We start from the raw sequence: 288,358 nt of genomic DNA on the forward strand, positions 1-288,358 counted from the left end.
GAGTCTACAACCCACACAAGTGGCTCAGGTAGTGCAGCTCATCCAGGATGGCACATCAATGCGAGCTGTGGCAAGAAGGTTTGCTGTGTCTGTCAGCGTAGTGTCCAGAGCATGGAGGCGCTACCAGGAGACAGGCCAGTACATCAGGAGACGTGGAGGAGGCCGTAAGAGGGCAACAACCCAGCAGCAGGACCGCTACCTCCGCCTTTGTGCAAGGAGGAGCAGGAGGAGCACTGCCAGAGCCCTGCAAAAGGACCCCCAGCAGGCCACAAATGTGCATGTGTCTGCTCAAACGGTCAGAAACAGACTACATGAGGGTGGTATGAGGGCCCAACGTCCACAGGTGGGGGTTGTGCTTACAGCCCAACACCGTGCAGGACATTTGGCATTTGCCAGAGAACACCAAGATTGGCAAATTCGCCACTGGCGCCCTGTGCTCTTCACAGATGAAAGCAGGTTCACACTGAGCACATGTGACAGACGTGACAGAGTCTGGAGACGCCGTGGAGAACGTTCTGCTGCCTGCAACATCCTCCAGCATGACCGGTTTGGTGGTGGGTCAGTCATGGTGTGGGGTGGCATTTCTTTGGGGGGCCGCACAGCCCTCCATGTGCTCGTCAGAGGTAGCCTGACTGCCATTAGGTACCGAGATGAGATCCTCAGACCCCTTGTGAAACCATATGCTGGTGCGGTTGGCACTGGGTTCCTCCTAATGCAAGACAATGCTAGACCTCATGTGGCTGGAGTGTGTCAGCAGTTCCTGCAAGAGGAAGGCATTGGTGCTATGGACTGGCCCGCCCGTTCCCCAGACCTGAATCCAATTGAGCACATCTGGGACATCATGTCTCGCTCCATACACCAACGCCACGTTGTACCACAGACTGTCCAGGAGTTGGTGAATGCTTTAGTCCAGGTCTGGGAGGAGATCCCTCAGGAGACCATCCGCCACCTCATCAGGAGCATGCCCAGGCGTTGTAGGGAGGTCATGCAGGCACGTGGAGGCCACACACACTACTGAGCCTCATTTTGACTTGTTTTAAGGACATTACATCAAAGTTGGATCAGCCTGTAGTGTGGTTTTCCACTTTAATTTTGAGTGGGACTCCAAATCCAGACCTCCATGGGTTGATAAATTTGATTTCCATTGATCATTTTTGTGTGGTTTTGTTGTCAGCACATTCAACTATGTACAGTGCCTTGCGAAAGTATTCGGCCCCCTTGAACTTTGCGACCTTTTGCCACATTTCAGGCTTCAAACATAAAGATATAAAACTGTATTTTTTTGTGAAGAATCAACAACAAGTGGGACACACTCATGAAGTGAAACGACATTTATTGGATATTTCAAACTTTTTTAACAAATCAAAAACTGAAAAATTGGGCGTGCAAAATTATTCAGCCCCTTTACTTTCAGTGCAGCAAACTCTCTCCAGAAGTTCAGTGAGGATCTCTGAATGATCCAATGTTGACCTAAATGACTAATGATGATAAATACAATCCACCTGTGTGTAATCAAGTCTCCGTATAAATGCACCTGCACTGTGATAGTCTCAGAGGTCCGATAAAAGCGCAGAGAGCATCATGAAGAACAAGGAACACACCAGGCAGGTCCGAGATACTGTTGTGAAGAAGTTTAAAGCCGGATTTGGATACAAAAATATTTCCCAAGCTTTAAACATCCCAAGGAGCACTGTGCAAGTGATAATATTGAAATGGAAGGAGTATCAGACCACTGCAAATCTACCAAGACCTGGCCGTCCCTCTAAACTTTCAGCTCATACAAGGAGAAGACTGATCAGAGATGCAGCCAAGAGGCCCATGATCACTCTGGATGAACTGCAGAGATCTACAGCTGAGGTGGGAGACTCTGTCCATAGGACAACAATCAGTCGTATATTGCACAAATCTGGCCTTTATGGAAGAGTGGCAAGAAGAAAGCCATTTCTTAAAGATATCCATAAAAAGTGTTGTTTAAAGTTTGCCACAAGCCACCTGGGAGACACACCAAACATGTGGAAGAAGGTGCTCTGGTCAGATGAAACCAAAATTGAACTTTTTGGCAACAATGCAAAACGTTATGTTTGGCGTAAAAGCAACACAGCTCATCACCCTGAACACACCATCCCCACTGTCAAATATGGTGGTGGCAGCATCATGGTTTGGGCCTGCTTTTATTCAGCAGGGACAGGGAGGATGGTTAAAATTGATGGGAAGATGGATGGAGCCAAATACAGGACCATTCTGGAAGAAAACCTGATGGAGTCTGCAAAAGACCTGAGACTGGGACGGAGATTTGTCTTCCAACAAGACAATGATCCAAAACATAAAGCAAAATCTACAATGGAATGGTTCAAAAATAAACATATCCAGGTGTTAGAATGGCCAAGTCAAAGTCCAGACCTGAATCCAATCGAGAATCTGTGGAAAGAACTGACAACTGCTGTTCACAAATGCTCTCCATCCAACCTCACTGAGCTCGAGCTGTTTTGCAAGGAGGAATGGGAAAACATTTCAGTCTCTCGATGTGCAAAACTGATAGAGACATACCCCAAGCGACTTACAGCTGTAATAGCAGCAAAAGGTGGCGCTACAAAGTATTAACTTAATTTTGCACGCCCAATTTTTCAGTTTTTGATTTGTTAAAAAAGTTTGAAATATCCAATAAATGTCGTTCCACTTCATGATTGTGTCCCACTTGTTGTTGATTTTTCACAAAAAAATACAGTTTTATATCTTTATGTTTGAAGCCTGAAATGTGGCAAAATGTCGCAAAGTTCAAGGGGGCCAAATACTTTCGCAAGGCACTGTAAATAAAAAAGTATTTAATAAGAATATTTCATTCATTCAGATCTAGGATGTGTTATTTTAGTGTTCCCTTTATTTTTTGGAGCAGTGTATATTCGAGATTCTTCAAAGTAGTCACCCTTTGCCTTGATGACAGCTTTGCACACTCTTGGCATTTTTTCAACAAGCTTCACCTGGAATGCTTTCCCAACCGTTTTGAAGGAGTTCCCACATATGCTGAGCATTTGTTGGTTGCTTTTCCTTCATCCCAAACCATCTCAAATGGGTTGAGGTCGGGTGATTGTGGAGTCCAGGTTATCTGATGCAGCATTCTATCACACCCCTTCTTGGTCAAATAGCCCTTACACAGCCTGGAGGTGTCATTGTCTTGTTGAAAAACAAATAATACTCCCACTAAGCGCAAACCAGATTGGATGGAGTATCTCTGCAGAATGCTGTGGTAGCCATGCTGGTTAAGTGTGCCTTGAATTCTAAATAAATCACAGTGTCACCAGCAAAGCACCTCCACACCATCACACCTCCTCCACATTACCCACACATGCAGATAACATCCGTTCACCCACTCTGTGTCTTACAAAGACACGGTGGTTGGAACAAAAAATCTGACCAAAGTACTGATTTCCACTGGTCTAATGTCAATTTCTCATGTTTCTTGGCTGAAGCAAGTCTCTTCTTCTTATTGGTGTCCTTTAGTAGTGGTTTCATTGCAGCAATTCGACCATGAATGCCTGATTCACGCAGTCTCCTCTGAACACTTGATGTTGAGATGTGTCTGTCACTTGAAATCTGTCAAGCATTTATTTGGGCTGCAATTTTTGAGGCTGGTAACACTAATGAACTGATCCTCTGCAGCAGAGGTAACTCTGGGTCTTCCTTTCCTGTGGCGGTCCTCATGAGAGCCAGTTTCATCATAGCGCTTGATGGTTTTTGTGACTGCACTTGAAGAAACGTTCTTGAAATTTTCTGCATTGACTGGCCTTCATGTCTTAAAGTAATGATGGATTGTCGTTTCTCTTTGCTTATTTGAGCTGTTCTTGCCATAATATGGACTTGGTCTTTTACCAAATAGTGCTATCTTCTGTATACCACTCCTATCCTATCTTATCACAACACAACTGATTGGCTCAAACAGATTCCACAAATTCACTTTTAACAAGGCACACCTGTTAATTGAAATGCATTCCAGGTGACTACCTCATGAAGCTGGTTGAGATCATGTCAAGAGTGTGTAAAGCTGTCAGGGCAAAGGATGGCTACTTTGAAGATTCTCAAATATAAAATATATTTGGATTTTTTAAGCACTTTTTTGGTTACTACATGATTCCATATGTGTTATTTCATAGTTTTGATGTCTTCACAAATAAAAGGGGAAGACGAACAACAGAGGTATGCCTACCCAGCTGTGTCTGCTTCCTCAAGAGAGTGGTACATGCAAGGGGAACATGATAAAGGCACTTTCCACTGTGTGCCGGCTAAACACAAGTACCAACATGACATTTGGCAAACACATTTCAATATACATGACCTTAGAATAGACATTGGCTGACATTACACGTCAGGAACAATTCACATCAAGAGGTCGGACAGAAAGAAAACATGTCATTCAGTCAGAGCCACCAAATGTGTTTCTTCACACCTTAACTGATAAGTGTGTGGGGTACGGTGTGGAGCATGAGGGATCTACTGGGAGAAAGAGGAGAGATAACACATTCCCTTAAGCTACACTCATTTCCTCTCTCAGGCACTGTTGCTGCCTCGACAGCTAGCTCACCAGTTGGGAGAGGATGTGCTGGAAAATATGCCTCAGCAGTGAGTTACTGTAGAAGAAAAGGAAAGACGCTTCAGCAGTATTGGAAACGTCTTTTCTCACAGTCAAGCCAATAGGCAGTGTCATGAGATAGGCTTTGGCTGGAGCTAGCTGGGTCACCCTTCACAAGCTGCACTTCCTGTCCTAAGATGACTTGTCACAGGAAGTCAGGAGGCTAGGTCATCACAGCAACGGCGTACACCAGCCAAACTAAAACTAGCATGCATTTCCCAACACAGCCCACAGAGAATAAATTACAATCCGTAATAGTTTATATGAAAAAAATACATTTTTATCTTACATTAAGTGTGATTCAAATATTTCTTCACTTTAATGGAATTGAATTAAATAGGTGGTGACTGCAAAGACAAAGATACGTGTGATAAATTACATCACTATCTTGCCTAAGATACCCATTTATATGATGCATTAACAAATTCAAGGCCTGGCTATTGCAACAACCACTCTACAGTACACATCTCCTTTCGATAGTCAGTGAGACATCTTCCTCTGACAGTTCTGCATACTCTGCTCTTTACCCACAGACGCCGAGTTGCACTTTGTTCTTGACAGGAACTGTGATGATCTCTTCTCACCACCCACGAGCCACGCTGAGCCTCTCCCCTGCCCTCCATTCAACCCCCAGACTGCCTCGTATAAATATATGGGGCACCAGCGCTCACAAACAGGAGGGTGAGAAGGTGGGTGAGATGGGCACATGCCAACACGCTCAGTTCTGCCCTCACTTGTTTGTCATACTCTATGGGTTTTCCCAGACGTGCCAACTGCAGCGAACATGTTCTCACAACATCTACAGATAACAACAAAGATGAGGAGGAAGCTTATGCAACATTTCTACAAACAACAATATCACAGAATCAACATGCCTTGCCTCTGGTGTTGCCTTCAACAACCACATAGCAGGAAACATGGTGGCATGACTGCACAGCTCTCTGTACAAACAAATAGGAGTCTTTGCAAGACAGAGGTGGGTGGCTGGCCAAAGGGAGGGCAAAAGCATGCTTTTCTTCACATATTCACTGTAGCCAAATAGCCTCTCCTCACGTTGCCGCAACAAATTGCTGGTTACAAAACTAATGGGATTATCTTTTTTTTGCATGTTATTGTCCCACTGATGTAATTTGCGTCCCCAAGACACACATCTAAACCGTGAACAAATACATAATCTTATTTCCAGATGTGTAATCTTCCTTCACCATCACCAAACATGAGCTAAGGGTTTCAGAATAAGAGGTGAATGAATGCCTCGTGGACCTTTGCATTATAAAGACCAAAGACACAAAACCACGCCCCCTGCACGTCGTTAAGACGTTTGCAGCCGCTTTGAAACGGGGATACAGAGGGTTGATTTTAATATCACACACCATTATAGGCCTATTGACCAGAGAGATCTCCAGAGGTACAGAGCCTCAATGCTACTTCAATTGAAAACTGTGTGGGTAGATGATGTAGGCCAAGCTCTGATTCTGCATAAGCATCCAAGAACACATGAAAAAACTTACTGCCATGTCATAACATCCAGAAAAGACACAGCTCTATCCTCTTTGACGTCGATGACAGCGCCACATTGTGAATCAGATCAAACGTCTGGGCTAGCCTGGGGCGCATTATATCAGATTCAATTTTAGGTTGAGGCCCCTTCATTCATTTCTGACATTTACAGTTGGAGCAGCCCCCTCTCGGAGGCCTCTTGTATCTGGCTCTCTCTGTGGCCCCAGTCAAGTCAGCCACTCTGGAAAAACCCAGCAGTGCATCTGACTTGCATTGCCTGGCTCCGCCGTGTGTGTTCCGTTTGGCCCGTATCGCTGGTGGAGTAGAGCGCGCCAATTACCAGCAACTGCTCTCTCCGAGACGAGCATGATGTCATCCCCCGGTCCGCCATAACAGACTGCAGATGAGTGGGGGTTTGGACTAGAGAGGGCTGGGTCTCAAGCCGAATGAATGTGCCTCACACAGGCACAGCAAAGGAACTGAAGACTTAAAACAAGGAGGATTTGACTGTACAAACTGCAGAAACACAGACTTCTAATACAGAATGAACATTTCCTCAATATTAATAGGTGCCTGCGTCAATTTGCGGTGCAAAATCAAAGGTTGTGTAAGAATTTAATTAGAAACACGCCGACAGTTGATGTTAGTGCACCAGCAGTCTCAGATAACAACCCAGGCTACAGATGGGTGTGGCCGACCACATGGGTATTAATGACTGATGTCATAGCTGTTAGCCAGCACAAAACGCCTCCAAGGCAGGACCTCTGTAGAGAGGAACCACACCCCTGAATGAACCACACCCCTGAAGACACAACACGGTGTAAAGGAGAGAAAACAACCGACTGAAGGGGTGTGCTCCCCTGGCCTAGGGCTCTGGAGGACAATATTTTTTCGTGCGGAAAGCCACAGATAGCCAACTGTGTCCTCAGATATCAAAGGAAGGATGAACAATACAGCACAATGAGGCACACACACACTCACACACACACACCACTCCATTGATGACTGGTTTTGGTATCATCCCAGAGGGCTTTGCACTTTTTAGGAAATGTTATAAAGCCACATCAGAGGCTGTCTCCCCTCCCAGAATGGACCTGTGGGTTACAGCAGGCCTCCTTTCATTTACCATGTAATTCATCCAGAACTCTCCAACCACACACTCCCCACCAGGAGTACAGGCTCTTTCTATAACCCCACTCTAAGAAATAACTATTTGTTTTGCATTATTTAGGCGTGTATCGGAAATAGTTTGAAAAAACTGCTAGTGCAGTGACATTCAATGAATGTTATGACAGGGAAACTCTGTGGCATCATCAGGTGGTACACCTTTAAAGGAAGATTCCACCCCAAAACTATGTTTTGTTATTTGTTTCATCTGTCCATTGTTTTTGCTTGTCAGCAATCTCATTTTCAAGATATGTAACTTTCAAAATACAGAAATCATCCGCATATGATGCAAAACACAGCTTCATATGATGCAAAACACAGCTTCATATGATGCAAAATGCACCACACGCCGACGGTTTCTGTATTTTGAAAGTTACATATCCTGAAAATGTGATTGCTGACAAACAGACTATGTCAAGAATGGACTAATGAAACAAATACCAAAATATCGTTTTCGGGTGGAGTTTTCCTTTAAATATAGCAGTGCCCTGAAGGTCTCAGAAACTGCAAGACAAGAATGCACTTAATTATATCTGTCTAAGAAGAACCAACACATATTTAAAATAAGATGAACAGGCAGGTTAAGACAAGAGAAAGTGCTAAACAAAATTACATTTGAAAATGACTGGGGTGTTTATCAACAGATTACATTCAGGATGTTTATCAATCTTCCTGGATGACATCAGGTTAAACCCAATGTTTATCATCCTCAGAAGTAAGGCTTCATGGTAGACACATAACTTTCACTGAGGGAATGTTTTTTTTTTAGGGGGGCGAAACATTCCCCTTAAGTTGAAAATGCTTTTCTGCTGAGAGCAGAACCTTTATTTAACCAGGCAAGTCAGTTAAGAACAAATTCTTATTTTCCAATGACAGCCTGTTCAGGGGCAGAACGACCTTGTCAGCTCGGGGATTTGAACTTGCAACCGTTTGGTTACTAGTCTAACGCTCTAACCACTAGGCTACCCTGCCGCCTCAATGGAAAGCCCTTTTTTAATCTTCACAGACCACAGCTCAGATACAGCTCAGAGGAGGGTCATAGAGTAAGGTGAGGTCAGAACCTTAACAAACCTTAATAAACTTTGAACTCTCCTTGTCTCACTCTTTTGAAAGTGTGATTGTGTGTGGTAGAACTAGCCTGGCTAGCATAGAACGATGTGGGGCTTCAGACAGTGTAACTTAGCTCAACAGAAGACTGATCATTCGTATGCTACGCTATGTTCAAAATCCTCCTCATCTTTAAGAGAACACCATTGAGAAGACCCATAGGACAGTCTGGTCTGGGGTTAAGAGGAAATGACCTCATAATCAGAAGTCCCCTCGCCAAATCTCAGTCAATCATGGCTCATGATAGACTGATGGTTTGTTGAATGTCTACACAACTACGAAAATGAAAGTCTAGGCCTAAATGTTAAAATAATAACTCTGCTCTGTCCTCTTGACACACCCTATTATATAGCTGCCCTTCTCTCTCTCTATGGACCTCCACCCTTTCAGTCTGCAAGGCTGTGTGTGTCACTGTCATAGTAACTGGTGAGCTATTCCATGGTTCACATTCCACTGCCATCCACCTCCTGCCCTGCCCACATTTTCCCACAGAACTTTAAACCCTGTGAATGAGAGTCTGCCTTTGTTTTCATGCATTTTTCCTCCAGATCCCAGCAACTTCCCCATGGTAGGAATGCAGCCCGAATGCCAACACCAGCTACCTGCATTAGAGGGCCTTTGTCCGGAAATAGGAGCAGCTGAAGAAGAGAACAGGTCAAAGAGCTTTGACAGTTGATACCTCGGCTCGAAGGAGCCAAGTCCACAATCCTTAGCAAATACAGTCTGGATCAAAGTTTAAACATGGCAAAGGGGCACAAGCAGAGAGGCAAAAAAAGCATGTCTGCTCAGTTTGAGTCACAAGAGTTGGAGTCACGGGTCACAAGAGCCTCCCCCCACACGCCCCCCCCCGCACAAATCATTAACTTTTCTGCTGATGAGAGAACTGATTGCACGCATAGCACACTCGACACGATCACCATCTAAGGTTGCGTCCCAAATGGCACCCTATTCTCAATATAGTGCACTACTTTTGACAAGAGCCCTTCGGGAATAGAGAATAGGGTGCTTTGGGACACAGACCAAATGTGTCAGGAGCCGATATAACGCTGTGCTGTGGACTTATCATTTCAGCCCAGAGCTTGGAATGACGAGGCAGTCGTTTAGCCTGGAGTTCTAATTCCATACGTTCCTGCATGCTGACAGTACAGCACAGTGAGAGAGACCTGAGGATGCTAGATGAAATAACCATAGTCTGGGCTTCCAGCACTGCTAAGAGAAGGGTTATAATCGGTGCATAAATTCATTAAAAGTCGTTATGTCATAGCCTGCATAAACTGGACTCTCGCTGAACAAATACAGTAATTTCTCAACAGAACAGCAATTTGTGATGAAATTCCTAAACCGATGCACCTATTTCCTGACATGATATGGCAGCATGCTGCTCTTCTGATAGCGTATGAATATTGTTAAATTTGATAGGCTACATGAGGCATGAGTAACTCCTTGAACAAGAAACCCACATTCTCAAAGTAAACTTGAGAGGAATCTAAACATTTGCAATCATTTCCAATACCAGCCAAAATAAAAAGCCACTGTATGTGTGGGAACCAATGAATGCCGCTGTACATGTTGGAGCAAGAGAATACAGAGGCTTTTGCGATGGCATGCGCAGGCAGGGCCAGCTATAAGGGCTCTGTGTGAAGTCAACAGAGAGGACCGTTTCTCCCCTGTAACCTGAGAAAGCTTATCTCACGGAGTGAGACAGATCACTGATCTGGCCTGGAATCCCAGTCTGACAACTAACGAAGATAAGGTGCTAACAGAGGGATAGTAATAGAGGTGGAATGAATAGAGACTGGGACATCGTATCATGTTAGCTGTTAGCCAACGCGCTGAAGAAGATTAGACTGTCTGAGTTCATTTCCTGGGTGAGCAGCAGACACTGCCAACTGTCTACAAACACAAAGCGAACCAAATCCGAACCACACTTCTCCCTCAGTCTCGAATCTTTAGTTCTGGTGGTCAGACATATGCTACAACATCCTCTTAGAAAATGCAGACGTGCGGCTTTAGTTTTACGACCCTCACGCCAACTAGACTCATAGGGAGCAAAGCTGACCGAGGGGAGCGGTAAACTTCATGAGGTCCAGACTCCCTCTGGAGAGGATATATTTTATGAACTCAGAAGGGGAAAGCTGAAGCACGGCAGCCTATAGATGACCTATAGATGTTTCCAGACAGTTTAATTTATGAGTGAATCTTAGACAAGGGTTACTGGTAAGAACCTAGGACTATTAGGAATACCATTTAGCCAGAGTATCGTAGGAACACATGCCTGCATTCACAGTCAGTCAGTGCTGACATCAATATGAGTCAAGGGTCATGACCCTAGAAGCAAAGGTGAAGTGCCACAGGCCCCCAATCAAAGTACATCACAGGGATACCTCCACAATGAACTGACAGATGGATGTCTCACTGCTCAGCAGATGGAAGACCATCCCAAAATAATTAGGCGTTGGCCTACATTTACCACTAGACGGTACAGCTATAATTTTTGATAAACCTATTGTGGCAGGTCAGAATCATGCACCTTTACTTTTCAAGAGACAACAAGTGGATAGTGTTTCAGTGCTACATTCCATTATATTATTCTACATTGATACGAATGGAAATATCAAAGTCATGCAAAAGACATTCCCATTCAGCTCTTGTTTGTTATTATTTACATCCTCCCTTCACCATGGACACCAGGGTCTGCACACTCAACACGGAGAGCGAAGCAGAATCATTTCCTCTTTGAAAACCCATTGCATGACAGCCGGTAGATGAGCTAGAGATTTCATGATGACAGGTTGACTTGGATTAAAGTAGAAGAGTAGGCCTAGTCATGACAGGGTGGATGTCAGAGATGAAAGTCGTGGTCAGTGGACATTTGGAGGAACATAGGCTTTTCTTCACGGTGAAGTAAGTGAAAATTCAGCACTAAATCAAACTATTCTAACTAACGCCATTGGCAATGTCCTGGTTCTAGATACGAGATGGTGACTGCAAAGGCAACACAAAGGGGTGGTTTGTCTCTCAATCCTACGAAAGTCATTGTCCTCTAAATAATTAGAAAATGTTGCATTAGACTACTAAGCCCTGAGAGTCAACGGGCATTTCTGTGAATGGAATCCTCTGCACAACAGCATATACTGTAAACACTGCTCAAGAGGAAGGAAGGAAGACTGGACGGATGACACCAGTGATGTAACACCCCTCTTTCACAGCTACTAAGTCGATCAAAGCAGTGAGAAATGCCCGAAGGAAGCCATGTTGAATTCTGAAACTGCCATCTTTGGCAAGATAGACGGAATACTGGGATGGGTAGGGATATGTCACAAAGATTCACTCACATTCTCAAGCAAACCACTGACCTGAGTTCCTGAATTCCACCATAAACCATCCACACTCTCTTAGTAACTGGTACACACACATAAACAAAGAACCCAAAGCATTAGGAAGCCTTGTCCAAAGACAACACTAGCACTTGAGCGCTGCCACACTGCAAAGCCTGTAGAATATCATCGCCTAGATCAGTTTTGGGGGGAATTCAGTCCAGCTTTCAACTTACTCAAGAAACTTGTAATGGTAGAACGAATGCACAAGGTGCAATTTCGAAATTGGGTAGTACATCATCAGTTTTCCTTTTGTCATGTCAGTCATTTCATACCTTAGAGAGCTATTTATAACTTGTCAGAAATGTCCAGATCAAGTAGCCCATGTCAGCTAAAGCTTTTTAGCTAGGTGTTTCAGCCCATAGATTTTGTAGTGATGTTCGAGTCACTCAAATATCACATCAATACACATTAGACATTGCAAAATATATAGATTTGCAAGAAAATCTGCTTTAAAACTGCAAAATGTTCTCTGCACCCCATGACAAAATGTGTAGAATTGCAGGAAATAGGTTTTAAACCTGCAAAATCTCTGCCAACAAGAGGGCTGTGGACAGTGTGTGTCACAAACAGTTCTTGTGCCCATAGAAATAGATGACACTGTGGTCAGGCAATGAGTTCAGCTGACCCACATGCTAGTTTAGTCTCTTCCCTCGCTCTTGGCATGTCAAGAACTGTCACTGTTATGGGCAGAGATAAGTCACCTTGCCAATATCTAGAAGAGTAGATCCTGTAAACACAATACAGTAACCAATACCCTCCAGACCGACTGAAAACCTTCCAAATACAAGAACGGTTCATAAGGTGCCTCCCATGTGTCCACTGTCCAGGTGGGTAATGACAGTACAAAGGACAGACGACAGACTAGGAGGCTCAACAATGGTGGTTTAGACATGTAGCGTGTGCCACACGTATGAATAGGAGCTAATGTGTCGCCTATGTTAAGGTAAGTTAAGCGTACACTGGAGCCACATGGTGTGGTATGGAGTGGTGCGTCACGGCAGGTGTTCTCCCCCGAGTGAAAATTTTGGCACACGCCAGCCATCTTGTGATTATATAATTCATGCAATAACACCTGGTTAGTGTTGGCTTCATTGTAACTGGGCATCAATAATTAATTTACAACTATAATAGAAGAGAAAGAGACATAAATAGAGAAAGAGGTCTGTCATCTTACTCCAAGCTCAGGATTATTTTGGACGCATTGTTCTATGTCATTGTTTTACTGCCGTAAGTACTGAAATTCAAAACTGTTATTTGAACTATCAAGGTCAAATATCTCCAGATGCAAACACACCTGCGTCCTATTTTTCTGTTCATTCCTCGTGTTATTATTTTTCTATTGTTGGAAAGTAAGTAAGAATCTCACTGCTCGTCTACACCCGTTGTTCACGAAGCATGTGACAAATGACATTTTATTTTTAAAAAAACAGAGCAGCATTTATAGGGGGCAGCCCAAAAATATATATCTGCCAATCAAGAGTGAGGTTTAAGACGCAGATACAAAACTGTCACGGTTATGTAGGGTCGAGAGTAGACTCAAGCATCAACTCTAGAAATGCAACATCTAAAAGGAAGTGACATGCCACTAAAAGCACTGTACATCACCACTGTACATACTGAATGCATTACTCTGCTACTGTCCGTTGATTGTGGGTGGGAGATGCCCACGTAGGCTACTACCTGTGGCACTGTGCAGATGTCTTCCATTCTGTCAGCGCGAGGCAGGCTGCGAGCACACGGGCACCATTTCAACTGGTCCTCAGTGTCTTGGCTAAGGTAGTGGGAACAGTTTTTTATTAACTATGTGTGAGATTCCCCAGACAGACGGCCTTTACCAAGTTGTACATGTACTCTAAAGTATGTACTGTGAAGTATGTTGAGAAGGAATAGGTGGATTGGAGATATTCTATCTGCCTCTCATTCTCCTTCTCTGAGAGAAAGATGATCGGCAAAGGACCAATAGAAGAAAAATAATATAGAAGAACAGAAAATAACAGAATAGAGAAGACTACAGAAGAACATAACATTTCAATGCATGTCATTCCAAACCACATTTAAGTACGAGTATTGAGAGAGCCTGTGTGTGTTTTAGGTCTTGCAGAGCTCACTTCAGTAACTGTAAAAAGACGCAAAACATTTTCAGGTGTTGCCTGGGAAAATTACAGTTTATTTCTCTGTTGACGTTATTATATTGGTAGTGAAATTGAAACAGAACAGAGTACCGGTAACTACTGTCTTAACCAATTGTTCTGAAACAAGGTGAGTCACATATTTCCATGTCAGGCAAATATTATCACCAATGAGTCAATGGCCTTTTTCAGGTTTTCCCCCCAGAATACCTCAACTCAGCACACTCTTCAAACCACCCGTCTTATCGTGGTTTCAGAACGTGTGGTCTCTGAAGCTTACAAGATGACTGTACTAATGACAGGGTGAAGGGTCTTTGCCACCACCTATTGGCTAAACTCAGTAATGCCCTATGAATGTCCAACGTATCCAGCATAAACAAGACCTCTAAACATATACACACCACACCAAATATACTTAAACAAATCCATGTAATTGCACATAAACAATGACCCATTACCCATAAGTTTAAAGTGAAAATCATCAAGATAAATGACATCCCCAATGCTACATGAAGACAACAACCCCTCCACTAGGTAGTTCACCCTGCAGTGAGTGCACCTTGTGCTTGGTCCTTGATTCCTACGGTCTCCAGTCTCCACTCTTTATCCATTTAGCTCTGTTAGCCTGAGGACCACTCCTGTTGCTTTCCCTCTGGGGTTCGTCTGTAGAGCAGCATATATGCTGTGTCTTCTCTGTTAACAAAGGATAAGACACCTGTCAACTGATGCCCCCCCCCCAGAATTGATCATGTATATTACTGAGAGATGTCGCCATTCTAAAGAGAAGTAATTGTGTGTTAAAACCTTACCTTTGACTTCCTCCATAGGTGTTCTGTACTTTCTTCCAGCTAACCTGTGTTTGTGCAAATGTTAGGTTACTTTTAATGATACATATGCATAATACAAACTTGCTGAGTGGTGTAAACATTCTTCCACTCATTTTCTCTTACCTGCCGTACAGAACTATCATTAGCGTAGTACCAGCTTTGGTTCTTGTGACGAACGTATGCTGTGTAGTGTCCAAACATGGCAACGCCGGAGTGCACTATGACTGCACACAAGCTGTACTGGCTGTCATTCTGAAAGAACGAACACATACAATTTGATGTCTGTCAGTAAAGCTGTACTATTTCCCTCCAATTATGTTGTGAAAAAATGTAATTGTGTTTGTAGGTCCATGTGTAATTTGTTTATGAGCATTATGTAGTATATTAGCACACCTCAAACAAATATGGTAAACATATGCCTATCTACCTGTACATAACGTTCTGACAGTGCCTCTGCTGTCAAGATCTCAGAAATGTTCAGGGCTTCTGGGAAGGTGACTTTGTAGTGTAGTTTCCTGGTGTAACCATGGGAATTACGGAATCTCTTCAGGTGAAGACACAAGACAGGGGGCAGGGAGATGAGTTTGAAGCCCTACATAAGAAAGAACAAAATGGAGTAATTCAGTGAACAGGCAAATCACAACAGTCTCTACAATGGAACATCCTTTCAGTTATAAAGAGCTGACCTGTTGGGATGGCTTCTTCTCTCCACACCTTTCACAGTAGCACTTATCTCCATCCCTTAGCTCCTGACGCTTGAAGAAGAACCGTATGCAGTCCTCCTGGAAAACCACAGAATAGGAAAGACACAGAAACTCCATTTTAATTTTAAACAAACCACATCCTCCCTTTGACAGCTATCAAAAAGGGCAATGTAACATAACTAAAGTACATTGAATAGAATCCCAATATAAGACAAAACTCAAGCTAAGTTTTAGGGAACCCTCACCAGTGAGTCATGGCTCTCCCTTATGTGCATGGGGAGGCTGAGTAGAAAGCTGGCCCCAGTTTCAATGTATTTACATTCTAGACACTGAAGGTATGTCTCCATGGTAACCTTGTACAGAGACTGAATCTCCTGAGCCTGGGGATGGAGAACACAGACAGAGAAACTTCCTATCGTATCATCTCCAACATGCTTTTTGTTGAGTGTCCCTGTTGTTATTTTTTAGTTGATCTAATATTATGTCAATTTAAGTAGTACATACTAAGGCCTTGTCACTCATCTGTTGTTGGATAAGGTTTAGAATGGAGAGGAATACCTCATCTGCATCCTGCTGAACATAGACTGAGAAACACATTCTTGTTAAAGTTACAGACAGAAAAATTATATTCTTTATAATCCATAAATGTTGTTTCTTTTTCTCTCCATGTAATGTCACGTAGACTATTCATACAGTAGATGTCATTTCTGTCCAGGCAGTGCAGGAAGTCTCGATGAGGAGCAGGCTGGGATTGGTCACTCTGCATGGCTAGTAGCGCCTTCCTCAGATACAAAGGGACACTCTCCTTGTCAACTGGGTTCCACCTAAGAACATAGCATTCCCAGCACTCAATGCTTTCCCACAAGCAGCCTGATAACTACCAGTAAACTAACTAATGTCTTTGTTACATGTTGATTCTCAATAGCAAAGTATTGTAACCTGCCACCTGGCTTACCCTTCTAGCAGATCTACCAGTTCCCAGGTGGCAGAGAAGGACTGCAGCAGAGCGTTCACACAGCATGACAGGCCATAGTTCATCAGACCTCTTAGGCCTATGGGCATCAATATGATCAGTACAACATAGCTGCATGCCTCAATTCTATCCAGACAGTTAAGTAATAATAATAATGTCTCACAGGAGGTTGGTGGCACCTTAATTTGGGGTGGACCGGCTTATGGTAATGGCTGGAGCAGAATCAGTGGAATGGTATCAAATACAACAAACCTATGGTTTCCATGTGCTTGATGCCATTCCATTCACTCAGCAGCCTTCTGTGCTTGTGTCCATATTGATCAATGCAAAGTGTGTGGTGTAAATTGCAGTGATGCTACTGCTGATTATGGTCAGAATTTCTTGCTGACCATGTGATCTGAACAGGCAAAACTCAGGACCCTATAGCGCCTAAGTAGGGTTCAGTTATAGGGAAAAGTGTAAAACAGGTCCCGTGATCAGGGTAAAATAACCAGCCCATTGGCTTGTTTCAGAATCTACTTTCCATCATATGCATTCAATCCAAGCCCGTACCTTGTGCCCTACTCCCGATAGGTAGACTCCAACTACGGCCGCACATTGAGAACATTCTTCGTGACATCATGGCTATCGTTTTAGCTGATCTATTGCTGGACTACTGTTGTTGAGTTAAGACGTCCAAGGGGTCCACCTCCCTGTGAGTGAAATACAAATTAATAACTGGATCGTCATCATACATTCTTACATAGCGGAGTTTACTCAACTTTGAGAAACTCGTCTAACATTAGAGGTGCATTTTTTGTGAATCCAAAACACTGCATATAGCATAATATGTATTTATTTTCAGCAACTATTTCACTTACTTTGTCGATCTCATTGACGACCCACAGCCTTGGGGAAAAAAACATATGGAAAAGACGCGATTTGACGCGACTACCGCGGCATCACTTTCACTTTCTATTTCTGGCAAACTTTAGGTAAAAACGAAACTAACGAAACTGAGTCCATGATATCGCCATCTGCCGGCTTTTGGGCTAAGTGCCATTCATTTCTACCGATTTCTATCTTATCTTATTGTTGGGCTTTGTTGAGGTCGCCACATACAGTATTTTAAAACAGCATCGAGTGTCATTTGCCTGTAAAATTCCATGTCAGGACTATAAAGTAGTTGACAGCGACAGTTTACACAAAATGACCTTCTGTTATGTAAAAGGTTGTCCACATAGTTCTAGACAGCTGTGTACGCAACAATTTTAAATCAGCATGGAGGCAACCTTGCGCAGCAAGAGAAAATATGGGATTTATTATGGGACAAGATACATAACTATTGATGGGAACCTCCTTCAGAGCGGTACAGTATGAAACCCACATAGTTGGTTGGATGGCATTCCCTAGTGACAAACCTGATCAAACTGTAATTTCTTCCATGGAGAATGAGGATGAAGCTCCCAGGGGTTGATGTTTTCATGGCAGGGGCGTCATTTCCCAATCCTAAGGTTAGCCAGCTAACCATAGTCCTAAAGCTAGCTAACCGGGCAAACAACCTTCCCGCCCTGCTCTGAGCCCTCCGCATGTTCCTAAAGCCAGCCCTATAATACCGTTAAAATGGATTTGCCTTTTAATTGGGATTGGAATGATTTTAGTTGCCAATTTTAAATTGTTGAGCTAGGTAGGATATGGTTTAAAATAAAAAAGTGACCAGACCCGAATGGATATAATGACCAGTCCGATTTTTGGACCCGGTCACTTGTTTTTTTATTTTTTATTTTTACCAATGATGATAAACCCTAAATTGCTGATATTTGTATTGCCCAATGAGAGGTTTTGAAGCCACCGTCCGCCATATTGGTACTCCTCATCAGGAGCAGTCCTCATAGACGGGTTGGATGTTTAGCAACAAAATCGACTTGTGCGCAACTATGGGGCAAAACAGATGGGGTTATCTTAGATGGTCGACAACATGTTAACTCTATTATGTCTCCAAATGTTTAATGGAAACATAAATATATTTGCATAGTGAGCACTTGTTGTCTCTCAAATACATCGTTACAGTTGTTGATTGGCTTGCTAGTGAATTTTTGCCATAATAGCACTGACATAAAATCAGTCAAAAAAAAAATCTAAACAAGACATGGTATCAAGCACAAGATAAAACTAGCTGAAACGAGCCACCTACCATTCCCCACATGGCAACTTCTTGTCATTGTTAACAGCTATCTCACAGTTCAGAATCATAAAAAAAGCACAGCTTCCGGCCACATCAATGCTCGTGCATTATTTATGTGACGTTGTCAGCCAACCCATCATTACAATTACAATCACTTGGTTTAATTTCATTCTTGGTGCATAACTTTACACTTACATTCTGGTGTGTTCATAAGAATGAATAAAGTGCTACTTTAATGAGCAAAAATATACTTTTCAAAATGTTTACAAAATTGTGTTTAATGCAAAGAATACAGATGGATTATATTTAAAAAATGAAGGAAACCCCTAATTGTGCAAACATTCAACTAATGCACAGCAGCAGATACTGTAAATGTACTGTACTATAAATGTATAAAGCTTATAAAAAAAGCTTTTAAAAATGCCTTCCTAACCATCTTAAATAAACATGCCCCATTCAAGAAATTTAGAACCAGGTACAGATATAGCCCTTGGTTCTCCCCAGACCTGACTGCTCTTAACCAACACAAAAACATCCTACGGCGTTCTGCATTAGCATCGAACAGCCCCCGTGATATGCAGCTGTTCAGAAAAGTTCAAAAAAGTTCTGGGACACTGTAAAGTCCATGGAGAATAAGAACACCTCCTCCCAGCTGCCCACTGCACTGAAGATAGGAAACACTGTCACCACTGATAAATCCACCATAATTGAAAATTTCAATAAGCATTTTTCTACTGCTGGCCATGCTTTCCACCTGGCTACTCCTACCCCTGTCAACAGCACTGCACCCCCAACAGCAACTCGCCCAAGCCTTCCCCATTTCTCCTTCTCCCAAATCCATTCAGCTGATGTTCTGAAAGAGCTGCAAAATCTGGACCCCTACAAATCAGCCGGGCTAGACAATCTGGACCCTTTCTTTCTAAAATTATCTGCCGAAATTGTTGCCACCCCTATTACTAGCCTGTTCAACCTCTCTTTCGTGTCGTCTGAGATTCCCATAGATTGGAAAGCAGCTGCGGTCATCCCCCTCTTCAAAGGGGGGGAAACTCTTGACCCAAACTGCTACAGACCTATATCTATCCTACCATGCCTTTCTAAGGTCTTCGAAAGCCAAGTCAACAAACAGATTACCGACCATTTTGAATCTCACCATACCTTCTCTGCTATGCAATCTGGTTTCAGAGCTGGTCATGGGTGCACCTCAGCCACGCTCAAGGTCCTAAACGATATCTTAACCGCCATCGATAAGAAACATTACTGTGCAGCCGTATTCATTGATCTGGCCAAGGCTTTCGACTCTGTCAATCACCACATCCTCATCGGCAGACTCAACAGCCTTGGTTTCTCAAATGATTCCCTCGCCTGGTTCACCAACTACTTCTCTGATAGAGTTCAGTGTGTCAAATCGGAGGGTCTGTTGTCCGGACCTCTGGCAGTCTCTATGGGGGTGCCACAGGGTTCAATTCTTGGACCGACTCTCTTCTCTGTATACATCAATGAGGTCGCTCTTGCTGCTGGTGAGTCTCTGATCCACCTCTACGCAGACGACACCATTCTGTATACTTCCGGCCCTTCTTTGGACACTGTGTTAACAACCCTCCAGGCAAGCTTCAATGCCATACAACTCCTTCCGTGGCCTCCAATTGCTCTTAAATACAAGTAAAACTAAATGCATGCTCTTCAACCGATCGCTACCTGCACCTACCCGCCTGTCCAACATCACTACTCTGGACGGCTCTGACTTAGAATACGTGGACAACTACAAATACTTAGGTGTCTGGTTAGACTGTAAACTCTCCTTCCAGACCCATATCAAACATCTCCAATCCAAAGTTAAATCTAGAATTGGCTTCCTATTTCGCAACAAAGCATCCTTCACTCATGCTGCCAAACATACCCTTGTAAAACTGACCATCCTACCAATCCTCGACTTTGGCGATGTAATTTACAAAATAGCCTCCAATACCCTACTCAACAAATTGGATGCAGTCTATCACAGTGCAATCCGTTTTGTCACCAAAGCCCCATATACTACCCACCATTGCGACCTGTACGCTCTCGTTGGCTGGCCCTCGCTTCATACTCGTCGCCAAACCCACTGGCTCCATGTCATCTACAAGACCCTGCTAGGTAAAGTCCCCCCTTATCTCAGCTCGCTGGTCACCATAGCATCTCCCACCTGTAGCACACGCTCCAGCAGGTATATCTCTCTAGTCACCCCCAAAACCAATTCTTTCTTTGGCCGCCTCTCTTTCCAGTTCTCTGCTGCCAATGACTGGAACGAACTACAAAAATCTCTGAAACTGGAAACACTTATCTCCCTCACTAGCTTTAAGCACCAACTGTCAGAGCAGCTCACAGATTACTGCACCTGTACATAGCCCACCTATAATTTAGCCCTATCAACTACCTCTTTCCCAACTGTTTTTAATTAATTTATTTATTTTGCTCCTTTGCACCCCATTATTTTTATTTCTACTTTGCACATTCTTCCATTGCAAAACTACCATTCCAGTGTTTTACATGCTATATTGTATTTACCTTGCCACCAAGGCCTTTTTTGCCTTTACCTCCCTTCTCACCTCATTTGCTCACATTGTATATAGACTTGTTTATACTTTATTATTGACTGTATGTTTGTTTTACTCCATGTGTAACTCTGTGTTGTTGTATCTGTCGAACTGCTTTGCTTTATCTTGGCCAGGTCGCAATTGTAAATGAGAACTTGATCTCAACTTGCCTACCTGGTTAAATAAAGGTAAAATAAATTTTAAAAAAATAAAAATAATGTACACAACTACTTCATGTTGTGAGGTTCGCAATTTGCCATTATTTAATAAAGTGTGCAAAGCTATCATCAAGGCAAATGCTGGCTACTTTGAAAATACTCAAATATACATTATATTTTTTATTTTTTTTAACACTTTTTGGGTTACTACATGATCCCATGTGTTATTTCATAGTTTTGATGTCTTCACTATTATTCTACAATGTAGAAAATAGTAAACATAAATAAAATCCAATGGAATGAGTAGGTGTGTTCAAACTTTTGACTGGTACTGTATATTTTTATGTAGCTATCCCACTTCGCGGAGAGTAGTTACGGTATCAGTACCTACTAATTTGGTCACTGGATCTGATACCTTGTATTAGAAATAATACTGAAGCTTCTGACAATTGTGAGAGCAAAATTGCAAGATTATGTTATAATTCTGTAATTGCATCAACTGGTTGTTTTATGCAACATAATAGAGGGTTCTTATAACTCTACTGTGTCTGTGTGAACTGAAAGTGGACCTCTGGGGGATTTAAAACTGACAGGAGATTTATGATGTCTTTGGATGACACCGCATTCCAGAGTTAATGTTTCTGTACTGGGGTACCAGGGGGAGATGGCTCCAGTATGGAGCTGGGGGGCCAGACCCTGATCTCTACACAGTTTTTACAGCAGATACTGTCTGTGAATTACAAGTATCTTTCATACAAATCTTTACATTGTGACCCATTCCATACATCTGTTGTTTACCATGTATACTGAAGGAGGATGGACTTTGCTATAAAATGCTGTAACTGAAACAAGCTTGTTCAGTTCTTAGTGATCACCTCCAGGGGTGATTACCAACCAGCTCCATTACTGCACTAATTAAATAATAAAGTTTGATTGTTTTGAAGAAATCTAAGCCTCTCCTTTTGATTACAATAATTCTACCACACAATTTACTACTGGAGAATACGGGTGACCACATGTCTTATTCAAATATCATTGTTGTTGACAATTTATGTAACCAAAATTATTCACAGTTGTCTTCTCATTTCCATATAATCTGTCACGGTTCTGCGCCCCAATAGGGCATAAGCCAACATCTCTCCTTATCGCTACTGCTAATACACTCAAATCATGTTCAAACAACATTTGAATATCTTTTTCCTTTTCTAACCATGGATGAGGCTTTCCTCCAGAACTTATAGGCAACCTTTTACCACTATCTTCATACACTCTACTGCCTCAATGTCGCTGTGGCTGGGACTTTCGTCCCTCTTACAGATCTGAGGGGAATACCCCCACTAGGGACCTATCCTACATGGAACCTACCCTACACCATATAAACTCAGCAAACTCAAGTCCCTTTTTCAAGACCCTGTCTTTCAAAGTTAATTTGTAAAAATCCAAATAACTTCACAGATCTTCATTGTAAAGGGTTTAAACGCTGTTTCCCATGCTTGTTCAAAGAACCATAAACAATTAATGAACATGCACCTGTGGAACGGTCGTTAAGACACTAACAGCTTACAGACGATAGGCAATTAAGGTCACAATTATGAAAACTTAGGACACTAAAGAGGCCTTTCTACTGACTCTAAAAAACACCAAAAGAAAGATGCCCAGGTCCCTGCTCATCTGCGTGAACATGCCTTTGGCATGCTGCAAGGAGGCATGAGGACTGCAGATGTGGCCAGGGCAATAAATTGCAATGTCCGTACTGTGAGATGCCTAAGACAGCGCTACAGGGAGACGGATAGGGGGTGTCCGGGGGTGTCCTCGGAGTGGGCCACAGTGTCTCCTGACCCCTCCTGTCTCAGCCTCCAGTATTTATGCTGCAGTAGTTTAGGTGTCGGGGGGCTAGGGTCAGTTTGTTATATCTGGAGTACTTCTCTTGTCCTATTCAGTGTCCTGTGTGAATCTAAGTGTGCGTTCTCTAATTCTCTCCTTCTCTCTTTCTCTCTCTCGGAGGACCTGAGCCCTAGGACCATGCCCCAGGACTACCTGACATGATGACTCCTTGCTGTCCCCAGTCCACCTGGCTGTGCTGCTGCTCCAGTTTCAACTGTTCTGCCTTATTATTATTCGACCATGCTGGTCATTTATGAACATTTGAACATCTTGGCCATGTTCTGTTATAATCTCCACCCGGCACAGCCAGAAGAGGACTGGCCATCCCACATATGCTCTCTCTAATTCTCTCTTTCTTTCTCTCTCTCGGAGGACCTGAGCCCTAGGACCATGCCCCAGGAATACCTGACATGATGACTCCTTGCTGTCCCCAGTCCACCTGACTGTGCTGCTGCTCCAGTTTCAACTATTCTGCCTTATTATTATTCGACCATGCTGGTCATTTATGAACATTTGAACATCTTGACCATGTTTTGTTATAATCTCCACCCGGCACAGCCAGAAGAGGACTGGCCACCCCACATAGCCTGGTTCCTCTCTAGGTTTCTTCCTAGGTTTTGGCCTTTCTAGGGAGTTTTTCCTAGCCACCGTGCTTCTACACCTGCATTGCTTGCTGTTTGGGGTTTTAGGCTGGCTTTCTGTACAGCACTTTGAGATATCAGCTGATGTACGAAGGGCTATATAAAATAAAATAAATTTGATTTGATTTGATTTGATAGCTGATCGTCCTTGCAGTAACAACACCTGCACAAGATTGGTACATCCGAACATCACACCTGCGGGACAGGTACAGGAAAGCAACAACAACTGCCCGAGTTACACCAGGAACGCACAATACCTCCATTAGTGCTCAGACTCAGCAATAGGCTGAGAGAGGCTGGATTGAGGGCTTGTAGGCCTGTTGTAAAGGCAGGTCCTCACCAGACATCACCGGCAACTACGTCACCTATGGGCTCAAACCCACCTTTGCTGGACCAGACAGGACTGGCAAAAAGTGCTCTTCACTGACGAGTCGCGGTTTTGTCTCACCAGGGGTGATGGTCGGATTCACGTTTATCGTCGAAGGAATGAGCATTACATCGTGGCCTGTACTCTGGAGCGGGATTGATTTGGAGGTGGAGGGTCCGTCATGGTCTGGGGCGGTGTGTCACAGCATCATCGGACTGAGCTTGTCGTTATTACAGGCAATCTCAATGCTGTGCGTTACAGGGAAGACATCCTTCTCCCTCATGTGGTACCCTTCCTGCAGGCTCATCCTGACATGACCCTCCAGCATGACAATGCCACCAGCCATACTGCTCGTTCTGTGCGTGATTTCCTGCAAGACAGGAATGTCAGTGCTCTGCCATGGCCAGCGAAAAGCCAGGATCTCAATCCCATTGAGCACATCTGGGACCTGTTGATTCGGAGGGTGGGGGCTAGGGCCATTCCCCCCAGAAATGCCCGGGAACTTTCAGGTGCCTTGGTGGAAGAGTGGGGTAACATCTCACAGCAAGAACAGCCAAATCTGGTGGAGTCCATGAGGAGGAGATGCACTGCAGTACTTAATGCAGCTGGTGGCCACACCAGATACTGACTGTGACTTTTGATTTTGACCCCCCCCCCCCCCCTTTGTTCAGGGACACATTATTCCATGTCTGATAGTCACATGTCAGTGGAACTTGTTCAGTTTATATCTCAGTCGTTGAATCTTGTTATGTTCATACAAATATTTACACGTTAAGTTTGCTGAAAATAAACGCAGTTGACAGTTAGAGGACGTTTCTTTTCTTGCTGAGTTTACTTACAACCGGTCGTTACACAATGGGCCTACTGAATAAACTCAGGTTTTCTCGGTCCGTATCCAATAATTGTTCAGCCTACAATTCTCAACTGCCCAAGATTTCAGAATGAGTGGTAACAGGTGTAGGAACTGTGCCTACCATGTTTCTGGTACCGGCTACTGTTTCACTGATTCGGACTCTAGTTCAACTGTAAACAGTGGTGAACCCTGCTCGCAGCGCCAACTGTTAGCTTCTAAATAAACAGAGTAAAAACTCATGGACGAGTAGTAAAGCTCAAACCAAGTTTATTCACCCAATGGTTCAAACAGCTGAAAGACAAAGACATATTTACACTGGTATTTAAACCCTCCTCCTATGCCGAGTCACCTCCTTACACATCTGGACAGCCAATAGATCACCGTTGCTAGACAGGACTTCAGTGATTCCTGTTCTTTCTCACTTCATCTGACTTGATTTCGTCCCAAATTCCTCACTTCTCCCCAACTCACGGGTGTCTTGTTGACTTGTACCAGACTGTGGCCCTTCTCCTTTCCATAGGATACCTGATGTCTAACCATAACATGTTCTGACAGAATGTAAACGTTCTGCATTCCCTTCCCTCCCTCAGTGACATGAATAAGGATATTTCATATTTTCAAGTTTAGAAGTCAGAACCCATCAATGCAAAGAAAACAGACTGATTATATTCATGAAATGAATGAAACCCGTAATCGTTGAACTGATGCACATCAGCAGATACTGTGAAAGTACTGTACTGTAAAGGGATAAAGCTTAAAATGTACACAACTACTTCATGTTGTGAGGTTCGCAATTTGCCATTATATAAAGTCAATAGCACTACAAAAATATGTGCATTGTCGAAAATGGATAATTGCACATCTAGTAATCATAGTAAGGTGCATCCCAAGATTAGCTGTAATTTGTCAAACACATTTAACAGAGTGCTAAATCCATTTCTCTAATTCAAGAAAGCATAGGTTTTTGCCTCAGTTTAATATCAAAGGGTTCACAGTTCACACCTCACAGTCAGCCTCAACTAATGACACATGAGTTGTCAGATTTAGGTGCAGGGGTTGGTGCTGGTCTGTATTTTGGTGCTGGTCTAGGTGTTGGAGCAGGTACAGGAGCTGGACGGTAGTATTGCTGGTAGTCTTGCGACCATGCGTCGTCATCACCATAATGGATGAGGTACTCTGGGTACACCTGGTGCTTCTCAAACACCACAAAGATGGAGGGGTTGCTGACGTCATCCACACAGCTGTCGTAGAAGATGGTGTCCCCTCCGTCCTTCGAGGGGGGCCGGAGGTAGCGGGAGTGCCCTTCGGTGTAATCTCCCACCAACACACGACAGACAAACATGGACCTCATATTTGATTGGCCAGTGTAGCTGTTGGAGTATTTGGCATCCCTGGCAAAGTAACTCCCTGAAATTGGATGTTAGGACATGAAGGGGTAAGCAGTAATCATTAATCACAGGAAAATATATTATATCAATGATCTTTCATCTCGCTTTATGCTAATAATGAGAAAGAAATGTAATAGCACAAGCACATGACACAGCTCACCTTTCCCATAGGCTGTTCCGTTTAGTCCACAGATCCGCCAGTCAAAGTTGTTAAGGCAGATGGCATGGAGGTATTTGGAGTCTGTGCCATGGAAAAGCTGTTTCTCCGTCACATTCCTCCCTCTGTTGTTCTTCTTCATGAGATCCCTTTGCCTTGCAATCAGAATAATACAAAATAAATCCCTTTGCCTTGAAATCAGAATTACACAAATACATCTCTTTGCCTTGAAATCAGAATTACACAAATACATCTCTTTGCCTTGCAGTCAGTGTATGTCCTCTAGAAGCACTGTAGACAGTGTGCAGAATGTATTGGAAATTTAAAAAATGTATTTCTTTTGAGATGATATTTGTGACAGAAAGTTAATCGAGAGAGAGAATGCTTGTATAGTGTGCAATTATTGTGGGTGCAGTCAGGAGGTGAGCATCAAGCTGTAGCACATCCGGCCGCGATTGGGAGTTCCGTAGGTCGGCGCACAATTGGCCCAGCGTCGTCCGGGTTTGGCCACCATTGTAAATAAGAATTTGTTCTTAACTGACTTGCAGATAGATAGATAGATAGATAGATAGATAGATAGATAGATAGATAGATAGATAGATAGATAGATAGATAGATAGATAGATAGATAGATAGATAGATAGATAGATAGATAGATAGATAGATAGATAGATAGATAGATAGATAGATAGATAGATAGATAGATAGATAGATAGATAGATAGATAGATAGATAGATAGATAGATAGATAGATAGATAGATAGATAGATATATATATATATCTAGATCGATATATATCTAGATCGATATATATATATATATCTAGATCGATATATATATATATACACACAAATACATTTAAAAAAAATCTATTCTAGACCAATCAATAACTCAGGTGATTGTCAGTTGAAAGTGTATGTAGTCTTAGGGAACGTACCACTGAAAGACTTCCCAAAGGGCTTTGTTCTGAATCCTCTCAATTTGGCGGATGCTGAAGCCTCTCATGGTCTTCTGAAAAAACCCTTGAATCTCTTTAAACTCCACTGACAAGCACGGAAGGTCGACTCTCTAATAGGGACATGATGGGAGACAGCGAATCAGTCATAATACACCACTAGCCTACCACGTAGGGACAGATTGGAGCAGTTATTTGCCCAGGAACAAAACGAACAGCCATCTCCATTGGTCTAAATAGCAGGTTTCTTGCATCTGGTATGTACTGTATATAATACCTTGTATCCTGTTTCAGGAGTTTGTGCCTTGTCCCAGTGTCCTGGTAAAGCTCTGAAATTTGAGTGATTGATCGGAGCCCTTTTGCTGAAATGTAGAAGAACAATAAATATTTTCCTTGGTGCCCCGACTTCCTAGTTAATAACATTTACATGATTAGTTTAATCACGTAATAACAATTACAGAGAATTGATTTGATAAAATAACAGTCTTCACTTTAATGATGCCAAAGACACGACATCTGACACCATTTTAATCAGGAGAATCTCCTCTTTGTAATGATGTAAGGTTGGGCAGCGAGCTCTGCTGTCATCAAACGCTAGTCTTTAAAATGTCAGAAATCACACATTACTGTTGGAACGAGGCTGCCCCATTGTTTCTCTATGGGGAAATTGTACAAGGACATGTCTGTCTACTTCGCCAAATATCTCACAATGTGTATATTTAGATTTTTTTCACATCGGACATAATTTTTTTATCAGGAGAATCTCCTCTTTTTAATGATGCACCAAGTCTGGGCAGCGAGCTCTGCGGTCACCGATCGCTAGACCAGAAATAGTCCGAAGTTAACATTTTTCCCTACTTCCTTGTTACGCAGATGTAAGCACACTTGACATTGAGTTGTTATTTATCAGTTTTGTCCTAAGTACAGATTGTAGTTGTCAAATAAAAAGGGATACTTTCTTTGGTGCCATTTAGGGGAAATGGAATTCTAAGTATCACTTCAGTCAGAAGAGGCTTATCGAAGGTTCGTTTCAATTAATTTGCTATTTGCGCTGGTGTTCCAGCTCAGCCAATGTTCTTTGGCCATTTTTCAGCCTTGGGTGAATTTTTACTTATTTTATTGGCCAGCCTACCAGCGGAGCTAGCTGATAAATCGAGCTCTTGCCAAATCCAGTCAGGAGGACAGCGAAAACATATTCTCCCCCAAGAAAATCCTTCAATGCAGATATTTGCTGTTCTTTCTATTAAGCTATTCCCTCCAGTTCTTATATAACTGCTGCTATGGCAGCATCAACACCAACCTCCAGGCGCTTCTCGTTGTCATCATCAAATAAACCACCCCCACAGATTATCAGAGGACGCTGATTGGTCTGGCCATACGGTGGAGGGAGAGGGATGTGCTCAAATGGTCTTAATCTGGTTGTTGACAGACTGTATCCGTGTGGCGAAACAGAATGTAAGCTTGCGTGATCAGGATGGTTCGTACGAGGCTATAGTGCTACGGCAAAAATGCACCCAGTGGGGGCCATGGACCGAGATTGGGAAACCCTGGTCCAGCAAAGTAAACATACAAAAAACATGATTTACAGTCAGCTACTCCTCTTCTATAGACTACTTTCAAGGCAAGAGAACACACGAGGAGCCTAGTGGTGAAGTGAGTGAACAATCCCCAGGAGAGTCATTTCAAGAGCAAATTGATCCATACAAAAAACATTTACAGCTTTATCTTACCTGGTTTTGATAGTTTGTGCATCAGCTGAAGAGACAAACACAGGCCGTCTTCTCACAACCTTCTTGGTGCTGTACTGCTTGTTTGTTTGAATCATGTCTGAAAAGAAGCAGAGCTGTTGTAACAACAGACAGTTCACTTCACATTCAGATGTCATTATCTTGCCATAGTGACTCCATCCAGAACTATCTCAATTTGTCACATACAGTAGTAGCTGTAAGAATCACTGCATATCTGTTCGTAATATACTATGTATGGTGTATATGGTTTTAAGGCTGCAGTTGGTTTATCTTGGATATCACGTGACTTGTGCTCACCTGGGAAACTGAGTTCATAGGTCTGTGACCCCGCGGTGAACTCCATCACAGCCTTGTTGTCTTCCTGGAACCTCTTCTCCAGGTCTTCACTGGTGATGGTGGCTGCCCTGTGTCCACTGATCTGTAGGGCAAGACAGAAAACATGGGGGTTATGCATTGTTAGCATAATTGTGATTTAAAGAGGGACTGAACTCTGTCCTATTCAACCATCACTATTCAACACTGCTCGTCGTCACTCACTGCTGATGCGTACTGGATCCAGTTTCCACACTCGTCCTCCCAGAACCAGGCCCACTCTGTGGTGAGGATGAATATAGGCTGTAGCACAGAGGAGATGGTGGAGAGACGCCGGGCTTTGTTCAGGCCGCAGGTCATCGTATCGAAACACACAGGCTGGACTCCACGACTAGACAAGAGACAATAAAAGACAGCGAACAATCAGCAGTCACAATAGGAGAAGCTGTATATCACACTAACTAGAAGCGTATATGGCATTAACATCTCATCGTATTAGCAACTAGCAACATTTGCCCCCCATGGACCAAGTGCCCTACGTGTTACTGTCCATTCAAGTGAATTCTTCTTAAAGGTAGAGCCCACCTGTATGTCTTTGCTGGGTCGCAATAGTCCTTCTCAATCATCTCGTTGTCTTGTAGAGCTGTCCAGTTTAGTCCCTCCCTCACCTCCCATTGGTAGGGCATGGTACAGTGGGCTTTAAAGCACTTATCTGAAATATGAGTAAAGTTAGGTGTTGAAGTCTTATGTTTATTAAGCTGTACGCATTGATTATTCTTAAAATTATGCTTTGAAAATGCTGTCTTACCACCGTGTATGCATCTGCCCTTGATGAAGTACATGCATATTTCAGATTTATCTGAAAAAGAGAACTGGACATTTAATTTACCATGCCAATAGAATCAACATCTATACATTTTGATAGCTTGTGACTGGGAATGTTCACCATTCATCGGCTCTTAATACCAGTTACTAACCATGTAAATACAATGTAACTGAGCACATGAAATAGTTTATGCTAAATTCTAGGTTATTTTAAACAAGAAATCCACCTACGTATTGATTCTTGTCATCAATTATGGACTATGACTGCATGACCACCATGCTATGTGCAGTAGCCTAGTGCTTAGAGCGTTGGGCCAGTAACCGAAAGTTTGCCGCATCAAATCCCTGAGCTGACAAGGTACAAATCTGTCGTTCTGCCCCTGAGCAAGGCAGTTAACCCCCATTTCAGTTGAATGCATTCAGTTGTACAACTGACTAGGTGTCCCCCTTTCCTCTTTGAATGCATTCAGTTGTACAACTGACTAGGCGTCCCCCTTTCCTCTTGCCATTACCATGACGAGGTCTGTTGGACCGCTGGCTTATGTTAACGGTGGCAATAGCAGCATCATGCTCACTCTCTTGGAGTGCCCTGAATCTGGCAAGCATAGGAGTGGGGAATAGGGGTGCTGGAGTTGCTGCAGCACCCTCCAAAAATATATAATTAGCGTACTCCTGTCTGTATAGACAGGTATAAAAGCATTCCAAATAATACACCAAAGAGACGCAATTTGGGCAGCAAGCGCGCCAAATATCCAACTGCTTGTTGCGTTGTGGCCATAGAAATAGAATCAATGGAAGGGTCTTGGAACCTCTAACTCTGGCAATTTGTCTGGTAAACTCATGAGTACATTCAAGATGGCTGCCAGTCCTGACGACAATGGACACAACCGTTTTATGGGTTCTATTTCTATCACTGCGGTTGTCAGCGAAGAGCAGCTATAGGCCTTTTGTAAATGTCTAAATACAATCGCGGGAAAAATGTAGTTTAAAAAGAAAATGCCTCTTGCTGAAAAAAGAAGACTAATCTGTCTGCAGATGCTACCAAATGTTTTCTCATCAACTCCCAATATTAAGCGAACAGCACATTTTTTTTTATTGGCACAAGCGAATCGGCCATCACCGGTGAGTAGCCTACGTATATTCATGCTATCTTTATCAATGGGTAAGCCAGTGCCACTGGATATTTTATTTAGCAGCCTATACTCTAGCCCAGGTTCTCTTAAACCATGAGTTGGGCCCCAAAGTGGGCCCTGGTCATGTGAGAAGTGGGTTGCTGTTATGAGAATGCATCTATAATCACACACTATTTCTTCTAACACCTACAAGATATTAGGAAGTAGCATTAGGTTCCACTAAATGCTATGTTCTCATAAATTATACAAACTCACTTTATTTAATGACTATTTAATGACTTATGACATGCTAATAACAGTGTAGCCCTTATCGTGACTACTCGGTGGGCCTCTGTTAGACTTGTTACTTGTGTTAGCGGTTGCATTAGCTTTACCTCTTTGATGTTGCCCCTTGCCTTGCTTGGCATGGTCTTGCTTTTGCAACCACTCCATGTTCATGTACACAGACTTCAGGGAGGCAATGAGCTCGTTGGGCACCCCTCTGTCCTGCAGGATTTTTAATGGGTGGGGTTCGTAGAAATCATGACACCTGGAACAGTTGCAGCTACCCCTGAGATACATCTCACAGATGTGGAGCCTCTTGCATGTTTCGCCATCCTGGCATTTGCCATACTCTCCAACACCATTGTTGTAGTTGTGGCACACCTAGCAGAAGGAAAATGTTTGCATGAGAAAAAAATACACACAAACACACATGCATCCACTCACACACATACACATGCATGTAGGAGTACACACACACAATATTCTGGGATTTTCCATTTATATTTATGCACACTACAGCACAAGATTGGAGGAACATGAACTTAATTTAGATCATGATCACTAAACACAAGGCCTTAACCAGACAGAGTATACTTTAGCAAAGGGGCCTACTGCAGTGTTACGTACTTGTGGTAAGAAGAAGCCATCATTCTGAAGCAGCAGGGTGCACAGCTCTGATCTGTTCAGTTTCTCCAGTCCGTGTTCTTTCAGGACTCTGCTGTTGTCCCCCGAAGTCAGGTCATGGTTGAAGCGACATCCTCCTCTGTTGTCAAAAGGAAACATTTTCTTGATACACCCTTCCATCACACTGGGCACAAACTGGTTGAATCAACGTTATTTGTCAATGTATTGTAACGTGAAATCTACGTGGAAAATACACTGAGTGTACAAAACATTAGGAACACCTTCCAAATATTGAGTTGCACCCCCTTTTGCCCTCAGAACAGACTCAATTCGTCAGGGCATGGACTCTACAAGGTGTCGACAGCGTTCCACAGGGATGCTGGCCAACATTGACTCCAATGCTTCCCACAGTTGTGTCAAGTTGGCTGGATGTCCTTTGTGTGGTGGACCATTCTTTTTTCTTTATTTTTACCCCCTTTTTCTCATGATATCCAAATTACGATCCAATTCCAATCTTGTCTCATCGCTGCAACTCCCCAACGGGCTCGGGAGAGGCGAAAGTCGAGTCATGTGTCCTCCGCAACATGACCCGCCAAACCGCGTTCCTTAACACGTTAGCGTTCCTTCCGCTTAACCCGGAAGACAGCCGCACCAATGTGTAGGAGGAAACACCGTTCAACTGACGACCGAAGTCAGTCTGCAGGCAGCTGGCCCGCCTGTCACATCTGCTCCAGCAATGCCCTCTACTGCTCATCCTGTGTCTCCTTGACCTGCCGCCACTCCCCCAGTACTCTCTCCATCTCCATTGCTCTGTGTGTGTGTGTGTGCGATTGTGTGGGCGGAGACAGGTGTGCTGGAGTCAGAGCAGATCTCCACCAGCTGCAACCTGTTCCAGAATCAAGACCTCTATAAATACTCAGCCCTGCCACTTCCACGCTGCCAGATCGTAATCTCTGATCAGTCAGTCTACGTTTCTAGCCGTTTGTTACTATTCAGATCCTGTTATCCTGTTGTGCCTGTTTTCCTTGCCTGTCGCTGTTTTCCTTTCCGCTACAGTCCTGCCCGCTCTGACTCTGGTCCCTGTATCCAGTCCCACGTCTTGTCATCCTTCTACTCGGTCCTGGATTCCCCACTCTACTACTCCCTTGGATTCCCCTCCGGACCTGCTTACCCTGTCTCAACTCTTCGCGCTCCAGCCTCAGCCTCCGCACCTGGTTTCCAGCAACCCGCCCGAGCTTCCCCTAACCTCCACTCCATCTCCCCCCTGTGTTTCAATAAATACCTTGGTTAATTCATCCCAGTCTCCTCGTCTGAGTCTGCTCTTGTGTTCCCCTGTTCCACTCCACATAACACCGCCACAGAGTCGCTAGAGCACCTGGCCAAACCCTCCCATAACCAGGACAACGCTGTGCACCGACCTATGGGATACCGGTCACAACCGGTTGTGACACAGTCTGGGATCGCCCCGAGTCTGTAGTGACACCTTATAGACCGCTGCGGCACTCGGGAGGCGGTGGACCATTCTTGATACACACGGGAAACTGTTGAGCATAAAAAACCCAGCAGCGTTGCAGTTCTTGACACATTCAAACCGGTGCACCTGGCACCTACTACCATGCCCCGTTCAAAGGCACTTAAATGTTTTGTGTCAAGCCCATTCACCCTCTGAATGTCACACATACACAATCCATGTCTCGAGGCTTAAAAATACTTCTTTAACCTGTCTCCTCCCCTTCATCTACACTGATTGAAGTGGGTTTGACAAGTCAATAAGGGAACATAGTTTTCACCTGGATTCACCTTGTCAGTCTATGTCATGGAAAAAGCAGGTGACCCTAATGTTTTGTACACTCAGTGTACATGTTACAATATTGTGTCTATATGTAGGTGAAGGAGTCAAGCGCAGGAGAGCAGAGATGTCCGAGTAGCGTTTTTTAATAGGCAAGTCCACAAAAACATATAGGTCAGGTACAATACCAAAATAAACGCTCTCGACAAAAGAGAAACCAGTTACTCACGGAAGGAGGAAAAAACAACGCTCCTAGAACTTATACACACTCGGTATATTATGTGAAAATAAACAGGCACAACCTAAACAAGCAACATAACATGAATAATCCCGCACAAACCTAAGCATGCAACAGCGGTAATTATACACAGAAATTAAAGCAAATGAAACCAGGTGTGAAAGAACCAAAGACAAAACTAACAGAAAAAGAAAAAGGATTGCTGATGGCTAGTAGGCCGGTGACGCCGATCGCCGAGCACCGCCCGAACAGGGAGAGGAACTACCTTCGGTGGAAGTCGTGACAGTACATTTGATTTGAAAAGTTTTTGAGGGTGAAATTTCCACATAGACAAAGCTTGTATAAAATATGTTGAATTTGTACCTTTGAAATCATGTCAGATCTTCAACGTTATATCCAATATCAGATTTTAAAAAACAGACTGGGCAGCATCTCCTACTGGATTATTGATTTACAGCTCCCCTTTGGTCTCCCAAACAGGATTTTAACCAAGCCCAGCCCTGATATTTGTCACTGACTACAACCAATGTGCTATTGTGAGAATTATTATTAAGAGAATTAATAACCAAATAGATTTACTGTTGCTATCGAAGTCATTCCAAAGTGCGGTTGCAGCAGCTCTTCGCAAGCCCAGCGCTGTTTATGACTTCAAGCCTATCAGCCTAATGGCTGGTGTAACCAATGTGAAATGCCTAGCTATTTAGCTGGGTGTGTGCTAATACTGTTTCAAACGTCACTCGCTTTTAGATTTGGAGTAGTTATTCCCCTTGTGCTGCAAGGGCCGCGGCTTTTGTGGAGCGATAGGTAACGATGCTTCGAGTGTGGCTGATATCTATGTGTTCCTGGTTCGAGCCCAGGTAGGGGCGAGGGGGACGGAAGCTATACTGTTACACTGGCAATACTATAGTGCCTATAAGAACATCCAATAGTCAAAGGTATATGAAATACAAATGGTATAGAGAGAAATAGTCCTTTAAATACTATATTAACTACAACCTAAAACCTCTTACCTTGGAATATTGAAGTCTCATGTTAAAAGGAACCACCAACTTTCATTTGTTCTCAAGTTCTGAGCAAGGAACTTAAACGTTAGCTTTTTTACATGGCACATATTTTACATGCCAAATATTACTTTCTTCTCCAATACTTTGTTTTTGCATTATTTAAACCAAATTGAACATGTTTCATTGTTTATTTGAGGCTAAATTGATTTTATTGATGTTTTATATTAAGTTAAAATAAGTGTTAATTCAGTATTGTTGTAATTGTCATTATTACAAATAAAAAATCAAATAAAAATTGGCCGATTAATTGGTATCGGCTTTTTTGGTCCTCCAATAATCGGTATTGGTATCGGTATCGGCGTTGAAAAATCATAGTCGGTCGACCTCTAGCTAAAAGAGCAAGGATTTCCTTGTTACTAATGCCAATTCTAAAGTATAGTTTTAACAGTCATGTACTTATTGCGCACAGCAACAGGCAGCCAACAGGCAGCCAATTAATAACCAAAACCCCTACTTTAATCTTGAAATACAACTGTGAGTTTATTCTCGAACTATAGACACTTTGTTCTCAAAATATTGCCACTTTATTCATGAAATGTATGTTTTCAAAGTACTATCCGTGCAAATCAAAGTGCCACCACCCATCACCATTTTTTTTTCTCTTCACTTGGCCCTAAAACTAGGCTACAGATTAGATTTTTTGCCTGGGTTAGGCCCAACATGTTATCTAATTGCAAATACCTAATAGAGCCCCACAGTGGAGGTGTCATTATACCCCCCCAAAAAACTAGCAGTCAAACAGGGAAATGGTTCTTTCAACATTCATTTTTCCCATATGGAGTTTTAGAAACACTTAAAATAAGGGCTGTGTTTTGTGTCGGCTCACCCTGGGGTGACATTTTGATAACCATGTAAATCTCTCTCAGAGAAGGTGACTTTTATCAATATATTTGGCCCTATTTACTCTCATATTCGAAAATGCTAATTAGCATCAAAGTAGACATCATGCAGGACTACAAATCCCAGCAAACTCCTGCACATCATCTCGAGCTGACGCCTTTGCGAACAGGTATTGTGTCAATTTAAAACGTACACAAGACAGTTCACAGAATTGTCAATTTAAAAGAAATGTAGCCAATGTATTCATTAGTAAATTTAGCTAACATTAGATAGTTAATCCAGAGATTCTTACCTTTGCCTCGATTAGGCAGTCTCGTCCAGATCATCATGGCATTTGTAGTTCCTTATGATAGCCAAGTTAGCAGCTAATTAGCATTTCATTTGGGGGGGGGGGGGGGGGGGGGGGGGGGGGGGGGGGGGGGGGGGGGGGGGGGGGGGGAGGGGTAAATACAGGGGAATATATTGATAAAAGTCACCTTGTCCTAGAGAGATTTACATGGTTATCAAAATGTCACACCAGGGTAAGCCTACACAGAACACAGCCCTTATGTTAAATGTTTCTAAAATCCCCTATAGGAAAAATGTATGGTGGAAATTTCACTGTGACCTGCTGCTGACTATCAGTCAGTGAGCAGGTTGTTACTGAGTGAGTGGTGGGAAGAGGTGCTTGTGTGTGTTGAGAGCACTAGTTGAAAGAGCACTGCAGCAGGCAGCTGAGTCATGGTGACAGAGCAGCACACGCACACGTTGTGACAACTTTTTACCAGTTGTAGTAGGTAGGTTATTTAGATTAGTCATTATGGAGACGCCTATTTCCATTTTTTTTTCCATAAAACATATTCATGTGCAAGAAGTGAAATGACGGAGACAAAGCATTGGAAAACGACTTTAGGCACACTAGAGTGCTTTAGATAGTTGGTTTAACGTAAACTGAATTCTAATGTTTACTTTTCTTAGGGAAAACCAAATCAAGCAAAGAGTTTTACGCATGCGCAGTTCTTGGGTCTCGAGTGCTGTGCAAGTGGAAATTTGAAATGGAAGTTATGGAATTCCCTTACGTGCTTCTGTTGTAGGACAACGTGACATTAAATGTGGAGAATGATAGATAGATTTGTATATGTTGGCCATCAAGTAGGCTATTCATTTCTATGCCATTGTAGGCTACTCTAACCTACCATTTGATACAATAAATACATTGAAATTATGATATCACTTGAGTCATTGCAAATCAATTTGTGCCACTTGTGTTGCCTACCTGGAGCTGAAAAACATATTTAAGAAATATCCTATAACTTCAGTTTGTTGTTGTAGCCTTGTGTTATTATGCAATTATTAATGGCAATGTTAAGTTAATTCAATTGGAAGTTATCAATTGTGATCATGGTCACAGCTCAATGTCAGTTTCATTGTGGACTTTCCCAGATATTAGATGTAGGTGGCCTATCAGGGGCTATGGGCTACCTGCATCTAGTTCAGCAAACCATGGCAAAGTTGAATTGCAATTATAAACCCTGATTTTAGAAAAAGGAGTTTATTGGATAAATGTGGCAACTCCTCTCTTGCTGTAAAAAAAACTAATGGGGGGCTAGATCTCAGGCCGTGTGGGTTGGTTTTGAGGGGTCATTTGTTAAAAATATTAGCTACACCTGGCAACCCTGGTGGTTCTCTATATACACCAATAACGCCATAAAGCAGGGTTCCCAACTGGCAGCAACGGTTGTTGTTTATTGGCTCCCCAAAGTTTTCTGAGCAAAAAAAACTAATATATGTATTTTTTAATGATTTGTTTATTTTTTACATAAAAGACTAATAACACCAGCAGATCAGCTCCAATTGATTTTAATTTCAGAAATCTATTCCCAAGTATTCCCACGCATAATAGGAGAGACACTTGATCGTCTACAAATGTGTGGGATACTTGCGGTCAATTTGCAATAAAAATATTGGTAATTATGATCCCTGCCATAAAGCAAAGGGAAAGGCTATGTGCCAAAAGTTCCCCAGAGCGGGCCTTGTGGTTAAAATAACGTCACCAACAAACGATTATAACAACTGTAACACAATTGCGAAGAATTGAAGTTCCATACCTTCTCCGACTGAACGGGCAATCTCCAAGCAGGAATCGTTTACAAAAATGTAAATTTCGGCATCCCTGGCAATCGCTGGATCTGCACAGTCGAACTCCAGTCCTGGCTAACACCCTTTGCTCTCCGTCAAAAACAACAAAACCAAATTTAGCTTGATTCGTAATTACATCCCGCACCGAGACGGGCAAGTCACTGTAAAAATTCGCACATAATTCATCGACGTTCATTGATCCATGGTTAGCACAAATAAGTTTAGTTATGGTCGATTCCGTCATTTCTTCAACCGGTTAAACAACGTTATATTCTTTCCAGTTGGTTCAGGAACACTAACAAGATGTGTTTAGAAGGGAGCTGGTGAGTGAATCGAAACTGAAACTTAGCATAACCTTTATGATCTTTCCTTCTTCTGCAAATGCAATAAAGCCTTCATATTGCACAAAATAATTAGCAAGATCTTGACACTAGCCAATGTGTTATGTACTATTTATATAAATAGGCCTGGAATCTTTATCATTGGAACGTAAATATGGAGGTCTACTATCGCCTGTCTACTGTAAAGAATACCAACTATGCCCAGCAGATGTCAGATGCATCCCATTCAAACTCTAGGCCTAGGGGAAATTCATGTCAGTCAAATCACTTTGAGTGATCAGAATTTTTTAACATGCCATTATCAATATATTGCCATGAATTTGTTGTAATGTCCATCCTTTACATGTCAGTTAAGAACTTCGCCTACTGGGGAACAGTGCCTTGTTCAGGGGCAGAATAGCAGATTTTTACCTTGTCAGCTCATGGATTTGATCCAGCAACCTTTTGGTTACTGGCCCAATGCTCTAACCACTAGGTCACAACACTAGGCCTGTGCAACAAGTGGGCTGGACTCAATGCTGGAAATTCACGTCATTTTGCCGTTTACACATCAAAGTCAATGAGCAGCACCACAGAGATGTCCACATTTTAATCCAGTCTTTCAGGAAGATAATTAAATCAGTCCCCGATTAGAGAGGAACAATGAAAAAATGCAGTGGAACTGGCTTCGAGGTCCCGAGTTTAGTTTGAGGGGCCTATGTGGCCCCTGGGCCACTAATTTACATTTTTATTGGGCCCACTTTTGATGGCAATGAATGGACATTCCAAACTCATTCCACGGAGGGCCGAGTGTCTGCAGGTTTGAGTTTTTTCCTTTCAATTAAGACCTAGACAACCAACCACTCAAGTACAAGGGTGAAGCGAAAACATGCAGACACTCGGCCTTCCCTGTGTAAATATAATCTGCAATATCCAGATATGGGGTATCCCTTTAAGAGAGTAGTGGCTACAGAAGAGTCTGGCTGCAGGGTAGACTTAAGTGTGTTTCCTGAATATTATTATTTAATTGGCTCCCTGGATCTCGTAGGCGTCTCTTTCTAGCAATGAACAATTTGGAGATCTTTCTCCCCAATAAGAAACCCCTACGAAACTCGGGAAGCCAATAAGATAATTCTACACAAGGAACGCCCTTTTATCTAGACTGCAATCAAACTCTCTGCAACAAGGGGGCTGGGCTCAATGCTGGGAATTCACGTCATTTCGCCGTTTACACATCCAAGTCAATGAGCAGCACCACGGAGATGTCCGCCTTTTAGTCGTCTTCCAGGAAGAGAGTTAACCAACGCGTCGCCGAAATGTAGAGCACAGCACCAACAGAAAACAAAGAACTTTCACGCGTTTATGATGAACATGGTCATATAATGGATTGATAACAAACCTTAAACGTATTTATTACGTGGCCAGTAACCCTCCAAGTCAGGGAGTCGGGTGTGGGTGTTTTTTCTGGTTTATTTCAAAGAGGAGAACGGGAAAAGGAAAGTGGGAAGAGGAGAACTTCCTGAATTTAGCGAGACATGTCAGAATCCCCATCGCAGATCATAACCAAGGTATTTGTTGATTTTATAAAACATAATCAAGTTCTAGGACCCCGGGGTGAGATGCGCTTGACGCAGTCGTGTTGTTGACAACTGCATCGTATGTGTTGGTAATCATCTGTTGCTGAGGGGAACGTTTCGCCGCTCTGTTGTAGACTATATCAGCGCATGGTAAGTCCATCCATGCTGTGCGCAAGTTTACCGACTTCGCAGCACACCTGAGATAAACGTTTTTCGTCACGACGTTCATTTTCATAGGCTATTGGTGCTTTCAAGACAACTGGGAACTCGGGGGAAAAAACGAGGTCAAATCATGACGTCAGTGATCTTCAGGTCGGAGCTATAGAAAGAAGCCCGCGTTTCCGACTTGGAATTCGGAGTTGGATGACCATTGAAACGATTTTTTTCCCAGTCGGAGCTCGTTTTTTCTGAGTTAACAGTTGTCCTGAACGCGCTAAAGTCGGAGATTTCCGAGTTCCCTGTTGTTTTGAACGCGCCATATGTCTTGTTTTAAAACCACCAGAAATGTTACTATCCTTATGGATCATATTAGCCTACAATTAATGTTACCGGTTGAAACTATTAATGGGAATATAAATGCATCTGTCACGATTATAAAGCATACACACAGGTAACTAATTTTCTATACAATACCTTTTGTATATGTAAACCTGAAATATGTAGGCCTAAAATATGTAAAACAGTTCCAGTGCAAAAATGCATGCTGTTTTATCATGTTATTACATTACAATAATGGTCTAAATATGGATCTTCAAATTTCAAGTGACAAGGAAACTATTTGCTATTGTTGGGATGCAGCCTAAACGAGTAGGCCTAAAGATATTTTGGAATGATAATGTTTTGCAGAGATAATGTAGGCTATATGTATGCCCTTAAACACACACGCTCGCACAGTAACTCAGTCTCTTGCTCCCTTCTTGGCCCCATCTGTACCTGAACCCCTTTTTGACCGTACACAACCTTGTCCAATCTGGGCTGTACAAATGTGAAATCTTGTAAAAGTAAGACTTGATATAGTGTGTTACTGTTGGCTGTAGGCTACTGAAAACACAAAGTATTCTTGAAGAGTAGGGCGGTCTGCATAATAAAATGAGATTAAAATCTCATTGCTACATATGCCACAGTGAGTTCCTAGTACAGTAAGCTAATAGGAACTAGCCATTTTTAGATTGACTGGTTGGATGAATCACCAATCCATGTTATAAGATGTTGCTGTTGGCAAACGAGCCTATAAACATCATATTCAGCAGCACTGATTGGCCCATACATACTCACCTGTTAACTGTTGCTGTCCATAGAAGGTGCAGAGTAGAAAGAGGCAAATGAATGATGTTAGAATATCGTTGTACACAACAGCACATGCATATATTGTCGTGTTGACGGGTTACATATTGTATAAGTAAATGTGCACAAATACCAGTAAGTTCAACCTCCTGTTTAGTGACTGGCTGCATTGACCTTTTTATGAATAAAAAGATTGGCTATGTGTAGGTACCTTATCCCGTAGATAAAGAATGTCTTTTAAATGGTGTTATAGTTTCTCGGCGTGGTGATTCTCAGGCTGTTTGGATTTAAAGATGGTTTTCGGGGAGGTTTGTAACTAAGGCATGCTTTGTGTCTCTGTGTATCTATTCATAGCAGGAGAGGAGCTCATTCAGTCCTTCCTCCGCGAGCCCTCTGCCAAACTCCACTTCCTCCCCCGTCCATGCTCCCACAGCCAGGCCAGCCAGCCGAATGGAGGACGAGGCTGCCAGGCTGCCTGTGCACCTGCGTGAGTCACACACAAACATGCAGACACACGCCAAACACACACACACACACACACACACACACACACACACACACACACACACACAACTCATGACAGGCACACACAGAGAATACATGACAGTCATAATCAACAAAACAAAAATTGTGTTTTCAGCCTGCATTTCCCTTATTCCATAAACATTTGTTTTGAGAGCTTTTGACCTCAGAAAATGGCAGATTGAAAGCCATGATTTACTTTAGCTACTTGCATGTCATGTCATGACTCCAACGGGCATCATTCTCCCCCTGTGGACAGACAGACCTACTCATGTGTCCCTCCTCTGAGGTGCAGCAGACCCAGGGTCAAGGACCAACACAAGACGTCTTTCCTGGACCATAGCAGAGTCACTGTACTGGAACACTACACAGTAGAACACAGCAGGACAGTGACAGCCAACACAACTCAGTACACGGCAGTACAGCAGGGTTCAGTACAATAACACCTCAGGGTACTAAAGGACAGCACACAACACAACATAGCTCAGTACAAGAGGATAGCGAACAGCACAGAATAATAGCCCAGTGTAATGGAGGAGTATAACACGTAAAGGTAGGAGAAGAGAGGAAGTAGGAGATGGGCTGGGGAGAGTCTAGAATTAGGGAGAGAGAGTGAGGTATTACAGGATAGAATAGGACAGGGCGGACAAGAAGAAAGTAGGGAGATGACTGTAAATATGAGGTAAGGTGAAGAGAGGATTTGATTTGTATCGAGAGGGCAGATGCGTATATTGATTTACTGTGCTACTTTACATTATTCTGCACTGATGAGGAAGAGCGGCATGTAAGCATTCCACTGTACCATTTACACCCGCTGTATCCTGTGCACGTGACGAATAAACTTAGATTTGAGGTGTTTACTGATCTGACATGGTTAGAAAAGTGACAGCATTGGTCGAAACCATGTTTTTTTTTTTTACCTATTCTTAAGACCAGTAAAATCACCAAGGCCCCAAAAAAGAGAGGAAGGAAGAGGGACAAGGAGAGAAGGGAACATGACAACCGTGTGCTGTCTGGTGGAGCTGACGGCAGGTCTCAACCGGCCACTGCCTGAGCCAATAAAACAACAGGCGGGGTTGGATCACGGCCAGGATATAGACTGGGTGTTTATAGAGTCGTAGAGTCACTGGGCCTGCTCTGTGTGAAAAACTATTAATGTTTAACCAGGCACCTTTTAACATGTATGACTTTTAGGACTTGAGAGATTCATCTTTGTAGTTCTTCAGTGAGTTTGGATATAAATCTTCCCACTGGGCACAGCCGTCAATTAAACGTCTATTGCACGTTGGTTCAATGCAATTTCATTAAAACTATGTGGACACGAGGCCTCCCGGGTGGCGCAGTGGTTAAGGGCGCTGTACTGCAGCGCCAGCTGTGCCATCAGAGTCCCTGGGTTCGCGCCCAGGCTCTGTCGTAACCGGCCGCGACCGGGAAGTCCGTGGGGCGACGCACAATTGGCCTAGCGTCGTCCGGGTTAGGGAGGGATTGGTCGGTAGGGCTCTCCTTGTCTCATCGCGCACCAGCGACTCCTGTGGCGGGCCGGGCGCAGTGCGCGCCAGCCAAGGTTGCCAGGTGCACGGTGTAGCCTCCGACACTTGGATACGCGCTGTGTTAAGAAGCAGTACGGCTGGTTGGGTTGTGTATCGGAGGACGCATGACATTCAGCTTTCGTCTCTCCCGAGCGGGAGTTGTAGCAATGAGACAAGATAGTACAACAATTGGATACCACGAAATTGGGGAGAAAAAGGGGTAAAATTCAAAAAAATAAAAAAAAATAAAAAACTATGTGGACACAACGTTAATTCTACCAGTATGTGCCAATGAGTTGTTGTGGGAACTTTTGAGGGTAATTGACCTAAATATTGGCGGTTTGTTGATGTGTGTTTGGCAAAGATATGGTGCAGTACTCATAAATTAGACCAGTATATTAACACACTTTGAGGTAATCTCAATATCTAAAAGAAATGACCTGTAGTGTCTATGCACGTGGACCATATAGAGGAAATTCCCCATTTCCACTTCCCCTTTTGTATTGTCATAGAAAAAGGAAGAACGTTTAACATGTCTGTTTTGGTCTGAGGTTGTCTGTTAGGGCCGTTTATCTGGGCGTGGTGAATGTGGTCTGCTGGACTGTGAGCTTCGATTTAAACTTTTTGTTTGAATCTTTAGATTATGCAAGATTTCCCTCTCTTCTACATGTTGACTCTGTCTTTAACTCTGTTGAATATATAAACTACCCTTCACCTGTAGGCCTACAGTACCCAAACTTCTTATTGGAACCTTCTTTGGCTCAAAGCCATCACTCTTCCTGACAATGATCTTTTAGACAACTTGTAACACGTTTTGCTCCCCTTCCGAACACATCACACAGCTGGATCCAACTGGCACACATACTGCGAGAGACAAACCATCCACATTCAAAGGCAATTTGTCCAGGGAGAAAGAAAGAATGAAAGAGGGGGGGGGGGGGGAGGAAATTGCAGTGTGGGCAGAAATCCGCCTTCTCTATTTCCTGAGGAGGAAGTGGATTAGATCAGGGTGAGAGTTGCAGCCTTCTCCCCACACTCAAAGAAGGCTTCTTTTCTTTTTAACCCTTTTAGCCAGGAGTGTTAGAAACCACCCCACTCTGAATGGGAGAGGTTTGCCTCTCCCTGTGTGTCTGGGTGAATGTTCTTGAAGTGGTGAAGTTAGTTACATTTCTCCATCACATTGGCGGATTTTCACGTTAATCCTCCCAATTTCCTTTCTGTTAGTTGTCTCTTTGTTGAACTATAAAACATGCAAATGAAAAGAAAATAAGCACAGCTGTAAAACACTATTAATTCTACTGCTTAGTTGCACTAGATGTCAGCACTTGAGTGAAGTGGATGACTTTTCAACTCACAATTACATTACATTAATCGTGTTTACTTAATTGTCTTGTGATGTGTCAGCCTCAAGGTCACCCACCTAGCAGACACTAAGAAGCGTAGCAGTGTCATTCAGGCTCACTGCAGTCAGGGATTCACTCTATTTACTGACATCACAGCGAGTCGGGTGGGCACTGATGGGGATGTAACATTGAGACACCTGTGCAAAGTGACAAGTTCAAAGAATAGGGAGTGAGTGTCTATGGGAATGTGAATGGAGAGTACAGTTTACATTAAACATGGAAGCTTATTGAGCATGAGAAATCACTTGCTGGGTGACTGAGAATGAAGCCTCTTCTTGGAAACTTGGCTTGCTGCTGTTTTTCTTTGTAAACCTTTCTCAATAGATTGTGTTTGCTTTGCTCACAGCTGGGGTTCTACTGTGTGTGTGTGTGTGTGTGGCTGAGAGTGTGAGTGTGTGTGTGAGAATGTCTTTGTGCACAGGCATGTTGGTGTGTGTCCGCATGTCACTCTGTGAGTAATTGTACAGTGTGTGTGTGTGCCTGCATATTCGTTTGTGGAGTCTTTCTGTATGTGTAAAGATGTTTGCGTGCATATCAATGGTGCAGTACATACAAAGGGTGTGTGTGACTATGTATACCCCAGTGCCTTTCAGAGGGGAAATTTCCTGCCCCTGGAAGCCGTTCTCATCCTCAGGAATTTCCTGAGTGGGCAGACTGCGCTTCCTGAATAAATGTTGTTTTTCCCCCCTTCGTTCCCTTTTCTCCCTCTGAAAGGGGAAACTGTTCTCACATGCCAACAGCCAAGTGGAAAGAAGCCCCTTCTCTTCCTGTATGAAACACTCCACATGCCATCATGGAAGGAAGGGGGTTTGGGAGGAAAGTGGGGGTCATAGTTCCCCACCCCAAACCCGACAGGGAGCAAACTGAGCCCACCAGACAGACTGATGCTTAAAAGACATAGCTATGTTGCGGATGCTACCCATTCTCCCTTTAAAGGGCGACTGCACTTCCTTTGGCTTTGTTTTGACGGTTGCTCAATGGAGACCATGACTGAAGCCAAACCAGAGTTGTCTTCGGGGTGTGGTTTGATGTGGGTGTGTTATGTTTGTATATAGACCCTTTCCAGTACACGACACACTGACAGATGCACGGGGCTCTTGGCTGCAGTAAGAAAGCCATTGCCATCTGTGCCCATTCAACAGCCTAGATTTAGATTTTATTACTTCTAAACAAAATAACTTTTTGTGGTTCTCATACACTTACAATGATGTTTTGATTATAGCTTGAACAGTCGCTAAGATTATATTTGGTTGTGATCTTTGCAAAATAAGTATTTTGGATGCCGCATTTGTTAGCTAGAATGCTAACGCTCATTGACATAGTCTGTAGCAAAAGCTAGCCAAAGAGCCATTTTACAATATCTTTACAATATCATCTGAAAGCTGTCAAATTATTGTAAAGAAAGCACAAGCAACATACTGTTTATCAGTGTACAAAATCACTTGCTAACTCTGTTTGTCAATGAAGCTAGCAAGTGGAAGCTAGCAAGTGGAAGCTAGACTGCTTATCAAGTCAGTCGAGAGTTGTGTGCTTCGGTGCTGTTATTTTTTAAATATATTTTTTTACTTTCTCAGTGTCTATTACCAGAATGTGAGTCTGTCTGGCAGTGTTTAATAGGGAATCGTGTTACGAAACAGGTCGCTGGGGGACAAGGTGGGTTTCAGAATATTGAAAAGTGGTCTCTGATCTCAATACTCATTTTGCCGAAAAAAGTGGCTGACTTGGGTGATTGACACTATCAAACATCAGGAAGTGGCCACTCCATAGAGGGCTTAGGGTCAAGGGTTATTTCAATGTAACATTGGCGAATCAGTTGTCTTATGTAAACAAGTTAAGAGGCGCTGTGTAATGGGCAGATCTGTTTCACTGTCTGGAGGTTCTGGCTACTATGATTGGATAGAGCGCGTGCAGCTGATGGAGTGCAATCAGTACAGCTGCTCCTCTCGTGTTAGTGGCCATGATGATTGTAATCCATACCCAACCCCCCAGTAAGTCGCAACAAACTATTTTACAGAACGCTGTTTTGGATGAGTCTGACTTCATGACCAAAATTATCGTATTTACACATTGTAGATATTTTTGACCCTAGAATTCATGTTTCTAACTCATATCGATGCCACATATAACCAACTTTGGTTTTAAACGGCCTAAGGGGCAGTTGACCTTTTTTAAATGAAGAGTCTACTGCAGATTTCATTAGCATAGATGACATGCTAATTTCCGTGACATTGTGGTTTAATACAGAATAATTCTGGATTGAACAATGAGGTCAAACTGAGAACAGCTATTCACTTGAACATCTCTGAAACCTCTAGCTGGGCTGATGTATGTTCCTATTACATCTGTATAACTTTGTATGCAGCATTGTATGTATGTATGTATGTATGTATGCATGCATGCATGCATGCTTGTATACATGCATACATACAGTTGAAGTTGGAAGTTTACATATACCTTAGCCAAATGCATTTAAACTCAGTTTTTCACAATTCCTGACATTTAATCCTCGTAACAATTCCCTGTCGTAGGTCAGTTAGGATCACCACTTTATTTTAAGAATGTGAAATGTCAGAATAATAGTAGAGTGATTTATTTCAGCTTTTATTTCTTTCATCACATTCCCAGAAGTTTACATACATACACTCAATTAGTATTTGGTAGCATTGCCTTTAAATTGTTTGACTTGAGTCAAATGTTTCGGGGAGCCTTCCACAAGCTTCCCACAATAAGTTGGGTGAATTTTGGCCCATTCCTCCTGACAGAGCTGGTGTAACTGAGTCAGGTTTGTAGGCCTTCTTGCTCGGTTTGTAGGCCTCCTTACTTTAGTATTGCCAGCCTAATCTCGGGAGTTGATGGGCTTGAAGTCATAAACAGCGCAATGCTTGAAGCACAGCGAAGAGCTGCTGGCAAATGCAGTAAAGTGCTGTTTGAATGAATGCTTACGAGCCTGCTGCTGCCTACCACCAGACTGCTCTATCAAATCATAGACTTAATTATAATATAATAACACACAGAAATACGAGCCTTGGGTCATTAATATAGTCAAATCCGTAAACTATCATTTTGAAAACAAAACGTTTATTCTTTCAGTGAAAATATGGAACCGTTCCGTATTTTATCTAACGGGTGGCATCCCTAAGTCTAAATATTGCTGTTACATTGCACAACCTTCAATGTTATGTCATAATTCTGTACAATTCTGGTAAAATTAATTACAGTCTTTGTTAGGAAGAAATGGTCTTCACACAGTTCGCAACGATCCAGGCAGCCCAAACTGCTGCTTGCACAGAACACAAGAGAAGTGACAATTTCCCTAGTTAAAATAAATTCATGTTAGCAGGCAATATTAACTCAATTTGCAGGTTTAAAATATATACTTGTGTATTGATTTTAAGAAAGGCATTGATGTTTATGGTTAGGTACACATTGATGTTTATGGTTAGGTACACATTGATGTTTATGGTTAGGTACACATTGATGTTTATGGTTAGGTACACATTGATGTTTATGGTTAGGTACACATTGATGTTTATGGTTAGGTACACATTGATGTTTATGGTTAGGTACACATTGGTGTTTATGGTTAGGTACACATTGGTGTTTATGGTTAGGTACACATTGGTGTTTATGGTTAGGTACACATTGATGTTTATGGTTAGGTACACATTGGTGTTTATGGTTAGGTACACGTTGGTGTTTATGGTTAGGTACACGTTGGTGTTTATGGTTAGGTACACATTGGTGTTTATGGTTAGGTACACATTGATGTTTATGGTTAGGTACACATTGATGTTTATGGTTAGGTACACATTGATGTTTATGGTTAGGTACACATTGATGTTTATGGTTAGGTACACATTGGTGTTTATGGTTAGGTACACATTGGTGTTTATGGTTAGGTACACATTGGTGTTTATGGTTAGGTACACATTGGTGTTTATGGTTAGGTACACATTGGTGTTTATGGTTAGGTACACGTTGGTGTTTATGGTTAGGTACACGTTGGTGTTTATGGTTAGGTACACATTGGTGTTTATGGTTAGGTACACATTGATGTTTATGGTTAGGTACACATTGATGTTTATGGTTAGGTACACATTGATGTTTATGGTTAGGTACACATTGATGTTTATGGTTAGGTACACATTGGTGTTTATGGTTAGGTACACATTGGTGTTTATGGTTAGGTACACATTGGTGTTTATGGTTAGGTACACATTGGTGTTTATGGTTAGGTACACATTGGTGTTTATGGTTAGGTACACATTGATGTTTATGGTTAGGTACACATTGGTGTTTATGGTTAGGTACACGTTGGTGTTTATGGTTAGGTACACGTTGGTGTTTATGGTTAGGTACACGTTGGTGTTTATGGTTAGGTACACGTTGGTGTTTATGGTTAAGTACACATTGGTGTTTATGGTTAGGTACACATTGGTGTTTATGGTTAGGTACACATTGGTGTTTATGGTTAGGTACACGTTGGTGTTTATGGTTAGGTACACATTGGTGTTTATGGTTAGGTACACATTGGTGTTTATGGTTAGGTACACGTTGGTGTTTATGGTTAAGTACACATTGATGTTTATGGTTAGGTACACGTTGGTGTTTATGGTTAAGTACACATTGGTGTTTATGGTTAGGTACACATTGGTGTTTATGGTTAGGTACACGTTGGTGTTTATGGTTAGGTACACGTTGGTGTTTATGGTTAGGTACACATTGGTGTTTATGGTTAGGTACACATTGATGTTTATGGTTAAGTACACATTGATGTTTATGGTTAGGTACACATTGGTGTTTATGGTTAGGTACACATTGGTGTTTATGGTTAGGTACACATTGATGTTTATGGTTAGGTACACGTTGGTGTTTATGGTTAAGTACACATTGGTGTTTATGGTTAGGTACACATTGATGTTTATGGTTAAGTACACATTGGTGTTTATGGTTAGGTACACGTTGGTGTTTATGGTTAGGTACACGTTGGTGTTTATGGTTAGGTACACGTTGGTGTTTATGGTTAGGTACACATTGGTGTTTATGGTTAGGTACACATTGATGTTTATGGTTAGGTACACATTGATGTTTATGGTTAGGTACACATTGATGTTTATGGTTAGGTACACATTGATGTTTATGGTTAGGTACACATTGATGTTTATGGTTAGGTACACATTGGTGTTTATGGTTAGGTACACATTGGTGTTTATGGTTAGGTACACATTGGTGTTTATGGTTAGGTACACATTGGTGTTTATGGTTAGGTACACATTGGTGTTTATGGTTAGGTACACATTGATGTTTATGGTTAGGTACACATTGGTGTTTATGGTTAGGTACACATTGGTGTTTATGGTTCGGTACACATTGGTGTTTATGGTTAGGTACACATTGGTGTTTATGGTTAGGTACACGTTGGTGTTTATGGTTAGGTACACATTGGTGTTTATGGTTAGGTACACATTGATGTTTATGGTTAGGTACACATTGGTGTTTATGGTTAGGTACACGTTGATGTTTATGGTTAGGTACACATTGGTGTTTATGGTTAGGTACACATTGGTGTTTATGGTTAGGTACACATTGGTGTTTATGGTTAGGTACACATTGGTGTTTATGGTTAGGTACACATTGGTGTTTATGGTTAGGTACACATTGGTGTTTATGGTTAGGTACACATTGGTGTTTATGGTTAGGTACACATTGGTGTTTATGGTTAGGTACACATTGGTGTTTATGGTTAGGTACACATTGGTGTTTATGGTTAGGTACACGTTGGTGTTTATGGTTAGGTACACGTTGGTGTTTATGGTTAGGTACACATTGGTGTTTATGGTTAGGTACACATTGGTGTTTATGGTTAGGTACACGTTGGTGTTTATGGTTAGGTACACGTTGGTGTTTATGGTTAAGTACACATTGGTGTTTATGGTTAGGTACACATTGGTGTTTATGGTTAGGTACACATTGGTGTTTATGGTTAGGTACACGTTGGTGTTTATGGTTAGGTACACGTTGGTGTTTATGGTTAGGTACACATTGGTGTTTATGGTTAGGTACACGTTGGTGTTTATGGTTAGGTACACGTTGGTGTTTATGGTTAGGTACACGTTGGTGTTTATGGTTAGGTACACATTGATGTTTATGGTTAGGTACACATTGATGTTTATGGTTAGGTACACATTGGTGTTTATGGTTAGGTACACATTGGTGTTTATGGTTAGGTACACATTGATGTTTATGGTTAGGTACACATTGGTGTTTATGGTTAGGTACACATTGGTGTTTATGGTTAGGTACACATTGATGTTTATGGTTAGGTACACATTGATGTTTATGGTTAGGTACACATTGGTGTTTATGGTTAGGTACACATTGGTGTTTATGGTTAGGTACACGTTGGTGTTTATGGTTAGGTACACGTTGGTGTTTATGGTTAGGTACACGTTGGTGTTTATGGTTAGGTACACATTGGTGTTTATGGTTAGGTACACATTGATGTTTATGGTTAGGTACACATTGGTGTTTATGGTTAGGTACACATTGGTGTTTATGGTTAGGTACACATTGATGTTTATGGTTAGGTACACGTTGGTGTTTATGGTTAGGTACACGTTGGTGTTTATGGTTAGGTACACGTTGGTGTTTATGGTTAGGTACACGTTGGTGTTTATGGTTAGGTACACATTGGTGTTTATGGTTAGGTACACATTGGTGTTTATGGTTAGGTACACATTGGTGTTTATGGTTAGGTACACATTGGTGTTTATGGTTAGGTACACATTGGTGTTTATGGTTAGGTACACATTGATGTTTATGGTTAGGTACACATTGGTGTTTATGGTTAGGTACACATTGATGTTTATGGTTAGGTACACATTGATGTTTATGGTTAGGTACACGTTGGTGTTTATGGTTAGGTACACGTTGGTGTTTATGGTTAGGTACACGTTGGTGTTTATGGTTAGGTACACATTGATGTTTATGGTTAGGTACACGTTGGTGTTTATGGTTAGGTACACGTTGGTGTTTATGGTTAGGTACACGTTGGTGCAACGACTGTGCTTTTTTTTGCGAATGCGCTTGTTAAATCACCCGTTTGGCGAAGTAGGTTGTGATTCAATGATACATTAACAGGCACCGCATTGATTATATGCAACGCAGGACAAGCTAGATAACTACACATGGTTGATGATATTACTAGTTTAACTAGTGATTATGTTAAGATAGTTTTTTACAAGATAAGTTTAATGCTAGCTAGCACCTTACCGTGGCTCCTTGCTGCACTGGCGTAACAGATAGTCAGCCTGCCACACAGTCTCCTCGTGGAGTGCAATGTAATCGGCCACAGTCGGTGTCCGAAAATGCAGATTACCGATTGTTATGAAAACTTGAAATCGGCCCTAATTAATCGGCCATTCCGATTAATTGGTCGACATCTACTTTGTTGTCCTTAAGCCATTTTGCCACAACTTTGGAAGTATGCTTGAGGGTCATTGTCCATTTGGAAGACCCATTTGCAACCAAGCTTTAACTTCCTGACTGATGTCTTGAGATGTTGGTTGCTTCAATATATCCACATAATATTCCTACCTCATGATGTCATCTATTTTGTGAAGTGCACCAGTCCCTCCTGCAGTAAAGCATCCCCACAACATGATGCTGCCACCCCCGTGCTTCACGGTTGGGATGGTGTTCTTCGGCTTCCAAGCCTCCCCCTTCTTCCTCCAAACATAACGAGGGTCATTACGGCCAAACAGTTCTATTTTTGTTTCATCAGACCAGAGGAAATTTCTCAAAAGCACGATCTTTGTCCCCATGTGCAGTTGCAAACCGTATTCTGGCTTTTTTTATGGTGGTTTTTGGAGCAGTGGCTTCTTCCTTGCTGAGCGGCCTTTCAGGTTATGTCGATATAGGACTTGTTTTACTGTGGATACAGATACTTTTGTACCCGTTTCCTCCGGCATCTTCACAAAGCACTTTGCTGTTGTTCTGGGATTGATTTGCACTTTTCACACCAAAGTACGTTAATCTCTAGGAGACAGAATGTGTCTCCCTCCTGAGCGGTATGACGGCTGTGTGGCCCCATGGTGTTTATACTTGCGTACTATTTGTACAGATGAATGTGGTACCTTCAGGCATTTGGAAATGGCTCCCAAGGATGAACCAGACTTGTGAAGGTCCACATTTTTTTTCTGAGGTCTTGGCTAATTTCTTTTGATTTTCCCATGATGTCAAGCAAAGAGGAACTGAGTTTGAAGGTAGGCCTTGAAATACATCCACAGGTACACCTCCATTGACTCAAATGATGTAAATTAGCCTATCAGAAGCTTCTAAAGCCATGACATTAATTTCTGGAATTTTCCAAGCTGTTGAAAGGCACAGTCAACTTAGTGTATGTAAACTTCTGACCCACTGGAATTGTGATACAGTGAATTATAATTTAAGTAATCTGTCAGTAAACAATTGTTGGAAAAAATTACTTGTGTCATGCACAAAGTAGATGTCCTAACCGACTTGACAAAACTATAGTTTGTTAACAAGACATTTGTGGAGTGGTTGAAAAACAAGTTTCAATGTCTCCAACCTAAGTGTATGTAAACTTCTGACTTCAACTGTATGTGTGTGTGTGTGTGTGACCTTCAATCCTGTAAGGGTCTGTTAACGTGAAACATTGTATTTATTCTAATTTCTTGGTTGTTATTCTATGGCTCTAACTCACGTTTGAGAACCAGTGTCCACAATAAGATTTTAAAAAGCAGTCAGTTGAAACATTCAAGGGCATAGCTGGCACTGTTTAGTCTGTTTGAACAATAACCTCTATCTAGCATGTACATGTTCAGTGGTCTGTTTACCCAAAGAGAAGGAAAGCATGGTAGCTGGTAGGTGTGCATTTTAAGATTCACAAGTGTAGCTTATGAGGTACAGCATTAGTACAGTACTACTCGTTCCTGCATTTTCTAAAAGAGGGTTGGCCTTCTCTCATAAAAAAAGCATAAATAGAATCAGTGAAGGCGGGAACCTATTGAAAACAAACTACAGTACATGAGCCAGCTTGCCCCCAATGCGCAACATACTATCAAACAGGTTGCGCAACTTCCTGCCCAATAACCGAGCGTTTGATTGGTAATCTGTTTTTACGCTTGTTTTGACTGGATGAAGTCCAATCTGGCTGGATTTGGAAACACACAGTTTCTGATGAGGTGAAGTATGTTGTTTGCATATTGACCTGGAGCGAGAGAAAGAGAGGAGAGGATGAAGTGAAGGACAGAAGCAGGGAGAATGAGAGAAGAGAGGGTGTGAGTAGGGGAAATGTGTAAGGTGTCACCCTCCATGTCTGACTCACAAGGTCAAAAGGCCTCCCTTTTCCTCCGACTCTGCATGATGAAAAGCTATTTTCAATCAAGAATGAAAGAGCAATATTCGCCTCTCATTCAAGAGGTGAATGACTAGAGAGAGGAAACGTACTTGATGTTTTGACCAAAGTCCTGAGCTGTCAAAAGCATTTGCAAACTTCTATAGCATTTACAGTACAGCATGTACATGCACACAACATATTTTGTTATTCATTCCAGGTAAAACTGTACACACACTACCGGTCAGACCTTTAGCGGTCTACACAATGGACACATTTCCCCTGAATGTTCTGTTTTGCCGAGAGAGGAGTTAAAGAGGTTGGGGGGGTTGTGGAGGGTAACAACGAAACAAGATACCAGTGATCTCATCCATTCTCTCCTTCATTCATCCCATGCGCTTACGAGTTGCCCCGGCAACAGCGTGCATCACTGTGTGTGTGTGTGTGTGTGTGTGTGTGTGTGTGTGCGCGTGCGGGGGCCTGCAAATCCACAGAGTGAAAATTATGTGTCATCAGAGAGGATTAGTAGCCCACGGTTTAGTCAAGGGCCTTTCGGGTGGATTCGCCGGTCGTGTTCGAGAGTGTTTCATCCCATACACAAACAGACTGTACACCAGAAACCCGAGATGGTGTCCAACAAAGACACGGATGGTGAAACGAGAGCGGGGGCTGAAATTGATTTGGTCATGAACACTGAAACAATAAATCTGCAGGTTCTTACACAACTGAAATGTGAACAGGATTGGGCAAAAAGGGAAACTTCTCTGAGCCTGTGAGGGACAGAGTAAGATGTAGGGCTAATCAAAGAGGCACGGTCACTCTCTTTCCTCCCGCTCTTTTTCTGGCTGCCTCAGCTTGTCTCTCTGTGTGTGTGTGTGTTTGTGTCTGCTGACTCTTAATATCCGTTTCTCTTCCTGTTGGTCCTCTTTTTTCTACCACTTCTCCGTTATTGTTTCTGGTTCCCATCACAATCTCTGTCCTCCCCTCCCTGCTCTATCCTTTTCTCTCTCTCTGCTCTCTACTTTGCTGCTGACTGTTGATAAACCTCACAGCGTTGCTCCCTAACCTTACCGCAGGAAGTTTCCTGTGCTGAAACGGAGCCCATGCTGGATCGCTTCCTGCCCAAGTGCGTTGTGGGACACGTTTGTTTGGGCCTCCCTCCCCCACTCCTTCCTCCGCTGGGGCCTGTGCAGATGGCTTGGTCCGGCAGGCCGGATCTCAGAGGAGTTTTGGCAGCGTTGTGCCTTCCCTCTTTTGCTCTCTCTTTCCCCTCTCTCAATCCAGCCCTGGAGAGAACATACCACTGCAGTGACCTCACAACCAGGTCCTCCTTGCATGCTGTACGCATCACTGTACGCGACACAGCTGGTGGATGCTAAGCATATGGTAATTAGATCTGTTCTCTTGTTAGGTGCTACCGGTAACTTACTGATGGTGTTTGTTCTCACCATGGCAGTCAATGGCATTGTTCGGTTGTTCAATCTAAAATCTAGAGCTGTCATTAGAAAAATAAATCTAGATTGAAAGGATATAAAAACATATTTCATTGGGTCATTCTAAAATCCCTACATACAATGGGCTGTAGTCCTCATGTTATTCTTGAACACCGGTATCCAACTGTTGTATGATTTACACCTTTACTCATAAAAGGGCTCTTTACTTGTCATATGTGACCCATCGGGGGCCAATTGGCCCCTGATTGAAAATCCAGCTCAACCAGATGCATGGCCCCTGTGACAATCTGTAGTATTTTTCACAGACTGGTTCTGGCTTGACTGTTTGTGGAGACTATGTAAGTAGACCCTGTGTAATGATGGAATGGGCCACATAAAACATTCCATTACACATCAGGTTCTTCACTGGCTATATAGTTATGTCCATCCGCTATATTCTAGATGAACTTCCCTTCACAAGTCTACCACAAGCGCTGCCAATGTCTCTTCTCTCTATCTGAATATGGAAGGGAAATGGGAAACTGGCAGTCTACGAGACGTTTCTTTTTATATTGATTGTTCCCTGTATAAAACGTCCTTTGTTTAACGGGTGGGGGGGGGGGCGATCGCTCTGAAACCGCGCACGGGTTCCAATTACTCCTGTGACAGTGACATTGCGCGCGCCGCTGGCCAAAGATAACAGCTGTCCCATTCCAAGAGGAAGTGTTTGAGGCCTGGTGATAAGTGAGACGTAGAAACTGCTGCCCTTTGTCTGGTGTACGCGTGATGGATTCTGCTCTGGTGGTTTGGTGTGTGTGTGTGTGTGTGTGTGTGTGTGTGTGTGTGTGTGTGTGTGTGTGTGTGTGAGGTGAAGCACAGCGATACTGTAAATCTGTTCACAGGTTAAAGGTTAGAGCCTAGTATGAATGTAAATATAGGCCACCCAGTACCCAATGAAGTCATCTAGATCAGGGCTCTCCAATGCTGTTCCTAGAGAGATACCCTCCTGCTACAGACAAAGAAACAGTTCCTGACAAACAACAATGACTTTTCTGTCAATGATTTATGTGCTAAACATCTAGTACTCTCAATTGCAATACGATGTTCAAGACTGGAAAAACAATACGACTTCACTCATATGCCGTATAAACCCATTGTAATGCTTTCTAGCTGATATGAATTACATGCGGTTTACTTTCTAGACATCCACTGCTCTCTGATTCCTGCACTCACCCACACCATTGTTTTCCCTTGAATACTATTGTATTGTCCATGTGTGGGTTTAACGAAAAATTTAATGTTTTTTAAAAATTTTTATGATGTCAATTTCCTAAATGAATGAATGGAATGCACCTCCAGGTTTGAATCAACCACATTGTTATTGTTTAGGTTACAAGGAACAAGTTTATAATTTTCTAAGTAATGGTGTCGGACACACATTTGTGGCGAGTGTTGATTCCTGGGCTATTGCTCATTGCAGTCAGTCACTAATGCGTTTGGGCGATCCATCAGTGCAGATGTTTCGCTCTCGTAAGTTCCCACGGCAGTGAAAGAAATATTTCAGAGCCTGCAGGGTGAAAAACGTCAGAGCTGTTTCCTTTGGTATTCCTCAGTGTGTCCTTGCCATTTATTCACTATGTATTAGTGTATAAATACATGTGTATTAGACTAATCTACCTTTTAGACTGACTGAGAAAAGCCACAGGTTTTCCTTTGCAATCTACCGAGGTTAACTCACAAGTACTGACAAACATGAAGCAAATATGAAATTAACATACTGTATGTGAGTACGCCTGACTGAAGTTAACTCTTATTCGACACCTCCTCCATTCCTGCACTCTGCTTATCTCCCCTCATACCCTCCCCCCTTCTCTTCCACCCTCTCCGCTAATCTTCGAATCAATCCCTCTTACTTTGATCTCCTTCCCTCATTTCCCTTTTTACTGCCACCTCTGTCTCCTTCCTCCCTCGCTCCCTTTTCTCCTTCCTTTACTTCCCCCGGTCTCCCTCCTTCCCAACACTTTCTTCTCATTTCCCCCCTCGCTCCCTCCCCCCCTAGGCCTGCAGCCGGTGTTCTGGAGCAGGGAGGACGTGGGCCAGTGGTTGCGTTGGGCCGAGAGGGAGTTTGCCCTGCGTCCCAACACCAGTGGCAGTTTCCAGATGAACGGCAAGGCCCTTCTCCTCCTCACCAAGGAGGACTTCCGCTACCGGTCGCCCCACTCCGGTACGCCCACCTCCCACGCCACTGCCCTTATTAATTCAAACGGTTGCTATGTTATTAGAACACATTTTTTTCTAACAACGTGCTCATGTTTAACAATAATGAATTTTGAAGGGGGAATGACTTTGGAGAAATGGCACACTGACCTAAGATAATGGCCATGTGTCTAGAGCATACAATGAATGTCTTTTGATAGACCTTTAGCCTATATTTGTCAAATATGTTGATAGATCTGCTCAGCTGGAAGAAAGCAAGCGGAAGAGCAATATCAGGTGACTCAGCAGCTTCCTTAGTGGCGTTGCGGTCTGTCTTTGTTGTTGGGGGCAGGCAGTAGGAGACTGGTTGGGTAAACGGCCGATCAGGAAGTGCAAACCAAACTCAACCGTCACCTGCTAACACCAGGAATTTCCCCTGCAGTGCCGTGTTAAACAGCAGGGCCAGAAAGTGAGAACTGAAAGGGGTTTATGTGTGCAAGTGTGTGTGCCTGTGGCGTCTTCACTTCCTTTATGAGAACTATTTCCTTGATGATCTGACGGGAAGCCTCGCAAATTGAAGTGAAAAAAACTCCCTCCATTCTATTGATTCTCTTTGAGGGAAATACTTTCTCAGAGCCCTTCATATACAGGTAGCGAGTTAAATCTTTCAGGGTGGCCTAATAATGCAATTGTTTACACATTGAGCATAAACCATGTTATGCTAATGCCATCTCTGTTGTAGAAGAACAGGCTTTTGTTCAAATTGTCTGACACAATCAACCTTGCCTTAGCACAGGAATCTTGGAGGTGCTACAAAGTGAGTCACATGGTTGGTTTACGACTAGACTTGCCATTAGGATTCTGTCACGTCCATGACCACCTCAAGTAGGCTGCTTTGTAGGAGAACAGATGAGGTATGGAAGTTGCCAGGCAATAATATCAAGTCTTGAACTGCCTCTTGGCAGGCTGAATCATTAGCAACACTATGACTCTTGTCTTGGTCTGTTGGCCTCATTTACCATCTGTTTGGTCCAGACCATGTTTTTAAACTCCAGTAAAGATCTCTGGTCGGAGCCGGATCCTTTTGATGACATTGATTGACAGCTGCTGCCCTGTCTATGGGGTGCACCATTGGAGGGGCTCATACGGTAACATCTGACCTCTAACCACTGACCTGTGTATCCTGCAGGGGACGTCCTGTACGAGCTGCTGCAGCACATCCTGAAGCAGAGGAAGCCACATGCCTCCTACCCCTCCGCCTACTTCCCCGGCAACTCCTTCCACCCTCTGCCAGAGGGCGCTCTCCAGCACCACAAACTGGAAGGTCAGTGATGTTCGTTAGGGCACACTGTAGCAAAAGGCTTTGTAATGGCAAATGTAAATCTGTGTTCAGACAAGTTCAGGTTATACATTACATTTCACTCTCCCTACTGAACACCAGCCTGATGATGTTCTTGAGATCGCATTTACTGAAGGAAGCAGCATACCAACCTGAATACCACTGCTGGCTTGCTTCTGAAGCTAAGCAGGGTCGGTCCTGGTCAGTCCCTGGATGGGAGACCAGATGCTGCTGGAAGTGGTGTTGGAGGGCCAGTAGGAGGCACTCTTTCCTCTGGTCTAAAAATTATCCCAATGCCCCAGGACAGTGATTGGGGACACTGCCCTGTGTAGGGTGCCGTCTTTCGGATGGGACGTTAAACAGGTGTCCTGACTCTCTGCGGTCATTAAAGATCCCATGGCACTTATCGTAAGAGTAGGTGTGTTAACCCCGGTGTCCTGGCTAAATTCCCAATCTGGCCATCAAACCATCACGGTCACCTAATAATCCCCAGTTTACAATTGGCTCATTCATCCCCCTCCTCTCCCCTGTAACTATTCCCCAGGTCGTTGCTGTAAATGAGAATGTGTTCTCAGTCAACTTACCTGGTAAAATAACGAATAAATAAAAAGGAAGAATAGAGAGAGGTGATTACAGGAGAGCATTGAATGGGGGGGGGGGGGGGGGGAAATGCAGTGGCATTGAGTTAAATATCCTTAGGATGGCTGTTCATTATTGTAACATGATCTTAGAGAGCCAGTCCAATTGGAAAGCATTTCTCAGACCAATATGAAATCAACTTATTAGCCTATGGGGGGGTAAGACAACATTTGAGGCCCACCGTGGAGTGGAATATTGAACGCATCACCATTGTGTCACTTTCCTGACAATATTATTTTGTTATTCATCCAACTTTTCTGCCAGAATGATTTCACAATTCTGTTCTTGTCTAGGGGAATTTGTCGTGAGTAATTTCCCCTGAAGAACCCAACTGATCTGACTTCTGTTTCACAGGAGTTACTCAACAATCTTATACAGTTGCTTCAATTCAAGTATTTAATTACACATGATAAGAGAAAATCAGTTGGTCATGTAGCAATACAATTGCAAGAAAGCATCACAAGTATGCTTTAAGTGAATCTGACAAAAGTAACAAGTGGTGCAATGGTCTACTCTAGACTCTAGAGAGAGGTGTTTAAGTCTCTTTTTACTATCCACCTGAAAAGAGGAAAGACTTCACCTTCTTTGTGCTACACTTTGGACTCCTTTCACTGGAATGGTTAGAATGAAATGGGAGGAGAGAGGAGAGGTGTTGACATTGAAACCTGCTCCACAAGGAAATGCTTCTATATTTAAACAACCTTTGGTCTAGGAGTTGATTATCTACAGTTCCTCATCTCTACATGTTTTATAGGGGAAGTGATTGGGTTAGATGATTCAGATGCTCAGGACTTCCTTGTTGTTCGGTATGCTAGTTTTGGTATGCAGAAGCAAAGATATTTATTTCTTGCTTAGAGGCAAAGCATACTAGCTATTCACATGTTAACACTAAGTAAATGTGTACTCAACATGTTGTAATGTTCTACCCAGTAGAGGGCAGTCCAAACCAATCACTAATAATCTACCACCCACATACATTGAGACATGATGAAGTTTGTAAATGTGTGTAGTGACATCTACTGGACATCATGTAAATATGTTGGAAAACATATATCCTAGGCCTAGGGGCTGCAGGTAGCCTAGCAGTTAGAGCGTTGGGCCAGTAACCGAAAGGGTGCTCTGTCAAGGCAGTTAACCCACAGTTCCCAGAGCGCTGTTTAGTTGAAGGCATTCAGTTGTACAACTGACTAGGTATCCTCCTTTCCCCTTCATTGCAGAAACGGTACGGCGAACACCACGTGGTACAGAGCCCCAACCCCAGCACCCACCCACCATTGAGCTCCGACACCGCTCCCGCTCGCCTCCCCGCCTCTCCCCCCTGGACTCCAACTACCCACGCCCTGGTGCCGAGGACCACCTCCAGACGTCCTCCCAGCTGCCCGACAGCAACCACCACCTGCCCGAGGACTTGTACACTCTGTCGGTGTCCCCGGCTGCCCCTAACGGCCGCTGTGCCACGCCCCGCGAAGCCCCCTGCCCAGGCAGCCCCGGGTGCCAGGATGCTGCCCCCCCTCGTGTCATCCAGCTCATGCCCAGCGCCATCATGCACCCCCTGCTGCTTAGCCCAGGGCGAGGAGGTGTCGCTGGAGACTTCAGGCACGGTCGTGGGGGGCCACCACTTCAGGCCCCCCATGAAAATGGGCGTGAGGGGAAGGGCCACATCCAGCTGGCACTGGCCCACCACCAGCAGCACGCTCTACATCAGCAGGAGGAGGCGCTCTACAGGAACCACCACGTCATTGTGCCCGTCTCGCCACCAGAGGAACAGGCAATGCCCATTGGACGGATAGCAGGTAACTAACGCTCCTAAAGGTTAATCTTTGAGGGTGGTGTTCACGGCTTCAACCAACTCTGGAGGAAGTGTGGCTAAAGTTGAAGTTAACAGGTACTGTCTGAAATGTCTCACCTCTGACATGTTTGTGTTCCCAGACTGCAGGCTGCTGTGGGACTACGTCTACCAGCTCCTCTCAGACAGCCGGTACGAGAACTACATCCGCTGGGAGGACACAGAGACCAAAGTCTTCCGCATCATGGACCCCAACGGCCTGGCTCGCCTGTGGGGGAACCACAAGGTAACGAACTCCACCCCCCAGTGTTTGATTGGAAAAGGCATTTTCCCACAGTGCCGGTTTTCTTAAAGTTCTGTGTTGACATTCTATCTTGTTCTATTGGTTGTAACAGAACAGGACCAATATGACGTACGAGAAGATGTCACGAGCACTGAGACACTACTACAAACTGAACATTATCAGGAAAGAGCCAGGACAGAGACTCTTATTCAGGTATGGTAGGGTTTAGTTAAAACCCAATATTTATTTGAAGTAAAAAATAAAAATGTATATACACTTGTCCAGTTTGAGTTAACTAATGATTAAACTAATGATTAACCACTGTGTATGTGTGGTTCAGGTTCATGAAAACCCCAGATGAGATTATGAGTGGACAAACTGACAGGCTGGAGCACATAGAGTCGGACACAGACGATCAAATCTACATTAAAGAGGAATGCTGAGGCCTCTGGGAAATGGAGTCCACTAAAGCGATGAACTACTACAGCCGCTGATGCCTTTCAGAAAGCTGCTCGAACAATCGTTTCAAACCAAGAGCGCCCGGACATTCACTCTATCCAAAACTCAGAGGAACTTGATGGTGACGTCTCTAGATTGCCTTTTAAAACTTTATAAGATTTTCTTTCCAGACAAATCTTATCAGTTGTTTTCTGTCTTAATGCAAGGAGTTCAAAGGACCTGGTGAAAAGTATATCTCATAAGACATTCCTTTTCCCTGAACTGCCACAGCAAATCAATAATTTCATGCTTGTCATGTCATACATTGTTGATTTTTCTTCCCCATGTGTGCATTAACTATAGGAAAATGTTGCAATTTGTGCAACTAATGGGAGGGGGTGTGTAGCTGGAACGTTTTCACCACAGAATAAATCTTTTTGATCAATTTGTATGGCTGATCTCTTAAAAATGCATCTGACCTTATTGCTTGAAGCCTAAGTCTAGCAATCATTCCTGAAACGATTGAATGAAGTGATATGTAGGCTAAATGTATGGTGATTGATTTATTTATTTATTTTTTACTGCCAACGTGAAGTTTGGAACTTATTCTGAAACAATCCACATGGTGGCAATGCTGCACCACTTCTGACTGTAAAACCAACATAGTTCACTGCACTGGAGTCCAAGTCCAGCTCTACTGAAGTTCACAAGGAATTAAAGGTCCTGTGCAGCCATTTTTATCTCAATATCAAATCGTTTCTGGGTAACAATTAGGTCCCTTACTGTGATTTTGTTTAAAATTATAATGGTCAAAATTGCTTCTTTAGCAAAGAGCAATTTCTCATATTCACATTTTCACAGTATTATACCAACCTCATAGTGTGGAAATATATATATATATATATATACACACACACACACACACAAGACAATCACGTTTTTGCCTGCACTGGGCCTTTTAAGAGGTTAATTTAATTAAGTCTGTGCGATATCCAAACACCTGTTCCCACATGACAATTAAAAGGTATACAATATATCTATTTGTGCAAAACTGTCCCCTAAGGCTCACATCTGCCAAAGTTAAATTCAATCTTGCACGTTAATAGACCAATGCAAATATTACTCCTAGGCTATGATGTCATGTCTCCTACAACTTTCAAAAATCATATTTAACGACATGATGCAGTTCAATGTCATGAATCGAAATTCCCATTGATCTTATTTGCGTAACACTGAGCAAAGACATTTTTGTGTAGTCCCTTAATGTGATTGACCAATGTAGGCTTATTAGTGTGTTTACGCCAGTGGCGATTGATGGTGTTAGTGGCCTTGTGTGCCACTATGATGGGTTATTCCAGAGTCTGTGATGAGCGCTGCGGTCGGTAGGTGTCTGTATGATAATAAGTTAGTGCGCACGGCGTGCATGCAGTCAGTCTCTGATGGAACTCAGTGGAATACAGACTGGTGCTGCAACTGAGGCAGAAGTCGGGACAATTTCACTTCAATTTTGAGTTTATTACTTATATGATATTTTATTTTCTCTCACTTCAAGGGTGATCACACTCCGTTAAGACTGGGAAACAATAATGACAGTGTATTCACACGTTGGACAATACATAGTCTGACTATCAGAAAGCATAAGAGGAAGAGAAAGCACCGAATAATTTTCTGTGCTCTATCAATCTACAGTCAAGTATTTGTTCCAAGAAAACGAGCAGTGTCGCGTTTGTGTGCGCGTGGATTTAATTTTCGGATATCTATCACTGTGTCAAGCAATATTGGACCAGTCCTACACAAATCTAGGCTGTGCTGATGTCGCCCGCGGACAGACGCACCGCTGGATTGTAGCAGCGCCGATGGATTAAAGGGCAACCTTAAAACATTTGGAGGGCGCGAAGGTAGCGGGCAGCAGGTATGAAAATCATGATTTTAGCATACTTGGTCAATTTTGTGCGCCCTTTAAACCATTGTGATTCAAGTCCCTCTGGAGCTTTTCTTTAGTGTCTGGCTTGACCTTTCAGTAAGAGTCAATGAGGCATCCTAGCTACTGACACTTTTTTTCTTTAGTGTGCGCAGTCAATCATTTTTTTTTATTTTTATTGCGTGCTACAAGATAATTAGTCTACAAGGAGCTCACCTTCTAGGCACATGCCATTTCAACATCTAGTTTTGATTGACAGTTGATTGAGTTGTCAACTAACTTGAATTCAATGTGAAATAAACAATGTCACCATGTCATTGGATTTAGGTTAAAAGTTGGGTGAAAAAAAGAGGACCTTTCCTTAGTCAATTACTTTTTGCAAATCCTATCAGTTTTCCACCTTGATTCAACGTCATCACATTTGTTATTGTTGAAATGATGTGGAAACAACGTTGATTCAACCACTTTTTTCCCTAGTGGGCAATCTCAAGAAGTTCTTAACTTGAATCTCATCAATATCCAATCAGGTCTGAAATAATTAGCGCGATAATGACTGGGTTCGTTTTAGTCTTGATGTTGATCATACTAGCTCACAGCACGAGTTTAATTGCCAGTCAATCGCCCTCATCTCGAGAAAGTGCACCTCGAATGATGTGTGGACCTGCATTTATTAGGCTATGCCAACTGCATCCGCTCATTATTTATTTTCTCTAGATCAAAAGTTTAACCACTGAAATGTCTGGCATCATTGTAACTATTTAGATTATAATTACAAATTAGACATCCCTTAATACTTATGTCCCCTAAATATGGTTCAACTGTCAAATGAGTTGTCTATTTGGTCTTGGGGCCGTTAATAAGGGAAAACCATATATGTTGATTCTCCATCCACTCATTTTATGCACAGACAGTGGTCATTGGTCTGCCGACAGTGCAACCATTGTTTATTCAGTGGGCTGCCATACAAGTCAGAGTTGCTGCTTCAACATTGGTCCACTGTCAAGGTCCAATACTAAATAGGCTTGTAAATTCACAGGCTAAAAGCATCAGAAGGGCAAGTGTGTCCTCTGGATAGTCATGCAACCTAATGACTAGCTGTTCAACCCAATACAGTATACCAGAACAAAAGCATAGGGGATTTATGTAGGCCAACTGAAATCTATGATGGCATTTAAAAACAACAGGGATACAAAACTACAAACATGCTCTCTCACTGTGGAGAAGTCAAATGTGTTTTGGTCTTATCAAAACCTGGGTTTTCAATCAAATAGGTTGTCTGTCTCATTCTATTTTTATGTGTGCCTGCACCTTACACCCCTCCATACCAATTCAGAGGCACGAGGTGTTCTTGCATCACCACCAGCAGCGTAAAGATTTACTGAGAGGCTTGGTATGAAATGGACTTCAAAATGTGGTCTCATCCTACTGGCAGCCATGGCAAGCTAATGACAGCCTTGATACATACCATGATACACTATAAATTATATCAAGGAAATGTGGAGTCTGAAGAGCATTGTGATGTTCAGGTATGACGTTATCATAAATCTCAGTCAGTAGAATATCTAAGCTGTTTGTCAGGCTGCTACTTCTTAAAATATCCCATATTTGTATCTCTCCTGCTCATCTTGTGTCACACTGACATTGTTAATCAGATGACATGAGCATTTGTCACTAGTGACAATTATATTACACCTCAGGGAGAGGGCAGTTAGTGAACACGCACACACAGGTGCATGCATAGTAGTTAATCAACATCAATAACATCTACTGATAACTGCTTCAACTCCCTCAGACAGACAATTGATGGGCACATCCCTGGCTCTTATCAGACTGGCTACACTGTGAGGGGACATATCACAGAGGAATGCCCTCTCCAGCTGGGTGACCTGGTGCCAACTGTCTGCAGCTGTCTGGCCAGAGCTGGATGATGATTATCCAATGTCACATCCCTGGTGTGTACTGTGCCCTTTCCCATTCAGGGCATTACCATTGATCCATCCATCTATGAATTTGAGAGTGGTTACATTTCCCTCAGCTCATTCCTTTATTTTATCAAATAAAGTGGCAGGTGTTAGGCTGTTGAAATGACAGATTAGGCCTTTAAATGAGCAAAATGTCTTATTGGTGGGTTATGAACCCTACATTGACCTGCTTCTATATTAACCCATAAACCATTGTGGTTCAAGTCCCTCTGGAGCTTTTCTGTAGTGTCTGGCTTGACCTTTCATTAAGAGTCAATGAGGAATCCGAGTTCAGGGGTTCCCAAAGTGGAGTCTTAGGAGATACTGCAGGGGGTCTATTGCAAGACCTCAATATATGTCTATATATATATATATATTTTAATACCCTTTTATGAATATTGCTAGCAAGAACCATTGAATGAATTTTGTACGAGATGCGTGGAAAAAGTTGAGGGTACAATACAATGTAATATTATTCATCCACAATTTCTGTTCTTAACCTTTTAGATGCCCAACATGGGCATGGGAGGCTCACGGGGATATTTGTATCCACAGTACTCCATCATTTACCATTTTTTTCTACTCAATTCTTCTTGTATTCCCCCAAAATGTTGTTTTGAACATAATGCAGTGTAATTTAAGCTTTAAAACTGCAGCTCTTGTCACGACTCTCGTGGTTTGAAGAAGGAGACCAAGGTGTAGCGTGGTAGGCGTTCATATTTATTAAACTGAACACCGCAACAAAATAACAAAGTACACTAAAGCGCACAGTTCTGTCAGGCAGCTAAACAGAAAAATAACTACCCACAAAACACAGGAGGGAAAAAGGCTGACTAAGTATGATTCCCAATCAGAGACAACGATAGACAGCTGTCCCTGATTGAGAACCATACCCGGCCAAAACATGGAAATAAAGAGACTAGAATGCCCACCCTAGTCACACCCTGGCCTAACCAAAATAGAGAATAAAAGCCTCTCTATGGCCAGGGCGTGACAGCTCTTTTACTCTGCCCTATGGCAAAATGTGTAGAATTGCAAGAAATTAGCTTTAAAACTGCTAAATGTTCTCTCTGATTCCAGAGAATGTAAAATGTTCTTTCTCAGGGTCCGAGACTTGATTAGTCTGGCCAGCACTGCAGAAGTCATAGTAAAACTGCTTGTATGCTATTTTAGTCACACTCTAAATAGGAGTTGTGTTCTGATATTCTGAGAGGTTCCCTGATATATTTGCTATCACAAAAGGTGTCCCGGATGCAAAACAAGTTTGGGAACCCTTCCGCTAGTTCACTGACAGCAACCTTTTGACGACGTGCTGATGTTTAGTTTTGGTGGTTCAGCTGACATTTCTGAGCTGTAAAACTCATTCCACGGTCACAGATTGATAAGGGTCACAGGTACATGACCTATAGTCCTAATGGTGATTCTATAAAATCAATACATTTTGGATTGAACCTAGTAGACAATTTCTCTAATCAGGCCTAGATTACATGGGTAGAATATCCTTCAGAAGGACACACAGACAAACTAAATAGATGTAGCCTATGACCTTAAGTACTTTTGTCACAACTTTTAATATCTTTGTGACATATCCTTGGTGTCACTTGAAAGACGTTGGAATGTGATACATTTTATATTACTCTGCAAAGAGAGAACCTATATTGTAGCTCTCGACTGTTCTGGGCTCCATTTTCTTTGTGATCAAAACAAAAGACTTCAGAGGCCAAGCTCTTGCTCCTTACTCCAGAAACTATAGAAATGTATGAAAAAAATTGGTCGTTGATTGGCACCCGCTGTGCCTGCGTTTGATGTAAGTCGGAAGCGAGGGCTTTTTTCCCCTCTTTCTCTGCCTGCCCCATTCTTTTTGATCAGCCTTTTCCAATTGGAGTTTAAACAAATTCACCAGCCGCAGAATAAATAAGAGAGCAGAAATGCCAAAATAACAGCAAGTCCCGCCCCTCACCACCTTCCCTAGCTAACACAACCCCCCCACACACACTCTTATTAACATACACCTCATAGATGTTATTTCCCTCTCTCCTACTCTCTCCCCCTTGCTCTCTATCCAATCTTCCATTTGTGGGCTTTGGCACTGTAGTGCCAGGGGTTTGATAGGTCCTCTCAGGATCCATTTGCCAATGCCGTGCGGATGCGTTCGTTAGCATCATGTCTGCCTTCGTTAGTCTTTATTTAGAGGCTGAAGGCTTTGTTCCTTTTCCAATTTAACACATTGTCCGTGGTGTTTTCGACAATGTTCACATCTCTCTGCCTTCTCCATCTCTTTTGCGCTCTCTCACTCTTTTATTCTCTCTCTCTCATTCTCTCTTTCCCCTCTTGTCTCTGGAGAGGTACATTGTATATTTCACCATGAAATAATACAGAGTGAAGCACAGCTGTTTGGCACTGTGTTGTGCATCACATGCTTCTATAAGTGGTGGTTTCAATTTAGTAGGAGGAAAGAGGTTTATAGTAGGATTAGCTATTGTGAAATATAGAGAATTTCACCATGCTTTGAGTCACTTCCTGTTTGTGTGTTCTACTGACTAAAGGGTCTTACCTTGGCCTATCAAACTGGCCCTGTGAATCGTCTGTTTACTGTGGATGGTGATGGTTTTAAGTGGGTGGCCGAGAAGGTCTTTGCCGTTGTCAACATTCGGTTTCAGCAATTGAGATGTGAGGCCGCTACCTTTTTAGACTCACAGACAACATTACTTAAACAATTATAAAACAGTAGGCTATTGAACTTGATGCTCTTCTAAGTTCCATGTTGTTGACCAAGCCCACTGGGCAAAAACGGGTTGAATCAACATTGTTTCCATGTACTTTTAACCAAAAATGAAATGTGATGACATTGAAAAAAGTCATCAGTGTAAAGGGAATTTAGTATTTTTTTCACCCAACTTTTAACCTAAATCTAATGACAGGGTGTTTGGTTGAATTCACGTTAGTTGACAACTCAACCAAATGTAAATCAAAACTAGACGTTGAATTGATGTCATTGCCCAGTGGGATGCTTCGTTACGGAGTCCATGCTCATTACATGCGGACTCCATGTGTGCTCACCAATCGAACATACTGTATATATAACCTCTCCCTTTCTCTATACTTGTGATTGTCTCCGAAGATGGCTGGCAGCCATTGCTGTCCCAGAATCCTTCTCTTCTGGTGCGGTGGCTCTCACATCCCCTTCCTCCCCCTCTTCCACCCCCTCCTTCCTCATGGGCTGTCCTCCAGCCGTCTGTGATCCTGTTTCACACCGCTGGTCTGCGTCCGCCTTTTCCCCACCAAGGCCGTTTTATCTCTCCTGCAGGGTCTTAGCAGGGCTCTGCGTGTGGCCCAGTGGCTTAAAAACATGCAGCCTTCACGCAGCTTGCCAGCAAGGCCCAGAGAAGTCGCCACAAATACCAATACACTTTTGACAGTAGGAAGAAAACTCTTTTCATTGCTTTTTGTTGGTTTGTGGGGCAAATCTGTAGCTACATCAAACTGTTGTTTACCAGTAGGTCTCTGGCTCTTCAGAACTGACAGCATTAATCCTTTGAGCTAAAGCCAAGGTTATAGCTCCTGGAGGCAATTGCTGTCTTTAGGTCAAAGACAAGGTGACATCACAACCTCCAGGCTGTCAATACCTGACTAGAGATTTAGACTAGCGCCCTTTACAAATGTCTGGCATCACCCATACCTTCAACATAACTAGGCAGTGCAAATAGTTTAGCAGATAGCTTACTTCCTGTTCAAGTAAAATACATTTGTATTTGTACCATGCTTTGTAGACAACGGGTGTAGACTAACAGGGAAATGCTTACTTACGGGTCCTTTTCCAACAATGCAGAGGTAAAAAAGAAGATAAAAAGGAATACACAGTGAATAAGGAATATAAATAACATGTAAAAATTATCATGGCTATATACAAGGAGTGAAACAATAACATGGCTATATACAGGGATTAGAACAATAACATGGCTATATACAGGGAGTAGAACAATAACATGGCTATATACAGGGAGAAGAACAATAACATGACTATATACAGGGATTAGAACAATAACATGGCTATATACAGGGAGTAGAACAATAACATGGCTATATACAGGGAGTAGAACAATAACATAGCTATATACAGGGAGAAGAACAATAACATGGCTATATACAGGGAGTAGAACAATAACATGGCTATATACAGGGATTAGAACAATAACATGGCTATATACAGGGATTAGAACAATAACATAGCTATATACAGGGATTAGAACAATAACATGGCTATATACAGGGATTAGAACAATAACATGGCTATATACAGGGAGAAGAACAATAACATGGCTATATACAGGGAGAAGAACAATAACATGGCTATATACAGGGAGTAGAACAATAACATGGCTATATACAGGGAGTAGAACAATAACATGGCTATATACAGGGAGTAGAACAATAACATGGCTATATACAGGGATTAGAACAATAACATGGCTATATACAGGGATTAGAACAATAACATGGCTATATACAGGGAGTAGAACAATAACATGGCTTTATACAGGGAGTAGAACAATAACATGGCTATATACAGGGAGTAGAGTTCTGCCCCAGGGTCCATTGCTTAGTGATAACCTTAAATGTTTATTATACCTCTACAATTGATCAGAGGAAAAATAACAAGTAATTAAAATAAAAACCTCTAAAAGATAGGTGTCTTCAATGAACCATTTCTGTGGATTTTGATGTGCGCTTGGAGTCATTGTGTTGCTGGGAGATCCACTTGTTGATCATGTCAAGTCTGTCAGGTTCGGACATTCAGAGACATGTTCCAAAGCCACTTCTGTGTTGTCTTGGCTGTGTGCTTAGGGTTTTTGTCCTGTTGGAAGGTGAAACATTACCCCAGTCCTAGTGTCTGAGCGCTATGGAGCAGATCTCGCTGTACTTTGCTTTCCCTTGGTGAAGCATGGTGGTGGCAGCATCATGCTGTGGGAAGTTGTAATGAACATGATGGGTGACAGAGAGCTGGTTTCAAGCGCAAGGTGCAGCAGGTGTTTATTATTAAAGAACCACAGGAGGAGGCAGGTAGCTGGGTCCAGGGGCAGGCAGAAGGTCATACACAGGGGGTCCAAACTAAACAACAGTACATGCAGGGAAAAGGCTAGTAACGTCGTCCGGGAGATCAGGCAATAGGTAGATAACAGGCTGAAGTACAGGCAGGGAATAGGCAAAAGGCGTTGTTAGTGAGGCAGGCAGGGAATAGGTGTTGTTAGTTTTTGCCTGTCTCACTATCACACACGGGAGGATTAAATTACAGGAAAAACAGAGCTCCACCTAGAAGTGTGTCACAAAACAAACAATACTTCACAATGATGGGGTGCAAAAACACTAAATAGTGTGTGATAATGACATACAGGTGTGTGAACAGGTGATCAGAATTCAGGTGATTGGGATCTGGAGAGTGAGCTGCGTTCAGGGATCGAGAGTGTGAGCTGGAGAATGGGCTGGAAAGTGAGCTGGGCAACTGGAGATGGTAGGTGACAGGTTTGATGCAGCGTTATTTTGAAGGGACCTATGAACCGAGGACTAAACTTTTTGCAGGGATCATGAAGCCGGATGTCCTGGGTGGAGAGCCACACACGTTGCCCAGGGTGGAAGAGTTGAGTAGGTCGGCAACGCCGGTCAGCGAACCGTTTCTGGGAGAGGGAAGCTTGATGTAGGTGCAAATCTGCAGTCTCCCAAACCTGCTCACTCCGTCGAAACCCCTCATTAACGGCAGGCACAGTTCCAGACTCTGTCTCCCATGGGAACACGGGGGGGTTGGTATCCGAGGACACACTGAAAAGGAGTGAGATATGCACCAGGGAGTTCTGTTCTTATTCGGCCCAGGCTAGATAGTGACTCCACTCGTGTGGTTGATGGGTGCAGTGCTGGCTTAGGTACTTCCCTATTTCCTGATTCAGGCGTTCCGTCTGCCCATTGGTTTGGGGATGGTATCCGGAGGATAGGCTGATGGAGACCCCCAGTCGGTCGCAGAAGGCTCTCCGCACCCTGGAGACGAACTGGGGTCTCCGAAATTATGTCTTCTGGGATCCCATACTAACGAAACACCTGTTGGAACATGCACTCAGCCATTTCCATGGCATTAGGTAGATGCGGAAGGGGGAAGAGTAGGCACATCTTGGAGAACCGGAGGCAGGATGGGCTTGGGAGCTGGGTTAGTTGAAGGGGAGTCAAATAGACAGGAGAAGGAATCTGCCTTCACATTTTTTGCCAGGCAGATAGGTGACAGTGAAGTTGGATCGGGTGAAGAAGAGTGCCCAGCGAGCCTGTCTGGTGTTGAGCCTCGTAGCACTTCTTAAGTACTCCAAACTGAGGTGGTCGGTAAGGACAAGGAATGGGTGATGAGCTCCCTCTAACCAGTGACGCCACTCGATAGCCATCTTAATGGCGAGGAGCTCTCGGTTCCCGATATCATAGTTCCTCTCAGCGGGTGACAGTTTCTTGGAAATGGGTGTAATTTGGGAGGTGTCCCTACCCGCTGAGAGAGAACTGCTCCTACGCCGACCTTAGATGCATCAACCTCCAAAACAAAAGGAAGGGTAGGATCTGGCTGCCTAAGGATGGGTGCAGAGGTGAAGAGGTGAAGAGGCATTTCAAGGTCTCAAATGCAGTAAGGGCAGTGTCGGTCCATTAGAGGGTACAGGTTTTTTGACTGGTGAGAGCTGAGAGAGGAGCGGTTGTGCTGCTGCAGTTTCGGATGAACCAGCCGTAGTAGTTGTAAAATCATAGGAAACGCTGCAATTCCTTTACGGTGGTAGGTTTGGGCCAGTTAAGCATGGCCGTGACTTTGCCTTAGTCCATGTTAACCCCTCTTGGTGTCAACACAAAACCTAGGAAGGTTGCCGTAGTAACGTGAAAGGCGCTCTTCTCAGCCTCGACATACGGTGGTCCTGTAGCCATTGGAGGACCTGTTGCACATGCTGTACGTGTTCTGCAATGGAGTGAGAGTAGATAAAGATATCGTCAATGTACACGATGAGGAACTGGTTGATCATGTCCTGGAAAACTTAATTCATGAAGGACTGGAAGACTGTGGGTGCATTGGTGAGACCGTAGGGCATAACCAGGTATTCATAGTAACTCCTAGCGGTGATTAATGCCATCTTCCGTTCAAGCGATTCTTGATGGTAAGGTCATTGAGGGGTCGGTAATCTATGCAGGGACGGAGAATACCATCCTTATTTTTCACAAAAAAGAAACTGGATGCAGCCGGAGATGTGGATGGACGGATGCATCCCATGTCAAGGGCCTCTTCGATAAAGGTGTCCATAGCCTCATTCTCTGGAATGGAAAAGGGATAGATCCGACCCTTAGAGGGTGAGGCCCCAGAAAGGAGGTTGATTGCGCAGTCCTCCGGGCGATGTGGGGGCAAAATGGAGGCCTTTTTCTTGCTGAAGACACTCTGGAACTGGGCATATACAGGTGGGATGTGGGTTGGAATGGCAGACTCCGATCCTTCTATAGTGGTGGCTCGACAGGGTAGATTGTAGCAGTTCTTAAAACAGGCGGTAGACTATGACAGCAGTTCCCCTTGCCGCCAGGAGATGGCAGGGTCGTAAAGGGTTAGCCAGGGGTGACCGAGGATGAGGGCTTCTTTAGGCGAAGACAACACCATTAACTGAATGACCTCAGAGTGAAGGAGGCCAATCTGAAGGGTGATACTTTTGGTCATGTGAGTCACGACCAGTCCCGAGAAGTTGTCCGCGCATTAGTCCTAAGGGGAGGATTAACAGGGATTAGTTTGACAAACTGTTTTGCTAATTGTTCGTCAATGAATTTACCTGCGGCCCCCAAGTCCCTCCACAAACTGAGTGACCCCATTTGCAGAAAGAAGAGCCGGGATACCAAACTGCCTTTTGGTAATATTCAAAAACGTAGAGATGCTTACCCGGGCGGAAGTGGGGGGGGGTTGTGGCCGCCCTTTCGTGGGGGGCGAATGGGACAGCTATTGAGTAGGTGGTTACTCCACAATAGAGGCACAGGTTTTCACGTAACCTCCGATGTCTCTCGGCAGGCGTGAGAGGAGCGTGGCCGAGTTGCATGGGTTCGGGGCTATTAGACCGTGGTGGACGAGAGACCAGTAGGTTGCCAATGGATAAGGACATCTGGATGTATTGGTTTAGGTCCGATAAATCTCCTTTGCAGGCCAGTTCGGTCTGTAACATCCAATTAAGACTCCACTGGTAGACTGTAAGGAGAGCTGGTTCCCTCCATCCACTGCCGCCAGCCATGGTGTGGAACTCCAGGGCGTACTCAATGGTGGAGCGACGGCCCTGTTGCAGCTCACATAACAGGTCCCCGGTGTGACAACCTGAAACTGAATGGTCGAACACCTCCTGCGTGGAAACGTGATTCAGAGGACAGATCAGAACTTTGAACAGCCCATAGGGCTGTGACCCAATCCAGAGCTTTGCCTGTGAGTAGGGAGATGAAGTCCACCCTGTCTTTGTCAGAGGTGAAGTCAGTGGGGGGGATGGTCTATGTACAGGTTACATTGCATGAGAAATCCTTGACATTTCCCTGGGGACCCGTCATATTTATTAGGCATGGATTTGGGGGAGATGAATGAGAGGAGGCTGTGGCACCTGATATTGGTGAAGGAGGTCCCAGAGTTCATCGATTCGTTCCTCCTGTCGATTCGTTCCTCCTGTCGGGCTAGACGTAGCTGCAGCTCTGCTGAATCCATCTGTCGTTTTTGGTGATGTATTCTGTAATGAACACGATGGGAGACAGAGAGCTGGTTTCAATCCACCGACAGGTGCGACCACGGCCGTTGTGGAACGGGTTAGGGTTGTAACTTACCTCTGGGCAGGTGTCTAGGAGCCTTGCACTGGGCGCACACTGAGCAGGAGGAAACATAAATCCTCACGTCCTTAGCTAAAGTGGGCCACCAGCACCTCCCATCAAGACAGCGCATCGTCCGACCTATCCCAGGATGACCAGAGGAGGGTGACGTGTGAGCCCAATAGATCAGTCGGTCGCGGACAGCAGACGGAACGTACAGACGCCCAGCTGGACACTGAGGGGGAGAGAGCTCTGCACGTGACGCCCGCTCAATGTCCGCGTCCAGCTCCCACACTACCGGCGCCACCAAACAAGAAACTGGGAGTATGGGACTGGGATCCATGGACCGCTCCTCTGTGTCATACAGCCGGGACAATGCGTTTGCCTTAACGTTCTGGGAGCCTGGTCTGTAAGAGAGGGTAAACGCAAAACGAGTGAAAAACATGGCCCACCTTGCCTGACGAGGATTCAGTCTCCTTGCCTAACGGATGTCCTCCAGATTTCGATGGTCAGTTCAGATGAAAAAAGGGTGTTTAGCCCCCTCAAGCCAATGTCTCCACGCCTTCAAGGCTTTTACGACAGCTAACAGCTCCCGGTCCCCCACATCATAGTTTCACTCCGCTGGGCTGAGCTTCTTCGAAAAGAAGGCACAGAGGCGGAGCTTCAGTGGATTACCCGAACGCTGAGAGAGCACTGCTCCTATCCCAGCTTCGGATGCGTTCACCTCCACTATGAATGGCAAAGAGGGATCCGGATGAGCCAACACAGGCACCGAGGTAAACGGAGTCTTCAGGTGCCTAAAAGCCCTGTTCGCCTCAGCCGACAACTGCAAGCGCACTGGTCCCCCCCTTTAGCAGTGAGGTAATGAGAGCAGCAACCTGACCAAAACTCCAGGTAAACCTCTGGTAGTAGTTGGCAAACCCTAAAAAATGCCGCACCTCCTTTACTGTGGTGGGATTCGGCCAATTACGCACGGCTGCAATGCGGTCGCTCTCCATCGCTCTTCATCTCCACTCCTGACGTCCACTCCGATGCCCTAGGAAGGAGACGGATTGTTGGAAGAACAAGCATTTCTCAGCCTTGACATATAGATCATGCTGCAACAGGCGAACAAGCACTTTGCGCATGCTCGGCGCATGTAGCGGAGTATATCAGGATATCATCGATATACACCACTACAGTGGTAGTGATAAGAGGTGTAGGGTAACTGTATCTCACCGTGATTTTATTGAGACCTCGATAATCAATGCACGGGCGCAAACCGCCATCCTTCTTCTTCACAAAAAAGAAACTCGAGGAGACGGGTGAAATGGAGGGCTGAATGTACCCCTGACGCAGGGATTCAGAGACATATGTCTCCATAGCCACCGTCTCCGCTTGCGACAGGGGATACACGTGACTCCTGGGAAATGCAGCGTCTACCAGGAGATCTATCGCACAATCCCCCCGTCGATGGGGTGGTAATTGAGTCGCCTTCTTTTTACAGAAGGCGAGAGCCAAATCGGCATATTCTGGGGGAATGCGCACGGTGGAGACCTGGTCTGGACTTTCCACCGTAGTAGCACCAACGGAAACCCCTAAACACCTACCTGAGCACTCTCGCGACCACCCCGTGAGAGCCCTCTGTGGCCAAGAAACAGTGGGGTTATGACAAGCTAACCAGGGTAGGCCTAGCACCACAGAATACGCAGGAGAATCAATAAGGAAAATAATAATCTTCTCCTTGTGACCCCCCTGCGTTACCATACACAAAGGAGCGGTGACCTCCCTGATAAACCCTGACCCTAATGGTCGACTGTCCAAGGCATGAACAGGGAAAGGCATATCCACAGGAACAATGGGGATCCCTAAACTATGAGCTAAACTTTTATTAAATGAAATTCCCAGCCGCGCCTGAATCTACTAGTGCCTTATGCTGGGAACGCGGGGAAAATTCATGAAAAGTGACAGAGACAAACAAATGTGCAACAGAGGGCTCTGGATGAGAATGGTGCCTACTCATCTGGGGTGATGCCATAGTGCCCTGCCTGCTGCCTCTATTCCCAGAGGAACCAACCCGGCACCGACCAGCAGTGTGACCTCTGCGGCCACATATGGTGCTCGAGCGGGGACCCCCTCCGGTCTCCCTGCGCACCATCCCTCCCAACTCCATGGGTACGGGAGAGAGGGTGCGGGAGGATGGAACAACCAGACCCCGATCTAGACATCCACGAGTAGCCAGCATGTTGTCCAGCCAGATGGACATGTCCACCAGCTGGTCGAAGGTGAGGGTGGTGTCTCTACAGGCCAGCTCCCGACGGACGTCCTCGCGTAGACTACAGCGGTAATGGTCGATCAGGGCCCTGTCGCTCCATCCAGCGCAGGCAGCCAGGGTCCTAAACTCCAGAGCAAACTCCTGTGCGCTCCTCGTCTCCTGCCTCAGATGGTAGAGGCCCTCACCCGCCGCTCTGCCTTCGGGTGGGTGGTCGAATACTGTCCTGAAATGGCGGGTGAACTCCTCAAAATGGTCCAACGCCACATCTTCTCCACACACAGCGCTGGCCCACTCCAGGGCTTTCCCGGTGAGGCACGAGACGAGGCTGTAACTCTTCTCACGGTCTGATGGAACTGGGTGGACCGTGGCCAGATACAAGCTTACTTTAAGGAGAAAACCCTGGCAGTATCTCCATTGTACCCCTTAGGCAGGAATAAATGGATCCTGCTGAGTTCAGGAGGGGAAAAAGCGTTCAAGGGAGACCCCAGATGTGAAGGTGCTGGAAAAACTCCCGTCTCTCCCAGCGGGTCATATTCTGGACAACGCGATCCATAGCGGCGCTCAGATCATCTCCATTTGTTCCATGACGTGTTCCTCCACCTCCATGGCCGAGGTACCTTCTCCTGCTGACTTCATTTTATGGGTCAGAGTTTCTGTCAGAGTCGTGTGTATAGGTGGCAGTGAAGTCAGGCGCAGGAGAATCAAACTTAGTGTAATGGAGTTATTTAATAACAATGAACAAAACATACTCCAAACACTAAATGTAACAAATAACAAAAATGGGTACGAGGACCCGACGCGCACCAATAGAAGAATATATACAACACTGAAATACAAACAATCTCTGACAAAGACATGACGGGAAACAGAGGGTTAAATACACAACAGGTAATGAATGGGATTGAAACCAGGAGTGTAGGAAGACAAGACAAAACCAATGGAAAATGACAAATGGATCAATGACGGCTAGAGGACTGGTGACGTCGACCTCCGAGCATCGCCCGAACAAGAAGAGACTTCAACTTCGGCAGAAGTCGTGACACATTCCTAAAGAAAGGAATGTACTTTTTACTCCTTACATTTTCCCTGACACCCAAAAGTACTCGTTACATTTTGAATTTTTAGCAGGATAGAAAAATTGTCTAATTCACGCACTTATCAAGAGAACATTCCTGGTCATCCCTACTGCCTTTGATCTGGCAGACTCACTAAACACTAATGCTTCGTTTGTAAATTATGTCTGACTGTTGAAGTGTGTCCCTGGCTATCGTAAATACATTAAAAATAAGAAAATCGTGCTGTCTGGGTTGCTTAATATAAGAATTTTAAATGATTTATACTTTTACTTTTGATACTTAAGAATATTTGAGTGCGGCAGGTAGCCTAGTGGTTAGAGCGTTGGACTAGTAACCAAAAGGTTGCAAGATTGAATCCCCGAGCTGACAAGGTAAAAATCTGTCGTTCTGCTCCTGAACAAGGCAGTTAACCCACTATTCCTAGGCCATCATTGAAAATAAGAATTTGTTCTTAACTGACTTGCCTAATAAAATAAATATTTAAAACCAAATACTTTTAGACTTTTATTCAAGTACTATTTTACTGGGTGACTTTCTCTTTTACTTGAGTCATTTTCTTTGAAGGTATTGGGTACCACTGGCTGTGGGGATGTTTTTTAGCGGCGGAGACTAGTCAGGATTGAGGGAAAGATGAAGGAGCAAAGTACAGAGAGATACTTGATAAAAAACTTGCTCCAGAGCGCTCCGGCACTAGGACTGGAGTAAAGTTTCACCTTCCAATAGGACAAAAACCCTAAACACACAGCTAAGTCAACACAAGAGTGGCTTTGGGAAATGTCTCTGAATGCCCGGACTTGAACCTTATTGAACATATCTGGAATTACCTGAAAATAGTTATGCAGCGACGCTCCCCATCCAACCTGACAAAGCTTGAGATGATCTGCAGAGAAGAATGGGAGAAACTCCCCAAATACAGGTGTGCCAAGCTTGTAGCATCATACCCAAGAAGACTCGAGGCTGTAATCGCTGCCAGAGGTGCTTCAACAAAGTGCTAAGTAAAAGGGTCTGAATACTTATTTCCGTATTTCTTTATTTATACATTTACAAAAATGTCTAAAAACCTGTTTTTGCTTCGTCATTATTGGGTATTATGTGTAGATTGATGAGGGATTTAAAATTCTGAATACTAGCCTATTGGCATGCAGGTGGCACCTAATTGTAGATTTGGAGACCCTAAGATGCGACAGACACATACACACATACATACATACACACATACACGGAGCCTGGCTTGATCTGGCTCTCTGCCTCCCTCAGGCTATTTAACACGGGGGCTGTAACCTAAAGACTACTCTCAGAGACTGTGGCTTTCAATGTGACCACTTTCCTGCTCTTATCTGGTGAAGAGGCCATTTTAATAGCTTACAGCCAGTGCTCTATCAGGCAGCCGACTGTAGTGACGATGGAGATAAGGCTGACATGGAGTCAGGCGAGACTAACAGGATAAGAAGACCACAGAAAAACAGGGGGGTTGAGTCTTTCTCAAGGGAAAACACTGGCCTCAGGAATGATGAGAAATATTAATAAGAGGACCCCATTCAATTCATTAAAACTAACATTGTTCCTTGGTTACCGGGAACCAGCAAGAATAGCATGAAATATCTGGTAGTCAAATGCTATGACATAGTGATATAGCAGTCAATGGAATTGGCAGTTAAGTGTTTGTATATTTTGTGTGTGTGCAGGCGTGCTGTGCATGCATGTGTTTCTGTGTGTATTGTAATTTTCTTTAAAGAAAATTGACAACGTTTTTATTTGTTTTGTCATTTTTTTTGTTGGGAGGTTTACAGGTCCAATATCAAATTCTATTAATAGATTTTGGCTGCCACTGAAAAGAAAAACAATAGTAAGAAATACAAATTACCATATTGAGGATATTGTAATAGTCAAATTGGTAGTTAAAGACAAATAAATAACTACATCCACCCCCCCCCCCCCCCCCCCCGCCCCCACCCCTGGCACCCAGATAAAACCCTCCACATACCACCCCTTCCCTGTGGACCTGAAAGCAACGAAAGCAAAAACATATGAGTATACAAAAGAAACTTCAATTTTTCAGGACCCTGTCTTTCAAAGTTAATTCGTAAAAATCCAAATAACTAAACAGATCTTCATTGTAAAGGGTTTAAACACTGTTTCCCATGCTTGTTCAATGAACCATAAACAATTAATGAACATCCACCTGTGGGCCGGTCATTAAGACACTAACAGCTTACAGACGATAGGCAATTAAGGTCACAGTTATGAAAACTTAGGACACTAAAGAGGCCTTTCTACTGACTCTGAAAAACACCAAAATAAAGATGCCCAGGGTCCCTGCTCATCTGCGTGAACGTGCCTTAGGCATGCTGCAAGGGGGCATGAGGACTGCAGATGTGGCCAGGGCAATAAATTGCAATATCCGTGCTGTGACGCCTAAGACAGCGCTACAGGGGGACAGGACGGATAGCTGATCGTCCTCGCAGTTTCAGACCACATGTAACAACACCTGCACAGGATCGGTACATCTGAACATCACACCTGCGGGACAGGTACAGGATGGCAACAACAACTGCCTGAGTTACGTCAGGAACGCACAATCCCTCCATCAGTGCTCAGACTGTCCGCAATAGGCTGAGAGAGGCTGGACTGAGGGCTTGTAGGCCTGTTGTAAGGCAGGTCCTCACCAGACATCACCGGCAACAACGTCGCCTATGGGCACAAACTCACCGTCGCTGGACCAGACAGGACGGAAGTTTACGTACACCTTAGCCAAATACATTTAAACTCAGTTTCACAATTCCTGACATTTAATCCTAGTAAAAATTCCCTGTCTTAGGTCAGTTAGGATCACCACTTTATTTTAAAAAATGCGAAATGTCAGAATAAGAGTAGAGAGAGTGATTTATTTCAGCTTTTATTTCTTTCATCACATCCCCAGTGGGTCAGAAGTTGACATACACTCAATTAGTATTTGGTAGCATTGCCTTAATTGTTTAACTTGGGTCAAACTTTTTGAGTAGCTTTCCACAAGCTTCCCACAATAAGTTGGGTGAATTTTGGCCCATTCCTCCTGACAGAGCTGGTGTAACTGAGTCAGGTTTGTAGGCCTCCTTGCTCGCACATGCTTTCTCAGTTCTGCCCACAAATGTTCTATGGGATTGAGGTCAGGGCTTTGTGATGGCCACTCCAATACCTTGACTTTGTTGTCCTTAAGCCATTTTGCCACAACTTTGGAAGTATGCTTGGGGTCATTGTCCATTTGGAAGACCCATTTGCGACCAAGCGTCTTGAGATGTGGCTTCAATATATCCACATCATTTTTTTAATTTCACCTTTATTTAACCAGGTAGGCTAGTTGAGAACAAGTTCTCATTTACAACTGTGACTTGGCCAAGATAAAGCAAAGCAGGGTGACACAAACAACAACACAGAGTTACACATGGAATAAACAAATATACAGTCAATAATACAATAGAGAAAGTCTATATGCAGTGTGTGCAAATGAGGTAGGATAAGGGGGTGAGGCAATAAATAGGCCATAGTGGCAAAATTATTACAGTATGGCAAATTAAACACTGGGGTGTTCCTACCTCATGATGCCATCTATTTTGTGAAGTGCACCAGTCCCTCCTGCAGCAAAGCACCCCCACAACAAGATGCTGCCACTCCCGTGCTTCACGGTTGGGATGGTGTTCTTTGGCTTGCAAGCATTTCCCTTTTTCCTCCAAACATAACGATGGTCATTATTATGGCCAAACATTTATACTGTATTTTTGTTTCATCAGACCAGAGGACATTTCTCCAAAAAGTATGGTCTTTGTCCCCATGAGCAGTTGCAAACCTTAGATTGCCTTTTTTTATGGCGGTTTTTGAGCAGTGGCTTCCTCCATGTTGAGTGGCCTTTCAGGTTACGTCGGTATAGGACCCGTTTAACTGTGGATATAGATACTTTTGTACCTGTTTCCTCCAGCATCTTCACAAGGTCCTTTGCTGTTGTTCTGGGATTGATTTGCACTTTTCGCACCAAAGTACGTTCATCTCTAGGAGACAGAACGCGTCTCATGCCTGAGCGGTATGACAGCTGTGTGGCCCCATGGTGTTTATACTTGCGTACTATTGTTTGTACAGATGAATGTGGTACCTTGAGGCGTTTGGAAATTGCTCCCAAGGATGAACCAGACTTGTGGAGGTCTACAATTTTTTTTCCTGAGGTCTTGGCTGATTTCTTTTGATTTTCCCATGATGTCAAACAAAGAGGAACTGAGTTTGAAGGTAGGCCCTGAAATACATCCACAGGTACACCTCCAATTGACTCAAATGATGTCAATTAGCTTATCAGAAGCTTCTAAAGCCATGACATCATTTTCTGGAATTTTCCAAGCTGTTTAAAAGGCACAGTCAACTTGGTGTATGTAAACTTCTGACCCACTGGTATTGTGATACAGTGAATTATAAGTTAAGTCATCTTTTCTGTAAACAATTGTTGGAAAAAGTACTTGTGTCATGCACAAAGTAGATGTCCTAACCGACTTGCCTAAACTATAGTTTGTTAATAACTTCTTATGGCTGCAGGGGCAGTATTGAGTAGCTTGGATGAAAGGAGCCCAGATGTAGAAAACACTATGAAGTTTCTAAAACTGTTTGAATGATGTCTGTGAGTATAATATAACTCATATGGCAGGCAAAAACCTGAGAAGAAATGCAAACAGGAAGTGGGAAATCTGAGGTTGGTCGATTTTCAACCCAGCCCCTTATTGAATACACAGTGGGATATTGGTTATGTTGCACTTCCTAAGGCTTCCACCAGATGTCAACCATCTTTAGAAACTTGAATGAGGCTTCTACTTTGTTGTGGAGCCGGATGGGAGCTGTTTGAGTCAGTGGTCTGGCAGAAAGCCAGGTCCTGGTCACCCGTATTTCACATGATAGCGACCTGCGTTCCATGGCTTTCCTATAGACAATGAAATTCTCCGGTTGGAACGTTATTGAAGATTTATGATAACAACTACCTAAAGATTGATTCTATACCTAGTTTGACAAGTTTCTTCGACCTGTAATATAACTTTTTGAAGTTTTCGTCCGACGTTCGGTTGGACCTGCACGAGCGTTTGGATTTGTGTACTAAACGCGCTAACAAAAGTAGCTACTTGGACATAAATAATGGGCATTATCGAACAAATCAAGCATTTATTGTGGAACTAGGATTCCTGGGAGTGCATTCTGATGAAGATCGTCAAAGGTAAGGGAATATTTATAATGTTATTTCTGATTTCTGTTGACTCCAACATGGCGGATACATTTTTTTTCTTCTTCTGAGCACCGTCTCAGATTATTGCATGGTTTGCTTTTTCCGTAAAGTTTTTTTGAAATCTGACACAGTGGTTGCATTAAGGAGAGGTATTTCCATGTCTAACAATTGTATTTATCGACATTTATAATGAGTATTTCTGTAAAATGATGTGACTCTCTGCAATATCACCGGATGTTTTTGGAACTAGTGAATGTAACGTGCCAATGTATACTGAGATTTAAAAAAATATAAATATGACCCTTATCAAACAAAACATACATGTATTGTGTAACATGAAGTCCTATGAGTGTCATCTGATGAAGATCATCAAAGGTTAGTGATTCATTTTATCTCTATTTGTGCTTTTTGTGACTCCTCTCTTTGGCTGGAAAAATGGCTGGGTTTTTCTGTGAGTTGGTGGTGACGTAATATAATCGTTTGTGGTGCTTTCACTGTAAAGCCTATTTGAAATCGGACACTGTGGTGGGATTAACAACAAGATTACCTTTAAAACGGTATAAAATACATGTGTGTTTGAGGAATGTTAATTATGAGATTTCTGTTGTTTTGAATTTGGCGCCCTGCACTTTCACTGGCTGCTGTCATATCGATCCCGTTAACGGGATTGCAGCCCTAAGAGGAAATTTGTGGAGTGGTTGAAAAACAAGTTTTAATGAATCCAACCTAAGTGTATATAAACTTCTGACTTCAACTGTATACATTCCACCTATAAGACCCTATGATCTGGGAACTGTACATGGAACAGATATCTTGGTGTCATTATACTCCTTATAGTGTGCTCTAAAATACCGGCCAAAGGTTTTAGAACATCTACTCATTCAAGGTTTTTCTTTATTTTTACTCTTTTCTACATTGTAGAATAATAGTGAAGACATCAACTATGAAATAACACATATGGAATCATGTTGTAACCAAAACAGTGTTAAACAAATCCAAACATATTTTATATTTGAGATTCTTCAAATAGCCACCCTTTGCCTTGATGACAGCTTTGCACACTCGACCAGCTTCACCTGGAATGTTTTTCGAACAGTCTTGAAGGAGTTCCCATCTATGCTGAGCACTTGTTGGCTGCTTTTCCTTCACTGTGAAGTCAAACTCATCCCAAACCATCTCAATTGGGTTGAGGTCGTTTGATTGTGGAGGCCATGTCATCTGATGCAGCACTCCATCACTCTCCTTGGTCAAATAGCCCTTACACTGAATAGAGGTGTGTTTTGGGTCATTGACCTGTAGAAAAACAACTGATAGTCCCACTAAGAGCAAACCAGATGGGATGGTGTCGCTGCAGAATGCTGTGGTAGCCAAGCTGGTTAAGCGTGTCTTGAATTCTAAATAAATCACTGACAGTGTCACCAGCAAAGCATCTCCACACCACTACACCTCCTCCTCCATGCTTCACGGTGGGAATCACACATGCAGAGGTCATCTGTTCACCTACTCTGAGTCTCACAAAGACACGGTTGTTGGAACCAAAAATCTCAAATTTGGACTCATCAGACCAAAGGACAGATTTCCACCGGTCTTATATCCATTGCTTGTGTTTCTTGGGCCAAGCAAGTCTCTTCTTGTTATTGGTATCCTTTTGTAGTGGATTCTTTGCAGCAATTTGACCATGAAGGCCTGGTTCACGCAGTGTCCTCTGAACAGTTGATGTTGAGATGTGTCAGTTACTTAAACTCTGTGAAGCATTTATTTGGGCTGCAATCTGAGGTGCAGTTGACTCTAATGAATTTATCCTCTGCAGCAGAAGTAACTCTGGGTCTTCCTTTCCTATGGCGGTCCTCATGAGAGCCTGTTTCATCACAGTGCTTGATGTTTTTTGCGACTGCACTTGAAGAAACGTTCAAAGTTCTTGACATTTTCCAAATTGACTGACCTTCATGTCTTAAAGTAATGATGGGTTGTTATTTCTCTTTGCCTATTTCAGCTGTTCTTGACATAATATGAACTTTTATCAAATAGGGATATCTTCTGTATACCACCCCTACCTTGTCACAACACAACTGATTTTCTCAAACGCATTAAGAAGGAAAGAAATTTCACAACTTAACTTTTAACAAGGCACAACTGTTAATTGAAATTCATTCCAGGTGACTACCTCATGAAGCTAGGAAGAGTCTTGGTGGTTCCAAACTCCTTACATTTAAGAATAATGGAGGTCACTGTGTTCTTGGGGACCTTCAAGGCTGCAGAAATGTTGTGGTACCATTCCCCAGATCTGTGCCTCGACACAATCCTGTCTTAGAACTCTATGGACAATTCCTTTGACCTCATGGCTTGGTTTTTGCTCCGAAATGCACTGTCAACAGTGGGACCTTATATAGACAGGTGTGTGCCTTTCCAAATCATGTTCAATCAATTTAATTTACCACAGGTGGAATTCAATCAAGTTGTAGAAACATATCAAGGATGATCAATGAAAACAGGATGCTCCTGAGCTCAATTTTGTGTCTCGTAGCAAAGGATCTGAATACTTATGTAAATAAGGTATTTCTGTTTTTTGTTTGTAATAAATTAGCAAAATGTATAAAAACCCGTTTTGTCATTGTCATTATGGGGTATTGTGTGTAGATTTCTGAGGATTTTGTTTTATTTAATCCATTTAGATTAAAGCTGTAACGTAACAAAGTGTAAAAAAAGTCAAGGGGTCTAAATACTTTCCAAAGGCACTGTATATACTACATGAGCAAAAGTATGTGGACACCTGCTCGTTGAACATCTCATTCCAAAATCATGGGCATTAATATGGAGTTGGTCCCCCCTTTGGTGCTAAAACATTCTCCACTCTTCTGTGAAGGCTTTCTACTACATGTTGGAACATTGCTCCGGGGACTTGCTTCCATTCAGCCACAAGAGCATTACTGAGGTTAGGCACTGATGTTGGACGATTAGGCCTAGCTCACAGTCAACATTCCAATTCATCCCAAAGGTGTTCGATGGGGTTGAGGTCAGGGCTCTGTGCAGGTCAGTCAAGTTCTTCCACACCAATCTCAACAAACAATTTCTGTATGGACCTTCACTTTGTGCATGGGGGCATTGTCATGCTGAAACAGGAAAGGGCCTCCTCGAAACTGTTGCCACAAAGTTGGAAGCACAGAATTGTTTAGAATGTCATTGTTAAGATATCCCTTCACAGGTCCTAACCATGAAAAACAGACTCAGACCATTATTCCTCCTCCACCAAACTTTACAGTTGGCACTATGCACTCGGTCAGGTAGCTTTCTCCTGGCATCCGCCAAACCCAGATTTGTCCGTGGTGAAGCGTGATTCCTCACTCCAGAGAATTTCCACTGCTCCAGAGTCCAATGGCGGCGAGCTTTACACCACTCTAGCCAACGCTTTGTATTGCGCATGGTGATCTTAGGCTTGTGTGCGGCTGCTTGGCCATGGAAACCCCTTTCATGAAGCTCCCGACGAACAGTTCTTGTGCTGATGTTGCTTCCACAGGTAGTTTGGAACTCAGTAGTGAGTGTTGCAACCGAGGACAGACAAATCAAATTACGCGCTATGCGTTTGAGCACCTTAGCTTGTGTGGCCTACCACTTCATGGCTAAGCGGTTGCTCCTAGACATTTCCACTTCACAATAACAGCACTTACCATTGACCGAGGCAGCTCTAGCAGGGCAGAAATTTGACAAACTAACTTGTTGGAAAAGTTGCATCCTATTGAAAGTCACTGAGCTCTTCAGTAAGGCCATTCTACTGCCAATGTTTGGCTATGGAGATCACATGTCTGTGTGCTTGATTTTATACACCTGTCAGCAACAAGTGTGGCTGAAATAGCCGAATCCACTAATTTGAAGGGGTGTCCACATACTTTTGTATGTATAGTGTTTGCATGAACATTGATTGCATGTATGTGTTGGGCTTTATGAATTGTTTAGTTGTATGTGCTAGGCTTTAGCTGAGATTATACTTCCGGAGTCAAGTATATTTGTTCAGGCCTCAATTGTTCATTTACTAGCACTATTCATTCTCCCTGTCGATAATTCTAATGTTCTAACTTCTAATAGTAACTGTATCCACTGGCGAATTGGGAGAGAGTGGGGTGATTGCCATCTAAGAGGCAACATGCAACGGCCATGCTAAATGTCAACAGTCATCTTCTCTGATTGATTGAGAGATTCAAGGAGAGCTATCATCAACAAGTAACATAGTAGATGCAACGCATACATTCATGCACTTCAAAATTATTTAAAAAAAACTTTGGCCCAGAAGCATTTAACTGCAGGGAACATCAGATGAAGGAAAGTGCCTACCTGATTTAGGGGACACGGTGAACAGTTGGGAAATGGGGCCAATTTCCTTGTAAAACATTTCCTTTGTGTTAAATACAGTCTGTGAACAAACTTGTATAAATTGATGGTTGGGATTACGTGATGCCAAGGAAGTATTTTTACATATTCCTTTTCAGTTAAAGAGTTGTTAGGATTCACACAGACCATATTTTTTAATGGCTAGCTCAGAATATGAGCTTTCCAAAAGTTGTTTATATATTATAGAGATCAGTCCTTTCGGGAGCCCAGATAATTCATTTAAAAAATCCATAATTGGATGATTCTGTAGTTGAGTTTCCCAAGGGACTCCATAGGCCAGCATAGCTGACCTAAATTGATAATATAGAAAAAATATGTTTAACTGGTAATGTTTACGAGTCTTTCAAATCTTTGGAATGTTCTCAAACCATTACTATCCTTGATATCGTCAAGGGTACGCATTCCACAATTGGACCACTGTGGGAGATGCAAAATGCCACCCTTAGGGATCGCAAGGCATTATTGTGAAATATGGGAGTATGGGTATGCCATTTTGATTCCCAGATACATCGTTTTTTTAACATTTTGCACCAAATAGAAATTGTGTGAGCAATAATAGGACCAAAGCATAGTTTATATTGTTTAAGAGATATATCAGTGAAAACCACCTCTACCAGGTCAATAGAAGACACCATATTTCTCTCTATACTCATCCAGGGGGCGGAAGAATTATGTCGAAACCAATTTAGGATGGGACAAAATGCTAGTGCATGGAAATACAATTTAAAGTTTGGTACAGATAGTCCTCCCACTTTCCAAGTTTGTTCATTTTATCCAGGATCGATTACCTTGCAATAAATATGTTTAATCCGCACTATGGATTTTATCCCAATAGCCAGAAGGGGGAGCCAAGAGAAGAAAACTACAGAAATTCAGTCATGGCAATATTTTCATTTTGACAATAGATATTCTGCCTGTTAAAGCAACTGGGATATTAGTCCATCTACTGAGGTTGTATTGAAATGATTTGAGCTTTCTGTTAATGGTTCTGGCAATGATTGTATTTAAGGGAGGAAATATATCTATTCACAAATATTTAGAATGGAAAACATTTGGGATTCCATAAGTAGAGATGGAGTACTTCATCGTGGTCTTGAGAGGCAGCAGGGCAGATTTGGTTAGATGTATTTCATAACTTGAGCTGAATTTGTCTATGATCTTCAAAGTCTTTGGGGGGGACTGAGAGACATTGTCTAAGTAAGATATTGTCTGCGTATAATGAGATGACGGGATCTGTAGAATTGAGTGATTAGTGTAATTTATTTTGATTGTCGAATTGCCTGGGCCAGGGGCTCCATAGACAATAAAAATAGCAGAGTTGAGATGGGATCACTTTGCCTGCTACTTCTAGTTATTCTGAATGGAACAGAGCAGGTATTGCCTGTTATTACTATGGCTGAGGGGTTGGCATATAATATTTTAATGAAATTGAAGCCAAGTGCAACCAAATTTTAGTCTATCAAAAGCTTTTTCTGTGTTCACATTTCTGTGCATCACATGGCGAATCAACACACTCCCTGGGTAAATGTCAACCCGGGTCCTAACGAGATCTGGGACCACAGCGGGGCCCACACTAGCACGGACGCTTCACTCATGCTCTCATTTGCATTCTACCGGGGTGACTGTACCAGAAATGATTCCACAGGAGAGAGAGAGGAGGAGGGAGGGAACGAGAGAGAGAAAGTGAGAGAGGTGGAGGAGGAGGAGGAGGAAGAAACTGAGGAGTTCAAAGCCACGTCTTTGGCCCTGTAGTACCCTGTCAACCCGGGCACACTTCCTGAATGTCAGAATACGGCAGACTTGAGGGGAAGAGAAAGAAATCCAATCATACCAGTATGCACGTACATGCCGTGAATGCATAAAAACAAGGCTTCTTGTTGCTAAGCCAATGGCACAAGCCAGTAGACTCCAAGCTCTTGTTGGTTGTTATGGTTGCAGGCAGGGACTCTAGTCTAGGTCACATGAATCATTTAGCAATGAAGAAGTTTGTCACTCATTAATCAAGAGAAGGCGGTTCATGCAGGAAACCAGAGTGATAGTTTCAGCTGATATTGCACCAATTACATTCATCACTACCTGCTGCCCACAAGCCATACGCTGGAGTTTAGAGGTGCCATGCTGTTGCTTTAACATGCATTACTCGCTATGCATGTCTGTTTTCTGTTATCCCACCAGCAGACCAGCCTCCACCTGTTTGGTTCTGCTTTTTCTTCAGTCAGAGGGATTTGTATAGTATACCTTGCTCACTGCCTGTAAATATCATTATCTTAACATGATGCATGCTTTATTGTACATTGTCAGTCCCTAAAGGGTCACACATTGTGGCAACATGCAGGATGTTGGGCAATACCACATACTGTACACACCAGGGATCATCAACTAGATTCAGCTGTGGGCAGATGTATTTTCTTGAGCGGATGGTCGGGGGGCCGGAATAGAGTTACAAATCATTTGTAGACTGCAAATTGACCTCAAGAAGCCCAAACAGATATAATATTTGACTAAAACATAATAATTTCAAACCTTGCTTACATGTATACGATCACGTGTCTTCCTATTATGCATGGAAATACTTGAAATAGATTTCCTGAATAAAAATCACTTGGAGCTTTCCTGTTGTTTTTAGTCAGTTTTATTTTTTAGCTTAATTTTCTAAAAAAAAACTTGGGGAGGCAAACAAAATCCCCCACAGGTGCCAATTGGGGAACCCTGATGTACACTCTTGGAAAAATGGGTTCCAAAAGGGTTCTTCGGCTGCCCCCATAGGATAACCCTTTCTGATTCCAGGTAGAACCCTTTTGGGTTCCATGTAGAACCCTCTGGGAATTGTTGTATATACATGGAACCCAAAAGGCTTCTATCTGGAACCAAAAAATATTCTTGAAAGGGTTCTCGTAAGGGAACAGCCGAACAAACCTTTTAGGTTCTAGATAGCACCTTTTCTTCTAAGACTGTAGTTGATAATTGAGTGTTAGCCTAATTGGATTTCTTGTAAACTACAGAGTGAGCGAAATCAGACAAACTGCTGTAAATCTGTTTCAAGTGTGTCCCATCACGTGTCAAGTGTTGTTTCAAGCTACTTATCTGCAGTTAATGACAAAGTCAACTCAATGTGTGCCTATAGCAGATAAATCTATATTGGATGGTCGTTCAATCTCAGTAGTTGTCAAGGACAGGGCTTCACCTTCTGTCCATGCATCAGGCTTTTCCCCTCACTATCAGTCTGCTTTTTAAACAGCAAATCCATAATCCTATCAATAAGCTGCAAAAGGGTGGCAAAAAAGGTGGGTTCCTGTTTATTAAAGGTTGTGAAAAATGTAGGCCTATTATGGGGTCTTTGCAGTATACAGTGTGTGAAGGACATTATTTCAGTGTAGCTTGATTGTATTTTCTTCCGAAGGCTGATTCAGTCCCCTATTAGGTTCATCAGTATTATATTATGTTCATATGCCAGTCCTCTATGCTCATATGTATTTCCTAGGCCATGCTGTTATAGAACTACCCAGACAGTGCCACACTCCACCAATTTGCAGCAGTTTTCTGAGGTGTCAGTTTTTCACACCAGACTTTACTTAAAGGCACAAGATCAGACACATACTCAGCAGCATCTGCTCAGCGATGCATTTTTCTGTTCTGTGTGTGTGTGTTGAGATGACACAAGGGGAAATAGTGTGTTCAACACATTCTTATTCAGAAAAGGCAAACAATTAATCAGAAGTCCTTCTCCAAAGAAATAGGCTTATTTTTTTGAACCTATTGTTTGAAATTACGGCAGATAGATGTTTTTTATTAGAATCTTAATATTGTGGGCTATAGGCTATACATTCATAAGCTGTCAGGACAATTGTACCCTGCACCACTATCCAGCATGCATTTGGAAAAAGGGGCAATTTGGTTAGGATCATACAGTACATCACAGTGTATATCCGGGCCCAATTGTTCATCATGGAAATGTGAGCTGAACAGTTGATATACTTAGATTTTTCTCTTGTAATTCTTCAGCCTGTCCCTCACAGCCCTCTGACTATGTAGGCTACCACAGAGGGCTCTCAGACAACAGTTCCTACTCAGGCTTGAGTTTTGTAGCTTAATGATGCCCCCTAGTCATGGCTTTGTGTCCACTGGTGGCTTTGGAGAGTGACTGCCACTTCCAACAACGCATCAACTTCTGTATGCCTTACAAACCAGACAATCATTTTGGGGTCTCAAAACATTCCCTGAATGTAGGCATTAGGCTCAACATTTTTTCTCAGTGTCCAAGTGTCTAACTTTGGGTTCTTGTCAAGTCAAGATCACTTTCTCTGGCAAAAAGCAAGCCAAGATCTACCGCTCAGGTAATAAAAAAAAACATGACTGACGTAAAAAATATGAGCCTATGCAACATTAACGTAATACAAACAGTTCTGTAGGAATGAGGTTTACCACTGGGCACAGACATCAATTCAACATCTGTTCCATGTTGGTGGAAACAATGTAGATTCAACCAGTGTGTGCCCAGTGGGATGTGCAATAGGTTTAATACAATATCAAAGTATATTGGCTATGCTTGGCCTGACAATATTGTTAATCTCAGACCATATTCTATTTAAAAACTCAGGCTTTGACAACGAAATAGGCCTAGATCAGTTGTTGGATCAATTTCAAGGTACAGCTGAGCATAAATTGAAGTAATTTGCTGATCATTTTAATTTAATTTTACTGGACTGATGGTTTCTGCAAATTATTAGAGGAGGGAGGGAGAGAGCAGTAGATGGTCTTACCTCTCACAGTCCCTGCTCTCTCCTTTCCTCCGGTGAGACCAGAGAGAGGGGACACCGTCTTTCACCTGATGGCGAAACTCGAGTCGCACTGCATTATTTCTGCCTCATGCACAAATTCATGTTGTTCCTATGACCAGAGAAAGTGAAATATTATTTTATATTAAAATAGACACTACAGGCTGCTGATAATAAAAACGCAGGGCTATCTATACACTCGGATACTCATTCATTGCAGCTGCAACGCGAGTGGAAGTAGGGAAAAGAGCGTTTTATGTTTTGTTAGTATGTTGACTAAAAACAGTGTTGACAGTGCTGAATAAAAACTTAAACATGAACCCCCTCATAAAAACACCAGCTCTTCTGTATTCTTTGACAGTCTCTCTCTGGTCATGGTTTTTAAAATGATGAAATCTCACATAGGCTTGTATCAAACTTTACTGTGGGGTCGTGGAAACTGTAGGTAGGCACGGTGATTTGAGCTATCCGATTGGCCAGCACAGTAGGTGCACTTGATTTAGCCACAGCTCTCCTGGTCCACCGGGTAGGCGGAGTTTGTCCTTTCAGACCAATGCACAGCAGGGATTCTGAATCAAGTGCACCAACCGCCAGCAGTGCAAGACGAAGAAAGCTCAAGGCTTTATTGTTGGCTTTTCAAAAGAAATGTTTGGGGATCGACTAGAAATGCCTTGAAGATGGACCGGTTGGTGACCACTGGTCTAGAATGGTTCAGAGAACCATGGCACTGCACTATAGGGTGGTGGAACCTGTAGGACATATATGCTCCAAACAGCATGTCTAAGTCACTTTCAGGTTCATTTACTGTAAATCATGTTTTAAATTAGTCCTATTAGAACATTCTAGAAACAGGCCACAAATAGATAAACAGCCTGGTCATTGCTCATCCATCAAAGATGGCTGCCGTTGCTCTGTATTTTATGCTCTCCTTAAACAGTGGCACGTCACAAGAATTAATAAGTGATGTCCCACACAGAAGTAAGTTTAGCCATTTGGAGGTTTGCTCCAGTTTTTATTTCGGGGGGGGGGGGGGGGGTGGACGTGTTCTGAGTGATAGTAATGAGCTCCTGGAGACAGGCTCGGCGTGCTTCCCGTCGACACGGCAACCAATTATCGGCCCGCACCTGTCCAACTTGGTCGCAGCTGTACGGAACAGTGAAGTAGTCAGGCTGTATGCTCCAGTCCCTCCCGACAGAGCAGCGAGCATCGAGCACTGCTTCCAGTTTTCTATTCCTGGTTGTAATGAGGGCGGAGCCTGTTCTGATCCACAGCCATCAGCGATCAGCTCTCCATTTGAGTGTCAGAGCCCATCACATTCCCCATCTTGTCTTTCTACCCACCCAACCACCCATCTACTGAGGCTGCTAGTGTTTGTCTCTGATGTCGACTCAGACTAGAGTAAGCTGCTTTTGCTTTCAACAAGCTGTGTGTGTGAGTCTTAAATACTGTGCACACAATAGAAGCTACAGCTGGCTGAGTAAAAAAAAAAAATGATACAAACTACAACCTGTTAACATCTAAGTATCATGTCGATAAATGTATTTAATGGTGCAAGGAATTGTTTGCAGACGCTCACTGTTACACGCCACACAAATGTCCATTATCACCCCCCCCCCCCCCCCCCCCCTTGATAACTAATACATTTAAATGACATGCATTTCCAGAATGGTGGATATGGATTGTGTCTCTGGGTCACATGGCCTGTATTTTGAATAAGAGAAAATAAAATGTATTTCTTAAATGGCAGATTTCATATTTTAGCATTCATTGTCACATTTTACTTTTCTCTGCACAAAGAGAGCCCTGGCCACCATGTTCCTAATCATTTAAATCCACATGCAATCTCACTCAGCCATCTTATCCAGGCCTGGCCATCCATTAGCTACTTCTCATTTCAGGGAGAAGCTGCAGTCCCATTAGTTCTGCCATGCTCAGCTACATTTCCATATCGTTCCATTTCAGCATTTTCAGCCCAGAAAATGAGAAAAGTTGCGGATTAATTCCAACTAATCCTCATTTTTCTATTGCCTTTAATTACTTGTTCTGGCCTCTGACATTCTGAATGGTCTCCTGCAATAACTTGACTTAGACGCATTTCCCATTGTGACTTTAAGAAATGTTTGCTTCTGTTTTTGCTTCTCTCTGTCTCTCCCTCTCTCTCTGTGTCTCTCTCTGTGTCTCTCTGTGTCTCCCTCTCTCTCTGTGTCTCTCTCCGTGTCTCTGTTTGTCTCTTTCCGTCTCCGTCTCTCTCCCTCTCTCTTTCTGTTTGTGTGTGTGTGGTCTCCTATAGTTTGGTAATGAGTGACACCTTGTTCTGGTGGATCCTCACTTGAGATGACTAGCTAGGCAGGTCATTTTTCATTTCTGGACCATTTTCATAAAGGTTTTAGACAGCTGTTGTGGACTGTGAACTGATGCTTGTCCAAGTGGTCTACTTAATGATCCCTTAATGTTACATTCAAGCTCTGTAAGAGTCTTCTGTCAATGTCTATGGCAACATAACCTTTGCGAGCCACTTGCATAGTACTGCAATGCAATGCCAGACACCTGCTAAAAGGACAAAATTCTAACATGCCACATCATCTGTGTAGAATCCATGTACACATTTTTTCATAGTGAGTCATCAAGGAGTTGGAACAAGGCAATGGGCAAGTGTGTGTGACTCCTCTGGGCCACCACAGTGTTGTGATACCCCCCTTGACAGCACACGAGTCACCGTGGCCATCCAAGCAGAGCGGCCGTTTATGCCCCTTTGCGTTCAAAGGAGGCCCCAACGAAACGCGCTGATGAAAGTAATCTAATACCACAAATTAGCCTGTCGCTTAGGCCGGATTATATCCCCCGCGAGAGTACGAGCTCAAATAACTTCTGCTTCGTTGTTCCAGGATGTAAACGGGAGAAAAAGAGAGGGAAGGGGAAGAGGGAGAGAGGGAGGGGGTAGAGTGAGGGATGAGAGGAGAGGGAGAGAGGCAGATGGAGAGGGAGAGAGGAGAGAGGCGAGATGGAGATGGAGAGAGGGAGAGAGGAGGGGGAGGAGAGGGATAGAGGTGAGATGGAGAGGGAGGGGGAGAGAGGAGGGGAGTGAGGAGAGTGAGGAAGGAGAGGGAGAAAGGCAAGATGGAGAGGGAGAGGGGAGAGAGGAGGGGGAGAAAGGAGAGGGAGAGAGGTGAGCTGGAGATGGGGAGAGGGAGAGGGAGACAAGCGAGATGGAGATGGGTAGAAGGAGAGAGGAGGGAGAGGAGAGGGAGAGAGGTGAGATGGAGAGGGAAAGGGGAGAGGAGAGAGGAGGAGGAGGGGGAGAGAGGAAGGAGAGAGGAGGGGAGTGGGAGAGAGGAAGGAGAGAGGAGGGGAGGGGAGAGAGGAGAGTGAGGAAGGAGAGGGAGAGAGGCGAGATGGAGAGGGAGAGGGTTAGAGAGGAGGGGGAGAAAGGAGAGGGAGAGAGGTGAGCTGGAGATGGGGAGAGGGAGAGGGAGACAGGCGAGAGGGAGATGGGGAGAAGGAGAGAAGAGGGAGAGGAGAGGGAGAGAGGTGAGATGGAGAGGGAGAGGGGAGAGGATAGAGGAGGAGGAGAAAGGAGAGGGAGAGAGGTGAGCTGGAGATGGGGAGAGGGAGAGGGAGACAGGCGAGATGGAGATGGGGAGAAGGAGAGAGGAGGGAGAGGAGAGGGAGAGAGGTGAGATGGAGAGGGAGAGGGGAGAGGAGAGAGGAGGAGGAGGGGGAGAGAGGAAGGAGAGAGGAGGGGAGTGGGAGAGAGGGAGGAGAGAGGAGAGTGAGGAAGGAGAGGGAGAGAGGCGAGATGGAGATGGGGAGAGGGAGAGAGGAGGAGAGGGAGAGAGGTGAGATGGAGAGAGAAGGGGGAGACGGAGAGAGGTGAGATGGAAAGAGGATGGCAGGGGGAGAGAGGAGAGAGAGGGGGAGAGGGGGGAGGGAGGGGGAGAGAGAGGAGGGGAGGGGAGAGAGGAGAGAGGAGAGGGAGAAAGGAGAGGGAGAGAGAAGCGAGATGGAGAGTGAGGGAGAGGAGGGAGAGAGGAGAGGGAGGGAAGGAGAAGAGAGGAAGGGGGAGAGAGGAGAGGGAGAGTGAGGGAGAAAGGTGAGATGGAGATAGAGGAGAGGGAGGGAGGAGAGAGGGAGAGAGGAGAGTGAGGAAGGAGAGGGAGAGAGGCAAGATGGAGATTAGGAGGGAGGGAGGGAGGGAGGCGAGATGGAGATGGAGATGGAGAGGAGAGGGAGGAGATAGAGGAGATAGAGGAGAGGAGGGAGAGAGGAGGGGTAGAGAAGGAAGAAAAAAGTGTACCATTTCATTTTAATCCGCTCAATCACTCTCTGTGTAATTTAAAAAAAAAAAATTGTCACCTCTCTCCTTCACCCCCCATTAAAATAAGGCCTGCCTGTTTCATTTGAACACACCCTGATCCCCTTCTGGACTTCGAGGAGCCTCCCTCGCTAATCTAAATCAATGCCTGGTTGGCCCCAGCCACCCACTCCACCCCTATGCCTACGTAGCTGTGCTGACATGTGAATGAGGCTGACATGAGTGAGAGAAAGAGAAAGAGAATGAAAGGTGTTGTTAATTCATGGCCTGCTCTGGCATAGCTTGTCATAGGCTGTGCATTTGGAATGGTCAGTGGCACTGACCTACAAATTATCACTGAAGAAAGGTTTTGAAGCCTGGTTTTGATAAGCTGTCAGGGTCACACACGCACACACACACATGGTTCTATTCTGGGGAAGGGCTGCTCACCTTGGCTCTCGCGCCTATCAGTCTTAACTTGAACCTCTGAACAAATGGTGCTTCAGCTTCAATGGGGGAAAGAAGGAGCCATTGAAACATTGCTCCACAAGGTCTCTCCACTTGCAGGCAGGCAAGGACAGCAGAACAGAAATCTCCAGTCACTCTTTTGAATAGCATCTCCAATAGCTACAGTTACAATTACGCTACTGTATATAACATCAGATGAAGACAGCAACTCTTCTATAGAATCATGTCAGGCTAATCACCGGCTTGATCATGCACATGATCTTGATGAATGATAATGATATGATGACATTTGCTGCAAGGTGTTTCTATTGCAACTGAGGTACTGTAAAATCACAGATGAGGTTCTGTAAAATCACACCTAACGGTTCTTGGACAGCTTGACAATGTGGCAGGCAGGGTCCTTTACAACACCTTTTTATACAGTTAATCCGTCACCAATGTAGTCGGTACAGAGAGCATAATAAAGCCCTACCATTGTCTTAGAAATTCATACATCTTGAATACTTGAAATGAAAACTTCAGTACCAAACAACATACAGTACTACCCATTATTTGCTGTGCATCATTTCCCCATCCCTGGCTACGGTTTACTGCGCAATAAAGCAACATATTCAGTTCCATGTTTTCCAGGAAGTGATATATTACAGCTTCAGTTACAAAGTTATTAAGAGTCGGGTGCAGAGTGCTCAGACGATAATTGGCTAACAGGTAGAACAGTCAGTCTCTGTGGCTAATTAAAGGCATTAAATAATCACCTGTCTCTTCTCGCCTGTCCTTGGTACAGAAATGAGAAGTTTCATCAAGCCTCCTAAAAATAGAGCGCTCCCTCGCTCTGACGCCTCACTTTTCACCTTCTCTTTCTCATCAAAGAGGAGCTCAGCGCGCCCGAGCACGGCTTAGACACTCTATTCATGTTTCCTCTCGCTTATTGGCTTCCGTTAATCCGAGGTAGGAATTTTTGGTTTCCGATCACACCAAGTTAGGCTAAGAAAATTGAGCCTGTGACTTTGAATGCGGGATGCGGCCCCCGGGGGGGATACATTGTGTCGTTATTTAACGGTACAATATCTTAACTTTAAAGGCCCAGTGCAGTCAAAAATGTGATTTATATATATTTTCACATTATGAAGTTGAAATAATGCTGTGAAAATGATGATTAAGGACCCTTTAGTGTAATAGCTATTTGGAAAGAGCGGCTGAGATTTGTCTGTTTTGGTGGGATGGAGTTTGGCTTGCCTGCTGTCATCAAATTAGTTAATAGACCAATAAGAAAGAGAGTTCCACACAATTCTGCCAATAACAGCTAGTTTTTAGTTTTCCCCTCCCCACTCAGAATTCTCTCAGACTCTCTCAGCAAAATTATTGCTTGAGAAACTGCTCTTTGCTAAGCAATTTGTATTTATTTTTGACGATTTTAATGAAAACAATCACAGTAAGGGACCTAATTGTTACCCAGAAATGATCTGAAATTGAGGTAAAAAATTGCTGCACTGGACCTTTAAAGGGAATGTCGTTTTACTCACAACAGATGGAGTCTGAGGTAACAACTGCCAAGCCCATGAACACAACTCTACTATGACATATAAACAAAGTCAGTGCATTAACACTGGTGAAATATGTCATCCCGAGGTTTCTGGAACTAAATTAGTTCTCAGCTCTCCTGTCCGATCACACCAACAGCTCCTTAAATTACATGTTTGTTTAAACCAAATTACTGCTACAGGTGTGAATGTGCCTCAGCATCTGTGTACCTGCCAGCTCTCCCAAGGGTCTCGATTGAAGGTCACTTTCCCTAGTAGGCAAAGTTGGAGGTGTCGTTATCATGACAGTTCCTGGTTGCAATGATGTCATAACGACAGTTTTTTGTTATAAGGACGTCATGATTGAAAACAAGAGGGGTGTTCAGGTTTCTTATTTGTCCCAAATTAGCGTCCTAGCTGCATCACCCACTTGGATGCTACAAAACAATGGTGGTGGATCAGGAACGGTACCCTTTACTGTGTCCTTTACGAGCCCCATCTTGTAATTGCAGATAACAGGTCACATTTCATTGTCTTTTGTTCTAAGAATAATCAATGTAACCCCTGTCTTGTGGTGATTCTGTTGGGCTGCGTTGATTCCCATATGGTGGTTAAGTGTTTGTGAAAAGCGGCCTACCTTAAAAGGTCAGACCACTTGGCACCCTCGGTTTGTTTTATATGTTGCTACTGCACCTCAAGCAAATACTGGGGGAAAACACTCCGAAGCCTAGGTGGTTCTATACAAGAATAAATTACAGTGTTTTGGTGTCTAATGCTAGCACACAGCATGTGTAGACATAGCCTACATACACGCATGCGCACGCATGCACGCGCAAACGCACACATATACACACCCACGGCCTCACACACTCCTCACATGGCCACGTGCACACTCCCGCACACACACCTTCCGTAACAATCTGCATCATTCACCATGATTGGATAATTCAAGAGGCTCTCCGTTTTCGACATGTTGTCAAGTGCCAGATCTTTGAAGTCATTTGCTCCCTGCTGAACAGCTAGGACCTATTCACCCTGCAGCACTAAGGCATAATGTGGTGCCACTTCTCTATGGAAGCATCCCAAAATGGCACCCTAGTCCCTACATGGTGCACTACTTTTGACAAGAGCCCTATGTAATATAGGCCTATAGGGGGATAGGATACCATTTGGGACGTAGCCTATGTTCCCTACACAATACACTGTTTTCTTTCTGTAGCATCGTCTTCTGGGGTTAGGTTGTAAAGGGATGGAAACATTGCTTTAAAAAATATTGCACATGAATATTTCAAAAGGCTGCCTTAGCATGTCAATAGTCATAAAGAGTGTTGCACTTCTGAAGAGAGAATGGTAAAGAGTGACGAGAGGGGAAATATGCTGCATACACTTAGGGAAGGCATCCAACATCATACCCTCATCTATTCACATTCATGATACATGTTATTGTAATAGTGTAATTCATACTGCGGTCATAAATAGATGACAAAAGCATAATAAAGCAATATGATTAAACATAAAGAATAATATAAAGATGAGAAAAAATGCCAAATCAAACCAATACATTTTATGACAGACACTGAAGACAGTGGTGATGTGTGGTTAGATAAAAGGACCCAAATATGTCAAGGCTCCAACTCTTTGAGACTGGTGGAGACCAGTGTCTGAATTGCACAGGAAGTGACTATCTGGCGTGATAATCTATCTCCACAATTTGGTTGTATTCTAACGTGTCTGTTTGCGCAGACAGCGCCAGCCTGGGTGGCGGTGTGGATGCTGCATATAAATAACACAAACCTCATCAGGTCATTACTAGTACAGGCAGGTGATGCACACTTCCTCTGCGGATGAGACAAAGGTCACCCACAACAATAATCACCACTTCATCAATATCAGCTGTGCACGTAAGAAATGTCCCGTGGAGGTAGGCCTAATGTGGTGTTGTGTGTTGATGAGAGAGAAAAAAAGTAAGTAATATTACCATTGTTATCAAGTTTGACAAGACCAATATGCGTTAAAGGGGCGGCAGGGTAGCCTAGTGGTTAGAGCGTTGGACTAGTAACCGGAAGGTTGCAAGTTCAAACCCCCGAGCTGACAAGGTACAAATCTGTCGTTCTGCCCCTAAACAAGGCCCACTGTTCCTAGGCTGTCATTGAAAATAAGAATTTGTTCTTAATTGACTTGCCTAGTTAAATTAAAGGAAACTAGATCTTGCTGGGTTCTTTACATTTATTTCAGTCGCATCAATCAAGAAGACAAACTTAATAGAACGTACAAAAGGGCCTAACTAGTGAATGTAAGAAACAGAACTCAAAGACGTTATTTCATAGTCCCCTATATTCGTCTCTCTCTGATCAATCGGTTTCATGTGGAAGTCATTATTGGGTAGCAGTCAAGGAGCCCATCCTGTATGACTACTTCCCTTCATTAAAGGAAACACTCAAAAGATGCCCTTACTACTAAAATGTTTAGACTACATTCATTCATAATTCATAAAGCCTCGGCTAAGAGAGCAATTACGGTTCATTCCAAAATAGACCATTGTACTATGACCTCATAACTCATAGGAGAAGGAAGTGGGAAAAGGAGAGCAAGAGAGGCAGCCATCCAATCCATTGGTGTGAATGCACTGGTTTCTCCTGATTGGTGCCAGAGTGAACTTGATGGGAAACGGATTGAAATATCACACTGGCACCCATACACCTGTCTGAGGCGGGGTTGAATGTTGCAGCCTGCTACGTTTATGAGCTTGCCCTCTCAAATGGCTTCACATCTCCGATGTGTGATTACGGAAGGTGTCATTACGGAAGGTCATTATGACGGTTACCACTTTGGAAAGGGCACTCAGCATTGGTGTCTGGTAACAAGTGAACACTTGGAAGTGAAAACTTTTGAAAGGGTTCCAAACTGAAGTCAGGTCATGCATTTAGGGGTCCCTACATTTTCATGTCAGTTACTTACAGTTTTTTGGGAAGCTTCTACATGTTGTTTGTGTTTTTTTTTATCTCTTCCGGACATGCATTGCAATTTCCATTAGCCAGAGTGACCCGGTTAGCTCAAGATAGACATTGAACCAGAGAATATTTTGTGACAGGGTTTGGTCATTTTGTTGATAGTTTCGACCTAAAAATCACAGACTGTTATGACTGGTGTCACGTCTCGTTTACATTCACATTAAAGCAGGATCATGAAAAGTGTTTGGTGTGACAGAGGGGGAAAAGCATTACTTTCGCTTCATACTGTCAGTGGAGAACATCTGTGTAGCAGAGATGCTTGTTCTGTGACCGTGCAATCGGCCCACTGCAGCTGTCCGAGGTGACAGTCCCTGTCACGGTGGAAGAAAAGAGAGAAAGAGAGGGGGGGGGGGGGGGGGGGGGAGGGGGAGTGAGAGAGAGAGACGAGAGAGATAATCCCTGTATCAAATCCAGCTCCAGAGACAGAGAGGAAAGTCCAGGTTTTTGCAGTTTAACGATTTCACTCGCTTGCCTGCCAATCTCCCCATCCACAGCTTTGTGTGTCTCCCACGCCACCCTCTCCCTCACTTTATTACACTGAGGCTTTTATCATATGTTGGGCCATGTCTATAGGAATAAAAGCCCATGTTTGTTCGCCGAATGTGTCAGGGCTCTTTGTTGTTATGGCCTCACAAATCCCTCTGTCGGTTACTGTGGGTCGTCTCAAAGAGGTTAGCACAGCACAGTGGCGTAGGAACAGCTTTCATCATGCGTGGCTTAACTGTGTAATAGCTTTGCAACTTCAGCAGATCTTACTTACTATAATGACTCCACCATTACAGTACCATCAGAGTCTCCTCTCCTGTATGGCCTCTGTCTTTGCTAATAGGGCCCTTACTTTTTTCCACTATGTAAATACAGATGTAGGATCTTAATTTGATCTCCCTGTTGCAGGAGAACTGTCCTGCAATACAGGAAATGTAAATCTTGTCATGTATTTGAGGTATAAAAAGGCTTCTGAAGATAGTAATTTCCACTATGAAATGTATCAAGCCCCCAAAAAATGTCCATTCATTATAATCCACATAATAATTCACATTTCCAGTTGCCGCAGGATTATTTTCCTGCTATTGCAAACTGGCTCAAATTAAGATCCTACGTCTGTAAGTCTTGATGAATAAATGTCTTCCCTTCCTGAGTTCTTTTCTCTTTACAGTATGTATGTAGGCCAAGGTCGATGGAGTCTTTTGTCCACATTATGAAACCTATTATAGATTGGTCCTTCAAGGCTGGGATATGAGTGACATATGTGTTACGCGGCAAAATATTTTTAGGTTTAACAAATAGGACAGAATGATTTGACATGTATCCCGTTGATACAGTCTGTCTTCACAAGGGAATACAGCTTTTCCGCGATCTGTTCCCCTTGGCAAACGTGGTCTTAGATTTCAGCCCCGCTCTTAAATTATTGAATCTCAAGTTTCTTAAAAAGTAACCTAGTTATGCTATCCATCCCTGACAAAAGTTCTAGAACTTGCAGCAGCATGACCCGTTGGCTGTGAGAACACTCCATCGCTCGTCTTTGTTCTTGTATCAGCCTGAATAGACTTACTGATGCAAACACTCACTCTGGGTTGAAAGAGATCTTGGTATGTTGCCCTGCCTGTAGAGTGCCAGCATCTCGCTTTTACCTCAGGTCAGAATCCATCAGTCTGTCCATGGGGAAGGCTGACCTACGACCTTCTCCTCACCACAACGGCACAGGGGGAACTTATCAAAGTCTGTGAACACGACCTCGCTCTCCACAGATCAGCCAAGGAGCTCGGCAGAATCGAGTAATGATTTTGGGGAATAGGCTAACATTCAGTGGAAGGCTGACCATAACCCCTCAGGAAACTAAAAAGATTTTGCATGGGTCCTGAGATCCTCAAAAGGTTCTATAGCTGCAACATCGAGAGCATGGTTGCATCACTGCCTAGTTCGGCAATTGCTCGGCCTCCGACCGCAAGGCACTACAGAGGGTAGTGCGTATGGCCCAGTACATCACTGAGGCTAAGCTGCCTGCCATCCAGGACCACTACACCAGGCGGTGTCAGAGGAAGGCCCTAAAAGTTGTCAAAGACCCCAGTCACAGACTGTTCTCTCTACTACTGCATGGCAAGCGGTACCGGAGTGCCAAGTGTAGGACAAAAAGGCTTCTCGTCAGTTTTTACCCCCAAGCCATAAGACTCCTGAACAGGTAATTAAATGACTAGCGGACTATTTGCATTGTGTGCCCCCCCCAACCCCTCTTTCACGCTGCTGCTACTCTCCTTTTATCATATATGCACAGTCATTTTAACTATACATTCATGTACATATGTACATACTACCTCAATTGGCCCGACCAACCAGTGCTCCCGCACATTAGCTAACCGGACTGTCTGCATTGTGTCCCGCCACCCACCAACTCCTCTTTACGCTACTGCTAATCTCTGTTCATCATATATGCATAGTCACTTGAACCATATCTACATGTACATACTACCTCAAGCTACCTACCTAACCGGTGTCTGAATGTAGCCTCACTACTTTTATAGCCTCGCTACTGTATATGACCTCGCTACTGTTTTTCACTTTCTTTTAACTGTTGTTTTTATTTCTTTACCTACCTATTGTTCACCTAATACATTTTTTTGCACTATTGGTTAGAGCCTGTAAGTAAGCATTTCACTGTAAGGTCTAAACCTGTTGTATTCGGCGCACATGACAAATAAACTTTGATTTGATTTGATTTGAACCACATGCTGACATAATGACCTGTTGGAACCACAGTGAGGACCAGCCTCGTAAGCAGTCCATCGTAGCTTGTGGATAGGAATGAATCACATGGTCTTCATCCAATCACAGTTGGCCTATTTAGTAATACTACTCAGTCTAACCAATAATTGTACTCCAGAGTGTTTGGTGTTATGTGGCAAACACTCAGTTCACAGCTAGAAGTGGCAATGTTCTCATATCAAAGCCATGCATTATGACACAGTTTCAGATATTTATCAAGAATATAGTAATTAACATGAATATGTGCAAAAACAGCATAATTACATAATTCTGTCATATTTGCATTAGTAATCGTTGGCGCTCAATGAAGACACATGTTATTGCTGGTCATTAAACAGTAACAGCATTTAACATCCAACACCTGACTTTATGAAAACCTGCTAAATATAGATATTATTACATTAAATAGGTAATCATGCGTATTTACATTTTATTAATGCAATATAATATAGCCTTTTATACCTTTTATATTACAATTTAATTAAATCAAAATATACAGTCAATTCCCTTATTTTTCATTGCACTCACTTCCGCTAATTTTACATATAGATCAGCTGTGTATGCATGTTTTTTTCTGTGCGGGGAAACTATTTTTGAAGTGGTCCTTCGATAGCCAATGCAACCGCTCCCCTCTGCAAGGTCAAGTTGAGTCTTTTGAAAGCCTGAACATTGGTCTGTAACTATTCAATTTGTTTCAGAGAGCGAAGAAGTCAATAGAATAGGAAGGGGCATACGAACAGGAAAGGAAAAATGTTTCTTGCTTCATTCAGTTTTAAACGAATGCACCTTGTACTCTTGAAAGAAAATCAAATCCTCACTCCATAGGCCATACATCGAACAGCAGACCTTACTGCTACAGCGATATAAAGGGAGAAAAGTCCCATTCCAAATGAATTTGAACACAGATATCAATTAAGGCAAACCACTGAGGTGGCACAAGTGAACACTACTATGTTCTTCAAATTAACAATTTTAATAGAGGTATTGTATCGTTAATATCAGCGCACATCCATAGAGTAGAGGTAAAAGAAAAAGAAACTCATCCTCACAAACCATATTTTAATTATACAGTACATTTCTCTGTGGTTTATTCCTGTTTGGTTTGTTTTTGCTCTCCTCTAAACTTTTGTGTGATATTCGTGTTTTGTGCCTGCAGCAATCAGCGGCATACATTATGCATATTTCCTCTGGGTCTATTCTGTGACAAAGCCATGCATTAAACATGAAGTTGTATTTGAATAAAACACACAAATTAGAACTTGATGCTTGCACTTTGACACTATCTTAACTCGAAAATAAGTGTGAGTCTCCTCCTTTCTGTCTAAAACTACAGTACAATTAAAAATTGTAATTTCACACAATGGCGATGTGGAATACGGAGGTAACTCAAATCCCACGGCTTGAAGTGGGACTGTTATTATCTGCACCCTTTCATAGTTTCCCTTGCAATCAAAAGGCTTTTCAAGAATACTAATAATGCACAAAATGGTTATTTACTTCACAGACTTGTGCTTTCTCAGAGAAACCACTCATGTGAGGTAGTGGTATATGTGAGTGTTCAGGGAGGAGTGAAGATTTAGGAAGGGGATGAATAGTTTGCTAAATCAACACTTTCACTGATCCCTCATGATTATCGGAATAATTTTGAACAGTCAGTGAGCAAGGTGAAAAATGGGGTTGTTGACTAGAAAGAGGCTAATAATGTGTTTGTTTGTGCTGTGCATGGCTGATATACTGGCACAGTTATTCAGCGTCATAGTAACATTCACTTATTATGGGAGACGTGGAATGAACAGTACATTTGACAAATCTTTCATTGAAAAATGTAATCCTGTGCAAGGCCACAATGGCAGCTCAGTTCTATATTAGAGTGGTCAGACTTTTATATGTTTTATCGACCGGACATCTTTTAATCACTATTTCCGCACTCAAAGGCCGGCTCCCGTTTCATGATGGCAAAAATAAAATGAACTACATGAATAATCTGATAATCCCTGTGAGAGATACGCAATCTATATGTCAATGACCGAGGTGGAGAAAGACAAGGGATGGTGAAATAAAAGGGGTAGACAAAGCATGTAACTGTCTCTGCCTCGTGGCATCTGATACCTCGCCTCTTCCAGTAATTACTGCACCACTTGTGTCTTGTGTTTGAAATTTGATCATTTCCTGTCAAGGATAGCAAGCAATGCCAAATGATTTATGTATTCCGTCCCAATCTCAACCACACTTCATTAGGGAGAAAAGAGTGCAAGGCCCAGGGTAAGGCAGAAGGAATGGATTCATTCTGAGTAGAAGAACCCAGGATCTTCTCTCGTCTCCTCCCTGTGTGGAGCCACAGCCCACGGGCCTCTGCCCTACTGCCCTACTGAAATGGCAAGGGCCTGTGTGGGGGTGGCAGAGGGACTCACCTGCTCTGAGTGGCCCTTTGGCTCCGTCATAGAGAGAGTGAGAGAGAGAGAGTTAATTAGGAAATATGGTAGAGACGGAGGTAAAGCAAGTGAATGAAACTGGAGATGAGGGGATGGGCAGAAAAAGATAGAGAGGGAGAGTGCGATAGAGAGGGGGATAATGAAGGAGAAGGTGGAGATGAGTAGTTGGCTAGTGTGTAGGCTTCTGGTCAGCGGAGGTTGGCCTGATGCCAGATGCAATTTAAAGCGCATCTCCTACAACACTAGAGAAGACACTACTAGATGGACGCTTGTTGTGCCTATCTTGGAAGTGGATTTGAAAAGGCAGGAGCAGAATGAATGTGAACCATGGGACTTCAATAGTCAAATGTCTTCCTCTTTTCGCACTGATCCAAATAGACACGATTGGTGAAAGTAATATGGCAGAAACCAACGGGATGATTTTCTTTCACCTGTCCAGTTGTTACAGATCAACGTCGATGAATAATAGCTATGTGGAGAGAGGAAAACTCATAAGACCACTGAGTTGCAACGGTCATGTTTTGGATGACCTAAATGCCTAACGTGCGAGATGCTGAAGTAGACAATGAGATGCTTGTGTATAAGTGTATAACCATTGTTAAAACAAACTAAGTGTAGCCGTACATCTCTCTTCACCCTCTCTGTTTTTCTCTCGCAGGATGAGTGAGAGACACACACAGCAAGGAAGTAAAGGGGTTCTACTTCTAATGGTCTGCATGGTGACTCTGCTGGAGATGGCTAGACCAACAGAAGGTCACAGAGGTAAGGACAGTACGGTACACCTGTAAGAAGGGGCGTGTTATGATGAGCGTCTGTTGGCTGTCATGGACAAAGTGGAGCATGCGCATTGCATTTTTTTACGCTAATTTTGGCAGATGCCTACTGTATATGTACTGAGTGTACAAAACATTATGAACAGACTGACCAGGTGAAAGCTATGATCCCTTATTGATGTCACTTGTTAAATCCACTTCAATCAGTGTAGATGAAGGGGAGAAGACAGGTTAAAGAAGGATTTTCATGCCTTGAGACAATAGAGACATGAATTGTTTATGTGTGCCATTTAGAGGGTGAATGGGCAAGATAGAATATTTAAGTGCCTTTGAACGGGGTATGGTACTGTAGTAGGTGCCAGGCGGACCGATGGAATGCTTTCGACACCTTGTTGAGTCCATGCCTCAACTAATTTAGGCTGTTGTGAGAGCAAAAGGGGGTGCAACTACAGTCACATCATGCTAGTTTAGGTGATGTCTGATCTCTGAGCCTTCACATTATAATAACTTGTTATAGCCTATAGTAAGACAAGACAAGACGTGCCTAGACGTTTTATCTTAGGTCATAGATGATTCAATGCACCTGATGTTCCGTCGGTAAAGGATTGTGTGATAGGGATTAAATGTGTGAAAGAGAGAGTTCAAAATAGTTCCCTTGTCTTGTTAAGACTGTTGACACTCTGGGACACCACTAGAACATCACTAGAACCCAGTGAGATCAATTATGGCATCTCAGTAACATTACAAGTGTGGGGCAACTCGAATGTTTTAACCTCATTGGTTTCAACACTGAGAGCCTCACTGACAATCCACTTTCGCAGATAATTGGCAAGGTGATTCCGTAGACATGCAGGATGGCCATTCGTGGACATGACAGAAAATATTTAGTTTTCTTCTGTCGACCAATTAAAGTAGGGCATGGGCCTCCAGCATGTGGCTTTTGATTGGCAGCGATCCTTACTCAAGGCGCTCATCATTTCTGCAGGAATTGGATCAGAATAATCTCGCACACGTTCAATTTCTATCTGATAGCTTCAGCAGCCCTCTAATTTCCCTCGGGTGTTATTTCTGTTGCTGTAAACCTGTTATCATTCCAGGGATGAAATCAATCCAGAACACGTTCAAAGTCGAAGCAAAAAAATAATTCCCAGAGAACACAAGAAAAAAATAAATTATACCATTGAAAAAAAGAACCACCCTTAGTAAATATTGTTGGTTTCGGCAAGCAAAGAAATTGATTTTCTAATGTACTTTGTGTCCTATTTGAGTGCTCGCAATACTTTTTTATATTAGTGGCTTCTGTCAGCAAAAAGCTGCATAAATTTGTATATCTTCAAAACACTCTTCCCTCTTTTCGCTTTGACGTGTCTGCTTTAATTTGCTGAGATGTGCAGGAAGAGCGATCTGCCTTGCCTTCCGAGTTGCTCTCTCTGGTTCACCTTGTATTTGCCATTGTATTGAGTTGTTTACACGGCCAAGGTGCAATACTGGAGAGGCACAACAAGAGCACTTGACCCTATTGGCAGTCCTACCGGATACACATTCTTGGAATAAGAGATCCAAGGACCTTTACAATCCTTATCATTACAATGATCCACTGTCCTTGTAAAGTCAGTGGAGGAATGTTTCTGATCATCTACTGGACATATACAATTAGCACTGAGACTAATCATATAGCTTTAGTTTGTCCAATTACTGTCATAGACCATTAGCGCATTGCAATAAAATGTACAATGGTCTCACTCCAAAGGTTTACGACCTATCCAGCCTACTTAAAAACATTGTGAGAATGTCCTTACCCCCCCCCCATTATACGGGAGCAATTCTATTTGAATTATGGGCAACCCAGAACGAGTGTCCTATTATGTCTGTAAGTGCATTTGATCTTCTTTGTCGATTTCCAGTGTTTGTTGGGAAATCAGTTGGCTGGTAACAGTGCAAATGGATTGCCCAAAAAATAAACATTGTTCTTTTCCTCAAGAGCACAGTTCCCAACCATTTGGGAGTCTTATTTTATCTTTTCTTTTTTTCTGAAACAGCATAATCAATACTGCTTGGTGAGGAATAGATCAGAAATTCATCACCCTCGGAAAAATACATTTTATTTCACTTCTTAATCTGATTTGTAGTGTGCCTTGAGGATTTCACTACACAGACTGTCCTCTTCAGTGGAGCCCTGCAATAAGATGTATCTTATGTGTTCACGACCAATTTACATGATCAAAACGATAAGAAACGTTTCTATCTATGGCCCAAGCTTTACGGATGTCAGATGCAGAACACCATAAGGATCAATGATTTGAAAAGCTATTTGTGCCGCTGGTTGTCTTCACTTGCACTATTGCTAAAATTGCATATTCAGAATTGATTTTGAAGGTTTAAAAAAATCGAGACATTCTGTACTGTACATCTGAGACCGGCCTGGCCAAAAGCCTCTCAAACAGAGAGAAATAATGTCTATATAAAAAATAAAAAGTGAATATAATCATGAACTGCAGTGTTGGTACCACTTTCGTAACACGGACCCAGAGAATCAATTTGTAGTCAGTGCATAGCAATTACATGGGTCACCAGTTCTTCATCACCTTGGAATATGCTTTTCACCAGCCTATAAAGCCACTCACTCCTTTCCCATGCACCGGCCCAGCAGGGAAAGGCGCTTCTCTGGGACTCTGGGAAAAGACTCATTCCCAAGTACATAAAAAAACTCTGTTTCATAGCAGGACAGCACAGTGGTCATACGGCTAGAGCTCCAAATCTACTCAAAAAAACTCTTCCTCTCTGTGTGAAGCGTGGCGCTACTTTTACATAGATCTAAGCAACGCCGTCAGAAACGTATTTGTCTTTCATATCTTTTTTGATACGACTAGAGTGTGAGTCAAACTCCCGCTACGTTCAAGCGATTGCTCCTCAGTTATTTTGATGTATGAGCAGGGACAGGGGGGACGGCGATAGCAGAAGCGCTATCAAAACTTGTGTATTATCAAAAAAGAGCTCCGCCTCCCGCACGACTACTCATCTGCTTGAACTCCTAACAGTTAGTGTGAGGAATCTCACCTGAGCAATAATACACTTATATGCTACTGTGAGTTCATCAACCACTGCATTCAGTTTGATCGAAGCCATTGGAAACATTCAAATGTTATTGATTGAGGTGTGAATCTTCCACATTGTGTCCCAGTGATGGTGGTGTTGAGGATGTTACTTTAGGTGTTGATGCAACTGCAATACAGTCGACTCAATACCCTACCTCCTCCTACGACATTTCTGCCTAATTGAAAAAAAGAAAATAACATAACAAGGCATGCAAAAGCAATTTAATTAAATAAGCTTGGCTGGCTTCACTGGTATAAAGTAAAGCAATCAGTGGGAAGGTTCCACAGCACTTTTCATTTGTTGTTTACCAAATGAGCAATAACTGCCTCTGCAGAAGGACGGACTCCTCGTGAAAATGTCACATGTAATTAAAAGAGCAGGAAGCAGCACAGTCTCTAAATAATTCAGACAATGTAGCCTGAGCTGTAAATTGGCTCAAAATACAGCAACTCCTAAGATAGGTATTTTTCAATTGTTTTTTGAATGGCAGAATAGCCTACTAATTCCTCAGCTGATACTTGCATTTAAAAACTCTTTTAAAGCTTAATTGTAGGTATTATGCACCTTCAGGGTTTGGATACCACAGAAGTATTTGGGAGCCTCCCTTGACAGGTCTATTTCACTTATTTAACTAGGCAAGTCACAAATTCTTATTTTCAATGACAGCTTAGGAGCAGTGAGTTAACTGCCTTGTTCAGGGGCAGAATGACAGATTTTTACCTAGTCAGCTCAGGGATTTGATCTGGCAACCTTCTGGTTACATGTCTAACACTCTAACCACTAGGCTACCTTGCCTCCAGCTTTCTGATTATGTGAACAGGCTGTTAGCCAACCTAATACAAAGTTAACTCTACAATGGACATACAGTATAGTAGGCCTACTCTATTGCCTGTTAAAAATGAACTCTTGATTCTAACTTTTTTTGCAGTCACACAGCATAAGTAATACAATAGTATTTGCGTTGTGGCTCTTTTCTTGTGCTGCACTTTGACGAGAACCTGAGTTTTAGGCTATGTGGAAGTACTGTTGCATTATTTTAGTTCTGGCAAGCATTTACTGACTTATCAAGTGGCTAATTCTGATTTCAATCTGTTCTATGTTTTCTACAGTGCATCAAGTCAGAACCGGCACTTGCGAGGTTGTGGCTTTGCATCGATGCTGCAACAAGAACAAAATAGAAGAACGCTCCCAAACGGTTAAATGCTCCTGCTTCCCTGGACAAGTGGCTGGGACGACCAGAGCTGCCCCGTCCTGTGTAGATGGTATGTTCCAGCTGAACATTTAATGTGCTATCGATGTGTCATTTTTTGCTGATGGTCTGTTCCACTCGGACTAATAGGAGGAGGTTAGGCTGAGATCATCATTAAATCTTTATTTTGTGAGCTCGCACCGTCTTCCTTAGTGAAACTGCTCGTAAGAATTGTTGTTAATTTTGTAACACTTCAGACCACAAGGTGCTTGGTCATAGCCATCCACAGAGGCTTCATTTATACTTTGTTTTATACTTAAACTTTACAATGCACTTTACAAGTGTTAAACTGTAATGAAATGTGTTAAAAAGTGTTTACCAGAAGTGCTCCTGTGCCATAGTCGTATCCTCATGGGAAATTAGTTTGGTCTCCTGTTTTTCAACCTAAAATTCCTTACATTTATTGGAGTATGGTGCTTTACAACTCAGTAGTGTCTCTGCCTTTTACAGTAATGGCCTTGCTGAATTGTACTCCATGTGGTCCTATTAGAATGAGCTGAACATGCCAAATACACTGCCATCAGAAAGTATTCACACCCCTTGACTTTTTCCACATTTTGTTGTGTTACAGCCCGTATTTAAAATTAATTAAAGTTAGATTTTTTTGGGTCACTGGCCTACACAAAATACCCCATAATGTCAAAGCGGAATTATGTTTTAATGTTTTTTTTTCAAATGAATAAAACATGAAAAGCTGAAATGTCTTCAGTCAATAGGTATTCAACCCCTTTGTTATGGCAAGCCTAAATATGTTCAGGAGTAAAAGATGTGCTTAACAAGTAACATAATAAGTTGAAAGGACTTTGTGCAATAATAGTGTTTAACATGATCTTTGAATGACTACCTCATCTCTGTAAGTTCCCTCAGTCGAGTAGTGAATTTCAAACACAGATTCAACCACAAAGACCAGGGATGTTTTCCAATGCCTCGCAAAGAAGGGCACCTGTTGGTAGATGGGTATACATTTTAAAAAAGCAGACATTGAATATCCCTTTGAGCATTGTGAAGTTATTAAGTTATTAATTACACTTTGGATGTATCAATACACTCAGTCACTACAAAGATACAGGCATCAGAGAGGAAGGACACCACTCAGGGATTTCACCAGGCCAATGTTGACTTTAAAACAGTTAGAGTTGAATGGCTGTTATAGGAGAAAAGTGAGGATGAGTCAACGACATTGTGGTTACTCCACAATACTAACCTAATTGACAGAGTGAAAAGAATGAAGGCCTATACAGAAAGTATTACTGCTAAAAATGTGGCAAAGAAATACATTTTATGTCCTGAATACAAAGCGTTATGTTTGGGGCAAATCCAACACAACACATCATTGAGTACCATTCTTCAAGCATGGTGGTGGCTGCGGCATGTTACCGGTATGCTTGTCATCAGCAAGGACTAGGGAGTTTTTTTAATGATTAAAAGAAATGGAATAGAGCTAACCACAAGCAAAATCCTAGAGGAAATCCTGGTTCAGTCTGCTTTCAAACAGACACTGTGAGACAAATTCAACCTTCAGCAAGACAATAACCTAAAACCCAAGGCCAAATATACATTGGAGTTGCGTACCAAGATGACATTGCATTTTCCTGAGTTGCCTAGTTACAGTTTTGACTTAAATTGGTTTGAAAATCTATGTCAAGACTTGAAAATGGCTGTCTAGCAAAGATCAACAAGAAAAACACGCAAATACTGTACAATCCAGGTGTGCAAAGCTCTTAGAGACTTACCCAGAAAGACTCACAGCTGTAATCGCTGCCAAAGGTGATTCTAACATGTATTGACTCAAGGGGTGTGAATCACAGGAGGTTGGTGGCACCTTAATTGGGGAGAACGGGCACGTAATAATGATTGGAGCAGAATGCATCAATACACATGGTTTCCAGGGGTTTGGTGCCATTCCTTTTTCTCACTTCCGGCCATTATTATGAGCCGTTCTCCCCTCAGCAGCCTCTACTGGTGTGAATACTTTCTGAAGGCACTGTACCTATAGGACGTGAAAGTAGATGTTGTGAATCTCAGAGCCGTTTCAATGAGTGTTATCTTCAGGCACCCAGAAATGTGTTGTCTTTTCCCACCAGAACCCAATTTTACGCCTTCAGTGCAACGTTGGGCCCAAGCCCGCTACAGCACAGCAGCGTTACCGGAGTGCCAAGTCTAGGTCCAAGAAGCTTCTAAAAAGCTTCTACACCCCAAGCCATAAGACCCCAGAACATCTAGTTAAATGGCCACCCAGACTATTCACATTGCCCTCCCCTTTAAACCGCTGCTACTCTCTGTTGTTATCATCTATGCATAGTCACCCCTGTCTATAGTCTCGCTATTATTATTTTACTAATGCTCTTCAATTATTTGTTACTTTTATTTCTTATTCTTATCCGTATTTTTTAAAACTGCATTGTTGTTTAGGGGTTCGTAAGTAAGCATTTCACTGTAAGGTTGTATTCGGCGTATGTGACTAATACAATTTGATTTGATTTAAAGCCGGATTCACCTACCGTTGATACCGTACGACTTAATCCTCAAATTACTGACAGATCAGGGGTATAAGTGACTGCTCCTTGTTTTGGAGTGAATCTCATGTGTGGCAAGCAGGGAATGTGTTTCCGTGAAATAAGTGTGAAATTAGATATACATTTGATTCATATGTGGTGAGCGAAGTATGCCAAGAGTATTCTTGGCTTTCAAAAACAAATGTCTTCCTTAAATCTCTTCTATTCTCTTATATGTTTTCTGGATTCGTAAGAGGTTTTCAATGTACAGGATAAGAATGTCAATACTGACCATCATTTTATAGGTCTAATGCTGAATCAATGATGAAATCAGTGTATGTTTGCGTGTGCACTGTAAATTTGAGTGCTTCAAAATTGCCAGTAGAAAGAAATGTACTTGATTTACTTATCTTTATTTTAACTAGGCAAGTCAGTTAAGAACAAATTCTTATTTACAATGATGGCCTACCCAGGCCAAACCTTAACGACGCTGGGCCAATTGTGCACCGCCCTATGGGACTCCCAATCACAGCTGGTGATAGCCTGGAATCGAACCAGGGTCTGTAGTGACGCCTCTAGCCCCGCGATGCAGTGCCTCAGACCGTTGCACCACTCGGGAGCCCTCATGGTAAATGTGCTTCTTCTGAAGTATAAAGCTGACGACTGCTGCGTCATGTTTCCTTTCATTGCGTTATATCACACAGCCACTCTGATTTCCACATTCAAGGTTTAGCTACACTTCAACAGGCCTCACTGCAAAGTCAACTCAGCTTTACATATCCTCAAAACCGCTTTATAATTCCACAAGGCTGAAGTTTTGACCACAGAACCGTGAATTCACAACCCTCCCAGTTTTGCTAATCTGATATTATATTTGCTGCATTCCTTGTGCACCTGGTATCATATTCAAAAGCTCACAGATTAATTTGCAAGTCTCCAAACCTGTTCCCTTGTATTGCACAGTGAATGTAGGTGATTAACAGTGGTGTATATCAGAATGTTAAGGCTATTGTATCATTGTCCCATAAAGTCCTTATTATGCTACTAGGTGTACGGGAAGTGGGAAGAGAACACTCGTTTCTGCTTTGAAATGAATAGAAAGAGCACAGCAGTCACTATGTTTTCTAAGGGAAGGGGCCGATTTGAAACCCTCACATTTTCGAAAAAGGCACTTGAAGTTGACTTACATCTATGCCATGTCAGTCCCAGAACATCACTTACCCACACTAATGTGGCAGTCAGACCACCAACCAGGCAGAAAGAGCTGCCTCAGTTTGGGCTTGAAAAGCAGTTCACACCTAAAGTCTGGCACCAGATGCGTTTGACCTATTCGATGACATTTGAGTATTGACATTCTCAGCAAATTAAAGCGCTGTGCCAATGGCGCCCAGTTTAAAGTGCTCCACGGGTGATCTCTGAAAAATGATCAGCACTTAACCTTTTAATTATTATTTTTTATACGTCCAGGGATTACCTGAGCTCTCATCTCAGTTTGAGCCTGATCACCTCCTCAAAGCATTGTTAAGTGTTTGAAATGTATTCTGTTCCAACAGTTTGGTGGACATCAAACCGTATGATACAGCCAACGTTGTACAATTACTGTCACTTCTAAAGGTGCTTTACACAAAATTGCTGTTATAATCATCCCTGTGGGATACAAATAAGTCTCTGTGCTTGATGGTTTGGCTCTCATTAAATACAATACAACTACTTCATAGTATTTTGTGGTGATGGGGGGGGGGGGGGGGGGGGATCGATATCGTTACCTTTCACCATATTATTTTTTGACAATATTGTATCAATATTTGACTCCAAGTATTGATTTGTAAAAGAAATAGGTAGGTAGCTAAGCGTTAGGTAGCGCTAGTCGGCTGCACCTGCACCAAAACGCCGCTATTTTTCATCCTATAGCTTGTTCTCCATCTTCTTTTTAAATTGTGAGCCAACATGTTTTCAGCACTTTTATTTCCCTGACTGATCAAAACTCATTTTCTCATGGCTCTCTAATGTCTCTCTCTGCAGCAGACATATAGTGAGCAATAAGTTTGGGAACATCAAATCGCAGTACATCTAGAATCGTGAGAATCGCAATACATATCGTATTGGCACCTAAGTAATTGCCTGCCCTAGTGTTTAGTAAAACAAGGAAGATGTCTATTCCTGTATGTCTCCTAGTATCTCTCAAAGCTGCTCATTGTAACGATGTCTCTGTTCTCCCCTAGCCTCTATAGTGGCGCAGAAGTGGTGGTGTCAGATGCATCCATGTCTGGATGGGGAGGAGTGTAAAGTCCTCCCAGATCTGAAGGGATGGAGCTGCGCCACGGGGAACAAGATAAAGACTACCAAGGTAAGGGCCATCGTAATCAACACATTGCACTTTAGACAGTGGCAACAAGGCATTGAATTTAATTTCAGCTGTACAGGGTACCAACATGGTAGCTGCATAGTAGTCCTCATAGTAACCAAGTACAGTCAACTTCAGTTTAAGAAGGCACCTGTTGTTTCTCAACCTATTGACCTTGCCTACTTGTATCATTGGTCAAGGTCAAACTGTTTAGTCTGAAATTACAGCACTCTGCCGTGCCATTGCTAAAACTGTCTAATGTTTGCAGTCACTACTGGGACCCAGGGGGCCTATATCTGAGGGGCCAACATGTCTCCTTAGCACTATCAGAGCCATTTTGAGGACCAAAACGTGCAAATTACTCACTCCAATTACATGCTTTTAACGCGGTAACCCGATGCCCATATCCTTCCCTGGGTTATGACGACCCCTAGACTTGAGTTCTGCCTCCTTCCATGTACTTAATTATTTAAACTGGCCACACCACACCTGTCTGGAGCCTGTAATTATCGATCCAGGGATTAGTCGGCACCTCAAAATGGAATGTATTTTTTTGCTGGCCGGTATTGCTGCAGCAGTATTGATGGATTGATCAACCGTAATAACCTCACGCACGTGTTAATTCCGCCTGGGTTGAAATTTAAAACTCATCTCTTCACTTCTTCTTTTTCCCCTGTCTTTGTTAACACGGAACGCCGGAAAGATCTCATCGGACAGGGATCAGCTCTGGTAACCCTTGATGCCACGGGAACCGAATCAAGGTGATGCAATCTTGTTAGATGAATTTGATTGAATTAGACCGGTACCAGTGTTAATGTTCATTGTTTTCTGAATTCAGACTATAGCCTTTAATGCAAGTATTGAATATTACAGTTTAAACATGATCTGCATCCTACTGTGTCAAGTGCTGGTGAGAAACAGCAAACAAACCATTTCCATTAGTTTGAACATTTGCTTAATGAGGAAATAAGATGTACACCATGCTCCTTAATTGTACTTATTAGGATGCAAGTAATGACTATTCATGGATCATTTATGGTTTAAATAGATAAATTCAACAAAACAGCTGGGGAGAGGGTTCTAATTGCTTTACCTGCCATCCAAGATACTTCAACATCTTTTAGAAGATGGAAAATACATTGCTTCCCCATAATGTGATTATGCCGTCTCAATAAAATTGCCTTACATTAAAATGGAAGCATATTTCCATCTGCCCGCTAATGTGCTTCCCTGCCACGGGCAAAACCTATTGAGAATGCAGGAGAACGAACAAGAGAATGATTATCTAGCATAACATGTCCAAATAACCCATTTAGCCATTATAGATTGGAAAATGATAATTGTACAGTGAATAATGAGCCGAGCCAGGTTGGGTATCTTTCTGTTACGTATTTCATCCTCTGACCCGTGCAGCTATAGGCCTGTTTCGCTCATTGTTTTCCCTCAGCCTTAGGTTTAACACAATGTATGTGATTGAATATGATTCCGAAAGAGATTGTGAGATAAATGTTTTAAAAGCAGCCTGAAAAACCTTCAGAAGGTGCCACATTCCTATTTAATTCCTACTGTCTTCTGTTGGTGATGATGATCTCAGCCGATGCATTAATTTTCCCCTTTCTGCGACAACTCCACGGAGATGCCGTTAGATCTGTCTCGTGTTGGCTCCTTTCTCTGCTGACAAAAGCCTGCACCTTCTCTTTGTCTTTGTAGCATGGAATTATTCTCAAATTAGTACCACATTAATCACAGTGACAGCTCGGAAATGTAAATGGCTCGTTGAGGGGGAGAATTTATTGCAATATGAACGACAAGAAGACGCTCTTTCCTTACACATATGCAAAGTGGCATAGTGCTAACCTAAATATCTGTGGAATTTACTGAGAGTATGTTTGATATGATTATGAGAGATTTTTTAATATGAAGTTAGGCGATGCCTGGGGGATTGTCATTGAATTTTTTTATCACTATATTTTAAGATAATTTATTCAGAGACAGAGAATACAGTGTATTATGACATATGAAAAATGTGCCTGTCCACAGTCTGATTAGTCTGTCAAAGGTGCCTGTTTTCTTTGCAAAGTTCAGCAGTAAAAATGTAGCTTGACAACTCCCGTGGCAGCTGTCAGACTGGCCTAGTCAGGAGACAGTCTGCTGGAATCGATAGTGGAACGTTGTTATGAAGGTGTTATGGGTGTTCCTCGGAAGGCACGTTTCTTAAGCCCTTTCCGGAATGTACTTTTGCCTGAGCCGAGGAGCTGTCAGTCAGAGCCGGGGCTTCATGACGGGCAATTTAATCTTGTGAAGGGTCCGAAGTGCTGAGAGTATCTGACAGCATTAAACTAGGGGAGGCAGAAAACCTCAGTCTGTAATGGAAGGCAAATTCTATCCACACAAGTCCTAAAAACACCATCCCTGTCAGGATAGGCTACAATCTGATATAGAAGGTGGAACAGGAAAAATTTTGAACAACAACTTGGCCTTAACTGCAAAACATATTCTCTGTTTCAATTTTCTTCAAGGAATTTCCTCCCACTGAGTGTAGCCTACAACTACAAATCATTTCCCAGCATGGATGGGAATAGGCATTTAGTTGGAAAAGCACATTTTTATCCAGGGGAAAGCACTTGTGCCTTTCAAATCTTGATTTAGTATTATGCTTATCATTATTGTTTTGCCCCTATGTGGAAAAAGAAGTGGACAAAATCATGTGTGACTTGTGCAGTCAGTGTGACAGAGGTAATTTCAGTGGCTGAGAACGCTAATGAGTTTGCTTTGTTTGTTGACCACTGTGAGTGAAGACGCTAATATCTCCTGATAGCTTTCCTTTGCTCACTTTATTTCCCTTTCTCATTAAAACTAGCAAAGAAAACCAACCACCTAATTCATACAAGATTAGGTCATGAGATTAAGAATTGTCAACTTTTCAAAAAAGGTATTTTCATAATACGGGCAGATGAACCGTAAACTTTAGATGCAAAAGGCCTTGCGATTGACTTGTGATTACTTTGCACCAAATAACCTCAAATTCTTCTGGGAAAAGTACAAGATAGAAACTGACTCTGTAGTCACTCGGGATTGAATGTAGAACAATGGATTTTTAATTAATCTGTTCATTAACCTTTATGTCTACACTTCAATGACACTCTTTAGAATCCTTTGCTAACTCAACAACTGGGTGGTGAAAACACTGACGTTGGCTGTATTGCACATACTGTATTAATTGTGAGATGGAATCAGGATGGCCTGATGTTCATGGAAATGTGTTTGTGTTACAGGTGGATCAATAAATGTTACTGGGTCTTTACCTGTGGAATACCATCATGGACTCAATAACATGTCAGCGACCCTTTTTGTAAATAGAGACTCCCTCTATTGGAGACTATACTATGAATCTTCTGGAAGACTTACAAGCACAGGGTAACAAAGGACATCTGGATGAGAAGAGAAGAGTGGACACTACTAAATGATTGCTCAGTAGAGGGGACCTTTATTTTGAAAAGCCCAGACATGACTACCACCACATTGGACATTAGGATGTCTTTTTATTCTCTAACATTGTTCTGCTTATAGTGGATTACAATGGTGAATTTTGCCAAAACATTAAAAACATTATTTGGAAAGTGATAGTTTTTCTTAGGGAAATAGTTTTTTCCCCCTCAGAATGCACTGTGCATCATTACTGTAACAGAGTATCATCAATATCAAGAATTTCCCCCATGAATATTAGGGACGAGTCAAATTCGATCCAGTTTTTAACAATCAAATGGTGGTCAGAAAATGAAGAAGAAATATAAAATTGGTGAACCTTATTGTATTGAGCCAATCACTGAACACGCAGGGTGATTTTCAAAGGAGCACAAAAAAAGCACAGGTACTGGAATTGGCGTATGTTCACCTCCATTTTTTTTTAAATGGGTGGCCATCATTGTGGGTGGCCATTCTCGATGGTGCTGCGCGCAGGGAACATGGCTTATTCAAATGAGAGTTGCAATCAATGGCCAACCAATGACAGTTGAGAGAATGTGATGTATCCAAGGACAAATTGATGTAGACTACTGATCTATAAGGCAGACTACAATGTAGGATTTCCACCACCAAAACTGAAAACTGAAGGTCATGTTTGATTTGCATGTTTTATTCCAAGGGCATCATCTTTCATTTCGTCTAGAGCAGATTGGGGCACTAGGTGCATACTTTTGAAAATGTACACATGAATGAAAGTGGTGCACAAATGAGTTACCCCTAGTGTGCTTAGCGTTTGCTTATGTTCTTTTGAAAATCCTCCTATCAACTGCCAGCTGATCCAGTTAGTTTGTCTATGTTGCACAATGCTGAAGCTCAGATTCGAATGTCCATGTAATGTTTATGTTAATGTATGCAAGCTAAAATGCATTCATTCTACAATACTGGCTATAGTCCATGGGGTTGGTAGGGGCCGGTTAAGTGTTAAGTACTTTTTAAAATTACTTTCTGATTCGCTGATAACTTTTCAACAGGTATCTCTGACGCTTCCTTCGTCTGTGCAAGTGATAACATCTTCGAATAATAAACTGTGGTTGTGTCTTAACTTAATGCTTGTGTTGTGACCCTTAACCTCCTCAGGTGTAGGAAGAAGAAACCAGAGATTGACTCTGTTTAGCTATGCTTCACACAGTGTAGGCTACAGTATGAAGCTGATAAGGCTTCATCATGATTATGCAACAACCCTTAGATTGAGTATCTCTATTGTGGAATGGAACATTGATTCCCTTCAGAGTCCTTCAGAGTTTGTTTGCTATTCTTGTGGGGACTTCTGGTTAAACACGTACACACACTTTGAAAATGTACATCCAGAATATTAAAGATTTTCATGATAAAATATAAAAATATAGCAAACTACAACTCATAAATTGGTCATGTATGGGACATTTTCAACCATTATGAAAGCAAAGCCCACAAACTCAAAGTCAGTTGTCAACCCCACTCAACTAGAACCTACCTTTTCAAACGCTCCCCCTCAAGAATACCATTGTTTGCCTTTCATGGGCAGACAAACATTGATGTCACCAGAGTAAATACATCACACCGAGAGAGGAGCTAATGAAATCTAGGGGTTATTGAGTTCCAAGACTATGACAGCCAGGAGAGAAAAAACCTTCATAAAATCACAACTGAAAAGGCATGGGACTGCGAGAATAATACCAGTAAATGGATGGCGTACTGGCATAATGTCAACATAATAATAATGCTTTTCTTGAAGCTCTTTAAATGTGTATTTCCAGTGCAGTAATTCTATTAGTGTATAGTTTCTTTGGGGCAATATAACATAGAAAAACAGCATGTTCACTTAGATTGTCAGTTGTATGGAAAGGACTAGGCTCAAAACAGTAGGCTACTTATTTTGTTTTCTTAGGTCATGTCAATATGGATCCTTTACTGTACTCTAGTCCACTTGACGAAGGTACGGTATACAGTAAGATTAAAGGTGGTACCTCATGTTTATATAGTTAATTTGGCTCCTCTTTAGATTTTCATGGACACATGTTTTATTCTTGTACAATCCTTGTACGATTGACTGATATCATCTCCCAGCAGCCTCAGTGCCCTCTCTTACTGAACCACTGAGGTTCCTTTGCAACGCACCGCTTCCGACTATGTCAAACAACACTGTCTTGAATGACATGGCTTCCCAAGCCTGCTAACGCACTCCCACCCTTAAGTCTGTGAAATGTGTTGAAGCGGCAGCAGAAGACGAAGGGCTGCTGCCCCGAGCGTCTCAGTTTGTCATGTTTTGCGGAGTCCTCTTAGACGAGCAAGTGCTTCCTTTAAACACAGAGCTTCACCTTCGATTACAAAGGGCGCCCCATTCAGAACAACACATACTCTCCACCATCAGAAGGCCATGACACCCCGCGAGCCTCAGAGCGTTAAAACGGGTTGACATTTTAACAACCCTCACAGATTCTCTGCCGCTTTCTGACACGTCTCAATGCTGTGATGGGTAAGGTGAGGGAGGTGGTGGAGTTAGCAATGAAAGAGAAAACAGTGGGCTGAACTAGGAAGCTCTCTCTTTCTTTCTCTGATGCTTCTTGATTCAGATGAGGTAAAGGCATTTGTCTCGTTCTTTTTTCCACTGCTGCCATTACAAATGTACATCAAAGGAATCCCGTTCCTCTCACCATATGCTGTATAGTTTCATAATCTTACGTGGGTTTTGTAATTAAATGCTCCGCCAGGGGAATGGAGCTTGTCGATTCTCTGGGAAAGGAAAATTTCATTAAAGAAGCTCAGTGTAAAACATTGGTGATGCTATCGCCAGCTTTGTACTTTCATTTCATTTTATAGTTTTGCATAACAAAAGGACTTGTCAGGCTTACATGTTGGAAAAAGTATAGATATGGAATGAATCGTTCTAATCATTTTAAGACAGGGAGTGTTGATAGCCTATAGTTTCCCCCCCCCCCTAAACTTTCCTCAGGCTTGGAGATATGCGTGGACTTGGAAAAGAGACAGCATATGGGGAGATTATTTGGCCGATAATGAACTTTTCGGATAACGCATTTAGCCAGACAATTTATTTTTTAATTCCCTAGACAATTCATAGTATTTAATTTGACAGTAGATGTAGTGACTAGTCAACAGCATGTGTGGAGAACCAGCAAAATTACACCATTTCCGGTTCTTAATAATTACTGGCCGAGCACAGTTTCTCTGGACACCCCCCGCAAAGTGTTGTAGCCGCCGCTGAGAAATAGGCAAGTTAGATGTATGACAACGATATTGTCTGTCTGTTTCACTTACTACCCATGTAGATTGGACAACACAAACAATTCACTCGCTACATGTGGAAATAAAAAAAATCAGGTTACTGTCAAATTATTATTGTAAAAAATGAATAAAATGTAGACATAGGTGTGAGATGGGGGTGTATGGGTCCCCAGAGTTAGTGCCTTGCGGGGCTGCAGGGGTTTCTGCTACGCCAGGGCTAATAATAAGAGCTCCCAGGTAAGCACTGCTCTAGGATCAGCAGTACACCTGCACTTTAAGCACCAAAAAATAGCTTTTATATTGATGCATTCTGTAGACCCAGGTCCTAATACTCTAATTGCTAATGGTCCCTACAACCTGTATGTTGGACAACCTTCTGCCACTAGAACATTTTGTCCTACTCATTAATTTCACTGTTGCAGCCTGGGCCCACCAAGATGCACAAAGACATTTTACGAAGCCAAACTTCAAATTGCCCTCCTCTGACCTGCTATATTGAAGCAGCTCCATGACGGACTGAACGAGTCACAGCCTGTGATTCATTCTGCTTCTCAGCTGCTAATGATGATCACCTGTTCGGTCCCCTTTCTTTCTCAAACGCTTTAAAATGAGCTGCTATTAACAGGTCATGGGAATCATAAAAACCACTGCAACATGGTGTCCTCCAATAAGAAACAGTTAAAGCTCGAACACAAAGCCATAAACAATCACATTGTGGTAGGACTGGTGGTCAGATTGGCCGATAATTGTATAGTTTTCATGTTCCCTACGTCAGTCCAAGGTGTACCAGTTTTCTTATGCACAGCCAGAAGCCAGAGCCCTCACACACACACACAGATGTTGGATCTTAATTTGACCAGTATTGTTGCAGCTAAATAATCCTGCAGAAAAAGGATTTGAATGTTTAGTCCATAACATGCTTGATCAGTGGTTAGGCTATTAGTTTGCAAAAATGTGGCTACATGAAAAGTGCAATGATGTTAATTTAAAAATTTTTTAGTGCGGGTTTTCAGTGAAATTATGATAAATCATGAAACTAATCTGCATTTCCTGCAGCACAGGAAAATTATCAGCAACAAAAGAGTGATCAAATTTAGATCCTGTACACACACATACACAAATGATATACACACAACCTCTATCAGAGGACCCATGATTTTTCTGTCTAAGCTCTTTTTCTAATGATGATGGTGAGATCAAAGATCAACATGGGGCATTCGTCATCATCAAACGGCACTCCCAAATGCAACTGTGGTTTCACTACAACTGGGGTTTCACTGGAAGTGTGAGAGTAAGGGTGTGTACAGGTAAGTAAGGGTGTGTACACCACTGAGCTGCTGCATTACCATACATTTGTGTGTACAGGTATTTGTATGAGTGTGTGCGAGAGAGAGATAGAGAAAGAGAACGCAAATTGAGTGTTGTGTATATGAGGTTGTAAGTATTTGAAGTTGGTTTAGGGGCAAAAAATGCATCATTGCTCAAGGCAGCAGACCACAGTGCTCACACAATAACCAATAATGAATGTGATTTACTGTCTATCATAAACTGGGTGGTTTGAGCCCTGAATGCTGATTGGCTGACAGCTGTGGTATATCGGGTACGACAAAACAGTTATTTTTACTGCTCTAATTACGTTGGTAATGTCACAAGTGTAGAGAGGAGTAGGCAGGAGGCAGTCGCAGGTTAGAACTACTGAGTTTATTAAAGCACTATAATTATAGAAATCCAATGTGCAAAATAATAAAGTGCTCAGGAAATAGTAGGAGAGATTCCTCTCAGGAAAACAAGCAACTTTTACAATGACCGACAAAGACAAATGACAGAGGGAGTATATATACAGCGATAGAGGTGGGATTGGAACCAGGTGTGTGTAATGATGATGAGACAAGTCCGGGGTTGGGGAGTGAAGGGCGTTTGCAAGCAGCAAGTTCGGCAGCAGCTAGAAGGCCGGCGACGCAGGACGCCTGAGCTGGACAGGAGGAGGAGCCAAAGCGAAGGCTGGTGTGACAGGTAAACAGTTTATAATAGTAATAAGGCACCTCGGGGGTTTGTGGTATACGGCCACGGCTAAGGGCTGTATCTAGGCACTCATTGCGTCATGCATAAGAACAGTCCTTAGCGGTGGTACATTGGCCATATACCACACATCCTCAGGCCTTATTGCTTAATTCTAATTTGGGTGATTCGAGCCCTAAATGGTGATTGGCTGACAGCCGTGGTATATTTAAGCAATAAAGCCCGAGGAGGCGTGGTATATGGCCAATATTCCACTGTTTACCAACTTAATTAGAGCAGTAAAAATAACTGTTTTGTCATACCCGTGTTGTGTGGTATGATATACCACGGCTGTCAGCCAATCAGCATTCAGGGCTCGAACCACCCAGTTTATAATAGACCGTATACCATGGGTATGACAAAACATTACTTTGGTAACCAGTTTATATTAGCAATAAGGCACCTCGGGGGTTTGTGGTATATGGCCAATATACCACGGCTAAGGTCTGTATCCAGGCACTCCGTGTTGTGTTGTGCGTAAGAACAGCCCTTAGCCGTGGTATATTGGTGATGTACCACACCCCCTCGGGCCTTATTGCTTAATTATGTCATTTGCATATGCTTCCATGTTCGATCGTGAATACGATCTTGACATGACCTATTTAACAACACCAACACTTGTATAAAACAACAACAACATGGAAAAGCCCCACAATCCTAAGTTTTCTCCTGAAAGGACCATGTAAAACACCTCATTATTTCATCTTCTTGAAGACTTCAAGTGTTCGATTTTCGTTATTTAATCATGGCTTGTAATGGTGCGTTTGTTTGGTTGAAACCAAAGAACAGCAAACCCAGTCAACCATGACTAGCAAAAAAAACTCTGAACCCTCCTAATGGCCAAGTGGACATTTTGCTTGCATACATCATGCATAGCATAAATGGCAAAGTTCACTTAGAATACAATAATGCCATGGCACACCATTATACAGCTATAACACATTCAATTGAGCTGAACATTATTTGAGCGAAACCAAATTTGCCTACAAAATCAATAGAAATAATCGATACTGGCTGTGCCTTGCCCTTCCCTTAAAGGTGCTACACATATCCTAGGGGAACACTTTCGACAGCTTCTGAGGGCAAAAAGGGGTGCAAACTCAATATTACAAAGGTGTTCCTAATGTTTTGTACTCTCAGTGTATATCTGCAGTAATAGTGTCATGATAGTGTTTCACAGTATTACTTACCTGACAGTGTTGTGATTGGCTGTGATATTTGCCTATTGATTTCTCAAGCCGGAGCGGCATCTGTTGGGAAAATGGGAAAGCTGTTTTTGACTTTGTGGCTGTGTTATCTAGTGGAAATTGGGTCAAATGGCCAATGTAGAAATCCCTCTGTCATTTCCTGGTTGCTAACATTCTACACTGTTCGCTCAATTTCAGTTTATGTGAGAAAACAATCATTGTACCATCTAAATCGATGTGAAATATCTTTTCAACAATAAAACATATAGTTTTTACAGCTGTTTGAAGCTTGTGGACGAAAGTAAAAGGCTCAAGCGCGAGTCTCCACCATGTTACGGGGAAATGGGATGCGGGGGAGGTGGGAGATTTTTTTTGAATGCAGCCTAGTGCTGTAGCAATTGACCTAGCTTCCACATAGTGGAGATATTCTGAGAAATTCTAGGTGTAGCACGTTTAACAGAGAACAATGGGGTAAAAAGTCTGCCAATGTTAGCTAAATATTAGCTCTTGGGGATGGGAGGTAGCCTATACAATAGATAATGGATCTAATAAGCCATGCAGGATAGCAAACTAGATGAATAAGTCATTAAAGACAAAATGGTTATAATAAATGTCTCCAGTTCAGCATTTTTTCCACATACCAAGGTAATTGTAAATCTAGAGTTTTTCAGAGTGGTCCATCTCATATAGCCCGTGGGTACTACTGTACTCCAGTACTTGCAATTATTTGATAGGAGGTTACTTTCCGACTTCATTATGTACTTGAGGATAAGGCCACTAGATCTGCCTTTGACACAATTTAATATTCAAGGAGAGCGTGGCTAAAAATCTCCCTGTTAGAACAATAGACCATGTATGGTAGTGTTACAGTAAAGTACTGTTGAAGTGAGACAAGTCAGTCTAGCAAAGACAAAAGGAGTTGCGGGAACTTCCAAACGAGTAAGCTTTCTGAGTCAATTAGCACAGGTTGTATTCCAGTTCATAGCTCACTACTCATTTTCACTTGACAAGAATGTCAATATATGAGTCTGACAATATGATATGAGTATGATACTGCATTGCCAATTCAAAAAGAGTGACTAGATTTAAACTTTTTAGTCCTTATTCTTATGTCTTACCTTTTCCGGAATGATTGTTGTTTCAAAAAGTAGTTAGGGCGACATCTATTTTTTTGGCTAACCCCATAAAAGGTCACACGATGTCACAGATCTCTGATACATTGCACTGACAGAGGTGATAAATTATTAAGAGAGGATACTTTTTTAAACCTATTTTACTTTGCCCATCTCTCAGCATATGCAATTTCAAAATTTGGTTGTGCATCACCAATTTTTCTATTGTTATGTCAGTCACTCAATTAGCCAGCTATCTAAACTTGTAGTAATCATGGTCAAATTACCGACTGGGCACGCAGGGCATGTGCTCAGGGGTTCTGACCTCTAAGGGGTCCCCATTGATTTTGTCAGTCACTCTCACTCAGATTTCATATTAGCATAGCATAAGTTATGCCAAATTGTGTAGAATTGCAGAAAGTTTTCTTCAAAACTGCAAATATTTCTCTCCGACCTAAGGCAAAATGTCTAGAATTGCAGGAAATTAGCTGTAAAAAGGAAAATGTTTCTCTCTGCCCCATGTCAAAATGAGTAGAATTGCAGCAAACTTGCTTTAAAATGGCAACATTTTCTCTAGACCCCATGGCAAAATTGTTGAAATTAAACTAAAAATGTTTCACTCTGCCGTAAAGAGGGGGCTCCTAAAATGTTTGCCTTCAGGGTAGGCGGGTCCCCCAACTAAATTGCACTAGAGCCCGCCTGTGAAAGCTACATTCTGAATTGGAATGGGGGGATGGGGGAGGATCAGGAAATGACTGAGCAGAAATGTTGGATAATATTTCAACATGTGTCCTGTCTATCTCAGTCGAAATTCAACAGTGAGAGCGAGAGACACTAATTAAGACCATGACGGATCATGCTGGGCAGGCTCATTCCCCCGAGCTCACCGGAACATCGTTCATACAGCACAGTGAGGGAACATACTGGTATAACACAGGAGGCGGAGGAGATTTGTTTCCAGTGATAGATTAAATACTTTTCGCCCCTCTTTCTCATATGCCTTGCCTCTGTGTCAAAGTACAGGTTTGGCTGTGCTCTCCACATTTCATCAGTGCACTCTCTAATCAAGTGCCTAGGGAGGTCTGCAACGTTCTCATCCGCTCGGCTGATACCACTGTACTTCCATAACCGTAAGTGGATAGGGTTAGTGAACATGATAACGTGTTATGGTTAAATTGGAGGCTCTCTCTCTCCAGGTGTCATGGCAAGATGGGATGCCCTTGCCATATTTGTAGGCCTATGTTGGAATTTTGATCCCACTGGGCACAGACATCGTTTTCAACGTCTAGTTTTGGTTTACATTTGGTTGAGTTGTCAACTAATGTGAATTCAATGTGAAATCAACAAAACATGTCACTCTGTCATTGGATTTAAGTTGAAAGTTGGCTGAAAAAAGACATGGCCTTAAGTTGATGACTTTTTGCAAATCCAGTCAGTTTTCCACATATATTCAACATCATCACATATATTTTGGGGGTTGAAATGGCATGGACACAACGTTGATTCCACCAGTTTTTGCCCAGTGGGATGTTGGGAGTTCAACTGACTGAATTTCAAAAGTATAGATTTTTGTTTGTCCAGTTTAGTTTCTATGTAATCAGGTCAGTGGAATCACTAAGTGAAGGGCAGCCATCAAGAATTCTTGCTTTCAGAGTTGCATCACATCCACCCTAATTATTATTCATAGCAGTTATTTTTATGATAATTTTTCTGGACACAGAACCTTGTAGTTAGAGGAGCAGTCAGTCAATTATTTTGGGGAAAAACACCAAAATGGATTATCAATATAAACCTGTGTAGGCGGTGTCGTGTCTTTACCATCATTAAACTGAAGACGTATGGTTTTTATCAAAGATTCTCTGTAATTAGTATTACGCGATTAGACTGATTAAACATGTGCCCCGAACTAGGAATTCGGGGCACCAAGGAAAAATATTCAGATTACAAAGTTATCATTTCCTAAAATAACTTTTCAGATATTTTATCTGATCAATTATTCTTCGAATTAATGAATTATTTACTTGTCCTCACGTTAGTCTCATTGTTTGGTTATCTGCACGAACCCAGTCTTCACTATGAGTCATGCATACATCAAGTGTCTTAAATCATTTATTTATTGCTAACTAAGTAATTCACAGAAATGCATAAACAAACAAACAAGGTAAATGTGTTTACAAGAAATGATAGGAGAATGTGCCCTAGTGGGCTAAACCGGCATGGCGGCTTGTTAGACAAAAGGGAAGTGGGGGTCGACTGAGATAAGACACTACAAAGTTGATAATTATAACAATTGAAATGCTAATCCTTTGCACATGAACGCTCACTCATTCGGGAACAATTGGAATCAATATATATATTTACGCTCAGTGTGTCGTCTTGATCGCTGGTGAAAAGTTTGTTTATTTTGTAGAATTGTTCGTCTCTCTCCCTCTCTCTCTCGGTTGTGGTTAGAGGGGATAGTTCAGAGTGACATTCATTCATTTGTTATAGAATAGATGTTTTGGCAGTTGTCGTTCTTCGCGTTCAATGATACCGAATTCCTAGCTGCAGACTAGTAATTAGTATCGATAGTCTAAGAGTTTAACCACGTGGTTAAAAGATTCAGCAATGGTCCACAACCTTTGTCCTCTCCTAATGGAGAAAAACATGGTCTGGTGATAATTTCTCAAAGTTGGGTTTTACTCGGAATGGCAGAAAAGGGCTGTCCCAGGACGCCTGACCCTAACTGTCCTCAGGGGCGGTCCTCTGATTTAGTTCAAATTAAAAGGGAATTGTATTTTTCTTCATTAAACAGTCCAAAATCATATTACACAATTATACAAACAGTATCATACTCACTCATTCATCTTATACAACAATTAGATGTAAACCTCATATCTGAGGCTATTATATAAACAGTGTTATGGTAATGTGGCCACACCGTCGCCGATGAGCTTCCCCAAGTTGTAACAAACGGACCAGTTCGTAGCTGGATTCTTCACCGATCTTTTATACTTTCCCCGGAACATGAAATTTGTTTGTACCTCAAGTTCTGTGAGGTGGAAGAAATTCCTTTGCGCTCCATGAAAATCTACTCTGCCTCTTATACTATATGGCCATGTGGCAGGGTCTTCTCAGGAATTTATGACCTCTCTCTGACCACAGCAGCCTAGTTGAAGGATGCAAGGGGGAGTCAGGGAGAGGGGGATGGGGCTTGCTATACCCAAAGAGGCCAACGTCATGACAGCGGTAACTTCCTAAGCCAAAATAAATTTATTAAAAAGCATCACATTATTCTGGTGTGAGCACAAGAAATCAACAACACAACAAACATATATACAATAGAAATCTGGCCATCTGACATAGGATGCTTTTTGGGGAGAAAATACATTTAACAAAGCCATCTGTTCATTGTCTGTCATGCACCGGACATTCCCCGCTTTATTAATGTGTGGAAAATGGATTCATTCCCTGTGAAAGGGGTGGTAAATTAGGTGTTGGCTCGCAGTTCAACCAATTGTAAATAAATAAAGCAAACAAATGATGTTTTGGATGAGCCGGTGACCCTCCCTATCACTGTCATCAAGCATACTATATACCTGTCTAACAACGCATCCGATGGAGGAGAAGCAGACACGACAACGGCTGCCACAGTGATTTGCACTGCTATTGTATCGCCCATTGTTGTGTTATGAATTGATCATTTGCGAGAACCCTGCTTGCAACAACAATGGTGAAAAAAAGATTGACAATAACCAATTTCAAATGAGAGAAATGGCAGGGTTTTCAATGAAAGCAGGCAACTTTAATAACTGTCACATTTCTGGTGGAACATCAGAAAAAGCGGGTAGTGTCTTTTGTTAAGTTTGTCAGGTTCTTTGTTTTCTGACCTGTTTCTTTATCTGCATGATTAAAGCATGGTATGAAGGCATGCCATTTAAATTTATGATCAAGGCCTGGTGGCCAAGTCGTTTTGTGGTATTGTTAGATGAGTCTGTCACTAATGAATTATGGTGAATCATAATCAAATAATTATTATACGACTGCCCTCTTTTTTTATATACCCGATTTATCATAACTTTATCATAACCTCTAATACTATAATTCAAACTTTTATGGGTGGGTTTTTGAAGTCATTTGAATTTGTGATACAGTATAATTAGTAAACTTATACTTTTCCCTTTCAAGAATGTTTCAACTCACTTATTAATTATTTGAAAATACTGAACTACCTGCCCTCATCTTTGTACATCAGCCTCTTGACAACATCCCAGGTCATGACCCGGACTTTACACTTTGAAAGAAGAAAGACATGATCCTTTAGATTCTGATGGAAGCCTGGCCTCGGACAACCTCATTTTTAGGGCTGTCTCATCTTTATTGCGATAAACCCTCCACTGACAGTGACCTGAGATGAAAGCAGGAGACACAAAGCCGACACAAGTTCAGATAAAGTTCTCTGCGGGTCCGCATCAGAATCGCCCCACCCACTCACCCCCGCCTAAACCTCTCTTCACCTCCACACCGATGCAGTGAGATTGAATAGGGAGGGAAGAAGGTTTTGGGGAGGGAGGGAGAGAAAAGTTCCTGCACTTTCATTACAACTTTCTGGTTGATCCCACAAGGGGGCCTTGGATGGTGCAAAAGACACTGGGATTGACGTCTCTAATCTCTCCGGCTCCCTTGAACTCTACCTCTCCTTTTGTTCTTTAAACCTGGCCTTCGCTCATTTCTACAACTCTATTTGGGCTCAGGTCTTGGTTCGAGAAAGAGAGATGGGAGGGTGGGGCTGGGGTAGAACAGGGAGGAACCATGGAAGCGGAACAGCAATCGGCGTCATGGCTGGAGGACTCGGTTCAGCGTCCTCTGGAGGGATGAGCTGGTAAGATGTATTCTGTCTGACTGAAGGCGAAAAATTGGACTTGGTTGGCTGAGGTGACCCTATCACCGAGGCTTTAGAGAATTCAGAGGAGAAGACTGATCAGCTGTTTCGTATTGATCTACAGCGGACTGCGACCAGGCAGATCACTTTTATGTCCCTATAAGTTTAATGGGTTCACTTCCTTGTCTCCTTTGCTACACTCCAAATCTGTGTGGATGGGCAAAAGCAACATGGCAGATCAGTGGTGGTTACAAAAGAAAGGAGAACTCTATTTGGAACCCACAAAACGAAAAAATCCACAAATTATAAAACCAACAAAATGATGGTAGAGAGGCTACTTAAATGTAGATGTATAGGACTACCTCCTAGAAGGAATCCCCTTCTTTCTCCTTCCAGTATTGTGTAATATGAGAGTGAGTCATTAAGATTATTTTGGAAGTTACAGACTCTATGTTACTCTATGTTACCCGTGCGACATTCATCACCAAATGGGGCATCCACACACACACACAATGAATCTCGCCCTCCTCCTAATTTCTCTACTTTCCATGATGAGTGGATGCAGCCCACTTATTCATTGTGAGCTCTGCTACTCAATAACAGATGCCCTCATTACATTATAGGCCACTGTTTGTTTTGCAGACAGGAGCCTTAGTGAGAGGCTGAGCTGAAGTGGGTACTGGGACACCTGTATGAATACATTAGACCCTCTCATTTCCATGGCTCCCACCTGGTGCCCTCATGCCGTACCAGGCACCACACAGGCCCTTTCTCCAAGAGCCCGGCGCTGTGAGCACCTAAAAGTAATCAGCCACACGACAGGCTAGCTTCCCCCTCCCTTATGTACCCTGTGACGCACAGAGAGGCTGTAAACCAAACAATATTTGTGTTCAAGGCACAACTGTTTCCCTCATCTGCTATTTAATCATGTTGATGTGAAGACATGTTTATGGGGAATCCAACATCTTCATTTGTAACACTGTAATTAGTTGTTCAGTGTTTTACTAATCTTCTTTTGATACAACTTTAATGCGGAGCCTTTGAAAAGACATTGGGTGCATTGCAAATCAGTCCTTGTACACAAATTACAGTAAGCCTACATGGTCAAACAAAAGCATCTTATTTCCATATAGGATGAAAGACTAAGATGCAGTAGATCAAGGGGGAAATGTGTAAACCAGCTTCGCTCAGAACAAATCCTTTACATTGTTTAGCCAATATAGAATGTATATGTCTGTTTTAGTTTGGACAGTCCACAACAACTTAAAGTGATTCACAAATATATTTTCATTCCTACTGTAAACTAGGGGGGAATTGTTTTTTTCCCTCCAGAATGTACTCTATGCCAATCATTCAGCCTTGCAGCTAAACAACAAGTCTTGTTCAGATGTGCAGATGTGGTAGGAGGAACCCAATATTTCAAATCCACTTACTTGAAAACATGACACTACAACAATTGCCTAAAGTCTATTCAAAGTTTTCTGGGCATCTCCAAGACAAGAGGATGAAAAGACTGGAGCACTGTGTACTGGTTTGCAGGCATGCAGCAGTTGAATGATCCTATCTTGAGGATCAGGTGCCAAAGAAAATTTGACAGCCTCTCTCATCTCAGCATCCTCCTCTGCAAAAACATGAGGCATGCCTGGTCTTCCCCTCCCCAATGCTTGAGAGGGAGCTGGAGAGAGGAAGTGCTGCAGTCAGATCTTGGCTCCAGGTAAAGAGAAGCCCTTGTCGCCGCTGAGAGCGGCACCAGATCTCAACAGGAAGTGTTGATGCAGCAGATCTTGCGTGTGATCTTGGCTGATCGGGCTGGGCAAGGGAACTGTCTGGCCGAAGTCGCAGATGGTGTTCGGTGCCTTTGGCAGTTTATAGTCTCAGAGCTTCCATTAGCTTTCAGTGCTAACGGGGCTTGGGTTGTAATTAAAACTGGGAGTAGACACCGGCAGCTTGACATGACAATATTGAGCCATTTCGGTTCGTGCACTTCCAGGAAGCCTTCAAGGAATATTCTCAAAGAAGAGTTTACCTCTAGTGTGGAGTAAAGTAGATACATGTTGAGTGTTCAACAAATGATGTCATTCCAGACAATATTACACACATGACGTAGAACTATCATATAGCCTATTACACACATGACGTAGGCCTATCATATAGCCTAGTAACTTTTAACGAAATAATGATGGAGGCACTGCATGATTAAACAGTTGCTGCATGGCCTGTAGGCGCAGGTTCCATTGTATTTCGGGGTTTTTTCTCTATAAAAAAAGATAAGGATGAATATGATGGCATGAAATATGCTATGATGGATCGGAATGCTATATCATGATTATTCTATTCTCTATGGTCCGGAAGAGCTGCACACCTCCAGGGTTCCCACAGTCCCTTAAATCACACCTTCAGTTCCAGGGACAGGGTTCTGGAAAACGGTTCCCTCTCATTCGAAGCCTTCACTGCTAAAGAAGACAGAGCTTAAATGGTCCTGATGAATTAACAACACACAAGTCATATTCATTGCCAAAGCTATTGGGAAAGGGAATTCAGGGAGAGGGAGGAATGCTCTGCTCTGCACAAACTCCCCCGGGGCTCTGTCAGTATTGAGGGGGACTGGGGAATTGGTGCGATAGGGGAGGGAGTCGGTTTTTCCAGCGTTCATATCTCTGCTCCCACCCACACACTCATTTCTTTTACAGAAGAAAGAAATCCCAGCAGAGGAGTTCCTTCATCTTCCCAGAATATGTATGTCCTTTTGTGGCAAAGCAGCTCCTCTTAATTAAACAATGCCAAGTATCTGCTGTGTAGCCTGACAGAGGAAGAATGTCAGAAAGTGTAAGCATATCAGACGAGACCCCAGTTCATTAGCAACGTAAAGCTAGAGCAAAAAAAATATATATTTTAGAAAGAAAAGAGATGTAGAATTATATCTCTGGCAGATATGGTACGTGGTCCTGGTCTGGAACATACTGAATCCTTGTCATAGAGATTTGAGTGGTACATATTGCCAAATGTATACAGTATGTGAGAATGGGAGAGAATTTCATTGAGAGTTTGTGGGATGTTCTCCTCCACCAAACATTATTTATTGGAGACATTGCATTGTCGCTGTTGCCTTAGGCTTTCCATTATGGAGTAGATGATACATTTCATTCTCTAAAGATCTTTGTGAAATGACCTTGTATAAAGCAACTCAGACATAAATGGATGATGATGACTTATGAGAAGGTTACCATCTTCGACAACTGCCAAATCCTACATACCATAATGAGTGTGGCTGCTGTACATTTGCATCTCTTAGAAACTGTCATTTTCCAGCATTTCTTCTCCACATCTCATTCAGTACTGCTGCCCACTAAATGAATCAGCACATAGGCTACAAGCTTGTCAGTGATAGAATATCGCTGTTCAAATTGTTGAATGTAATGGGCTAATCTAATGGGATGAAGACTGTGCTATGTACTTCCCTTGTTCCTGATCTATAGATAATTCTACTATGCTGCAAAACAATTAAGTCAAATAGAGAAACACACACAGGTTGGTGGTGGCCGGTAAGGTAAAGTGCATCACAGATTCCCGCCAACACCTTTGCAAATGTGATTTATGCTCACAGCCACAGCATGGGCCCCCAATCTTTAATTACCGTGCAAATTACTCGCCGCTGTAATTCATCAGTACGCAACCACCCTTACCTCGTTTCCACACTTGTTTAATGAATAATTGCTTTCCTGGAAAACCGGCTTCTCCCCTTGTAATGGCGGAGGCCTCTGAGGGTATTGGCCACTAATGTCGAGCGCGGGTTCGCAAATTCGACTAGAGCCCAGATTGCTACCTGCACTAATGAAATGTACGGCAATGAGGATGAATTGTCTTTAATTGCACAGACCTTCACATCTTCATGTCGCAGGGAGTCACGTATCGTAATAGGGCAGGGAATCACGTATCTGCATCCTCTAATCGTCTACACAGGGAAGCAATCAAGGCCGGTTAGCATTTTATTTTTCAATTCAAACAGTGGAGGATTAAAGGGGACTCGTTGAATGGCTGGGTCAGTCCCCAGCTAAACATGAGCCAATGACCATAGCCTCCTCAGTGTTTGTGCGGTAAAGCCCACTAAACGAATTATGAGAGGCCTCGTAAAACACAAAGACATTTTACCGCGTGAAGGGCATTATGATACCTTTGAGTCCGCTGGGTAATAAACATATTTTAGAAACAACCTATTTGAGTCTTTTTGTTTGAACTGTTATACAATGTAACCAATGTTATTATTGAATAACTGTCAAGGTAAATGAATGGACCAAAAATAGGTCTATTGCAGTTTCAAACTTTTATATCTCTCTGAATCATCTGGTACACATTATATTGCACAAGACCAAAATATTTTACAAGAGACAAGTGCCACTACACTGTTTGTTGCACAAACAGTAGCCTGTCGTTTTGTTCTCAGGGGCCCCTGCCATTGCACCCCAGGAGGCACTGAATCTGCTGGTTGTAGAAATGGCCTTTCGTCCAATCAATTACCAATCAATTACCCAACCACTAAATTGATTCTCAGCAGTAATCATTTGGGCAGAAATCCAAATCAGTAGAGTATTTAATGTGTTACGAAGAAAATGTTCTATTACTAGGACCGTGGTCACAGTCTGCAGCCCTTAATTTCAAATCTCAAATTCGAAGCCAGTCACTGCTTTTTTCCCCATTCTTCCTCTCTAAACAAGGACTGAATTAGACCTGGAACTTCGGATGGTGCAATTAATTATCAGAAAACCAACAGAAGTCAGGACCTTGTACCTTGTATATTAGAATACCCCTGGTATATACGGTGAAAAGAAAATATAGATGACTAAGCTTGGATTGGTTGGATAATTTTTGCCTTGGAACTACACGAAGAAAGTGCAGGGACACTGTAGAAGGAAATCAAAGCATTCACTCTACTCTAAACCCTGAGAGATTATTTGCAGAACACACTGATTCTTCAATGCAAGGCTAGTAGCTACACTGACAATAATTCATCACTTGAAAGTGAAGTGAGAGTTGACACACCGACACATCAACACACTGGACAAAAGAGGTACCGTATACAGTCGTAAAATAGTGAATCATGAGTGGGTCTTTAATAGCTCTTCCAAGGCCGCTATTTATTCACTATGGCACTGTGCTGAACTTGTAAAACCAATCAACAAACAGCTAACAGCTACAAATCAAAGACCTATTTTACTACCATTGATGAGGTAGCCTATTATTTGAGATGCACACAGTAACTCAATAACACTACTTACAAAAAGTATAAGAACCAAAACTCTGATGAGAACTCTAACTTGTTCCCTTTAGAAGCCAAGCTTCTTACCAGCAGAATAATCACAACAAAGTATCCCAAGTAACCTAGCCTACAGTACCTCTGGGAGAGGGTTTTGAAGTGTAACATTTTCCAGGGTTAACTGGTCGAAAGGCTGTCCGCCAGCTATTTTTAATTGCCTCCAGGGGCCGTTAGCTTGGGTCATTCGTCACGGTGGCTTAGTGCTGTGTCTGCACACCTCGTTCCAAGTCCACACTAGGCCTGGGGACCACGCAGACTACGCTGGCCCCACTCAACTCATCCAATCTGGATCTGCAGCCAAGGGAGGGAGGCAGCATCCACAGTAGGATCTGATTATACCTGCCCTCGCGTCAGCAACATTTAGGGGCGCTTGAAGCGAATCCTCTAGGCTGGGAAAGGGAGGTGGTGGCCTATAAAAGTGTTGGGTTGTTTGTATTCTTATAGAACAGTACTTGAGGCCCTCGGTTACATACTGTAATGCCAATGAGTAGTGTGTTTTTAGCCAAGACTGTGGTGGAGAGATTGAGAACAGTCTATTGGAAGTGGTTTGTCCTGGGAAAATACGGAGAGAGTGAATGTGGACTATGGAGGTCTGTGTTTTTGAACAGGACATGATTGTGCCCGTTGTGATTGTGATGTTAGTCATCTTCCATTTTCTATATTTTTTTTGCATATTCTTGGACGGGTCATCTGTTTTGCATTTCCTTAAAGAAAATCGTACTTTATTACATTTCCTTTGACCAAGAAAAAGTAATGTCTTTAATTGAAATCAACGGTGCTATAAACTAGCAAATACATGTGGGACTACAATAACTCAATTGTGTTTTGTTTGTGCAGACAATCATGAGAGTTGTTGTGAAGGAAGACAAAACAATGAATAATTTGTAAAAATAAATAAATAATAATAATAGTACAAAGCATAACAATTTGGCTATACGGAATAAGAATACAACATTATCAAGTGTGGTCAATGCTAAAACATCTATGCTGTATGTGCAGCAGGCACAAACACTCTTATATGCCAAGGGTGTGTTATCATGACTAATTTGAAATAATAGATCAGTTTGAATCTTTCAACATAGATCTTAAAAAACAGGAAAACAAGATGGGGAACACAACAAAGAATATACTGGAGGGATACCTAACCATACCTGAAGGTAAAGAGTCATTTTTAAAAGAGAATGTGATGTATTGTCCCATCGCTCTATGTTCAGCCGAGCCCTGGACTGGGCATGGCCCTCAGAGAGACCCAATCCCTGATTATTTTTCACCTTGTTTACGGTTGCACACCTCCGCGGTGCTCTCTCCCTCCATCCCTCGCTCCATCTCCCTCTGCATGGGCCCGTCTCATTATGTCCATCTCAAGGAGTCAGTCAGCGGAAAGAGGGAGCGAGGGAGGAGATTGAACGAGGGGGAGGCAGGGAGGGGACAGGTAATACAGGGACCGGTAGGGAAAGCGCCGGTGACGAGATAGGAAGAGTAAAAGTCGATAGTTGAGAGTTTGAGAGTAGAGGTTGTTGGATGAGAAAGTGAGAATGTTTGTTGTTCAAACGGCACGACAGGTGAGAATGTTTACTGTTTTCAAACTGCTCTCAGTGTTATATTGAAATAACCCCTCTAACCCACAGGCAGATTGGATGGGATATGACAAAATACCATTTGTAACACTAAGACCCCAATCTAAATCATGATTTGCATGATGACAAGTGTAGCAGTGATTACATTCTGAGCCTACTGTACTGTGGGAGGTTTAGAAGCTAATGCGTTGTCTTATACAAGACTGCCATGACAACCAGGCCAGGGATTGACTAGCCTATATTCCCTCAAAGAACAAGGTGCATTTGGAAGTCAGCATACTCTGACTTCCAAATCAATATTTGAAAGAAAAATAGATGAGTTGAATCAATATTTCACGCCTGCTACCGCTCTTCCCCCCTGGCGCTCGAGGGTGCCAGGCTCCCCAGCATTACGCACACCTGCCACCACCATTATGCACACCTGCCTTCCCCCGTCACGCGCATCATCGATTATTGGACTCACCTGGACTCAATCACCTCTGTCATTACTTCCCCTATGTCTGTCTGTTCCCCCGCTCTGTTCCCCGCTTCAGCATTGATTGCCATATGTCCTTATATACGTGTGCTGACGCTGTTCCTGTCTTGTTCCATGTCTGCTCCGATTAAATGTTTGACTTGCCGTACCTACTCCAGCATCGGTCCTTACACAATTGGCCTACCCACCTTATGCAGCCTGGCAACAAGGATGCAGCCAATTTGTTGCGGTTGTTTTCCAACTTCTGGCGTGTTGACACGCAGTTGGTGACTAAATATGAATTAAATGTAAAACCTATTAAATAACGTGCACAGAATTTGAAATATATGGTACTTCTCTGGTGAGGAAAATTATCGTTTTCAACTAGCATAAGCACTTGGATGCCGGCGTTAGCGTAATAAGCAGTCTCACAGAGATAACACGGTGGGTTAGCTAGTTAGCTTTGTCACACATTAGATTGCAAATATCCAAATGTTATCGACATAAAACATTTTGGAACAGTTTCTGTCTTTTGTCTTTGACATTCTGTGTCTAACAACATTGCCTTTCATACACTGATCTTTGATTGAAAAGGAATACAGCCTGTATGGTTAACGACCATTAGATACAGTCAAATAAGCTAACTAGCTAACCTGCCATGTTATCTATGGAAATTCTAATTATGCTAACGTTGACTTCTGAGTGCTTGTACTACATGAAAAACAAAGTTTAAAAACATTTCCTCAACGGAGAATTCAAATATTTTTTAATTCTGTGCACTTTGTTTAATAATTTTGACAAATGTAACTCATATTTAACGATGGTTTTGCTTGTTTGTCATTGAGCCATCCCGGAAGTAGAAAAACATTTTTGTTCAATCAGGAACTGAGTCAAGTGGGCAGGACTACATAAGGGGAGTAGTTTGGAGTGATTCAATCATAACTTCAGTGAAAAGAAGACCATTGTGACTGCGCTATGATCTGTTACTGGAGGGACTAAGGATGTAGCTCAACACAAGGGATTGGCACAGTTGGGCAGAGGTACAAACCTCAGTGACAGTTGCACTTGGTGTTTTGCCTCTGTCCTCTGGCTATACTGTAGAATGCTCTCCTGGTGGCACACAATGCAGTGCCAATGCGTTCTGGGTTAAACAGGTTTTGAGAAGCTGTGTGGTGTAGTGACATGAATGGGTTTATAAACTGTTCTGTGTGGGCTGGAAAACATAAAAAATAGCAGTGCGGCTGTTTTCAGCCCATTAAAACACACATCTGAAGTTAAAAATATACACAGTATGGAGTGATAAGCAATTATTTCCAAAATGATAATAAAGAATACAGAATTCTGCAAACCCGAGATGATCGGTCATTTTTCTTCCTGTTAAACTATCGTTCGACACACCGTACAGCACTAGCTTATTACTGTACACAGGGGGTGTGTGACTGTGCGTGAAACAATGTGCTGGGAGGGAGATAGTATACAGGGAAATAATAGCAATCTGTCCCCTGTGCTGTCTGCCTAACAACTCTGTGTCAAAATGAGAGGGATCCATTTTTCCACATTACTAGCTGAAACATTACCATGGCACGTGTGCAGAATAGATAAACCTCAAACCTAGGAAAAAAAACTGGTTTTAGGGGAAAAAAAACGATCTGAGACAATGATGACATGTCCAAGTGTATTGTTAGATTCATCTCATTAAACTAATGTGGAGATTCTCCCACAAATGTAAATCATACAGTGTGATAGTACAATGTCAAGTAATTCATACAGTGGCACTTACATGGAACACCAGGTGTACGGTGTAAATATAACAAATTGTGACTGACAGAGGCAATTTAACTTGGCGGCTCAAAGACACAACACATGGTTTTGATGTGACACACTCAACACAACACAATTACAGTGGGTTACAGTAGCTGTCCTGTAGTCAGTACAGTACATTGATTAAATTGACCTTATTGTATTCTTTATGTACCATATGCTTTATGTTGTCCCTCTTTCTGTACAATACAGCTAATGCCACTGTGCCACAGCATAACCCTCTGCCCCACCAGAGAACCATTGTCCCAGAGAAGCGTTTTTCCCGCCACAGTTAGGACAATTATCTCGCCACTTTCCCTGTTTCTAGAGCAGAACTAATTAAAGCTGAAAAAGACAGTTCCCTCACTATCCATGCACGACGTGTCTTACCGAATGTATGCAAGGATATAAAAAGCTTCTGCTTGAATGTGACAATTTTCTAAACCTGTCCATCACGCTAGCTTGTTCTATTCAGAAACTTCTGGAATTGTGTTGTTGTTGTTTTTTCTGTTTTGGAGTATCTGGGTTACTTCTGGATGTTGTGATTGAATAATTTACTTGCTTGTCTTAGTGGTTAGACTTTATTTTACAGTATTGCTTATTAGCTAGTATGTAAGTACATTTGATATGGCAATTTTGTTTATTTTTTAAGCACCACTAAACATAATTTGGAAACAGGAAGTTGCGATAATGCTTAACTGAAATTAATCTTTGTTAATATTTTTTTTGTATTTTCTTCTACCGTGACTCTGGGTATCACCATTTAAAGCCAAGTGATGGAAGTAGTAGGCTTCTTATTGAATGCCTAGCATTGGAAAATTCATGACTCCCTGGGTGTGTTTCTCCCCCTGGATAATTCCAGTCTGTCTAAACACGGAGACAAGAGAAGGTGATCAAGCTGAGGGTAAACATATCTGCAGGTGCACCAGATGTTTTTACCCATGATTCGTTGCGTCATGCTGGTTTCACCTGATGCAAGAGGAGACACCTGCAATGTACTGCGCTTCTGAACATTTTTGAATCCCAATATCGTTCTCTTGCGCAAAACTTCCTCTGCTACATTTTTGGCAGGTTGGCATTCATTATCACGACTCTTGACCTGGAGGCAGCTCTGCAGAGTGGTCACTAGCTAGCACAGCCAAAAAGTAATGAAATTGGATTTTAAACCTTATCCTAACCTCAGCCTGGTCTCATAGACTCATCATGGACAACTTTAGCATTTTAGCTAATTAGCAACTTTTCAACTACTTACTACTTTTTAGCTACTTTGCAACTACTTAGCATGTTAGCTAACCCTTCCCATAACCCTAACCGTTTTAGACAAAACCTCCCTTAACCCTAACCCTGTTAGCTAACCCTTTCCCTAACCCTAACCTTAACACGTTAACCTAACTCCTAATCTTAAACCTAACTCTAACCCTAACCCCTAGTCTAGCTAACGTTAGCCAGCTAGGTAATGTTAGCCACCTAGCATCTATCTAGAATTCATAACATATCATGCATTTTGAAAATTCGTAGCATATAGTACGTTTTGCAAATTTGTAGCATATAATACAAATTGTAATTCGTAACATATCATACGAAATGTGTGATGGACATCCACAAATGAATACATACCATACAAAACACTATAAATCAAGTTAGAGTAGCTTGTCTAACTATCTTAGCTGACATGCCTGCTGGCAAGGTTGCTAGACTTTAGAAAAGCTAGCATTTACTAGCATGTACTGAAGAAATTATTTCAATCTTTTACCCGTATTTTAGGCGAGATGCAGAGAAACATTCTAGTTTCTTAAAAAAAAGACACACCAGTCAGGAGGATACAGAGAGCTCAAGAGGTATGCTTAGATATGCAGACAAATACTTGGTTTAAATGTAATCTGGCACCTTATGAGAATATCATGATATATATGTATTAATGTTGTGTGTCATGATCCACCATGTACTATGTTGTAATTTTGCACTATGATGTAAAATCCTAGGCATGTTAGTGCAGTATATTGAGATGTGTGATTTCCAACAGTCAGAATGACACCCTCATTAACAATTGAAAAGGTAAAGAGGTATGCTTAGATAACCTATGCAGAAAAATGAACATATTCTTTACATAGAATTAGGCATAATGATTATGGCTCTAGATTCCAGGAAAAATAAGTTTCAGGTGTTTGGAAAATGCTCCATTCTCTGACTTTCCACTCCATCTTCACGTACTTCGTGCCCCATCTAAAATAATGGGTGCATTACACCCCTGGCTGCATAATTGGGCCCATGAAATATTAACAGTATTTTAATATTTCAGTGCAAATAATGAGGGCTCTTGACCTCTGTATTTAAATTGAATCATTACATGAAGAATTTAGGGGCCTTTTCCCCCTTGTCTCTTTCTCATTTCCTGATAAACTTCGGAGAGTGATGAAGAACCTGTTGTTACATACATTTTTTTTTGATTGCTAAACGACAGTGGACACAACTGGAGTCACATGTGCAAAACTCTAACTACAGTCTGCACAGCAGCAGTTCATGTGGACCAAACTCTAGTTCGTTTTTCATTGCTTGAACACAGTTTTCAAAACTCTACACACTTATCCCATGACTTTAACCACAACCTGCACAACACTGTGGATTTACAGCACTTTGTTCAAATGCTAACACACTGCTGTCAAAACTGTGAACCACACATTCAAAACGGAATAGATTTCAGCCTTGTGCCTTTCAAACACTGCTGATTGCAATTTCAGCTGAAAGGCTAAGCAGGTGTCTTGTTTTAGACTTGTTAGTGAACACACACACATATTACAGTATATATAGGCAGAGCTCAGAAAGACTCATTTTGGAAATGGAACAAGGAAGATGGGTTCGTGGAGGGAGAAGGGTGGCAGGGAGAGGGCGGATGCGTGGAGGAAGACAAAGAAGACAAAGAGCTGTTATTTCAGATGAAATAAGGGCTACACTTATAGACCATGTCGTGAACCATGGTCTCTCATTGAGAGAGGCAGGGTTGAGGGTGCAACCCAATCTGCAAAGATCCACAGTGGCATCTGTAATGCGAATTTTCCATCATGCAAACAGGTGAGAGTTACATCCTTACAGTAAATTAAAACATTACAGGAATCTATTTTGTATTGCAATTATAGAATATTTACACAGATATATATTACAGTAAGTTTGACTGTAAAATATATTTTTACAACAGGACCCAAAGGCTGCCCCCAACAGGGGGAAGAGGAAAAATATTTTCAGATGCGCAGGAAAATGCTATTGTTGACATGGTTGTTGTCAACAATGCAATAAAACTGCGGGAAATTCAAGATAGAGTGCTGGTTGATAATGATATATTTGAAAATGTTAATTCTGTCAGCACAACAACTATTGCTCGAGTCCTAAAGAAACACCAAGTTACAATGAAACAGTTATACACTGTACCGTTCGAGAGAAACAGTGAACGGGTAAAAGAGCAAAGATACCAATATGTCCAGGTAAGACGTCTGAGGTTACGTACACAGCTATACAAAATATTTACAGTCAAAAAAAACACTAGCATTTCTACAGTAAAACTGTGCACTTACTGTTTTTCAGAGAGTAATGGAGGTGGAAGCACTGGAAAGACCACATTCATTTGTATTTATCGATGAAGCTGGATTTAACCTTGCCAAAACACGGCGCAGAGGAAGGAATGTTATAGGTCAAAGGGCCACTGTGGAGGTTCCAGTTCAAAGGGGGGGGAAATATCACCATGTGTGCTGCAATGGCCAATGATGGTTTGCTTCTCAACACACCACTCATTGGCCCATACAACACAGAAAGGCTTATAGCTTTCCTAGAACAGCTCTATGCTCAGCTAGTGCCAGCAGAACAGGGGGAGCCAGTAAGAAACCCCCAAGTTTTTGTCATAGTTTGCAATAATGTTGCTTTTCACCACTCTGCAGCTGTCACAGATTGGTTTGCAGCACATCACAGATTTATGGTTTTGTACCTGCCTGCATATTCACCCTTCCTCAACCCAATAGAGTAGTTTTTCTCTGCCTGGAGGTGGAAAGTGTTTGGTCACCACCCACATGACCAAATGTCTCATGTGAGGACATGAGTCCAGAGGACTGCCAGGGATGGATAAGGCAATCCAGAAGGTTCTTCCCCAGGTGCATGGCAAGAGAAAACATTAGATGTGATGTTGAAGAAAACCTGTGGCCTGATGCTAGAGAGAGGCAGGATTAGCCCCTCAATTATTTGTTCGAATTACAGTATGTACTTTTAGTTTCTACCTTTTTTTTCTCATTACTGTAATTCCGTAAATTACTACAGACTATTGAAGCAAACTGCTAATTTTCATTTACCTTAAAGAATTGTTATGTTCTAAAAAATTTAATAAACCATGTGAAACAATGTCACTCTTTTCTTTGAAGAAAATATTACTTTGTATGAAGTCACTGAAATTGTTCAAACTGTAAAGATGAAAAGTTTGTATTTTCTGTATTGGTGTTTGATGCTAGTGTTTTTACTCTCAGTGTGTTCTGAGTGACAGTGTGTGTTATCTCAGTGAGGGTTGTGCATAGTGTTTGGCTGCACTGAGCGTGTTTTGAGCCATGTGTTAAGAGTTTTGCAGGTGATGTGAACTGTCTAGCTCAGGTGACTGTTGGTAGTGCAGACTGTAGTTAGAGTTTTGCACATGTGACTCCAGTTGTGCCCACTGTCGTTTAGCAATCTAAAAAAAATGTAATAAATGAACATAATAGAAGATTCACCGAGAAAATGAGTCAGAAAACAAAGTGCTTGTTGTGAACATGTTGAATACATCAAATTAGAAAATGTCTGAATAGTTAGCAAATCAAATTCATTTGAAATATTTTTACATATACACCTAATACCTAAAAAATCAGGGAAGTAAAGTATTTCCAGGTGAAAAGGTGAGAAGTGTGTGCATCTGAGTATGTGTGTGATTCAGTGTGCATCTGTGTGTGTGTGTGTGTGTGTGTGTGTGTGTGTGTGTGTGTGTGTGTGCGTGTGTGCGTGTGTGTGTGCGTGTGTGTGTGTGTGTGTGTGTGTGTGTGTGTGTGTGTGTGTGTGTGTGCATACGTTTGCCTGTGGCGAGAGTAAGGTAAAGGGTCGGGCACGAAAGCATCTGACAGCTTCATCAAAGAGGGACAAACACCGACGCGCAGACACAGGCTGAAGGTCGGTCACGCCGTAATGGCTGGCCCCCGCTCCCATTTGTCTAAATCAGGACGTGTGCATTTAGCAATCAGCCGCAGGTAAAAAGGCATTTGGCTGGCTGTCATACCCAGTCACCTTCATCCACGCCTGTATCGCCCAGTGGCCCTGTCAGGCAGGAGGCTGGACGCAGCCCGACTCAGGTAGCACAATAACTCTTATCATCAAGAGCAGCGGCGAGCCAGATAGACACGTTATTATTCTGAGACACACATTCCATCCCAGGTACGGAGGGTGAGAGAAAGTGGGGGAGACAAAGGAAGAGAGGGTTAGAGGTAGAGGAGTGGGAGGGGGGAGGTGAAAAGATAGGCAGGTTTTCAGTAGAATCAAGCAGAGAAAGGATGAGAGAAGAATGGAGAGATGGTACAGCTGGGGAGATTGGGGTAACGAAAGACGGTGCAAGAGAGAGAGGAAGGAGGAAGGGGAGAAAGAATGCCAGGAAAGATGAAAAACTGAAGGGAGAGTGTCAAAACGGGTGAAAGAGAGCTGCTTATCTGAGGTGAGAAAACGGTTAGGCCTATGTGTTAGGACCCAAACACAGACACATCCTCATGAGTACAGATTTCATCAAGAGGGACTAAGGAGGATATTGATCTGGTTGAGGTAAACAATATTTACCCTGCACACATGCATTTCTCACCTGCAATCAGATACTGCGCAAATTGCCTTTTGTCGATTTGTAATTATATAGGTGAATGATTTCCTGGCAAAGCAGCCTATTGATAAAATGTATTTTTTGCTGATGTGTTGTGTAGCTGTGTGAGGCATCTATGGCAGTAAGTACAGGGCAGTGTTACATTTAACTGTTTGCTTTTCAGTAATGAGATGTAGAGTAGAGTAGACATTAGCAAGTCAGTTTGCCTAAGACCTGGACTGGTTCCATTCTGTTTCTCATTTCAAATCCAATAAGCACTACAAATACACCTTGTTTTTAAATGGTGATCGAATTGCACAATATAGACGCAGGCTGAATGCAAAGGTGATTTGCCAGCCACCAAATGACTTGGACCTTACCTAGCTTGTGAAATCTACAAATATACTTTTTACAGAGTCTGCCAGTTTTACCTCTGAGGCTTCCCATCTCAATCCCTCACAGAGCTATCTCCCCGCCCTGCCCACGCACACTGACACCACTGTCGCCACAGCTCACTAAGGGAGCAAAGAGGCAGGATTAAATACCTTCAGAGACTAGGCGTGGGTAATTGATGATAGGGGCGATCTCAAGCCCCCCATTTCCTGGGCGATGACTTGAAAGCAAAAGTGACTATGTCAGGGACAGGATGTCCCTCTCACGACATCCAAACGTCTTCACCTAAGCCTCCCTGCCCTCTACCCCCTCCACCCCTTTCCCCCTGGCCTGTATAAGCCCAAGCACCTGGCCACAACTGGGAGAGGGGCCAGAGAGTCACACACTGCTCTTTTTATAGACACTCGTTGGAGCTCAGCCAGAAATGTGGACCAAGCATTAATCATGAATTTCAATTTGCCACTAATTTCATTCATCTCCGTCTGTGATACCTCTGGGTTTGCGATTCCAGATTTTTAAGTGCCACCACAATCCCATTGGTTGGTTTGATTGCATACCTGAAGGGTATAGAAGCATAAACAGTAGGAAAATATGTGCAAATTACTTTTTCTGGGTAAATGCAGGGTTTTTCGACAAAATGCAGGATATGTTAGTCAATACAATATACTGAGGATACCACAAAGACTGACTGGTTAAGTTTGGAAAAGTCCATAATTAAATGGACAAAGGAACAACCCACAGAGTAGCCGAATAAATCTCTTAAAAAAGGAACATACTGGAAGGAATAATCTAGTATCCAATGCAACAGACATTACTGTAGTCATGTTGTTGTACTATGGTTTCTTTTGAATCTGGCCTTTTGTATTTTACCTTCTCTTGAAATGCTGTTGAACCCATTTCCTCCCAAACGCTACATATTTCCTAGCCTGAGCAAGACCTAGTCCAGTGGTATGATTGTCTATAAAGGATAGCCTAGCTATACAGTATTACCAACATGACGACTACTTGTAAACAACACAAAAAACAACTATAAAATCACCATTTACAAAGATGAAGTAAGAGAAAGGTATAAAAATCATATCCTATCCAACAATAAATGGTTGACTTGTAATAATAGTCAGAAGTGTGAAATGTGTTGATACCCAGAGCTCAATTTTCCTTTCCGGTGTCTGAGAGATACATTTAATTTCCTGTAATGAAATGAGGCAGATGATGAAGACTTGAGGAGGTATTCTCTGCAGTGACAACATTCGTCTCACACCTGTTCTCACACATCTGACCATCTCCCTGTCTGACGAACCCCCTGCGGTCTGATCTGCAGTTGGGAAGATAGTCAGATACGTGCTGCGTCTGGTAAACAGACACAGTGGGTGCTGCTGGCATTGATGAGAAGTAGAACTTTGGATATTCCGAGATATCGGCCGACACAAAGACAGATGATTCCAACAGAGATTAACAGACAGAAAGATGAGCAGACAGAAGGTAATGTTCCTGACGCATTCCTTCTCTTTGCCTGAGGGACTATGCATGTGTTTATCAAGCATCAGCAAGTCCTTTTGTTTTGCTTAGTCCGACGTTGCCCCCTGTCTAAGGCTCCAGTGGTTTACATATTCCATTCGCTGCCCTGAGATGCCGCTGGGAGAGGAAAAATAGCCCTCGGTGCGGTGCATCTTGCTTTGTGTGGTTCACATAGCAACGGGACCCTGTAACCTCTAGAGGTTGGTCTCCCGGGAATTCTGGGAAGCTCAACTGTCAGATCTGGCAGCCACTCAGGCGTGGAGTATGAACCGGGGGGAGAAAAAGACCAGCGCACACACTGGTAAAACTACTGCTCCACACACACACACACACACAATCAAAAATCCACATCCACCTCTCCATAACTGCCTCAACCCCCCCTGGTGACTCAGTTTGATCCCAGGGATGAGATCACTTCCTTGCAGATACTGTACCCTGTCTTAGTATGGGCTGTTTTACCAGGGTTAAATTGATACCCCAGGGAGAAACGAGGGGTAAGGGATCAATGGGTATGGGAGGGAGGGTGTCAAGGGATGCAATTAATCTCTATCAAAATGCTCCTTTTAGGTGTAATTAGAAATGATCTAAACACGGGGAGATGGGAGAGCCAGGATTACAGCGATGAGGACGGGGTGACATCTGTATACTGAGACAAGGGGTAATTTGTCTCTCTAACGAGGATGTAATATTGATTGGGATGCAGGCTGACTGAGATCATGCAGTACCTCACTAGCATTTTATTTTACAGTCAAATTGATTGTCAAAGACAGAACAGGAATAACAAACACTGGCAATACAATCTAGCCTGCATGTGTTTAGCATACACTTACAATAACATGTTCATTGTGATGATAAAAACATTTATTTCAAAATATATATTGTGATAGCTAGCCCTACTAATATAGTATATGCCATTTAGCAGACACTTTTATCCCAAGGAACTTACATTCATGCATACATTTCGTTGGTCCCAAGAATTGAAACAACTATTCTGGCATTACAAGCGCCATGCTCTACCAACTAAGCTACAAAGGACCATGTTACCAGGGCAACACCTCCATTCTACAAAGACCTAGCCCAATAATAGACTAAAGGAGACTAATGTTACTCCTTATTGTCCAAGGACCTTACATGTTCTGTTAAGAGGTGAATTGGCTCTGGCATCCAAAAACAGCCAAATACTCCATCTAAACGCAAATCGTTTCTCAATTGTGGTACAGTTCTAGAAACATAAAGTGCTCTACTTTCATATCAAATTGAAATATTTTCACAAATGCTAAATATACATTTACTGTAACTATTTTAACCGGTTTTAACACAGTTGCAGCCGACGGTATATTTCAGTGACAACACGTTTGTGGCGTCCGTCTTCCATTTACGGAGACGCATATAGCTAATTAAGACCCGGCAGGCCTCTGTCTTCTGCCTGTTTCCGTAAACGAGTGTTCTAACAAATATGACTGTATGGGAAGCCTACCCTTTAAAAGGTATGTAGTCATTTTTAAAAATGATTTCTCACTGATGTGAAAGATATGTTCCTCATGTTTCCAAAACCATACCGCAAGCATTGCATTTTAACATTCAGAATGAGTGTTAGGGCTCTTAACAAAACTCCCCCGGCCAGAAGATACTATCACTAATAGGCGCTAAAGGTAATTAGCGTCTATGAATGCGTTAAGTGCACTGTAATCAACAATTGAGACATATGCTCAACAGACATATCCAAACATGCAATACTCTAGTGAAGGCTATAGGTGAATGTTTGGGTGGAGGCCCTTAATTGCTTGGGGCCCCCCTCACCTTGTTGGGGCTGCAGGGGCCTCCGGCAACACCCCAGTGATTGTCAGTACTGAAGTTTTCAAGGCAAAACCTGGCCAAAAACAGGCAATCGTTTTATTTGATGGAGTGCACTGGTTAGACTCCAAAGACAAGAGGTAGCGCTAAAGCATGTATTGTAGAGGCCTACTTACTTGGAATTCCGACGGCTTACTTCCTGATAAGGCTCTTTATCCTCATGAGCCGAACCTTCCTCATTGGCTCGTAGCAGAGCCATGCTATCGTCTCCAGGCTTGGGTCATTGTGTCAACAGATATATCTCGGAAAGAGTGACATGACAATCCCGAGCCTGAATTTCCAGCAATTAATAGGGCGTTCGACATCATTAGTCTCGGTGAACATGAATAAAACAGAGTGTTTGAGTGGGAGGATTTAAATGCAAAAGAGGCCGGTGTTCCCGAGCAATCCATCTCATAAACCTGATTTTGGACTAAATGTTTGATTCATAATCGCCTGGTAATGACTTTCCCGTCAAAAAGGAATTGCGTCAGAGTCAGATTTGATCCGTAACTTGTTCAGATGATATCCTCTCAAAGCCTGGAGGGGTGTTCCTAGGTACCCACGCGATGGCTTACAGGTAAGAGGAAATGACAACCACCTATAAAAGGCCAATTATGAAATCACACCGTTTAAGGAATGACTTTCAGTTTCATTTCCCTATGTCCTCAAATTGCAGGCATATTAGCCTATACACACAGGTAGACTCTTCCAAGCGTGTCGACTTTGGCAAACAACACAGACTGGTATGACGTGCATGGTGCACAAACAACACAGACTGGTATGACGTGCATGGTGCACAAACAACACAGACTGGTATGACGTGCATGGTGCACAAACAACACAGACTGGTATGACGTGCATGGTGCACAAACAACACAGACTGGTATGACGTGCATGGTGCACAAACAACACAGACTGGTATGACGTGCATGGTGCACAAACAACACAGACTGGTATGACGTGCATGGTGCACAAACAACACAGACTGGTATGACGTGCATGGTGCACAAACAACACAGACTGGTATGACGTGCATGGTGCACAAACAACACAGACTGGTATGACGTGCATGGTGCACAAACAACACAGACTGGTATGACGTGCATGGTGCACAAACAACACAGACTGGTATGACGTGCACGGTGCACAAACAACACAGACTGGTATGACGTGCATGGTGCACAAACAACACAGACTGGTATGACGTGCATGGTGCACAAACAACACAGACTGGTATGACGTGCATGGTGCACAAACAACACAGACTGGTATGACGTGCATGGTGCACAAACAACACAGACTGGTATGACGTGCATGGTGCACAAACAACACAGACTGGTATGACGTGCATGGTGCACAAACAACACAGACAGGTATGACGTGCATGGTGCACAAACAACACAGACAGGTATGACGTGCATGGTGCACAAACAACACAGACAGGTATGACGTGCATGGTGCACAAACAACACAGACAGGTATGACGTGCATGGTGCACAAACAACACAGACAGGTATGACGTGCATGGTGCACAAACAACACAGACTGGTATGACGTGCATGGTGCACAAACAACACAGACTGGTATGACGTGCATGGTGCACAAACAACACAGACAGGTATGACGTGCATGGTGCACAAACAACACAGACTGGTATGACGTGCATGGTGCACAAACAACACAGACAGGTATGACGTGCATGGTGCACAAACAAGCATATTTTCTTTCTCGTCCTCTCTCTCACACACACAGGGACTGAGACAGACACAGACACACACACTAACACTTTCCTCATAGCCGACACCCATATTTCACCGTAGCTCCAAGGGCCTCCTCCTGTGACAGTCATTAACTGTGTGACAAGTTCCAAATCGTCAACCCACACAATGTTGTCAGATTTCACTGCTTATGAGTTTTCAGCTGCGGTGCCGCTACCTGACAGGAGGCGTCAAGGAGACTGCAATAAGCAACCCAAGCCTCTCCATGGCACCATGCCTCAAATAAATGAGTACAGATGTAGGATCTGAATTGGATCACCCTGTTGCAGGAGTACTTTCCTGCAATGCAGGACCTTTTTAAATTGTAGTCTATTTGAAATTTGAATTTGAAATTTCAGACTTGATTTTCCCTTATGAAAAATGTATCAACACCTTCAAAATGTTCATGGATTATAATCCAAATAATAATTTACATTTCCAGGATTATTTTCCTTACGTAGCAAACTGGCTCAAATTAACATCCTACATACAGTACGCAGTGTGGTGCAGATTCATTTCTTTAAAGATGAAACATGACATCAAACAGACACATTGGATATGCTAAGATCAATGAATACACTACATGGAAATACTAGCAAGGTCAAGCACTCGGTTCAATACCATTCGAGCCTTCTGCCCTGCCATACTTGTCATTTTACCTTGAACTACACTAGAGCTTATTGCTCATGCCCTGTTTAGTGTAAGTAAAAGGAAAATATTACCTTGAACAACAAACGTTCTTGCGTTTATGATTCATACCACGGTCCAGCATGACCTGTACATGTCCTGTGTTGAGTGTGTATGCAGTTGTGTGTTTGTGTATATGAATTAAATCAGACCAAAGATAACCCTGCGTTAGAGTTTTAAAAAAATTCTAGAAATTGTGTAGCGTTCATCAGTTGAACAGCTAATTCTTGTTATTGATAGACATTTTATGAAAAATAATTGTACAGTAACTGTTGATTACCGGACTTGAACCAGGACATACATTCAAAACAGGGAACATGCAGTACATGAACAACGAACACAATGTTTTGCTTAGTTTTGTCTCCATGCATTACACAAAAAGTAGCCTTATATTTTCTCAAAATTCTTCATTGCCTGAAATTCCACAGTCGGCACCAAACCAGCAAGAACAGGGCTGTCCAATCCAGACGATATGGAGATCAAACACCATACCAGCCAGCCAAGACGACCCGCGGCAGCATGTGCTACCCGCTACCCCCAGCCGGCTCTTGAAAGGCGACACAATTCCGATAAATGTATTCCTGTCAACATTGCTTCGATGCGTTTTTAATACAGCCCCCAGAGGATTCAGGGCACAAACAGGCAGAGTCAAACTCAATTTCTCTCCGTAGAAAGAGAGATGTGACAACTGCCTTATGCAGGTCAGGGACAGTCAGGGACTAGCTGTCCAGGCAGCCCGTCTGGCCCCAGTCAGATATATCCTATGAACCACCATGTCCTGAACAGGTTAGTGAGGATCTCAACTCCAGGGAATAGAAAGTCAATAGCATGCTGTGTCCATGTATTTATAATGTTATAGTTCAAATAGACTCAAAGATCAGTGAACGTTTATTATGTCATGGTAACTGGGCGAGCTTGCGTCAAATATGAGTAGATGCTTGCAGGCTCACATCTAATCTCAAATTAGATGTAACAAGGGTTATGAAATGTGGATGTTAAAATGGACAGATGTCAGCCTTTAGGTCAAAATGTAATGTAGAGCTCCTTTAATCATTAAATAATAATCCATGTGGTTCTGTGTGTCATACCTTACCATACCTTTAATATCATGGCAGAAAGTATTCATACCTCTTGACTTAGTCACTGAATATATTTGATTTCGGGGTATAGGCACAGTTTAATAAAGTTCCTGTAACAGCTGTCGTCTGTGGAAGAAGGAGAGGACCAAAGCGCAGCGTGGTTAGTGTTCATCTTTTTAATAAACTGAACACTTCAAAAATACAAAACAACAAAGTGACAACCGAAACAGTTCTATCTGGTGCAGACACACAGAGACTGAAAATAACCGCCCACGAAACACAAAGGAAAACAGGCTACCAAAATATGGTTCTCAATCAGGGACAACGATAGACAGCTGCCTCTGATTGAGAACCATATCAGGCCAAACACAGAAATAGAAAATATAGAAAAACTAACATAGACTGCCCACCCCAACTCACGCTCTGACCATACTAAATAAAGACAAAAGAAAGGAATCAAGGTCAGAACGTGACAGTTCCAAATGTTGTTTGATATAGCTAACCGTCATATCAGTTCAACAGTAATAATTGCTGTTTGAGACCGTGATAAGACAACAGAACAATGCCGTCTAACACTGTACTGGACATTTGTGTAGCCCTTACCTGCAGTCAATGACCAAAAGTGCCCTCTTTGGTCTCATGGGTGGAATGTTATTATTAATCATTTTCATAACTTAATAAAGATTATTTGAAAAAACCTGATGAAAATCCGATGTTTTTATGACAAACAGTTTTGTTATATTTCAGTCTTCTGTGATGTATATAAAGTGTAATATTGGGATGCAAACTCAAAATGGAATACATTTCAACTCTCTATCTGACATGGTACAGGTGGCTTCTTTTTTAAGCCCATAACCATGTGTGTGAGGTGTATGCTTTTGTTTCAAAGTAGATTTGATTGTACCAAGAATCACTGTGTTTGACCCTGATTTACCCCACTGCAATAAAAGGTTAACAGAAATGGCACCAGATCAGTTCCCAGTCTGTCAGATGGAGCTGAAAATGGCAACAGATCAGTTCCCAGTCTGTCAGATGGAGCTGACGCAACCAGAGTGCTGACAGGACACAATGAGGTAAGAACAGATCAACTTCTGTTTTTGTGCTCACCTGACCACTCTACACCATCAATACTTATTGGCGGCTAAAGAGGTTACCCTCCAGCGCGTCATATTAGACCTGATAGGGCAGTGATGAGGCAGTGTTGAGTTAACACTGCATACCAACAACATAACATTAAACAGACTTCACCACACCTTAGTAACACATTTAGACTCATAGCAGTGTAAGTGTGCAAGTGCCTTGAAGTTAGCTACTGTAACTGATTCCAGCCACCGTAGCCAAAGCATTTGCATTAGGCACTTCTCAGAGGGAAACACGTGACTAAGATCAATGTGGATTTGAGGTGCTACACGAGAGATATTGGAGATTGCCCTGGCTTGCCCAGCTTGGGACTTGGCCAGCAGATTACTTGAGTGCATATAGTGGTACCACTGCAGTGACAGTGAGCTCCTTCAGACTACAGTGTAGAGTGCTTTCCCTTATGGTAAATCACAGGCAGTTCATATTCATAATCATTCCCATTAGTCTTCAGCCAAACTGCCCTTTACCTCCATTTTGCCCCTCAATTAGTCTTCCTGTGTACACTTTGCTGTAGCTACTTCCACATCAGCACTCGTGGACTGCTGGGAAGCTTTAAGTGGTCCTTTAGAAGTAAAAAGCTACTCGGGGGTAGAGGGTTGTAAGTCCTTCATGGAACAGAAAACATATTGTAAGAACAATGAAAGGAAAAGCCACTGTGTGAATGCCATTTTCTAAAGGGATTCATTGTGGAGTGATTGTGTGTGTCTGCATGCCATGCCCACATGACCTCATTTGATTTCACTTCCAATATATATCTTTGGGGACTGCTTGCAGACTCAAACAATGCAACACTTACCGTAAATCATGCAAATTATACTTACTACAGAGCTTTAGTGTAATGCATAATTGCCCTAATGCTCAATGGAAACAATGAGAACATTTCCAGCATTTCACAAAAAATGTGTCTGTGCTTTTTGGGAAATCCTTTGTTATATTGGCCCTTTCTTCACAACCGTTCACATTGCTTTGCACCCTGCTATCATCCAGAAGGCGAGGTCAGTACAGGTGCATCAAAGCTGAGACCGAGAGACTGAAAACAGCTTGTATCTCAAGGCCATCAGACTGTTAAATAGCCATCACTCACACATTAGAGGCTGCTGCCCGATATACATAGACTTGAAATCACTGGCCACTTAAATAATGTTTACATATTTTGCAGTACTCATCTCATACGTATATACTGTATTCTATTCAATTTTACTGTATCTTAGTTTATGCTGCTCTGACATTGCTCGCCCAAATATTTATATATTCTTAATTCCATTCCTTTACTTTAGATTTGTGTGTATGTGTGAAGTGTTGTGAAATTGTTAGATATTACTTGTTAGATACAGTATTCCTGCACTATTTTATCTACAAACACAAGCATTTCGCTACACCCGCAATAACATCTGCTAAGCACGTGTATGTGACAAATATTTTTTGTTGTTGATTTGGTTCCAATTTTATCTTGGCCCTAGTCTCTCGTATTTGTTATGGGTGCCGAGATTATCTTCACCCTTGAACCCATCATGCATAATCCTCCTTTAAGTTCATGTACCCACTGCTCTGTTCTGACGAGAGGTAGCTTTGGTCTTGGCCAAGGGATGTTGTTTCATTAGGTCTGATCGGAAACCCTGTGATTATACACTTCCAAGAGGATGATAAACCCAAGGTACATACTACCTCTCTTAGGTTCCACTCTCTCTCTCTCTCTCTCTCTCTCTCTCTCTCTCTCTCTCTCACTCACTCACTCACTCACTCACTCACTCACTCACTCACTCACACACACACACACACACACCAATGAAAGGATAATAACTTAATTAAAGCTGAAAGATTGTTTTAGGCGTGTATTTCTTTTTTTTAACGAAATGGAATCTCACCTCAGAGAGCACTGACATTTGAGACCATTTATGGAAGCTGACATTTAAACTAATCTCAATCAAATAATCTGGGCCTCGGCGCTAAACTAATCTGATTAACCCTGGAATCAGAGCGCTGTGCAGATCACTGAGTCCAGATATGAGATAGCATCACCGGCGACTCCCAAGTCTGAAAATAGAATCCTCATAATTCCATGTTTACCTTGCATATTCGACCCCAACCATTCTCCAGGCTCTCAATAGATTTGATTGAATACAGACACTTATCCTTTGTCCTTTGTGAAATGCATCGAGTCAATTAACATGAGCACAATCAGGAGGTCACGTCTTGATAAGTGTGTAATGGTTTGTTTCAATAATTCATCTGAGTGGTTGAGGACATTGACACCTCCACTTAAAGGTGTTTTAACTCTAAGTCTGCGTGTCCTTATTAGGTTTACAGGTTAGATCGGATTGAAATGTGCAGAGACGAAAGGAAATGCAGTGACCTATGCAAGAGTCTCATTTCTCTGGTTGAACAGATAGTCGGAACCTCAAAGAATATCCTCCTTAGATTGCAGTCTGCTAGGTAGGACACAACATCCGAGACTTGTTAAGAGTCTTGAAAGAACATTAGTTCAAGCTGAGTTCAATTTCCTTTGTGCTCGATAGTCAATCAGCCAGATCAGCTCACTGAACAAATTCCCATGCTTTCACACTGCACTCTGTCACATGATTAAGATCCTACACCTCAGTATCTAAAATGGTTCCTAAACCCAGAACACACTCAGTTTGACTGTTACAGGCCGAGCCTGACACTATTGTCCCAGGGCACTAGATAAACATTAAGATAATACAATCTGAACCATAAAACAATTCTGTTTGTGATTCCACAGAGTATAGTTCCACAAGCCAAAGGCCCCCTGATCCTCTAACTGCAATATTTCCACAGCTCTTTACTATGAGTGGGTTTGTGACTTGAGGCGATGGTCATTACAGACTAATACAGGGCAATATTGTAATACTTTACATGAAGCTTATCTTTATTCCCAGAGCTAGAATGGAGAATTTACTCAACGCTCAATGCTGCAGTGAGCTCTACTGCAATATTGTTTATTTTCTTCTTCACTAAATTTGTTTCCAATCCCTTGCCCCTATATTCGTTTCCATAATGATCTCATTGTCTTCTCTTAAAAATACACAAAGCAAAGGGTTTGAGTAATCTGTATTTTTCCATCCATTGAAAAGCTGTTGAATTTGGTTGTTTAATATGGGTTGGATAGATTGGTTTTATACTTCAAAGCAGTGATGAATTCCTTTGGGGTTTGAGTATAAATGTTTATGTTGGGATTTTTTTTCTCCCTCCCTTTTACTTTGAGAGCAGGCCTCCAATCCAGCTCTTTTCCTCCCATGTCACAATTCAACAAACAATTTGCTGACAAATAATGTACACAGAGCACATTTACATATAAATTAAACCCAGCTATTTCCAGACAGAAATAGATTTTCACGAGTCCATAACTTCAATTTATGACAGTAATAATGACAGTGTTGCTGTAAAATAATGACAATGGAACTTCATTTACAGATGCATATATGTTCCCAATATTCTGGGTAGACATCTGCATCCATCTTGTCGTCAACCCCCCCCCCCCCCCCCAATGTCTCCCGGAATAATTTGTAACAAATAGATTAGTTCTGAGTGGAGAAAGCACTTGTTCCCATTTGGAGAGCGTCGTATTGATCCTGCTTTGGCAGTCTTACCTGGAAAGGAGTGACTTAATGCTTTCTCTGCCTGCAAGCACAGAGACTCAGGGCTGTCTCATGTGTCTGTCTTCCCAATGTCTGGGAAGGTGAAAATCGACCTCAGTCACAACCCTCTCATGTGTGTATTACCTTGAAATGCTGAGTTATAAAGGACATGCTACACAATAGCACAGACAACTCTAATTCATCTGCAGTTTGCCAAAACTATGATTCATGAAACATTCACATATATTAATAATTGATTGAACTCTTGAAGTAATTTGCGTACAGATAATAAATGCACTGATGTATGAAACAAGAGAACACAAGGAAGGGATTATTTAAAGATGAGCAACCCTCAAGCCTCTCATCCTCTATCTTCCACCAACAGAGTTATAACTCACCCCGCCTCCTCCAAAGACATTTGCTTTTATGCGATGAATGACTATTTACTAGTGTTTGTCTGAGAGCTGTCTTACCTCCTGCTGTGGTATGGATAACACAGAGAGACATTCTAAAATCACATTTACAGTTGAAGTCGGAAGTTTACATACACCTTAGCCATATACATTTAAACTCATTTTTTCACAATTCCTGACATTTAATCCTAGTCAAAATGTCATGTCTTAGGTCAGTTAGGATCACCACTTTATTTGAAGAATAATAATAGCTGAGAGAATGACTTACTTCAGCTTTTATTTCTTTCATCACATTTTCAGTGGGTCAGACGTTTACATACACTCAATTAGTATTTGGTAGCATTGCCTTTAAACTGTCTAACTTCGGTCAAATGTTTCGGGTAGCCTTCCACAAGCTTCCGACAATCAGCTGGGTGAATCCTGGCCCATTCCTCCTGACAGAGCTGGTGTAACTGAGTCAGGTTTGTAGGCCTCCTTGCTCGCACACGCTTTCTCAGTTCTGCCCACAAATTTTCTATAGGATTGAGTTCAGGGCTTTATGATGGCCACTCCAATACCTTGACTTTGTTGTCCTTAAGCCATTTTGCCACAACTTTGGAAGTATGCTTGGGGTCATTGTCCATTTGGAAGACCCATTTGCAACCAAGCTTTAACTTCCTGACTGATGTCTTGAGATGTTGCTTCAATACATCCATATAATTTTTGTTTCATCAGATCAGAGGACATTTCTCCAAAAGTATGATCTTTGTCCCCATGTGCAGTTGCAAACCGTAGTTTGGCTTTTTTTAATGGCGGTTTTGGAGCATTGGCTTCTTCATTGCTGAGCGGCCTTTCAGGTTATGTCGTTATAGGACTCGTTTTACTGTGGATATTGATACTTTTGTACCTGTTTCCTCCAGCATCTTCACAAGGTCTTTTGCTGTTGTTCTTGGATTGATTTGCACTTTACACACCAAAGTATGTTCATCTCTAGGAGACAGAAAGCGTCTCCTTCCTGAGCGGTATGACGGCTGCGTGGTCCCATGGTGTTTATACTTGCGTACTATTGTTTGGACAGATGAACGTGGTACCTTCAGGCGTTTGGAAATTGCTCCCAAGGATGAACCAGACTTTTGGAGGTCTACAATTTTTGGCTGATTTCTTTTGATTTTCCCATGATGTCAAGCAAAGAGGCAATGAGTTTGAAGGTAGGCCTTGAAATACATCCACAGGTGCACCTCCAATTGACTCAAATGATGTCAATTAGCCTATCAGAAGCTTCTAAAGTCATGAAATAATTTTCTGGAATTTTCCAAGCTGTTTAAAGGCACAGTCAACTTAGTGTATGTAAACTTCTGACCCATTGGAATTGTGATACAGTGAATTATAAGTGAAATAATCTGTCTGTAAACAATTGTTGGAAAAATGACTTGTGTCATGCACAAAGTAGATGTCCTAACCGACTTGCCAAAACTATAGTTTCTTAACAAGAACTTTGTGGAGTGGTTGAAAAACAAGTTTTAAGGACTCCAACCTAAGTGTATGTAAACTTCCGACTTCAACTGTTCTCCTATTTTTAGAGCAGGGAGGCTGATTCAGGTGTGTGAGGACTAACACCATTGCTGCTCTGTTTGCACTATCTGCTTTAGGAATACAATGGAGTTCAACGTTTCAAAGTAAGTCTATTCAAGGTAAATACTTGAACGATTGGGCCTTGTATGTTGATTCGTATGAAGTATTTTTAATCCATCATTCATTTCTATTTTCAGGGTGGACTAAGCCTCACTGGGCAAATCATTGTTTAAAATAATTAATATTTATGGAGAAGTTACTGAAGCAAAGCCTATCATAAAATGTCTGACTTACTATCTGACTCAGCAGTATTTCAAGGTAGGAAATAACAATGAAAACATTTAGACATGCATTAACCAATCACACTCATATAACAGATTTAATAACTGAAGTACTATAGATCAGATAGGCATCATCATATGCTAAATTCACATCAGAAATGAAATCCTCTGCAAGGATCAAAGAGGAAGTGGCGAACGTACAGAGGGGTTGCTGTGTCAACGGGAAAAGTGATCATTTTACGGGTTGTCATTCAAATGGAATCCACAAGGCCCTCCTAAAGGCTTTTATTCCCGTTGGCTAATGAAACAGTAAACTGACCCCAGGGGTGGGCCTCAGTGTCTATTGATTGCAATTTGACATGACTGCAATTGCGTCGCTAGATTGCCCTCACTGTGGCATTGGGAATATGATTAGGTCTGGTGTAGTGTAATGAGAAAAATAAATAAAAGGACGCTTCAACTACACATCCGGGGCCACTAGCATGCAAATCGGAATGCACCTCCACAGCTCTCCTATTTCCCCAACACATCTGTGCCTTCCATTCCACACCACTCAGTGAAAAGGTTAATGTGTATTTCACAATCAACCATGTGCTGGGTTTTGGGAACTTTCTAAACCAAGTTAAACAGCCCTATCCTCCCTTCTGATTGGAAAATCCATAGTTCCACTTTTTGGACCATCTATTGCGACATATGCTCCCCCATGCTTTCTGATAATGCCAATCAATTTAATTTTGCTTTGTTATTGTCACCTTGTAAAGAACTCCTTAACTCTTATACCCCCAGCGGAAAATGTCAGATGCTAGAGAATGTCACCTGTGACATAACCATTTTTCATCGTTGTTATCTGGTAAGGGGAACAAATGATGAGTCTTTTTTGCTAGGCCTTTCATGACCGCTTTCTAATGATGATTAGACAGCACTGCATCGTATGTGGCACAGCTGCTGAACGAAAGACTTTCGGCTCCACAGTTTCCATTTGCTTCAAATGTTTGTATGAGATCATCTTATATAATTTGTGTTGTTTGGACACAGCAGCACCGTGTGTCCAAGTAAAAATCCCCTTTGGGGACAATAAAGTCAATGGTATTTTATCTTTTGTCAACACATTTTCATGCACCTGGATATGGTCCCACTACATACAGTGCCTTCAGAAGGTAGTCACACCCCTTGACTTTTTCCACATTTTGTTGTGTTACAGCCTACATTTAAACTGGATTAAATAGAGATTTTTTGGTCACTGGCCTACAAACAATACCCCATAATGTCAAAGTGGAATTGTGTTTTTAGATTTTTTTTTTAAACAAATGAATAACAAACAAAAAGATGAAATGTCTTCAACCCCTTTGTTATGGCAAGCCTAAATAAGTTCAGGAGTAAACATGTGTTTAGCAAATCACATAATAAGTTGCATGGACTCACTCTTTGTGCAATAATTGTGATTGATATGATTTTTGAATGACTACCTCATCTCTGTACCCCACACATACAATTATCAGTAAGGTCCTTCAGTCGAGCAGTGAATTTCAAACAGAGATTCATCTATATACAAAGACATTGGAGGTATTCAAATGCCTGGCAAAGAAGGGCACCTACTGGTAGAGGGGTAAAACAAAAACGTACACTTTGGATGGTGTATCAATTCACCCAAAGATACAAAAGCGCCCTTCCTAACTCAGCTGCCGGAGAGGAAGGAAACCGCTCAGGGATTTCATAACAAGTGACTTCAAAACAGTTACAGTGTTTACCAGTTGTGATAGGAGGATGAATCAACAACATTTTAGTTACTCCACAATACTAACCTAATTGACAGAGTGAAAAGGAGTACGCCTATACAGAATAAATATATTCCAAAACATGAATCCTGTTTGCAAGAAGGCACTAAAGTAATTTTGCAAAAGAAATTCACTTTTGTCCAGAATGAAAAGTGTTATCCAATCCAAGACATCACTGAGTACCACTCTCCATATTTTCAAGCAGAGTGGTGGCTGCATCATGTTATGGTATGCTCATAATCATTAAGGACAGGAGTTTTTCAGGATAAAAAAGAAATGGAATGGAGCTAAAATCCTAGAGGAAAATCTGGTTCAGTCTGCTTTCCACCAGACACTGGGAGAAAAATTCACCTTTCTGCAGTACAATAACCTAAAACACAAGACCAAATCTACCATGGCCTTGCTTACCAAGAAGACAGTGAATATTCCTGAGTGGCCTAATTACAGTTTAAACTTAAATCTGGCAAGACCTGAACATGGTTGTCTAGTAATGATCAACAAACAATATGACAGATCTTGTAGACTTTTGACAGGAATAATGGGCAAACGTTGCACAATCCATGCGTGGAAAGCTCTTAGAGATTTACCCAGAAAGACTCACAGCTGTAGTCGTTGCCCATGGTGATTCTAACATGTATTGACTCAGGGGGTAGAATACTTATCTAATCAAGATATACTGTATTACTGTTTTATTCTTATTATTTTTTATTATTGTTAGAAATGTGTTCATCCACTTGACATTACAGAGTATTTTGTGTAAATCGTTGACAAAAATAGTAATTAAATCCAGTTTAATCCCATTTTGTAACACAACAAAATGTAAAAAAAAAATTTTAAAAAAAGTTGAGGGTTGTGAATACATTCTGAAGATGTAACACTTAGAACACCTGAGCAGCTGTTGGGTTTTCATCTTGTCATCTTGTCATCTTCTCATAGTACACCCTCTTCTACAATGCCAAAGAGCAAACTACAAATACAGTACAGTAATATGTTCACCTAAACTCCTTCTCAAAGGGCTTTGCTTCAATCAAGAAGCGGGTTGAATAGTGGTCACGTAACTGTAACTCCCTTGCCGGTGCCGTTTCTGGATGTGTATCGAATGTGTTTTTGGAGGGAAGATGCTGCACCGGGAAATCATTTGTTTCCTCTTTGCAATCCACCCTACAGTGGGACCTTCACATATCCAGCAAAGGCAATCGTTAAGACAGTCTTTTTTCTGCTGCCATTAAGGTCTAATATATCACTTGTGCAGTCAATTGTACTTGACAGGCAGCTTCTTGAACTTGAACTGGGTCATCTGGTGACAGATAGCATGGCCTGTTTGTTCAATTTCCTCTTCTGCAATGGCATCACTCTGAAGTGACTTATTATAAATCACTGTGGTTGCGTTCATCATGTATCTTGTCAGCGCCACTGCACCAGGGAAAGGCAAGGTGTGTGTGCCTGTGTGTGTGTACCTGTGTGTGTGTGTCAGAGAGTGAGAGGAAAGACAGTGAGATATTGATTTAGGACACAAATAGGGAGAGTATCGTGGTATGAAGATATTAACCTCTTACTTCTACCCCCTCCTTTTTTGAAAATTCTGTAGGTAAGAGTATGTTAACTTCAATGTGAGCTTGAGGGACACTTAAAACCTCATGCATTGGATTCTGAATAATACCGTATATGCATGGGTGTAGGTTGATGTAAGTTGATGTGGCAGGTTATACCAAGTAATACCAAGATGATGTATGTGATGTGTGTGTGTGTGTGTGTGTGTGTGTGTGTGTGTGTGTGTGTGTGTGTGTGTGTGTGTGTGTGTGTGTGTGTGTGTGTGTGTGTGTGTGTGTGTGTGTGTGTGCGCGCGCTGAGAGTCACATTGTAGGCTGAGAGAGATGAAACCCTTTACTTGGCCCTTCGCCCCTCATCACCTCGAGGGGGTTCTGCTGGCTGCCGCATATAAGCTTTAATGTGACTGAAAGATAATGAGGATCTTTCCATCCCAGAGAGAGAGCAAAAGAGCGAGATAGAATGAGGGGGGAGACAGACAGAGAGACGGGGAGAAAGAGAGAGCAAAAGAGCGAGATAGAATGAGGTAGAGAGAGGGGGCGAGAGAGACATACGGAGAGATGGGGAGAGAGAGAGAGCAAAAGAGCGAGAGAGAGTGAGGTGGAGAGAGGAGGGGAGAGAGACAGACGGAGAGATGGGGAGAGAGAGAGAGAGCAAAAGAGCGAGAGAGAGTGAGGTGGAGAGAGGAGGGGAGAGACAGAGAGACAGACAGAGAGAGAGAGAGAGAGAGAGAGAGAGAGAGAGAATGAGAGCAAAAGAGCGAGATAGAATGAGGTGGAGAGAGGGGGTGAGAGAGACAGACGGAGAGATGGGGAGAGAGAGAGAGAGCAAAAGAGCGAGAGAGAGTGAGGAGGGGAGAGAGAGAGACAGACAGAGAGACAGTGAGAGAGAGAGAGAGAGAGAGAGAGAGAGAGAGAGAGAGCGAGAAAGAGAGACCGAGAGAGAGAGAGAGAGAGAGCCAGAGAGAGCCAGAGAGAGAGAGAGAGAGAGAGAGAGAGAGAGAGAGAATGAGAGCAAAAGAGAGAGAGTGAGTGAGGGGGAGAGTGGGGGGAGATAGGGAAAGAGACTGGGAGAGAGAGAGTGTGTATAGGAGAGAGAGCGAGAGAGGAGGTCAAAGGACAATGTCTAAAGTGGACATGAAATCCCAAAGGAAGATGGAGGAGCATCCACACATGAGATGAAAGAGAGTGTTGCACTGCCAGCACAACAAGTATTTGTTCCCCTTTAATAGTCCAGCTGGTATTTTAGTGAAAAACTGGTGACACTATCAACTAGACTGGTTTGCCTCCTGACCTCAGCATGGTTTGATAATAAGGCTTACTGTCACTTTCAGACTCTGTGTCAAATGGATGTATAGGTAAACATTTGAGTGGAGGAATGTATTAATCTAGAAAATGTAAAAAAAAAAGTGTTTGATATTGAAATAGGTTTTGTTTAAAGGCTGATCGATGTCAAGCTTAAATTTAGATTGAACAAAGAATGGGAGCAATAAACATGAACGAAATCCAAAGCACTCTTCAGATCATGTTCGTAGTTTCTGTTTCCATGGAAAAGGCTATCTTTGCATTTCAGGTATCAACCAATAAGTGAAGTGTCAATCTGTCTTTGACGAGTGGACTTGATCGTATTACACCATGCAGAACACTCAAACCCATTAACCGACATGTTGAATGTTGCGACCCTTTGCGAATCACAAGAAGTGCTTTTTCAGATTTAGTTACCACAGCTTTGAAGCTTCTGAACTTGCATCTGTCTAGTGTCACAACAAAGTATATTATTCAAAAGGCATTGTCTTCCTCTTCAGGGTTGCCAAATGGTAACTCTTATACCCCCAGCTAATTGACTGAATGGTGCAGAAGTCTTCAGTTTCTTCTCTCTGTTTTCTATTGCTCATCTATCGCTCATGTCGGTGTTTATGGGTGAATTGAGCGGACCCACCTGGCTAATATATGACGTTGGTTGGTGTCTGTGCCAGCTGTCCCTTACACTGGGCACGGTGATAGGGATGCCCCTGATGCCCCCTTCCAGTTGTGAGCAAAACTGTTCCCAAAGATAGTCAAGGGCATGTTCACACACACTTACTTGCTTATGGTTGTCCATGATGACTTCCACTTCTGAGGTAACGGTGAAGTCTTTGGTGGCTGTAGAGTCCAATCTGAGATCCACAAGCTTTATTGCAGGTGGGGCATGTGTATTCTGTGTTGGTGGGGGAAGGCATGTGTATTCTGTGTTGGTGGGGGAAGGCATGTGTATTCTGTGTTGGTGGGGGAAGGCATGTGCATTCTGTGTTGGTGGGGGAAGGCATGTGCATTCTGTGTTGGTGGAGGAAGGTTGTTTTTGCTGTCTCTTTGTGTTCCTCTCCTCCTCCCACCTTTGTACACTGCTCTGACAGAGCTGCCTTCAGGTGGGATGTTCGGCAGCAGCGTCCTCCAGGTCTGTGGGTTTGATGTTGTACTTCTTCAGCCACGTTTTCAGCTGGTCCTCGTAACGCTAACCCCACTGCAGACCGCCGGTCACGGTGTAACTGGCCATACACAATCTTCTGCGGCAGGCGCTCCTGAGACATCCTGAAGACATGCCCGAGCCAGCGCAGTTGGCGTTGGCGGTGACTGTGGCCTCCATACTCTTGCAGCTGGTCTTAGCAAGTATTTCTTTCACGCCAGGTAATTCCCAGGATGGGAACACACACACACTCATACACACTTCACTTTGGGTTAGTTCTGGAGCTACAGGAGCGAGTTCCTATAAACAACATGGACACAAATTACGTTTCATGACCACAGTAAAAGCTGAAGGATTCAATCCGTACACATTGCACATTCCAAGGCAGTCACAAAACTGTCTCGCAGTAACTAAGAATGCCATTTTTGGTTGATCATACCACATTGTCCTGGGATTACAGTGAACAAATAGGTCCGAGATGAACAAGTGCATGACAATATTCTGCACAATTGGCTTTTTTAGAGACAGGAAGTGTAGAGGAGAATCCTTACTCTCTGATCAGGTTAATATGTGCTATGAGGGCCTCTGAACAAAACGAATTACAACGATTACAAGAATGAGTCACCTTGTTTATCTGATTGCTTCGCGGGCCCTTCGATAAAATACATGGTTGGTTCATGGTTTCAATTGCAGCCCTTAATTAAGAGAGGACCTCTCCATGTAACAGCAGCCCTTAATTAAGAGAGGACCTCTCCATGTAACAGCAGCCCTTAATTAAGAGAGGACCTCTCCATGTAACAGCAGCCCTTAATTAAGAGAGGACCTCTCCATGTAACAGCAGCCCTTAATTAAGAGAGGACCTCTCCATGTAACAGCAGCCCTTAATTAAGAGAGGACCTCTCCATGTAACAGCAGCCCTTGGCTCCCATTGATTGATGCCTAATATAGCAATCAGGGGGGGGGGGGGGGGGGGGGGGGGGGGGCAGCATATATGAAAAAGGGATACTGCAGCAGACAGGATAAAGTGAGAGATGAAATTCAGTTGCACCGCCACTAGTGTGAGTGTGTGTGAGGTCTGTGTGTGTGTGGTCTGTGTGTGTGTGTATGTGTGACAGAGTATCCCTCTGTCTAACACGTTCATACTCTACATGACCTTGACGGGTTGTTTCCTCACCATCCTTGAGTAGAGGGACAAGGAGGGGTTATAGATCTATATTTGGAGGCACACAGGCAACACAACATCCAGTTTGATATTATGCTGTACGTATTGAAGTCTCTCTGAAACATCACGTCTTCATGACTATGACAGTGTTTTGCTCATTAACAGTTCTATATGCGCACACACAAATGGACAATAATAACCAGAAAGGTCTTACAAATCTGTGTTTCCGAATTCATCAGCATCGTCACAGTTTGTACAGATTATGAATGCACGCAGATTCATTTGGCTTGAGTAATGATTATCCGCAGCCTACAGTACATTTTATTTATGTAAATGTTTTCATGCATTAGGCGCTATTTTCAGACGATCTCTGTTTGAAAAACAAGTTGGTGAAGCAACCAGGCTAATATATTCCTATTTGTGAGGCAAGTCGTTGAGGCAAGGGCTTCCACAGGCCAATGTTAACATTCGCCTTTGGCAAATTCACCTAAGTGAATGTAGGACTACAGATATCATTAATTGCAGTCCGTTTTCCTTAAATAACTACTTTCCAGAGAACACAATTATTTTCAATGATTTAATGTGATTTCAATACTGATTTCGTTTGGAACAACTGGTTTGTATTGAATGATGGACAGGTGTGTAAGTCGTGGCTCAACCTCCGCACACTCACCACACACTCTGAGGAAATGATCCAGAGAGACCTACTGCAGGATCACACGCCACTATCTAAATATAGAGATGTCATTCACTTAGAAATTCAAATTGGAAAAGGAGCCTGAAAGAGTTGAAATGAGCTGGTGGACAGACAGTCTTCATGTGGAAAAAGTTATTGTCCCCATTAATCCGACACAGTCCAGAACTTCATTATATTTCTGTAATAGATAGGAGAGGGTAATATTTGATTAATGGCCAGTGGTGTGATGTCAAATGCGCTCTGAATTGATTAGAGAACTTTCCAGGGTTTAAAGGAGGCAGCCGACCTGAGGTGGTACTGTAGGCTACTAGGATGTCAAGAAGCATCCTCCAACGCAAAGCTAGCTTTACAGTCTGTTGTTATGTACAGTCAATTCTGACAAGTGGAACACTGAAAACCAGGGTTCAATGCCAGTCGGTAACACTCCCATAAGCTTTAATAAATGCAGTACATTTTCCCTGACTCTATCTAGCTCTATTCGAGAGATGAATAGCTGAACACATGGACCAACAATGAAGAATTGAGAGTCTCAGACTAGTGGAATGGCACAGCGTTCACTTGCTATTCTACGCACATAATATCATATACATCATGCTCCCTGTGATTATCATATGTTATTAGCTAGTAAATGATCATTCATTAGCTAATGCATAATTTACGACACATGAGCTGAGCATAGGCCTATATGAAATCACTCACATGTAGATAATAGCATACATTTATATTGACCTGAAATTATTGTACATTTAGGATATAAGCATGCCCCTGCGATAACAAACAAAAGCTAATCTAGCATGACTAGCTCATAAGAATAACATTAGCATGAATTAGCATTGAAATATGGTGAGCCGTTTGTCTTACACAGCTGCACGAAAACAATCTTGTGTAGGCCTAGGTAACACTGAGCATGCCTCTCAAGTACACATTCAAAATGTTCACCAAATATAATGTATGAATGTCACTTAAGGCAGAAATAGGGACAGGAAAGGACAAGATAGCACTGAGCTAGGCAGAGTCATTGAACTGTGAACCATAGATGACCCTTTTAGCTGACCAATGCAACACAGTAATGGCAGAATTTACATGAGCCTCTGAATGTTTCACTTAGATGGCAGCAGATTTGGGATGACAAGCCCAGACGAACAGAAAACATTGAATCCCTAGTGGACCACCGTACGTAACAGCATATGTTCCCCCAAAATCAACAAACCACTCGGAACACTGAAGGAAAAAAGAAGGAATACGGAAAGTGCAAGGGAAGAAGTTATTTCCATGCCGTACTCCCGTACTCCCAAGTCTTTGAGTGGAAGTCCGATTTTCCTTGTGGAATAGAGTGGAGGCCTCTGCTCTACTCGCTCCAGGGAACCTGTTTGGAGTGCAACTTTATTTTGGCCTGTGGACACATCAAGTTCTGCCTCAACAAGAAGAGAAAGAGAGCCGAGGAGGAGAGAGAGAGGCTTTTCAAACAGCATACATTAAATGTCTTCTCTGTACTGTCTTCACCTTCCGTGTTTGCCTCTCCTTTGGGTCTGTCTCACGTCCTAGGGCAATGGCACTAACAAGACTCCCTTCTATGGTCTCTGGTCACACCAGATTTACCTCACTGTCAGTTCAGCTTCCCTTCAAGGAGAGGCTATCAACACATTGGTCACCGTGTAAGCAAAGGCCAAGTGTTCAGATAACAAACTTTAAACCGAGAACCTGTGTCTAGTGGAAACTAGTGCTAAATGGAAGTTAAATAAAAAATGTAAGAAGATGTAGCTGTAGACATTCCAAAAGGACAAGAATTGAGCACCATCTGAGAAAATATTTTCAGAAAAAGAAAGGTTGACTTTTGAAGGATGTACTGTATACCTTCCAGACATCCCTTAATCCCTACTCGCACGTTGTTCTTACACTGCTGAGGACAGGCAACGGTTCAGCTCCATTTGAAGATAAATCCATTTGAATGCATGGTGTGCATCATAGCCAGATAATGCTTAGTGAGGCATCGAAGAAGAGCGTTCCTTGCTGAGCTGAGTGCACGGACATTCTCCTGGGAGGCCATATTAACAATGGGTGAGCTCCTTCCAGAAGAGGAGCACGGTGAATCCATGAAAACCACCAGCAGAACCAGTGAGGAGCTGTTAGCATGGGCTCTGGCCTGACTCAGGGAAAAGCATGGATACTGACCTTAGCTCAACCATCTCTAGAGTAGCTTGTGCACATTCGCTATGGCATCAAGATCATTGGTACTACAGCACTATACATCCTGTGTGACAAAATGAAGCTAAAATGAATGGAGTTGGAGGAGGGTTGGGGGACTTCAGGATGGGTTTGTAAGGTTTGTGGGTTTAGTGTATTTTAGTCATGTCCCTGTGGACATAAATGTGGATGGATGAGGAACAGTGCAACTCTCATGCCTGGGTTGGCAAAGGGCTTTTGCAGACACTTAAGACTAACTGATGGCTTGTAGATAAAATGGTCGAGATCCTTCAACTGTTTTAATGATGAGGTAGCATGGCAGGTGCTGGAGGTGGAGAGGACTAGCTTCTCTCTCTGTGTTTGTTCATAAGGTATACCATATAAACCACAGTAAAAGATCACTAAATGTAGATATATTCTGTATAGACAGACACTGTGCATATCACAGAATTATGATAAGGCATGATGACATTGAGCTAATGATGTGCTGTCTTGTCTCTCACCCTAGGGATGATGACAAAGTGTTAAAGCCTAGTGTGCTATCAAGTAGTCACCAGAGGGTCAATTCTGCCGAACCGTTTGTAGTTGCTATGCTGCTGCTTTCCACAATTACCTACTGGTTAATTAGCATTTAGGAAGTGTTTAATGATTCCCATGTAAGTCTACAGTGTGTCCTACTCTACGATATTATCCACCACATTTCACATTTGCAGTTCTGGAGAGCCCTATCGGCCCTGATCAAAAGCAGTGCACTATATAGTGAATAGGGCTCAATTTAGGACGTACCCTGGGTTTAATTCCAGCTTCATCCAATAGTCAACAGAGCTGTAACACCTCCCAGAGAGGTGACTGCAGACAGAGGTATAACCTTTCTACCTAATGACATGGGGAGAGAGCCAGAACCTGCTGCTAGATGAATCCAGAGAAACCTCGCCCTGCGGAGAGGACATGCTTAAGTGTAGCCACCTGCAGTGTGATAGCAGTCTGGGTTACCTCGTCAGAAAAACAGGCCGTCTTTGATTTAGATGTCCTCTGACTTTTGTAAACCCAATCACTTGCTGTGTTTTCACTTGGAGAATACTTGAAGATTCTCCCCAATTTAATTCAGAGCTCCTACCTTGGAATATTAAGTTGCCAAATGCAGCTATTGAATGAGGATAAAATATTTTAGGAGGAATATCTGTTATAGCTTGGAAGGAGTGAGCGAACCATCATTAACTCATTTGAGACTGTGTTTCGTGGCGCAGCAATGGAGATAGCCTTTTTACCTTGCATCATGGGAGGGGGTGGAGACACGCTGGCACTTGAGTCTGGAGTGACCCTATCCTGTGGATTCTGCTCGCCCAAGGTAACGCCCCCTACAGTGAAGCCATAGATAATTACCAGGGAGTGTTTGATTGAAGATCAAAATTCAGCTCAGAGCGTCCAACAAGCCTCACATTGCCAATATCCTGGTTCGGTTTCTATTAAAATCTGCCAGCTTATAACTATTCACAACTAATACTGTAGCTTTTTAAGTTCTGCAGGCGTCTTCATAATTAGAATAGCAGACCTCTCTAACAAGCATATCTACGGGAAATAAAATGTGTGATTAGACGAGTCAAGGTTATCTGATAGCTTTTGTGACAACAATTGTGTTCTCTGGGTAGGTAGCTCGCATAATACATGTACGTGGATTATTCCTATGTGGGTAAAATAGGGTAGAATTACAAATGACCCAGTGCAAACAACAGTAAGGTGTTTTTTGTCTCTCTTTTCGATGGTGCAGAAATGTCACAGAATGTGCTGGGACTTGAAGCATGTTAGTTTGAAGTCAGCAGTTTGATTGTAATTAAATTGCAGAACTGAACAGAGGTGTCCCAGTTTTATCCAACTTTGGCAGCCGGTGAATAATCAGTGCGCAGCTGAGTTGAAGGACATAATTAATGATATGGAAATGTAAATACAAATATGTGTCATCTATCTGCATGAGAATAGTGTATTGTTATAGGAGTATTGTCTAAATGATTCATTTCCCAGACGTACTGTACCAACTAGTCTGACTCTATACAGCACAAAGCACAATTTATTCCCCAAATAATTATCCAAATATTACTCTATCATTCCTGAACCCATTTATAATTTTTCCAGGTACATACTTTGATTGACCGTTTGTTATCGCAAATTTCAATTATCCCCATGCAACAGTTTAACAAGAGAAAAGGTGTTTGCACTTTCAGAACATCTCTCCCAAAGACAGCCTTTGAAATCCTTTTACAGAACTTCAAACACTTTAAATACTCTGTCTTGCCACTGATTAGTATGAGCACCATTAGTTTCTCATTATATGGGCTATTTATAGTCATCTGTGCTGATGACGTTTATAATGTAAGAAATGCTTTGTAGCTCTGCTGACATGAAGAAAACTCACCTCCCTAAATATATATATATTTGTACCTTTTCTCCTTTCAAAGCTAAATGTGTACTCTCTGGATGACATCCTGCGCATCTGCAGGCTGAGCTTACAGAGAGACTAAATAAACAAGAGAAGAGTGCCCCCTGTATGCAGGCTATGTTTTCCTCCTCGGTTTTATTTCTGATTGGTATTTAGTTCTGCAATAATCAAACTGGTTCCATACATCCTATTACAATTGATTCTAAACGATCAAATAACAACACAATCACTTTTACTCAGACAAGGGTTTTCATTTTATGCATTTCCTGACATTTCTTGCTTTAACCAACAGCCAATAACCAATAGCCCAGATACTCCGTTTTAAATGAAACATATTTTGGTCTTCCCCTCAGATATAAGGGTGTACCTAAGGTGAAAGATACATCACAAATGTTCCCATTCAAAATGCCATTTCTAAGAGCAGTGTCAAATGGAGTTAAATGAAGAGACAGGTCAGATCAAAGAGCTCCGCCAGCAGATCTCCACTGTCTTATCCACTAAACCAAGAGAGACCCTGTCAAGACCTCATCCACAACGTGCCTGCTAAGATAAATCACATATTGCTAATATAGGTTGGAAATTAACTCGCTAACCATTCAGGGTGTCTACAGTTGGTGCCCTTATCTTTGTAAGAAATGCTCAATCAGTATTGTTGCATTTTATATTTATATCATGCCTGAGTAACCCAGGTATACATAGTCCCATCACATGCAGGATATTTTATATGTGTTTATATAATACAGTAGAATGGTCAATAATTCAACAAATGGCTGATAAAAAATGTATCAAAGAAACCATTCAGGTGTATCCAATAAGGCACATAAGTGGATTCCCAAATCGGGTTATGCAGTATTACCAGGGATTTTCTTGGGTTATACAGTATTACCAGGGATTTTCTTGGGTTATACAGTATTACCAGGAATCATCTTGGGTTATACAGTATTACCAGGGATTTTCTTGGGTTATACAGTATTACCAGGGATCTTCTTGGGTTATACAGTATTACAAGGGATCGTGTTGTGTTATACAGTGTTATCAGGAATCATCTTGGGTTATACAGTATTACCAGGGATCTTCTTGGGTTACATTGCATTACCAGGGATATTCTTGGGTTATACAGTATTACCAGGGATCTTCTTGGGTTATATAGCAATACCAGGGATCTTCTTGGGTTACATAGCATTACCAGGGATCTTCTTGGGTTATATAGCATTACCAGGGATCTTTTTGGGTTATACAGTATTACCAGGAATCATCTTGGGTTATACAGTATTACCAGGGATTTTCTTGGGTTATACAGTATTACCAGGGATTTTCTTGGGTTATACAGTATTACCAGGGATCTTCTTGGGTTATACAGTATTACCAGGGATCATATTGGGTTATATAATATTACCAGGGATTTTCTTCGGTTATACAGTATTACCAGGGATCTTCTTGGGTTATACAGTATTACCAGGGATCTTCTTGTGTTATACAGTATTACCAGGAATCATCTTGGGTTATACAGTATTACCAGGGATCTTCTTGGGTTACATTGCATTACCAGGGATCTTCTTGGGTTATACAGTATTACCAGGGATCTTCTTGGGTTATATAGCAATACCAGGGATATTCTTGGGTTACATAGCATTACCAGGGAACTTCTTGGTTTATATAGTATTACCAGGGATTTTCTTTGGTTATACAGCATTACCAGGGATCTTCTTGGGTTATATAGTATTACCAGGGAACTTCTTGGGTTATATAGTATTACCAGGGAACTTCTTGGGTTATATAGTATTACCAGGGAACTTCTTGGGTTATATAGTATTACCAGGGATCTTTTTGGGTTATACAGCATTACCAGGGATCTTCTTAAGTTATATAACATTACCAGGGATCTTCTTGGGTTATATAACATTACCAGGGATCTTCTTGGGTTGTACAGTATTACCAAGGATCTACTTGAAAAGCATAATGATCATGATAAGGAAATAATGGTTTGCTGAGAACATATGGTCTGTGTTGTGTTATACACAGTGTAATGTGCAGACCGCAATGTGATTTTGAGGGCTTTTGTCATGTAGTCTCTAGAGGGCTATCAAACGGCTCCAAATACACGTATCACCTTTAATTAATTATTCCCTTTTTCACTTGGAAGCTTAGCCAAATTAAAATGCACACTTGGTAGTTAATACTAGTAGGGAGCACATGATGCACAAAACCTGATCAAGCAAACAAATAACATTGTAAGCATTTGCATTTAATGCAGGGGAATTAGCAAGTAAACAAAATGTGAACAAAATCTGTTCAAATGTAGGTGAACCCCAGGCATGCAGTAAACATCCTATTGAAAGAGTAAAGACCTCAACAGTTCGACTCAAGAACAGGATTGAGATTAGTAAAAGGATCAGGCGTGTCGACCAATAGCAGAATAATGTGGTGCTTCCAGTTCCGAGTTGGAACCTGGCGCCGCAGAGGAGACAGATGTGCAGCGGAATATGCCATCGATTGCCCCCAGGCATTTTCAACAGTTCTAAAGGCTTCCACTGTCAGAAACGAAGCACCGGGGAGCGCACAACACAAAAGTTAAATGAAGGTTAAATAGAAGCACTTCAAAGTGGGAGATCCTCCACAGAAATATAACAAAAAAGGTTGATGTGTGTGTTGTTGAGACAGCTGAGCAGCTTGTAGCTTTTGGGTATGGCAAGTCTGAGGTCCAGTTTGGGCCGACTGCCTCAGGGCCTGGCAATACAGGTATCATTTACCCAGTAACAACGACGACTAGCACATAAATAGGGTTTTTCACAAATGGCTTGAGACGGCAGTTTTCACCCAATCCCCTCTTGGTTGATGCTGCAACAACTTCAATGCCTCAAAAGCTGGGATGATAACTCAGCAGCACAGAGGGATGGTCACACAGCCTGTTCTACCTTATGTGTCCAACATCCCCTTCTGCTGCTGGTGATACTGACCTGTCACTATCAGGTGGGAAAAGAGGAAGGGATGATGTTGGTTTAGAGATATTAGGTATATGTAGTAGTGTAGGGGTATTAGGTAGATATAGTGGTGTATTGGGTATTAGGTAGATGTAGTGGTGTAGGGGTATTAGGTAGATATAGTGGTGTAGGGGTATTAGGTAGATGTAGTAGTGTAGGCATATTAGGTAGATGCAGTGGTGTAGTGTAATTAGGAGATGTAGTGGTGTAGGGGTATTAGATAGATGTAGTGGTGTAGGGGTATTAGATAGATGTAGTGGTGTAGGCGTATTAGGTCGATGTAGTGGTGTAGAGGTATTAGGTAAATGCAGTGGTGTAGGGGTATTAGGTAGATATAGTGGTGTAGGGGTATTAGATAGATGTAGTGGTGTAGATGTATTAGTTAGATGTAGTGGTATTAGGTAGATGTAGGGATTTTAGGTGGATGTAGTGGTGTATGGGTATTAGGTAGATGTAGGGGTATTAGGTAGATGTAGTGGTGTAGGGGTATTAGGTAGATGTAATGGTGTAGGGGTATTAGGTAGATGCAGTGGCATAGGGGTATTAGGTAGATGTAGGGGTGTAGGGGTATTAGGTAGATGTAGGGGTATTAGGTAGATGCAGTGGCATAGGGGTATTAGGTAGATATAGTAGTGTACAGGTATTAGGATAGATGTAGTGGTGTAGGCGTATTAGGTTGATGTAGTGGTGTAGAGGTATTAGGTAAATGCAGTGATGTAGGGGAATTAGGAGATATAGTGGTTTAGGTGTATAAGTTAGATGTAGGGCTATTAGGTATATATAGAGGTATTAGGTAGATGTAGTGGCGTAGGGGTATTAGGTGGATGTAGTGGTGTAGGGGTATTAGGTAGATGTAGTGGTGTAGGGGTATTAGGTAGATGTAGTCTTGTAGAGGTATTAGGTAGATGTTGAGGTGAAGGGGTATTAGGTAGATGTAGTTGTGTTAGATCGATTAAGTGGTTTAGAGGTATTAGGTAGATGTGGTGGTGTAGTGGAGTATGGGTATTAGGTAGATGTAGTGGTGTAGGGTTATTAGGTAGATGTAGTGGTGTATGGGGTATTAGGTAGATGTAGTGGTGTATGGGTATTAGGTAGATGTAGTGGTGTAGGGATATTAGGTAGATGTAGTGGCATAGGGGTATTAGGTGGATGTAGTGGCGTAGGGGTATTAGGTATATGTAGTGGCGTAGGGGTATTAGGTGGATGTAGTGGTGTAGGGGTATTAGGTAGATGTAGTGGTGTAGGGGTATTAGGTAGATGTAGTCTTGTAGAGGTATTAGGTAGATGTAGTGGCGTAGGGGTATTAGGTAGATGTAGTGGCGTAGGGGTATTAGGTGGATGTAGTGGTGTAGGGGTATTAGGTAGATGTAGTGGTGTAGGGGTATTAGGTAGATGTAGTGGTGTAGGGGTATTAGGTAGATGTAGTGGATTAAGGTTTTTTGGTAGATGTAGTGGTGTATGGGGTATTAGGTAGATGTAGTGGCGTAGGGGTATTAGGTAGATGTAGTGGTGTATGGGGTATTAGGTAGATGTAGTGGCGTAGGGGTATTAGGTAGATGTAGTGGCGTAGGGGTATTAGGTGGATGTAGTGGTGTAGGGGTATTAGGTAGATGTAGTGGTGTAGGGGTATTAGGTAGATGTAGTGGTGTAGGGGTATTAGGTAGATGTAGTGGATTAAGGTTTTTTGGTAGATGTAGTGGTGTAGGCGTATTAGGTAGATGTAGGGCTATTAGGTAGATGTAGTGGTGTAGGCGTATTAGGTCGATGTAGTGGTGTAGAGGTTTTAGGTAAATGCAGTGATGTAGGGGAATTAGGAAATATAGTGGTGTAGGGCTATTAGGTAGATATAGAGGTATTAGGTAGATATAGTGGTGTAGGGTTATTAGGTAGATGTAGTGGTGTATGGGTATTAGGTAGATGTAGTGGATTAAGGTTTTTTGGTAGATGTAGTGGTGTAGGCGTATTAGGTAGATGTAGTGGTGTAGGGGTATTAGGTAGATGTAGTGGTGTATGGGTATTAGATACATATAGTGGTGTAAAGTATTAGGTATATGTACAGTGCTTCAAAGATCTATGTATTCTTATCAATAATTAAGACATGGACAGATGGGCCCTTTTCATGTACTTGCTATATTTGGCACATCCAGAATGAATTTGAAAATGAGGATGCAATTTATTTGTTTTGCTTGGGAATATGGAGCAATTGACTGCTACACAATTCTTACATGAGATACGTGGAGCCGAGTCATTGTAAAAACCCTGTCCTGTCTGTGACACATTAAAGAAATGTCTAACTTGCCCCTAATGTGCCAGGGGCCCCCCTTTAGTACATCAACTTATCACAACAACGTCAAGAAAATAGGTTATGTGTCTACGTCGAAACACAATGGGGACAATTAACTGCAAACTATGAGGACTAAATGAAGCCGTGGGGGAATGGTGTTGAACTGAGGCTCTGCAGCTTACCAGGGAATAGTTTGACACTGTTTTGAAGGTCAATTCCTCCTGCATTCAAACCCCATACCATCCCCTTGGGGTCCCCTGCCCTGTTAAAATGCCTATCACAGGAAACTAGAGAGGCTCATTGTTCTCCCCTCTCCTGTTGACCCTTACCGCCCCATTAAAATCTAGCCTGAAACCCAGCCTGAGGGTCTTCAGCCATCATCGGCACGCATGCCTTGGTAAACAGCGTTGCATACTAACGAGAGGGTATGCGCAGAGTTGGAAGAGACTGTGGCTTGCATCCTAAAATGTGACAATAGAAACGATCTCTCATACTTATAGGCAAATGCTGAATCAGAACTGGGGACTGGCGTGCTGAAAGCTTTCATGCACTTTCACATTGACTATTGATAGAATACAAATGTAAAGCTACCTATGGTGAATGTTAGGGAATAAAAGTCAATGCTACTCCACAAACACACTGTTCACTGATAAGGTTATCAGGTGGTTGATGGTTTAGAATGTTTCAGGCCCTAGAAGGGTGTCATGACGTTGGCATGGGGGTAGGTTTATGACAGTCATAAATACCTCTCCCCCCCCCTTTTTCCTCTCTCTACCCTACTGATGTTACATTTGCAAACCCTTGGTTAACATAGAGATTCTGGGAACATCAGAAAGTGGGGGGAAATTAGCAATATTCTGGTAATCCGAACAATTGAACATATTGCGGTGGTACTTAATGAATATGATGTCAGTTCGGTTGTCATCTGAGACATTCTCATCAATGATAAGATGACATAAACTCTACAGTGGAAAGTCTACACATCAGAGTTATCGGATTCATATGGAATTGTTGTTCAATTTAAAAGTTTGAATATTAAATGATTCGTGATGGTATGAAATGTGATTTCAGCTTCTAAAATGTGAGATTTGGGTTTTCATAAGATAGGCCCTGCTCAACCAGTGGCCCGCCCCTGTGAAGGGACATGGGCTATAAAACTTTTCAAACACGCCCTCCTCCCCCTTCCTATATAAGCCCTTGACGACAACATAACCTCCTGTTCCGAGGACATGAGGACGACGGTCCGATGTCAGAATGGTTCAGATAATAACTACAGAACGAAGCCAACATCAGCATGAGCTTTGGTTGCGAATGGTATGAACTTTGAACTCTTATTCACTACAGAAGTGATACCTCCTAGCCGTTGAGTTAGCAACAGCCGCTGCAAACGAGGGTTAGGGAGGAACAGACAGAGTATCCCGTCTACCACACAATGACGTTACTACAACGTATTCAATTTACCAGCAGAGACATTCTTCTTAGGTCAAAGGACAATACGGCCTTCCATCTACCACCAACCTACCGAAGCGCAGCTCAGAGCTTGGTAATTTAGAATGCATAAGATACTGTACGATAGCACAGCTTCGCCCTTTGTTCCTCAGTCTTCCCGCTCTTTCACTCAAACCCAGCCCCCTTTTTTTTGTGTAACCAGCTGTCATATATGTTCCGCCCGCTAGGGACGTTTTCCTTTATGACGTAATTTGTAATCAAGTTATGATTTAAATATGTATATGTGTAATTCTGTGTGATTAGTTAGGTATTTAGTAAATCAATAATTCAACCCAATTTTGTATTGCTGATTCAACTTGTTAGCCAGGGTTCGTGCAGATAACCAAGAATTTACAACTTTCAGTTGAGACTGAATTAAGATGACGATTAATATTGACTGCTATTGATGTAAAATATTACTAGGTCTTTAAGAGTTTATTCAGAAGATAACAGCTCTATAAATATTATTTTGTGGTGCCCGACTCTCTAGTTAATTACATTTACATGATTAGCTCAATCAGGTAATATTAATTATGGAGAAATTATTTATAGAATAGCATGTCATATCACTTAATCCGACATAGCCAAAGACACGAGAAGAGTGACAGCTGATTTGCCTCTCTCAAAATACCATTTCACATTTTGATTTTGGGATCATCATAAGGCGCCTGTCAAGACTATAGGTTTAAAGGGATAGTTCATCAACATTTCTTAATACTTATTTATTTCCTTACCCTGAACGCAGTCTATGGACAAGGAGAGGCAGTAAAGTAATGCTTTTTTTTAACTTCTAGCCACTTTTACAAGTCGCTAACATGAGCATTTTCGAACAACAAACAATGAAAGTCAATGTAGCCAGTATTAGCATTTTCATTAAGCAAATCATGCCCAGACGATCAATCAGAGATTCACACCAATTATACAGACAGAATAAATGAAACACTGTGCGGTGAACAGAGGATGTGTTCCCATAATCTTTTATTTGACTATTGCGATGCAACTTCTTTATATTACAATTACAAAAATGTAATTGGTCGTCTGCGTAACCCGTGTGATACTTATCCTTGCCTTGAAATGACAATTGCAGAGGTAGTGGAATTACTGACACAATCTGACATACAGTATGATTGTCTATTCTATTACAACACTGGGACTCAGCTACTGACAGAAGCTCATGTTTGTACCTGCTTAAGTGAAATCGTTGAAGTGGGCACACAAAACCATATCATATACATCATTCGCTCAGAATCGGTGCATTAAACTTTCCTACGTGCTTGCATCCTTAGACTAGTATGGTAATGTATGTGTTGTTATGCATACAACCAACGTAGTTGAAAACATGGCCTTTTATATTGTTTAAGAGGCGTTATCACCAAGGTGTTATGCTTATTGACTTCTTTGTGTCCTTATTTTTTATTTAATCTTTATTTAACTATGCAAATCAGTTAAGAACAAATTCTTATTTACAATGACAGCCTACCCCGGCCAAACCCGGACCACGCTGGGCCAATTGTGCACCACCCTATGGGATTCCCAATCATGGCCAGATGTGATGCAGCATGGATTTGAACCAGGAACTGCAGTGATGCCTCTTGCAGTGCCTTAGACCGGCGGTGCCAATCAGGAGCCCTTATGTAAGGCAGACATTCAAGTACTGAAATGTTAGGATTTTTGTTTGTCACTGTGGCTGGGTTCCCTACCACATAAATCCAAGTGTATGGTCTCAAAAATGTGCTAAACATAACAACTGTGGAAGACTGAAAATAAAAATAAATGTCACATTAATTTCTCCAAATTAATTACTCACATTAGATCAGTTGATGGATAAAGATTTGTAAACATCAAGGAGTAAACTGAGAAAAAAATAGACAAATTTTAAAAAAAAATACTGTCACAGTTGACTCTCTCAAAATGCAGTGTCAACACCAATTAAACAAATTAATTCATTGTTAATTGCTTATGGATGGATAATATTTAAATGCAATATTCATCAGGGTCTAATAAGGCACAGTAACTTGTTAACTTACACATTTATTTATAATACCTTTTCAATAGTGTGAAATGAATGACAGCTTTTAGCCTCTTAGTACAACAAGACATTTCTGCAATTGCAAATCATCTGCAGTTTTTAATCCCCATGTTGATATCCAGATCCATCTGTGAAAACAGATGTGTGAAATAAAAATTGATTGCGGCTAAATATGTATTTTCATACTTATAGAGCGTTTTCCTTGCCACACCAACAATGTCCATTGCGCGGTTAAGCTGCTAAGTGTTTTTCAGCCCTTCTGATTAAAAAAGAATGGCTATTAAAGTGTTTTGTCACAAGTCCTGTATGAGTCATAATTGAGATACAGTCTAAGCTGTGAATTAATCAAAAGAGGATTGTTTTACTTCCAAAAAACATTTTCCGTTACGCTATGACACAACCCGAGTCGATTACATTATGTCCAGAGTCAGCACATCAAGAGAACTCCATCTTTAAATACATAATTACTAGAGTTACAGCCTTACCATATTAGGCAATATGTTCAATAGCTACAGCAGGATAAAAGACGTGTGTATAAGAGATAAAAACTGAAAATGCATTAACAAAAATAAAAAGTAGAAACATTCATTGAAATTCCTTGTGATGTATTAGATGCTGTTTGACCATCTGATACCATGTATAACTATTTAGGCTTAGCATTTCGTTCAGATTAACCTGTACAGAAAAAAATATATTTATAAGTCACCGACATACCAAACATGCCCAAAATACAACATTATAATACAGAATCCTTCATACATAGGAGCCAAGTGTATTTGATAAGGCTAATGGTGCATAATTGTTATTCAATTGACCCAAATTTAAATATTGACATTAATAATAGTCTGAATCAATATAATTTCCTTTTGGTCCTCAAATAATATGCAAATCATTTCAGCATGACACATTTAAAAACGCATCACATCGCCTTCACATTACTATGTACAGAACAATCTGGATACTGTATCATACACTGGATCAGTGTATATAATGAGTATAGTGAAGTATTATTTTTTTTCAATATAAGTCATATATATTATACTTAATTGTGGCACAAATCAAAGTTACAGCCTGGTCGTTATACTGTGTTGCATTGGAATAAAGAAAAGACTATATAAGTGAAAGTGTTACAACCTTATTTGATTATGTTTCCTTCACAATAAAAACAGGATATAACTTGTAAGAAAAGGAAAGAAACCGCTGAATATTGAAGAGTTAAATAATTCCAAAAACAGCACAACAAATCCTTCAGTTTAGCTCATCCACATTGTCTATGGAATGACAATAAGCAATTGATATGGTAGCTTAAGGGAAAAGCAACACTATGATTTTATTACTTTAGAAATAATGCTTCTGATTATACAAAAACACAAACTCAAATCATACACATACTACACATGGTTGAAAATGGAAACAAACATGATTTTGCTCAAACATAATTGCCTACAAATGGCTTTGCCACAGCAGCACATGAATGCAGTGTGTTTATTAAGTCAATCTACCGTTAATGTACACCCTGTGAAATACTAGTATATACACACCTGTTGAAGCTATAGAAGGGAAATAAAAGTACAAAGAAAATATATTCAATGGCCATAAAAATAAAATAAAAACTTAAAATACAGAACATCAAAACTAAAGAGAGATCATTTTTTTATGTATTACTTATTTCATTTGGGAATTTCTTATCTTTTGACATCACAAAAGAGCAGCCACTGAGAACAACGTGTCGCTCTGCTATTTGAGGGCAGCTCAGATTGTAACATTTGGTCTAGGTCTTTTGAAACCAGTAGGGGGCAGTGCTATTTGATATATAAAAATGATTGTACAGTTCATTCATCCTTTAAGAACTACTGCATACTGACCCCTATTGTCAGCGACCGGGAATAGAGACTCTGCAGCCGTAAGCAAAAAGTAGGCCAGATAACAAGTGACACTTGCCAATGTAATTCGAGCCCACAGCCAAGTTAAAAACTACCAGAAACCACATAATGATATGAAAAAATATATTTCTAAATATGAAATAGGCTACACATAAATTGGGACGGTAAGCAAATTACCACAATCTAACAAGTGTATGAATCTGTTTCAAGCTGTGTTGAGCTATTTGACCAGAACACAAGAAGTGATGGATGTTAAGAATTATAAAAAAATATGAATAATTTTCACTGTAGATGGCATCCAGCCAATGACGGATTTAGAATCAATGTCAAACAATGTTATGGTATATTGCACATTAAAATATATTGCATATAACATTATATAGTTAATTACTGTTAATTTAGGTAATTATTTGCACAAATTATAATTAAACATATATTAAATCATATTGACATTTGTGGTGCAGTGAAAGAGATATTATTAATTAAGTGAAGCTTACTTTCAATTGTGTAAATACGATACTGCACATGAACGTTGTTCATTATTATGTTAATAGAAATTGCTGACAAAATTTTTCAAGAAAACATTATGCTTACTACAACTTCCCTCAAAAAGTCATTTCAGAGAGTTAGAGTTGAAAGGAAGAAATACTGTACTTAAAAATGAAGGTCACATAAGAAGCTGTTTTACCGTTTCACAATAGGCATGTTAATTTGGTAATTTCTATAACACTTCAATAAATACTTTTTCATGTACACACAGTACCAGTCAAAAGTTTGGACACATCTACTCATCCAAGGATTTTTCTTTATTTTGGCTATTTTCTACATTGTAGAATAATAATGAAGACATCAAAACTATGAAATAACACATATGGAACCATGTAGTAAACAAAAAAGTGTTAAACAAGTCAAAATATATTTTATATTTGAGATTCTCCAAAGTAGCCACCCTTTGCCTTGATGACAGCTTTGCACACTCTTGGTATTCTCTCTACCAGCTTCATGCGGTTAGTATCCTATAATTCATTTCAATAAACAGGTGTGTCTTGTTAAAAGTTCATTTGTGGAATTTCTTTCCTTCTTAATGCTTTTGAGCCAATCAGTTGTGTTGTCACAAGGTAGGGGTGGTATACAGAAGATATCCCTATTTGGTAAAATACTGAGTTCATATTATGTCAAGAACAACTGAAATAGGCAAAGAGAAACGACAATCCATCATTATTTTAAGACATGAAGGTCAGTCAATTCAGAAAATGTCAAGAACTTTGAACGTTTCTTCAAGTGCAGTCACAAAAACCATCAAGCGCTATGATTAAAATGTCTCTCATGAGGACCGCCACAGGAAAGGAAGACCCAGAGTTACCTCTGCTGCAGAGGATAAGAGTTACCAGCCTCAGAAATTGCAGCCCAAATAAATGTTTCAGTTCAAGAAAAAGACACATCTCAACATCAACTGTTCAGAGAAGACTGCGTAAATCAGGCCAAATTGCTGCAAAGAAACCACTACTAAAGGACACCAATAAGAAGAAGACACTTGCTTGGGCCAAGAAACACGAGCAATGGACATCAGACCGGTGGAAATCTGTCCTTTGGTCTGATGAGTCCAAATTTGAGATTTTTGGTTCCAACCACTGTGTCTTTGTGAGATGCAGTGTAGGCTTTTCTGGTGACACTGAGTGATTTATTTAGAGTTCAAGGCACATTTAACCAGCATGGCTACCACAGCATTCTGCAGCGATACGCCATCCCATCTGGTTTGCGCTTAGTGGGACTATAATTTGTTTTCAACAGGACAATGACCCAGCACAACTCCAGGCTGTGTAAGACCTATTTGAAGAAGGAGAGTGATGGGATGCTGCATCAGATGACCTGGCCTCCACACCCGACCTCAACCCAAATGAGATGGTTTGGGATGGTTGGACAGTAGAGGGAAGGAAAAGCAGCCAACAAGTGCTCAGCATATGTGGAAACTCTTTCAAGGCTGTTGGAAAAGCATTCCAGGTGAAGCTGGTTGAGAGAATGCCAAGAGTGTGAAAACCTGTCATCAAGGCAAAGGGTGGCTACTTTGAAGAATCTCAAATATAAAATATATTTTGATTTGTTTAACCCTTTTTTGGTTACTACATGATTCCATATGTGTTATTTCATAGTTTTGATGTCTTCACTATTATTCTACAATATAGAAAATAAAGAAAAACCCTTGAATGAGTAGGTGTGTCCAAACTTTTGACTGGTACTGCATATTTGACACAACTTAGTTGCATTCTTTACGTAAGGCAATGTATCATTGGTGTAAGTTAAACAGCTACTCCCAGAAATGACCATTGACTACAAAAATGAATATCCCTGTATATACATACGTACATCAATACAATGGCTAGGAATAGGTTATATTGCTCATGGATTCTTTATTTGGTATAAACCAACAATATGCACATTTATAGATGATATTGATTGTGAATATCAAGTATTCTTAATAAGGCCCTTGGAAACACAGCCAATAAAACAAATTTACATCCAACCTCATTAAATATGATTAAATTGCATTTGTTTCATTGTTGTTTTGGATGAGGCCTAAACATGGCCAGTTTAGAAGTAGTGCAGCGTATACGGACTCCATGTGCAATATGCAATAGTAAATAAAACAGTGGGTGTGTTATCGTTAGATTAGAAGCTTGGCAGTTGTGCAGGTTTAGCTAACGAACACAACTGACACAGTGCGCTAAAGGACAGTATAATACATGGTCACTGGAGCCACCAAACCGAGAACTCATCTCTGTTCCTGTGTTGCAACGATATCTGTCTCTCACCATAACCCTGGTACTAACGGACATTATGTGTCCTGGCATGTCAGCTCCCAGCATAGGAAGCTAGGATATTAACCAGTATTGATTTCAATCAGGACAGTTGAATTGGGCTGCTGGTGTGGTAGGTTTAGTGGCACAGACTAAATACATGAGCAGTACTAGATTTCTGTCGACAGGTCGCATTTCACAGATTCCTAGATACGCGACAAAAGCTTATTTCTCATATTCCAAGCCTTGTGGCCTCCTAACATGCGTTCTGTATCTTACACCATTATCTCCGGCTAGTCTAATGTCTGAGTAGTAGTCAGGGCAGTCGCCCCTTCCTCCAGCAATACACCTTGCAGTATCCCACAACATGGTTGTCATTGTTACTCTGGCAGTTTGAGTGTTTCGGAAACAGAGGGGCCACTGCGGGGAGGCCCCCGAGCGGAACCCTGGAGAGTGAAAGACCAGGAGGAACCCCCCTTGAGCTCAGTCTGCAGTTTGATAGTGGCAGAGGGGGACGTGAAGGTGGTGGTGAAGGGGGGTGTGGTTGGCAGTAGGGAGCTCTAGATGTTGGTCTCCCTCTGCATGGCGTCCTCATCTTTGGGGTCTATCATGTCCTCCAAGGCCTGGGCGTCCCCGTCTGTCTCCTTTTGGTCCTGGTCCCGGTCGGGATCCTCGGTTTCAGTCCGTTTGTACATCTCCTCCTGCTTGCGCTCCTTGGCCAGGAGTCTGTAGTTGATGAAGTTGCCGATGAACAGCCAAATGCTGGCCATGATCACCACAGCACCACAGCAAAAATACATGTACTTGTAGTTTTTGGTGATGTCCACCAGTTTACCTGTAAATAAGAGCATAGAAAGGGTAAATGTGATGAAGGCCTGTCATATCGCTATTTTCTGCATTTCCAAATATGCCTTTATCAGTTTCTTCATGTCTACTGATCTTTAATGAGGAACATTATCTCAAATAAATGAAGCATTTTGTCAAGGACCAATAATCACAGAATTAACTTTCCATTTGTTGTTATTGTAATTAGACAAATAAGCACATATTATAAGAACGCCAAAATGTAATATTGCTTTTCCACTCTAAATCAGCAAACTCTATAACCAAGATCAAACCAAGTGAATGACTACTAAGCAATAGCACTCCTTAAAACTATAATTGAGTGACTTTAATTTATTCCTTTGGCATATCAACTGCTTAAAAAGTAAACAATGTCTCAGAACTGAATTAAGTAGTAATGAGTTGAGAGATCAGTGACATACCTGCCAGGGGTGGACCAATGAGGACAGGGCAGCACTCCACAATGGTGGTGAGCCCCACGGCACTGGAGAACCTCTGAGCCCCCACCAGGTCCATCAGGGTCTCAAACAGCACAGAGCTGACCATGCCGAAGGCAAAGCCAAAGAATACGGCATACACCACCAGGCCTGTGTAGCTCTCCACCAGGGGGCAGAGGATGTGGCACACCCCGTTGTAGAGCACGGCGAAGCTGAAGAAGTACTGGATCCTGGGCCGGATCCACTTGGAGTTGGCCAGGAGCCCCATGGAGGGCCGGGCAAACATGTCCACGAAGGCCAGGATGGAGAGCAGGAAGGCGGCCGAGTACTCATCCACGCCTATGTCCTTGGCGTAGGCCGTCAGGAAGACTATTGGTGAGAAAAAGCCCAAGAACATGATGACGTTGCCCGACAGGTAGATGAGGAAACCGCGGTGCTTGAAAAGCGACAGGTCAATGAACTTGTTGACAGTCCCCAAACAAGTGGTCGTCTCCTTCTTCTTGGTGGCAGTTTTGGCAACAACCAACTCCTCATCCTTCTTGATCTTGCCCAGCGGTGGCCCCAGGGGCCTCATCAGGGAGCCAGCCACACAGCAATTGAGCAGTATGCCCCCCAGGATGAGGAAGCTGCCCCTCCAGCCGAAGGAGTTGAACAGGTACTGGTTGAAAGGGGCTAGGCTGCTCAGGAACACTGGGCTACCGGCCATGGCTATTCCGTTAGCGATGGGACGCTTCTTATAGAAGTACTTGCCAATCATAGTCAGTGCTGGCTGAAGGTTAAAGGCTAGGCCCAGGCCTTTGTGAGGAGAGAGGATAATATGATTTAGAGATAAAAAATAACATACATTTCTAACAAGAAAATTATCTGATAAGATAATTCAGGCATATATGACAGTGAGCATAAAGTACACATTCGGAATAATATACATTTTCTTCAAGTAGCCAGACAGTGGTCATTAAATGATTTGACAAATCAAGCTTAACTGTACTCTTGTAATGTATCTATAGTCTTTTACTATGATCTTTGTGAAACACAGAATGGAAAACTCCGAATCAGTTGTAGGCCTATTTTCAACCAGCCACTTAAGGAGTTTGACACTATAATCAAATTAACTCTGAATGATGTGAAATGGATTTCATCGGAATTACCTCCTATAAGACCGATGCAAACATAAAGCTCCACCACGCTGTTGCAGAAGGAAGCAGATATCAACCCGATAGAAGACAGTACTCCCCCCATGATCATGACAGGTCTGCAGCCATATGTGTTTACCAGTACACTGCTTATGGGACCTGGAAGAGAAACAAATGAGATACTAAAAACATGGTCTTTCATCCAACCTATACATTCTGCCTGCAATAGACTAGGGTAATCATGTAGTGATTACTTAACGGTTTAAGCTTGTTAGCGTTGAAAGACAGCGTGAAACTTCCCAGCTCTGGAAATAGAGGCACTGTAACAAGGCCTTGTTGATACTGGTAAACAATGTACAACTACGTGTTGTGTGTTCTGCATGTATTCTTAAGGGGGCGAGGGCTGCATTGAGAGATCAGTAACAAACAGGCATGGGTATAACACAGCATTATCTTAGTAGTCAAACAAACAAATGGCCTCATTGCCAATAAGTACAGAGCACGTTGACAAAACATCTGTTATTTTCCAGCGTAGCTACATATGTATCAGAGATCCCATCACGACAAGCAATACATGTACTGTTGGACCAACAAGACCAATGACACAGAGTGCAGGTGAGGTCTTGGACATAACTCAGGACCTAGACAATTAACCAATGGGTGCCTGTCAGCCTTGGACAGGTTGCACTGAGAGCTGAGGGCCAAACAGAGAGTGTTAGTCAAACGGAATGAGTCAGAATCGATCAAGCCCGTCAAGCCTCATCGACACGCTGAGTGAAGACATTGAACTGAGCTCTGGTTGGACACGCAATGGGTCTCTCTGTCTCATAAGCTTTCAAGGCACAGCTGCCATGGTAATGCAAAACAGAGACACAATGTGGCAACCAGTTATCTTATGAAGTGGATGATAGACACTGACTGTATGAATACACACTGTATGGGCATAGATAGGTTTCATATGTGACAGCGAGAGAATGCTGGTTAACGTAAATGGACTCTGTTGAATTGGAGCATCCCCAGATATATTTGCTGAAAGTGCATTGCAATGCAATGTGTTCATATCTGAAAAGAGGGGGAATCATGAACTATGATACACACACACCTTGAAGTGAGCTGAAGACCTTGGCTCCATGACCCATTTGTCCCTCAGCTCAGTTTCTCTGTAATTCACAATTTTCCATGAGTAACAGTAAGCACTTGATATTGGTAGTAAACGCACAGATGAGTTGAGTGGGGCCGACCAGCATCGCGCTACTATGCCACACAGCACTTTCCATTTCCTTGTTACCTTCAATAAGGGCTTGCCACACAACTTCTTCTTAGAGGCATACAACACAAGACAACGGGCAGGAAGTGAATCTTAGCAGATTTTGGTTTTAGTGGGTCAACCCCTGTTATTGAACCCTCTCTATGGTCATTGATAGTACATCAATCTGAAAGGTCCAAACAATTCCTTTTAAATTGTGTCCTTGTCAAATTTCTAAAAGTTGTTGTTGAGGGAAACTTTGTCCTTTGTATTTCTTAAGTCCTGTTATGTTTGAACCTCTGGTCTCCATTACCTGATAGGGTGAGGCATGACTCTGCTTCTATGACATGTCACAATGTCCCCTTTCATGACAGACTTTAAACAAAAGGAAGAGTAAATTGAATAAGAAACGATAAGAGTAATGAAAGGTTTTTCCCTTTTTTGAATAATGCCCCCATTAGCGAGCAGAAGATGTGCCGTATCTGTGTCGGACTCGGGGAGCGGTGCTATTTAAAAACAGGTTGGGGAAGAAGTCGCCTGACTTCATTTGCTCTGCGTGAATCTTTTTCCGACCTTGAGGAGAGGAGCCCTCCTCATTTGCATACAGAGCACTTATCAGTATTCTCCTGAGTCTGGTGGTGAAACCTGGATAGGCCAAGTGGAGGGAGCCCTTGAGGTTTCATATTAGCTCATTTTAAAAAGGAATTCATAAGTGAAGTTTAATTGCTGCAATAGCTGGACACACTTTCCAGGTTGCCAAAAGCAAATTAGGAGTTTGTTTTGACAGTAACTATAAGGACAAACAATTTGACTACTATTGACCGTGCTTCTACACCTGCATTGCTTGCTGTTTGGGGTTTTAGGCTGGGTTTCTGTACAGCACTTTGAGATATCAGCTGATGTACGAAGGGCTATATAAATATATTTGATTTGATTTTGATTTGACATTCAACATGGCATCTTTGAACATACTGTATCTCAGCCCCTACCAACATCCTTCGGCTCATTAATAAAACATTTTATTGAAATATGATCAGATACCATAACTTAATGTTGCTTGTGTCTAGACTTGAGGCAAAATATGGGCTCAATCATGGAAGCAAATACCTACAAGAGGATGGGTACACCCGTCATTTACCCTTTCAGCTGTGATTTATTTCACAGGACATAAAAGCTAGACAGCAGAAAGATGGAAGTTTGTGTAACACATTTGTATACCACTCCCTGATTTGTGAGGTTGGAAAAGAAAAGGTTGATAAGCCGTCAAGATAGCTGACTATGCAGGAAACTGATGTTTGCAATCCATCATACTATTAATGTCTCTCTCATTATGGAAAAAGCGCTGATATTATATGAAGCTTAGAGTTGTTTTCCAGAGCAGTTATACAAGGACGCAAACATGAATTCTATCAGTGGTTGATCGACTAATAACACAGCTTAGCTAGCCATATTTCTTCTGGACAGTTCAGTTAGCATTGAGGCTAATGTACCTGGCAGTGAGAGAGCTCTGCTGTGCTGACTGTCAACAGAGGAAGGTACTGTATGTAGCCATGCTGCCTAGCCTAGCCAAGGTCAACTCTCCCTCTATCTGTGTGGATTAGTGACATTGATCCAACACTGACACACACACACAGCCTCCATATTAGCACGTCACTGCAGAGCGACACTCAGCCAGGCTAGAAGGGAGGGACGGGAGAACATGACATCTGCAGTAGGCATATAGATGATGCAATAGTGTGCAATATTTCACAATATTTCCCTTTGGGCTCTTTTCTGTACCCATCATCATCATTACTAATCATTAATCTCAGTGTCTGTGTTACACCCTGGGTTACAGAGACAAACATCCAGGAAGATATGAAATAGTTGCCTTCACTTCCAGTTGTTGCGCATTTGTGGTCGTATCTATTTATATGTGTGTGAGGCCGTTCATCATAAAAAATAGGTTGGCTGCTGTTTGAAATCAGCAAGAGCCACACATTGGCATATCCTGATGTTTGAGGATATGGCAAGCATTTCCCGTTGGTTTGCTCTGTGATTGCGTCCAATCAGCATCATAAGTGGCACTGCTATCTTATCAGTCAGGGAGTCTGCCTGATGACTGCCCTGGAGAATTCAGTAAGTGTCTGACCTCTGAACTCGATGTGAAAACAACAGGTGCGTTGTAAAATGGCCACAAGTCTCCTTCCTCTTCCAAGAGGACAAACACCCTCAATAAGCAGCTCTCTGATTGGGGTAAATATTTGGTGATGCGTGATTGTTTTCCTGCCATGTTATTCCAGAGAGCAGCATATGTCCGTTGCTTGTAGAGATGAAGAATGCATTAAACACTGAATGGACAATTGCTTTATCAGCCTACAGCTGGTGCAAACACATAGGACAAGAGAGCAGGTGTTTAATGAATAGCTGATGAAGCTCTGTTCTCCCCTTTTGCTCAGAGATCAATATGAATGAATTACACTAAACATTTTAATGAGGGACAAGTGCCTTGTACAGGCTTGTCACATATAGAGGATGGTATTGGGTGTCCTTGGCTCTCTATGGCCAACTGGCCTTCACTGTCACCATCCTCACAACAACGGTCTAGGATACAACAAACCCTGTTGACAGCAACAATTAGAAATGACGGGATAGGATGCCATCCGCTAACAGATGGCCAGCGTGGCATTGCCAAGCAAGGTGCCTACTGGCTAACCTAGTGAGGGGTAAAGTCATGCTGAGAAGGAGAACGTGATGCATTACTACTAAAATACGCTTATGACTAGTCACAGAAACCGTGTGTTCTTCTTGAATGTCAATTTAAATATGGTCATAGGTTCTCATAGGAGACACACAATCAGATCAGAACAGGTACCTTGCCCCATACCTAGGGCCTGAGTTTTCCCTGGACAGGTCACATGGTGAAGATAAACTCAGGGCACGACATATACAGAAACCCAACTCTTCTTAACAAATCAGACAGATGACTTCCTCAAGAGACTACCTGGACACCAACTTCTTGTCTTGGTCTTACCTCCTGCGTACATGACGGCCAGCATGATGGAGGAGATCCATGCTATCTGGCTGTAGGAGCAATCGAAGATCTTCTGGATGTCCTTGAAGTAGACGGTGATGGCCTTTGGGAAGGCGTAGGAGAAGCCGATAGAGATGAAGGATCCCAGCACCACGGCCCAGCCCCAGCCCCCGTCCGGAGGGGTCACTGCTGGGGGGCCTGCGGCAGGGGGTGGCATCTCTGGCCCGGCTGGCTCTCAACGCTCACTGTTTACTGGAGGGGGAAAGACAAAGAGGAAAGAGGGGTCAGTACAGGGGAGACATGAAGAGGAAAGAGAGGGTCGGTACAGGGGAAATATGAAGAGGAAGAGAGGGTCGGTACAGGGGAAATATGAAGAGGAAGAGAGGGTCGGTACAGGGAAAATATGAAGAGGAAAGAGAGGGTCGGAACAGGGGAAATATGAAGAGGAAGAGAGGGTCGGTACAGGGGAAATATGAAGAGGAAAGAGGGGTCGGTACAGGGGAAATATGAAGAGGAAAGAGAGGGTCGGTATAGGGGAAATATGAAGAGGAAAGAGAGGGTCTGTACAGGGGAAATATGAAGAGGAAAGAGGGGTCGGTACAGGGGAAATATGAAGAGGAAAGAGGGTCTGTACAGGGGAAATATGAAGAGGCAAGAGGGGTCAGTACAGGGGAAATATGAAGAGGAAAGAGAGGGTCGGCACAGGGGAAATATGAAGAGGAAGAGAGGGTCAGTACAGGGGAAATATGAAGAGGAAAGAGAGGGTCGGTACAGGGGAAATATGAAGAGGAAAGAGAGGGTCAGTACAGGGGAAATATGAAGAGGAAAGAGAGGGTCGGTACAGGGGAAATATGAAGAGGAAAGAGAGGGTCGGTACAGGGGAAATATGAAGAGGAAAGAGAGGGTCGGTACAGGGGAAATATGAAGAGGAAAGAGAGGGTCAATACAGGGGACATATGAAGAGGAAGAGAAACCGTTGAAAAGCTCTCTTGGTTGGGGAACTGAACAATAATGATGATAATGACGTCTCCATTCCTTCTAAGATTAATTTCTGTACTGTAAACTTAGGCTTGAAAAACAAATAAAAAGTGTAAGTTATAAAAAATGTGTAACAAAAAAAGGTCTCATATGTGGACTACTTGTGGACTATTCTCTCCCACATAAGGTGGGCCACTTATGTGGACCATTACGCACTATATTCAGAGGTTAAAGGTTGTTTGGAGACAATTGTAGCTAACACCAATACCACATTGACAATGGCATGTTTTAAGTGTATGTCCTATTGTTTCCCACCGGTTGAGGCCATGTCCCTTTTGTCATTTAAACTCTTGACTGTTGGGTCATAAGACCAAATCTCAGCTCCAGAATGCACGTGGGTGCACACACACTAACAGAGTTAATCACCCTTGTCACAAGGTTGAGTTTCTACCTGAAACCAGACCAGCCCTTGCCCCACCCACTTTTCACCTTGAGGGTATCCCCCTGGTGTGACAGGGGAGAGGTGTACGGGCAGCAGTGACCAAGATCACTTGTCTTTATTGACAAAGCAAACATGTCTCTGATCGTATATAAACACATACACCACACATACACACTTTCTAAATTGTTCGAGAGATATCATGGGTAAGAGGCAGCTGCTTAGTTCCAGGCACACAATCTACAACACCTGATGAGTGATATTGACAGGTGCCTCCGTGATCCAATGAGCTTAATCAACAACAACAAAAATATTGCATCAATTATATAATTCTGATTTCACATACGTTGACATGACACAACTAACCACTGGCTTATGAAGGCATTTCAACATCACAAGTAAAAGCTTATTCAAATGGGATTATCGTAGTTTAGCAAAACATGGACAGCCATACTCTAGAGACGATAAAGCTTAACAGGGGTATGGCATGGCTTTGATTAGGTGGGTTAGAAGATTGAAGGGAGACACATAGGTCTAAAGGCGACCCATAGCACACTAACTCTATTCAAAAAATAAGAATTTGTTCTTAACTGACTTGCCTAATTAAATGAAGGTAAAATAAAAATTCAAGGTTAAGTGTTGAGGAAAGTGGTTGAAGTTCCAACCAAACCAGAAGGGCACAAAAACACTAAAACTAGAACCTCCCATTTCAATCTCAAGAGTGGCTGTAAAACAGGCTCCATGACAACAACAGGGTGCACTGAAGTCAGTGGCATCAATAAATTATATCGTCTCTGTCTCTCATCAAGACGTGGCCAGATCAGATTGCACTGCTGTGGAGCCTCATTCATATTCAGCCCTGTCTCAGCTGTCAATGGCAGGCAATTAGCTAAACTAGTCGCCATGTGCTGTGATTGGTTGACCTCTCAGAAGGAAAAAGGAAAACGTGAATGAAGACAGTTACTCAAATCAAATCAAACTTTATTTGTCACATGTGCCGAATACAACAAGTGTATACTTTCCTGTGAAATGCTTACTTACAAGCCCCTAACCAACAGTGCAGTTCAAGAAGAAGAAAATATTGACCAAGTAGACTAAAATAAAAAGTAATAACACAAAGTAACACAATAAGAATAACAATAACGAGGCTATATACAGGGGGCCCTGGTACCGAGTCAGTGTGAGGGGGTACAGGCTTGTTGAGGTAATCTGTGCATGCAGGTGGGGGCGAAGTGACGCTGCATAGAAAACAAACAAACAGCGAGTAGCAGCAATGTCAATGTAAATTGTCCGGTGGCGATTTTATGAATTCTTCAGCAGTCTTATGGCTTGGGGGTATAAGCTGTTGAGGATCCTTTTGGTCCTAGACTTGGCGCTCTGGTACCACTTGCCGTGCGGTAGCAGAGAAAACAGTCTATAACTTGGGAAACTAGAGTCTCTGACAATTTTATGGCTTTCCTCTGACACCGCCTATTATATTGGTCCTGGATGGCAGGAAGCTTGGCCCCAGTGATGCACTACCCTGTGTGGCGCCTTACGGTCAGATGCCGAGCAGTTGCCATAGCAGGCGGTGATGCAACCGGCCAGGATCCTCTCGATAGTGCAGCTGTAGAACCTTTTGAGGATCTGGGGACCCACGCCAAATCTTTTCAGTCTCCTGAGGGGGAAAAAAGGGTTTGTCGTGCACTCTTCACGACTGCCTTGGTATGTTTGGACCACGATAGTCCGTTGGTGATGTGGACACCAAGGAACTTAAAACTCTCGACCCGCTCCACTACAGCCCCATCAATGTTAAATGGGGGCCTGTTCAGCCCGCCTTTTCCTGTACTCCACGATCAGCTCCTTTGTCTTGCTCACATTGAGGGCGAGGTTGTTGTCCTGGCACCACACTGACAGTTGTATGACCTCCTCCCTATAGGCCGTCTCATCGTTGTCGGTGATCAGGCCTACCAGTGTTGTGTCGTCAGCAAACTTAATGATGGTGTTGTAGTCATGTTTGGCCACGCAGTCGTGGGTGAACAGGGAATACAGGAGGGGACTGAGTACACACCCCTGAGGGGCCCCAGTGTTAAGGATCAGCGTGGCAGACATGTTGTTCCCTACTCTTACCACCTGGGGGCAGCCCATCAGGGAGTCCAGGATTCAGTTGCAGAGGGAGGTGTTTAGACCCAGAGTCTTTAGCTTAGTGATGAGCTTTGTGGTTACTATGGTGTTGAACACTGAGCTGTAGTCAATGAACAGAATTCTCACATAGGTGTTCCTTTTGTCCAGGTGAGAAAGGGCAGTGTGGAGTGTGATTGAGATTGCGTCATCTGTGGATCTGTTGGGGCGGTATGCAAATTGGAGTGGGGTCTTGGGTGTCCGGGAGGATGCTGTTGATGTGAGCCATGACCAGCCTTTCAAAGCACTTCATGGCTACCGACGTGAGTGCCAGGGGGCGGTAATCATTTAGGCAGGTTACCTTCGCTTCCTTGGGCACAGGGACTATGGTGGTCTGCTTGAAACATGTAGGTATTACAGACTCGGTCAGGGAAAGGTTGAAAATGTCAGTGAAGACACTTGACAGTTGGTCCGTGCATGCTCAACGTCACTATAAAGACATTAAAAAGTATATTTTAGTTTAATGCTAAAACTGATAGTAGTTGAAATTTGAGATTTTATCAGCTGGTTTATAACTACTACATGACTTCTGACACACACACACATACACACACACACACACACACACACACACACACACACAACATTGTTTAGGTAAGGAATACCTCCAGCCTAGCTTTTCTAAATAAAGGTATTGTTTCATCACAACTATGTAAACACGGTTGTTATTTAACAGACACCATGAGTATTTGTGACCTGTATTATGAGGGCTTAACGGAGGGTGAAGTGGTCCTGAAAATGTATTCTTACAGGCATTCTGGGCATCTTCCCGTCACTCTGTTCAGGTGCTTGACTTACTTAATTTTACCTCATTTTTTTTGCTAATCACTAAAATATACTGTATAATCCTCTGTGCATATTCCCATGTGTTGCTCTTTTAATTAAACTCAAGAGATTGTCTATTTTTCAAAACATCCATATGGTAATAAAGTTTAATCTGATTATTGTCTGGGGTTGATAGTGGGGTTGATTGATTAAACGTGATGACAATGCATAACATGGTCTCAGGACTCATAAGCTGCTTAGGTTTATAAATCTGAATAGTATACTGAAAATACCAAAACACACAGTGTAAGCGATGATAAGTCACACATAAATGTGTGGTCACGCACAAAAAAAGAACTTTCTGTGAGTAAACAAAGCAAGTTTGTTTAGGCTATTTGACATACATGAGCTTACTGTTTTTCAAGAGAAGTTTATTCATTCTTTGTGCTCCACAGTAGTTTCTCCCCATGATGTCATCATGTGTCCTCTGTAATGTGTCTTTCCTCTGTTTGGTGTCTCCGAATAGCAGCTGACACAGAGGGATGGGCAGATGCTTTCACAGCCAGAGACAACCAACCACAGTCCCACCCAACCAGAGGGATGTGTCCCGTCTAAGCCAATCACAAGACACCTCAGATGCCTGTCCTTGCCCGTTGTTGAACTGAGCAAACAGTGTGCCTACCTGTGCTCAAAACACTCCTGTTATCTTAAACTTCAGGGAAGGTTAAATGGACAATGGAGCCTTAGAATTAGAATGCAGAGGCAGGCAGCCAACAACTACAACAGCATTCCTCTAATTGAATTATCTCAATGACAAGCTGATCAAAGCATGTAACACAATAGTGTGTGTGTGTGAATCTGTCTGTGTTCTGTTTCAGGTGAGCTACGTTGAGTAACCATGGAGCCTGACACAGAGAAGACGTGTAACTGAGTTAACGGACACAATGCACCACCTGCAGCAACACGACTGACTGCCCATGAGCCACATGACGAGCAGGATTGGTGGCTTTGTGTCTCTTGGTACACCCAACAGGATTATGTAGGATAGAGTGTGCAGAGTGAAAACGAAAATGGATAGGTAACCTACTCAGAGCTATCTTGGCACCACGCTGACAGAACAATTTGAGTAAATATAGAGCCACTCTGAGGCTGGTTGCGGTTTTGAGCTGTGCAATTTACAGGATAATCACCCTTTTTTCCATTGACATTGTGTTATAATTTTGGTTTTATAAATAGCAGCTACTCCATTTGCCACCGTTGTAGAATTGAAGTAAAACAATGATAAACAAACACTTACATTTTTCTCATATCTAGTCACTGCCTAAATGTAAAACAGGCAGTGTAGAAGTTTCTTGTTGGGCCCTTGCACAGAGGTATGAATGGCATTCAGGCATTGCGAGGTCACTAACGTCGCCATGCTGTACTCTGGTTTGTGTATCCACAGGCCTTCAGGCAGGTACAGGCCACTACTGTGGCAGTCTAGTCCTCAAGGAATCTTGTGTCACCTTGGATGAAACTGACAAGGAGATTTGAGCCAAGTGTTTTCATAAGCATCATACACTACCTGATTATGCGGTCTGAATAGCCTGTGGGAGAGGAAGACATGAGGAAGAGATGGAGAGCATATAGATTGATGGAGAGGGAGAAGATGAGTGCTTGTAAAGGGGACTTTCCAGGAGAACAAAATGGAGAGCAGTTATTGATCACATCAATTCAGGGAGAACATCTCCAGAGCAGAAGTCAAAAGAAATGTCTACTCTACCATCTCTAAATGTTGCTGGTTCGAATACCTGAGCTGACAAAGGTGTAAAACCTGTCAAAGTGACCTTGAGCAAGGCACTTAACCCTAATTTGTTCCAGGGGCCACTACTATGGCTGACCCTGTTAAAGCAACACATTTCACTGTATGTGACAATTAAACATATCCCCCCCCCCCCCCACCCCACCCCCCCCACCCCCTTTTTATTTTATCTCACAGCACCAATGTTCTCTAAACAACAGCCAGAGAGTCTTGTACAAAGTCACAACAAAAGACAGTAACTTTGCTGGCTGCTTTCCACCAGACACTGGGTGATGAATTCATACAAAGCTCATAAGGTCATCAATAAAATATCAGTGTGCCCTCGGTTCAGATTATAATTTTTCAACGCCGATACCGATTATTGGAGGACCAAAAAAAGCCGATACCGATTAATCAGCCGATTAAAAAAAAAATGTATTTGTAATTATGACAATTACAACAATACTGAATGAACACTTATTTTAACTTAATATAATACATCAATAAAAATCTATTTAGCCTCAAATAAATAATGAAACATGTTCAATTTGGTTTAAATAATGAAAAAACAAAGTTTTGGAGAAGAAAGTAAAAGTTCAATATGTGTCACGAACGTTGGTTGAATTAATGGACCAAGGCGCAGCGTACATAGAGTTCCACATGTTTATTTGATGAAACTCACAGAAAACAATAAAGCGCAAAAATGAAACGTGAAGCCAATGTAGTGCTTGCAGGCAACTAACTATACATAGACAAGATCACACAAAAACCCGGTGGGAAAAGGCTGCCTAAATATGATCTCCTATCAGAGACAACGATAGACAGCTGCCTCTGATTGGGAACCATACCAGGCCAACATAGAAATGAAAGAACTAAACTACCCACCCTAGTCACAGGGCGTGACAATATGTGCCATGTAAAAAAGCTAACGTTTAAGTTCCTTGCTCTAAAATGAGAACATTTGAAAGCTGGTGGTTCCTTTTAACATGAGACTTCAATATTCCAAGGTAAGAGGTTTTAGGTTGTAGTTAATATAGTATTTATAGGACTATTTCTCTCTATACCATTTGTATTTCATATACCTTTGACTATTGGATGTTCTTACAGGCACTTCAGTATTGCCAGTATAGCAGTATACCTTCAGTATAGCTTCCGTCCCTCTCCTCGCCCCTACTTGGGCTTGAACCAGGAACACATCGACAACAACCTCGAAGCATCGTTAACCATCGCTCCACAAAATCTGCGGCCCTTGCAGAGCAAGGGGAACAACTACTCCAAGTCTCAGAGCGAGTGACGTTTAAAACACTATTAGCGCACACCCCGCTAAATAGCTTGCCATTTCACATCGGTTACACCAGCCTAATCCCGGGAGTTGATAGGCTTGAAGTCATAAACAGCTCCATTTTTATTTTACCAGGCAAGTCAGTTAAGAAAAAATTCTTATTTTCAATGACGGCCTAGGAACAGTGGGTAAACTGCCTGTTCAGGGGCAGAACGACAGATTTGTACCTTGTCAGCTGGGGGGTTTGAACTTGCAACCTTCCAGTTACTAGTCCAATGCTCTAACCACTAGGCTACCTTGCCACCCCAATGCTTGAAGCACAGCGAAGCTGCTGGCAAAACGCACTAAAGTGCTGTTTGAATGAATGCTTACGAGCCTGCTGCTACCTACCACCACTCAGTCAGACCGCTCTATCAAATATCAAATCGTAGACTTAATTATAACATAATAACACACAGAAATACGAGCCTTTGGTCATTAATATGGTTGAATCCGGAAACTATCATTTCGAAAACAAAATGTTTATTATTTCAGTGAAATACGGAACCGTTCCGTATTTTATCTAACGGGTGGCATCCCTAAGTCTAAATATTGCTGTTACATTGTACAACCTTCAATGTTATGTCATAATTACGTAAAATTCTGGCAAATTGAGCCAGGAGCCAAACTGTTGCATATACCCTGCCTCTGCGTGCAATGAACGCAAGAGTATCGACACAATTTCACCTGGTTATTATTGCCTTCTAACCTGGATTTCTTTTAGCTAAATATGCAGGTTTAAAATATATACTTCTGTGTATTGATTTTAAGAAAGGCATTGGTGTTTATGGTTAGGTACAGTTGTGCAACGACTGTGCTATTTTCGAAAATGCGCTTTTGTTAAATCATCCCCCGTTTGGCGAAGTTGGCTGTCTTTGTTAGGAAGAAATAGTCTTCACACAGTTCGCAACGAGCCAGGCGGACCAAACTGCTGCATATACCCTGACTCCGCTGCAAGAGAAGTGACACAATCTCCCTAGTTAAACTAAATTCATGTTAGCAGGCAATATTAACTAAATATGCAGGTTTAAAAAAATATACTTGTGTATTGACTTTAAGAAAGGCATTGATGTTTATGGTTAGGTACACGATGGAGCAACGACAGTCCTTTTTCGCGAATGCGCACCACATCGATTATACGCAACGCAGGACACGCTAGATAAACTAGTAATATCATCAACCATGTGTAGTTAACTAGTGATTATGATTGATTGATTGATTGTTTTTTATAAGATAAGTTTAATGCTAGCTAGCAACTTACCTTGGCTTCTTACTGCATTTGCGTAACAGGCAGGCTCCTCGTGGAGTGCAATGAGAGGCAGGTGGTTAGAGAGTTGGACTTGTTAACTGTAAGTTTGCAAGATAGAATCCCCGAGCTGACAAGGTAAAAATCTGTCGTTCTGCCCCTGAACAAGGCAGTTAACCCACCGTTCCTAGGCCGTCAATGAAAATAAGAATGTGTTTCAATGATATAATGAAAGCAAACTGAAAGCAACCAAATGAACTCTCATTCTCTCAATACATTAATTCTAGGACTTGGCATGTCAAAAGTGTAAGCCAGGGTTGAAGGGGCTTGAAGCCTTTTCGATAGCAGGCACGTGACCTCGACGTCACCTTAAAGTAATGCATGTACTGTAGCTACAATGTATTCTTACAACTAGTTCATTATTAACCACAACTGCCAACTCTCACGTCACACAAAGTGATTCAATGTTGACGTAAACATTCATCAAGATGGAAGGTAATCTAGCAGAAACACTGATCCAGTATACAGTTGCCTCTTTGAAGCCCTGTATAGTAAAGACGCAACAGCAACAGCAACCTGCATGGTTTCTCAATAGAAGAAAGACTACTGAGAGACAATGGGGCCATTGACAGCCAGAGTAGACACACCCTGCCCAGCAGTCAGGTGTCTTTCCATGAAAATAATCAATAGGTGTTCGATACCTTATTATTGTAGTTTCTGCTTTCTAACTTCTATGGCAACACACACAGAAAGTAGTCTTACATGAACAACTGGTAATGGCAAAGCACACAATAAGTCTATCTACCACATTTAGGGCTATAAGGAGACATTTTGAGCAACAATATACCTGTAAATATAATGACATTACAAGAGTAAATACCAAGTTACTACACAGGTATGAGAACAACTTGGTGTAAAGTGTTACCGGGTGCCTTTTACTACAGGTTCTCTTAACCCACTACCGAGCTGATTCTGTTCAAATGCATGGGTGGTGACTAATCTACCATCTACCAGTTAACCACACCCACTTAGACTACTTATTAGACATGTCTTCAGCTGCTAAGTAAGTACCTTTAATTACCATGGAAGGCCTTGAGCGGTGTTTGTGCATAGTCAGCAGGTGCGATTGATTTAGCTCACCCAGCACGCCAGGTAGGTGGTGTAACTTTTGGAATCGTTCCATTGGTCTTTAAGTGGCAACCCTGCCCTCCAGGCGCACAGGGCGAGCTAAATCAAGTGGTGATTTCTGTCTAGGCAGAGTGTCATGGCCCCTGGAGCAACATCCAGTGCTGCCAGTGCCAAGAACCAACCTGTTAATCCATGCCAATATTTGCTGCAGCGTCAACGCCTAAGTAATGGTATGGGAAAACGTGACATATTACACCACACATTTTAAGAGTAAAGTTTTAGTAGTTTGATAACGGTGTGTAGAGGATTCTTCTAAATTTTTCTACAACAAACATTTTTTAATTAGCTTACATTGATTTGAGGGACATGTAATCCAAGTATTTGTTTGAGAGGGGGTCAAAGGGGACCACTGAGGAAGTGTTAGGCTATGTAAACACCAAACAGGACATTCATAACTGGAGAAAAAGCATAAACAAACTGGGCTCTGACCAAACATGAACTGTCTCTTACAACTTCTTTTGATAAGCTACGGCTGTAGAAGACTGCTCAACTACTCACAGGGGATTAGAGTCTGAGCTCCACTTCCCTCCCTGTTTTCTACGACGGCACCATGGGACTGGAGCACTGGACACAGCACCTAAGCCACGTTGTTGATCAAGGGTTCTTGTGCCAGGCTAGGGACTTACTGAAGGTATGCAACCTAATACATACCTGACTCCAGTTGACATATTACAGGGTATACATCAACTGCATTTGTATGCCTAATATTCTGTGGTGTAGGATACTGGAAAGGGTTTCATACTGAATCTTACAAGCACTTATTAAACATCATGTATACTAGGGCTGGAAATTGCCAGAGAGCTCATGAAATATTATCACGATATTTACGGTAAGATGCTTATACGATATGTATTGTGATTCTCATAATTCTATATGTATTGCGATTCGATACGATTTGATGTTCCAAATTTTCAAACATATGGGAACATATTGCTCACTAAATCTGCTGCAGAGACAAGAGAGCATGAGAAATGTTGTTTTGATTGGTCATGGAAATAAAAGTGCTGGAAACATGTTGTTTCAATATTTAGAAAAGAAGATGGAGAACAAGCTTAAGGATGAACAATACCAGAGTTCTGGCGCAGGTACAGCTGACTAGTGCTAGCTAACGCTGATTAGAAAATCATTATCACATCTATATATTTGTCCAAAACAATATTGAGAAATGTAACTCTATGGATTTTCCCCCCATCACTATTGTGTGCGCAACAATAAATCATAACTACTGCTTTGTAAATACTATGTCAACACCACAAACTTGTTTGGGAATTATTGTAACACATAAGGGCTAAAACCTCAGCAACTCAGCAGCCCTAAGGCTTGATTTTCTACCCACATGCACAGGGGGAACACTGCTTTTTGTTGACATGAAAACAGTGAACCACATTAGTGCAGAGGACAATGAATGTGGCTTGAGGGCTATGACAACAGTCCAGTATTTAGGATCGAGTCAGAAGTCATATTACCCTAATCACACCAGTGAATGATGGCCTACGGGCTGCTGACGATGGCTGGCTGGTCACTGCTTGTTTTAGTCCAGATGACAAACCCTTTCCCCAGTGAGTTGGCTGTCTATAAAACAACCCAGAGGGGTTGGGAAGTCAGATGGAGATGGATGATGAGGCTACGAGGCTGATGACAAAGGGCTGTGGAGATGTGTCAGCTAAGCATGAAAATAACCATCCATGTATTATTTAGCTACATTGACTAGCGCACTAGCATGCACCATTTCTATTGGGATTTTAATGGTTCCTAGCCATCTGCCAGGTCAACTATGAAGTGGTGGCTCAACAAAGTGGAAAGGCCCATATGTGGGTTACAGTACACCAATGCTACAAAGGATTATCATGTCTGCAATGTCTATATACTACTCTGCCTTTAGTAACCCAAAGAAAGTAGTCCAGTACCAGAGGCAAACCAGCCTACGCCAGTACCAGAACTTCTCCAATAGGCCTACCATAGAGCAAAGAGCAAAGCATGACCTGGGGAGGAACGTGAAAACACCTCAAGTGCATTATTAATTCATAATCAATATGTGCACATAGAAAGATCTATGGCCCATTGTTTTTTGTCTTCATTTCTTTCAACAATGCAAGTCATAAATTGCCCAATTTCCCATAACATCTCTCATTACCCAAGAACCAGGCAGACTTCGCAGGTCATTTTGTAAAAAAACAGGTTTATCTCATGCTAAATATCCCCCTTTCCCTTCCCTATATCAAATCATGGTGGAAACAAGGCAGGCCAAATGTGACTGACCGGTGTTATATTTAAAGCCCACCAGCTGACCCCGGGAGTGAAACATCCTCTGCTTGGCCCAAACCTGCTTAAGGAAAAACCTTCAGATCAGATCCTTAGATAATAATAGACTAGTAGGATTTAGTAACTGTGTCATCTCTCAGTGGGAAAATGGCTACTTCACATTAGGTATCGAGACGCACGTGATGAGAAGAGAGATGTACAATAGACCTACTGATTGATCAATGATGACTCAAACGAGGATGCACTACGCGCGTGTAGATCCTAATCCGTGTGGTCAGATACTCTGTGTGCGTGTGCTGCTGATACAAACCGGATGGAACCAGCCAAATATGCATACCATAATTTACACTGGGCCTACATAAAAAAAAGTACTCATAATTCTCTAGACTACTGTAGTCTATAAGCATCATTCGCACAATCTTGGGAGTATTCTAAGTGTAACGAAGAACATGTCTGTCGGTGCCACATTGGGTTAACTCCGTGATTACGCACAATATATGTGAATTTCAAACTGAAACATAATATAATTCAAAATCCAGCCGATTGTTTGTTTTATAAAGCATTAAGCCTACGTGTTGTAGGCTATTCTTGCCCCGATGACCAAGCAGCTCTCTCAATGCCGACGAAGCAAAGCGTTTCATTGTAGGACAAAAAAAAACGCACGGGCAGTTTCGTAAGTGTTATTCCATCACGCATAACTTTCAGGAAACGCATATTACCTTTTGCGAATATAGGCGCGGTCTATCCCCAAATGTGGTATGTGGTCCTTGGTCGCTGACCTTGTCAGTGTTGCGGGAAGATGGGGCTGTATTCTATTTGAATTCCCTTACTAGGAAGCTGAATGTGACGTACAGCGTTGAAAGAAGGCGGCCCATCCTGCTGCTACTGTTGCTATTCTTGACCACGGGTAGCCTAGCGCTGGAGACAAGAGACCAGACAGAGCATCAAGTAAAACCAGCCGGCTTGCGGCCGTTGGGAGGAGAGGGGGGCGTTCGACAATTTGTTTGATGGAGTTTCTCATTCTTTTGTTATTGAAACCTTATGTGGTTTCGCTTCCACTGGAGAACGATTCCGCGTGTTGTGCCCCCATTCAACACTTCAAAACAAGCTCGAAGTAGGTCATCCGTTTTATCACGGGGATTCATTTAAACAGTCGTGAAATGAGAGGGCTGTCAAAACGCTTGTTTCATGCTAGTAAACTATGCATCAAAATATTGTAGCGAATATAATTTCACATCATTTATGTTGGCCAATTTGACCAGTTTATCTGTTTGAAGAGCAATTGAAACCCAGAGCGCCAATCGCCCATCTTGTGATACACATTTATATATACACAGAACAAAAAATATAAACGCAACATGCAACAATTTCAAAGGTTTTACTGAGTTACAGTTCATATAAGGAAATCAGTAAATCGAAATGAAATCATTAGGGCATAATCTATGGACTGGGAATACACATATGCATCTGTTGGTCGCAGATATCTTTACCTTTAAATAAAAAAAAGGTAGGGTCATGACTCAGAAAAACAGTCAGTATCTGGTGTGACCATGATTTGCCTCATGCAGCACCACCCATTTCATTTGCATAGAGTTGATCAGGTTGTTGATTGTGGCCTGTGGAATGTTGTCCCACTCCTCTTCAATGGCTGTGCGAAGTTGCTGGGTATTGGCGGGAATCGATCCAGAGCATCCCAAACACGCTCAATGGGGTACATGTCTGGTGAGTATGCAGGTCATGGAATAACTGGGACATTTTCAACTTCCAGGAATTGTGTACAAATCCTTGTGACATTGGGCTGTGCATTATCATGATGAAACATGAGGTGATGGCAGAGAATGGCACGATAATGGGCCTCAGGATCTCGTCACGGTATCTCTGTGCATTCAAATTACCATCATAAAATGCAATAGTATTTGTTGCCCATAGCTTATGCCTACCCATACCGTAACCCCACCGACACCATGGGGTCACTCTGTTCACAACATTGACATCGGCAAACCGCTCGCCCATCAGCAAACTGCTCGCCCAAGGGAGTAGTACACAGCGTTTTACCAGATCATCAGTTTCTTGCCAATTTCTCGCATGGAATAGCCTTAATTTCTTAGAACAAGAATAGACTGACGAGTTTCAGAAGAAAGTTCTTTGTTTCTGGCCATTTTGAGCCTATAATCAAACCCACAAATGCTGATGCTCCAGATACTCAACTAGTCTAAAGAAGGACAGTTTTATTGCTTCTTTAATGAGCACCACAGTTTTCAGCTGTGCTAACATAATTTCAAAAGGGTTTTCTAATGATCAATTAGCCTTTTAAAATGATAAACTTGAATTAGCTAACACAATGTGATTGACTCAGTGTTCTGTCACTCATGGGGAAACTACGTCACCGCGAAGTCTAAGGGGAGACCTCAAAAATTCTAGCCATTTGGGTGCTGACATAGAGTTACATTAGAAGTGCACATCAAAGAAGGCTCAAGGTCATTGGCCACAGATAAAATAACATGAAATCACGTTATATGTACAGTAGCTTTCATCATGAATCAAGTTGACAATCTACTGGCAAATCCTTTTCAATCCTTGTCATATGAAGATAAATAATGAAGAGAAATTATAGATAAAACGTATTGGTGCTCATCGGCCATTGGACGTAAACATTACACAAGTTGGAAATCGCAAATTCAACAATGAGTGGTGTGTAAGGAAGTGAGCACAGCACAACAAAGTCCAAAAATGTATTGTATGCTGCTGCATAAATTATGTAATATGCCAGGGAGATATGTACAGTACCAGTCAAAGGTTTGGACACACCTACTTGATGAAGGGTTTTTCTTTATTTTTACTATTTTCTACATTGTAAAAAAGTAGTGAAGACATCAAAACAATGAAATAACACATATGGGCTATTCAGTCTGTGTCAGGGCTATTTGACTAAGAAGAAGAGTGATGTAGTTCTGCATCAGATGGCCTGGCCTCCACAATCACCCGACCTCAACCCAATTGAGATGGTTTGGGTTGAGTTGGACCGCAGAGGGAAGGAAAAACAGACAACAAGTGGTCAGCATATGTGGGAACTCATTCAAGACTGTTGGAAAAGCATTCCAGGTGAAGCTGGTTGAGAGAATACCAAGATTGTTCAAAGCTGTCTATAAGGTGGCTACTTTGAAGAATCTCAAATATATTTTTTATTTGTTTAACATTTGTTTGCTTACTACATGATTCCATGTGTGTTATTTCATAGTTTTGATGTCTTCACTTATTCTACAATGTAGAAAATAGTAAAAATAACCAAAAACTCTGCAATGAGTAGGTATGTCCAAACATTTGACTGATACTGTATCTATTATATATAACAATAATTATAATAATAACACAAGGAATAAAAATAAAAATAATAACACAGGTAGTCAAAAGTACTATAGTGCCTTCAGAAAGTATTCGCACCCCTTGTCTCCAGATTTTGTTGTGTTACAGCCTGAATTTAAAATGGATAACATTTAGATTTTTTTGTCACTTGCCTTAACACAGCCCCATTATGTCAAAGTGGAATTGTGTTTTTTCGAAATTTTTACAAATTAAAAAAATGAAAGCTTAAATCTCTTTAAGTATCCAACCCCTTTGTTAAGGCAAGCCTAAATAAGTTTGGAGTAAAAAAAAATATGCTTAACAAGTCACATAATACGTTGCATAGACTCACTCTTTGTACAATAATAGTGGGATTTTTTTTATATGACTACCTCATCTCTCTACCCCACACAGAGTAAGGTCCCTCAGTCAAGCACTGAATTTCAAACACAAATTCAACCACAAAGACCAGGGAGTTTTTCCAATGTCTCGTGAATAAGGGCCCAATGGTAGATGAGTAAATTTTTTTTTTTAAAGCAGACATTGAATACCCCTTTTAATGGTAAAGTTATTAATTACACTTTGGATGATGTATCAATACACTACAAATATACAGGCGTCCTTCCTAACGCAGTTGCTCAAGAGGAAGGAAACCACTCAGGGATTCCACCACTAGGCCAATGGTAGGGTTGAATGGCGGGAATCCGGTTACCGAGATTTACCACCCAAAACCACTCCCCTTTACCTGGGATAAATAACTGCAAGAAACCGGTAAATTATAATATATTATTTATATGAGCAGCATGGCGTGAAATGGAACTGTTCAATGATATGCAATGTCTAAATCTGGCTTCTATATGGCCTCTGCTTGATGAATCAACACTCAGGGTGGGGACAGACCCATCTCAGTATGGAGCGCAGTTCACAATCAAATCAAATCAAATTTATTTATATAGCCCTTCGTACATCAGCTGATATCTCAAAGTGCTGTACAGAAACCCGGCCTAAAACCCCAAACAGCAAGCAATGCAGGTGTAGAAGCACGGTGGCTAGGAAAAACTCCCTAGAAAGGCCAAAACCTAGGAAGAAACCTAGAGAGGAACCAGGCTATGTGGGGTGGCCAGTCCTCTTCTGGCTGTGCCGGGTGGAGATTATAACAACATGGCCAAGATGTTCAAATGTTCATAAATGACCAGCATGGTCCAATAATAATAAGGCAGAACAGTTGAAACTGGAGCAGCAGCACGTCCAGGTGGACTGGGGACAGCAAGGAGTCATCATGTCAGGTAGTCCTGAGGCATGGTCCTAGGGCTCAGGTCCTCCGAGAGAGAGAGAGAAAGAAAGAGAGAATTAGAGAGAGCACACTTAAATTCACACAGGACACCAAATAGGACAGGAGAAGTACTCCAGATATAACAAACTGACCCTAGCCCCCCGACACAAACTACTGCAGCATAAATACCGGAGGCTGAGACAGGAGGGGTCATGTAGACCAATCATCTCATCATAGTAACTTTTTTTCTTGTGACAGATAGGCCTAAATTTGCTGCAGCATAGCCTGTACTACAGTAATATAAAGACCGAATGCGCTTCTAATTTACCCATCTTCATCTGACTTTCGGGGGTCACCTTGTCACCTTGTTTTTTAATTGTAAAGATTTTATTATTTATTGCAGCTGCAGAGTTTTAAAACAGCCTCTCACTTGAATATTGTTGCTTAAAATCAGTGCACACTCTCTCTCACAGTCTTTCTCTCTCTCCATCAACTCCATTTCAATTGCATCCAATTCACATATAGCCCTATACAAACTCAGCAAAAAAAGAAACAGCCCTTCTTTAGGACCCTGTCTTTCAAAAAGAATTTGTAAAAATCCAAATAACTTCAGAGATCTTCATTGTAAAGGGTTTAAACACTGTTTCCCATGCTTGTTCAATGAACCATAAACAATTAATGAACATGCACCTGTGGAACGGTCGTTAAGACACTAACAGCTTACGGACGGTAGGCAATTAAGGTCACAGTTATGAAAACTTAGGACACTAGAGGCCTTTCTACTGACTCTGAAAAAAACACCAAAAGAAAGATGCCCAGGGTTCCTGCTCATCTGCGTGAACATGCCTTGGGCTTGCTGCAAGGAGGCATGAGGACTGCAGATGTGGCCAGGGCAATAAATTGCAATGTCCGTACTGTGAGACGCCTAAGATAGCGCTACAGGGAGACAGGAAGGACAGCTGATCATCCTCATGGTGGCAGACCACGTGTAACAACACCTGCACAGGATCGTGACATCTGAATATCACACCTGCGGTACAGGTACAGGATGGCAACAACAACTGCCCGAGTTACTCCAGGAACGCACAACCCCTCCATCAGTGCGCAGACTGTCCACAATAGGCTGAGAGAGGCTGGACTGAGGGCTTGTAGGCCTGTTGTAAGGCAGGTCCTCACCAGACATAACCGGCAACAATGCCGCCTATGGGCACAAACCCACCGTCGCTGGACCAGACAGGACTGTCAAAAAGTGCTCTTCACTGACGAGTCGTGGTTTTGTCTCACCAGGGGTGATGGTCGGATTCATGTTTATTTTCAAAGGAATGAGCATTACACCGAGGCCTGTACTCTGGAGCGGGATAGATTTGGAGGTGGAGGGTCCGTCATGGTCTGGGGCGGTGTGTCACAGCATCATCGGACTGAGCTTGTTGTCATTGCAGGCAATCTCAACACTGTGCGTTACAGGGAAGACATCCTCCTCCTTCATGTGGTACCCTTCCTGCAGGCTCATCCTGACATGACCCTCCAGCATGACAATGCAACCAGCCATACTGCACGTTGTGTGCATGATTTCCTGTAAGACAGGGAGGTCAGTGTTCTGCCATGGCCAACGAAGAGCCCGGATCTCAATCCCATTGAGCACGTCTGGATCGGAGGGTGAGGGCTAGAGCCATTCCCCCCAGAAATGTCTGGGAACTTGCAAGTGCCTTGGTGGAAGAGTGGGGTAACATCTCGCAGCAAGAACTAGCTAATCTGGTGCAGTCCATGAGGAGGAGACGCACCGCAGTACTTAATGCAGCTGGTGGCCACACCAGACACTGACTGTTACTTTTGATTTTGCCCCCCCCCCCCCCCCCCCCCCTTTGTTCAGGGACACATCATTCCATTCTTGTTAGTCACATGTCTGTGGAACTTGTTCAGTTTATGTCTCAGTTGTTGAATCTTGTTATGTTCATACAAATATTTACACATGTTAAGTTTGCTGAAAATAAACGCAGTTGACAGTGCGAGGACGTTTCTTTTTTATATAAAAATTACAGTGCATCCGGAAAGTATTCAGACCCCTAGACTCTTTCCACATGTTGTTAAGTTACAGCCTTATTATAACATGGATTAGATTAAAACAAATTCATCATCAATCTACAGACAATACCCTATAATGACAAGCAAAAACAGGTTTTTAGACATTTTTGCAAATGTATAGTAAAAAAAGTTGTTAAAACTTATTTACAGAAGTGTTCAGACCCTTTGCTATGAGTCTCGAAATTGAGCTCAGGTGCATCCTGTTTCCATTGATCCTCGAGATGTGTCTACAACTTGGTTGGACATGATTTGGAAAGGCACACACCTGTCTACAGTTTATAAGGTCCCACAGTTGACAGTGCATATCAGAGCAAAAAGCAAGCCATGATGTCGTAGGAACTGTTCGTAGAGCTCTGAGACAGGCTCTAGAGAGGCACAGATCTAGGGAAGGGTACCAAAACATTTATGCAGCATTGAAGGTCCCCAAGAACACACTGGCCTCCATAATTTTTAAATGGAAGAAGTTTGGAACTCTTCCTAGAGATGGCCGCCTGGCTAAACAGAGCAATCGGGGGAGAAAGGCCTTGGTCAGGGAGGTGACCAAGAACCTGATGGTCACTCTTACAGAGCTCCAGAGTTCCTCTGTGGAGATGGGCGAAGCTTCCAGAAGGACAACCATCTCTGCAGCACTCCACCAATCAGGCCTTTATGGTGGATTGGCCAGACGGAACCACTCCTCAGTAAAAAGCACATGCCAGCCTGTTTGGATTTTGCCAAAAAGCAGCTTAAGGACACTCAGACCATGACAAACAAAATTCTCAGGTCTGATGAAACTCTTCGGCCTGAATGCCAAGCATCATAACCCCACAGCATCATGCTGGGGGGTTATTTTTAAGCAGCGAGGAATGTGAGACTAGTCAGGATCGAGGGAAAAATGAACGGAGCAAAGTACAGTGCGATCGTTGATGAAAACCTGCTCCAGAGTGCTCAGTACCTCAGACTGGGGCAAAGGTTCCCCGTCCAACAGGACAACAACCCTAAGCACACAGCCAAGACAACGCAGGAGTGGCTTCGGGACAAATCTCTGAATGTCCTTGAGTGGCCCAGCCAGAGCCCGGTCTTGAACCCGATCTAACACCTTTGGAGAGACCTGAAAATAGCTGTGCAGCGACGCTCTCCATCCAACCTGACAGTGCTTGAGAGGATCTGCAGAGAAGAATGGGAGAAACTCCCCAAAAGTGCCAAGCTTGTAGCGTCATACCCCTGAAGACTCGAGGCTGTAATCACTGCCAAAGGTGCTTCAACAAAGTACTGAGTAAAGCGTATGAATACTTTTGTAAATGTGACATCTCAGTTTTCTATTTTTAATACATTTGCAAACAGTTTTTGCTTTGTCATTATGGGGTATTGTGTGTAGATTGATGAGGGGGGAAAAACTATTTAATCCATGTTAGAATAAGGCTGTAACGTAACAAAATGTTTAAAAAGTCAAGAGGGTCTGAAGGCTTTCTGAATGCACTGTAGACGTCCTTGCCCATCTCTACCAGGTAATAAATTCAATGCAGTATTTGCCTTATATTTGACTAATTATTTATGGGTTATGCACAATAAGCTTCTAACTTATAGTCTCTGCCTCTGGCCTCTCCTTAACAAATACTCCTTAGCTCTTGGAGTCCCATGCAAGAAAAGCTCAACTGGAATAGCTTGCTGGGTATTATTTTTTTTGTTGCATTTCTTATACCTGTAGACTATTCGAAGACGGACACAAGCTATTTTTTGCTAAATGTTAAATACAGCAGCCAATAGAACATGACTAATAACATTAGTGGAAATATTATGAAAAGTAAAGTTGAAGTCAGAAGTTTATATACACTTAGGTTGGAGTCATTAAAACTCATTTTCAACCACTCCACACATTTCTTGTTAACAAACTATAGTTTTGGCAAGACAGTTAGGACATCTACTTTGTGCAAGACACAAGTAATTTTTCCAACAATAGTTTACAGACAGATAATTTCCCTTATAATTCACTGTATCACAATTCTAGTGGGTCAGAAGTTTACATACACTACGTTGACTGTGCCTTTAACCAGCTTGGAAATTTCCTGAAAATTATGTCATGGCTTTAGAAGCTTCTGATAGGCTAATTGACATAATTTGAGTCAATTGGAGGTATACCTGTGAATGTATTTCAAGGCCTACCTTCAAACTCAGTGCCTCTTCGCTTGACATCATGGGAAAATCAAAAAACATTGTAGACCTCCACAAGTCTGGTTCATCCATGGGAGCAATTTCCAAACGCCTGAAGGTACCACGTTCATCTGTACGAACAATAGTATGCAAGTATAAACACCATGGGACTACGCAGCCGTCATACCGCTCAGGAAGGAGACGCGTTCTGTGTCCTAAAGATGAACGTACTTTGGTGCGAAAAGTGCAAATCAATCCCAGAACAACAGCAAAGGACCTTGTGAAGATGCTGGAGGAAACAGGTACAGAAGTATCTATATCCACAGTAAAACGAGTCCTATATCGACATAACCTGAAAGGCTGCTCAGCAAGGAAGAAGCCACTGCTCCAAAACCACCATAAAAAAGCAAGACTACGGTTTGCAACTGCCCACAGGGCCCACAGAGGACATTTTGGAGAAATGTCCTCTGGTCTGATGAAACAAAAATAGAACTGTTTGACCATAATGACCATCGTTATGTTTGGAGGAAAAGGGGGGAGGCTTGCAAGCTGAAGAAAACCATCTGAAACATGAAACACAGAGGTGGCAGCATCATGTTGTGGGGGTGCCTTGCTGCAGGAGGGACTGGTGCACTTCACAAAATAAATTGCGTCATGAGGGAGGAAAATTATGTGGATATATTGAAGCAACATTTCAAGACATCAGTCAGGAAGTTAAAGCTTGGTTGCAAATTGGTCTTCCAAATGGACAATGACCCCAAGCATACTTCCAAAGTTGTGGCAAAATGGCTTAAGGACAACAAAGTCAAGGTATTGGAGTGGCCATCACAAAGCCCTGACCTCAATCCTATAGAAAATGTGTTGGCAGAACTGAAAAAGCATGTGCGAGCAAGGAGGCCTACAAACCTGATTCAGTTACACCAGCTCTGTCAAGAGGAATGGGCCAAAATTCACAGAATTTATTGTGGGAAACTTGTGGAAGACTACCTGAAACGTTAAACAAAAGTTAACAATTTAAAGGCAATGCTACGAAATACTAATTGAGTGTATGTACATTTCTGACCCACTGGGAATGTGATGAAAGAAATAAAAGCTGAAATAAATCATTCTCTCTACTATTATTCTGACATTACAGATTCTTAAAATAAAGTGGTGATCCTAACTGACCTAAGACAGGGAATCTTTATTAGGATTAAATGTCAGAAATTGTGAAAAACTGAGTTTAAATGTATTTGGCTAAGGTGTACGTAAACTTCCGACTTCAACTGTATATATGCGTCAGCCTACTAATTACACAATTAGGCCTTATTATATTTCAAATTAAATTCGCTGTGCTGCACCAGAATCGCATGTTCTCTCCCTGCTTTATCATGTTTTGAACAATGTGCATAATTCCAATCTATATAATACAATACATTACAGTAATACAGTTCACACTCAAAAATATTAGCCTACTGAAGCTAACTTAATTTACTTACCCAAGAGAGCATATATCTATCTACATAAATGAGCTTTTATGTTTTTCTATTGTGCATAGGGGTGGTCGTTATTGGCCCTGCGTTGGCCGGGCTAGGCCGTCATTGTAAATAAGAATTTGTTCTCAACTGACTTACCTAGTTAAATAAAGGTAAACATTTATATATATATATATATATATATATATATATAATAATAATGTGCAGTAACCTATATCATACAGAAAATGTATACAGATAATGGCACAATCATTTGGGCTTTTTTGGGCTTGGGTGTAATGAACACTAGGGGAGACAGAGAGCTGGTTTCAAGCGCAGGGCACTGCAGGTGTTTATTGCAAAGGACCACATGAGGAGGCAGGTAGCTGGGTCCAGGGGCAGGCAGAAGGTCATACACAGGGGGTCCAAAAGGGCAACAGTACAGGCAGGGAAAAGGCTAGTAACGTAGTCTGGGAGATCAGGCAATAGGTAGATAACAGGAAATCCGATAGGCTAAAGTACAGGCAGGGAATAGGCAAAAGGCGTCTTTCCTGAGGCAGGCAAAAACTATCATACATGGGAGCAGTAAATCACGGGAAAACCAGAGCTCTGAAAGACGTGTAGCGCAAAACACACAATACCTCACAGTGATGGAGTGCAAAGAACTGAACTAAATAGTGTGGGATAATGGCATACAGGTGTGTGAACAGCTGTGCCCTGGACACCATATGTGAAATGATTGCCCCCCATCTATCTTCAGAGCTCGTACTGTTAGGTGACCTAAACTGGGACATGCTTAACACCCCGGCCATCCTACAATCTAAGCTTGATGCCCTCAATCTCACACAAGTTATCAATGAACCTACCAGGTACAACCCCAGATCTGTAAACACGGGCACCCTCATTTATATAATCCTAACCAACCTGCCCTCCAAATACACCTCTGCTGTCTTCAACCAGGATCTCAGCAATCACTGCTTCATTGCCTGCGTCCGTAATGGGTCAAACGACCACCCCTCATCACTGTCAAACGCTCCCTAAAACACTTCAGCGAGCAGGCCTTTCTAATCGACCTGGCCTGGGTATCCTGGAAGGATATTAACCTCATTCCGTCAGTAGAGGATGCCTGGTTATTCTTTAAAAGTGCTTTCCTCACCATCTTAAATAAGCATGCCCCATTCAAAAAAGAAATAGAACCAGGAACAGACTGCCCTTGAACAGCACAAAAACATCCTGTGGCGTACTGCATTAGCATCGAATATCCCGCGCGATATGCAACTTTTCAGGGACGTTAGGAACCAATATACACATGCAATTAGGAAAGCAAAGGCTAGCTTTTTCAAACAGAAATGTGCATCCTGTAGCACAAACTCCAAAAAGTTCTGGGACACTGTAAAGTCCATGGAGAATAAGAGCACCTGCTCCCAGCTGCCCACTGCACTGAGGTTAGGAAACACTGTCACCACCGATAAATCCACGATAATTGAGAATTTCAATAAGCATTTTTCTATGGCTGGCCATGCTTTCCTCCTGGCTACCCCTACCCCGGTCAACAGCCCTGCACCCCCCACAGCAACTTGCCCAAACCTCCCCCATTTCTCCTTCACCCAAATCCAGATAGCTGATGTTCTGAAAGAGCTGCAAAATCTGGACCCCTGCAAATCAGCCGGGCTAGACAATCTGGACCCTCTTTTTCTAAAATTATCTGCCAAAATTGTTGCAACCCCCATTTCTAGACTGTTCAACCTCTCTTTTGTATTGTCTGAGTTCCCCAAAGATTTGAAAGCTGCCGCGGTCATCCCCATTCTCAAACGGGGAGACACTCTAGACCCAAACTGCTACAGACCTATATCTATCCTACCCTGCCTTTCTAAGATCTTCGAAAGCCAACCGACCATTTCGAATCCCACCGTACCTTCTCCGCTATGCAATCTGGTTTCCGAGCTGGTCTTGGGTGCACCTCAGCCATGCTCAAGGTCCTAAACGATATCATAACCGCCATCGATAAGAGACAATACTGTGCAGCTGTATTTATTGACCTGGCCAAGCCTTTCGACTCTGTCAATCACCACATTCTTATCGGCAGACTCAACAGCCTTGGTTTCTCAAATGACTGCCTTGCCTGGTTCACCAACGACTTCACAGACAGAGTTCCATGTGTCAAATTGGAGGGCCTGTTGTCCGGACCTCTGGCAGTCTCTATGGGGGAGCCACAGGGTTCAATTCTCGGGCCGAATCTTTTCTCTGGATTCTCTGATTCACCTCTACGCAGACGACACCATTCTATTTACTTCTGGTCCTTCTTTGGACACTGTGTTAACTAACCTCCAGACAAGCTTTAATGCCATACAACTCTCCTTCTGTGGCCTCCAACTGCTCTTAAATGCAAGTAAAACTAAATGCATGCTCTTCAACCGATCGCCGCCCACACCTGCCCGCCTGTCCAGCATCACTACTCTGGACGGTTCTGACTTAGAATATGTGGACAACTACAAATACCTAGGTGTCTGATTAGACTGTAAACTCTCCTTCCAGACTCACATTAAGCATCTCCAATCCAAAATTCAATCTAGAATCGGCTTCCTATTTTATAACAAAGCATCCTTCACTCATGCTGCCAAACATACCCTCGTAAAACTGACTATCCTACCGATGCTTGACTTCGGCGATGTAATTTACAAAACAGCCTCCAACACTCTACTCAGCAAATTGGATGCAGTCTATCACAGTGCCATACGTTTTGTCACCAACACCTCATATACTACCCACCACTGCGACCTGTATGCTCTCGTTGGCTGGCCCTCGCTTTATATTCGTCGCTAAACCCACTGGCTCCAGGTCATCTATAAGTCTTTGCTAGGTAAAGCCCCGCCTTATCTCAGCTCACTGGTCACCATAACAGCACCCACCCGTAGCACACGCTCCAGCAGGTATATTTCTCTGGTCACCCCCAAAGCCAATTCCTCCTTTTGCCACCTTTCCTTCCAGTTCTTTGCTGCCAATGACTGAAACAAATTGCAAAAATCACTGAAGCTGGAGACTCATATCTCCCTCACTAACTTTAAGCACCAGCTGCCAGAGCAGCTCACAGATCACTGCACCTGTACATAGCCCATCTGTAAAAAGCCCATCCAACTACCTCATCCCCATACTGTTATTTATTTTACTTATTTTGCTCCTTTGCACCCCAGTATCTCTACTTGCACACTCATCTTCTGCACAACTATCACTTTTTTTCGATTGTATTATTGACTATATGTTTGTTTATTCCATGTGTTGTTATTTGTGTTGCAGTGCTTTGCTTTATCTTGGCCAGGTCGCAGTTGTAAATGAGAGCTTATTCTCAACCAGCCTACCTGGCTAAATAAATATGAAATAAAAATTTAATAAAAATGAGAATTCAGGTGATTGGGATCTGGAGAGTGAGCTGCGTTCAGGGGATCTAGGTGTTTGAGGGTGAGTTGGAAGCAGACCAACTGGGTTCATTGGGTTCATTAAATGTTGTTAACGTAGGGCTCATGAAATGTATTTAATATAGGGCTCATTAAGCTAAGGTAGCGTCAGGTTTGACATTTTCATGATGACCAAAGCTCTTATCAAATCCAGACATTTATATGCATTATAATGCTTTTGAATGACACTTCAGGTTATGGCGGGAAATACCGGGTTACCAGGGAAAATTTGATTTATTATCGGCATGGAACATTTGTAAAATACCGGAGAAATATTCAACCCTAACCAATGGTGACTTTAAAACAGTTACAGAGTTGAATGCCTGTATTAGGAGAAAACTGAGGATGGATCAACAACATTGTAGTTACTTTGCAACAAGGCGCTAAAGTAATACTACAAATAAATTGGCAAAGCAATTCACTTTTTGTCCTGAATACAAATTGTTATGTTTGTAGCAAATACAATACAACATATTACAGAGTACCACTCTCCATATTTAAAAACATAGTGGTGGCTGCATCATATTATGGGTATGCTTGTAATTGTTAAGGACTGGGGAGTTTTTCCAGGATAAAAAGAAACAGAATAGAATTAAGCACAGGCAAAATACTAGAGGAAAACCTGTTTGTCTGCTTTGCACCAAACACTGGGAGATGAATTCACCTTTGAGCAGGACAATAACCTAAAACACAAGGCCAAATCTACACTGGAGTTGATTACCAAGAAGACAGTGAATGTTGCTGAGTGGCCAAGTTAGTTTTGACTTGAAAATCTATGACAAGACCTGAATATGGTTGTCTAGCAATGATCAACAACCAATTTAAAGAATTAGAGCTTAAAGAATTTTGAAAATAATCAAATGCGCAAATGTCGCACAATCGAGGTGTGGAAAGCTCTTAGAGATTCACAGCTGTAACCACTGCCAATGGTGCTTCTACAAAATGTTGACCCAGGGGTGTGAATACTTATGTAAATGAGATATTTATGTATTTCATTTTCAATAAACTTACAAACATTTCTAAAAATATTTTCAAATTGTGTGGGATAAGTCAAGGGGTATGAAGACATTCTGATGGCACTGTATACAGTATATACTGTATATAATACTATAGTAGTCTATTGATGCTAGGTAAAATGTCAGGGCTGCAGCTATCCATAACTTCGGTTGGGAATTCCTGCCCTCCCTCTACATTCTGACGCAGCAAACATGGTTAATTCAGCATTCTCAACAGAGATATGATAGTGATTACATGGAGCCAACAGTGATTATTTCAGTGCAAAAGTCCTAGACCCTTGCAGACAGGCAGTTGCTGCTCTCATTATTCCATATTTATCCTCCTGGAACCGGGTCTGCAGCTCAGTCAGATGATTTATAATTTTTTTAATCATATTTAGATATTTAAAATAATTCCAAAAGTTGCTGCCCTTATTAATTAAGGGCCTCTTCACTCTCCTTAAGTCCACATAGTGTTATGTCCTGTTTGCTTTGGCATGATCACGATTCCTTTCTACAAATGAATAGTCCATGACCTCCAGGTTAAATTGATTTAAAAGTTGATTTACTCCTGGTTTGATTGCGATGATTTGCACTGTAGCCTTCAAACTGATCCAGTGCAAAGTAGTGGGGTTGGCTAGCCTGGTGCTTGACGCATGCCTCGCGAAGGTACTTCCAATCATTATATCTGTCTCTAACAAATTAGCCTTCCATAGTGGCCTCAGGGAAATGTCTACACATGTTACAGAAAACAGTGTCCCTTTTCGAACTGCAAATAAAACTGTCCATACCACTTCCATGAGAAACACCACACTTTCCATCGATCACTGTAGTGGGGAACACTTGCATGTCATGGACTCGTAATGACATGCTCACCGTGACGAGGTGGGGCCGGGCGATGGTGAGCTAGATTGACTGTGGAAGTCGAAGTAGTAGCCATACTAATATCCTCATAGGCTGCCATTGACATGAGCAAATAATTGCAGAGGGTCAAAACAATTTGCACACAGTTAGCTAACTAGTAGGCATGTTAGATCAACCAATTAGATCCCAGGAACTGCCTACTGCCTTTTCAACAACAACAAAAAAAACAGTCAGGAGACAATACAACACATCAAATTTGCCTAGTCTTGGTTGATCTTTGCCATGCGCAATTCAGTCATCATGCACTTTTGAAGGTTATTCCAAAAAACCTTCCCAATTAAATGATGACTACAAAGTCTACCTGGCAGAATGATATCATGATTATTTGTATCAATCATGAGGGCATTTGCTTTGCAAACTCTGCCATCACATGTGCACTGTAGGACTACATTGCACAGTACAGAAACACCACTAGCCAAACATCTACACAACTGAATTAAAGAGCAACTACACCATCCCAAAACATATTTTTATAGATTTTTCCCAGTCCTAAAAAATGGTCTCCTGATGTACAGTAGTTTGGGCTTTGTTGTGGACTCACATTTTTGTATTGTTTCTATAAATAAGTGTGATTTTGAAAGTTAAATCTGAAAAAACTATAGGAAAACAGAATTTTTCACACGTTCTTCGACAGGTAGGCTGTTTGGATTTTTTTTTTGCATAATTACAGTACTGTATACCCACTTCTCCAGGCACCACTACACCACTGCACATGCCAGATAATGACAAAACACCTGATGCCACTAATCATGCTAATTGCAATAACCTACTACAAGGTACATAACCAAACAGATTATGTTTGCCTCACACAGCGCCTGTCTGAAACTGTAATTAGGCATACATTAATCCAAGCACAAATTTTACACTGTGCACATGGACATAAAAGTACATTTTATTCATCCATCTTGAGAAGTGATAGTCCGGCGTCCCATTGTGACATAGTTAAGCGTCTCTGAGAGCACCATCCCCAGGGGACACAGACCGATGCCACCTCCCTACAATTCCCAACCAACATGTCTCTGGTACACATCCTCTATTCATTTGAATGTGTTGACAGTTGGAGAAATTGCTTGAGCTGCGCTGAGAATTAGAAAAATATGAAAGCTAATGGTCCAATATTCTAGAACACTGCTGTGTGTAAGGGTACACGCTTGGTACTCTGATAGACCCTTTAGGCTTATCCAGAATCTGTCAATGATCTATCTTTCTGTATCTGACTTGGGGAACCTCCTTAGGCCTCATAATCACTCTCAAATGTCCATCCAATCAAAATCTATTGTCATTGTTCCCACTGTTACATTAGACATAGGAACATTCCACACACTATGCTTAGCCTGTAGGCTTATGCATGAGTGAATCCTAACTGAGCAGGATACATTTCTGAAGGCAATGAACTCTAGTTTCTTGTAGTAATAACCAGGCTGTTTTTTTTACAGAAGTATCACACAAACTGAGTAATGTATTGACTGGAATAGAGAGCTACTGGTGCATGACATGTCAGTGACACAGAGATGCTTCCTGCACAGGCCCAGGTGTCACTGCGTGTGGGGAGAGAGAGAGTTACAGTTGGTGGTGGTGGGTGATATAAATAGCCTAGCATCTTATGGTGATTGATGTTTTGCTCTCTGTAGCACCAGTGTCATGGCAGGATGGATTAAATTCATTGAGTGCATTGCTTCCATCATCACTGGAGCTATACGTTAGGCTACATAGACAGTGGTAAAATTGCAAGGAGTATGAACAGGCAGGAAACATTGCAGTCAGTGATACAAATCTGTGATGTTGTTCTTCAGGAAATTACATTTGTTAGATATATTTTATTTTTCTGTATCTTGAACTGAAACCAGTCTCTGCCATAAGCCAGTCAGCAATTATTAGTTTGGTTCCCAATTTTGTGATAGATGGTAAATACCACAAAACATTGTTTCTTCACAGCAGTTTAAATGTTTCAACGCATCAGAACACAAAGATTTGCCCACCTTGTCTTGTATTAGACCCAATGTTTCTATAATTAATATTGTTACATAATTATTATTTTCAGTCATCTATTATTGAAGATGTTATACACTACATGACCAAAAGTTTATGGACACCCGCTCAACGAACATCTAATTAAAAAATCATGGGCATTAATATGGAGTTGGTACCCCTTTGCTGCTATAAAAGCCGCCACTCTTCTGGGCAGGCATTCCACTACATGTTGGAAAATTGCTTCCATTCAGCCACAAGAGCATTTGTGAGGTCGGGCACTGATGTTGGGCGATTAGGCCTAGCTTGCAGTCGCTGTACCAATTCATCCCAAAGGTGTTTGATGGGGTTGAGGTCAGGGCTCTGTGCAGGCCAGTCAAGTTCTTCCACACGAACCTCAACAAACCATCTCTGTATGGACTTCCCTTTGTGCACGGGGGGCATTGTCATGCTGAAACAGGAAAGGGCCTTCCCCAAACTGTTGCCACAAAGTTGGAAGCACAGAAACGTCTTCAATGTCATTGTATGCTGTAGCAAAAGCCAAAGATAAACATCCAACTAGTATGTGCTTTCTATGAAGTATAGGAGAAGTTTCAAGTGAAAGCCAAGAAAAATAAATGAGCTTTTCACTGCTGTAGTAAGTATAGTTACAACAAAGGACTGTGTGTATTTTAAACTGGACCAAGAGAGAAAAATACCATAAAAACGTTCAAGATAAGCACCTTCTTTGATGGGAAAACACCATCATAATATACAGTAAACTAGTCGCCACGGTGCATGTAAGCAGAAAATAAAAAGAAAGTGACATTCACAGAACAAACATATAAACGCAACATGCAACAATTTCAAATATTTTACCGAGTTACGGTTCATATAATAAAATTAAGTAAATTCTTTAGGGCCTAATCTATGGATTTCACATGACTGGAAATACAGATATGCAACTGTTGGTGACAGATACCTTTTAAAAAATGTACGGATGTTGTAAGGCTCCGGGTGTCGTGGGTGTGGAGTCAAATGCAGGAGACAGAGAGTTCAATGCTGTGCGTCTTTTAATAGCACCAACGCGCCACAGGGTGCTCACAAAAGTTACGTTCCCAAACACAGGGAATCAAAATGTACAATGGAAAAAAAAAATCACGACCAGGCACTAACACGTACCTCTTACAACAGAGCCGAAGGTTACATTGAAATAATCCCGCACAACAACCAGGCGGGCCGGCTGTCTAATAAAGACAAACTAATTAAACATAAACAGGTGCTACCACTAAACATACAAGGAGGGGGAGGAAAGACAATCAGTGGCAGCTAATAGGCCGGTGACGACGACCGCCGAGCGCCACCCGCCCGGGAAGGGGAAACACCCTCGTGACAGGTGTGGATCAGAAAACCAGTCAGTCAGTATCTGTTGTGACCACCATTTGCCTCATGCAGCGCAACAGTTTTTATTCGCATAGAGTTGATCAGGACGTTGTTGATTGTGGCCTGTGAAATGTTGCCCCACTCCTCTTCAATGGCTGTGCGAAGTTGCTGTATATTGTCTGGATCTGGAACACGCTGTCGTACACGTCGATCCCAAACAGGCTCAATTGGTGACATGTCTGGTGAGAACTCTGACATTTTCAGCTTCCAGGAATTGTGTACAGATAGATACTCAGCGTTATCATGCTTAAACATGAGGTAATGGCGGCGGATGAATGGCACGACATTGGGCCTCAAGCGCTCATCACGGTATCTCTGTGCATTCAAAATGCCATCGATAAAATGCAATTGTTTGTTGTCCGTAGCTTATGCCTGCCCATACCATAACCCCACTGTCAGCATGCCAGTTACACGCTCCCTCAACTTGAGAGAAATAAACTTTTATGCTTATGGAACATTTCTGGAATCTTTTATTTCAGCTCGAGAAACATGGAACCACCTTTTTACATGTTGAGTATATATTTTGTTCAGTGTATATTCAAAGAGTGTGTGAAAATAGACTAAAGGCACACTGAAATTAATTATTTTAATAATCAATATTGGCTAATCTAAATTAACGAATAAATAAAACATCTATGTAATAGTATGTATTGCCATGAGCCATGATGCCATGGGCACTGTTCTTTGTATGACTGATGCCAACTGATCACCACCAGGTGGCAATATTGTCAATGAATATGTGTGTTGCCCAGCACATGAAGGGACTTCGTGATGTGTAGTAAATGCTGGAATACAATGTTGTTACTAGTAATAACCATGTAATAACAAATGTATAAGAGTAAATTATAGTAAGTTACCAACTTGGGTTCTGTGCTAACTGAAGACCTATTATTAAAGGATAAGGATTTGTGAGAATGTCAACATGCAATATGTGAGTTTTATTGCGGTGGTTGTATTTATATTGGTTTTGGCATGTAGAATTCATACTATGTATCCATATTCATACTCCCCTCTTGTAGTTTTTCTGTCTTGAGGTTTCCAAACCAAGATGTTTTTGCAAGTTGGTCTGTGCTGCTTTTTTAGCAAATTGATTGTTGAACCACAGTGCTTGCTGTGCTAAGCACATACCCCTAAAGACAATTCTTAATGGCTGTGCTTCATATTGACTGTAGATAACTTCTCTTTTTACTTTCCCAATCCATTCTATCTTTCGATCTACTAATCAGTTCAGATCTTAGATGATATCGCTCTTGGTTGATTTTATGGTAGTGTACTACTGTCCCAAGACTTTCAAGTCAATTGATCTCTAACTTCTGCCCCTAGAGGTCACACTAGTCACTAGAAACATCCCATGGAGGCTTCAAATAACCAGGAAGAAAATCAAGATCCCAATCAAATCAAATTTCATTGGTCGCATACACATATTTAGCAGATGTTATTGCGGGTGAAGTGAAATGCTTGTAAAAAAAAATAATATTACTGCAAAGTTCCCAGGGAGCTAGAAGCATAGCTGCCATGTCTATCGGCGTCATCTTCTGTTCAATTGTTTGCTTACAACTTTACTTAGACAGTAGTAAAGCAACTGTGCTACTCATGACAAATGTTCTCATCCTGTCAACTCAAAATATGCAAGCCTGCTAGAGTACCGCTTAAGTGCACTGTACTTCTAAATCAAGCTTTATTTAGACACCATTTGATCCGGTGACGGATAAGACCACCGTAGGACGCGGTTCTCTCAACACCTTAGTGTTTACTGCTGTTGTCACGTTGTTTCCACAAAGGCAGGTGTACCCGTGTAAAAGACCTTGGGTGTTTTGGTGACCCCTTTGAGAAGCTGCAGCTGGGGGTAGTATAGTGTTGATAGGTGGAATGGAGATATGGAGGGCTTCCCCCTTCCCCCATTCTTACCTCACCACCTCCCCCTGTGACATTGTGGGGGAAGAGAGGAGACAACCAAATCAAATCAAATTGTATTAGTCAGGTGCGCCGAATACAACAGGTATTACAGTGAAATGCTTATTTACTAGCCCCTAACCAACAATGAAGCTAAAGAAAAATAAGAATAAGTAATAACAGTAACAAGTGATTAAAGAGCAGCAGTAAAATAACAACAGCGAGACTATATACAAGGGGGTACCGGTACAGAGTCAATGTGTGGCGGCACCGGTTAGTTGAGGTAATATGTACATGTAGTTAGAGTTATTAAAGTGACTATGCATAGATGATAACAACAGAGAGTAGCAGCAGTGTAAAAGGGGGGTGGCAACACAAATACTCTGGGTGGCCATTTCATTAGATGTTCAGGAGTCTTATGGCTTTGGGGTAGAAGCTGTTTAGAAGCCTCTTGGACTTAGACTTGGCGCTCCGGTACCGCTTACCGTGCAGTAGCAGAGAGAACAATCTATGACTAGGGTGGCTGGAGTCTTTGACAATTTTTAGGGCCTTCCTCTGACACCGCCTGGTATAGAGGTCTTGGATGGCAGAAAGCTTGTCCCCAATGATGTACTGGGCCGCACGCACTACCCTCTGTAGTGTCTTGCGGTCGGAGGCCGAGCAGTTGCCGTACCAGGCAATCAGTCAGGATGCTTTCGATGGTGCAGCTGTAGAAATCTTTGAGGATCTGAGGACCCATGACAAATCTTTTCCGTCTCCTGAGGGGGAATAGGTTTTGTCGTGCCCTCTTTACGACTGTCTTGGTGTGCTTGGACCATGTTAGTTTGTTGGTGATGTGGACACTAAGGAACTTGAAGCTCTCAACCTGCTCCACTGCAGGCCCGTCGACGAGAATGGGGGCATGCTTGGCCCTCTTTTTCCTGTAGTGCACAATCATCTCCTTTGTCTTGAGCAGGTGTATTCTTACCAACCTCTCTAACCAAGGTCTTTCCATGCTTTCAAATAACACACAGAGAAACGGACAAGCACACATACATTCATGCACACACACTCATATGCACACACATACACACAGTTTCTGTCCTTCTAAGGAAAAAATTCAATGTATTTCTTTGCTAAAGTTCCTTCTACCTACACAAAGAGTAGTGTGATTACTACTGAGGTATCCCATGCTGCCCTGAATAAACAACACTAGCCTTGCACGGTCGATCTACAAACAAAAGCTCAGGATGGAGGGAGGGATAGGGGAGGTAGGAAGATAGGAGGGGGAGGTAGGGTGCATAATCAGCACTCCACAGGGAAACCTGTAGGTGTTGTCTCTGTGGAGTTCACCCCCTCTCCCCCTTGCTTTCCAGAGGTGGTAGGCCTTTTGTCTTTTTCCCTGCCCCCAATTCACCAAGCTCACTGCATCTTCTTTGTATTTGACCTACACAAGGAACTGGGCTGTGAAATGAGTTATGCATGGTTATTTTGTCTCTTTCCATTTACTGATGTATTGTAATTGATAGCACAGTCCCTATGTGTCACCTTGTGGTCGCCATTCACAGGAAATGCATCAGCTAGGCCTATTGTAGGTCCTCTTGCAAATTAGAAATCAGTTACATATTATTAGCTCTACATTGTTTTCCTTGACATCCCTTAACACTGCTGATCACCCTTAACAATGCTGACCTGAGTGTTAGGGGGTTGCATGCCCGTCTTCAAGTCTTTGAAATGCAAATTCTACTAAACAGCAAATATCTAACTGATTTTGTCTTGAAAACCTGGAGATGGTATCAAATTTATCAGGCTGATATATTTTTGGAAAAACCTTAGAGACCAATGATTTTGAAGAACGTTCTCCAATGGTCCACCATATAGGCAGACCTGGAATCAGTCTGGACTGAGACAGGGAGGTACAGTATGTCAGGATCAACTGTCTGTCATGGTACTAATATTGGCCTTCTCAGCTGTGACAGCTAGCTGGAGATTTGGTGGATCCATCATGCCTGTCAGGTTTCCTGCAGTACTGTGCTTTGCTTCACATTAAAGACTTTCTAGACCGGAGGCCCTCTATAGCAGCACATGAAGAATCACATTTTCTATAGAGGCACACATCCCGTTTTGACCATGGGCATATTTGCCACATGTTTGCACCATTGGACGTATGTGCTCACAATGGAAAATGGGATATGATTCCTCCTAGACCTATGGTTTGGAACAGTGCGTGACTATACAGTTTGGTTAGAGGACTAAAGGGATGATTTCATGTAAATCTCTGTTGTCATGTTAATATAATCTGACTCACATAGATGCAGTTACATTATTTTCTATACTAGGTTGTGGAACAATATTCCAGAATCCTGGCATGCGTGGGCGAAATAGTGACATGGATGGATGGATTATGGCAAATCACTAGGTTAGAAAGGTTTCTCAAATATCCTGTTTATTTGAATCGGCCATACCTTGAAGATTGTGGCAGAAAGTCTGCTCCTGTTTCGGTCACGTTCACGTGTGTCAAGAAGAACACCCTAATGATACAACTCTGCCTCCCACAATGCATGTGATGGCTGCAGGGACTTGCTGTGACTATCAAAAACTGCGTGACCTTCCGTCGGTTCTGGTAAAGTTCAGGCAGTTGACATGCGGCTTTTATCACCATAATGCTGCAAACTTTCAAAATTCAGTGATCACCGGGTCATTCCACCAAATGAGTATCCTTTGGGTAGTGTAACTTTGTAAGAAAGAACAAAAAACTTTACATTAAGTTTGCCCTATTACTATGTAACTACACAGAAATTACTGTAATAATGACGTACTAATAACATAGGCGTTACTATGTAATTGCGTGGTAATAAGGTTTGGCGCGCTATGGGTTATTATACCATTGAAACAAGCACTGTGTAATTACACATCCACTTGGTGAAGGTTATTCCACGTGTGTAATTGCTGATGTTATTACACATGTTTTTGTTCCACTATGTAATTAATGTTGTTCCATAATTACACGTTTGAAAGTCACTTGTAAAATTACCATGTTAATAACTCAAGCCAAAATCTGATCTTCGTTACATGTAAATACAAGGTGCAACTACCTGGCAACAACAACTGTAACAAGGTACACCTTGTCATTAACTTCCAGTAATTTTCAATTAGTTTACTTCTATGTTATGACCTGGCTCAAAGGTTATACCGAGTCAAGAGTAAAGTAAGAACAATGTAGTTACATAGGATATAATTGTAATTATAAACTGGGTGGTTCGAGCCCTGAATGCTGTTTGGCTGACAGCCATGGTATATCAGACCGTATACCAAGGGTATGACAAAACATTTATTTTTACTGCTCTAATTACATTGGTAATTAGAGCAGGGTTTGTGGTATATGGCCAATATACCATGGCTAAAGCCTATATCCAAGCACTCCGCGTTGCGTAGTGTGTATGAACACCCCTTAGCCGTGGTATATTGGCCATATACAAAACCCCTGAGGTCCTTCTTGCTTAATTATCATGTACCTCCCCAGGAGCGTGTAACTTCATGTAAAGTGAAACCCATGGGGTATAACCTTTATTATTACTATGTGGTTACAATGTAACAACCTTTGCGGACAATAGGCTAACAAGGAGAAATAAGGAGACAGCAGAACATTTGGGATTTAAGTGGGTTAAAATCTTCCTAGACGTCACAGAGGGTGTACAGAGGAACATGTCAAAACGCTGAATTTTGGCACTTTGGCACGTCTTTATTCATATAAAAAACATATTTGTTGAATGTTCCATGTGGTCTATATTAAAGGGCACTTCATTTAATATAACAGGCTTGAACATTAATTTAACATACCAAACGACCCCAATGCTGATCACTGCTGATGATGACTGGGAAGTTTGGTAAAGTTTCCACAACCAAGTGAGGACTGACCTATTTTCCAATCAATAACAATAACAATAACCACTAGGCTACCTGCCGCCCATTGTGAGATTGAAGGAAGTTTTGGTCCTACTAATGCTTTCTCTTTGCCTCACCAGAGGCCTGGAACCAGTTTGTCTGTCTGCCAGCCTAACCCCTGCTCTTTGATCAGAGAGCTGGCTGTGCTGAAGGAGAAATTGGGAATCACGGACCAGAAACTGGGAGCTGTAGAGGAGCTGAGGAGTAGGAACAAAGTTCAAGAGGAAGAACTGAAGACTTTGTAGGAGGGTTTAAAGTGTCTGGTTCTGGGCGTTTGGACCGATCTCCAGCGACATCCATTTACAGTAGAAGTGAGTATTCTCCAACATTGGCAGTGGCTACAACTCTGCTAAAGGCGTCTTCACAGCCATGGTGAAGGGGCTATATTTCTTCCATTACACCAGCCTTTCCCAAACTCTGTCCTGGGGAACCCAAGTGGTGTACGCTTAGTTTTTTGCCAGAGTACTACACAGCTGATTTAAATAATGAACTCATCATCAAGCTTTGATTATTTGAATCAGCTGTGTAGTACTAGGGCAAAAAAACTAAATGTGCACCCCTTCGTGTCCCCAGGACCGAGTTTGGGAAACACAGCGTTACACCATGTACAACCAAGGAAGTTTACCATCTGTCATGTCTACGATGAAGAAAGGCTACCTGCGTCTACCTGGTAAAGCACCAAAGATCGTGACAATGACAGTAACACAGCCGTAGTGAAGCTGGAGGTGGGAGACAGTGTTAACGTGCAGCTATGGGCTACCAGGGTTGTCTTCAATGATACTGGAATCGACAATGGTAATGCAGGTTTTAATCAAATACCTATTAAACAGTCATACTATCATAATGTATTTGTTTGTTGCTCTGCTGCATTTAGTCTTGGATGTCAGGATCTTACTACCCTTCACCAAAATATTTATTTGGGGGTTAATTTTAGATTGTTTCTTCTTGTCATACTGTCAATGTTAAAAGTATTCACATAAATAAATGAACAATAAAATGGATAATTAAAGGTGTGTTGCTTAAACAAAAAAAGTAACATGAATGGGGGCTGGTGTGTAGTTTCTTGAGTCTGTCCTGAGCTGTTGAGGCTGCATTTTTATTTATTTGTAAACACGAAAAAACTAGCTGTCTATTTACAATTCGAATCAATCCCCTTTTTTCTTCCCTGTGTGGCTCAGATCTCCATTGGGGGTTAATCTGTGCTGTTGGAACAGCTAGTGTTTCTTTATCATTGAGTTTGACTCCACTACGCATTTCTCCTGGTAGGGGAGGTTTCCTCATGTGAGAAGGGCCCAGCAGGAGAGAGATCTTGACTGACTTGACTGACGCCTCCTTGTTTGGCCAAGTGCACCAGAAACAAACAAACCACCACCGTTTTCTGGTTTATGGATAATCCCCTATATATTGTAAAATGCTCACAATTGCTGTAGCAGTTGTTCTATCTTTATTTGACCAACAAACAAAAAAAGGGTTGTACCTTTTCACTTCATATCTGTCAGGAGACATAACAAACTACAGTAGGACAGATCTTATGGATCACCATCACTGAAGACTATGTTGTCATGGTGATGGATACATGTCTACGCACTCAAGGTATTAGTCTGAAACATGATACATGTATAGTCTCCAGCCACTGAGTGTCCCAGAAGCTATTTGTCAGAAAAACAGGCTCATTTCCTGGGACTGAAAATATTGCCTTACCCATCATTATAAGACGGATGAACTGTACCTGAGGTACCTGAGTCTGTATCAAATACATTGTGATTCTATGACCCACTGCATTGTACTGGTGAGTGGGAGAGTGGAACAATTATTAAATTGGAGATAAACAACACCAAGGGAATGTAATTTAAAATAAGCTGCAAACAAAATCAGGGGGTCTTCATCCATCTAGGCTATCAATGTCCTTGTTTGAGTTGTCAACATAGAAGTTCGCTGCCTCTGGTCTGGATTTATAAGAAATAAAAGTCATGACCGTCAAAAATGTTACATCATTTGGTATGTTTTATTGGAGTAATTATAGGTCATTTGAGACAATCCCTTTTACTGTGTTCAGTGGTTATAAGAAGTAGGGCTGCCAGAGCATGGCGAGTTCTAGAACCTTAGTCTACATGGTACTATGAAAAACAGTTCTCTCATATATGGCAGTAAACAGGCCAGATGACCTCTGTGGGACATTTCACACTCACTTGTGGGGACAGTTGTTGTTCGTGGGGACAGGCAAGCCTTATGGGGACAATTAAATGAGATGTGAGACACAGCCACATCCTGCCTGACAACTGTCACACAGCCCTTTCTGTCAAAGTGAGGGACTCACACACAGATGGTTTTGTGATGAATGGTGCAGATGCCGAGCTCCACTGTAAAACTATCTCTGCTCTTCCCATCTATCTGAGAAGGCATCAGCGATGCATCATCGTTTTCCTTCAGATTATGTCGCGAGTCATCTTTTAATAATGCTGGATTCCATTCAGACGTTCAGTGTTAACATCGTTGGCAGAGGTTCAGTCAGGCTCTTTTTCAGCTCAGCAGTTTTTCAAGAGGGGAAACTCAGCATCTGGGGAACTCATGTCTCCACTGTTCTTCTCATTGCCTTTTTGAACAATTAATAAGAAACCCAGGCCCTGTCAACTCTCTCACACACACACACACATACACACACACACACACACATGACCATCATATTGTGAGCTGTGGAAATGTCATTAGATTTTGTCTCCCACAGTGTGACGTATTGATTGAGGCAGGAATTAGGGCAGTCCTTCACCAGCAATACTGTAGTCATAATGTGTACTCGCACCCAGTGTATGTGATTGCCTTATACCCTGCAATCCCAGTGTAGTAGTGACTACATTTGGACAATATCTACTTTTAGTACAGCTGTCCCCCATATCAAACAACATGACTTGTGTTTACTTACTGCTGTAATACCACCTACTTTAGTTGTTATAAATGACTGAAATCAGAGGACAACTAGATAATTGCATATCTATAATCAATAGTGACATGAGGTTGTAGACTTTTAGCATTGAACCATAAAACATTAATACAATTTTCCACTAGCGTTCTTTCAATGTACAGACATTAGCTACTAGGACCCACAATTTAACAATAGTACACTTCTTTTTAGAGTCCCAAATTGGACAGGGAAGGTTGTGGGGATTTTATCCACTAAAAACACCTCACCTGGGATCAAACTCGGATCCCACTATGCACGCAGAGAAAGTGGTACTATGGCTTTATGGGTTATAGGGTGAGTGAGGGCTTGTTGACAAATTGCTGGGTGATCGACTGGCGACCACACTCAATGCCCACGGCTGTCATCTCATTAATTATAAGCGGCATGTATCCCTGACCATGAAATATGCATCTGCACACTGCCCTCTTTATGCCACGTCCCAGTCAGCACAACGTTTATTTTGTTTAGGGGTCTCCGACCTGTAATTGGCAAAGGCCACACAACTCAGACCCGAACACAGACCACTTTTGCACCCACTCAGCCACCCATCAACAGAAACCTCACACAGTCATGGGGATAGGAGGCTTGTGTGTGTAACCTTGACAACGGCCACTCTGTTCTGACACTTGCCTGTGGTAGCGAGTCGATGAGCCGAGTAGTCTGGGAAAAGTGATGTTGTTTGTGCATTTTGGTAGTCAAGACTTTTGAGGTGAGATGAGGTCTCATAAACCTGGTACGTGTCTAGATGTGTGTCTAGATGCTCCACATTCCAATGGCTGGTTTCACTCTCAGAAGCATGATGCATCAGTTTTCAGTTAGAATCTCATTTGCTAAAGATCCATTTTCAATGTGACACAAACATATGCAGTGACATTTTAGTCACTCAGTCACATTAAGAGGTGAAACTGTTACTAAACTGTTTTATTTTCCCATGACTGTTTTTAACTGTTGTTTATTATATTTCCATTGGATGCTGTCTATCAACTATTTTCCATGTCCTCCCCCAACCCAAATTAAAGTTTTATCAAGTGCAACTGTGTCTGACATTTTAGATGGAGTAGACTGCAGGTTTATACAGACACAGTACCCCATTCTGACTCTGGGTAAAGAAACGTGTATAAACAGTGTCTGCCTTCTGTTGCCTGTAGAGAGACCCCTCCCTCCCATGCACACACACAAACACACACACCCGTCAACCCTCCTCAATGTTTTTACTGGCCAACGTTGATACCTGGAGCTAGGCATGCTGGGTAGACATGTTTTAATTCTGTTACTATTCTGAGTATAATGACTGGCACCTAGCCACTTGGAGAGTCCACTGCCAACCTCTGTACGTGCTTCCGAGGACTTCCAGGTCTTCAATGCCTTTATTTTCTTACATTCCAGACACTTGTCTTATTAAACCACACTTGATGGACCTGTAGTTCTCATGTAAGAGAAGAGTACCTCAAAGCTATCCTCTGTGTGGGGTGCGGTGGATGTTCGTGGCCAGCGAGGCATCCATCATCTAGGCGCCAAACAACTCAGCAGCCAAGAAGAGAAAATATGATTTCACCAAGTAGGGAATGCTTTAGCTGGCATGTGTTTTAGCTGAACGAGGGTCTGCTTCAGTGCTTCTCCAGACAGCATAAAAATGTGCGTCTTTGTTGAAAGAATGTTTTGTTTGGGAATGTGTCACAATAAATGTCACTCGCATTACACACAGCCAGATTACAAACAAAGCTCTGTTTTTGTAATGTGCTTTCACTCTCTCACCTTTTCATAAAGGTTTGTGGAGACATGCAAAGACATGTATTGGTTCGCGTTCACCCAGTGGTTTTTATGTTAAAGACTGTGGGTTGGTTGGTTTAACAACTGCTGTTGTTGCTCTCATCTCCATGCTCTCAGTCTGAGAGTGAGACCACTGCAGAGTGTTGAAGCATGAGGAAGCGATCAAATGATCAGGGATTGGACTTCCTAGGGCCCTTTAGGCATGTCACCCACCATCCAGGCCTGGTTGGCCTATACGCCCCCCCCCCCCCCCTCCCCTCTTTCCACTAATCCAGAAGGGGTCCCCAGGGACCTAATACATCACGGCAGTCATGCAGATAGGCATGCCTTTCCACCCCCAAACTCCCACACTGTGATTGTTCCAGGGTGCTATTACTAAGTCAGACGTTCTAGAAAATGTGCCGTTGTCTGTGGATTTAGTCCAATTCAATGTATTGGAATGAAGTGTTGAAGACTGTTTTTGCTGCTGGTAAAATAACAGATAACACATAGACACAGAACAACAATACTTTTGCTGTCATTGTTTGAGCATTGGCTTTAACAGATTGATGAAAAAACAACTACTGGTTCTAGGCTACGAAAGATAAAGGACCGTTTTTTTCAGGTTGTTACATACTTGTTCAATACTGATCACAAATAAACTTTTACAGAGTATTGAAACCAAGTTGATTCTCTAATGATATGTTAAAGGGGACCATAATTCTATCTAGTTCTAGTACAATCCAATAATTATCGTTGATCAATCGTTTTTAATGGAAAACTTGACCATCCATTGGATTGAGTGGTATGATTGGTATTGAATGTGGCATACCAATACTGTCTTATCTATGCTTCTCACATTCTATATTGCCAACACACCATGTTGGTGTTTTAGATGAATATCCTACCTTATTTAAGGTGCATACCTTAATACCTTACAAGATACTCACTTAAATTGCAGCATTTATTTTTTTGCAATTTGACTGCAAACCATTCAGAATATATGCACCTTACATAATGGAAACCCTCACCTCTAATGTGCCTTAGACATTTATGAATTTGGAGTGCAGAGAGCTATACTTGTAAAGATAATTAACAGGACAGTCCAAGAAGATAGCTTCTAATTTGTTGCTGAAGTTTTAGCACAGAATAAAATAATGAAGTTGCTCTCTGGCTGTACTGGCGGCAATGAGAATTGATTCTCCTGTGCCCCAGTTTGCTTGTATTCTGATTCTAGAGGCCAATTTAATTTTCAATTGACCAGGTGACCCATTTTGAATACAAATGACTAAGCTAATTGGGGCAACTGGGTCGAAGGACAAGTCTCACACCTTGCCGTTTCAATTATTGATGCAATAAAGCAGTCAAGAGACTGCTTAAAGACAACAATACACATGTCTCAACTTGATGACTTTCATTGTGAGTTGGAGGGGAAAAGCTAATACAATGCATTTTCCAAACAAGAGGTACTTTGGGGGAAAAGGAAAGATTGAGCCCATTTGGGATAACCAGAGGATGTGCAATTTTCGGATGAAATTGGGGTGAGTTTTTTTGTGTGTAATTGGGCAAAAATGGGGGAGGAAATGGAGTCAGTTATGCTGCAAGCAATCAGGACTTATTAGAAGCATGCATTATTCAGGTTGTTTTGCCTGAAGGAGTGGAGTGAACTGCAATTCATGGAAATGTAACCAACTGGTATCAGACCCTGGCCAAAGTACACCTACAGTATGTCCACAGTCACACCTAATAACATGGGAGATTGAATGATAAGCCGAAAGAGAAACAACTGAAAATAGAATTTACAGGAAACTGCTCTTTCACACTCCGCCTACAGGAAGGCTCGATACATTACAATGGGCCATGAAGTGTCATGATGTGTCTTTCACATGGTCATAAATAATGACACAGGAGTTTCTTAAATTCTCATAGTAGTTCTTGTGTGGTTTTTATTCTTACTTTTATTTTATGTTCTATTTTCTATTATCTATATTATTATCATTGTTGGAAAGAGCTCTCAAGGTGAGAATTTCACTGTACTGTTTTACACCTGTTGTATTTCACATGGTAATAAGCAAAGAGAGGGGAAAGTAGCCTTCATCTTGCTAATGTAATCATTTCTCAGAGATTACACATTGTTAAGCTTTCACGAATTTACAACCAGTAATAAATCATAAAAACAAATGACCTTTGGCCATGCGTTCTCAAAAACCTTAGTTTTATCTGTGGTAAGACTGTCTTTGACACACATGAGCAAATATTTCTGTGAAATGTCTCCATTAAACAATAAGCAGTCTGTTTGTGTCATCAACATTATGGGGTAAACAAAGTTGTGTAAAATTGGAATAAAATTCAACTGGAACAGTTGTAAGGTGGTTGCTGGATCGAATCCCCGAACTGACAAGGTACAAATCTGTCGTTCTTGCCCACTGTTCCCCGGTAGGCCGTCATTGTAAATAAGAATCTGTTCTTAACGGACTTGCCTAGTAAAATAAAGGTTAAATTAAAAGATAGGCCTACTATCTACACTCCCCTCCCGGTGCGCATCACTCCAACAACCAATAGAGGGGCAGGCTGTTGGGAGCCTTGGAAGTAGTGGCTGCTGCGAGGGCAAAGCAAAAAGTATGCTAGTACAGGCAAAAACTTTTACAGAGGTATGGAGAAGTTTAGGTCCCGTAAAGATATTTTACATGTTCGTAGTGTCAAAGGAATACGGTCGAGGAATTGGATTTAAGGACTAAACCGGACAACATTGTCCTTGGGTTGTAACTTTTACTATATTGTATTTTCTCGCGCTTTTCTCTAAAACTTGGGGAGGACTTCAGTGTGGCTAAAATGTCCGCATCTATGCAGCCTCTCAACGCTGCAATGTATGCGGTCGTTTTCTTACTGTTTTCCCGAATAGAACTTATACTTGGATATGATGAAAACACAAGGACGTGTCCGTCTCCATGCACATGTTTTGGAGACCTGTTGGACTGCAGTCGGTTGAAAAGGCGTGGAATTCCTGAAAATCTTCCCGAATGGACCGTACAATTGTAAGTCAATTTAGAAAGCTTTTGTTGACTTGCCATTTTATCTTCACTACCCATATATACGAACAGCTATCTTAATTACTTTTCACACCTATGTTTGAAATGAGTAATTTGATAGATACAGGTTTTAACATAGTTACAACAAGTGTATGAATGGAATACTCGAATAGATCAATTACATATATGCAGAGAATTACGTGATTTGTTACATTGTTGCCAACTTTGTTACGTTGTTGCTTACTGACCATTCGAAGAGAATGAAACCGTTTGAAAACAAAGTTTATTTCCCTTCACATCGACAAGAAAGGGAAATCAGTCCTAAATCCTTACTTTTTATTCCCAAAGACTGGTTTGCTGTTTAGAAAGTATTTCGCAATGACGCAGGATAGGCCACTCCATTTTCCAAGGTGCAAGCGTTTCGTTTTTTTGTAATTCAGCAGACGCTGTAATCCAGAGCGATTTGATACATTTTTGTACTTTTTCCCTTGCTGCCCCCCTGTGGGACTCGAACCCACAATCCCGGCGTTGCAAGCGCCATGTTCTACCAACTGAGCCATAAAGATATTTACTGAATAAAAGTCGTGTTTGTCACATTTAGAATTATATTATTGTTTTCTTTATATTTATTTATGGTAATTTCGAATTCTGAAAGATGAAGTGATATATTGGTTCACTTTACCCCATTGTTTACCATTCCTTAGCAGCATTTGGTGTTATTTCAGATATAGAAAAATACTGTAAACATCAAGGAAATAGGGATTTTGCACTCGAACTACACTGTAATTTAAATCAAACGTATTTCTTGCAATGTCACACTGCCTACAATTATTCCATGTGAATACCTATAGGATATGTGAGCCATACTCCTTAGGAACAAGAGGGAAGCTCAGTCTTGTAAATAATAAAGCAGGCCGTTTTAGAAAAAGATATAACACTAATGACCTTTGTACATCAATGTCCCATTATCAGTCGTTCTACACTAGTGAATCATTAGTTGGACTACCTACTGCATGGAGTTTTTTTATTAGGATTTTTCCAATCACCCATTAGGCCCAACAAGACATGCCAACATCAGTAGGCTAGTGAGTTGGTAGTACTGTTTGCTTTTGAGTTTGTTGTTAGTGCAGTGAGGTACAATAATTTGCCAACATTATATAGTTCATGGAAAACTTTCAACAGGCTTTTGGGATTTTGGAGCTATCACAATTTCCATGAACGAAGAGCATAAAATGCCATCATAAACAATTGATTACAATTCATTTTGACAACTTGTTGAACCTGAAGAGGTTGGTCAACTGTTTTTTCAGCATGTAAATATCAGGTGACATCATGATAAGGAGCTAATGCAGAATACAGATGTCCATTACAATAGGCCCTAGATGAGACCAACTGCTGAATGACAATTGTTTTCCTTTTGTTTATGAGGTGATACCATCATTGGGCCTTTCCATATTATGTGAGCTCAGAAGTTCTTCAGGCCCCAGGGCTATTAAGACAATAAACACATCATGTCAAATGAAGTCATAGGCACTCCAGGCCAATCTCCCATGGTAATGCCTCAAATAGTTGTTTAACATGTATTAATAAGCAGATGTTCATAGGTCTGCCTGCCTGGCTTCCATTCAGACTGCACCATGTTGATATATCCTCACTACTAGCTTGTGTTTTTTCTAGTTCATATTTCACAACACATCTAGGCTAGTTAGTCCCCTGTTAGAATGTTTGTTTGGCATTTACAAAATGTGTGCTGCCTGCTCTGGAAATTTTAAGTTGCCAGAAAACACAGACACAGCCTCGTAACTGACCAAAAAGGGAGAGAAAAAAGTTCCACATGGGGGGAAAATTCTTTGCACTCCGGCATGCTAATTTACGAGTGTCTCTCCAGCACATCTTAAACTGCCCGGCCCTTTGTTTTCCAGCACCCCATTATTTCTGCTGAATTAGCATCTCCAGAGCCACCGATGGTACTGATTACGGAGCCACTGTTGGATTAGTTCGTACAAACTCTCTGAAAGAGAGTGAAAGCGAGGGAAGGAGGGATGGATGGAGGGAGGGAGTGAATGTGGGAGGGAGAAGCATTTAGTTTGAGCTTCAGATTTCTCAGTGAGTGAGCGAGGGGTACAGGTTTTACAATTCAAATGTAGACAAGTTTTAATTTTCCCAAGTTTTTTAGGGTTTTTAGGAATGTAGCATAATATGCATTTGAGGAGGTAAGCACTCTCAGGAGACTCACTCAACATTGCTGTATTACCAGGCAATTCCATCCACAGCCAGTTCTCACCTCACTAAAAGCAGATGTGATTAACTATTAGAATAACTTGGCATTATAAAATAACTTTACGTTTTCACAGATTTACATGAGCGAGACGGGCTTCAGTGTCTACTGAAAAAAATCCAAGTTAAAGTGTGATATCAAGCCCTTATGTTATGGCACTTCAGAGATAAGGAGAGAAAGCGCTCTGGATTATAATGTGAGAGCTTTAGCTGGTGGGAAAGGGTATGCCTTTTATCAGTTTGGAAGTCAATGACCTATTTTCCCTTGTGAATCTGTATTAGTCCAAGTGCTTTATAACCACATCAAAGAACCAGCAGGTCTATCTTATCTCATTACTAAGAGGATGGATAACTTGGTTTCATTCACTCGTCAGACACGGATAAATGTGTGGCGCACATTTTCAAGTCTAATAGACACAGGCCAAGGCCTATATAGCTGTACTGATTTAATCTGGTCCACTTCTGGACCTGGATTTTTGAAGGAAGTGTAAGTGTCAGAAACCCTCAGGGTTTATCTGGACATTTTTGATACGACACATCTCCACTTCTCCCATATGGCCCGATTAGTGGAACAAAAACATACAGCTGCAGGTTGGGAAGGGAAAAAAGTTTCAGAGAGAGAAGTAAAACTCTTGTTGAAGAGTTGAAGAAACTATTTGCTGAAGAATAAAACCAGAGCCAGATCTAGAAAATGGCTTAGAAACTCGCTTTCCCGGCATTGTGAATAGATTACCAGTTGTTCGGTTTTTTCCCTCCCTCCTCTCAGCTCCAGTTGATGGATTCCAGATGGGGGGCAATCCAAAAAAAGGGTCTGGCACCACAATGTTGATCGTGCACAGCAGCGTCAATAACTCCACAGCTTTATAACACTCTGGGACAGGCAGGCTTCTCTAGGCATGTTTTCCACCCCCTCTTAAAAATGGAGAAAAAAAATTGAATCTCTCCCTTCCGTAACTTAGCTGGTTGTCTGTTTTGGCTCGGTGATTCAAGAGCGGATTGGATCCATGAGCTTGTCTGGCTGGATTTTCTCTCAATGTTTAAAAAAAAAGGCTGCTATGCCAAAACTAGGCCTATAGCTAGTTAGCTTAACTTTTTTGCATACAGTGGTTTGTTTTGAAAATGACTCAGTTGCTTTCCGACATTACTTCAGTTGGAGCTGTATAGGCTAGGCTCACTCAGACAAGTTATGTCTCCTGTTTAAAAACAGAAAGGCCAGTATATGATTGGTTGTGAAGTGAATGGCCCTCCATGTTGTGTAACTTTCCTCTAACAAATGTCTTTCTTTACAGGGACCTGAGCCATAATAAATTGCAGTCGCTCGACAGCACTGTGTTTAGGAAACTGCGGTACCTAAGTGAGATGTAAGTATACTCTGTGTTCTGTACTTCCTAGAGTAAACAACGTCAGTCACAAACACTCTCCCTCCACACCACATGTGACAAACAACCTTTGTGCCTGTGTGTTTACAGAAAGCTAAACAACAATGAATTTGAGACGGTACCTGATTTGGGCCCTCATGCGGCAAACATCACCACCCTCATTCTGTAAGTATTACTTTTGAAACAACCCTCCCCCCACCAACCCACCCATCAGAGTTGTCAGTACTAGTTAACAGTGTAGAGCTGCTAAGCCCTGCTCCTCCCTCCTTGGTGGAACCCCTTTTGGCTGAGTTGGTTCCCAGACTGGGTTGTCCCAGGCATGGCAGCCAGTTTGAGACAAGTCAGTCACATGTCTGAAAATGAATGTCATCGTTAAAAATGGAATCGCCAGAGGTGGTTCCAGTGTTTCCATAAGTGCTGATCCAAGATCTGTAAGAATAGAGTTTTCTGGTGGTATTTCATCCATCTGGAGGTTGAGTGTTTGTATACACTCCTAGTAGGATGGCCCCAGAACATGATGGAGCAATGTGGGGCTTTCATGTGTTTTCAAAGACAAATAGACCCATCAGTGTCAGAGGTTTCAAAGCATTGATTTCAAACTTTTCCCCCGGCACAATGTCTCACAAAATCAATGGATAGGACATTTCTCCCCCACAAGAATGCATCCATCTCAAAAACTAGAAGAGGCATATTGCTCATCAAGCCTGAACTTGACAAGCAGTAACACCAGAGAAAGAAGCCAACAGCCAAAGGGGATTCAGAAGTCGGCTATTAGTCAATTTGTCTTCAGACTTTTAGGTGTATAGCCTATAGGCCACAGATGTGGCTGGCGGTATTACCTGGAACTAAAACAAAATACAGTACACCAGGGTATGTTTGATTTCCAGTAGGTCTGATGAATTTTTTAACTTGTAAACATTATCCGTCAGACAACATTCAGAGGTTTTAGGAGTTGTACAATAGTATTCCCCTCTACTCTCAATTCTCCACTCAAGATGCATATTTGGTTGCTGTTGCTTATTGAAACATATCATGTATGAATAGGAGAACAATTCCAATAGATTTCACCGTTGAATGTTCCAAAGTATGTCAGCCAGCCTAGTTGTCATCCTCAATGTGCATTTGGGAATGATCAATTCATACTTTCTTACCACAACGTGTGTTCATTTGTGTCTGTGGGTGCGTGCATAGTATTGCCAGTTGCATTGCTTAGTGTCTACTCGGCAACTAAAATCTCTGAGGGGGGGATTTAAATACAAAATTCCTCCCCCCTCTCTTTCTTTTTGTTGCTGGTATTGGCATCATTGATGGAGAATATGTGTGTGGTATTTCCTATTGGAAAAATAACCGAGTTTTGAGAAGCCATCAGATGACTTATTTTTCAGACTGGCGCCTGTAATGAGAAGCAGGGCTGCTGCGTTAGCATCTGACCCAAATGGCTAATAACACAGTTAACACATCATCACAACTTTGTTCTTGTACATTGTCAGGTTGCAGTAGGACCGCATCAACTACAGTGCTATAACGGATACATAATACACAACGTCTACCTGAAGGGAAACATGGTTGAACGATGAGAGAAAGAGTTATAATGTTGGTTTCATACAGTGTTTCCAAACCCTGATCCTCGAGTACCCCCCAACAGTACACATTTCTGTTGTAGCCCTGTACAAACACACCTGATTCTTGCTAATTGATGGCTTGATGATTAGTTGACCAGTTGAACCAGGTGTGTTTGTCCAGGGTTACAATACAAATGTGTACTGTTGGAGGTACTTGAGGACCAGGGTTGGGAAACACTGTTTTAGTAGATTTTAGGTTATTGCAGTATTGAGTTACAAAGTTACAATGTTTGTTGCCAAAAGCTTTGTAAGCAAGACATCCAGGTATATCTGTCAGCTTAGTTACTCACAGAACTAACACTTTATAAGAAAGAATGAATTGGTAGAGAAGCAGAATATGAAGCTCTTTCCAGTTCCAACTTCCAACCAGTTCCAACCTTTTCCATACACAGAGATTGCGTCAAACCGTCTTCTCCAAATACCTAATCAGCCCTGGAATCACCAGATAATTTGTAGAGCCCACCAAACTCAACGAGAGGTGGTTTCACAGCAATCTGGTTTAAGCCCCCACCCCCTACCATAAATTCCTGGGAAATTGTTCAATTAATTAAGATGATCACGACTCAATTACTACCAGCTGCAGGGTTATTGCCGTTTGTTTTTACTCTGGGCTGTGGGGTCAAGGAAGTTGACGAGAGCTGCCGCTATGTCTGCCTGGCTGTTTGAATAAGTGGCATTCGATACCCCGGGGCTTTTTTCCCCCTTACTCCCCTCCCAGGCTAGAGTAATGAAGGAAGGGGAAGAAAATCTCCAGTATGTGCGAATGGAAGGGAAAAATCAGACTGTACTAAATAGAGAAAAAAAGGGGGGTTCAGGATTAGGAAGCCTCCGTTGTTGATTCAATGTCATTGCGTTATTAAAAAGTAGAGTGTTGCTGCCTTTGGTGTAACTTGTTTGTGCATGTGTGTATCTGTTTGACAGCTGCTTCTGCTGTTTAGCTATAATTTATGTGGATTTTTTTATTATTTTAATTCAAAAAGGAACATTTCTGTTGCAGCGTCACCTGTCTATAATCGTCTCACACTGTGGTCTTGTTTATGTAGGTCATATTTCTTCAGATAAACAAATTCAGAGTGTGACGGCAACTCAGTCCAAAAATATGGAGTAGATTTGCTCGAAAACAGCCAAATTAGACAGAAGTGTAAATCAAATTGAGATGTGCTGCTGTGTGGTCTTATTTTCTTAATGTTTGCTTTTTTTTTTACTGATATCAATAAAATTCCTTAGAGTACACTTAATGAGTCTGGCAGCACATTTCAGCTGATCTAGGATCAGCTTACCATTAATGTAGGGTACACCGCCTTCTATTCAAATAGTTATTAAGTTGTCTACTATACCCAAAGGCTTGGAGTTTCCTTAAGTTGGGAGACATGCATGTGCTACCTGCTTAAGTTCATGAATAAACAAAGCACAGTTTGATAGATGCTTTAAATTCACCTGGTCGTACATTTTAATGTGTGTTAAAATGAGATGTGTGTGTACAATGTGTGTTAAAATGAGAACCTGAAGAGACCCAAACAAGAATGACAGGCAGGTCTTGAAACTATTAACACAGTAACCTTATTTGTGAGAAAATTGGTTAAACAAATTTGAAGTGTGTGCCGTCCAAATGGACAATGCCCTGCTTGTTTGTCCGTGGAGTTGGCCCGACGGGTGGAGATCAACAGATAAGCACATGGAACTCTCCGGTACACAGCGTTTAGGCTGGCCTTTCAAAAGCTCTCATTAGATCTCTGGGCAGATGTAGGGGAGTAGAGAAAGATGGAGAGAAACTATTTTGTTGAATGGACCGTAGCCAAGTTCTCCTTCACGTCTATCCCTGCAGGCCTCAACTGCACAGTCTCAGTTGATATCACAGTCCTCATCTGCCACAATGTTTAAGGTTAGAGTTGGCTGGGTGTTGAGATTCTGTAGTATGTTGTACTTACAGGTTAATACAACAGGGTTCAATTAATTGCTCAGTCGTCTCTGAGATTCAAGCAAGTGAAGCCATTACAGTTCCTGTAGGTCCTCACCTAGCCTATCTCTCTGTCTATCTGGAGAGGGCTGGCCTCTGCTGTGTGTAGTCCATGTTTTGCCAGATGGTCTTGACCACATCCTTCAAAATAGGGGTCCTCATGAGGGTTATAAAAGGCGTTGACTTGTGCGGTCTCTGATTCAGACACATTTCAGTTGAAGGCATTCAGTTGTATAACTGACTAGGTATCCTCCTTTCCCTTTCTTTGTACTTCCCATGACATTACTTTTTTTGTGGATTCTTATGCTCCATATGGGTCATGTCAAGTTTTCAAAGCCATACGAGAGGCTCGTTTGTAGCAGCACACTGGGTTCAAGTGGGAAGTGTGTCAGAGAGTAAGCATTAAAAACATCAGCTTGGGACACCATGTTGTATTTGGGGCTTCTCCGATGGAGGGGCTGCTCATTCTCCACAACTTAGCTGAGGGTTAGCATCACATGCAGCTCAACGGAATCCTTGATGTATCTGGCCCATTTGCACTCAAGCTAAAAAGGTTTGTTCATATATGAGTTGTCTGGTGGTGGAGTCTAGGCTTCAGGGTGATGCTCCACAGCTGGCCAGATGTTTACTGTGTGGGGAAGGGAGAGGGGGTTGGGGTACAAAGACCAGGGACTCATCATCATCATCATCACCACCACATCACACCTCCTTCCAGCTGACAGGCCCCAGGGTCAGTCCGTCTTTTGTAGAGGAACATGGACTGAGCAGCCAGCGTTGACAGTTGCTTTCCAACTGCCCCCTCCCCTCAAAATATATTGAAGTCCGGGGCGCCACAAAACTGGAAATACAGGTTCTTTATTTTTTTTCTCGCAGCCCGTCTTCTCCTCTTCTCTCAGCGACCAGTCAGGGGAACATGTAAACCCAGGCCCAGGGGGTGTGTGCCCCTTTTGTTTGGGACCACAGAGGCCGTGGTGCGTGGAAAGTCCTTTGCAAATCTGCACACAAAAGGCTGTCTTGTACCCTTTCTACTGCGGGTGGTGTGCTGCACTGCACCTAGCTCAGCCTGTGGCTGTTGCCTAAATTGTGTTATTATAAAAATAAAAAAATGAAATATTTTTTTTTAGGCAGTGACTGAGTGTTTAAAATGAAAAAAGGGGGATTGGGTTTCAGCCTCCCAGAACCTACCCTCTACCCCCACCCTCAGCCCCACACTCTTACAGTCGGTTGGCATAGAACCAAGCTTTGAGTCTTGGCCTTGACGGAGGCTAGGCAGAGGGACGTGCTGTGGCAGGTTCTACCCCTACGTGCCCCAGAAACCCCATCAGCCTCTCCTCCCTGGGCCTCTATCCATATATCCTCCTGGTACTGCCTTTGTTCCAGGTTGGACTGACTGACAGACACACTCGTCTGTTTTCCTCTGTATGTTTTGGTGGTAAGGCTGCCAAGGGGTGTCACTGTCTCAACGTGGGGAGCCTAGTCATAAGAGAGGTATGGATGGCAGATTTAGGGAAATGTGTGGAAAATGACTGCTCCGTCCAAGTCAAAGATCCCACTTTCTGAGGCTTCATGATGGACTGAGAAGCTATGTTGCCACTGTGCTCAATTTCTCGCTTGATTGTATCTTCAGTGCTTTTTTAGTCTCGCTTTGGCCAGGCGTACAGCGGAGCTGAGCCAGTTTGAGACTTTGTGTCTGGCTCTCGACTAGTGCTGGTTCAGTGTGTCCGTTTCATTGTTGTTTTCTTATTGGCAGCTTCTTGAAGGGTACTAGTGTTCACATAAACCAGTACTTCTCAGCCATGTCAATGTTCATCCATTTCTCCAAAGGGCTGTATGTTGATGTGTGCATTGCATGCATGCACAGTATAAGGAAAAGCTAACATTCACTTTGGTCAGTATAAGGAAAATGCACAAAAAACATGTATCATAAAGAAGATAAATTTAAGAAATGATGCGTTAATGCAAGTTATCATTTTTTTTGGGGGGGGGGGGGGGGGTTGTTGTTATGTTAGCCTTGCAATTAATACTGAAATGGGGCCTGCAGTCTGGTGTATTAGAGGGAATTCCTACTCTTTTCCCTCACTCTCCCTTTCCCTCGCTCTCCCTTTCTCTACCCGTCGAGGCCCATACACAAAGACGGCTCTGTACAGACACTGTTTATAACTAAGCAGTCCCTGCACTGCAATTTAGGAGGCGTGCAGCTCAGGAAATTGCCAGCCTCTGCTGAGGCATGCTTTCACTGAGGGAATGGTATTCATCAGCCAAGTAATTGGCAGGTTATTTTTTTAAATACCTTGTTAGTAATTACCTTATAAACAAAATAACACAGCACTAAACCAAACGGCTGTTTTGACCTTTTGAGATGAGTAGTGACATTGGATAGCACAAGTATTGCCCCGTCCTCCCCCCTTTCCTAGACAACCAGGGAACTGTGTTATTTTTCATGGTTCAGGGAGAGACTCAATGTTCTAGGAAAAATGTATAATATTAACATAATAATAATGGGAAAACAGGGGTAGGGTTGGTCATTTTTAAATACCGCCTGCTAATTGACTGCTCTGAGTGTTTGTATGTCTGGAAACGTTAGATTGGTGACCCGCGTTGTTAAAATACAGCGTATTTTCTATCGTTCATTGGAGCCGTTCGATCTGTGTTTTCAGAGCAAACAACAGGATCACAAAGATCTCTCTGGAGCAGCTGAGGCCCCTGCAACGCCTGGAGACCCTGGACCTCAGCAATAACAGCATAGTGGATATCAAGGCTGACTCCTTCCCTGCGCTGCCTCTCAAGAACCTGTGAGTCCGTCCGTTTGGACTTTTTAACTAAAATGCATGCTTAAACTCCGTCCAAGAATACTATATAAGTGTGTCATGTCTTTGGCTATGCCGGATTAAGTGATATGACATGATATTCTATAAAATAATTTCTCCGTAATTAATATTACCTGATTGAGCTAATCATGTAAATGTAATTAACTAGAGAGTCGGGCACCACAAAATAATATTTATAGAGCTGTTATCTTCCGAATAAACTCTTAAAGACCTAGAAATATTTTACATCATTAGCAATCAATAGCAATCAATATTAATCGTCATCTTAATTCAGTCTCATCTGAAAGTTGTAAATTCTTAGTTATCTGCACGAACCCTGGCTAACAAGTTAAATCAGCAATACAAAATTGGGTTTAATTATTTACTAAATACCTAACTAATCACACAGAATTACACATACACATATTTAAATCATAACTTGATTACAAATTACGTCATAAAGGAAAACGTCCCTAGCGGGCGGAACAGATATGACAGCTTGTTACACAAAAGAAAAGGGGCTGGGTTTGAGTGAAAGAGCGGGAAGACTGAGGAACAAAGGGCGAAGCTGTGCTATCGTAAATACAGTATCTTATGCATTCTAAATTACCGCCCATTTGGAAAAGGAAAATGCAATAAATATTTACTCTGAGCTGCGCTTCGGTAGGTTGGTGGTAGATGGAACGCCGTGTTGCCCAACCGAGTCCTTTGTCCTTTGAAGAATGTCTCTGGTGGTCAATTGGGTACGTTGTAGTAACGTCGTTGTGTGATAGACGGGATACTCTGTTTGTTCCTTCCTAACCCTCATTTGCAGTGGCTGTTGCTAACTCAACGGCTAGGAGGTATCTCTTCTGTAGTGAATAAGAGTTCAAAGTTCATACCATTCGCAATCAAAGCTCATGCTAATGTTGGCTTCGTTCTGAAGTTATTATCTGAACCATTCTGACATCGGACCGTTGTCCTCACGTCCTCGGAACAGTAGGTTATGTTGTCGTCAAGGGCTTATATAGGAAGGGAGAGGAGGGCGTGTTTGAAAAGTTTTATAGCCCATGTCCCTTCACAGGGGCGGGCCACTGATTGAGCAGAGCCCTATCGTATGAAAACCAAAATCTCACATTATAGAAGCTAAAATCACATTTCATCCCAACACGAATAATTTCACATTCAAACATTTAAATTGAACAACAATTCCATGTGAATGCGATAACTCTGATGTGTAGACTTTCCACTGTAGAGTTTATGTCATCTTATCATTGATGAGAATGTCTCAGATGACAACCGAACTGACATCATATTCATTAAGTACCACCGCATATGTTCAATTGGTCCGAATATAGCCAGAATATAGTTAATTTCCCCCCACCTTCTGATGTTCCCAGAATCTCTATGTTAACCAAGGGTTTTGCAACTGTAACATCAGTAGGCTAGAGAGAGGAAAAAGGGGGGAAGAGGTATTTATGACTGTCATAAAGCCAACGTCATGACAAGTGTTTGGATCAAATAGTACAATTTTGGCGGAAGTACAACAATGTTTGGTCATTTTTCCTCTTTGCAATTAATTATGTGATCAATATCTCGTTATGTATTTTCTTCTCCTCTAGTATCATGAACAACAATCGCATTTCCACCCTGGAAACGGGCTGTTTTGTCAACCTGTCCAGCACTCTGCAGGTCCTCAGGCTCAACCGCAACCGCCTCTCAACCATCCCTGCCAAGATCTTCCAGCTCCCCAACCTCCAGCACCTGTAAGTGACAATTGCTCTTTGAGCGCTGTTGGGGTTGGCCACAAACTATACTATGACTGCTCTTTGAACGGTTGTGTAACAGTCCACGACTTTTCGCTACTCTTTGATGTTTCTCTGACTGCTCTGTGAACTTCCTGAAAACACATTGTGACTGCACTCATTGACAGTGTGTTGACGTATTCAACCACTCTTTGACCACTCTTCCAACAGTCATTGACATCTTCTTGGCTTCTCTTGGATGAATTAGATTCCGTTTCAGCCTCACTTCTTGACTTGAGTGAACTCTTCATCCTTCCCTGCATATATGATGCTGCAGTTCTCTTACGGTCTGGTTGTGGTCCAACCTGCAGGGAGCTGAACAGGAACCGGGTGCGCAGGGTGGAAGGCCTGACGTTCCACGGTCTGCACGCGCTGCGCTCACTGAAGATCCAGAGGAACGGTATCAGCCGCCTGATGGATGGAGCCTTCTGGGGCCTCAGTAACATGGAGGTCCTGTAAGTAACTGTCCTCTGTGGCAAGAAAGTGTGTATTTTTTTACTAGTGTACATTGGTGGATTTAACAGCATATGTCTGGGTGCAAGTGTCTGCATACCATCTTTTGATACATATTTGTAGCCGTATGTCTAGACAACGATAGTTGACTATAGCCTATACAGTGTGGTATCAGTCCAAGCTAACATACGTCTTCATCTCTGTCTGTCTGTGTGTGTCTATATGTCTATGTTGATGACTGACCTCTGTTTGTATGTCTCTGTGTGTCCCTGCAGGCAGCTGGACTACAACAACCTGACGGAGGTGAGTAAGGGCTGGCTGTACGGCCTGCTGACTCTGCAGCAGCTCCACCTGGGCCACAACGCCATCAGCCGGATCCGGCCTGACGCCTGGGAGTTCTGCCAGAAACTCAGCGAGCTGTGAGTGACCCTTTTTTCATATTTTTCTTCTTCTCCCTCCCTTTTCCCTCTCACTTTCTCTCCTATTCACACTGTGAACTTCCAACACCTCTCTCTTTCTCTCTCTCCCTTGCTCTCGCCCACCTTCCTCACAGTCTCCAACTCTCCACTCCCCCCTCTCTTCCTCCACCCTTAGTGCTCAGTGCCAACACCAATGCAGGGCTCCTGACAAAGTATTACTCCCCCTCTTCACCCCCGCCACTATAGCCCCCTTCCTTTAATGCCTCATCACGTCTATAGGGGAGAAAGGGGGGAGAAGGAGGGGGGATTTCACAACCAGAGTGTCTGCAGCGACATATTGTTTCCTTTGTTGTTAACATTGTTTATGGCACTGGCCAATTCCTAAATCCGCCATGTTTTGTTGGTTTCTGAAAGGGGAGTTTTTTTCCCATTTCTCTTATCAAGTGAACCTGAGAGTTAACCAAATTGGCAGTTGACTGATCTTTTTCGCCCACTCTTTGGTAAATAGCCTTCTTCCTGGTTTGTTAGTTTTTTCGTCTGATGCTTGCGTTTGAGGATTTCTAGTACAAAATTAATACTTTTTATACTGTCTGCATACAGTTAAACAAAGTAGACTAGCGGTGCGAGGTACAATCTACCTTTCAAAACTTTTAAAATAGTCTATAACCCAAAGTTTTTTTTACTGGATATGCCTTGATAATAATTAGATAATATGTTTTAGTAGTGGTTATTAATGCTTATTACAAAGTACTTATTGGTAATTCACAGACTTATCTGGCTAGATTTGGTGCACGTTCCTAGTGATCTGAGGCCAATTTATCCTCTACCTCAACTGTTTATTTCTACCCCCCCTCCTTTCCATTTGCCCTCCCTTGGGGTTTGAACTGTGTGATGCTGATGCTCCTTCTCTCTCCACCCGACAGGGACATCTCGTCCAACCACTTGACAAGACTGGAGGAGTCCAGCTTTGTGGGCCTCAGCCTGCTTGACGAACTCCACATCGGGAACAACCGTGTGAGCTTCATCGCAGACGGAGCCTTCCGAGGACTCTCCCACCTACAGATGCTGTAAGTTTGAATAATTACATTTCATTGAATTGCTTGTCAGAGATGGCAGCTCTATTGTATAATAGTGCTGAAGCATTAAATACTTATTTTCAACGTCCCACTGGCAGTGAGTGTATTAGCCATGGTTAATATCACTAATCCTGGTTCTTAGTTTCCCCTAAAGTTGTTTGAGAAGCCTCAAGGCTCATGAGAGTTTAGGGATGAACTTGATTTAAACTTGTCAGTGACATGGTTATAACAGTCATCAGTCTACACTTTTTAAAATATATATTTGACCCCTTTTGGTAGTTACAGTCTTGTCCCATTGCTGCAACTCCCGTACGGACTCGGGAGAGGTGAAGGTCGAGAGCCATTGACACACTGCTCGCTTAAGCCAGCCGCACCAATGTGTTGGAGGAAACACCGTACAGCTGGCAACCGAAATCAGCATACATGTGCCTGGCCCACCACAAGGAGTCGCTAGAGCGCAATGGGACAAGGACATCCTGGCCGACCAAACTTTCACGTCGCTGGGCCAATTGTGCGCTGCCTCATGGGTCTCCCGGCCGCGGCCGGTTGCGACACAGCCTGGGATCAAACCCGGGTCTGTATAGACATCTCGCCTTAGACTGCTACTCCACTCGGGAGGCCTCATCAGCCTACTTTATCATTGTTTTGTGTTCTATAAGAGAAGCTCTATCTCACATCTATGAGAGTACATTAGCAGCTAGCTAACTTCTCGGATGCTGCCTGCTTGTTGGATTTCGCTCCCTGTCCCTCTCCACACTCACACAATCGAGGCGTGAGTGGAAATATTCTGCCTTGTTTGTTTTCGGTATGTGAAATAGCTGAACGTACTGCCTGTGGTCCCCCCCCCCCCCCCCCCCACACACACATAAAAACCTCAACAAGCCAGCAGAGTGAGACTGAGTCCACCGCTCCATCCCCCATCTCCAGACCGGCTCCATAACATTGCCCCTTGTCCCTCTCTTAAATGGAACCAAATGTTAACTGTGCGTGAAAGGTCAACAGAGGGCAGGTGTGTAGGTAGGTGGACGGGGAGTTGGGGTGGCTTAGAGGGCTTTACCCCCCAGCCTCTCTCCACAACCCGCTCCTCTACCCCCTCCACCCCTCCTCAACCCCAATCATTTGTAACCAGGCATGCAGAGGAGGAAACTAGCTGTTTGAAAGTATTTAAAGAGACTTGAGAGAGAAGGAGTGGGGGAAGGGCGAAGACGTCCAGCAAATCTCTAACAGACATGATGTACTGCTGTGTGCACATGACATTCAGTTAGTTTGAAAGATATTTCAGATTTTTCAAAACCCTTTGATATTTAGTTTAAAAAAAAATTCCCCGGGGCAGAGCTAGCATGTTGGAGTGAACGGCTGTGTGAGAGGCTCCTGCAACTTTTTTGCGAAATAATCTAATTTCACCTACTTTATGGCACTTTTTACAACAAACGTTTCTTTCTTATACAAGATTGTAACTTTCTATGTGAAAATGCAGAGTAATAAGCCACCAAAGGACAATAAATCCACAGCGGAGGCCTACTCCCCACTAAACAACGCGACAGACATGGCGGAAGGCACAGGCAACAACGTGACACTTACAGAACTTACCCGGGCTTTGGGCTACGTGTTGCTATAGCTGAGGATCTTAATACTACTATTGCTGAACTGGACACCAAAATCGAGAGCATCATTCAAACGGTCGCTTCGCATGGCCAGAGTATTGTGGACCTTGAGAAAGCTTCTGAATTCAACGCTGGTAGGATCGACGAGTTAGAGAAGCTATGCACGTCATTGCAGGATAGTGTGCAGAGGCTTTCTGTGAAAGTGGTCGACCTGGAGGGCCGATCCAGACGTAATAACCTTTGCGTTGGTGGTCTGGCAGAGGGGGTGGAGGCGGGCTCTCACCCCACTGACTTCTTCACCAAGCAATTGAAGGATGCAATGGGATCAGATGTTTTGGCTTCGGATCCCCAGCTGGACCGTGCACATCGCTCCCTTGTCCCAGTGCCTGGACCGGGCCAACGTCCTCGCCCAGTAATCATCTGTTATCACAGTTTCAAGACCAAGGATCTTATCCTGCGTGAAGCTCGAATGAGGGGCAACCTGTCACATAAAGGGCACCCATTCCGTGTCTATGAGGATTATGCGCCCGATGTGGCAAAGCACCGCGCCGGCTACAGAGATGTCATGACCAAACTCTACAAACTCCGTCTTCGCCCAGCCTTACTCTTCCCTGCAAGACTAAGAATTACCCCGCCTTCCGGTGAGAAGATTTGGCTCTCCTAGGTTTTGGACACAGAGAAGTTTATCTGGGAATAGACGTCAATCCCCTGTACAGGTTAGAGTGCCTTGTCATTGTGTGTTAGGGTCTGCTCATAGACTCAAATCCATACTATACCATAATGGGTGACACCGTATTAAACAGGCTCAGCAAGGGCTACCGAACATGTAAGACGCTGAGCCGACCAATGGATGGCGGTCAGAGCTCTCATTTAACGTTAAGTTCACTTTCATCCCGGCTGTGCTCAGAGCGATGCATATTTGGGAGGCCTTCCAGGTTTGATCACTGACACCTTCGGATGGATATACTTATATTCCCCCATTTTTGTTTTGTTTTGTTATTTATTTTTCAATCCTTACATTATTCTTATTACCATTTATTTATTGCTTGCAGGGGACTGGGGGTGATGGTTGGGAAGGGGCAGACGCAGACACCTGGTTAGCAAGTTGATGTTTTGTGCCGTTCTGCCTTTGTCTAGCCGTGAGCCGCTCTCCCGACTAGATTCCCACCAGCCCTCTGTAGTGTCTGTGTAGGTGTGCGTACATATAATTACTATCTGTACTTTATTATTATTTTCTCTTAGCATTTTAGAATTATGTATGTGTATATTTTAAATCAGTGTAGATTGTTATTCTGGGAGTATGAATGTTTGTATGTGTGTATGTGTATATGTGCATATGGATGTATATACGTGTGTATATACATATATATATATTTTAAATATATATTTTTAGATATGCATTTTTTTGTGTGGGTGTGTATGGATGTGTATATGTATGTGTGTATATGTGAATATGTGTATATATGTGTATGTATATATATATATAAAACATATATATATTTGTTTTAATCTTAAAAAGGAAAAAAATATTTCTATACTTTTTCTTATTTTTTTATTTTTTGATGGGGGGGTACGTTTAATTTAGCAAAATCCTTGTTCCGATCTTCTGACCCACAGTATGTAAAGGTACTGCTGTCTATGTCGGTTGCGGATGGTTTATGTTTAGACCGGCATTGCTTAGCAATATAATCTTGTGAGGTTATATCTTGCTTATCTCAGGGATTGACCCAAGATGACGCTTAAGTGCGCAATATGTTTATGTTGCAACTTATTATGTTTAGGTTTATTAGATGCTAATTGAACACTTTATTCATGGGAGCCTCCTGAGTTCATATGTTAGTAGAAGTTCTAGGATAGTGAGAGGTGAACGTATAGTTGGGATTTTATTTTTGTTTTACCTCTTGTTCGAGGTCACGCCGTGCTTTTTTGGCATCGGCCAGACAATGTGTTTATTATTTTTATTTTTCATTTTTTTCTCTCCTATTTGTGTCTGTTAAATGTGGGTTGAGTGTTGGGGAAATTAGGGGAACAGGGTGGGAAGTAAAGGTGCTTGCATGGGGGAGGGGTGGGTTGGATACTGCTCGGGTGTAGGTGCTACATATGCTGATCGTGATGGTTTGGTGCGATTTCTTACCTTTTTATTGAGTTACATGTTATGCATAGGAACGACAAACAAGAGGAGGGCGGGGCTTACATTAACTTCCTGGAATGTCAAGGGTTTAAACGAACCAATTAAGAGAGGCAAGGTCCGAGCCCACTTGAAAGCACTCTCGTCTGATATTATATTTTTGCAAGAAACCCATCTGAAAAATAACTCTCATAGCAGACTTAAATGTAGGTTGGTGGGGCAAGTGTATCACTCTAACTTCTCTGCCAAAACGAGAGGCACAGCGATTCTGGTACGGAAAGGAATTCCCTTTCTACATAAAACCACTATTGCGGATAAAGAGGGTCATTATGTGATCGTAATAGGAGAAATCCACTCTACTTCAGTAACTCTACTAAATATCTATGGGCCAAACATTGATAACCCCTCTTTTTTTCAAAGGAGTCCTTGCCCTGATTCCAGATATCTCCCATACTAACCTGGTCATTGGAGGGGACCTTAACTGTGTGCTAGACCAATATTTGGATAGATCCTCTACCCGGCGAACCCCTACCTCCTATTCAAGCGAATTCTTGAATACCTACATAAAAAAAATTGAACTTATTTGATATATGGAGGATCGCTAACCCTACGGGTAGGGAATACTCCTTTTACTCTCATGTTCACAATGTTTACACTCAAATTGACTACTTTTTGGTTGATGCTAAACTACTTCCCTATACCTGTAATGTGAGGTATCATGATATTATAATCTCGGACCACAGTCCACTCACCTTCTCCCTGAGATTGGGTGACATTGTACCAAACGAGAGGGTCTGGAGGTTGAATCCTCAGCTCCTCACAGAACCAACATTCTGTGAACATCTTAAAGACCAAATTAAATGTTTATTTGATACCAACGACAACACAGAGACTTCCCCAGCATTATTATGGAAAACACTGACAAATTCACTTACTGGATAGGGAGAATGCTATCCATCCATCTATGGAGAAACATAAAAAAATGTTTTATTTAAAATTGGAATATAATCAGATTCTCTCATCAAAAATAGCAAAACCTTTTCTCTATGCCAAGCAAAAATATTTTGAGTTTGGTGACAAACCACACAAATTACTCGCCAGACAACTTCGAAAAAATGTGAGTGACCGAATGATTCACAAAGTTAAATCTGCATCTGGGGAATTACTCTCTTCCCCCAAAGACATCAATGATGTCAGTTTTATGAGACTCTATATACATCTAGCAGATCCTAACCCCTGCCCTGAACCAGGAAGATTCTAACTTCCAGAATTGGTTGGTTCAGGCCAATGAGGATGGAGCTCTCCCATCTACTTTGGATGAAGCGTTCATTACAGTTATACATAAGAAGGGTAAAGATCCGGAAGAGGTAGGGTCATACAGACCAATATCTCTCCTTAATACAGACTAAAAGATTTTTAGCAAAAACTCTGGCTAACAGGCTTAGCACTTTAATTGGCAAATTGGTCCATTCGGACCAGACCGGCTTTACCCCTAACAGAAACTCATTCTTCAATCTCAGGCACCTCTTCAACATTATGAGGTTACCCAACGTGGACCTTTGACCAAGTTGAGTGGCCTTATCTATTCAAGGTCCTACAGAAATGTAATATTGGAGATGGGTTCATAAATTGGATCCAGCTTTTATATAGGAACCCCTGTGCGAGAATACGCACTAACCAATCATTGTCGCCCTGATTTAACCTTTACAGAGGGACAAGGCAGGGTTGTGCGTTGTCGCCTATGCTCTTTGCCCTAATTATCGAACCTCTCGCTCAGGCGATTAGATCTCATGCAGCAATACACGGCTATAATACTAAAGATACTCTAAATAAGATTTTCCTATAGGCAGATGACATCCTCCTCTATGTAACAGAACCCCAGGCTAGTATTCCAGCTATTCTTGATGTGATCAATTTGTTTGGTACCTTCTCGGGATACAGAATAAATTGGAACAAGAGTGAATTAATGCCCATACGGTTGCAAAACACCTCGTGGCTAGAACATCTCCCAGTTAAGTTATCTTCAGAAAAATGTGCCTACCTAGGAATTGTAGTTACCAAACAATACTTCTTACTATTTAAAGATAATTTTCCCTCTCTGATGCAAAAACTCAAGGCAAACTCCCAATTTCTCTGTTCGGCAGAATTAATGCCATTAAAATGGTCTTCCTCCCACAACTGCTCTACCTACCTATACCAGAACATCCCACTATTCATACCTAAATTCTTTCACAAACAACTGGACTCAATTATCAATCCATTAATCTGGGATTATAAAATACACAGGATAGGTAAAAAACGCCTCTGTAAATCCAAGATGGAAGGAGGATTGTCTCTCCCAAATTGTATATTTTATTACTAGGCCACTAAGCTCTGCGTTGTTACGTTTCTGCTGGATGACGCACTTCTGTCATCCAGCTGGCTTAGTATGGAGCGTGAGGAGTGTCACCCCTTCTCTATTGGAGCTGTGATTTTGTCGCCTGTCAATCTGGAGATGTCACTTTATTGTAACAATCCTATTATAGATAGCACAGTCCGAATCTGGAAGCAAATTAAAGTCCACTTTGAGCTTAGACCAATGTCATTCATGCTCCCTGTCGCCAGGAATCACCCTTGATAACACCTTTGAGCGAAGGAGAAGTTGGGGATATGTACCATGGGGATTTATATAAAGAAGGGACCTTTGCTTCCTTTGAGTTGCTGAGGGAAACTTATAATCTTCCCAGAAGTAATATTTTCAGATACCTACAAATTAGAGACTATGTTAGAAAACACCTCCCAACATTTGGGAATGCTAAACCTTCCATGTTTGACGGATGCATAAAAATATGCCCCACCTCAGACAAACTGATTTGTCTGAGGTTCTATATGATGCTTTTCAATCTGTTAGCACACCTTCTACAGATGCCATTAAGGCAAAATGGGAGGAAGAACTAGAGACTTACATTTTGGTGGCAGACTGGGAAGAGAGCTTGGAGTATATCCACACATGTTCCATTAATTCCAGACATCGTCTCATACAATTCAAGGTATTACACAGATTACACTATTCCAAAACTAAACTGCATAGGATATTTCCTGATACATCCCCTATGTGTGATAAATGTCAGACTGCGCAGGGTACACTACTCCACTGCTTTGCCCTATGCTCTAGCTTGCATGGTTATCGGTGTGGAATTTTTGGGATCCTCTCTGAAGTTTTGGAGACTTCAATAGACCCAGACCCGCTTCTGATAATCCTGGGAGTGTCTGAGTCCCTAAACGGATTAACCAACCCCCCAAAATAACTAATCTCTTACAGTCTCATTTCGGCAAAAAAAATAATCTTGTTGTTTTGGAAAAGGAGGGAAGCGCCCTGAACAATAAATTATCAACATTTGAGGGGGGGGGGGGATAAATGGGGGGGTGACATCTACCCTCTTTCTTTCTACATGTCCTTGTTCTGTATGGGGAAAAAATAATAATAATAATTCCTCAGCCATTAAACTCATTACTAAAAATGTATCATTTTTCACTAAATCTAGTAGCACCAACGTGTGGGTTAGAGTTCCTCCCTGTTAAACACGTTGTATTGCATATGAAGCAGTATTATGCTGCGAGACACGGAGAAACCATCGCAAAAATGTTAAAAACCTCGAAGTTAACGAGAAACATCCTCCAGTGATGGGACCACTTTGAATACAAATGTAAAGACTTTGACTTCTTTCTCGTCCTTCAGACAAAACGCAGAGCCGCTCCAAGGTTTGCTAAGACTATAATAAGTGCAGTTGTTTTCTGGGTGTGGATTTTTTACAATGTGGTTTGTCTTTGTTTCTCTGGAAATAGAGATCTGCAGAACAACGAAATCTCCTGGACCATTGAAGATATGAACGGACCATTTTCTGCTCTGGACAAACTGAGGAAACTGTGAGTCGGCTTGACTTTACCTTGGCATTGTCTTCTAACTTGTTGGTTTTCAGAAGATAGATTAGAAACTATAAAATGGACCATGGGAACAGATTTTAACTGGAAGTATTTGCTTCTTATCATAAAATAAATGACTGTATTTGAATGAAAACTCAAATATACTTTTCTCAGGTTCCTTCAAGGAAATCAAATTCGCTCGGTGACCAAGAAATCGTTCTCTGGTCTGGACACACTGGAGCACCTGTGAGTTGACCTTCAAATCAATATCATCATCCGTCTGTCTCAACTGTCCTAAAGCTGTTAACTAAATATGGGAGAATTCATAACCATGAGAAACAACGCCTGTTAGTGAGAACCACACGACCTTATTGTCTCTGCTTATTGTCTCTGCTTCTTGTCCCTGCTTCTTGTCCATACTTTGATGAAAAACAGAGCTGTCTGGTATTCACCACCTCCAAATGTGGGGAGACTATTGATCACTAACTGCTTAGGCATGGCGAGAGGAGTGTGTGTGTGTGTGTGTGTGTGTGTGAGTGCCTGTGTGTTTGTGCTCATGTGTGCAGCTTTCTGTGTACAAGTGTGTGTGTGTATGTGCACATCTGTGTGTGTTTTTCTATCTGTGAAACAGCTGCATTTGATTGTAATTAACTTTTTTTCCCAGTCGTGTCTGAGCTCAAAGGAGCTGAAGTCGGGCCCCTCTTGATTAACAAAGCACGGTGCTGCCCAGATTTCTATTGTTCTCAAGACCTTTTCTTCCCTCTCTCTCTCTCTCTCTCTGATTATTGAAGTTTTTAGCAGTCTTCCTCCAGATAGGCCTAGACGGAGGGGAAAGTCTGCCATCTTTCTGTGTGCATTCCCATGGTTCTGATCCATCTGTTCTTCCCTCCCCTCCTCAGAGATTTGAGTAACAATGCGATCATGTCAGTCCAAGGGAATGCCTTTGTGCAGATGAAGAAGCTTGAGGAACTGTAAGTATCTCTGGGTTCAGTCACACTGTATTCATATTCTGCAATGCCAATAGACCAGAGTCACTGTTCTGGACTAACTGAGGAAAGGAAGAATCCTCCATAGACGATTACTTCAAAAGCACCTATACTGATAAAAGTGATTATCTTCAAATGGAACGACTATAAAATTGCTCAAGTATTATGGATCATCTTTGTGCTGGGTCTCTCTTGTGATTCCTGGCTCTAATGCAGTACCCCCCCCCCCCCCCCCCCCCCCACTCCCCAGGCACCTGAACACATCCAGCCTGCTGTGTGACTGCCAGCTCAAGTGGTTTCCTCTGTGGGTGGCGGAGCAGACCTTCCTGCCCTACGTGAACGCCAGCTGTGCCCATCCCCTGATGCTGAAGGGCAAGAGCGTGTTCACCGTCAGACAGGAGGACTTTGTGTGTGGTGAGTGTGACTGACACACACACACATACACACACACACACACACACACACACAAGCCTCTTAATGTAGCCCTTGTTAAAAACAACCATTTAGCCGTGACAGGTTTTCCATTTTATGAACTGACCCAGATTGTTCCATATTTTCCTTCAACTCATGGACACTCTGATGGAGCCAGCATTGTAATGGGACCATGTGGAAACTCAGTGAATTAACAGCTTGGCCAGGTGGAGTCAGAGAGAGCAGGGAGAAAATAAATAATTGTTGAGGAATTTCTGGGATCAGTTTCTTTAAGTAATGACTACTATTAGAGCTGAGGTGCTTTGCCTTCTGAGCTTTCAACATTTCTCCAGTCAGGTAGTTTGAATCTTGGCGGATGAAATAGTATAATTTCCATATTTAAGCTGTTTGTCGACCATCACGGTTTAAACAAAAACTGGTTAGCCTCAAAATGAATGTCAATTTGAGTTTAGCCCCATTCACATCAAATGGAAACTAATGTTTTCCCCTCTTGTCTTCCAACCAGACGACTTCCCCAAACCTCAGATCACGGTGCAACCTGAGACCCAGTCGGCCATCAAAAGCGCCAACGTCACCTTCGTGTGCTCGGCGGCCAGCTCCAGCGACTCACCCATGACCTTTGCCTGGAAGAAGGACAATGAGGTCCTGAATGACGCTGAAATCCACAACCAGGCACACCTCAGAGCCCAGGGGGGAGGCCAAGGCCGTGAAACAGAGGTTACAGAGTACACCACCACACTGCAGCTACGCAGTGTAGAGTTCACCAGCGAGGGGAAGTACCAGTGTGTCATCTCAAACCACTTTGGTTCCTCCTACTCCACCAAGGCCAAGCTCACTGTCAACAGTAAGTTAAATAACCTACTGGTATTGATTTTGATGTTCGTCTTGAAGTGGTGCTTCCGTTAGATGTCAAATAAAATGTCCATCCCTTTTGTCCCTCCAGTGCTTCCGTCCTTCACCAAGATGCCCATGGACCTGAGCATCCGGGCCGGTGCCACGGCCAGACTGGAGTGTGCCTCCGTGGGTCACCCGTCTCCGCAGATCGCCTGGCAGAAAGACGGCGGCACGGACTTCCCCGCTGCCCGGGAGCGCCGTATGCATGTGATGCCTGAGGACGATGTGTTCTTCATCGTGGATGTGAAGACAGAGGACATCGGGTTGTACAGCTGCACCGCCCAGAACACCGCCGGAGCCATATCAGCTAACGCTACGCTAACTGTGCTAGGTGAGAATTATTATTTCTATTTTCACCTGCTGTCAAAGAACTTTTATATGTGGGCGCCGCTTCATTTTGACACAGATCAATTTTATTTTATGGTATTCCAAGTGTTTTCCCCCCGCAAATCGACATATAAATAAGGCGTTTTGAGACTGTAAGGCAGCTAACACTCCCCCTTACCCCATTCTCCTCCAGAAACTCCCTCCTTCCTGCGCCCTCTCATGGACCGCACCGTGGCCAAAGGGGAGACTGCGGTCCTCCAGTGCATTGCCGGTGGCAGCCCTTCCCCCAGGCTCAATTGGACCAAAGACGACAACCCCCTTGTGGTCACAGAGCGCCACTTCTTTGCCGCCGGCAACCAGCTGCTCATAATCGTGGACGCAGCGGAGGACGATGCCGGGATGTACACGTGCGAGATGTCCAACACGCTGGGCACCCAGCGGGGCAACGTGCGCCTAGCCGTACTGCCCAACCCCAACTGTGACGTGGGGGTGGGCGCCTCGGGAGGCGTAGGCTCGGATGAGGACGGCTGGACCACAGTGGGCATTGTCATCATCGCGGTGGTGTGCTGCGTGGTGGGCACCTCACTGGTCTGGGTGGTCATCATCTACCATACGCGTCGGCGCAACGAGGACTGCAGCGTCACCAACACAGGTGAAGAGAGGGTGTCATTTTATTTTGTCAGCACGCGATTGGTTTTGAGGAGTTCAGTACTTGCATGCCCATGTTGCCTCCTCCTTCAAACAGAAAATAACATTTTTGGGGGAGTTTGAGTTTTGGGCTCCAGCTCCACATACTTTGGCTGGCATGTTGTTAAAACCACACCTTTTACGAATGCTTTGAAATGAATCAGACACAGACCATTGCCGTGAACAGATTATTATAATTATTGTATTTCTCTATGAAAACATTTCTGAGACTTTTCCCTCCCTGGTGTTTTCCCTGCAGACGAGACCAACCTGCCTGCAGACATCCCCAGCTACCTGTCCTCTCAGGGCACGCTGGCCGACAGACAAGACGGCTATATCCCCTCAGAGAGTGGCAGTGGCAACCACCAGTTCATGGCTTCCTCCATGAGTGGATTCTACATGCAGCCTAAAGACATGAATGGTAGAAGAGGAGCTCTTTCATTGGAAATGCATGGGGACTTTTTATGTCAACTGTATTCTGAGCATTTTTCTATGTGTATTGTTTCACCTGAATACATATTGGAATAGTTTACGTAATTTGAGGCAAGTACCAATGCGTTACTAATGTGTCATGTGACTCGTACAGGTCTGTGTCAGCTAGACACAGGAAGTGAAGCGGACATGGAGGCGGCCATAGATCCCCTGCTCTGCCATTACCAAGGACCCATCAGCTCTCTCCTCAGGAGAGGCAACATGTACACCGGAGAACCCTCAGAGGCTTTCACAGGTTGGTGCAACAGATATATATTTTTTAAATATTGTAGCATAAGAAGTATTTTCCCCTAAATTAAACAATATCATAATGTGCTGCTGTCATACTGATCTGATTTCCCATGGCTCACTGTAACCCCCCCACAGGCTGTGCTATGGACCAGCGGCCCATCTGCATAGACTCCTACAGTGGCAGCCTGACCAGCTCCAAGAGGAGAGACTACTATCCATGTGGCGGGGCCCTCCAGGACCCCTTTGACCACGGGAGCCCCAGTGTGCTGATGCAGATGCCCAACAGCAGCAGCTTCCACGGGCCACCCCACCTACAGGGCGAGGCCCCCCCCTCCATGGACGAGGGAGATGGAAGCGAGTACGGCCGACCTCGGGAGACAAGGCTCTCCTCCTCCAATACTTTCATGGGTATGTCTGAGGATGGGTATGTCTGAGGACATTTCTATGTATGGATTTGGGTCAAGTCAAGCACATTTTTGGGTCAAGTCAAGCACACTCAGAAATGTAATTCACTCAATTAGTAAGTGATTTATTGAATATTCATTTTCTTGACAACTAGCACAACATGTGAATGTCTCAGGCTTTACCCTGTATCTCCCTCCGTCTTTCCCTCTCGCAGGAACGTTTGGGAAAGCCCCCTGGAGGCCTCAACAGGAATTCTATCCCGGATTTGGACCACCGCCACTGGCCCTGCACAACAGCATGATGCTACACGAGAATCCCTACGCAGCCCTGGACACAGACTCGGAACGCGAGGAAGACAAGAACAGCGTCCAGTCAAAGAATTCTAAATCAGAATCGGAAAAGAGCGGCAATAATATCTATGAACAACCATATGATCTCAACAGGACTGCTACTAGTCAGCAAGGTCGAGCGAGCACATAGCTGAATATGTGCGTTCAAACAAACTGACATTCCTTTGAGTTTTTCTTCGTTATGATGGTGGCCCCCAAAAAATACTACCTCAGTGAATGGACACTTTCTCAGTGATGGACACTTTCTCAGTGATGGACACTGCAAATGTGCAACGCTTGAATGTAAAAGGACAATGCATTGTGCCTACAAAATGCTGAAAAATTATATGAGGAGATATTAACAGTGAGGACTGTTCTTTTTTTAAGAAAGAAAAATGGGAAACATCTTCAATTGAAGATAGATATTGAATATATATACGTTTTTATACAAAGTTTATTATATTTTGTAAATTAAGTGTAAAAGTAGAATCCATTATTTTTGCTGTACTTTTTCCTGTAAATTTGTATTTTGTGTTGTGCGACCGACCATGCCCGTTCAGTTATTCTAGCTTTTGTTTTGCTTTGAGTTAAGCACCCCTTTGCACATACCTATACATAATAAAACACCATAACATGTGCTGCTACGTACATTAAAAGTACTGTGACTCCTTCCTATCTTTAAATGGCTGTACCATGCACAGACACCACTGTTCTGTAATGGAGGACGAAGAGAATCGAGGTATATGAGAGTATTGCTGAAGCCAGGAATGAGAAGGGGGGGTTGATGTGGCTTTTCCGAGCCGAACCACAGACCTCCAAGGACGGCTTGCGCCTGCCATGAGGCCCCCCCACCATGCTGTCCAAATAGAATCCAACAAGTGTACGCTGGGAAAGTGTGTGTGTGTGTGTGTGCGTGTACGTTTGGCATTTGTCTGTGTGTGTGGGAAGTTCAGGGCTAGCTTCTTCAGTCTTTGGCTCAGTGTAGACTCAGTACCCTGGAGACAATCGATGGAAGGCCAAATTAGGGCAGATTTGTCAAGGAAAGGAACAGTCACATGAGGTCTCTGGAACTGTTGGAGCTGGCCGTCTGGTCTGGTCCTGCTCTCTCCCAACCAGCCAGTCACAGGGCTCCCCTCTTCCCCTCTTTGGGCCTTCGTCTCTAGGAAGGAGGGTGGGGTTTGCTGCGCTTGCTGTATCCAGCACATGGAAGCTTTTCACCAGATGATTCACTCCCCAAGCCTGTCCCCTTCTGGCTTTTTCACATCTTGGGTTTGTTTTTTCAGGCCTCTCCTTTTCAACGTGGAGGAAAAAGGTGTTATTGTCCGCTAGCTGTCTAAACTTGCACTTGGAAAGTGTCTTGTGGCCTCTCTCACTGCCACACTGGAGATCTGTGTATAAAATGGCTGATTCACTGAGTTCGGATGGTGGTGCCAGTATTTTGAGGTGGGCTTATAGAAAGACACCTTACTAAGGGCATTCAATTCAGCCGTCCACTTCATCTGCCAATCTTCCAATGTGGAATATATTACAAGAGCTTATAAAGACCTCATTGAGTTACAACACATTTTCAAAATGTATTCAAATGTTTTGTTTAAACCTTTTGTTTTATGGAATCATATTCAGAGCGGTTTGTTTGAAAACCCATCCATGTCCTTGAGCCTCAGCGACACACCTTGTTATTCACTGAGTGCTTATTGGGGAGTATACATTCACCCCAGTGTGAAGGAATGAAACAATCTGTTGGAAGTCTTGCCAGCTCTTTGAGGAACTTGGGATAAGCACAAGATGTTGGAACCAGAACCACACACATTTAAACACCTGGAAGACAGCTGCTGAAGCTAGTCCTCAAACCCAAGGCCTCCCATTGGTTTAGAGAACCTTGTGGGGTCTAACAAACATGACCCGATACAGATGAGGTGGTGCAGAAAGATGTGATGTTTGATCAACTTGGAGAATTACCAAAGCCTGCAAGCATTCACTTCAAACCTTCCGGAATTTAAACAGTGTAGTGAATTCATGGCTAGATAATTGATGTTTGATGAACACAAAGAATGCTGAGGTTGATGTTATTAGTCAGTAAAACCAAACTTCATCTCATGTCTTTTTCATTGATCTAGGAAATGTATATGTTGTTCCCATTACTGAGTTAGTTAGCTGCCCGTGTAAATAAAAAATCCTAGTTCATGAACTATCACCAAGGGTTTCTTTATGTTAAGATTATACCTTGTTGATTTCCCCACAATGTTGTTCAGATGAGACTTCTCACTAGCAAACATAGTTTTGCACTTAACTATTACTATGTATTACTATAACCACACACCAAACTACTATGCATGTAGCAATTACCTGTGTGGATGTAATTTACCTCCACATATTTGGGTGTGGCCAAAATGGTTTATTCATTCCTCTGGGAAAGTTTTGAAAACAACTGCAATCGAGAAACAATTTGTGCCATAACAAGGGACTGAGGGGGGTTTAAAAGGTTTACTTGAGAAAAAAATATATATATATATTTAGAGCCAGTAAACTCCTGCAGAGACTGCAGCCAGCGAGAACCTTCACGTTTCCAGCCGGGGAGAAAAAAGAAAACACTGGTCAGATTGCAAAATCATTTCCCCTCTTTGATTTCGGCTCCAGAGAAACGAGACAGGAAGTCGACTATTCCTCAGACCACCAATGACTTACAGTAGGGGTTAGTGAGTCCCCCCCAACCCCTGGTCCTGGATCAGCTTCTGAGCCCCACACATTGACCCACACCAGTTTACTGGGAGCAATCGAACACTGATCTTGGGATCAGTTCCTTAGGCCAGCATTGGACTCCCCACCCCTGTGAATGAGCCCAGAAAATGAATTTAGCATGCCAGAGCCTTATCTCATTGCCAGACACTCTGAAATTCGTATCTAATTTGTCTTCATTGTTGCCAGATGTGGCAACATGGATACAGATGTTTATGATATTAAATGGCCACGGGCGGCTCGCTGAAATTGTATTATTTTGTTGTGAAGCTCAGAAAATCTGCTGGGGGAATGGAGCCTAACTCTTACTATCTACCTCAACATCCCTTTGTTCAGTTTTCAAACTCTGTCGGTGAGAAGTGTTCAGACGTGCATAGAGAAAATCATGTTTATTCAATGACATGAGTAATTATAATTTTTAATAAATATTCTCTTAAAAAATGTTTTTTCCTTTATCTGCTTCTGAACATGGTAAGGTCATACATTCACTGGTCAGTGGATATTCTTTCAAGCCTTTCCAGACAACATGAAAACAAACTGATGAGCGCTTGCTTCTACCACGCATCATGTAATTTCTCAGCAACAGTCCTACCCCTAAACCAACGCAAATTTGACTTTGTTTGCAAGTTTGGTCATGCAGTCACAGTTTACCCTTCTCAAGTAATTCAAACTCACTGCTGATTTTGCCTGAAGGACGTTTTCGGTTTTTGGTGATTGTCATTAACCGCATGATAAAATGTAGATCTTCCACAAGCGGGGAGCTAGCTGTAGCATCTTGAGAGTTGGCTGATAACACTGGAGTAGTGGCCAGTGAGAGATACCTCCTGACCAAAGACTTTGACTGTTCTCTCCGCTACCACACGGCAAGCGGTACCGGAGCGCCATGTCTAGGTCCAAAAGGCTCCTTAACAGAGCCCCCCCCCCCCCCCCTCTTTGTTTTTACACTGCTGCTACTCGCTGTTTATTATCTATGCATAGTCACTTTATACCACCTGTATGTAGCCTCATTATTGTTATTTTATTGTGTAACTTTTTTTTACTTTAGTTTATTTAGTAAATATTTACTTAGTTATATTTTCCTAAAACTGCATTGTTGGTTAAGGGCTTGTAAGTAAGTATTTCACTGTTGTATTAGGCGCATTTGACAAATACAATTTGATTTGGTCAATTATGCAGCAGCATACCATACATTTTTAGATTCACCTTGTTGTGCTGTGCTCACTTGAACAGGAAGGTGGCGCAGCTGTCCTTCTTGTGGGCTCTAGAAAGAGGCCTGAAATCCCGACTTGGAATTCAGAGTTGGATGACTGTTCAAAATTATTTTCCGTATTTTGAACTCACTGTAGTCTGAGATTTCCTAGATCTGAATTTCCAGTTGTTTTGGACACAGTCATGCTGGATAGACAGCCAATCTATTAAAACTTTTCTGGCACATGGCGTTACCCCCTTTTTCGTGATATCCAATTGGTAGTTACGATTTTGTCTCATCACTGCAATTCCCCAGCAGAAGGTCGAGAGCCAAGCCGCACTGCTTCTTGACACACTGCTCAATTAACCCGGAAGCCAGCCGCACCAATGTGTCGGAGAAAACACTGTCGAACTACGACCGAAGTCGACCAACTGGCCCGCCACAAGGAGTCGCTAGCGCACGATGTGACAAGGACATCCCGGTCGGCCAAACTCTGCCCTAACCCGGGGGACGCTGGGCCAATTGTGTGCTGTCCCATGGGTCTCCCGGTCACGGCCGGCTGTGACACAAGCTGGGATCGAATCCGGGGTTGCAGTGGTGCCTTAGCACTCATTGTTGAATTTGTGATTTCCAACTTGTTGTGTAACGTTTATGTCCAATGGCCGATGAGAACCGATACGTTTTATCTATCATTTCTCATCATATGACAAGGATTGAAAAGGATTTGCCAGTAGATTGCCGACTTTATGCATGATGATAACTTCTTGTCTAGCTTGCTTGCTAAGATTTTGAAAGTATGATGTTGACATGCTCAGTCCAATCAAAGCTAAGTTAGATATAACGTGATTTTATCTCTGACCAATGACCTTGAGCCTTCTTGGATGGGCACTTCTAATGTAAGTCTGCGGCAGCACCCAAGGGGCCTGAATTTTCGAGCTCTACTTGTAGATTTTGCAGTGACATAGTGTCCCCATTAGTCAATCACGGTGCAACTAAAGAACATTACCAACCCATACGCTCCGTATTTTCCTCTGCCTGCCCCACCACCACAGAAAGCACTGAGCTAGGCTAAAACACCTGCATTTTGGAGCTGCCTTACTCAAGAAAACAAAAAAGAGACCATGTTTGTATGCGGCTTTATTAACTCAATTATTATTTTTAGTTTTTGCCCCACCTGTCCTGAATGATGCGTCGTCACTGTAAGACTGTTATAATGCTCATAGATTATGCATGTATGAACTACAAATTGACAAATCAAGCCCAAAGCGGGAGGTTTAAAAAATACTTCCGTAGTCGCCAAAGTTCCGGAACGTCTCTTTAAGTTAACCATCAGTGAATCCCACCCTCTCCGCCACTAAAAAGCTCTCCTTTGGCTCTCCCATCGAACCATAGGGGCTCATATGATTAAAAGCAGATACAAGCATTTTTGTCTTGCAGATGTTGTAATAAATCACTAGTTGGCCCTGCCTAGGCAACTGGCTGTCTGACAAATGTTCAACAATAACTAAGCCCCCCACCCCACCCTTCCCGTAAAAACTATTTGAAGAAAAAAGTCTGGAATTTCTGCCAGGTTGCTTGTAACTCTTTCGGGACAATTGTAAACTCCCAGCCATGTCAGCACAGGTGAAAACCTGAAGGAACCATAAAGGAAGGAAACAACGCCCACAGCCGGCTTTCTCTTTCTCTCACACTGGGTTATTTTCACCATGGAGGCTACGGTCTTAAAGTCCCTTGTCTCCCATGCAGTCTCCACTGTGACTAATTCCACACAAAACGATGGCGGCTGAACCAGCCAGACTGCCTAAGCCTCCATGGATGGTGTTAGCTAACACCCCCACCCCATAAAAAAAAAGCCATAATGGCTGAGACGACGGCCAAGGCCATGAATCAGTCCCTTGACGGCGGAATCAGTCCCTTGAAAAAGATGCTGTCTCACCATAGCCTCAAAGCCACACTACTCACTACTCCCAACCCATTGCATTTCACACTGATAATGGTGGATTAGGACAGGGTCCCAGAGGATTTTATGTTTATAACCCAGGGGAGAAGACATCTTGCTATGCAGACACAAATACAAGTATAGTGACTAACAGTGTACTGTCTACACAACTAATCTACTGTTAATTAGACTAAAATACAGTAAAACATCTTGTCTTCAGACATTCAAACTCTAGATGGATTTGAATTCCAGTTCTCCCCATCAATTAAACCAAGACGTGTCTTATTCATCACCGTTTAAACTTTCTGTGCTTTAGTGTACAGTTACATGCCCCCATTATAGTTGACACAAACCCTGAAGGTGAAATATAGTCTAACTAACTCATAGTGGTGTGCCCCCTTTCATTCTCCATTTCCTGACCTTGTAATAGGGGTTTGTGACATTTTGCTCTGAGTGTAGTGGACGTGAGGAGTAGGGTAGTGAGGGATAGGGGTGAGAGAAGAATGGGGGAGTACAGCGACGAGAGGCTAAGTGTCAGGATTTATGGAGGTGATGGTGACAGCAACCCACTAGAGACCATCAGTCTCGCCTGCACCAGGGTTACCTCAGACCCTATTAAGGTTTTTGTTTTGGTTTAAAGCTGCTTTGAAGGCTGACTGCGAGGCGTCCTTTCTTGTTTCAGAAGTAGTACGTTTCAGTCAATTTATTTGTGTTGTCAGAGTCAACCGTTTTATTAATTCCATGACATATTCCCCTTGATTAACAAAAGAAGGATTCGTTACTTTGTTTAGCTGGAAAGGGATAGTCATTATCATAGTAAAAACAAGAATAGAACAGTTAGTGTATCAATTAAATAACAGTAGCTAATGGATCTAAACATAGTGTTACAATATTGGTGGTGTCAAACACTTCAGAAATAATCCCTTAACAAATAAAGCGCTAAATGTTGTCTGTGTTTAGCCTGACTGAAATCACAGCCCTGGATAAACCCAGACTGGTTAAGAGTACGTCTTCGGGGCATCTTTTGTGAGCGGAGAGAGATATTTTTTTTTTTAAAGAAAGGTGACCTTGCCTGTTTAATTTAACTCCAGGTGGTTTCCGCTCGTTCTGTTAACACGATCGACGGTCCAGCCTCTTTGCATTCTTTCACTGTACTGTATGCAAAGAGCCACTGCGGGGATCAAATAATGCTCTTTGTGCCCAGTGTACACTGTAATTGGCAGGCTATCATTATGATATTCATTTGTTTGGGCTTCTCTGATCCCTCTTGAAACTCTGTTTCAAAATAAGCTGTGTGAAAAGTAGAAATTCTGTGTTGAAATTCCTGTTAAAATTCATTTTGATGTGAAGAAACTCATATTGCAAGATGGAGAGTGGGACAGGTGTTTGTAGATTTAAAGGAAGAATAAGGTTAACTTACAAACTGTATCACTGTATCATGCTTTGACCTCGGCAACTATGACATTATCGGTCATTGACACAAACCCACACTTCATGGCTTACTTCACTTAGTGAAGAACCTTGGAGGGCACCGGCACAAATATCAATCAATCAAGGGTGCCCCATGCTCTCTGTAGATAGAAATTTCCCCTAGGCACTGATAGTACTTCCACCGCCTTCTTATTACAACTTCATATTAAAACAATATATTCAGTATTACAATGTTCCGTATTAAAGCTGTAGAAAACAGTAAATTTGGGGAATAAACTAAAATATGCACGAACATTGCCCTTTTGTGGTGCTTTCATCAGCCACATGAAACTTCTAAGATCATGTGGCTAGTACCCCCCTTAAAAATGTGTGACTGGCCAGAGGGCCAATTCTCTTATCTATAGGGGTTCTGCCTTGCACGCTTGACGATGGAGAGAGGGTCATTCACTCGTGAGGAGGGCCTGATTGGCTTGACCCCAAGGCTATTCCATGTAAAATACCCCCCCAATCTATCCACAGTGAAGCGAATAACATGGCTGGGTCTGCGTTGTTGAAGTGAATGCCATGCTAATTTCATCCGATTTAAGAATTTCAGAATTGATCAATTACAAGGAACCTAAAGATGAATGCTAACTTGAGGCACCTGCTCGAAATTGAGATGGTATCGTACATCAATGCCAATAGGAGATTTGCTCCCAGAGAGGTCGAGAGGGGGTTATTAAGTCATACATTCTTGGAGTAACTGACCAGTAAAATGAAGCAAAACTCGGGGTGTCACACAGTGTCTGATCATGTAGGCGACGGTGACACTCTCACACCGAGGCACCGCCTGACTGATCTGACCCTTGACCTGTTGGAGCACCGCCACTTCAGACACTCCAGGGTCAAATACGCTGACACAATAACTCAGGAGAACCTCACCATACGCACACACACATGTTCAAACCAAACACCCTGCAAAAATGGGCAAAGACCTGACCTCTTTCACTTATTTGCTTCATTTCTTAAATAAAGAGAGCTTTCCTTTAAAGACATTGAAGATTCTGTCCTAGAATCAAGGTGCAGATGAGTCTTTGTCAAGCAATGACATGACATATCTTCAATTTCACCATTGGGAGTCTACCTACCGCATTGCAATGGGACAAGTCAATGGATGTACTTTGAAAAGGTGTGAGTGATGCTACTCCATAAATGGATGGAAGAGGCCCTTTTGTTGACTATGAGCTAGCAAACACCAAAGGGCTGTAATGTGAAGCCAAGCCCCCTGTCATCAGCTCAAACAACACCTGAATGAGAGGAGGGATAAGGGGGAGGAAGGGGTAGGAAGGCAGAAGGAGGGCACACAGACATCGACCCCCCCCCCCCCCCCCCCAAAAAAAAAGACTTCATTGATTTGAAGTGCTCTATGTAGAAACCAGATCTGATGACAGAAAACAAACAGGGGAAGAGGTTTAGAGTAGCGGGGGTGTTTGGGTTGGTCTTTTACCATGGTAACCAATCCACCAATCCACTGAGAGACAAAGCCACCAAATGGCTGCTGTTTTAGAATACTCGAAATGACTCGGCCAAACAGAAGGTGGACCAGGAATGACATTGGGGAGGAATATGGCTACACACAGTGTGGGGAAGATAGCTAGCCAGTACTGTGCTATGGAGATTACCTGAATGTGCCGGAGACGTTTCATTATAGGGAGTACTTCTATATTCCCATATACAGTATTATAGGTATTCAGCTCCACAAGTTTATCTGTGGAACATCAGGGAGCTCTGCAGAAATGTTGAGCTCAAGTCTTGGCTAGTATGTTAAGGCAATTATCTAATCTTTTCCTGGGTTTTGCCAGGGATTAATGGAAACGATCTGTTCAATCCCTTGTTAACATGCAAAGAATCCACTCTTGGCTCCATGGTGTATTTGTTTGCCTCGTGCTCCACTGGTGCTGTCTGGGGAGCCCTGATGCGCCGCTGCCCTCAAAAAAGGCCATTTGAAACACATAACTTGTGTGTTTTCCAGGCTAATCATGATATGTGCAGTCAATATAGAAAATTAACATACTTCACATATACCATGTGCCTAAAGACTATTGAACTGATAAAATCTTACAGTTGAAGTCGGAAGTTTACATACAGAGCCAAAAACATTGCAATTCTGTTTTTCACAATTCCTGACATTTAATCCAAGTAAATATTCCCTGTTTTGGGTCAGTTAGGATCACCACTTTATTTGAAGAATGTGAAATGTCAGAATAATAGTACAGAGAATGATATACTTCAGCTTTAATTTCTTTCATCACATTCCTAGTGGGTCAGAAGTTTGCATACACTTAATTAGTATTTGGTAGCATTGCCTTTAAACTGTTTAACTTGGATCAAACGTTTCAGGTAGCCTTCCACAAGATTCCCACAATAAGTTGGGGGAATTTTGGCCCATTCCTCCTGACAGAGCTGGTGTAACTGAGTCAGGTTTGTAGGCCTCCTTGCTCGCACACACTTTTTCAGTTCTGCCCACACATTTTCTATGGGATTGAGGTCAGAGCTTTGTGATGGCCACTCCAACACCTTGACTCTGTTGTCCTTAAGCCATTTTGCCACAACTTTGGAAGTGTGCTTGGGGTCATTGTCCATTTGCAAGACCCATTTGCGACCAAGCTTTAACTTCCTGACTGATGTCTTGAGATGTTGCTTCAATATATCCACATAATATTTCTTCCTCGTGATGCCATCTATTTTGTGAAGTGCACCAGTCCCTCCTGCAGCAAAGCACCCCCACGACATGATGCTGCCACCCCCGTGCTTCACGGTTGGGATGGTGTTCTTCAGCTTGCAAGCATCCCCCTTTTTCCTCCAAACATAACGATGGTCATTATGGCCAAACTGTTCTATTTTCATTTCATCAGACCAGAGGACAAAGAGTACGATCTATGTCCCCATGTGCAGTTGCAAACCGTAGTCTGGCTTTTTATGGTATTTTTGGAGCAGTGGCTTCTTCCTTGCTGATCGGCCTTTCAGGTTATGTTGATATAGGACTTGTTTTACTGTGAAAATAGATACTTGTGTACCTGTTTCCTTCAGCATCTTCACAAGGTCCTTTGCTGTTGTTCTGGGATTGATTTGCACTTTTTGCACCAAAGTACGTTCATCTCTAGGAGACAGAACGCGTCTCCTTCCTGAGCGGTATGACGGCTGATTGGTCCCATGGTGTTTATACTTGCGTACTATTGTTTGTACAGATGAACGTGGTACCTTCAGTCATTTGGAAATTGCTCCCAAGGATGAACCAGACTTGTGGAGGTCTACAATTTTTTTTCTGAAGTCGGCTGATTTCTTTTGATTTTCCCATGATGTCAAGCAAAGAGGCACTGAGTTTGAAGGTAGGCCTTGAAATACATCCACAGGTACACCTCCAATTGATGATGTCAATTAGCCTATCAGAAGCTTCTAAAAGCCATGACATCATTTTCTGGAATTTTCCAAGCTGTATAAAGGCACAGTCAGTATGTAAACTTCTGACCCACTGGAATTGTGATACAGTGAGTTATAAGTGAAATAATCTGTCTGGAAACAATTGTTGGAAAAATGACTTGTGTCATGCACAAAGTAGATGTCCTAACCGACTTGCCAAAACTATAGTTTGTTTACAAGAAATGTGTGGAGAGGTTGAAAAACGACTTTTATTGACTCCAACCTAAGTGTATGTAAACTTCCGACTTCAGCTGTATATGTAAAGGTACAGATAGATCTGTGCTGTTGGAGAACTTGCAATGAAGTTATGTAAGAGCCTGTGTGTGAAACCTCATTTGGGTTGTGTATATTAGGCATGTATATAGGTGTATATTAACATATTAGTATGTTTTGAGGCTGGTGGTTGACAATAGAAAAAGCCTCCACATCGCCATAAAGCGAACATGTTCAGGCATGCACTTTTGTAGAAACACTGCTGTGTTTAAAACAACTATACTGTCTAATATTTATTGTTTGGTTTTGGGTTACAGGACTGAATTATGACACTGGACTTGAGTAGCAACAAGGCCCACAGTGGAGACAGAGAGAGGGGGATTTCCCACTTTCCCTGCCCAGACCTGTACCTCCCAAATGGCACCCTATTCCCTATGTCGTGCACTACTTTTCACAAGCACCCCAAGGACCCTGGGACCAGAGTGCTATGGATCCTGGTCAAACGTAGTGCACTAAATAGGGAATAGTGTGCTATTTGGCTAGCAGTCTGTTGGTTCGGTTTAAGATATAACACCAACTCCAGTTGATAGATGAAGAGTTTCCATATCAGGTGGATTTGTCCAGAGGTGCTCTCCGTTGATGGATCGGTCTACCTTAGCCAGGGTCTTTTTGTAGGTGACGGCTCTCTCTCACCCCAAAGTGACGGAGAAGTACATTTAAGCCCCTTTAGACGTCTTCTGAGATGTACATCTCCAAGCCCACCCAGCAGAATATTACAATAAATGTTTATTAAGTTACACAACCCTCCTCTCCATGAGTTGACTTTCTGGGTATGGTGCCAAAGTCTTGTATACAATACCCCCTCCTCCCCACATCAATTTAGTACGATACAAATGGAAATATAGCTTTTTTTCTTCTTCTTCTTCAAGACTCTCTACAACATGAAGACTGAGGCGGAGGAGCTCAAACGTGCAGTTCATTTTGGTGAGCATCACACTCTTTTCATAACAAAGATTTTCTAATGTTTTCCAGACCAGCGAAGGGGGGGAAAGCAGCGGCAGCAAGCACTGTGGTGGCTCCATCAGTGTGTTAGATAATGTCCTGGCACTGCTAGCTTTCTGAAACATAAATAAAATGATTCTAAAAGATGGTGGTGGTGATGGCAGAATGAGTCCAGCAGCTCTCTGTCTCTGCTGCCTTGTGCCCCCTGCTGGAAAACTCAATGCACATGTAAAATAACATTTGATCCCTGCCTTGAATCTAGGGGGATTCCAATTCTACATTCAGACTAATTCACTTCAGTCAAAGGCCTCAGTTAGCTTTTTAGTGGAGCTAAACTGTGCTATTTCAGATGCCAATGTGTGTGTTCACAGTGAGTGAGAAGTATTGAGAGACATTAAAGTGAACACAGACAAAGGAATTAAAGTGGACGGGAGGGAGAGAGAAAGTGAACGAACAAGAGGGAGAGAGAAAGAAAGAGAGAGAGGTGGAGGGACGGAGGGAGAGAGAAAGCCTGCAGAGCCCTACATCAATCCTGGCTTGAATTACTATCATTATTGTAATGGCTCTGTAATGTTTTCTCTCCTGGGGCTAGTAATTGTTACCAAACCTGGTGTTCAGAAGTGCAGGTGGACAAATTACTCCCTACATAAAAAACAGCATTACTTTCCATGGTAGTGGGTGGAACTTGCTTCGCTGGAGTTAAACTAATCATGTCCACAATGGAGCAGGTAGCTGGGGAGAAAACATGCACAGTTTGGTGGCAGGATTGTCTGATTATCTCCCTGAGGAGATCCTTTTCTTGTATTGCTTGTTCCTTTCCACCCCTACTGTTATATCCTAAAATTATTCTAGGTTATGTACCCCGTGTGTATGAAACTGTTTTCCAACCTCCCTCCATTGCCCAGCACTACTGACTTTGATATGCCCCCTCGGTTAGCTAGCAGACACCACAACACCACTCAGTTCTGAAAGCATTTGGTCATGCTGTTCCTTTGTACAATAAAGGCTGAAAAGTACTGCTAATAGACATAGTAGCCTTCCTACTCCCTACTAAAATCAAGTGGGAAGACATCCACTCTTAGCTTAATGTGACATCCCTCATCTGTAGCCTGGTGGGTAGGAGCATTGGGCCAGTAACTAAAAGATTGCTGGATCGAATCCCCAAGCTGACAAGGTAAAAATCTGTTGTTCTGCCCCTGAGCAAGGTAGTTAACCCACTGTTCCCTGGGTGCTGATGATGTTGATTAAAGCAGCCCACTGCACCTCTCTGAATCAGAGGGGTTGGGTTAAATGCGGAACAAACATTTCATTTGAATGCATTCAGTTCTACAACTGACTAGGTATCCTGCTTCATCCAGACTTCTGTGTACTACAACTACATCACGCATTTCTGTGGTTATAGGGAAACGGCCCTACCATTTCCGCATGGACATACTACTCATGTTCCAACCATGTGCTGACCCCTTTAAACCTCCACGCTCCATATAACCCATATGAAAACCTCCCTCTAGCTGCCTCAAACTACCCATGAGTCTTAAAAACCACCATATGGTCCACTACGTCATGTAAATGCTGGACACGTCACAGCTCTCTCCAAAGTCAAGAGCCGAGAACTCTTGGCTCTGTTCAAACGACTTGTTGCACTGCGTTTTCAGACATGAATGTCTCTGGGTGGCTTTTTTCCCTTTCCTTTCCTGATGAACGTCTTTCTTTTCAAACCCAGATGGCCTTTAGTTGGACTCTTCAAAGTCGGCGCAGACGGACGCACATCAAAAGGCGAATTCCACGGCTTTCAAAGTGTTGTAATTACCAGAGTGCAAGAGCACATATGTGGGCCATATTGCATCAATCATCAAAGAAGCACGTCCAAGTTTAATCACGTCGCCACGGTTGCAATGATCATTCTGACACCCACAAAGTGTTTCAAACTTATATTTTGAGATAAGAAAAGAAAGAGAGTGGAACTATGTTGTATATATGGCATGAAAGGGTTTTTGTATCTATAACCAGAGAAGGTGAAGCTGTTTATTTCTGTGTAGGCTGTATAACCAGATCGTACCCACCAAGTTCACAGTTCTTCAGATCAGTGGTTGTGTTGTTATGAACTTGTATGGCCTTGGATAAATAACATGAAAACCTACTGTTAATCACCACGTGGAACAAAAACTAAAAGTTCTCTCAGTTTTTGTGGCAGTACTGCTTGGGGGGAGCATGCATTCCCAGACTAGCAGCTGACTTCACCACAATAAAGGGTATTTAGCTCAAATTAATTTCACTCAATTCACTTTTTCTTCAAGCAACTTGACCCCTATTGTGTTAACTTTGACACAAATCCTGATGAGTGTTATATTGTTATATATTGTCTGATTTAAATTTTCATGTACACACCTCTTGAACATGATCCTATTATTTTGTGTCCAGCAAAATTTTGGGCTGATACACTCCCCCATTCTATGTGAGAAGAGTCATGTTTCTGGTCAATGACTCACAACCCCATGGCCAACCGCAGGTCTGTGCCCTTGTATACATTCCTTCAACCCCCCCCCCCCCCCCCCCCGCTCTCTCCACCCTCTTGTGCTCTTGTCTGATGGAACGTGCCTCAGAAACCATTTCCATGCTCTCTCACAGAGAAAACTTGCAAACAGCTGCATTTTCCATTAGAAGTGGTTAGAAAGTCGTTTTTCTTTCAGTAGGGCGTAGGGGAGCGAGGGAACAAGGAGAATGGGAGGGAGGGGTGTAGATGAAAGCCAGAGAAATCTAGAGAGTTTAAGTGAGAAAACATGTGGCGGTTGGTCAGCTGCATGGTTCCTACCTTCCTTTATCAGCAAAACACAGCCTTGGTGAAACATGTTAGAATACAAATTCTATGACATACGGATGGATGGATGGGCAGACATGCGAAAAGACAAGTAAGTAGTTAGGTAGGTAGTTAGGTAGGATTGTGAATCCTGACCGCCATTCAGGTAGCCAATCTCCATGAACTGATCCTGGCATATACCATCCAATTGGCCCAGCGTCATCCGGAAGCTCATTGTAAATAATAATTTTTCTTAACTTACTTGCCTAGTTAAATAAAGGTAAAAAAAAAAAATAGATAGGCAGGAAGCAGAGGAGAATGGTGGGAGGAGCTATTGGAGGGCAGACTCATTGTAAAGACTGTAATGGAATCAATGGAACGGAGTCAAACATTGATTTCCATATGTTTGATGTGTTTGATACCATCCCATATATTCCATTCCAGTCTGTACGATGAGCCTGCCCTCCTAAAGCTCCTCCCAGCAGCAACCTCTAGCACGAATGTATGCAAGGAGGTACAGTACTAGTTAGCTTGGTATCCCGGGAAGGCCTCTCATAACTTGCTCATGCTTCCATTCTCTCTGTTTTTAATTTTACAGCTGGAAGACTTTCCCTACTCTCTTAAACGAACGTACTTGTTAATGCAGTGTGTTTTGTGCGTTGGACTATTCCCAACAGCCCCTGCTCATCTAATTCTCTCCCAATCTAATTGGCTGGTAGAAAATAAACACAAATCACCATTGTCAATTCTGTGAACTTTCTAGAAAATAGAAGTGTCAAACGACATTTGCAGGTTGAGAAAGGTCTCCTCTTTGGCATAGATGTCATCACGTCATTCCGTCACCTCTGAATATTCACAATTCTTCAGTGCCTTTGCCATTCAGAACCTCTTTGATAGACAGTATGGTTGACCATAATGATTGTATAATTACTGTACTTGGTCATACAATGGAATGACATTTAGGAGGTTTTGAGGCTCTCTTTCTGTCTAAGGAACAAAGTCAGTTACTATGGGTAAAGGGGAGAACAGTCATGAACACTGTGAATGTCACGCCTGCTCCCGCTCTTCGGCTCCCCAACATTACGCACTCCTGCCACCATCATTACGCACACCTGCCTACCCCCGTCACATGCATCAGCAATTATTGGACTCACCTGGACTTAATAATCTCTGTCATTACCTCCCCTATATCTAACTGTTCCCCCACTCTGTTCCCCGCTTCAGCATTAATTGTCGTATGCCGTTGTGCTACCCGTGTGCTGACGCTGTTCCGTGGCTGTTCCTTATTAAACGTTGACTCCCAGTACCTGCTTCTCTTCTCCAGGGTCGGTCCTCACAGAATGCTGAAGCCAACAAACAAAGCATCGGGGAGTGCTGGCTTTGCGATTGGTGGTGACGTTGGGTCCGGGGGCCGCCACCGATGGAACAGGGGGTACCTAAGCCAGCTAGTCGGGCTGTCACGCCCTAGCTGGCTCGAGAGGTTTCTTGCCCCGGTTGGCTCGGAAGGCGCCCATACCATGTTAGGCCTCAGCCGTATCGTCAGGATTTTATGCCCAGCCGGCTCGCCAGTGTCTCACGCCTCTGCCAGTTTGTTGGGATTTCACGCCCAGACGACTTGTCTAGCGCCCGAGCCTCGGCCGGCCTGCCCAGGTGGGACAATGGGTGGCGCACCTAGAGGGGAGGGGGTACTGTCACGCCTGCTCCCGCTTGACGGCGCCAGGCTCCCCAACATTACGCACTCCTGCCACCATCATTGCGCACACCTGCTTTCCCCCGTCACGCGCATCAGCAATTATTGGACTCACCTGGACTCAATCACCTCTGTCATTACCTTCCCTATATCTAACTGTTCCCCCACTCTGTTCCCCGCTTCAGCATTAATTGTCGTATGCCGTTGTGCTACCCGTGTGCTGACGCTGTTCCGTGTCTGTTCCTTATTTAATGTTGACTCCCAGTACTTGTTTCTCTACTCCAGCGTCGGTCCTTACAGTGAAAGGTTTTGCTGCTTTGAGGACAAAATGTGAGGACACTTTACCACTGCAGGTAAAGTGTCGCCATGGTAACATTTGGTGACTTTGAGAAAATTACTGCCAGAACCTTTTTCAAGACAAAATGAATCTCATCTCATCTTTGGTTTGAGAATGTCTGTCTGATCTTATCTTATCATAACATGGTTATCATTTACACTGGAAATATTTGATTCAATTCCTTCAAGACATGCTATGATGATTACATACGATACGATATGATCTTAATTTGACCAGTATCGTTGTAGAAAAATAATCCTGCAGCGCCAGGATTTGACTGTTTAGTCCAAAAGTAAGCTACATGAAAAGTGCAATACTGTTAATATATACTGAATAAAAATATAAACGTAACATGTAAAGTGTTAGTCTCATGTTTCATGAACTGAAATAAAAGATCCCAGAAATGTGCACAAATTTGTTTACATCCCTGTTAGTGAGTATTTCTCATCTGCCAAGATAATCCATCCACCTGACAGGCGTGACGTATCAAGAAGCTGATTAAACAGCATGATCATTAAACAGGTGCACCTTGTGCTGGGGATAATAAAAGGACACTCTAAAATGTGCAGGTGTTTCACACAACACAATGCCACAGATGTCTCAAGTTTTGAGGAAGTGGCATTTGGCATGCTGACTGCAGGAATGTCCACCAGAGGTGTTGCCAGATAATTGAATGTTAATTTCTCTACCATAAGCCACCTCCAACATAATTTTAGAGAATTTGGCAGTACGTCCAACCGGCCTCACAACCACAGACCAACTCACAACCACAACCACACCAGCCCCTGACCTCCACATCCGGCCTGTTTCCCTGCGGAATCGTCGGAGACCAGCCACCTGGACAGCCGATGAAACTGAGGAGTATTTCAATCTGTAATAAAGCCCCTTAGTGGAGAAAAACAAATTATGATTGGCTGTGCCTGGCTCCCCAGTGGGTAGGCCTGGCTCCCAAGTGGGTGGGCCTATGCCCTCCCAGGCCCATCCATGACTGCACCCCTGCCCAGTCATGTTAAATCCATAGATTAGGGCCTAACAAATTTATTCCAATTAACTGATTTCAGTATATGAATTGTAACTCATTTTTTTAAATCACAAAGCTCATCTGTATTTTCTGCAGCACAGGAAGATTCTCAGCAACAAAAGAGTGATCAAATTAAGATCCTACATCTGTTTGTTTTCACTCTCTCCTCAACACCACTGTCTGAGAGTGCACAGAGTTTCTTTCCTACTCTCAAATTAAATACTTAGCATGCATTCATTATGTCACGCTAAGTGTGTATGGTTTCACATCTTTTGCTTTTTAATTGCACACTGCCTCGGGCGACCACAGCATAATACAAAGGCTGATCAATAACAGTGGATTGTATTGTAGAACTGGGCTGCCTCACTCACCTAGCTGTTACTAATGAGAGTGAGATGCAACGTCGACGTGGGCCAGGTCAAGGACTGGGTCAGAGACGTACCGTGGAGGGCCATCCTCCCGGATAATGAACCCCCTGTGGATTGTGGGCCAGCGCAGGTTAACGAACATGCAAAGTGCAATTAGAGACTCGTTTGACCAGGGCACCCTAAAGAGGTTGATGAGGAGTTCATGTGGGTGAGAAGTCTTTCTGCTTTGACGTTGGATCAAAACATTGGATGGTTGTTTGGTTTGGTTGGATGGGAGAGAGAGTTGTAATTGTCTTTGTGTGTATTTTATGATCTCCGTACTTAGGCCTTTGTGTTCCTTACGGAACATAGGCCATCGACGAATCACCCCCATCCCTTTCTGTCTTTTGCCTTCCACTCCAGGCGTTGCCATGTCAGACCCTCAGCCTTCATCTCCTGCTCTGTGCTTTGTTTCCGGGCCATTCTAGGTCTTCCTCTTATGTGCTTGCCTTGTGGGTTCCATGTTAGGGCCTGTTTTGTGATGTAATTATTGTTTCTTCAGAGTGTGACCTGTCCAACTTCACTCTCCTCTTGAGTTGTTCTTCTAGTGGTTATTGTTTAGTTGTTTTCCACAGCTTGATGTTGCTGATGGTATCTGGCCATTGGACTACCAGAAGGTGTCTGAGACAGTGGTTGTTGTAATTTGTTCCGTATGTTAGTGGTGGTTCTCCATGTTTCAGATCAGTACAGAAGAATGGATTTCACATTTGAGTTGAAGATTTTCCATTTTGTTAAAAGTGAGATGTTTTTGGTTTTCCAGATCTTATTTAGATTCAAGAGAGAGCGATAGAGAGAGAGAGAAGTCATGAGCAGATGACCTCCCACATTTTTTTGCATGTTTTTTAAAAGATAGATTGATTTAGAGTTAGGCAAACTTGGAATTTTTTTTGGCAGGGACATACACAAGATGCTACCCTAAACAATATAACCTTCCCTCCAAATCAAAACTCCAAACCTACAACCTGATTTTGGACAGAATTACCTAGAATGCTTCCTACACCCAAGGATTAGTATTCCCAAATGCTCTGGGAAACAAACAAACAAATCACCATCCAACTTGGAACTGAGTGACTAATGCTTAGTCTGAAGCAATTGTTTTACTTTCAAAAGCCAAGAAGAAAAACATGTTTCAATTATATATTTTATAAGGACTGAAGGCTAAGGCTACCAAGCTAGCTAGGACAAACAGATACAACTTAAATTAGCACTGACGTGTGAAGTGAGATGTGCCGAAGCCTTTGAGCCCAACAAATGGCAGGTTACCCAACCCAAATCCAGAGGCCTTGAAGCCCCCTCCTGCTGTTCAGGGCCATCCACTGGCATCTTCTACAAGACATCTGCCTCCAGAAATAAAGCCTTCTCCCAAGTGGGTGTAACACCTACTGTACTCCTGTTGCCTGCTGCACTGCTCCTTGGATTCCACCTGGCAATTTATTCACCGTCTGCCCTGGTTTGTCTCCCCCCACCCCAATCAAAACATTGGATGGTTGTTTGGTTTGGTTGGATGGGAGAGAGAGAGTTGTGCCCCACCCCCCCCACCCCTCTCCCGAGCTTTCGCTCGCCTCCAGCACACAGGCACTGTTGGGGGCGAGTGACTATGAACTTACAATAGCTAGCTCCAAGTCATTATATATTTAGTTTTTTTCTTGTGCATTTTGCTATTTGCCTCATAACTCCTGCATGCTTTGTTGACCACAAACTTTCTTTACCCAATCGCAGGACAGACTATGTTTGTTCCCACACTCGGGACTCTGACTCTCTAATGGTTACACAGACTTTTGGCCTCGCATCCCATTCTAACCACCTCTCGCCGGCTTTGTATTCCTGTTACCTGATGAAATTGCTGTACAATATGATCTTGTTGCCATCTGATGCACATCCAGATGTCATAAATCAGCACTGCAGAGCTCTCCCTGTCCTATGCCGTGCCCTGATCGTATTACTGATGATAATACCTGGAAATGTGCATGTATATCCTGGCCCATCTATTGTTGCTAGACCCAATTCTGACTAATGCTCTGATATCTACTTCACTGATTTCTGCTCTTGTAAAAGCCTGTCTTTTCTCCACATTAACACTTTAACATCAATTGAAAGTGTGGGTTCACAGCTCCAATCCAGATGTGTTGGTCATTACTGAAACATGGTTAAGGAAGAGTGTTTGAATACTGATGTTAACCTTTCTGGTCACAACGTTTTTCAGCAAGACAGATCTTCCATAGGTGGGGGAGTGGCAATCTTTACCAAGGATCACCTTCAGTGCTCGGTTGTCTCCACCAAGTCTGTCCCCAAACAATTTGATTTGCTGGTTTTAAGTTTGAAACTTTCAAATAGCTCTTTGTTGACTGTTGCTGGGTGCTATTGTCCTCCATCAGCACCAGCCTGTATGCCCTAAGCTCTCTCCTGGCCTCTTACACTAAGTCTGAATTTCTCCTGCTAGGTGACCTAAACTGGGACTTGCTTAAACCACCTGACCAAGTCCTAAAGCAATGGGACTCCCTAAATCTTTCTCAGATTATTGACAATCCCACAAGACATGTGCTGCTATTTTTATTGACTTGGCCAAAGCTTTTGATACGGTAAACCATTCCATTATTGTGGGCCGGCTAAGGAGTATTGGTGTCTCTGAGGGGTCTTTGGCACGGTTTGCTAACTACCTTTCTCAAAGAGTGCTTTGTATAAAGTCAGAAAATATTCTGTCTCAGCCACTGCCTGTCACCAAGGGAGTACCCCAAGGCTCAATCCTAGGCCCCACACTCTTCTCAATTTACATCAAAAATATAGCTCAGGCAGTAGGAAGCTCTCTCATCCATTTATATGCAGATGATACAGTCTTATACTCAGCTGGCCCCTCCCAGGATTTTGTGTTAAATGCTCTACAACAAAGCCATCTTAGGGTCCAACAAGCTTTCTCTAACCTTAACCCTGTTCTGAACACCTCCAAAACAAAGGTCATGTGGTTTGGTAAGAAGAATGCCCCTCTCCCCACAGGTGTGATTACTACATTTGAGGGTTTAGAGCTTGAGGTAGTCACCTCATACAAGTACTTAGGAGTATGGCTAGATGGTACACTGTCCTTCTCTCAGCACATATCAAAGCTGCAGGCTAAAGCTAAATGTAGACTTGGTTTCCTCAATCGTAATCACTACTCTTTCACCCCAACTGCCAAAATAACACTGATTTAAATGACCATCCTACCCATGCTAGATTAGGGAGACATCATTTATAGATCGGTAGGTAAGGGTGCTCACGAGTGGCTAGATGTTTTTTACCATTCGGCCATCAGATTTGCCACCAATGCTCCTTATAGGACACATCACTGCACTCTATATACCTCTGTAATCTGGTCATCTCTGTATACCCGTCACAAGACCCACTGGTTGATGTTTATTTATAAAACCCTCTTAGGCCTCACTCCCCCTATCTGAGATATCTACTGCAGCCCTCATCCTCCACATACAACACTCGTTCTGCCAGTCACATTCTGTTAAAGGTCCCCAAAAGCACACACATCACTGAGTCGCTCCTCTTTTCAGTTTGCTGCAGCTAGCGACTGGAACGAGCTGCAACAAACACTCAAACTGGACAGTTTTATCTCAATCTCTTCATTCAAAGACTCAATCATGGGCACTCTTACTGGCTGCTTTTCGTGATGTATTGTTGTTTCTACTTTCCTACCCTTTGTGCTGTTGTCTGTGCCCAATAATGTTTGTACCATATTTTGTGCTGCTACCATGTTGTGTTGGTACCATGTTGTTGTCATGTTGTGTTTCTACAATGCTGTGTTGTCATGTGTTGCTGCATTGCTATGTTGTTGTCTTAGGTCTCTCTTTATGTAGTGTTGTGTTGTCTATCTTGTCATGATGTGTGTTTTGTCCTATATTTATATATTTTTTTACTATACTTTTTTAATCCCAGCCACTGTCTCCGCAGAAGGCCTTTTGCCTTTTGGTAGGCCGTCATTGTAAATTATAATTTGTTCTTAACTGACTTGTCTAGTTAAATAAAGGTGAAATAAAAAAAAACGAAATAAAAATGTAGTGTTGAATGCTATTCTTGCTTTACCAATTATTTATTTCACATCTTTCTCCATCCACAGTTATCACACTACCTAGGTAGGATAATCTGACTACAGTACCTCCTCTAGGTGGTTGTTTCCATGGTTAT

At 42.5% G+C, this 288,358-nt stretch overlaps 6 protein-coding genes across 12 annotated transcripts; 3 read left to right on the forward strand and 3 right to left on the reverse strand.

The window, feature by feature from the left end:
• Window positions 1-13,787: 13,787 nt before the first annotated feature.
• Window positions 13,788-17,387, reverse strand: LOC139378570 (ubl carboxyl-terminal hydrolase 18-like). Of its 2 annotated transcripts, none has more exons than XM_071120858.1 (11): window positions 17,272-17,387; window positions 16,964-17,103; window positions 16,394-16,490; window positions 16,132-16,262; window positions 15,943-16,022; window positions 15,684-15,818; window positions 15,421-15,516; window positions 15,162-15,326; window positions 14,858-14,986; window positions 14,717-14,760; window positions 13,788-14,600 (listed from the first exon to the last, which is right to left on the reverse strand). In XM_071120858.1, exons 2-11 carry the CDS (start codon window positions 17,031-17,033, stop codon window positions 14,528-14,530), a joined length of 1,020 nt encoding a protein of 339 aa, XP_070976959.1. In that variant the 5' UTR covers window positions 17,034-17,103; window positions 17,272-17,387; the 3' UTR covers window positions 13,788-14,527. The 2 variants fall into 2 exon arrangements, with proteins under 2 accessions (XP_070976959.1, XP_070976960.1); XM_071120859.1 differs by having other exon boundaries at window positions 16,964-17,066; window positions 17,272-17,373.
• A 7,911-nt stretch (window positions 17,388-25,298) lies between these two features.
• On the reverse strand, window positions 25,299-39,034 carry LOC139378580 (protein mono-ADP-ribosyltransferase PARP12-like). Its single transcript, XM_071120869.1, has 12 exons — window positions 38,473-39,034; window positions 32,458-32,593; window positions 31,941-32,211; window positions 30,417-30,467; window positions 30,194-30,320; window positions 29,834-29,999; window positions 29,594-29,714; window positions 29,279-29,375; window positions 27,826-27,910; window positions 27,531-27,661; window positions 26,597-26,748; window positions 25,299-26,455 (listed from the first exon to the last, which is right to left on the reverse strand). The coding sequence occupies exons 1-12, from the start codon at window positions 38,745-38,747 to the stop codon at window positions 26,064-26,066; spliced, it is 2,004 nt and encodes a 667-aa protein (XP_070976970.1). The 5' UTR covers window positions 38,748-39,034; the 3' UTR covers window positions 25,299-26,063.
• Window positions 39,035-40,014: 980 nt separating this feature from the next.
• On the forward strand, window positions 40,015-63,057 carry LOC139378581 (transcription factor ETV6-like). Of its 5 annotated transcripts, none has more exons than XM_071120871.1 (8): window positions 40,015-40,391; window positions 42,042-42,171; window positions 57,989-58,153; window positions 59,315-59,449; window positions 61,321-61,896; window positions 62,033-62,175; window positions 62,285-62,385; window positions 62,513-63,057. In XM_071120871.1, the coding sequence occupies exons 1-8, from the start codon at window positions 40,359-40,361 to the stop codon at window positions 62,613-62,615; spliced, it is 1,386 nt and encodes a 461-aa protein (XP_070976972.1). In that variant the 5' UTR covers window positions 40,015-40,358; the 3' UTR covers window positions 62,616-63,057. The 5 variants fall into 5 exon arrangements, with proteins under 5 accessions (XP_070976972.1, XP_070976971.1, XP_070976973.1 ...); XM_071120870.1 differs by having other exon boundaries at window positions 40,016-40,391; window positions 42,039-42,171; XM_071120872.1 differs by having other exon boundaries at window positions 40,359-40,550.
• Window positions 63,058-64,385: 1,328 nt separating this feature from the next.
• Window positions 64,386-120,881, forward strand: LOC139379323 (chemokine-like protein TAFA-2). Its single transcript, XM_071122127.1, has 6 exons — window positions 64,386-64,522; window positions 108,174-108,277; window positions 112,494-112,646; window positions 117,351-117,475; window positions 118,176-118,233; window positions 120,748-120,881. Exons 2-5 carry the CDS (start codon window positions 108,175-108,177, stop codon window positions 118,203-118,205), a joined length of 411 nt encoding a protein of 136 aa, XP_070978228.1. The 5' UTR covers window positions 64,386-64,522; window position 108,174; the 3' UTR covers window positions 118,206-118,233; window positions 120,748-120,881.
• Window positions 120,882-185,133: 64,252 nt separating this feature from the next.
• On the reverse strand, window positions 185,134-207,990 carry LOC139378583 (monocarboxylate transporter 2-like). Of its 2 annotated transcripts, XM_071120876.1 has the most exons (5): window positions 207,902-207,990; window positions 195,044-195,295; window positions 190,800-190,943; window positions 189,637-190,446; window positions 185,134-189,206 (listed from the first exon to the last, which is right to left on the reverse strand). In XM_071120876.1, the coding sequence occupies exons 2-5, from the start codon at window positions 195,258-195,260 to the stop codon at window positions 188,932-188,934; spliced, it is 1,446 nt and encodes a 481-aa protein (XP_070976977.1). In that variant the 5' UTR covers window positions 195,261-195,295; window positions 207,902-207,990; the 3' UTR covers window positions 185,134-188,931. The 2 variants fall into 2 exon arrangements, with proteins under 2 accessions (XP_070976977.1, XP_070976978.1); XM_071120877.1 differs by lacking the exons at window positions 195,044-195,295; window positions 207,902-207,990 and adding an exon at window positions 191,887-191,963.
• Window positions 207,991-239,294: 31,304 nt separating this feature from the next.
• Window positions 239,295-266,629, forward strand: LOC139378584 (leucine-rich repeats and immunoglobulin-like domains protein 3). Its single transcript, XM_071120878.1, has 19 exons — window positions 239,295-239,784; window positions 243,345-243,416; window positions 243,525-243,599; window positions 249,671-249,805; window positions 251,422-251,565; window positions 251,916-252,059; window positions 252,333-252,476; window positions 253,400-253,543; window positions 261,110-261,190; window positions 261,362-261,433; window positions 262,087-262,158; window positions 262,424-262,587; window positions 263,111-263,449; window positions 263,549-263,830; window positions 264,020-264,478; window positions 264,773-264,934; window positions 265,100-265,240; window positions 265,372-265,644; window positions 265,856-266,629. The coding sequence occupies exons 1-19, from the start codon at window positions 239,582-239,584 to the stop codon at window positions 266,119-266,121; spliced, it is 3,372 nt and encodes a 1,123-aa protein (XP_070976979.1). The 5' UTR covers window positions 239,295-239,581; the 3' UTR covers window positions 266,122-266,629.
• The last annotated feature ends 21,729 nt before the right edge of the window (window positions 266,630-288,358 follow it).

Source organism: Oncorhynchus clarkii, chromosome 21 (assembly GCF_045791955.1).
Source record: "Oncorhynchus clarkii lewisi isolate Uvic-CL-2024 chromosome 21, UVic_Ocla_1.0, whole genome shotgun sequence".
Lineage (NCBI taxonomy): Eukaryota > Metazoa > Chordata > Actinopteri > Salmoniformes > Salmonidae > Oncorhynchus > Oncorhynchus clarkii.

Coding starts and splice junctions, on each gene's coding strand:
- LOC139378570 (XM_071120858.1), bottom strand. CDS start 17,033: ATGATGTCACGAAGAATGTTCTCAATGTGCGGCCGTAGTTGGAGTCTA. Junction 16,263..16,393: donor CTGGTAGATCTGCTAGAAGG/GTAAGCCAGGTG, acceptor CTATGTTCTTAG/GTGGAACCCAGTTGACAAGG. Junction 16,023..16,131: donor GGACAGAAATGACATCTACT/GTATGAATAGTC, acceptor TGTGTTTCTCAG/TCTATGTTCAGCAGGATGCA.
- LOC139378580 (XM_071120869.1), bottom strand. CDS start 38,747: ATGACGGAATCGACCATAACTAAACTTATTTGTGCTAACCATGGATCA. Junction 32,594..38,472: donor TGCCCGTTCAGTCGGAGAAG/GTATGGAACTTC, acceptor TTTTGACAACAG/AGGAGGATGTCGCTTCAACC. Junction 30,468..31,940: donor CAAGGGGCAACATCAAAGAG/GTAAAGCTAATG, acceptor TCTCTTTTTCAG/ATAAATCTGAAATATGCATG.
- LOC139378584 (XM_071120878.1), top strand. CDS start 239,582: ATGTCCGCATCTATGCAGCCTCTCAACGCTGCAATGTATGCGGTCGTT. Junction 252,477..253,399: donor TGCCAGAAACTCAGCGAGCT/GTGAGTGACCCT, acceptor TCCACCCGACAG/GGACATCTCGTCCAACCACT. Junction 263,450..263,548: donor GGCCAAGCTCACTGTCAACA/GTAAGTTAAATA, acceptor TTGTCCCTCCAG/TGCTTCCGTCCTTCACCAAG.
- LOC139378581 (XM_071120870.1), top strand. CDS start 40,359: ATGTCAGAATCCCCATCGCAGATCATAACCAAG. Junction 42,172..57,988: donor CAGGCTGCCTGTGCACCTGC/GTGAGTCACACA, acceptor CTCCCCCCCTAG/GCCTGCAGCCGGTGTTCTGG. Junction 61,897..62,032: donor GCCCATTGGACGGATAGCAG/GTAACTAACGCT, acceptor TTGTGTTCCCAG/ACTGCAGGCTGCTGTGGGAC.
- LOC139379323 (XM_071122127.1), top strand. CDS start 108,175: ATGAGTGAGAGACACACACAGCAAGGAAGTAAAGGGGTTCTACTTCTA. Junction 108,278..112,493: donor ACCAACAGAAGGTCACAGAG/GTAAGGACAGTA, acceptor TGTTTTCTACAG/TGCATCAAGTCAGAACCGGC. Junction 112,647..117,350: donor TGCCCCGTCCTGTGTAGATG/GTATGTTCCAGC, acceptor GTTCTCCCCTAG/CCTCTATAGTGGCGCAGAAG.
- LOC139378583 (XM_071120876.1), bottom strand. CDS start 195,260: ATGCCACCCCCTGCCGCAGGCCCCCCAGCAGTGACCCCTCCGGACGGG. Junction 190,447..190,799: donor TTGCATCGGTCTTATAGGAG/GTAATTCCGATG, acceptor CTCCTCACAAAG/GCCTGGGCCTAGCCTTTAAC. Junction 189,207..189,636: donor CATTGGTCCACCCCTGGCAG/GTATGTCACTGA, acceptor TCTTATTTACAG/GTAAACTGGTGGACATCACC.